Genomic DNA, 288,358 nt, shown 5'->3' with positions numbered 1-288,358 from the left:
GTCTCTGTATCACATACTCAGGGGATGAGTAGACCTCCCCCTGTCTTTCTATCACAGACTCAGTGGATGTGTAGACCCTCCCCTGTCTCTGTATCTCAGACTCAGGGGATGAGTAGACCGTCCCCTGTCTCTGTATCACAGACTCAGGGGATGAGTAGACCGTCCCCTGTCTCTATATCACAGACTCAGGGGATAAGTAGAGAGCCCCCTGTCTCTGTATCACAGACTCAGGGGATGAGTAGAGAGCCCCCTGTCTATTTATCACACACGCGGGGGATGAGTAGACCGCCCGCTGTCTCTGTATCACAGACTCAGGGGCTGAGTAGACCGTCCCATTCCTCTGTATCACAGACCCAGGGGATGAGTAAACTGCCCCCTGTCTATTTATCACACACTCGGGGGATGAGTAGACCGCCCCCTGTCTTTGTATCTCAGACTCAAGGAATGCGTTAACCGCCCCCTGTCTCTGTATCATCGACTCAGGGGATGATTAGACAGCCTCCTGTCTCTGTATCACAGAGTCAGTGGATGAGTAGACCGCCCCCTGTCTCTGTATCACAGACGCAGGGGATGATTAGACCGCCCCCTGTCTCTGTATCACAGACTCAGGGGATGAGTAGACCATCCCCTGTCTCTGTATCACAGACTCAGAAGATGAGAAGACCGCCCCCTGTCTCTGCATCACAGACTCAGGGGATGAGTGGACCGCACCCTGTCTCTGTATCACAGCCACAAGGGATGAGTAGGCCGCCCCCTGTCTCTGTATCTCAGACTCAGGGGAAGAGTAGTCCGCTCCCTGTCTCTGTATCACAGACTCAGGAGATGAGAAGACCGCCCCCTGTCTCTGTGTCACAAATTTAGGGGATGAGTAGACCGCCCCCTGTCTCTGCATCACAGACTCACGGGATGAGTAGTCCGCTCCCTGTCTCTGTATCACAGACACAGGAGATGAGTAGACCGCCTCCTGTCTCTGTATCACAGACTCAGTGGATGAGAAGACCGCCCCCTGTCTCTGTATCTCAGAGTCAGTGGATGAGAAGACCGCCCCCTGTCTCTGTATCTCAGAGTCAGTGGATGAGCAGACCGTCCCCTGTCTCTGCATCACAGACTCAGGTGATGAGTAGACCGTCCCCTGTCTCTGTATCTCAGACTCAGGGGAAGAGTAGAACGCCCCCTGCCTCTGTATCACAGACTCAGGGGATGAGTAGACCGTCCCCTGTCTCTGTATCTCAGACTCAGGGGAAGAGTAGAACGCCCCCTTTCTCTGTATCACAGACTCAGGGTATGAGTAGACCGCCCCCTGTCTCTGTATCTAACACTCGGGGGATGATTAGACAGACCCCTGTCTTGTATCATTGATTCAGGGGATGAGAAGACCGCCCCCTGTCTCTGTATCACAGACTCACGGGATGAGGAGACCGCCCCCTGTCTATGCATCGCAGACTCAGGGAATGAGTAGACCGCTCCCTGTCTCTGTCTCACCTACTCAAGGGATGAGTAGACCACCCCCTGTCTCTGGATCACAGACTCAGGGAATGAGTAGACCGCCCCCTCTCTCTGCATCACAGACTCAGTGGATGAGTAGTCCGCCCCCTGTCTCTGTATCACAGACTCAGTGGATGAGAAGACCGCCCCCTCTCTCTGTCTCACAGACTCAGTGGATGAGTAGACCGCCCCCTGTCTCTGTATCACAGACTCAGTGGATGAGAAGACCGCCCCCTGTTTCTGTTTCACATACTTAGGGGATGAGCAGAGCGCCCCCTGTCTCTGTATCAAAGACTCAGTGGATGAGTAGACCGCCCCCTTCCTCTGTATCACAGACCCAGGGGATGAGTAAACTCCCCCTTGTCTCTGTATCTCAGACTCAGGGGATGAGTAGACTGCCCCCTTTCTCTGTATCACACACTTGGGGGATGAGTAGACCGCCCCCCGTCTCTGTATCACAGACTCAGGTGACGAGTAGACCGCACACATTCTCTGTATAACAGAGACAGGGGATGAGGAGACCGCCCCCTGTCTCTGTATAACAAACTCGGCTTGAGTAGACCGCCCCCTGTCTCTGTATCTCAGACTCAGGGGAAGAGTAGAACGCCCCCTGTCTCTGTATCATCGACTCATGGGATGAGCAGACCATCCCCTGTCTTTGTATCACAGACTCAGGGGATGAGTAGACCGCCTCCTGCCTCTGTATCACAGACTCAGGGGATGAGTAGACCGCCTCCTGTCTCTGTATCACAGACTCAGGGTATGAGTGGACAGCCCCCTGTCTCTGTATCTAACACTCGGGGGATGATCAGACAGCCCCCTGTCTTGTATCACTGATTCAGGGGATGAGAAGACCGCCCCCTGTCTCTGCATCTCAGAGTCAGTGGATGAGCAGACCGTCCCCTGTCTCTGCATCACAGACTCAGGGGATGAGTAAACTGCCCCTTGTCTCTGTTTCACAAACTCTCGGGATGAGTAGAGCGCCCCCTCTCTCTGTATCACAAATTTAGGGGATGAGTAGACCGCCCCCTGTCTCTGTATCACAGACTCACGGGATGAGTAGACCGTCCCTTATCTTTGTATCACACACTCGGGGGATGATTAGAAAGCCTCCTGTCTCTGCATCACAGACTCAGGGGATGAGTAGACCGCCCCCTGTCTTGTATCATTGATTCAGGGGATGAGTAGACTGCCCCCTGTCTCTGTATCACAGACTCATGGGATGAGTATACCGTCCCTTGTCTCTGTATCACAGACTCAGTGGTTGAGAAGACCGCACCCTGTCTCTGTATGTCTGAGTCAGTGGATGAGAAGACCGCCCCCTGTCTCTGTATCTCAGAGTCAGTGGATGAGCTGACCATCCCTTGTCTCTGTACCACAGACTCAGGTGATGAGTAGACCGCACCCTGTCTCTGTATCACAAACTCTCGGGATGAGTAGAGTGCCCCCTGTCTCTGTATCACAAATTTAGGGGATGAGTAGACCGCCCCCTTCCTCTGTATCACTGACTCAGGGAATGAGTAGACAGCCCCCTGTCTCTTTGTCACACACTCGGGGGATGAGTAGACCGTCCCCTGTCTTTGTATCACACATTCACTGGATGAGTAGACCGTCCCCTGTCTCTGTATCACAGACTCAGGAGATGAGTAGACCCTCCCATGTCTCTGTGTCACACACTCGGGGGATGAGTAGACCGCCCCCTGTCTCTGTATAATAGAGTCAGGGGTTGACTAGACCGCACACTGTCTCTATATCACAGACTCAGGGGATGAGTAGACTGCCCCCTGTTTCGATATCACAGACTCAGGGGATGAGTAGTCCGCCCCCTGTCTTTGTATCAAGGACTCAGTGGATGAGTAGACTGCCCCCTGTTTCGATATCACAGACTCAGGGGATGAGTAGACCGCCTCCTGTCTCTGTATCACAGAGTCAAGGGATGAGTAGACCGCCCCCTCTCTCTGTATCACAGACTCAGTGAATGAGTAGACCACCCCCTGTCTCAGTCTCACAGAGCAAGTGGATGAGCAGACCGCCCCCTGTCTCTGTATCTCAGAGTCAGTGGATGAGTAGACCGTCCCCTCTCTCTGTCTCACAGACTCAGGGGATGAGCAGACCGTTCCCTGTCTCTGTATCACCGACTCAGTGGATGAGAAGACCGCCCCCTGTCTCTGTATCTCAGAGTCAGTGGATGAGTAGTCCGCTCCCTGTCTTTGTATCACGGACTCAGGAGATGTGTAGACCGTCCCCTGGCTTTGTTTTACACACTCAGTGGATGAGCAGACTGCCCCCTGTCTCTGTATCACAGCCACAAGGGATGAGTAGACCATCCCCTGTCTCTGTATCTCTGACTCAGGAGAAGAGTAGAACGCCCCCTGTTTTGTATCATTGATTCAGGGGATGAGTAGACGACCCCCTGTCTCTGTATCACATACTCAGGGGATGAGTAGACGGCCCCCTGCCTCTGTATCACAGACTCATGTGATGAGTAGTCCGCCCCCTGTCTCTGTATCTCAGACTCAAGGAATGAGTTAACCGCCCCCTGTCTCTGTATCACATACTCAGGGGATGAGTAGACCTCCCCCTGTCTTTCTATCACAGACTCAGTGGATGTGTAGACCCTCCCCTGTCTCTGTATCTCAGACTCAGGGGATGAGTAGACCGTCCCCTGTCTCTGTATCACAGACTCAGGGGATGAGTAGACCGTCCCCTGTCTCTATATCACAGACTCAGGGGATAAGTAGAGAGCCCCCTGTCTCTGTATCACAGACTCAGGGGATGAGTAGAGAGCCCCCCGTCTATTTATCACACACGCGGGGGATGAGTAGACCGCCCGCTGTCTCTGTATCACAGACTCAGGGGATGAGTAGACCGTCCCATTCCTCTGTATCACAGACCCAGGGGATGAGTAAACTGCCCCCTGTCTATTTATCACACACTCGGGGGATGAGTAGACCGCCCCCTGTCTTTGTATCTCAGACTCAAGGAATGCGTTAACCGCCCCCTGTCTCTGTATCATCGACTCAGGGGATGATTAGACAGCCTCCTGTCTCTGTATCACAGAGTCAGTGGATGAGTAGACCGCCCCCTGTCTCTGTATCACAGACGCAGGGGATGATTAGACCGCCCCCTGTCTCTGTATCACAGACTCAGGGGATGAGTAGACCATCCCCTGTCTCTGTATCACAGACTCAGAAGATGAGAAGACCGCCCCCTGTCTCTGCATCACAGACTCAGGGGATGAGTGGACCGCACCCTGTCTCTGTATCACAGCCACAAGGGATGAGTAGGCCGCCCCCTGTCTCTGTATCTCAGACTCAGGGGAAGAGTAGTCCGCTCCCTGTCTCTGTATCACAGACTCAGGAGATGAGAAGACCGCCCCCTGTCTCTGTGTCACAAATTTAGGGGATGAGTAGACCGCCCCCTGTCTCTGCATCACAGACTCACGGGATGAGTAGTCCGCTCCCTGTCTCTGTATCACAGACACAGGAGATGAGTAGACCGCCTCCTGTCTCTGTATCACAGACTCAGTGGATGAGAAGACCGCCCCCTGTCTCTGTATCTCAGAGTCAGTGGATGAGAAGACCGCCCCCTGTCTCTGTATCTCAGAGTCAGTGGATGAGCAGACCGTCCCCTGTCTCTGCATCACAGACTCAGGTGATGAGTAGACCGTCCCCTGTCTCTGTATCTCAGACTCAGGGGAAGAGTAGAACGCCCCCTGCCTCTGTATCACAGACTCAGGGGATGAGTAGACCGTCCCCTGTCTCTGTATCTCAGACTCAGGGGAAGAGTAGAACGCCCCCTTTCTCTGTATCACAGACTCAGGGTATGAGTAGACCGCCCCCTGTCTCTGTATCTAACACTCGGGGGATGATTAGACAGACCCCTGTCTTGTATCATTGATTCAGGGGATGAGAAGACCGCCCCCTGTCTCTGTATCTCAGAGTCAGTGGATGAGCAGACCGTCCCCTGTCTCTGTATCACAGACTCACGGGATGAGGAGACCGCCCCCTGTCTATGCATCGCAGACTCAGGGAATGAGTAGACCGCTCCCTGTCTCTGTCTCACCTACTCAAGGGATGAGTAGACCACCCCCTGTCTCTGGATCACAGACTCAGGGAATGAGTAGACCGCCCCCTCTCTCTGCATCACAGACTCAGTGGATGAGTAGTCCGCCCCCTGTCTCTGTATCACAGACTCAGTGGATGAGAAGACCGCCCCCTCTCTCTGCATCACAGACTCAGTGGATGAGTAGACCGCCCCCTGTCTCTGTTTCACATACTTAGGGGATGAGCAGAGCGCCCCCTGTCTCTGTATCAAAGACTCAGTGGATGAGTAGACCGCCCCCTTCCTCTGTATCACAGACCCAGGGGATGAGTAAACTGCCCCTTGTCTCTGTATCTCAGACTCAGGGGAAGAGTAGAACGCCCCCTGTCTCTGTATCATCGACTCAGGGGAAGAGTAGACCGCCTCCTGCCTCTGTATCACAGACTCATGGGATGAGCAGACCATCCCCTGTCTTTGTATCACAGACTCAGGGGATGAGTAGACCGCCCCCTGTCTCTGTATCGCAGACTCATGGGATGAGTAGACCGTCCCCTGTCTCAGTATCACAGACTCAGGGGATGATTAGACCATCCCCGGTCTTTGTATCACACACTCATTGGATGAGCAGACTGCCCCCTGTCTCTGGATCACAAACTCTCGGAATGAGTAGACCGCCCCCTGTCTCTGGATCACAAACTCTCGGGATGAGTAGACTGCCCCCTGTCTCTGTATCACAGACTCAGTAGATGAGTAGACCGCCCCCTGTCTTTGGATCACAAACTCAGGGAATGAGTAGACCGCCCCCTGTCTTGTATCATTGATTCAGGGGATGAGTTGACCGCCCCCTGTCTCTGTATCACAGACTCAGGGAATGAGTAGACCGCCGCCTGTCTCTGTATCACAGACTCAGTGGATGAGTAGACCGCCTCCTGTCTCTGTATCACAGACTCAGTGGATGACTAGACCGCCCCCTGTCTCTGTATCACAGACTCATGGGATGAGTAGACCGTCCCCTGTCTCTGTATCACAGACTCAGGGGATGAGTAGACCGCCCTCTGTCTCTGTATCACAGACTCAGTGGATGAGTAGACCGCCCCCTGTCTCTGTATCACAGACTCAGTGGATGAGTAGACCGTCCCCTGTCTCTGTATCACAGACTCAGTGGATGAGTAGACCGCCCCCTGTCTCTGTATCACAGACTCATGGGATGAGTAGACCGTCCCCTGTCTCTGTATCACAGACTCAGTGGATGAGTAGACCGCCCCCTGTCTCTGTATCACAGACTCAGTGGATGAGAAGACCGCACCCTGTCTCTGTATCTCTGAGTCAGTGGATGAGAAGACCATCCCCTGTCTCTGCATCACAGACTCGGGGGATGAGTAAACTGCCCCTTGTCTCTGTACCACAGACTCAGGTGATGAGTAGACCGTCCCCGGTCTTTGTATCACACACTCAGTGGATGAGTAGACCGCCTCCTGTCTCTGTATCACACACTCGGGGGATGATTCGACAGCCTCCTGTCTCTGGATCACAAACTCTCGGGATGAGTAGAGCGCCCCCTGTCTCTGTATCACAAATTTAGGGGATGAGTAGACTGCCCCCTGTCTCTGTATCACAGACTCATGGGATGAGTAGTCCGCCCCCTGTCTCTGTATCACAGACTCATGGGATGAGTATACCGTCCCTTGTCTCTGCATCACAGACTCAGTGGTTGAGAAGACCGCACCCTGTCTCTGTCTGTCTGAGTCAGTGGATGAGAAGACCGCCCCCTGTCTCTGTATCTCAGAGTCAGTGGATGAGCTGACCATCCCTTGTCTCTGTACCACAGACTCAGGTGATGAGTAGACCGCACCCTGTCTCTGTATCAAAAACTCTCGGGATGAGTAGAGTGCCCCCTGTCTCTGTATCACAAATTTAGGGGATGAGTAGACCGCCCCCTTCCTCTGTATCACTGACTCAGGGAATGAGTAGACAGCCCCCTGTCTCTTTGTCACACACTCGGGGGATGAGTAGACCGTCCCCTGTCTTTGTATCACACATTCACTGGATGAGTAGACCGCCCCCTGTCTCTGTATCGCAGACTCAGGGGATGAGTAGACCGTCCCCTGTCTCAGTATCACACACTCATTGGATGAGCAGACTGCCCCCTGTCTCTGGATCACAAACTCTCGGGATGAGTAGACCGCCCCCTGTCTCTGGATCACAAACTCTCGGGATGAGTAGACTGCCCCCTGTCTCTGTATCACAGACTCAGTAGATGAGTAGACCGCCCCCTGTCTTTGGATCACAAACTCAGGGAATGAGTAGACCGCCGCCTGTCTCTGTATCACAGACTCAGGGGATGAGTAAACTGCCCCCTGTCTATTTATCACACACTCGGGGGATGAGTAGACCGCCCCCTGTCTTTGTATCTCAGACTCAAGGAATGCGTTAACCGCCCCCTGTCTCTGTATCACAGACTCAGTGGATGAGAAGACCGCCCCCTGTCTCTGTATCTCAGAGTCAGTGGATGAGAACACCGCCCCCTGTCTCTGTATCTCAGAGTCAGTGGATGAGCAGACTGTCCCCTGTCTCTGCATCACAGACTCAGGTGATGAGTAGACCGTCCCCTGTCTCTGTATCTCAGACTCAGGGGAAGAGTAGAACGCCCCCTTTCTCTGTATCACAGACTCAGGGTATGAGTAGACCGGCCCCTGTCTCTGTATCTAACACTCGGGGGATGATTAGACAGACCCCTGTCTTGTATCATTGATTCAGGGGATGAGAAGACCGCCCCCTGTCTCTGTATCTCAGAGTCAGTGGATGAGCAGACCGTCCCCTGTCTCTGTATCACAGACTCACGGGATGAGGAGACCGCCCCCTGTCTATGCATCGCAGACTCAGGGAATGAGTAGACCGCTCCCTGTCTCTGTCTCACCTACTCAAGGGATGAGTAGACCACCCCCTGTCTCTGGATCACAGACTCAGGGAATGAGTAGACCGCCCCCTCTCTCTGCATCACAGACTCAGTGGATGAGTAGTCCGCCCCCTGTCTCTGTATCACAGACTCAGTGGATGAGAAGACCGCCCCCTCTCTCTGTCTCACAGACTCAGTGGATGAGTAGACCGCCCCCTGTCTCTGTTTCACATACTTAGGGGATGAGCAGAGCGCCCCCTGTCTCTGTATCAAAGACTCAGTGGGTGAGTAGACCGCCCCCTTCCTCTGTATCACAGACCCAGGGGATGAGTAAACTGCCCCTTGTCTCTGTATCTCAGACTCAGGGGAAGAGTAGAACGCCCCCTGTCTCTGTATCATCGACTCAGGGGAAGAGTAGACCGCCTCCTGCCTCTGTATCACAGACTCATGGGATGAGCAGACCATCCCCTGTCTTTGTATCACAGACTCAGGGGATGAGTAGACCGCCCCCTGTCTCTGTATCGCAGACTCAGGGGATGAGTAGACCGTCCCCTGTCTCAGTATCACAGACTCAGGGGATGATTAGACCATCCCCGGTCTTTGTATCACACACTCATTGGATGAGTAGACTGCCCCCTGTCTCTGTATCACAGACTCAGTAGATGAGTAGACCGCCCCCTGTCTTTGGATCACATACTCAGGGAATGAGTAGACCGCCCCCTGTCTTGTATCATTGATTCAGGGGATGAGTTGACCGCCCCCTGCCTCTGTATCACAGACTCAGGGAATGAGTAGACCGCCGCCTGTCTCTGTATCACAGACTCAGTGGATGAGTAGACCGCCCCCTGTCTCTGTATCACAGACTCAGTGGATGACTAGACCGCCCCCTGTCTCTGTATCACAGACTCATGGGATGAGTAGACCGTCCCCTGTCTCTGTATCACAGACTCAGGGGATGAGTAGACCGCCCCCTGTCTCTGTATCACAGACTCAGTGGATGAGTAGACCGCCCCCTGTCTCTGTATCACAGACTCAGTGGATGAGTAGACCGTCCCCTGTCTCTGTATCACAGACTCAGTGGATGAGTAGACCGCCCCCTGTCTCTGTATCACAGACTCATGGGATGAGTAGACCGTCCCCTGTCTCTGTATCACAGACTCAGTGGATGAGTAGACCGCCCCCTGTCTCTGTATCACAGACTCAGTGGATGAGAAGACCGCACCCTGTCTCTGTATCTCTGAGTCAGTGGATGAGAAGACCGCCCCCTGTCTCTGTATCTCAGAGTCAGTGGATGAGCTGACCATCCCTTGTCTCTGTACCACAGACTCAGGTGATGAGTAGACCGCACCCTGTCTCTGTATCAAAAACTCTCGGGATGAGTAGAGTGCCCCCTGTCTCTGTATCGCAAATTTAGGGTATGAGTAGACCGCCCCCTTCCTCTGTATCACTGACTCAGGGAATGAGTAGACAGCCCCCTGTCTCTTTGTCACACACTCGGGGGATGAGTAGACCGTCCCCTGTCTTTGTATCACACATTCACTGGATGAGTAGACCGCCCCCTGTCTCTGTATCGCAGACTCAGGGGATGAGTAGACCGTCCCCTGTCTCAGTATCACAGACTCAGGGGATGATTAGACCATCCCCGGTCTTTGCATCACACACTCATTGGATGAGCAGACTGCCCCCTGTCTCTGGATCACAAACTCTCGGGATGAGTAGACTGCCCCCTGTCTCTGGATCACAAACTCTCGGGATGAGTAGACTGCCCCCTGTCTCTGTATCACAGACTCAGTAGATGAGTAGACCGCCCCCTGTCTTTGGATCACAAACTCAGGGAATGAGTAGACCGCCCCCTGTCTTGTATCATTGATTCAGGGGATGAGTTGACCGCCCCCTGTCTCTGTATCACAGACTCAGGGAATGAGTAGACCGCCGCCTGTCTCTGTATCACAGACTCAGGGGATGAGTAAACTGCCCCCTGTCTATTTATCACACACTCGGGGGATGAGTAGACCGCCCCTTGTCTTTGTATCTCAGACTCAAGGAATGCGTTAACCGCCCCCTGTCTCTGTATCATCGACTCAGGGGATGATTAGACAGCCTCCTGTCTCTGTATCACAGAGTCAGTGGATGAGGAGACCGCCCCCTGTCTCTGTATCACAGACGCAGGGGATGATTAGACCGCCCCCTGTCTCTGTATCACAGACTCAGGGGATGAGTAGACCATCCCCTGTCTCTGTATCACAGACTCAGAAGATGAGAAGACCGCCCCCTGTCTCTGTATCACAGACTCAGGGGATGAGTGGACCGCACCCTGTCTCTGTATCACAGCCACAAGGGATGAGTAGGCCGCCCCCTGTCTCTGTATCTCAGACTCAGGGGAAGAGTAGTCCGCTCCCTGTCTCTGTATCACAGACTCAGGAGATGAGAAGACCGCCCCCTGTCTCTGTGTCACAAATTTAGGGGATGAGTAGACCGCCCCCTGTCTCTGCATCACAGACTCACGGGATGAGTAGTCCGCTCCCTGTCTCTGTATCACAGACACAGGAGATGAGTAGACCGCCCCCTGTCTCTGTATCACAGACTCAGTGGATGAGAAGACCGCCCCCTGTCTCTGTGTCACAAATTTAGGGGATGAGTAGACCGCCCCCTGTCTCTGTATCACAGACTCAGTGGATGAGAAGACCGCCCCCTGTCTCTGTATCTCAGAGTCAGTGGATGAGAAGACCGCCCCCTGTCTCTGTATCTCAGAGTCAGTGGATGAGCAGACCGTCCCCTGTCTCTGCATCACAGACTCAGGTGATGAGTAGACCGTCCCCTGTCTCTGTATCTCAGACTCAGGGGAAGAGTAGACCGCCCCCTGTCTCTGTATCTAACACTCGGGGGATGATTAGACAGACCCCTGTCTTGTATCATTGATTCAGGGGATGAGAAGACCGCCCCCTGTCTCTGTATCTCAGAGTCAGTGGATGAGCAGACCGTCCCCTGTCTCTGTATCACAGACTCACGGGATGAGGAGACCGCCCCCTGTCTATGCATCGCAGACTCAGGGAATGAGTAGACCGCTCCCTGTCTCTGTCTCACCTACTCAAGGGATGAGTAGACCACCCCCTGTCTCTGGATCACAGACTCAGGGAATGAGTAGACCGCCCCCTCTCTCTGCATCACAGACTCAGTGGATGAGTAGTCCGCCCCCTGTCTCTGTATCACAGACTCAGTGGATGAGAAGACCGCCCCCTCTCTCTGTCTCACAGACTCAGTGGATGAGTAGACCGCCCCCTGTCTCTGTTTCACATACTTAGGGGATGAGCAGAGCGCCCCCTGTCTCTGTATCAAAGACTCAGTGGATGAGTAGACCGCCCCCTTCCTCTGTATCACAGACCCAGGGGATGAGTAAACTGCCCCTTGTCTCTGTATCTCAGACTCAGGGGAAGAGTAGAACGCCCCCTGTCTCTGTATCATCGACTCAGGGGAAGAGTAGACCGCCTCCTGCCTCTGTATCACAGACTCATGGGATGAGCAGACCATCCCCTGTCTTTGTATCACAGACTCAGGGGATGAGTAGACCGCCTCCTGTCTCTGTATCACAGACTCAGGGTATGAGTGGACAGCCCCCTGTCTCTGTATCTGACACTCGGGGGATGATCAGACAGCCCCCTGTCTTGTATCATTGATTCAGGGGATGAGAAGACCGTCCCCTGTCTCTGCATCACAGACTCAGGGGATGAGTAAACTGCCCCTTGTCTCTGTTTCACAAACTCTCGGGATGAGTAGAGCGCCCCCTCTCTCTGTATCACAAATTTAGGGGATGAGTAGACCGCCCCCTGTCTCTGTATCACAGACTCACGGGATGAGTAGACCGTCCCTTATCTTTGTATCACACACTCGGGGGATGATTAGAAAGCCTCCTGTCTCTGCATCACAGACTCAGGGGATGAGTAGACCGCCCCCTGTCTTGTATCATTGATTCAGGGGATGAGTAGACTGCCCCCTGTCTCTGTATCACAGACTCATGGGATGAGTAGACCGCCCCCTGTCTCTGTATCACAGACTCATGGGATGAGTAGACCGTCCCCTGTCTCTGTTTTATAGAGTCAGGGGTTGAGTAGACCGCCCACTGTCTCTGTATCACAGACTCAGGGGATGAGTAGACCGCCCCCTGTCTCTGTATCACAGACTCATGGGATGAGTAGACCGTCCCCTGTCTCTGTATCACAGACTCAGTGGATGAGAAGACCGCCCCCTGTCTCTGTATCTCTGAGTCAGTGGATGAGAAGACCGCCCCCTGTCTCTGTATCTCAGAGTCAGTGGATGAGCAGACCATCCCCTGTCTCTGTATCACACACTCGGGGGATGATTCGACAGCCTCCTGTCTCTGTATCACACACTCGGGGGGATGACTAGACCGCCCCCTGTCTTGTATCATTGATTCAGGGGATGAGTAGACTGCCCCCTGTCTCTGTATCACAGACTCATGGGATGAGTAGTCCGCCCCCTGTCTCTGTATCACAGACTCATGGGATGAGTATACCGTCCCTTGTCTCTGTATCACAGACTCAGTGGTTGAGAAGACCGCACCCTGTCTCTGTATGTCTGAGTCAGTGGATGAGAAGACCGCCCCCTGTCTCTGTATCTCAGAGTCAGTGGATGAGCTGACCATCCCTTGTCTCTGTACCACAGACTCAGGTGATGAGTAGACCGCACCCTGTCTCTGTATCACAAACTCTCGGGATGAGTAGAGTGCCCCCTGTCTCTGTATCACAAATTTAGGGGATGAGTAGACCGCCCCCTTCCTCTGTATCACTGACTCAGGGAATGAGTAGACAGCCCCCTGTCTCTTTGTCACACACTCGGGGGATGAGTAGACCGTCCCCTGTCTTTGTATCACACATTCACTGGATGAGTAGACCGCCCCCTGTCTCTGTATCGCAGACTCAGGGGATGAGTAGACCGTCCCCTGTCTCAGTATCACAGACTCAGGGGATGATTAGACCATCCCCGGTCTTTGTATCACACACTCATTGGATGAGCAGACTGCCCCCTGTCTCTGGATCACAAACTCTCGGGATGAGTAGACCGCCCCCTGTCTCTGGATCTCAAACTCTCGGGATGAGTAGACTGCCCCCTGTCTCTGTATCACAGACTCAGTCGATGTGTAGACCGCCCCCTGTCTTTGGATCACAAACTCAGGGAATGAGTAGACCGCCCCCTGTCTCTGTATCACAGACTCAGGGAATGAGTAGACCGCCGCCTGTCTCTGTATCACAGACTCAGTGGATGAGTAGACCGCCCCCTGTCTCTGTATCACAGACTCAGTGGATGACTAGACCGCCCCCTGTCTCTGTATCACAGACTCATGGGATGAGTAGACCGTCCCCTGTCTCTGTATCACAGACTCAGGGGATGAGTAGACCGCCCCCTGTCTCTGTATCACAGACTCAGTGGATGAGTAGACCGCCCCCTGTCTCTGTATCACAGACTCAGTGGATGAGTAGACCGTCCCCTGTCTCTGTATCACAGACTCAGTGGATGAGTAGACCGCCCCCTGTCTCTGTATCACAGACTCATGGGATGAGTAGACCGTCCCCTGTCTCTGTATCACAGACTCAGTGGATGCGTAGACCGCCCCCTGTCTCTGTATCACAGACTCAGTGGATGAGAAGACCGCACCCTGTCTCTGTATCTCTGAGTCAGTGGATGAGAAGACCATCCCCTGTCTCTGCATCACAGACTCGGGGGATGAGTAAACTGCCCCTTGTCTCTGTACCACAGACTCAGGTGATGAGTAGACCGTCCCCGGTCTTTGTATCACACACTCAGTGGATGAGTAGACCGCCTCCTGTCTCTGTATCACACACTCGGGGGATGATTCGACAGCCTCCTGTCTCTGGATCACAAACTCTCGGGATGAGTAGAGCGCCCCCTGTCTCTGTATCACAAATTTAGGGGATGAGTAGACTGCCCCCTGTCTCTGTATCACAGACTCGGGGGATGAGTAAACTGCCCCTTGACTCTGTACCACAGACTCAGGTGATGAGTAGACCGCACCCTGTCTCTGGATCACAGCCACAAGGGATGAGTAGACCGCCCTCTGTCTCTGGATCACAGCCACAAGGGATGAGCAGACCGCCCCTGTCTCTGGATCACAAACTCTCGGGATGAGTAGACCGCCCCCTGTCTCTGGATCACAAACTCTCGGGATGAGTAGACTGCCCCCTGTCTCTGTATCACAGACTCAGTAGATGATTAGACTGCCCCCTGTCTCTGTATCACAGACTCAGGGGATGAGTAGACCACCCCTGTCTCAGTATCACACACTCGGGGGATGAGTAGACCGCCCCCTGTCTTGTATCATTGATTCAGGGGATGAGTTGACCGCCCCCTGTCTCTGTATCACAGACTCAGGGGATGAGTAGACCACCCCTGTCTCTGTGTCACACACTCGGGGGATGAGTAGACCGCCCCCTGTCTTGGATCATTGATTCAGGGGATGAGTTTACCGCCCCCTGTCTCTGCATCGCAGACTCAGGGAATGAGTAGACCGCCCCCTGTCTCTATATCACAGACTCATGTGATGAGTAGTCTGCCCCTTGTCTCTGTATCTCAGACTCAGGGGATGAGTAGACTACCCCCTGTCTCTGTGTCACAGACTCAGGGGATGAGTAGACCGTCCCCTTCCTCTGTATCACAGACCCAGGGGATGAGTAGACTGCCCCTTGTCTCTGTATCTCAGACTCAGGGGATGAGTAGACTGCCCCCTTTCTCTGTGTCACAGACTCAGGGAATGAGTAGACCGCCCCCTGTCTCTTTATCACACACTCGGAGGATGAGTGGACCGTCCCCTGTCTCTGTCTCACACATTCAGTGGATGAGTAGACAGCCCACTGTCTCTGTATCTCAGACGCAAGGAATGCGTTAACCGCCCCCTGTCTCTGCATTACAGACTCAGAGGATGAGTGGAGCGCCCCCTGTCTCTGCACCACAGAGTCAGTGGATGAGTAGACTGCCCCCTGTTTCTGTATCACAGATTCAGTAAATGAGTCGACCGTCCCCTGTCTCTGTATCACTGACTCAGTGGATGAGTAGACCGCCCCCTGTCTCTGTATCTCAGAGGCAGTGGATGAGCAGACCGTACCCTGTCTCTGCATCACAGACTCAGGGGATGAGTTGACCGCCCCCTGTCTCTGCATCGCAGACTCAGGGAATGAGTAGACCGCCCCCTGTCTCTGTATCACAGACTCGGGGGATGAGTAGACCGCCCCCTGTCTTGTATCATTGATTCAGGGGATGAGTTGACCGCCCCCTGTCTCTGCATCGCAGACTCAGGGGATTAGTAGACTGCCCCCTTTCTCTGCATCACAGACTCAGGGAATGAGTAGACCGCCCCCTGTCTATTTATCACACACTCGGGGGATGAGTAGACCGCCCCCTGTCTCTGTATCACAGACTCAGGGGATTAGTAGACCGTCCCCTGTCTTTGTATAATAGACTCAGGGGATGAGTAGAGCGCCCCCTGTCTCTGTGTCACAGACTCAGTGGATGAGCAGACCGCCCCCTGTCTCTGTATCACAAATTTAGGGGATGAGTAGACAGCCCCCTGTCTCTGTATCACAGACTCATGGGATGAGTAGACCACCCCCTGTCTCTGTATCACATACTCAGGGGATGAGTAGACGACCCCCTGCCTCTGTATCACAGACTCATGTGATGAGTAGTCCGCCCCCTGTCTTTGTATCAAGGACTCAGGGGATGAGTAGACCGTCCCCTGTCTTTGTTTTAGACACTCAGTGGATGAGCAGACTGCCCCCTGTCTCTGTATCACATACTCAGGGGATGAGTAGACCTCCCCCTGTCTCTGTATCACAGACTCAGTGGATGAGAAGAACGGCCCCTGTCTCTGTCTCAAAGACTCAGGGGATGAGTAGAGCGCCTCCTTTCTCTGTATCACAGACTCAGGGGATGAGTAGAGCGCCCCCTGTCTCTGTATCACAGACTCAGGGAATGAGTAGACCGCCGCCTGTCTCTGTATCACAGACTCAGGGGATGAGTAAACTGCCCCCTGTCTATTTATCACACACTCGGGGGATGAGTAGACCGCCCCCTGTCTTTGTATCTCAGACTCAAGGAATGCGTTAACCGCCCCCTGTCTCTGTATCATCGACTCAGGGGATGATTAGACAGCCTCCTGTCTCTGTATCACAGAGTCAGTGGATGAGGAGACCGCCCCCTGTCTCTGTATCACAGACGCAGGGGATGATTAGACCGCCCCCTGTCTCTGTATCACAGACTCAGGGGATGAGTAGACCATCCCCTGTCTCTGTATCACAGACTCAGAAGATGAGAAGACCGCCCCCTGTCTCTGTATCACAGACTCAGGGGATGAGTGGACCGCACCCTGTCTCTGTATCACAGCCACAAGGGATGAGTAGGCCGCCCCCTGTCTCTGTATCTCAGACTCAGGGGAAGAGTAGTCCGCTCCCTGTCTCTGTATCACAGACTCAGGAGATGAGAAGACCGCCCCCTGTCTCTGTGTCACAAATTTAGGGGATGAGTAGACCGCCCCCTGTCTCTGCATCACAGACTCACGGGATGAGTAGTCCGCTCCCTGTCTCTGTATCACAGACACAGGAGATGAGTAGACCGCCCCCTGTCTCTGTATCACAGACTCAGTGGATGAGAAGACCGCCCCCTGTCTCTGTGTCACAAATTTAGGGGATGAGTAGACCGCCCCCTGTCTCTGTATCACAGACTCAGTGGATGAGAAGACCGCCCCCTGTCTCTGTATCTCAGAGTCAGTGGATGAGAAGACCGCCCCCTGTCTCTGTATCTCAGAGTCAGTGGATGAGCAGACCGTCCCCTGTCTCTGCATCACAGACTCAGGTGATGAGTAGACCGTCCCCTGTCTCTGTATCTCAGACTCAGGGGAAGAGTAGACCGCCCCCTGTCTCTGTATCTAACACTCGGGGGATGATTAGACAGACCCCTGTCTTGTATCATTGATTCAGGGGATGAGAAGACCGCCCCCTGTCTCTGTATCTCAGAGTCAGTGGATGAGCAGACCGTCCCCTGTCTCTGTATCACAGACTCACGGGATGACGAGACCGCCCCCTGTCTATGCATCGCAGACTCAGGGAATGAGTAGACCGCTCCCTGTCTCTGTCTCACCTACTCAAGGGATGAGTAGACCACCCCCTGTCTCTGGATCACAGACTCAGGGAATGAGTAGACCGCCCCCTCTCTCTGCATCACAGACTCAGTGGATGAGTAGTCCGCCCCCTGTCTCTGTATCACAGACTCAGTGGATGAGAAGACCGCCCCCTCTCTCTGTCTCACAGACTCAGTGGATGAGTAGACCGCCCCCTGTCTCTGTTTCACATACTTAGGGGATGAGCAGAGCGCCCCCTGTCTCTGTATCAAAGACTCAGTGGATGAGTAGACCGCCCCCTTCCTCTGTATCACAGACCCAGGGGATGAGTAAACTGCCCCTTGTCTCTGTATCTCAGACTCAGGGGAAGAGTAGAACGCCCCCTGTCTCTGTATCATCGACTCAGGGGAAGAGTAGACCGCCTCCTGCCTCTGTATCACAGACTCATGGGATGAGCAGACCATCCCCTGTCTTTGTATCACAGACTCAGGGGATGAGTAGACCGCCTCCTGTCTCTGTATCACAGACTCAGGGTATGAGTGGACAGCCCCCTGTCTCTGTATCTGACACTCGGGGGATGATCAGACAGCCCCCTGTCTTGTATCATTGATTCAGAGGATGAGAAGACCGTCCCCTGTCTCTGCATCACAGACTCAGGGGATGAGTAAACTGCCCCTTGTCTCTGTTTCACAAACTCTCGGGATGAGTAGAGCGCCCCCTCTCTCTGTATCACAAATTTAGGGGATGAGTAGACCGCCCCCTGTCTCTGTATCACAGACTCACGGGATGAGTAGACCGTCCCTTATCTTTGTATCACACACTCGGGGGATGATTAGAAAGCCTCCTGTCTCTGCATCACAGACTCAGGGGATGAGTAGACCGCCCCCTGTCTCTGTATCACAGACTCATGGGATGAGTAGACCGTCCCCTGTCTCTGTTTTATAGAGTCAGGGGTTGAGTAGACCGCCCACTGTCTCTGTATCACAGACTCAGGGGATGAGTAGACCGCCCCCTGTCTCTGTATCACAGACTCATGGGATGAGTAGACCGTCCCCTGTCTCTGTATCACAGACTCAGTGGATGAGAAGACCGCCCCCTGTCTCTGTATCTCTGAGTCAGTGGATGAGAAGACCGCCCCCTGTCTCTGTATCTCAGAGTCAGTGGATGAGCAGACCATCCCCTGTCTCTGTATCACACACTCGGGGGATGATTCGACAGCCTCCTGTCTCTGTATCACACACTCGGGGGGATGACTAGACCGCCCCCTGTCTTGTATCATTGATTCAGGGGATGAGTAGACTGCCCCCTGTCTCTGTATCACAGACTCATGGGATGAGTAGTCCGCCCCCTGTCTCTGTATCACAGACTCATGGGATGAGTATACCGTCCCTTGTCTCTGTATCACAGACTCAGTGGTTGAGAAGACCGCACCCTGTCTCTGTATGTCTGAGTCAGTGGATGAGAAGACCGCCCCCTGTCTCTGTATCTCAGAGTCAGTGGATGAGCTGACCATCCCTTGTCTCTGTACCACAGACTCAGGTGATGAGTAGACCGCACCCTGTCTCTGTATCACAAACTCTCGGGATGAGTAGAGTGCCCCCTGTCTCTGTATCACAAATTTAGGGGATGAGTAGACCGCCCCCTTCCTCTGTATCACTGACTCAGGGAATGAGTAGACAGCCCCCTGTCTCTTTGTCACACACTCGGGGGATGAGTAGACCGTCCCCTGTCTTTGTATCACACATTCACTGGATGAGTAGACCGCCCCCTGTCTCTGTATCGCAGACTCAGGGGATGAGTAGACCGTCCCCTGTCTCAGTATCACAGACTCAGGGGATGATTAGACCATCCCCGGTCTTTGTATCACACACTCATTGGATGAGCAGACTGCCCCCTGTCTCTGGATCACAAACTCTCGGGATGAGTAGACCGCCCCCTGTCTCTGGATCTCAAACTCTCGGGATGAGTAGACTGCCCCCTGTCTCTGTATCACAGACTCAGTCGATGTGTAGACCGCCCCCTGTCTTTGGATCACAAACTCAGGGAATGAGTAGACCGCCCCCTGTCTCTGTATCACAGACTCAGGGAATGAGTAGACCGCCGCCTGTCTCTGTATCACAGACTCAGTGGATGAGTAGACCGCCCCCTGTCTCTGTATCACAGACTCAGTGGATGACTAGACCGCCCCCTGTCTCTGTATCACAGACTCATGGGATGAGTAGACCGTCCCCTGTCTCTGTATCACAGACTCAGGGGATGAGTAGACCGCCCCCTGTCTCTGTATCACAGACTCAGTGGATGAGTAGACCGCCCCCTGTCTCTGTATCACAGACTCAGTGGATGAGTAGACCGTCCCCTGTCTCTGTATCACAGACTCAGTGGATGAGTAGACCGCCCCCTGTCTCTGTATCACAGACTCATGGGATGAGTAGACCGTCCCCTGTCTCTGTATCACAGACTCAGTGGATGCGTAGACCGCCCCCTGTCTCTGTATCACAGACTCAGTGGATGAGAAGACCGCACCCTGTCTCTGTATCTCTGAGTCAGTGGATGAGAAGACCATCCCCTGTCTCTGCATCACAGACTCGGGGGATGAGTAAACTGCCCCTTGTCTCTGTACCACAGACTCAGGTGATGAGTAGACCGTCCCCGGTCTTTGTATCACACACTCAGTGGATGAGTAGACCGCCTCCTGTCTCTGTATCACACACTCGGGGGATGATTCGACAGCCTCCTGTCTCTGGATCACAAACTCTCGGGATGAGTAGAGCGCCCCCTGTCTCTGTATCACAAATTTAGGGGATGAGTAGACTGCCCCCTGTCTCTGTATCACAGACTCGGGGGATGAGTAAACTGCCCCTTGACTCTGTACCACAGACTCAGGTGATGAGTAGACCGCACCCTGTCTCTGGATCACAGCCACAAGGGATGAGTAGACCGCCCTCTGTCTCTGGATCACAGCCACAAGGGATGAGCAGACCGCCCCTGTCTCTGGATCACAAACTCTCGGGATGAGTAGACCGCCCCCTGTCTCTGGATCACAAACTCTCGGGATGAGTAGACTGCCCCCTGTCTCTGTATCACAGACTCAGTAGATGATTAGACTGCCCCCTGTCTCTGTATCACAGACTCAGGGGATGAGTAGACCACCCCTGTCTCAGTATCACACACTCGGGGGATGAGTAGACCGCCCCCTGTCTTGTATCATTGATTCAGGGGATGAGTTGACCGCCCCCTGTCTCTGTATCACAGACTCAGGGGATGAGTAGACCACCCCTGTCTCTGTGTCACACACTCGGGGGATGAGTAGACCGCCCCCTGTCTTGGATCATTGATTCAGGGGATGAGTTTACCGCCCCCTGTCTCTGCATCGCAGACTCAGGGAATGAGTAGACCGCCCCCTGTCTCTATATCACAGACTCATGTGATGAGTAGTCTGCCCCTTGTCTCTGTATCTCAGACTCAGGGGATGAGTAGACTACCCCCTGTCTCTGTGTCACAGACTCAGGGGATGAGTAGACCGTCCCCTTCCTCTGTATCACAGACCCAGGGGATGAGTAGACTGCCCCTTGTCTCTGTATCTCAGACTCAGGGGATGAGTAGACTGCCCCCTTTCTCTGTGTCACAGACTCAGGGAATGAGTAGACCGCCCCCTGTCTCTTTATCACACACTCGGAGGATGAGTGGACCGTCCCCTGTCTCTGTCTCACACATTCAGTGGATGAGTAGACAGCCCACTGTCTCTGTATCTCAGACGCAAGGAATGCGTTAACCGCCCCCTGTCTCTGCATTACAGACTCAGAGGATGAGTGGAGCGCCCCCTGTCTCTGCACCACAGAGTCAGTGGATGAGTAGACTGCCCCCTGTTTCTGTATCACAGATTCAGTAAATGAGTCGACCGTCCCCTGTCTCTGTATCACTGACTCAGTGGATGAGTAGACCGCCCCCTGTCTCTGTATCTCAGAGGCAGTGGATGAGCAGACCGTACCCTGTCTCTGCATCACAGACTCAGGGGATGAGTTGACCGCCCCCTGTCTCTGCATCGCAGACTCAGGGAATGAGTAGACCGCCCCCTGTCTCTGTATCACAGACTCGGGGGATGAGTAGACCGCCCCCTGTCTTGTATCATTGATTCAGGGGATGAGTTGACCGCCCCCTGTCTCTGCATCGCAGACTCAGGGGATTAGTAGACTGCCCCCTTTCTCTGCATCACAGACTCAGGGAATGAGTAGACCGCCCCCTGTCTCTGGATCTCAAACTCTCGGGATGAGTAGACTGCCCCCTGTCTCTGTATCACAGACTCAGTCGATGTGTAGACCGCCCCCTGTCTTTGGATCACAAACTCAGGGAATGAGTAGACCGCCCCCTGTCTCTGTATCACAGACTCAGGGAATGAGTAGACCGCCGCCTGTCTCTGTATCACAGACTCAGTGGATGAGTAGACCGCCCCCTGTCTCTGTATCACAGACTCAGTGGATGACTAGACCGCCCCCTGTCTCTGTATCACAGACTCATGGGATGAGTAGACCGTCCCCTGTCTCTGTATCACAGACTCAGTGGATGAGTAGACCGCCCCCTGTCTCTGTATCACAGACTCAGTGGATGAGTAGACCGCCCCCTGTCTCTGTATCACAGACTCAGTGGATGAGTAGACCGTCCCCTGTCTCTGTATCACAGACTCAGTGGATGAGTAGACCGCCCCCTGTCTCTGTATCACAGACTCATGGGATGAGTAGACCGTCCCCTGTCTCTGTATCACAGACTCAGTGGATGCGTAGACCGCCCCCTGTCTCTGTATCACAGACTCAGTGGATGAGAAGACCGCACCCTGTCTCTGTATCTCTGAGTCAGTGGATGAGAAGACCATCCCCTGTCTCTGCATCACAGACTCGGGGGATGAGTAAACTGCCCCTTGTCTCTGTACCACAGACTCAGGTGATGAGTAGACCGTCCCCGGTCTTTGTATCACACACTCAGTGGATGAGTAGACCGCCTCCTGTCTCTGTATCACACACTCGGGGGATGATTCGACAGCCTCCTGTCTCTGGATCACAAACTCTCGGGATGAGTAGAGCGCCCCCTGTCTCTGTATCACAAATTTAGGGGATGAGTAGACTGCCCCCTGTCTCTGTATCACAGACTCGGGGGATGAGTAAACTGCCCCTTGACTCTGTACCACAGACTCAGGTGATGAGTAGACCGCACCCTGTCTCTGGATCACAGCCACAAGGGATGAGTAGACCGCCCTCTGTCTCTGGATCACAGCCACAAGGGATGAGCAGACCGCCCCTGTCTCTGGATCACAAACTCTCGGGATGAGTAGACCGCCCCCTGTCTCTGGATCACAAACTCTCGGGATGAGTAGACTGCCCCCTGTCTCTGTATCACAGACTCAGTAGATGATTAGACTGCCCCCTGTCTCTGTATCACAGACTCAGGGGATGAGTAGACCACCCCTGTCTCACTATCACACACTCGGGGGATGAGTAGACCGCCCCCTGTCTTGTATCATTGATTCAGGGGATGAGTTGACCGCCCCCTGTCTCTGTATCACAGACTCAGGGGATGAGTAGACCACCCCTGTCTCTGTGTCACACACTCGGGGGATGAGTAGACCGCCCCCTGTCTTGGATCATTGATTCAGGGGATGAGTTTACCGCCCCCTGTCTCTGCATCGCAGACTCAGGGAATGAGTAGACCGCCCCCTGTCTCTATATCACAGACTCATGTGATGAGTAGTCTGCCCCTTGTCTCTGTATCTCAGACTCAGGGGATGAGTAGACTACCCCCTGTCTCTGTGTCACAGACTCAGGGGATGAGTAGACCGTCCCCTTCCTCTGTATCACAGACCCAGGGGATGAGTAGACTGCCCCTTGTCTCTGTATCTCAGACTCAGGGGATGAGTAGACTGCCCCCTTTCTCTGTGTCACAGACTCAGGGAATGAGTAGACCGCCCCCTGTCTCTTTATCACACACTCGGAGGATGAGTGGACCGTCCCCTGTCTCTGTCTCACACATTCAGTGGATGAGTAGACAGCCCACTGTCTCTGTATCTCAGACGCAAGGAATGCGTTAACCGCCCCCTGTCTCTGCATTACAGACTCAGAGGATGAGTGGAGCGCCCCCTGTCTCTGCACCACAGAGTCAGTGGATGAGTAGACTGCCCCCTGTTTCTGTATCACAGATTCAGTAAATGAGTCGACCGTCCCCTGTCTCTGTATCACTGACTCAGTGGATGAGTAGACCGCCCCCTGTCTCTGTATCTCAGAGGCAGTGGATGAGCAGACCGTACCCTGTCTCTGCATCACAGACTCAGGGGATGAGTTGACCGCCCCCTGTCTCTGCATCGCAGACTCAGGGAATGAGTAGACCGCCCCCTGTCTCTGTATCACAGACTCGGGGGATGAGTAGACCGCCCCCTGTCTTGTATCATTGATTCAGGGGATGAGTTGACCGCCCCCTGTCTCTGCATCGCAGACTCAGGGGATTAGTAGACTGCCCCCTTTCTCTGCATCACAGACTCAGGGAATGAGTAGACCGCCCCCTGTCTATTTATCACACACTCGGGGGATGAGTAGACCGCCCCCTGTCTCTGTATCACAGACTCAGGGGATTAGTAGACCGTCCCCTGTCTTTGTATAATAGACTCAGGGGATGAGTAGAGCGCCCCCTGTCTCTGTGTCACAGACTCAGTGGATGAGCAGACCGCCCCCTGTCTCTGTATCACAAATTTAGGGGATGAGTAGACAGCCCCCTGTCTCTGTATCACAGACTCATGGGATGAGTAGACCACCCCCTGTCTCTGTATCACATACTCAGGGGATGAGTAGACGACCCCCTGCCTCTGTATCACAGACTCATGTGATGAGTAGTCCGCCCCCTGTCTTTGTATCAAGGACTCAGGGGATGAGTAGACCGTCCCCTGTCTTTGTTTTAGACACTCAGTGGATGAGCAGACTGCCCCCTGTCTCTGTATCACATACTCAGGGGATGAGTAGACCTCCCCCTGTCTCTGTATCACAGACTCAGTGGATGAGAAGAACGGCCCCTGTCTCTGTCTCAAAGACTCAGGGGATGAGTAGAGCGCCTCCTTTCTCTGTATCACAGACTCAGGGGATGAGTAGAGCGCCCCCTGTCTCTGTATCACAGACTCAGGGAATGAGTAGACCGCCGCCTGTCTCTGTATCACAGACTCAGGGGATGAGTAAACTGCCCCCTGTCTATTTATCACACACTCGGGGGATGAGTAGACCGCCCCCTGTCTTTGTATCTCAGACTCAAGGAATGCGTTAACCGCCCCCTGTCTCTGTATCATCGACTCAGGGGATGATTAGACAGCCTCCTGTCTCTGTATCACAGAGTCAGTGGATGAGGAGACCGCCCCCTGTCTCTGTATCACAGACGCAGGGGATGATTAGACCGCCCCCTGTCTCTGTATCACAGACTCAGGGGATGAGTAGACCATCCCCTGTCTCTGTATCACAGACTCAGAAGATGAGAAGACCGCCCCCTGTCTCTGTATCACAGACTCAGGGGATGAGTGGACCGCACCCTGTCTCTGTATCACAGCCACAAGGGATGAGTAGGCCGCCCCCTGTCTCTGTATCTCAGACTCAGGGGAAGAGTAGTCCGCTCCCTGTCTCTGTATCACAGACTCAGGAGATGAGAAGACCGCCCCCTGTCTCTGTGTCACAAATTTAGGGGATGAGTAGACCGCCCCCTGTCTCTGCATCACAGACTCACGGGATGAGTAGTCCGCTCCCTGTCTCTGTATCACAGACACAGGAGATGAGTAGACCGCCCCCTGTCTCTGTATCACAGACTCAGTGGATGAGAAGACCGCCCCCTGTCTCTGTGTCACAAATTTAGGGGATGAGTAGACCGCCCCCTGTCTCTGTATCACAGACTCAGTGGATGAGAAGACCGCCCCCTGTCTCTGTATCTCAGAGTCAGTGGATGAGAAGACCGCCCCCTGTCTCTGTATCTCAGAGTCAGTGGATGAGCAGACCGTCCCCTGTCTCTGCATCACAGACTCAGGTGATGAGTAGACCGTCCCCTGTCTCTGTATCTCAGACTCAGGGGAAGAGTAGACCGCCCCCTGTCTCTGTATCTAACACTCGGGGGATGATTAGACAGACCCCTGTCTTGTATCATTGATTCAGGGGATGAGAAGACCGCCCCCTGTCTCTGTATCTCAGAGTCAGTGGATGAGCAGACCGTCCCCTGTCTCTGTATCACAGACTCACGGGATGAGGAGACCGCCCCCTGTCTATGCATCGCAGACTCAGGGAATGAGTAGACCGCTCCCTGTCTCTGTCTCACCTACTCAAGGGATGAGTAGACCACCCCCTGTCTCTGGATCACAGACTCAGGGAATGAGTAGACCGCCCCCTCTCTCTGCATCACAGACTCAGTGGATGAGTAGTCCGCCCCCTGTCTCTGTATCACAGACTCAGTGGATGAGAAGACCGCCCCCTCTCTCTGTCTCACAGACTCAGTGGATGAGTAGACCGCCCCCTGTCTCTGTTTCACATACTTAGGGGATGAGCAGAGCGCCCCCTGTCTCTGTATCAAAGACTCAGTGGATGAGTAGACCGCCCCCTTCCTCTGTATCACAGACCCAGGGGATGAGTAAACTGCCCCTTGTCTCTGTATCTCAGACTCAGGGGAAGAGTAGAACGCCCCCTGTCTCTGTATCATCGACTCAGGGGAAGAGTAGACCGCCTCCTGCCTCTGTATCACAGACTCATGGGATGAGCAGACCATCCCCTGTCTTTGTATCACAGACTCAGGGGATGAGTAGACCGCCTCCTGTCTCTGTATCACAGACTCAGGGTATGAGTGGACAGCCCCCTGTCTCTGTATCTGACACTCGGGGGATGATCAGACAGCCCCCTGTCTTGTATCATTGATTCAGAGGATGAGAAGACCGTCCCCTGTCTCTGCATCACAGACTCAGGGGATGAGTAAACTGCCCCTTGTCTCTGTTTCACAAACTCTCGGGATGAGTAGAGCGCCCCCTCTCTCTGTATCACAAATTTAGGGGATGAGTAGACCGCCCCCTGTCTCTGTATCACAGACTCACGGGATGAGTAGACCGTCCCTTATCTTTGTATCACACACTCGGGGGATGATTAGAAAGCCTCCTGTCTCTGCATCACAGACTCAGGGGATGAGTAGACCGCCCCCTGTCTTGTATCATTGATTCAGGGGATGAGTAGACTGCCCCCTGTCTCTGTATCACAGACTCATGGGATGAGTTGACCGCCCCCTGTCTCTGTATCACAGACTCATGGGATGAGTAGACCGTCCCCTGTCTCTGTTTTATAGAGTCAGGGGTTGAGTAGACCGCCCACTGTCTCTGTATCACAGACTCAGGGGATGAGTAGACCGCCCCCTGTCTCTGTATCACAGACTCATGGGATGAGTAGACCGTCCCCTGTCTCTGTATCACAGACTCAGTGGATGAGAAGACCGCCCCCTGTCTCTGTATCTCTGAGTCAGTGGATGAGAAGACCGCCCCCTGTCTCTGTATCTCAGAGTCAGTGGATGAGCAGACCATCCCCTGTCTCTGTATCACACACTCGGGGGATGATTCGACAGCCTCCTGTCTCTGTATCACACACTCGGGGGGATGACTAGACCGCCCCCTGTCTTGTATCATTGATTCAGGGGATGAGTAGACTGCCCCCTGTCTCTGTATCACAGACTCATGGGATGAGTAGTCCGCCCCCTGTCTCTGTATCACAGACTCATGGGATGAGTATACCGTCCCTTGTCTCTGTATCACAGACTCAGTGGTTGAGAAGACCGCACCCTGTCTCTGTATGTCTGAGTCAGTGGATGAGAAGACCGCCCCCTGTCTCTGTATCTCAGAGTCAGTGGATGAGCTGACCATCCCTTGTCTCTGTACCACAGACTCAGGTGATGAGTAGACCGCACCCTGTCTCTGTATCACAAACTCTCGGGATGAGTAGAGTGCCCCCTGTCTCTGTATCACAAATTTAGGGGATGAGTAGACCGCCCCCTTCCTCTGTATCACTGACTCAGGGAATGAGTAGACAGCACCCTGTCTCTTTGTCACACACTCGGGGGATGAGTAGACCGTCCCCTGTCTTTGTATCACACATTCACTGGATGAGTAGACCGCCCCCTGTCTCTGTATCGCAGACTCAGGGGATGAGTAGACCGTCCCCTGTCTCAGTATCACAGACTCAGGGGATGATTAGACCATCCCCGGTCTTTGTATCACACACTCATTGGATGAGCAGACTGCCCCCTGTCTCTGGATCACAAACTCTCGGGATGAGTAGACCGCCCCCTGTCTCTGGATCTCAAACTCTCGGGATGAGTAGACTGCCCCCTGTCTCTGTATCACAGACTCAGTCGATGTGTAGACCGCCCCCTGTCTTTGGATCACAAACTCAGGGAATGAGTAGACCGCCCCCTGTCTCTGTATCACAGACTCAGGGAATGAGTAGACCGCCGCCTGTCTCTGTATCACAGACTCAGTGGATGAGTAGACCGCCCCCTGTCTCTGTATCACAGACTCAGTGGATGACTAGACCGCCCCCTGTCTCTGTATCACAGACTCATGGGATGAGTAGACCGTCCCCTGTCTCTGTATCACAGACTCAGGGGATGAGTAGACCGCCCCCTGTCTCTGTATCACAGACTCAGTGGATGAGTAGACCGCCCCCTGTCTCTGTATCACAGACTCAGTGGATGAGTAGACCGTCCCCTGTCTCTGTATCACAGACTCAGTGGATGAGTAGACCGCCCCCTGTCTCTGTATCACAGACTCATGGGATGAGTAGACCGTCCCCTGTCTCTGTATCACAGACTCAGTGGATGCGTAGACCGCCCCCTGTCTCTGTATCACAGACTCAGTGGATGAGAAGACCGCACCCTGTCTCTGTATCTCTGAGTCAGTGGATGAGAAGACCATCCCCTGTCTCTGCATCACAGACTCGGGGGATGAGTAAACTGCCCCTTGTCTCTGTTCCACAGACTCAGGTGATGAGTAGACCGTCCCCGGTCTTTGTATCACACACTCAATGGATGAGTAGACCGCCTCCTGTCTCTGTATCACACACTCGGGGGATGATTCGACAGCCTCCTGTCTCTGGATCACAAACTCTCGGGATGAGTAGAGCGCCCCCTGTCTCTGTATCACAAATTTAGGGGATGAGTAGACTGCCCCCTGTCTCTGTATCACAGACTCGGGGGATGAGTAAACTGCCCCTTGACTCTGTACCACAGACTCAGGTGATGAGTAGACCGCACCCTGTCTCTGGATCACAGCCACAAGGGATGAGTAGACCGCCCTCTGTCTCTGGATCACAGCCACAAGGGATGAGCAGACCGCCCCTGTCTCTGGATCACAAACTCTCGGGATGAGTAGACCGCCCCCTGTCTCTGGATCACAAACTCTCGGGATGAGTAGACTGCCCCCTGTCTCTGTATCACAGACTCAGTAGATGATTAGACTGCCCCCTGTCTCTGTATCACAGACTCAGGGGATGAGTAGACCACCCCTGTCTCAGTATCACACACTCGGGGGATGAGTAGACCGCCCCCTGTCTTGTATCATTGATTCAGGGGATGAGTTGACCGCCCCCTGTCTCTGTATCACAGACTCAGGGGATGAGTAGACCACCCCTGTCTCTGTGTCACACACTCGGGGGATGAGTAGACCGCCCCCTGTCTTGGATCATTGATTCAGGGGATGAGTTTACCGCCCCCTGTCTCTGCATCGCAGACTCAGGGAATGAGTAGACCGCCCCCTGTCTCTATATCACAGACTCATGTGATGAGTAGACTGCCCCTTGTCTCTGTATCTCAGACTCAGGGGATGAGTAGACTACCCCCTGTCTCTGTGTCACAGACTCAGGGGATGAGTAGACCGTCCCCTTCCTCTGTATCACAGACCCAGGGGATGAGTAGACTGCCCCTTGTCTCTGTATCTCAGACTCAGGGGATGAGTAGACTGCCCCCTTTCTCTGTGTCACAGACTCAGGGAATGAGTAGACCGCCCCCTGTCTCTTTATCACACACTCGGAGGATGAGTGGACCGTCCCCTGTCTCTGTCTCACACATTCAGTGGATGAGTAGACAGCCCACTGTCTCTGTATCTCAGACGCAAGGAATGCGTTAACCGCCCCCTGTCTCTGCATTACAGACTCAGAGGATGAGTGGAGCGCCCCCTGTCTCTGCACCACAGAGTCAGTGGATGAGTAGACTGCCCCCTGTTTCTGTATCACAGATTCAGTAAATGAGTCGACCGTCCCCTGTCTCTGTATCACTGACTCAGTGGATGAGTAGACCGCCCCCTGTCTCTGTATCTCAGAGGCAGTGGATGAGCAGACCGTACCCTGTCTCTGCATCACAGACTCAGGGGATGAGTTGACCGCCCCCTGTCTCTGCATCGCAGACTCAGGGAATGAGTAGACCGCCCCCTGTCTCTGTATCACAGACTCGGGGGATGAGTAGACCGCCCCCTGTCTTGTATCATTGATTCAGGGGATGAGTTGACCGCCCCCTGTCTCTGCATCGCAGACTCAGGGGATTAGTAGACTGCCCCCTTTCTCTGCATCACAGACTCAGGGAATGAGTAGACCGCCCCCTGTCTATTTATCACACACTCGGGGGATGAGTAGACCGCCCCCTGTCTCTGTATCACAGACTCAGGGGATTAGTAGACCGTCCCCTGTCTTTGTATAATAGACTCAGGGGATGAGTAGAGCGCCCCCTGTCTCTGTGTCACAGACTCAGTGGATGAGCAGACCGCCCCCTGTCTCTGTATCACAAATTTAGGGGATGAGTAGACAGCCCCCTGTCTCTGTATCACAGACTCATGGGATGAGTAGACCACCCCCTGTCTCTGTATCACATACTCAGGGGATGAGTAGACGACCCCCTGCCTCTGTATCACAGACTCATGTGATGAGTAGTCCGCCCCCTGTCTTTGTATCAAGGACTCAGGGGATGAGTAGACCGTCCCCTGTCTTTGTTTTAGACACTCAGTGGATGAGCAGACTGCCCCCTGTCTCTGTATCACATACTCAGGGGATGAGTAGACCTCCCCCTGTCTCTGTATCACAGACTCAGTGGATGAGAAGAACGGCCCCTGTCTCTGTCTCAAAGACTCAGGGGATGAGTAGAGCGCCTCCTTTCTCTGTATCACAGACTCAGGGTATGAGTAGAGCGCCCCCTGTCTCTGTATCACAGACTCAGTGGATGAGTAGACCGCCCCCTTCCTCTGCATCACAGATCCAGGGGATGAGTAAACTGCCCCTTGTCTCTATATCTCAGACTCAGGGTATGAGTAGACTGCCCCCTTTCTCTGTCTCACACACTCGGGGGATGAGTAGACCGCCCCCTGTCTCTGTATCACAGACTCAGGTGACGAGTACACCGCACACATTCTCTGTATCACAGACGCAGGGGATGAGTAAACTGCCCCTTGTCTCTGTATCTCAGACTCAGGGAATGAGTAGACCCCCCCCTGTCTCTGTATCACAGACTCAGGGGATGACTAGACCGCCCCCTGTCTCTGTATCACAGACTCATGGGATGAGTAGACCGTCCCCTGTCTCTGTATCACAGACTCAGGGGATGAGTAGACCGCCCCCTGTCTCTGTATCACAGACTCAGTGGATGAGTAGACCGCCCCCTGTCTCTGTATCACAGACTCAGTGGATGAGTAGACCGTCCCCTGTCTCTGTATCACAGACTCAGTGGATGAGTAGACCGCCCCCTGTCTCTGTATCACAGACTCATGGGATGAGTAGACCGTCCCCTGTCTCTGTATCACAGACTCAGTGGATGAGTAGACCGCCCCCTGTCTCTGTATCACAGACTCAGTGGATGAGAAGACCGCACCCTGTCTCTGTATCTCTGAGTCAGTGGATGAGAAGACCATCCCCTGTCTCTGCATCACAGACTCGGGGGATGAGTAAACTGCCCCTTGTCTCTGTACCACAGACTCAGGTGATGAGTAGACCGTCCCCGGTCTTTGTTTCACACACTCAGTGGATGAGTAGACCGCCTCCTGTCTCTGTATCACACACTCAGGGGATGATTCGACAGCCTCCTGTCTCTGGATCACAAACTCTCGGGATGAGTAGAGCGCCCCCTGTCTCTGTATCACAAATTTAGGGGATGAGTAGACTGCACCCTGTCTCTGTATCACAGACTCATGGGATGAGTAGTCCGCCCCCTGTCTCTGTATCACAGACTCATGGGATGAGTATACCGTCCCTTGTCTCTGTATCACAGACTCAGTGGTTGAGAAGACCGCCCCCTGTCTCTGTATCTCAGAGTCAGTGGATGAGCTGACCATCCCTTGTCTCTGTACCACAGACTCAGGTGATGAGTAGACCGCACCCTGTCTCTGTATCACAAACTCTCGGGATGAGTAGAGTGCCCCCTGTCTCTGTATCACAAATTTAGGGGATGAGTAGACCGCCCCCTTCCTCTGTATCACTGACTCAGGGAACGAGTAGACAGCCCCCTGTCTCTTTGTCACACACTCGGGGGATGAGTAGACCGTCCCCTGTCTTTGTATCACACATTCACTGGATGAGTAGACCGCCCCCTGTCTCTGTATCGCAGACTCAGGGGATGAGCAGACCGTCCCCTGTCTCTGTATCACAGACTCAGGGGATGATTAGACCATCCCCGGTCTTTGTATCACACACTCATTGGATGAGCAGACTGCCCCCTGTCTCTGTATCACAGCCACAAGGGATGAGTAGACAGCCTCCTGTCTCTGTATCACAGACTCGGGGGATGAGTAAACTGCCCCTTGACTCTGTACCACAGACTCAGGTGATGAGTAGACCGCACCCTGTCTCTGGATCACAGCCACAAGGGATGAGTAGACCGCCCTCTGTCTCTGGATCACAGCCACAAGGGATGAGCAGACCGCCCCTGTCTCTGGATCACAAACTCTCGGGATGAGTAGACCGCCCCCTGTCTCTGGATCACAAACTCTCGGGATGAGTAGACTGCCCCCTGTCTCTGTATCACAGACTCAGTAGATGATTAGACTGCCCCCTGTCTCTGTATCACAGACTCAGGGGATGAGTAGACCACCCCTGTCTCAGTATCACACACTCGGGGGATGAGTAGACCGCCCCCTGTCTTGGATCATTGATTCAGGGGATGAGTTTACCGCCCCCTGTCTCTGCATCGCAGACTCAGGGAATGAGTAGACCGCCCCCTGTCTCTATATCACAGACTCATGTGATGAGTAGACGGCCCCCTGTCTTTGTATTAAGGACTCAGGGGATGAGTAGACCGCCCCCTGTCTCTGTATCTCAGACTCAAGGAATGAGTTAACCGCCCCCTGTCTCTGTATCACAGACTCAGGGGATGAGTAGACAGCCTCCTGTCTCTGTTTCACAGATTCAAGGGATGAGTAGACCTCCCCCTTTCTCTGTATCTCAGAATTAGGGGATGAGTAGACCGCACCCTGTCCCCGTCTCTCACACTCGGGGGATGGTTAGACCGCCCCTTGTCTCTGTATCTCAGACTCAGGGGATGAGTAGCCCGCCCCCTTTCTCTGTATCACACTTTCGGGGGATGAGTAGACCGCCCCCTGTCTCTGTATCACAGACTCAGGGAATGAGTAGACCGCCCCCTGTCTCTTGATCACACACTCGGGGGATGAGTAGACCGCCCCTTGTCTCTGTATCAAACACTCAGGTGATGAGTAGACCGCACACTTTCTCTGTATGACAGACTCAGGGGATGAGTAGACCGCCTCCTGTCTCTGTGTCACACACTCGGGGGATGAGTAGACTGCCCCCTTGTCTCTGTATCTCAGACTCAGGGGATGAGTAGACCGCCCCCTGTCTCTGCATCACAGACTCAGGGGATGAGTAGACCGCCCCCTGTCTCTTTATCACAGACTCAGTGAATGAGTAGACCGTCCCCTTCCTCTGTATCACAGACCCAGGGAATGAGTAGACTGCCCCTTGTCTCTGTATCTCAGACTCAGGGGATGAGTAGACTGCCCCCTGTCTCTGTGTCACAGACTCAGGGGATGAGTAGACCATCCCCTTCCTCTGTATCACAGACCCAGGGGATGAGTAGACTGCCCCTTGTCTCTGTATCTCAGAATCAGGGGATGAGTAGACTGCCCCCTTTCTCTGTGTCACAGACTCAGGGAATGAGTAGACCGCCCCCTGTCTCTTTATCACACACTCGGAGGATGAGTGGACCGTCCCCTGTCTCTGTCTCACACATTCAGTGGATGAGTAGACAGCCCACTGTCTCTGTATCTCAGACGCAAGGAATGCGTTAACCGCCCCCTGTCTCTGCATTACAGACTCAGAGGATGAGTGGAGCGCCCCCTGTCTCTGCACCACAGAGTCAGTGGATGAGTAGACTGCCCCCTGTTTCTGTATCACAGATTCAGTAAATGAGTCGACCGTCCCCTGTCTCTGTATCACTGACTCAGTGGATGAGTAGACCGCCCCCTGTCTCTGTATCTCAGAGGCAGTGGATGAGCAGACCGTACCCTGTCTCTGCATCACAGACTCAGGTGATGAGTTGACCGCCCCCTGTCTCTGCATCGCAGACTCAGGGAATGAGTAGACCGCCCCCTGTCTCTGTATCACAGACTCGGGGGATGAGTAGACCGCCCCCTGTCTTGTATCATTGATTCAGGGGATGAGTTGACCGCCCCCTGTCTCTGCATCGCAGACTCAGGGGATTAGTAGACTGCCCCCTTTCTCTGCATCACAGACTCAGGGAATGAGTAGACCGCCCCCTGTCTATTTATCACACACTCGGGGGATGAGTAGACCGCCCCCTGTCTCTGTATCACAGACTCAGGGGATTAGTAGACCGTCCCCTGTCTTTGTATAATAGACTCAGGGGATGAGTAGAGCGCCCCCTGTCTCTGTGTCACAGACTCAGTGGATGAGCAGACCGCCCCCTGTCTCTGTATCACAAATTTAGGGGATGAGTAGACAGCCCCCTGTCTCTGTATCACAGACTCATGGGATGAGTAGACCACCCCCTGTCTCTGTATCACATACTCAGGGGATGAGTAGACGACCCCCTGCCTCTGTATCACAGACTCATGTGATGAGTAGTCCGCCCCCTGTCTTTGTATCAAGGACTCAGGGGATGAGTAGACCGTCCCCTGTCTTTGTTTTAGACACTCAGTGGATGAGCAGACTGCCCCCTGTCTCTGTACACATACTCAGGGGATGAGTAGACCTCCCCCTGTCTCTGTATCACAGACTCAGTGGATGAGAAGAACGGCCCCTGTCTCTGTCTCAAAGACTCAGGGGATGAGTAGAGCGCCTCCTTTCTCTGTATCACAGACTCAGGGGATGAGTAGAGCGCCCCCTGTCTCTGTATCACAGACTCAGTGGATGAGTAGACCGCCCCCTTCCTCTGCATCACAGATCCAGGGGATGAGTAAACTGCCCCTTGTCTCTATATCTCAGACTCAGGGTATGAGTAGACTGCCCCCTTTCTCTGTCTCACACACTCGGGGGATGAGTAGACCGCCCCCTGTCTCTGTATCACAGACTCAGGTGACGAGTACACCGCACACATTCTCTGTATCACAGACACAGGGGATGAGTAAACTGCCCCTTGTCTCTGTATCTCAGACTCAGGGGATGAGTAGACCCCCCCCTGTCTCTGTATCACAGACTCAGGGGATGACTAGACCGCCCCCTGTCTCTGTATCACAGACTCAGGGGATGAGTAGACCGTCCCCTGTCTCTGCATCACAGACTCAGTGGATGAGTAGACCGCCCCCTTCCTCTGTATCACAGACCCAGGGGATGAGTAAACTGCCCCTTGTCTCTGTATCTCAGACTCAGGGGATGAGTAGACCCCCCCCTGTCTCTGTATAACAAACTCGGGTTGAGTAGACCGCCCCCTGTCTCTGTATCACAGACTCAGCGGATGACTAGACCGCCCCCTGTCTCTGTATCACAGACTCAGGGGATGAGTAGACCGTTCCCTGTCTCTGTATCACCGACTCAGTGGATGAGAAGACCGCCCCCTGTCTCTGTATCTCAGAGTCAGTGGATGAGAAGACCGCCCCCTGTCTCTGTATCTCAGAGTCAGTGGATGAGAAGACCGCCCCCTGTCTCTGTATATCAGAGTCAGTGGATGAGCAGACCGTCCCCTGTCTCTGTATCACAAATTTAGGGGATGAGTAGACCGCCCCCTGTCTCTGCATCACAGACTCACGGGATGAGTAGTCCGCGCCCTGTCTCTGCATCACAGACTCAGGAGATGAGTAGACCGTCCCCTGTCTTTGTTTTACACACTCAGTGGATGATCAGACCGCCACCTGTCTCTGTATCACAGACTCAGGAGATGAGTAGACCGTCCCCTGTCTCTGTATCACAAATTTAGGGGATGAGTAGACCGCCCCCTGTCTCTGCATCACAGACTCACGGGATGAGTAGTCCGCTCCCTGTCTCTGTATCACAGACTCAGGAGATGAGTAGACCGTCCCCTGTCTTTGTTTTAGACACTCAGTGGATGAGCAGACTGCCCCCTGTCTCTGTATCACAGCCACAAGGGATGAGTAGACCGCCCCCTGTCTCTGTATCTCAGACTCAGGGGAAGAGTAGACCGTTCCCTGTCTCTGTATCTCAGAGTCAGTGGATGAGAAGACCGCCCCCTGTCTCTGTATCTCAGAGTCAGTGGATGAGTAGACCGTCCCCTGTCTTTGTTTTACACACTCAGTGGATGATCAGACCGCCCCCTGTCTCTGTATCACAGACTCAGGAGATGAGTAGACCTCCCCCTGTCTCTGCATCACAGAGTCAGTGGATGAGCAGACCGTCCCCTGACTCTGTGTCACAGACTCAGTGGTTGAGAAGACCGCCCCCAGTCTCTGTATCACAGGCTCAGGGAATGAGTAGACCGCCCCCTCTCTCTGTATCACAGACTCAGTGGATGAGTAGACCGCCCCCTGTCTCTGCATCACAGACTCAGTGGATGAGAAGACCGCCCCCTGTTTCTGTATCACAGACTCAGGGGATGAGTAGAGCGCCCCCTCTCTCTGTATCACAGACCCAGTGGATGAGAAGATCGCCCCCTTTCTCTGTGTCACAGACTCCGGGGATGAGTAGACCGCCCCATTCCTCTGTATCACAGACCCAGGGGATGAGTAAACTGCCCCTTGTCTCTGTATCTCAGACTCAGGGGATGAGTAGACTGCCCCCTTTCTCTGTATCACACACTCGGGGGATGAGTAGACCGCCCCCTGTCTCTGTATCACAGACTCAGGTGACGAGTAGACCGCACACATTCTCTGTATAACAGACACAGGGGATGAGGAGACCCCGCCCCTGTCTCTGTATAACAAACTCGGGTTGAGTAGACCGCCCCCTGTCTCTGTATCACAGACTCAGCGGATGACTAGACCGCCCCCTGTCTCTGCATCACAGAGTCAGGGGATGAGTAGACTGTCCCCTGTCTCTGTATCACAGACTCAGGGGATGAGTAGACCGTTCCCTGTCTCTGTATCACTGACTCAGTGGATGAGAAGACCGCCCCCTGTCTCTGTATCTCAGAGTCAGTGGATGAGAAGACCGCCCCCTGTCTCTGTATCACAGACTCAGCGGATGACTAGACCGCCCCCTGTCTCTGCATCACAGAGTCAGGGGATGAGTAGACTGTCCCCTGTCTCTGTATCACAGACTCAGGGGATGAGTAGACCGTTCCCTGTCTCTGTATCACAGACTCAGCGGATGACTAGACCGCCCCCTGTCTCTGCATCACAGAGTCAGGGGATGAGTAGACTGTCCCCTGTCTCTGTATCACAGACTCAGGGGATGAGTAGACCGTTCCCTGTCTCTGTATCACTGACTCAGTGGATGAGAAGACCGCCCCCTGTCTCTGTATCTCAGAGTCAGTGGATGAGAAGACCGCCCCCTGTCTCTGTATCTCAGAGTCAGTGGATGAGAAGATCGCCCCCTGTCTCTGTATCTCAGAGTCAGTGGATGAGAAGACCGTCACCTGTCTCTGCATCACAGACTCACGGGATGAGTAGTCCGCTCCCTGTCTCTGTATCTCAGAGTCAGTGGATGAGTAGACCGTCCGCTGTCTCTGTATCACAAATTTAGGGGATGAGTAGACCGCCCCCTGTCTCTGCATCACAGACTCACGGGATGAGTAGTCCGCTCCCTGTCTCTGTATCACAGACTCAGGGGATGAGTCGACTGCCCCCTTTCTCTGTATCACACACTCAGGGGATGAGTAGACCGCCCCCTGTCTCTGTGTAACAGACTCAGGGAATGAGTAGACTGCCTCCTGTCTCTGTATCACAGACTCAGGGAATGAGTAGACCGCCCCCTGTCTCTTTATCACACACTCAGGATTGAATAGATCTTCCCCAGTCTCTGTCTCATAGACCCGGGGGATGAGTAGACTGGGCCCTGTCTGTATTTCAGGGACTTTGGGGCTGAGTAGACTGCCCCCTGTCTCGGTTTCACATATTTAGGGGATGAGTAGACCGCCCCTTGTCTCGGTATCACAGATTTAGGGGATGCGTAGAAAGCCCCTTGTCTCTGTATCTCAGACTCAGGGGATGAGTAAACTGCCCCTTGTCTCTGTATCTCAGACTCAGGGGATGAGTAGACCGCCCCCTGTCTCTTTATCACACACTCGGGGGATGAGTAGACTGCCCCCTTTCTCTGTATCTCAGACTCAGTGGATGAGCAGACCGCCCCCTGTATCTGTACAACAAACTCGGGATCGGAAGACCGCCCCCTGATCCTGTTAACAAACTCGGGATGAGTAGACCGCCACCTGTCTCTGTGTCACAGACTCACAGGATGAGTTGACCGCACCCTGACTCTCTATCAAACACTCAGGATTGAATAGATATCCCCCAGTCTCTGTCTCATAGAACAGGGTGATAAGTAGAATGGCCCCGGTCTGTATGTCAGGGGCTTTGGGGCTGAGTAGACTGCCCCTGTCTCTGTATCACAACTTTAGGGAAAGAGTAGACGGCCCCCTGTCTCTGTATCACAGACTCAGGGGAAGAGCAGACCGCCCCCTGTCTCTGTATAACAGACTCAGGGGATGAGTAGAGCGCCCTCCGTCTCTGTTTCACAGACTCAGGGGATGAGTAGACCCCCCCCCCCCTGTCTCTGGATCACAGACTCAGGGGAAGAGTAGACCGCCCCCTGTCTCTGTATAACAGACTCAGGGGATGAGTAGACCGCCCCCTGTCTGTATAACAGACTCAGGGGATGAGTAGAGCGCCCCCCGTCTCTGTATCACAGACTCAGGGGATGAGTAGACCCCCCACCTGTCTCTGTATCACAGACTCAGGGGAAGAGTAGACCGCCCCCTGTCTCTGTCTAACAGACTCAGGGGAAGAGTAGACCGCCCCCTGTCTCTGTATAACAGACTCAGGGGATGAGTAGAGCGCCCCCCGTCTCTGTATCACAGACTCAGGGGAAGAGTTGACCGCCCCCTGTCTCTGTATCACAGACTCAGGGGATGAGTAGACCACCCCTGTCTCTGTGTCACACACTCGGGGGATGAGTAGACCGCCCCCTGTCTTGGATCATTGATTCAGGGGATGAGTTTACCGCCCCCTGTCTCTGCATCGCAGACTCAGGGAATGAGTAGACCGCCCCCTGTCTCTATATCACAGACTCATGTGATGAGTAGACGGCCCCTTGTCTCTGTATCTCAGACTCAGGGGATGAGTAGACCCCCCCCTGTCTCTGTATAACAAACTCGGGTTGAGTAGACCGCCCCCTGTCTCTGTATCACAGACTCAGCGGATGACTAGACCGCCCCCTGTCTCTGTATCACAGACTCAGGGGATGAGTAGACCGTTCCCTGTCTCTGTATCACCGACTCAGTGGATGAGAAGACCGCCCCCTGTCTCTGTATCTCAGAGTCAGTGGATGAGAAGACCGCCCCCTGTCTCTGTATCTCAGAGTCAGTGGATGAGAAGACCGCCCCCTGTCTCTGTATATCAGAGTCAGTGGATGAGCAGACCGTCCCCTGTCTCTGTATCACAAATTTAGGGGATGAGTAGACCGCCCCCTGTCTCTGCATCACAGACTCACGGGATGAGTAGTCCGCGCCCTGTCTCTGCATCACAGACTCAGGAGATGAGTAGACCGTCCCCTGTCTTTGTTTTACACACTCAGTGGATGATCAGACCGCCACCTGTCTCTGTATCACAGACTCAGGAGATGAGTAGACCGTCCCCTGTCTCTGTATCACAAATTTAGGGGATGAGTAGACCGCCCCCTGTCTCTGCATCACAGACTCACGGGATGAGTAGTCCGCTCCCTGTCTCTGTATCACAGACTCAGGAGATGAGTAGACCGTCCCCTGTCTTTGTTTTAGACACTCAGTGGATGAGCAGACTGCCCCCTGTCTCTGTATCACAGCCACAAGGGATGAGTAGACCGCCCCCTGTCTCTGTATCTCAGACTCAGGGGAAGAGTAGACCGTTCCCTGTCTCTGTATCTCAGAGTCAGTGGATGAGAAGACCGCCCCCTGTCTCTGTATCTCAGGGTCAGTGGATGAGTAGACCGTCCCCTGTCTTTGTTTTACACACTCAGTGGATGATCAGACCGCCCCCTGTCTCTGTATCACAGACTCAGGAGATGAGTAGACCGTCCCCTGTCTTTGTTTTACACACTCAGTGGATGATCAGACCGCCCCCTGTCTCTGTATCACAGACTCAGGAGATGAGTAGACCGTCCCCTGTCTCTGTATCACAAATTTAGGGGATGAGTAGACCGCCCCCTGTCTCTGCTTCACAGACTCACGGGATGAGTAGTCCGCTCCCTGTCTCTGTGTCACAGAATCAGGAGATGAGTAGACCGTCCCCTGTCTTTGTTTTACACACTCAGTGGATGAGCAGACTGCCCCCTGTCTCTGTATCACAGCCACAAGGGATGAGTAGACCGCCCCCTGTCTCTGTATCATCGAATCAGGGGAAGAGTAGACCGCCCCCTGTCTTGTATCATGGATTCAGGGGATGAGTAGACCACCCCCTGTCTCTGTATCACATACTCAGGGGATGAGTAGACGACCCCCTGCCTCTGTATTACAGACTCATGTGATGAGTAGTCCGCCCCCTGTCTTTGTATCAAGGACTCAGGGGATGAGTAGACCGCCCCCTGTCTTTCTATCACAGACTCGGTGGATGTGTAGACCCTCCCCTGTCTCTGTATCACAGACTCAGGGGATGAGTAGACCTCCCCCTGTCTCTGCATCACAGAGTCAGTGGATGAGTAGACCGCCCCCTGTCTTTCTATCACAGACTCAGGGGATGAGTAGACGGTCCCTTGTCGCTGTGTCACAGACTCAGTGGATGAGAAGACCGCCCCCTGTCTCTGTATCACAGGCTCAGGGAATGAGTAGACCGCCCCCTCTCTCTGCATCACAGACTCAGTGGATGAGAAGACCGCCCCCTGTTTCTGTATCACAGACTCAGGGGATGAGTAGAGCGCCCCCTCTCTCTGTATCACAGACCCAGTGGATGAGAAGATCGCCCCCTTTCTCTGTGTCACAGACTCCGGGGATGAGTAGAGCGCCCCTGTCTCTGTATCACAGACTCAGTGGATGAGTAGACCGCCCCATTCCTCTGTATCACAGACCCAGGGGATGAGTAAACTGCCCCTTGTCTCTGTATCTCAGACTCAGGGGATGAGTAGACTGCCCCCTTTCTCTGTATCACACACTCGGGGGATGAGTAGACCGCCCCCTGTCTCTGTATCACAGACTCAGGTGACGAGTAGACCGCACACATTCTCTGTTTCACAGACTCAGGGGATGAGTAGAGCGCCCCCCGTCTCTGTATCACAGACTCAGGGGATGAGTAGACCCCCCACCTGTCTCTGTATCACAGACTCAGGGGAAGAGTAGACCGCCCCCTGTCTCTGTCTAACAGACTCAGGGGAAGAGTAGACCGCCCCCTGTCTCTGTATCACAGACTCAGGGGATGAGTAGACCACCCCTGTCTCTGTGTCACACACTCGGGGGATGAGTAGACCGCCCCCTGTCTTGGATCATTGATTCAGGGGATGAGTTTACCGCCCCCTGTCTCTGCATCGCAGACTCAGGGAATGAGTAGACCGCCCCCTGTCTCTATATCACAGACTCATGTGATGAGTAGACGGCCCCCTGTCTTTGTATTAAGGACTCAGGGGATGAGTAGACCGCCCCCTGTCTCTGTATCTCAGACTCAAGGAATGAGTTAACCGCCCCCTGTCTCTGTATCACAGACTCAGGGGATGAGTAGACAGCCTCCTGTCTCTGTTTCACAGATTCAAGGGATGAGTAGACCTCCCCCTTTCTCTGCATCTCAGAATTAGGGGATGAGTAGACCGCACCCTGTCCCCGTCTCTCACACTCGGGGGATGGTTAGACCGCCCCTTGTCTCTGTATCTCAGACTCAGGGGATGAGTAGCCCGCCCCCTTTCTCTGTATCACACTTTCGGGGGATGAGTAGACCGCCCCCTGTCTCTGTATCACAGACTCAGGGAATGAGTAGACCGCCCCCTGTCTCTTGATCACACACTCGGGGGATGAGTAGACGGCCCCTTGTCTCTGTATCAAACACTCAGGTGATGAGTAGACCGCACACTTTCTCTGTATGACAGACTCAGGGGATGAGTAGACCGCCTCCTGTCTCTGTGTCACACACTCGGGGGATGAGTAGACTGCCCCCTTGTCTCTGTATCTCAGACTCAGGGGATGAGTAGACCGCCCCCTGTCTCTGCATCACAGACTCAGGGGATGAGTAGACCGCCCCCTGTCTCTTTATCACAGACTCAGTGAATGAGTAGACCGTCCCCTTCCTCTGTATCACAGACCCAGGGAATGAGTAGACTGCCCCTTGTCTCTGTATCTCAGACTCAGGGGATGAGTAGACTGCCCCCTGTCTCTGTGTCACAGACTCAGGGGATGAGTAGACCGTCCCCTTCCTCTGTATCACAGACCCAGGGGATGAGTAGACTGCCCCTTGTCTCTGTATCTCAGACTCAGGGGATGAGTAGACTGCCCCCTTTCTCTGTGTCACAGACTCAGGGAATGAGTAGACCGCCCCCTGTCTCTTTATCACACACTCGGAGGATGAGTGGACCGTCCCCTGTCTCTGTCTCACACATTCAGTGGATGAGTAGACAGCCCACTGTCTCTGTATCTCAGACGCAAGGAATGCGTTAACCGCCCCCTGTCTCTGCATTACAGACTCAGAGGATGAGTGGAGCGCCCCCTGTCTCTGCACCACAGAGTCAGTGGATGAGTAGACTGCCCCCTGTTTCTGTATCACAGATTCAGTAAATGAGTCGACCGTCCCCTGTCTCTGTATCACTGACTCAGTGGATGAGTAGACCGCCCCCTGTCTCTGTATCTCAGAGGCAGTGGATGAGCAGACCGTACCCTGTCTCTGCATCACAGACTCAGGGGATGAGTTGACCGCCCCCTGTCTCTGCATCGCAGACTCAGGGAATGAGTAGACCGCCCCCTGTCTCTGTATCACAGACTCGGGGGATGAGTAGACCGCCCCCTGTCTTGTATCATTGATTCAGGGGATGAGTTGACCGCCCCCTGTCTCTGCATCGCAGACTCAGGGGATTAGTAGACTGCCCCCTTTCTCTGCATCACAGACTCAGGGAATGAGTAGACCGCCCCCTGTCTATTTATCACACACTCGGGGGATGAGTAGACCGCCCCCTGTCTCTGTATCACAGACTCAGGGGATTAGTAGACCGTCCCCTGTCTTTGTATAATAGACTCAGGGGATGAGTAGAGCGCCCCCTGTCTCTGTGTCACAGACTCAGTGGATGAGCAGACCGCCCCCTGTCTCTGTATCACAAATTTAGGGGATGAGTAGACAGCCCCCTGTCTCTGTATCACAGACTCATGGGATGAGTAGACCACCCCCTGTCTCTGTATCACATACTCAGGGGATGAGTAGTCCGCCCCCTGTCTTTGTATCAAGGACTCAGGGGATGAGTAGACCGTCCCCTGTCTTTGTTTTAGACACTCAGTGGATGAGCAGACTGCCCCCTGTCTCTGTATCACATACTCAGGGGATGAGTAGACCTCCCCCTGTCTCTGTATCACAGACTCAGTGGATGAGAAGAACGGCCCCTGTCTCTGTCTCAAAGACTCAGGGGATGAGTAGAGCGCCTCCTTTCTCTGTATCACAGACTCAGGGGATGAGTAGAGCGCCCCCTGTCTCTGTATCACAGACTCAGTGGATGAGTAGACCGCCCCCTTCCTCTGCATCACAGATCCAGGGGATGAGTAAACTGCCCCTTGTCTCTATATCTCAGACTCAGGGTATGAGTAGACTGCCCCCTTTCTCTGTCTCACACACTCGGGGGATGAGTAGACCGCCCCCTGTCTCTGTATCACAGACTCAGGTGACGAGTACACCGCACACATTCTCTGTATCACAGACACAGGGGATGAGTAAACTGCCCCTTGTCTCTGTATCTCAGACTCAGGGGATGAGTAGACCCCCCCCTGTCTCTGTATCACAGACTCAGGGGATGACTAGACCGCCCCCTGTCTCTGTATCACAGACTCATGGGATGAGTAGACCGTCCCCTGTCTCTGCATCACAGACTCAGTGGATGAGTAGACCGCCCCCTTCCTCTGTATCACAGACCCAGGGGATGAGTAAACTGCCCCTTGTCTCTGTATCTCAGACTCAGGGGATGAGTAGACCCCCCCCTGTCTCTGTATAACAAACTCGGGTTGAGTAGACCGCCCCCTGTCTCTGTATCACAGACTCAGCGGATGACGAGACCGCCCCCTGTCTCTGTATCACAGACTCAGGGGATGAGTAGACCGTTCCCTGTCTCTGTATCACCGACTCAGTGGATGAGAAGACCGCCCCCTGTCTCTGTATCTCAGAGTCAGTGGATGAGAAGACCGCCCCCTGTCTCTGTATCTCAGAGTCAGTGGATGAGAAGACCGCCCCCTGTCTCTGTATATCAGAGTCAGTGGATGAGCAGACCGTCCCCTGTCTCTGTATCACAAATTTAGGGGATGAGTAGACCGCCCCCTGTCTCTGCATCACAGACTCACTGGATGAGTAGTCCGCGCCCTGTCTCTGCATCACAGACTCAGGAGATGAGTAGACCGTCCCCTGTCTTTGTTTTACACACTCAGTGGATGATCAGACCGCCACCTGTCTCTGTATCACAGACTCAGGAGATGAGTAGACCGTCCCCTGTCTCTGTATCACAAATTTAGGGGATGAGTAGACCGCCCCCTGTCTCTGCATCACAGACTCACGGGATGAGTAGTCCGCTCCCTGTCTCTGTATCACAGACTCAGGAGATGAGTAGACCGTCCCCTGTCTTTGTTTTAGACACTCAGTGGATGAGCAGACTGCCCCCTGTCTCTGTATCACAGCCACAAGGGATGAGTAGACCGCCCCCTGTCTCTGTATCTCAGACTCAGGGGAAGAGTAGACCGTTCCCTGTCTCTGTATCTCAGAGTCAGTGGATGAGAAGACCGCCCCCTGTCTCTGTATCACAGACTCAGGTGACGAGTAGACCGCACACATTCTCTGTATAACAGACACAGGGGATGAGGAGACCACGCCCCTGTCTCTGTATAACAAACTCGGGTTGAGTAGACCGCCCCCTGTCTCTGTATCACAGACTCAGCGGATGACTAGACCGCCCCCTGTCTCTGCATCACAGAGTCAGGGGATGAGTAGACTGTCCCCTGTCTCTGTATCACAGACTCAGGGGATGAGTAGACCGTTCCCTGTCTCTGTATCACTGACTCAGTGGATGAGAAGACCGCCCCCTGTCTCTGTATCTCAGAGTCAGTGGATGAGAAGACCGCCCCCTGTCTCTGTATCTCAGAGTCAGTGGATGAGAAGATCGCCCCCTGTCTCTGTATCTCAGAGTCAGTGGATGAGAAGACCGTCACCTGTCTCTGCATCACAGACTCACGGGATGAGTAGTCCGCTCCCTGTCTCTGTATCTCAGAGTCAGTGGATGAGTAGACCGTCCGCTGTCTCTGTATCACAAATTTAGGGGATGAGTAGACCGCCCCCTGTCTCTGCATCACAGACTCACGGGATGAGTAGTCCGCTCCCTGTCTCTGTGTCACAGACTCAGGGGATGAGTCGACTGCCCCCTTTCTCTGTATCACACACTCAGGGGATGAGTAGACCGCCCCCTGTCTCTGTGTAACAGACTCAGGGAATGAGTAGACTGCCTCCTGTCTCTGTATCACAGACTCAGGGAATGAGTAGACCGCCCCCTGTCTCTTTATCACACACTCAGGATTGAATAGATCTTCCCCAGTCTCTGTCTCATAGACCCGGGGGATGAGTAGACTGGGCCCTGTCTGTATTTCAGGGACTTTGGGGCTGAGTAGACTGCCCCCTGTCTCGGTTTCACATATTTAGGGGATGAGTAGACCGCCCCTTGTCTCGGTATCACAGATTTAGGGGATGCGTAGAAAGCCCCTTGTCTCTGTATCTCAGACTCAGGGGATGAGTAAACTGCCCCTTGTCTCTGTATCTCAGACTCAGGGGATGAGTAGACCGCCCCCTGTCTCTTTATCACACACTCGGGGGATGAGTAGACTGCCCCCTTTCTCTGTATCTCAGACTCAGTGGATGAGCAGACCGCCCCCTGTATCTGTACAACAAACTCGGGATCGGAAGACCGCCCCCTGATCCTGTTAACAAACTCGGGATGAGTAGACCGCCACCTGTCTCTGTGTCACAGACTCACAGGATGAGTTGACCGCACCCTGACTCTCTATCAAACACTCAGGATTGAATAGATATCCCCCAGTCTCTGTCTCATAGAACAGGGTGATAAGTAGAATGGCCCCGGTCTGTATGTCAGGGGCTTTGGGGCTGAGTAGACTGCCCCTGTCTCTGTATCACAACTTTAGGGAAAGAGTAGACGGCCCCCTGTCTCTGTATCACAGACTCAGGGGAAGAGCAGACCGCCCCCTGTCTCTGTATAACAGACTCAGGGGATGAGTAGAGCGCCCTCCGTCTCTGTTTCACAGACTCAGGGGATGAGTAGACCCCCCCCCCCCTGTCTCTGGATCACAGACTCAGGGGAAGAGTAGACCGCCCCCTGTCTCTGTATAACAGACTCAGGGGATGAGTAGACCGCCCCCTGTCTCTGTATAACAGACTCAGGGGATGAGTAGAGCGCCCCCCGTCTCTGTATCACAGACTCAGGGGATGAGTAGACCCCCCACCTGTCTCTGTATCACAGACTCAGGGGAAGAGTAGACCGTACCCTGTCCCCGTCTCTCACACTCGGGGGATGGTTAGACCGCCCCTTGTCTCTGTATCTCAGACTCAGGGGATGAGTAGCCCGCCCCCTTTCTCTGTATCACACTTTCGGGGGATGAGTAGACCGCCCCCTGTCTCTGTATCACAGACTCAGGGAATGAGTAGACCGCCCCCTGTCTCTTGATCACACACTCGGGGGATGAGTAGACCGCCCCTTGTCTCTGTATCAAACACTCAGGTGATGAGTAGACCGCACACTTTCTCTGTATGACAGACTCAGGGGATGAGTAGACCGCCTCCTGTCTCTGTGTCACACACTCGGGGGATGAGTAGACTGCCCCCTTGTCTCTGTATCTCAGACTCAGGGGATGAGTAGACCGCCCCCTGTCTCTGCATCACAGACTCAGGGGATGAGTAGACCGCCCCCTGTCTCTTTATCACAGACTCAGTGAATGAGTAGACCGTCCCCTTCCTCTGTATCACAGACCCAGGGAATGAGTAGACTGCCCCTTGTCTCTGTATCTCAGACTCAGGGGATGAGTAGACTGCCCCCTGTCTCTGTGTCACAGACTCAGGGGATGAGTAGAGCGCCCCCTGTCTCTGTGTCACAGACTCAGTGGATGAGCAGACCGCCCCCTGTCTCTGTATCACAAATTTAGGGGATGAGTAGACAGCCCCCTGTCTCTGTATCACAGACTCATGGGATGAGTAGACCACCCCCTGTCTCTGTATCACATACTCAGGGGATGAGTAGACGACCCCCTGCCTCTGTATCACAGACTCATGTGATGAGTAGTCCGCCCCCTGTCTTTGTATCAAGGACTCAGGGGATGAGTAGACCGTCCCCTGTCTTTGTTTTAGACACTCAGTGGATGAGCAGACTGCCCCCTGTCTCTGTATCACATACTCAGGGGATGAGTAGACCTCCCCCTGTCTCTGTATCACAGACTCAGTGGATGAGAAGAACGGCCCCTGTCTCTGTCTCAAAGACTCAGGGGATGAGTAGAGCGCCTCCTTTCTCTGTATCACAGACTCAGGGGATGAGTAGAGCGCCCCCTGTCTCTGTATCACAGACTCAGTGGATGAGTAGACCGCCCCCTTCCTCTGCATCACAGATCCAGGGGATGAGTAAACTGCCCCTTGTCTCTATATCTCAGACTCAGGGTATGAGTAGACTGCCCCCTTTCTCTGTCTCACACACTCGGGGGATGAGTAGACCGCCCCCTGTCTCTGTATCACAGACTCAGGTGACGAGTACACCGCACACATTCTCTGTATCACAGACACAGGGGATGAGTAAACTGCCCCTTGTCTCTGTATCTCAGACTCAGGGGATGAGTAGACCCCCCCCTGTCTCTGTATCACAGACTCAGGGGATGACTAGACCGCCCCCTGTCTCTGTATCACAGACTCAGGGGATGAGTAGTCCGCTCCCTGTCTCTGTATCACAGACTCAGGGGATGAGTCGACTGCCCCCTTTCTCTGTATCACACACTCAGGGGATGAGTAGACCGCCCCCTGTCTCTGTGTAACAGACTCAGTGGATGAGTAGACTGCCTCCTGTCTCTGTATCACAGACTCAGGGAATGAGTAGACCGCCCCCTGTCTCTTTATCACACACTCAGAATTGAATAGATCTTCCCCAGTCTCTGTCTCATAGACCCGGGGGATGAGTAGACTGGGCCCTGTCTGTATTTCAGGGACTTTGGGGCTGAGTAGACTGCCCCCTGTCTCGGTTTCACATATTTAGGGGATGAGTAGACCGCCCCTTGTCTCGGTATCACAGATTTAGGGGATGCGTAGAAAGCCCCTTGTCTCTGTATCTCAGACTCAGGGGATGAGTAAACTGCCCCTTGTCTCTGTATCTCAGACTCAGGGGATGAGTAGACCGCCCCCTGTCTCTTTATCACACACTCGGGGGATGAGTAGACTGCCCCCTTTCTCTGTATCTCAGACTCAGTGGATGAGCAGACCGCCCCCTGTATCTGTACAACAAACTCGGGATCGGAAGACCGCCCCCTGATCCTGTTAACAAACTCGGGATGAGTAGACCGCCACCTGTCTCTGTGTCACAGACTCACAGGATGAGTTGACCGCACCCTGACTCTCTATCAAACACTCAGGATTGAATAGATATCCCCCAGTCTCTGTCTCATAGAACAGGGTGATAAGTAGAATGGCCCCGGTCTGTATGTCAGGGGCTTTGGGGCTGAGTAGACTGCCCCTGTCTCTGTATCACAACTTTAGGGAAAGAGTAGACGGCCCCCTGTCTCTGTATCACAGACTCAGGGGAAGAGCAGACCGCCCCCTGTCTCTGTATAACAGACTCAGGGGATGAGTAGAGCGCCCTCCGTCTCTGTTTCACAGACTCAGGGGATGAGTAGACCCCCCCCCCTGTCTCTGGATCACAGACTCAGGGGAAGAGTAGACCGCCCCCTGTCTCTGTATAACAGACTCAGGGGATGAGTAGACCGCCCCCTGTCTCTGTATAACAGACTCAGGGGATGAGTAGAGCGCCCCCCGTCTCTGTATCACAGACTCAGGGGATGAGTAGACCCCCCACCTGTCTCTGTATCACAGACTCAGGGGAAGAGTAGACCGCACCCTGTCCCCGTCTCTCACACTCGGGGGATGGTTAGACCGCCCCTTGTCTCTGTATCTCAGACTCAGGGGATGAGTAGCCCGCCCCCTTTCTCTGTATCACACTTTCGGGGGATGAGTAGACCGCCCCCTGTCTCTGTATCACAGACTCAGGGAATGAGTAGACCGCCCCCTGTCTCTTGATCACACACTCGGGGGATGAGTAGACCGCCCCTTGTCTCTGTATCAAACACTCAGGTGATGAGTAGACCGCACACTTTCTCTGTATGACAGACTCAGGGGATGAGTAGACCGCCTCCTGTCTCTGTGTCACACACTCGGGGGATGAGTAGACTGCCCCCTTGTCTCTGTATCTCAGACTCAGGGGATGCGTAGACCGCCCCCTGTCTCTGCATCACAGACTCAGGGGATGAGTAGACCGCCCCCTGTCTCTTTATCACAGACTCAGTGAATGAGTAGACCGTCCCCTTCCTCTGTATCACAGACCCAGGGAATGAGTAGACTGCCCCTTGTCTCTGTATCTCAGACTCAGGGGATGAGTAGACTGCCCCCTGTCTCTGTGTCACAGACTCAGGGGATGAGTAGAGCGCCCCCTGTCTCTGTGTCACAGACTCAGTGGATGAGCAGACCGCCCCCTGTCTCTGTATCACAAATTTAGGGGATGAGTAGACAGCCCCCTGTCTCTGTATCACAGACTCATGGGATGAGTAGACCACCCCCTGTCTCTGTATCACATACTCAGGGGATGAGTAGACGACCCCCTGCCTCTGTATCACAGACTCATGTGATGAGTAGTCCGCCCCCTGTCTTTGTATCAAGGACTCAGGGGATGAGTAGACCGTCCCCTGTCTTTGTTTTAGACACTCAGTGGATGAGCAGACTGCCCCCTGTCTCTGTATCACATACTCAGGGGATGAGTAGACCTCCCCCTGTCTCTGTATCACAGACTCAGTGGATGAGAAGAACGGCCCCTGTCTCTGTCTCAAAGACTCAGGGGATGAGTAGAGTGCCTCCTTTCTCTGTATCACAGACTCAGGGGATGAGTAGAGCGCCCCCTGTCTCTGTATCACAGACTCAGTGGATGAGTAGACCGCCCCCTTCCTCTGCATCACAGATCCAGGGGATGAGTAAACTGCCCCTTGTCTCTATATCTCAGACTCAGGGTATGAGTAGACTGCCCCCTTTCTCTGTCTCACACACTCGGGGGATGAGTAGACCGCCCCCTGTCTCTGTATCACAGACTCAGGTGACGAGTACACCGCACACATTCTCTGTATCACAGACACAGGGGATGAGTAAACTGCCCCTTGTCTCTGTATCTCAGACTCAGGGGATGAGTAGACCCCCCCCTGTCTCTGTATCACAGACTCAGGGGATGACTAGACCGCCCCCTGTCTCTGTATCACAGACTCAGGGGATGAGTAGACCGTCCCCTGTCTCTGCATCACAGACTCAGTGGATGAGTAGACCGCCCCCTTCCTCTGTATCACAGACCCAGGGGATGAGTAAACTGCCCCTTGTCTCTGTATCTCAGACTCAGGGGATGAGTAGACCCCCCCCTGTCTCTGTATAACAAACTCGGGTTGAGTAGACCGCCCCCTGTCTCTGTATCACAGACTCAGCGGATGACTAGACCGCCCCCTGTCTCTGTATCACAGACTCAGGGGATGAGTAGACCGTTCCCTGTCTCTGTATCACCGACTCAGTGGATGAGAAGACCGCCCCCTGTCTCTGTATCTCAGAGTCAGTGGATGAGAAGACCGCCCCCTGTCTCTGTATATCAGAGTCAGTGGATGAGAAGACCGCCCCCTGTCTCTGTATATCAGAGTCAGTGGATGAGCAGACCGTCCCCTGTCTCTGTATCACAAATTTAGGGGATGAGTAGACCGCCCCCTGTCTCTGCATCACAGACTCAGGAGATGAGTAGACCGTCCCCTGTCTTTGTTTTACACACTCAGTGGATGATCAGACCGCCACCTGTCTCTGTATCACAGACTCAGGAGATGAGTAGACCGTCCCCTGTCTCTGTATCACAAATTTAGGGGATGAGTAGACCGCCCCCTGTCTCTGCATCACAGACTCACGGGATGAGTAGTCCGCTCCCTGTCTCTGTATCACAGACTCAGGAGATGAGTAGACCGTCCCCTGTCTTTGTTTTAGACACTCAGTGGATGAGCAGACTGCCCCCTGTCTCTGTATCACAGCCACAAGGGATGAGTAGACCGCCCCCTGTCTCTGTATCTCAGACTCAGGGGAAGAGTAGACCGTTCCCTGTCTCTGTATCTCAGAGTCAGTGGATGAGAAGACTGCCCCCTGTCTCTGTACCTCAGAGTCAGTGGATGAGTAGACCGTCCCCTGTCTTTGTTTTACACACTCAGTGGATGATCAGACCGCCCCCTGTCTCTGTATCACAGACTCAGGAGATGAGTAGACCGTCCCCTGTCTTTGTTTTACACACTCAGTGGATGATCAGACCGCCCCCTGTCTCTGTATCACAGACTCAGGAGATGAGTAGACCGTCCCCTGTCTCTGTATCACAAATTTAGGGGATGAGTAGACCGCCCCCTGTCTCTGCTTCACAGACTCAGGAGATGAGTAGACCGTCCCCTGTCTCTGTATCACAAATTTAGGGGATGAGTAGACCGCCCCCTGTCTCTGCTTCACAGACTCACGGGATGAGTAGTCCGCTCCCTGTCTCTGTGTCACAGAATCAGGAGATGAGTAGACCGTCCCCTGTCTTTGTTTTAGACACTCAGTGGATGAGCAGACTGCCCCCTGTCTCTGTATCACAGCCACAAGGGATGAGTAGACCGCCCCCTGTCTCTGTATCTCAGACTCAGGGGAAGAGTAGACCGTTCCCTGTCTCTGTATCTCAGAGTCAGTGGATGAGAAGACTGCCCCCTGTCTCTGTACCTCAGAGTCAGTGGATGAGTAGACCGTCCCCTGTCTTTGTTTTACACACTCAGTGGATGATCAGACCGCCCCCTGTCTCTGTATCACAGACTCAGGAGATGAGTAGACCGTCCCCTGTCTTTGTTTTACACACTCAGTGGATGATCAGACCGCCCCCTGTCTCTGTATCACAGACTCAGGAGATGAGTAGACCGTCCCCTGTCTCTGTATCACAAATTTAGGGGATGAGTAGACCGCCCCCTGTCTCTGCTTCACAGACTCACGGGATGAGTAGTCCGCTCCCTGTCTCTGTGTCACAGAAACAGGAGATGAGTAGACCGTCCCCTGTCTTTGTTTTACACACTCAGTGGATGAGCAGACTGCCCCCTGTCTCTGTATCACAGCCACAAGGGATGAGTAGACCGCCCCCTGTCTCTGTATCATCAAATCAGGGGAAGAGTAGACCGCCCCCTGTCTTGTATCATTGATTCAGTGGATGAGTAGACCACCCCCTGTCTCTGTATCACATACTCAGGGGATGAGTAGACGACCCCCTGCCTCTGTATTACAGACTCATGTGATGAGTAGTCCGCCCCCTGTCTTTGTATCAAGGACTCAGGGGATGAGTAGACCGCCCCCTGTCTTTCTATCACAGACTCGGTGGATGTGTAGACCCTCCCCTGTCTCTGTATCACAGACTCAGGGGATGAGTAGACCTCCCCCTGTCTCTGCATCACAGAGTCAGTGGATGAGTAGACCGCCCCCTGTCTTTCTATCACAGACTCAGGGGATGAGTAGACGGTCCCTTGTCGCTGTGTCACAGACTCAGTGGATGAGAAGACCGCCCCCTGTCTCTGTATCTCAGAGTCAGTGGATGAGCAGACCGTCCCCTGTCTCTGTGTCACAGACTCAGTGGTTGAGAAGACCGCCCCCAGTCTCTGTATCACAGACTCAGGGGATGAGTAGAGCGCCCCCTGTCTCTGAATCACAGACTCAGGGGATGAGTAGAGCGCCCCCTGTCTCTGAATCACAGACTCAGTGGATGAGTAGAGCGCCGCCTCTCTCTGTATCACAGACCCAGTGGATGAGAAGATCGCCCCCTTTCTCTGTGTCACAGACTCCGGGGATGAGTAGAGCGCCCCTGTCTCTGTATCACAGACTCAGTGGATGAGTAGACCGCCCCATTCCTCTGTATCACAGACCCAGGGGATGAGTAAACTGCCCCTTGTCTCTGTATCTCAGACTCAGGGGATGAGTAGACTGCCCCCTTTCTCTGTATCACACACTCGGGGGATGAGTAGACCGCCCCCTGTCTCTGTATCACAGACTCAGGTGACGAGTAGACCGCACACATTCTCTGTATAACAGACACAGGGGATGAGGAGACCACGCCCCTGTCTCTGTATAACAAACTCGGGTTGAGTAGACCGCCCCCTGTCTCTGTATCACAGACTCAGCGGATGACTAGACCGCCCCCTGTCTCTGCATCACAGAGTCAGGGGATGAGTAGACTGTCCCCTGTCTCTGTATCACAGACTCAGGGGATGAGTAGACCGTTCCCTGTCTCTGTATCACTGACTCAGTGGATGAGAAGACCGCCCCCTGTCTCTGTATCTCAGAGTCAGTGGATGAGAAGACCGCCCCCTGTCTCTGTATCTCAGAGTCAGTGGATGAGAAGATCGCCCCCTGTCTCTGTATCTCAGAGTCAGTGGATGAGAAGACCGTCACCTGTCTCTGCATCACAGACTCACGGGATGAGTAGTCCGCTCCCTGTCTCTGTATCTCAGAGTCAGTGGATGAGTAGACCGTCCGCTGTCTCTGTATCACAAATTTAGGGGATGAGTAGACCGCCCCCTGTCTCTGCATCACAGACTCACGGGATGAGTAGTCCGCTCCCTGTCTCTGTATCACAGACTCAGGGGATGAGTCGACTGCCCCCTTTCTCTGTATCACACACTCAGGGGATGAGTAGACCGCCCCCTGTCTCTGTGTAACAGACTCAGGGAATGAGTAGACTGCCTCCTGTCTCTGTATCACAGACTCAGGGAATGAGTAGACCGCCCCCTGTCTCTTTATCACACACTCAGGATTGAATAGATCTTCCCCAGTCTCTGTCTCATAGACCCGGGGGATGAGTAGACTGGGCCCTGTCTGTATTTCAGGGACTTTGGGGCTGAGTAGACTGCCCCCTGTCTCGGTTTCACATATTTAGGGGATGAGTAGACCGCCCCTTGTCTCGGTATCACAGATTTAGGGGATGCGTAGAAAGCCCCTTGTCTCTGTATCTCAGACTCAGGGGATGAGTAAACTGCCCCTTGTCTCTGTATCTCAGACTCAGGGGATGAGTAGACCGCCCCCTGTCTCTTTATCACACACTCGGGGGATGAGTAGACTGCCCCCTTTCTCTGTATCTCAGACTCAGTGGATGAGCAGACCGCCCCCTGTATCTGTACAACAAACTCGGGATCGGAAGACCGCCCCCTGATCCTGTTAACAAACTCGGGATGAGTAGACCGCCACCTGTCTCTGTGTCACAGACTCACAGGATGAGTTGACCGCACCCTGACTCTCTATCAAACACTCAGGATTGAATAGATATCCCCCAGTCTCTGTCTCATAGAACAGGGTGATAAGTAGAATGGCCCCGGTCTGTATGTCAGGGGCTTTGGGGCTGAGTAGACTGCCCCTGTCTCTGTATCACAACTTTAGGGAAAGAGTAGACGGCCCCCTGTCTCTGTATCACAGACTCAGGGGAAGAGCAGACCGCCCCCTGTCTCTGTATAACAGACTCAGGGGATGAGTAGAGCGCCCTCCGTCTCTGTTTCACAGACTCAGGGGATGAGTAGACCCTCCCCCCTGTCTCTGGATCACAGACTAAGGGGAAGAGTAGACCGCCCCCTGTCTCTGTATAACAGACTCAGGGGATGAGTAGACCGCCCCCTGTCTCTGTATAACAGACTCAGGGGATGAGTAGAGCGCCCCCCGTCTCTGTATCACAGACTCAGGGGAAGAGTAGACCGCCCCCTGTCTCTGTATAACAGACTCAGGGGATGAGTAGAGCGCCCCCCGTCTCTGTATCACAGACTCAGGGGAAGAGTAGACCGCCCCCTGTCTCTGTATAACAGACTCAGGGGATGAGTAGACCGCCCCTAGTCTCTGTATAACAGACTCAGGGGATGAGTAGAGCGCCCCCAGTCTCTGTCTCACAGACTCAGTGGATGAGTAGACCCACCCCTGTCTCTGTTTCACAGACTCAGTGGATGAGTAGACCCACCCCTGTCTCTGTATCACAGACTCAGTGGATGAGTAGACCCACCCCTGTCTCTGTATCACAGACTCAGTGGATGAAGAGACCGGCCCCTGTCTCTGTATCAAAGACGCAGGGGATGAGTATACCGCCCCCTGTCTTTGTATCACAGACTCAGGAGATGATTAGACAGCCCTCTGTCTTTGTATCACAGACTCAGGGGATGAGTAGAGCGCCCCCAGTCTCTGTCTCACAGACTCAGTGGATGAGTAGACCCACCCCTGTCTCTGTATCACAGACTCAGTGGATGAGTAGACCCACCCTTGTCTCTGTATCACAGACTCAGTGGATGAAGAGACCGGCGCCTGTCTCTGTATCAAAGACGCAGGGGATGAGTATACCGCCCCCTGTCTTTGTATCACAGACTCAGTGGATGAGTGGACAGCCCTCTGTCTCTGTATCACAGACTCAGGGGATGAGTAGAGCGCCCCCTGTCTCTCTATCATGGACTCAGGGAATGAGTAGAGCGCCCCCTGTCTCTGTATCATAGACTCAGGGGATGAGTAGAGCGCCCCCTGTCTCTCTATCATGGACTCAGGGAATGAGTAGAGCGCCCCCTGTCTCTGTATCATCGACTAAGGGCAAGAGAAGACCACCTACTGGCTCTGTATCACAGACTCAGTGGATGAGTATAGCGCCCCCTGTCTCTGTATCACAGACTCAGGAGATGAGTATAGCGCCACCTGTCTCTGTATCACAGACTCAGGGGATGAGTAGAGCGCCCCCTGTCTCTGCATCTCAGACTCAGGGGATGAGTAGAGCGCCCCCTGTCTCTGCATCTCAGACTCAGGAGATGAGTATAGCGCCCCCTGTCTCTGCATCACAGACTCAGGAGATGAGTAGAGCGCCCCCTGTCTCTGCATCACAGACTCAGGAGATGAGTAGACCGCCCCCTGTCTCTGTATCACAGACTCAGGGGATGAGTAGACCGCCCCCTTTCTCTGTATCACGCACTCGTGGGATGAGTTAACCGACCCCTGTCTCTGTATCACAGACTCAGGGGATGAGTAGACCGCCCCCTGTCTCTGTATCACAAGCTCAGTGGATGAGTTAACCGCTCCCTGTCTCTGTATCACAGACTCAGGGGATGAGTCGACTGCCCCCTGTCTCTGTATCACACACTCGGGGGATGAGTAGACTGCCCCATTTCTCTGTATCACAGACTCAGGGGATGAGTAGACCGACCCCTTTCTCTGTATCATGCACTCGGGGGATGAGTTAACCGACCCCTGTCTCTGTATCTCAGACTCAGGGGATGAGTGGACCGCCCCCTGTCTCTGTATCTCAGACTCAGGGGATCAGTGGACCGCCCCCTGTCTCTGTATCTCAGACTCAGGGGATGAGTTAACCGCTCCCTGTCTCTGTATCACAGACTCAGGGGATGAGTAGACCGCCCCTTGTCTCTGTATCTCAGACTCAGGGGATGAGTCGACTGCCCCCTTTCTCTGTATCACACACTCAGGGGATGAGTAGACCGCCCCCTGTCTCTGTGTAACAGACTCAGGGAATGAGTAGACCGCCCCCTGTCTCTTTATCACACACTCAGGATTGAATAGATCTTCCCCAGTCTCTGTCTCATAGACCCGGGGGATGAGTAGACTGGGCCCTGTCTGTATTTCAGGGACTTTGGGGCTGAGTAGACTGCCCCCTGTCTCGGTTTCACATATTTAGGGGATGAGTAGACCGCCCCTTGTCTCGGTATCACAGATTTAGGGGATGCGTAGAAAGCCCCTTGTCTCTGTATCTCAGACTCAGGGGATGAGTAAACTGCCCCTTGTCTCTGTATCTCAGACTCAGGGGATGAATAGACCGCCCCCTGTCTCTTTATCACACACTCGGGGGATGAGTAGACTGCCCCCTTTCTCTGTATCTCAGACTCAGTGGATGAGCAGACCGCCCCCTGTATCTGTACAACAAACTCGGGATCGGAAGACCGCCCCCTGATCCTGTTAACAAACTCGGGATGAGTAGACCGCCACCTGTCTCTGTGTCACAGACTCACGGGATGAGTTGACCGCACCCTGACTCTCTATCAAACACTCAGGATTGAATAGATATCCCCCAGTCTCTGTCTCATAGAACAGGGTGATAAGTAGAATGGCCCCGGTCTGTATGTCAGGGGCTTTGGGGCTGAGTAGACTGCCCCTGTCTCTGTATCACAACTTTAGGGAAAGAGTAGACGGCCCCCTCTCTCTGTATAACAGACTCAGGGGATGAGTAGAGCGCCCTCCGTCTCTGTTTCACAGACTCAGGGGATGAGTCGACCCCCCCCCTGTCTCTGGATCACAGACTCAGGGGAAGAGTAGACCGCCCCCTGTCTCTGTATAACAGACTCAGGGGATGAGTAGACCTCCCCCTGTCTCTGTATAACAGACTCAGGGGATGAGTAGAGCGCCCCCCGTCTCTGTATCACAGACTCAGGGGATGAGTAGACCCCCCACCTGTCTCTGTATCACAGACTCAGGGGAAGAGTAGACCGCCCCCTGTCTCTGTCTAACAGACTCAGGGGATGAGTAGACCGCCCCTAGTCTCTGTATAACAGACTCAGGGGATGAGTAGAGCGCCCCCAGTCTCTGTCTCACAGACTCAGTGGATGAGGAGACCCACCCCTGTCTCTGTTTCACAGACTCAGTGGATGAGTAGACCGCCCCCTGTCTCTGTATCACAGAGTCAGGGGATGAGTAGATCGTCCCCTGTCTCTGTATCACAGACTCAGTGGATGAAGAGACCGGCCCCTGTCTCTGTATCAAAGACGCAGGGGATGAGTATACCGCCCCCTGTCTTTGTATCACAGACTCAGTGGATGAGTAGACCGCCCCCTGTCTCTGCATCACAGACTCAGGAGATGATTGGACAGCCCTCTGTCTTTGTATCACAGACTCAGGGGATGAGTAGACCGCCCCCTGTCTCTCTATCATAGTGCCAGGGGATGAGTAGACCACCCCCTGTCTCTCTATCATAGACTCAGGGGATGAGATGACGCCCCCTGTCTCTCTTTCATAGACTCAGGGGTTGAGTAGAGCGCCCCCTGTCTCTCTATCATGGACTCAGGGGATGAGTAGAGCGCCCCCTGTCTCTGTATCATAGACTCAGGTCAAGAGAAGACCACCTACTGGCTCTGTATCACAGACTCAGGGGATGAGTAGACCGCCCCCTGTCTCTGTATCTCAGAGTCAGTAGATGAGTATAGCGCCCCCTGTCTCTGTATCACAGACTCAGTGGATGAGTAGAGCGCCCCCTGTCTCTGCATCACAGACTCAGGAGATGAGTAGACCGCCCCCTGTCTTTGCATCACAGACTCAGGGAATGAGTTAACCGCCCCCTTCCTCTGTTTCACAGACCCAGGGGATGAGTAGACTGCCCCATTTCTCTGCATCACAGACTCAGGGGATGAGTAGACCGCCCCCTGTCTCTGTATCACACACTCGGGGGATGAGTAGACCGCCCCCTGTCTTTGCATCACAGACTCAGGGAATGAGTTAACCGCCCCCTTCCTCTGTTTCACAGACCCAGGGGATGAGTAGACTGCCCCATTTCTCTGTATCACAGACTCAGGGGATGAGTGGACCGCCCCCTGTCTCTGTATCACATTCTCAGGGGAAGAGTAGAGCGCCCCCTGTCGCTGTATCACAGACTCAGGGGATGAGTAGACTGTCCCCTTTCTCTGCATCACGCACTCGGGGGATGAGTAGACCGCCCCCTGCCTCTGCATCACAGACTCAGGGGATGAGTAGACCGCCCCCTGTCTCTGTATCACAGACTCAGGGGATGAGTAGACCGCCCCCTGTCTCTGTATCACAAGCTCAGTGGATGAGTTAACCGCTCCCTGTCTCTGTATCACAGACTCAGGGGATGTGTCGACTGCCCCCTGTCTCTGTATCACACACTCGGGGGATGAGTTGAGCGCCCCCTTCCTCTGTATCACAGACCCAGGGGATGAGTAGACTGCCCCATTTCTCTGTATCACAGACTCAGGGGATGAGTAGACCGCCCCCTGTCGCTGTAGCACAGACTCAGGGGATGAGTAGACTGTCCCCTTTCTCTGCTTCAAGCACTCGGGGGATGAGTAGACCGCCCCCTGCCTCTGCATCACAGACTCAGGGGATGAGTAGACCGCCACCTGTCTCTGCATCACAGACTCAGGGGATGAGTAGACAGCCCCCTGTCTCTGCATCACAGACTCAGGGGATGAGTAGACCGCCCCCTTTCTCTGCATCACGCACTCGGGGGATGAGTTAACCAACCCCTGTCTCTGGATCACAGACTCAGGGGATGAGTAGACCGCCCCTTGTCTCTGTATCTCAGACTCAGGGGATGAGTCGACTGCCCCCTTTCTCTGCATCACAGACTCAGGGGATGAGTAGACCGCCCCCTGTCTCTGTATCACACACTCGGGGGATGAGTAGACCGCCCCCTGTCTTTGCATCACAGACTCAGGGAATGAGTTAACCGCCCCCTTCCTCTGTTTCACAGACCCAGGGGATGAGTAGACCGCCCCCTGTCTCTGTATCACAGACTCAGGGGATGAGTAGACCACCCCCTGTCTCTGTATCACAAGCTCAGTGGATGAGTTAACCGCTCCCTGTCTCTGTATCACAGACTCAGGGGATGAGTAGACCGCCCCTGTCGCTGTAGCACAGACTCAGGGGATGAGTAGGCTGTCCCCTTTCTCTGCTTCAAGCACTCGGGGGATGAGTAGACCGCCCCCTGCCTCTGCATCACAGACTCAGGGGATGAGTAGACCGCCCCCTGTCTCTGTATCACAGACTCAGGGAATGAGTAGACCGCCACCTGTCTCTGCATCACAGACTCAGGGGATGAGTAGACAGCCCCCTGTCTCTGTATCACAGACTCAGGGGATGAGTAAACTGCCCCTTGTCTCTGCATCACAGACTCAGGGGATGAGTAGACCGCCCCCTTTCTCTGCATCACGCACTCGGGGGATGAGTTAACCAACCCCTGTCTCTGGATCACAGACTCAGGGGATGAGTAGACCGCCCCTTGTCTCTGTATCTCAGACTCAGGGGATGAGTCGACTGCCCCCTTTCTCTGCATCACAGACTCAGGGGATGAGTAGACCGCCCCCTGTCTCTGTATCACACACTCGGGGGATGAGGAGACCGCCCCCTGTCTCTGTATCACAGACTCAGGGAATGAGTAGACCGCCCCTAGTCTCTGTATAACAGAGACAGGGGATGAGTAGAGCGCCCCCAGTCTCTGTCTCACAGACTCAGTGGATGAGTGGACCCACCCCTGTCTCTGTTTCACAGACTCAGTGGATGAGTGGACCCACCACTGTCTCTGTATCACAGACTCAGTGGATGAGTAGACCGCCCCCTGTCTCTGTATCACAGAGTCAGGGGATGAGTAGATCGTCCCCTGTCTCTGTATCACAGACTCAGTGGATGAAGAGACCGGCCCCTGTCTTTGTATCACAGACTCAGTGGATGAGTAGACCGCCCTCTGTCTTTGTATCACAGACTCAGGGGATGAGTAGAGCGCCCCCAGTCTCTGTCTCACAGACTCAGTGGATGAGTAGACCCACCCCTGTCTCTGTATCACAGACTCAGTGGATGAGTAGACCGCCCCCTGTCTCTGCATCACAGAATCAGGAGATGAGTAGATCGTCCCCTGTCTCTGTATCACAGACTCAGTGGATGAAGAGACCGGCCCCTGTCTCTGTATCAAAGACGCAGTGAATGAGTATACCGCCCCCTGTCTTTGTATCACAGACTCAGTGGATGAGTAGACCGCCCCCTGTCTCTGCATCACAGACTCAGGAGATGATTAGACAGCCCTCTGTCTTTGTATCACAGACTCAGGTGATGAGTAGACCGCCCCCTGTCTCTCTATCATAGTGCCAGGGGATGAGTAGACCACCCCCTGTCTCTCTATCATAGACTCAGGGGATGAGATGACGCCCCCTGTCTCTCTTTCATAGACTCAGGGGTTGAGTAGACCGCCCCCTGTCTCTCTATCATGGACTCAGGGGATGAGTAGAGCGCCCCCTGTCTCTGTATCATAGACTCAGGGCAAGAGAAGACCACCTACTGGCTCTGTATCACAGACTCAGGGGATGAGTAGACCGCCCCCTGTCTCTGCATCTCAGACTCAGGGGATGAGTACAGCGCCCTCTGTCTCTGTATCACAGACTCAGGAGATGAGTATAGCGCCCCCTGTCTCTGCATCACAGACTCAGGAGATGAGTAGAGCGCCCCCTGTCTGCATCACAGACTCAGGAGATGAGTGGACCGCCCCCTGTCTCTGTATCACATTCTCAGGGGATGAGTAGACCGCCCCCTTTCTCTGCATCACAGACTCAGGAGATGAGTTAACCGCCCCCTTCCTCTGTTTCACAGACCCAGGGGATGAGTAGACTGCCCCCTGTCTCTGCATCACAAGCTCAGGGAATGAGTTAACCGCCCCCTTCCTCTGTTTCACAGACCCAGGGGATGAGTAGACTGCCCCCTGTCTCTGCATCACAAGCTCAGTGGATGAGTTAACCGCTCCCTGTCTCTGTATCACAGACTCAGGGGATGAGTCGACTGCCCCCTGTCTCTGTATCACACACTCGGGGGATGAGTTGACCGCCCCGTGTCTCTGTGTCACATTCCCAGGGGATGAGTAGAGCGCCCCGTGTCTCTGTGTCACATTCCCAGGGGATGAGTAGAGCGCCCCTTGTCTCTGCATCACAGACTCAGGGGATGAGTAGACCGCCCCCTGTCTCTGCATCACAGACTCAGGGGATGAGTAGAGCGCCCCTTGTCTCTGCATCACAGACTCAGGGGATGAGTAGACCGCCCCCTGTCTCTGCATCACAGACTCAGGGGATGAGTAGACCGCCCCTTGTCTCTGTATCTCAGACTCAGGGGATGAGTCGACTGCCCCCTTTCTCTGCATCACAGACTCAGGGGATGAGTAGACCGTCCCCTTGCTCTGTATCACAGACTCAAGGAATGCGTTAACCGCCCCCTGTCTCTGTATCACAGACTCAGTGAATGAGTAGACCGCCCCCTGTCTCTGCATCACAGAGTCAGTGGATGAGTAGACCGCCCCCTGTTTCTGTGTCACATACTCAGGGCATCAGTAGAGCGCCCCCTGTCTCTGTATCACAGACTCAAGGAATGCGTTAACCGCCCCCTGTCTCTGTATCACAGACTCAGTGAATGAGTAGACCGCCCCCTGTCTCTGTATCACAGACTCAGTGGATGAGGAGACCGCCCCCTGTCTCTGTATCACAGACTCAGTGGATGAGTAGACCGCCCCCTGTCTCTGTATCACAGACTCAGTGGATGACTAGACTGTCCCCTGTCTTTCCATCACAGACTCAGTGGGTGAGTAGACTGTCCTCTGTCTCTGGATCACAGACTCAGTGGATGAGTAGACCGTCCCCTGTCTCTGTATCACAGACTCAGTGGATGAGAAGACTGCCCCATGTCTCTGCATCACAGACTCAGGGGATGAGCAGACTGCCTCCTTCCACTGTATCACATACCCAGGGGATGGGTAAACTGCCCCTTGTCTCTGCATCTCAGACTCAGGGTATGAGTAGACTGTCCACTTTCTCTTTATCACGCACTCGGGGGAAGAGTAGACCGCCCCCTGTCTCTGTATCACAGGCTCAGTGAATGAGTAGACCGTCCCCTGTCTTTGTATCACTCACTCAGGGGATGTGTAGACCGTCCCCTGTCGTTGTATCACTCACTCAGTGGATGTGTTAACCGCCCCCATTCTCTGCATCACAGACTCAGGGGATGAGTAGACCGCCACCTGCCTCTGGATCACAGACTCAGGGGATGAGTAGACCGCCCCCTGTCTCTGTCTCACAGAGTCATGGGATGAGTAGAGCGCCCCCTGTCTTGGTATCACAGACTCAGGGGATGAGTAGACCGCCCCCTGTCTTTGTATCACATACTCAGGGGATGGGTAGACCGCCCCCTTTCTCTGCATCACAGACTCAGTGGATGAGTAGACCGCCCCCTGTCTCTGTATCACAGACTCAGGGGATGAGTAGACCGCCCCCATTCTCTCCATCATAGTGCAGGGGATGAGTAGAGCGCTCCCTGTCTCTCTATCAGAGACTCAGGGGATGGGTAGAGGGCCCCCTGTCTCTCTATCATGGACTCAGGGGATGAGTAGACCGCCCCCATTCTCTCCATCATAGTGCAGGGGATGAGTAGAGCGCTCCCTGTCTCTCTATCAGAGACTCAGGGGATGGGTAGAGCGCCCACTGTCTCTCTATCAGAGACTCAGGGGATGGGTAGAGGGCCCCCTGTCTCTCTATCATAGACTCAGGGGATGAGAAGACCGCCTCCTGTCTCTGCATCACAGACTCAGTGGATGAGTAGACCCCCCCTTGTCTCTGTATCACAGACTCAGTGGATGAGTCGACCGCCCACTGTCTCTGTATCACAGACTCAGTGGATGAGCAGACCGTCCCCTGTCTCTGTATCACAAACTCAGAGGATGAGTAGACCGCTCCCTGTCTCTGCATCACAGACTCAGGAGATGAGTAAACTGCCCTTTCTCTCTGTACCACAGACTCAGGTGATGATTAGCCCGCCTCCTGTCTCTGTACCACAGCCTCAAGGGATGAGTAGACCGACCCCTGTCTCTGCATCAAAGACTCAGGGGATGAGTAGACAGCCCACTGTCTTAGTATCACAGGCTCAGGGAATGAGTTAACCGCCCCCTGTCTCTGTATAACAGACTCAGGGGATGAGTAGACCGCACACTGTCTTTGTATCACAGACTCAGGGGATGAATAGACCGCTCCCCGTCTCTGTTTCACAAACTCTGTGGATGAGTAGACCGCCCCTTGTCTCGGTATCACAAATTTCGGGGATGAGTAAAGCGCCCCCTGTCTTTGCATCACCGACTCAGGGGATGATTAGACCGCACCCTGTAACTGTATCACAGACTCAGGGGATGAGTAGACCGCTCCCTGTCTCTGTGTCACAAACTCAGGGGATGAGTAGAACGCCCCCTGTCTCTGTATCACAGACTCAGGGGATAAGTAGACCACCCCCTGTCTCTGTGTCACAGAGTCATGGGATGAGTAGTCCGCCCCCTGTCTCTGTGTCACAGACTCAGTGGATGAGCAGACTGCCCCCTGTCTCTGCATCACAGACTCAGGGGATGAGTAGACCGCCCCCTTCCTCTGTTTCACAGAACCAGGGGATGAGTAAACTGCCCCTTGTCTCTGTATCTCAGACTCAGGGGATGAGTAGACTGCCCCCTTTCTCTGGATCACGCACTCGGGGGATGAGTAGACCGCCCCGTGTCTTTGTATCACACACTCAGTGGATGAGCAGACTGCCCCCTGTCTCTGCATCACAGACTCAGAGGATGAGTAGACCGCCCCCTGTCTCAGTATCACAGACTCAGGGGATGATTAGACCGCCCCCTTCCTCTGTATCACGCACTCCGGGGATGAGTAGACCGCCCCCTGTCTCTGCATCTCAGACTCAGGGTATGAGGAGACTGTCCACTTTCTCTGTATCACGCACTCGGGGGATGAGTAGACCGCCCCCTGTCTCTGTATCACAGACTCAGGGGATGAGTAGACTGCCCCCTGTCTCTGTATCACAGACTCAGTGAATGAGACGACCGCCCCCTGTCTCTGTATAACAGACTCAGGGGATGAGTAGACCGCCCACTGTCTTTGTATCACAGACTCAGGGGATGAGTAGACCGCTCCCCGTCTCTGTTTCACAAACTCTGTGGATGAGTAGACCGCCCCTTGTCTCGGTATCACAAATTTGGGGGATGAGTAAAGCACCCCCTGTCTTTGCATCACCGACTCAGGGGATGAGTAGAACGCCCCCTGTCTCTGTCTCACAGACTCAGGGGATGAGCAGACCGCTCCCTGTCTCTGCATCACAAACTCAGGTGATGAGTAGAACGCCCCCTGTCTCTGTATCACAGACTCAGGGGATGAGTAGAACGCCCCCTGTCTCTGTATCACAGACTCAGGGGATGAGTAGAACGCCCCCTGTCTCTGGATCACAGACTCAGGGGATGATTAGGCAGCCCCCTTTCTCTGGATCACAGGCTCAGGGGATGAGTAGACGGCCCCCTGTCTCTGTATCAAACACTCGGGGGATGATTAGACAGCCTCCTGTCTCTGCATCACAGACTCGGGGGATGAGTAGACCGCCCCCTGTCTTGTATCATTGATTCAGGGGATGAGTTGACCGCCCCCTGTCTCTGCATCGCAGACTCAGGGAATGAGTAGACCGCCCCCTGTCTCTGTATCACAGACCCAGGGGATGAGTAAACTGCCCCTTGTCTCTGTATCTCAGACTCAGGGGATGCGTGGACTGCCCCCTGTCTATTTATCACACACTCGGGGGATGAGTAGACCGCCCCCTGTCTCTGTATCAAAGACTCAGGGGATGAGCAGTCTGCCCCCTGTCTTTGTATCACGGACTCAGGGGAAGAGTCGACCGCCCCCTGTCTCTGTATCTCAGAAAAAGGAATGCGTTAACCGTCGCCTGTCTCTGGATCACAGACTCAGGGGATGAGTAGACCGTCCCCTTCCTTTGTATCACAGACTCAGGGGATGAGTAGACCGCCTCCTGTCTTTGTATCACGGACTCAGTGGATGAGTAGACCGCCCCCCTTTTCTGTATCACAGACTCAGTGGATGACTAGACCGCCCCCTGTCTCTGTATCACAGACTCAGGGGATGAGTCGACCGTCCCTTGTCTCTGTATCACAGACTCAGGGGATGAGCAGACCGTTCCTTGTCTCTGTATCACCGACTCAGTGGATGAGTAGACCGCCCCCTGTCTCTGTATCACAGACTCAGGGGATGAGTAGACCTTCCCCTGTCTCTGTATCTCAGAGTCAGTGGATGAGAAGACCGCCCCCTGTCTCTGTATCTCAGAGTCAGTGGATGAGTGGACCGCACCCTGTCTCTGTATCACAGCCACAAGGGATGAGTAGACCGCCCCCTGTCTCTGCATCACAGACTCATGGGATGAGTCGACCGTCCCCTGTCTTTGTTTCACACAATCAGTGGATGAACAGACCGGACCCTGTCTTTGTATCACGGACACAGGAGATGAGTAGACCGTCCCCTGTCTTTGTTTCACGCACTCAGTGGATGAGCAGACCGCCCCCTGTCTTTGTATCACGGACTCAGGAGATGAGTAGACCGTCCCCTGTCTTTGTTTTACACACTCAGTGGATGAGCAGATCGCCCCCTGTCTCTGTATCACAGACTCAGGAGATGAGTAGACCGTCCCCTGTCTTTGTTTTACACACTCAGTGGATGAGCAGACTGCCCCCTGTCTCTGTATCACAGCCACAAGGGATGAGTAGACCGCCCCCTGTCTCTGTATCTCAGACTCAGGGGAAGAGTGGAACGCCCCCTGTCTCTGTCTCATCGACTCAGGGGAAGAGTAGACCGCCCCCTGTCTTGTATCATTAATTCAGGGGATGAGTAGACCACCCCCTGTCTCTGTTTCACATACTCAGGGGTTGAGTAGACGACCCCCTGCCTCTGTATCACAGACTCATGTGATGAGTAGTCCGCCCCCTGTCTTTGTATCAGGGCTCAGGGGATGAGTAGACCGCCCCCTGTCTCTGTATCTCAGACTCAAGGAATGAGTTAACCGCGCCCTGTCTCTGTATCACATACTCAGGGGATGAGTAGACCTCCTCCTGTCTCTGCATCACAGAGTCAGTGGATGAGTAGACCGCCCCCTGTCTTTCTATCACAGACTCAGTGGATGTGTAGACCCTCCCCTGTCTCTGTATCACAGACTCAGGGGATGAGTAGACCGTCCCCTGTCTCTGTGTCACAGACTCAGTGGATGAGCAGACCGTCCCCTGTCTCTGCATCACAGACTCAGGGGAAGAGTAAACTGCCCCTTGTCTCTGCACCACAGACTCAGGTGATGAGTAGACCGGCCCCTGTCTCTGTATCGCAGACTCAGGGGATGAGTAGACCGCCCCCTGTCTCTGTATCACAGACTCAGGGGATGATTAGACAGCCTCCTGTCTCTGTATCACAGCCACAAGGGATGAGCAGACCGCCCCCTGTCTCTGTATCTCAGACTCAGGGGAAGAGCAGAACGCCCCCTGTCTCTGTATCATCGACTCAGGGGAAGAGTAGACCGCCCCCTGTCTTTGTCTCACAGATTCATGGGATGAGTAGACCGCCTCCTGCCTCTGTGTCACCGAATCATGGGATGACCACACCGTCCCCTGTCTTTGTATCACAGACTCAGGGGATGAGTAGACCGCCTCCTGTCTCTGTATCACAGACTCAGAGGATGATTAGGCAGCCCCCTTTCTCTGTATCACAGACTCAGGTTATGAGTAGACCGCCTCCTGTCTCTGTGTCAAACACTCGGGGGATGATTAGACAGCCCCCTGTCTCTGTATCACAGACTCAGGGGATGAGTCGACCGTCCCCTGTCTCTGTATCACAGACTCAGGGGATGAGCAGACCGTTACTTGTCTCTGTATCACAGACTCAGTGGATGTGAAGACCGCCCCCTGTCTCTGTATCTCAGAGTCAGTGGATGAGAAGACCGCCCCCTGTCTCTGTATCACAGACTCAGTGGATGAGTAGACCGCCCCCTGTCTCTGCATCACAGAGTCAGTGGATGAGTAGACCGCCCCCTGTCTCTGTATCACAGACTCAGTGGATGACTAGACCGCCCCCTGTCTCTGTATCACAGACTCAGGGGATGAGTCGACCGTCCCCTGTCTCTGTATCACAGACTCAGGGGATGAGCAGACCCTTCCTTGTCTCTGTGTCACCGACTCAGTGGATGAGAAGACCGCCCCCTGTCCCTGTATCTCAGAGTCAGTGGATGAGAAGTCCGCCCCCTGTCTCTGTATCTCAAAGTCAGTGGATGAGCAGACCGTCCCCTGTCTCTGCATCACAGACTCAGGGGATGAGTAGACCGTCCCCTGTCTCTGTATCACAGACTCAGGGGATGAGTAGACCTTCCCCTGTCTCTGTATCTCAGAGTCAGTGGATGAGAAGACCGCCCCCTGTCTCTGTATCTCAGAGTCAGTGGATGAGTGGACCGCACCCTGTCTCTGTATCACAGCAACAAGAGATGAGTTGAGCGCCCCCTGTCTCTGTATCACAAATTAAGGGGATGTGTAGACCGCCCCCTGTCTCTGCATCACAGACTCATGGGATGAGTAGACCGTCCCCTGTCTTTGTTTCACACACTCAATGGATGAACAGACCGCCCCCTGTCTTTGTATCACGGACTCAGGAGATGAGTAGACCGTCCCCTGTCTTTGTTTTACACACTCAGTGGATGAGCAGATCGCCCCCTGTCTCTGTATCACAGACTCAGGAGATGAGTAGACCGTCCCCTGTCTTTGTTTTACACACTCAGTGGATGAGCAGACTGCCCCCTGTCTCTGTATCACAGCCACAAGGGATGAGTAGACCGCCCCCTGTCTCTGTATCTCAGACTCAGGGGAAGAGTAGAACGCCCCCTGTCTCTGTCTCATCGACTCAGGGGAAGGGTAGACCGCCCCCTGTCTTGTATCATTGATTCAGGGGATGAGTAGACCACCCCCTGTCTCTGTTTCACATACTCAGGGGATGAGTAGACGACCCCCTGCCTCTGTATCACAGACTCATGTGATGAGTAGTCCGCCCCCTGTCTTTGTATCAGGGCTCAGGGGATGAGTAGTCCGCCCCCTGTCTCTGCATCTCAGACTCAAGGAATGAGTTAACCGCCCCCTGTCTCTGTATCACATACTCAGGGGATGAGCAGACCTCCCCCTGTCTCTGCATCACAGAGTCAGTGGATGAGTAGACCGCCCCCTGTCTTTCTATCACAGACTCAGTGGATGTGTAGACCCTCCCCTGTCTCTGTATCACAGACTCAGGGGATGAGTAGACCGTCCCCTGTCTCTGTGTCACAGACTCAGTGGTTGAGAAGACCGCCCCCTGTCTCTGCATCACAGACTCAGGGGATGAGTAAACTGTCCCTTGTCTCTGCACCACAGACTCAGGTGATGAGTAGACCGCCTCCTCTCTCTGTATCACAAATTTAGGGGATGAGTAGACCGCCCCCTGTCTCTGTATCACAGACTCACGGGATGAGTAGTCCGCCCCCTGTCTCTGTATCGCAGACTCAGGGGATGAGTAGACCGCCCCCTGTCTCTGTATCACAGACTCACGGGATGAGTAGACCGTCCCCTGTCTTTGTATCACACACTCGGGGGATGATTAGAACGCCCCCTGCCTCTGTATCATCGACTCAGGGGAAGAGTAGACCGCCCCCTGTCTTTGTGTCACAGATTCAGGGGATGAGTAGACCGCCTCCTGCCTCTGTATCACCGACTCATGGGATGAGCAGACCGTCCCCTTTCTTTGTATCACAGACTCAGGGGATGATTAGGCAGCCCCCTTTCTCTGTATCACAGACTCAGGTTATGAGTAGACCGCCCCCTGTCTCTGTATCACAGACTCAGGGGATGATTAGGCAGCCCCCTTTCTCTGTATCACAGACTCAGGTTATGAGTAGACTGCCCCCTGTCTCTTTGTCAAACACTCGGGGGATGATTAGACAGCCTCCTGTCTTGTATCATTGATTCAGGGGATGAGTTGACCGCCCCTGTCTCTGCATCGCAGACACAGGGAATGAGTAGACCGCCCCCTGTCTCTGTATCACAGACTCAGGGGATGAGTAGACCGTCCCCTTCCTCTGTTTCACAGAGCCAGGGGATGAGTAAACTGCCCCTTGTCTCTGTATCACAGACTCAGGGAATGAGTAGACCGCCCCCTGTCTATTTATCACACACTCGGGGGATGAGAAGACCCTCCCCTGTCTCTGTATCACAGACTCAGTGGATGAGAAGACCGCCCCCTGTCTCTGTATCTCAGAGTCAGTGGATGAGAAGACCGCCCCCTGTCTCTGTATCTCAGAGTCAGTGGATGAGCAGACCGTCCCCTGTCTCTGCATCACAGACTCAGGGGATGAGTAAACTGCCCCTTGTCTCTGCACCACAGACTCAGGTGATGATTGGACCGCACCCTGTCTCTGTATCACAAACTCTCGGGATGAGTTGAGCGCCCCCTCTCTCTGTATCACAAATTTAGGGGATAAGTAGACCGCCCCCTGTCTCTGCATCACAGACTCAGGAGATGAGTTAACCGTCCCCTGTCTTTGTTTTACACACTCAGTGGATGAGCAGACTGCCCCCTGTCTCTGAATCACAGCCACAAGGGATGAGTAGACCGCCCCCTGTCTCTGTATCTCAGACTCAGGGGAAGAGTAGAACGCCCCCTGTCTCTGTATCATCGACTCAGGGGAAGAGTAGACCGCCCCCTGTCTTGTATCATTGATTCAGGGGATGAGTAGACCACCCCCTTTCTCTGTATCACATACTCAGGGGATGAGTAGACGACCCCCTGCCTCTGTATCACAGACTCATGTGATGAGTAGTCCGCCCCCTGTCTTTGTATCAAGGACTCAGGGGATGAGTAGACCGCCCCCTGTCTCTGTATCTCAGACTCAAGGAATGAGTTAACCGCCCCCTGTCTCTGTATCACATACTCAGGGGATGAGTAGACCTCCCCCTGTCTCTGCATCACCGAGTCAGTGGATGAGTAGACCGCCCCCTGTCTTTCTATCACAGACTCAGTGGATGTGTAGACCCTCCCCTGTCTCTGTGTCACAGACTCAGTGGATGAGAAGACCGTCCCCTGTCTCTGCATCACAGACTCAGTGGATGTGTAGACCGTCCCCTGTCTTTGTATCACACACTCGGGGGATGATTAGACAGCCTCCTGTCTCTGTATCACAGACTCAGGGGATGAGTGGACCGCCCCCTGTCTTTGTATCAAGGACTCAGTGGATGAGTAGACCGCCCCCGTCTCTGTATCTCAGACTCAAGGAATGAGTTAACCGCCCCCTGTCTCTGGATCACAGACTCAGTGGATGAGTAGAGAGCCCCCTGTCTCTGTATCTCAGACTCAAGGAATGAGTTAACCGCCCCCTGTCTCTGTATCACAGACTCAGGGGATGAGTAGACCGTCCCTTTCCTCTGTATCTCAGACCCAGGGGATGAGTAAACTGCCCCTTGTCCCTGTATCTCAGACTCAGGGGATGAGTAGGCTGCCCGCTTTCTCTGTGTCACAGACTCAGGGGATGAGTAGACCGTCCCCTGTCTTTGTGTCACTCACTCAGTGGATGTGTTAACCGCCCCCATTCTCTGTATCACAGACTCAGGGGATGAGTAGACCGCCCCCTGTCTCCGTATCTCAGAGTCAGTGGCTGAGTAGACCGGCCCCTGTCGCTGTATCAAAGACTCAGGGGATGAGTAAACTGCCCCTTGTCTCTGTATCTCAGACTCAGGGGATGAGTAGACTGCCCGCTTTCTCTGTGTCACAGACTCAGGGGATGAGTAGACCGCACCCTGTCTCTGTATCACAGACTCAGGGGATGAATAGACCGTCCCCTGTCTTTGTATCACAGACTCAGGGGATGAGTAGACCGCCCCCTGTCTCTGAATCTCAGAGACACTGGATGAGTAGACCGTCCCCTGTCTCTGTATCACAGACTCAGGGGATGAGTAGACCGCCCCCTGTCTCTGTATCACAGACTCAGGGGATGAGTAGAGCGCCCCCTGTCTTTGTATCACAGACTCAGGGGATGAGTAGACCGCCCCCTTTCTCTCTCTCATCGTGCAGGGAATGAGTAGAGCGCCCCCTGTCTCTTTATCAAAGACTCAGGGGATGTGTTGACAGCCCCCTGTCTCTCTTATCATGGACTCAGGGGATGCGTGGAGGGCCCCCTGTCTCTCTATCATAGACTCAGGGGAGGAGTACAGCGCCCACTGTCTCTGTATCACTGACTCAAGGAATGAGTAGACCGCCCCCTTGTCTCTGCATCACAGACTCAGTGGATGAGTAGACCGCCCCCGGTCTCTGTATCTCAGAGTCAGTGGATGAGTAGACCGCCCCTTGTCTCTGCATCACAGACTCAGTGGATGAGTAGACCGCCCCCTGTCTCTGTCTCACAGAGTCAGTGGATGAGTAGACCGTCCCCTGACTCTGTATCACAGACTCAGTGGATGAGTAGACCGGCCCCTGTTTCTGTATCACAGACTCAGTGGATGAGTAGACTGGCCCCTGTCTCTGTATCACACACTCAGAGGATGAGTAGACCGCCCCCTGTCTCTGTAACTCAGAATTTGGGGATGATTAGACCGCCTCCTGTCTCTGTATCGCAGACTTAGGGGGTGATTAGTCAGCCCCCTGTCTCTGTATCACAGCCTCAAGGGATGAGTAGACCTCACCCTGTCTCTGTATGACAGACTCAGTGGATCAGTAGACCGCCCCCTGTCTCCGTATCACAGAGTCAGTGGATGAGTAGACCGGCCCCTGTCTCTGTATCAAAGACTCAGGGGATGAGTAGACCGCCCCCTGTCTCTGTATCACAGACTCAGGGGATGAGTAGACCGCCCCCTGTCTCAGTATTACAGACTCAGGGGATGAGTAGACCGGCCCCTGTCTCTGTATCAAAGACTCAGGGGATGAGTAGACCGCCCCCTGTCTCTGTATCAAAGACTCAGGGGATGAGTAGACCGCCCCCTGTCTCTGTATCACAGGCTCAGGGGATGAGTAGACCGCCCCCTGTCTCTGTATCACAGGCTCAGGGGATGAGTTGACCGCCCCCTGTCTCTTTATCACAGACTCAGGGGATGAGTAGACCGCCCCCTTGTCTCTGTATCACAGACTCAGTGGATGAGTAGACCGCCCCCTGTCTCTGTATCATCGACTCAGGTGATGAGCAGACCACGTCCTGTCTCTGTATCACAGACTCAGTGGATGAGTAGACCGTCCCCTGTCTCTGCATCACAGACTCAGTGGATGAGTAGACCGCCCCCTGTCTCTGTATCACAGACTCAGTGGATGAGTAGACCGCCCCCTGTCTCTGTATCACAGCTTCAAGGGATGAGTAGACCGCCCCCTGTCTCTGTATCAAAGACTCAGGGGATGAGTAGACTGGCCCCTGTCTCTGTATCACAGGCTCAGGGGATGAGTAGACCGCCCCCTGTCTCCGTATCTCAGACTCAGGGAATGAGTTAACCGCCCCCTGTCTCTGTTTCACAGACACAGGGGATGATTAGATAGCCCCCTGTCTTTGTATCACAAATTTAGGGCATGAGTAGACCGCCCCCTGTCTCTGTATCACAGACTCAGGGGATGAGTAAACCGCCCCCTGTCTTTGTATCACAGTCTCAGGGGATGAGTAAACCGCTCCCTGTCTCTGTATCACAAACTCAGGGGATGAGTAGACCGCCCCCTGTCTCTGTATCACAAACTCAGGGGATGTGTAGACCGCCCCCTGTCTCTGTAGCACAAACTCAGGGGATGAGTAGACCGCCCCCTGTCTCTGTATCACAAACTCAGGGGATGTGTAGACCGCCCCCTTGTCTCTGTATCACAGACTCAGTGGATGAGTAGACCACCCCCTATCTCTGTCTCACATAGTCAGTGGATGAGTAGACCGTCCCCTGTCTCTGCATCACAGACTCAGTGGATGGGTAGACCGCCCCTGTCTCTGTATCATCGACTCAGGTGATGAGCAGACCGCCTCCTGTCTCTGTATCACAGACTCAAGGAATGAGTAGACCGCCCCCTTGTCTCTCTATCATAGACTCAGGGGATGATTAGAGCGCCCCCTGTCTCTTTATCATAGACTCAGGGGATGAGTAGACCGCCCCCTTGTCTCTGTATCACAGACTCAGTGGATGAGTAGACCGCCCCCTGTCTCTGTATCATCGACTCAGGTGATGAGCAGACCGCCTCCTGTCTCTGTATCACAGACTCAAGGAATGAGTAGACCGCCCCCTTGTCTCTGCATCACAGACTCAGTGGATGGGTAGACCGCCCCCTGTCGCTGTCTCACAGAGTCAGTGGATGAGTAGACCGTCCCGTCTCTGTCTCACAGACTCAGTGGATGAGTAGACCGCCCCCTGTCTCTGTATCACAGACTCAGTGGATGAGTAGACCGCCCCCTGTCTCTGTATGACAGACTCAGTGGGTGAGTAGACTGGCCCCTGTCTCTGTATCACAGACTCAGTGGATGAGTTAACCGCCCCCTGTCTTTGTATCACAGACTCTGGGGATGAGTAGAGAGCCCCCTGTCTTTGTATCACAAATTTAGGGCATGAGTAGACCGCCCCCTGTCTCTGTATCACAGACTCAGGGGATGAGTAAACCGCCCCCTGTCTTTTTATCACAGTCTCAGGGGATGAGTAAACCGCTCCCTGTCTCTGTATCGCAAACTCAGGGGATGAGCAGACCGCCCCCTGTCTCTGTAGCACAAATTTAGGGGATGAGTAATACGCCCCCTATCTTTGTCTCACAGACTCAGGGGATGAGCAGACCGCTCGCTGTCTCTGTATCACAGACTCAGGGGATGAGTAGACCGCCCCCTGTCTCTGTATCACAGACTCAGGGGATGAGTAGACCGCCCCCTGTCTCTGTATCACAGACTCAGGGGATGAGTAGACCGCCCCCTGTCTCTGTATCACAGACTCAGGGGATGAGTAGACCGCCCCCTGTCTCTGTATCACGGACTCAGGGGATGAGTAGACCACCCCCTGTCTCTGTCTCACAGACTCAGTGAATGAGTAGACCGCCCCCTGTCTCTGTATAACAGACTCAGGGGATGAGTAGACCGCACACTGTCTTTGTATCACAGACTCAGGAGATGAGTAGACCGCTCCCTGTCTCGGTTTCGCAAATTTAGGGCATGAGCAGACCGCCCCTTGTCTCGGTATCACAAATTTAGGGGATGAGTAATACGCCCCCTGTCTTTGTCTCACCGACTCAGGGGATAAGTAGACAGCCCCCTGTCTCTGTATCACAGACTCAGGGGATGAGCAGACCGCCCCCTATCTTTGTATCACACACTCAGTGGATGAGCAGACTGCCCCCTGTCTCTGCATCACAGACTCAGGGGATGAGTAGACCGCCCCCTGTCTCTGCATCACAGACCCAGGGGATGGGTAAACTGCCCCTTGTCTCTGCATCTCAGACTCAGGGTATGAGTAGACTGTCCACTTTCTCTGTATCACGCACTCGGGGGATGAGTAGACCGCCCCCTGTCTCTGTATCACAGACTCAGTGAATGAGTAGACCGCCCCCTGTCTCTGAATCACAGACTCAGTGAATGAGTAGACCGCCACCTGTCTCTGTGTCACAAACGCTGGGGATGAGTAGACCGCCCGCTGTCTCTGCATAACAGACTCAGGGGATGAGTAGACCGCCACCTGTCTCTGTGTCACAGACTCAGGGGATGAGTAGACCGCCCCCTGTCTCTGTATCACAGACTCAGGGGATGAGTAGACCGCCCCCTTTCTCTGTATCACAGACTCAGGGGATGAGTAGAGCGCCCCCTGTCTCTGTATCACAGACTCAGGGGATGAGTAGACCGGCCCCTGTCTCTGTATCAAAGACTCAGGGGATGAGTAGACCGCCCCCTGTCTCTGTATCAAAGACTCAGGGGATGAGTAGACCGCCCCCTGTCTCTGTATCACAGACTCAGGGGATGAGTAGACCGGCCCCTGTCTCTGTATCAAAGACTCAGGGGATGAGTAGACCGCCTCCTGTCTCTGTATCAAAGACTCAGGGGATGAGTAGACCGCCCCCTGTCTCTGTATCACAGACTCAGGGGATGAGTAGACCGCCCCCTGTCTCTGTATCACAGGCTCAGGGGATGAGTAGACCGCCCCCTGTCTCTCTATCATAGACTCAGGGATGATTAGAGCGCCCCCTGTCGCTTTATCACAGACTCAGGGGATGAGTAGGCCGCCCCCTTGTCTCTGTATCACAGACTCAGTGGATGAGTAGACCGCCCCCTGTCTCTGTATCACAGACTCAGTGGATGAGTAGACCGCCCCCTTGTCTCTGTATCACAGACTCAGTAGATGAGTAGACCGCCCCCTGTCTCTGTATCACAGACTCAGTGGATGAGTAGACCTTCCCCTGTCTCTGCATCACAGACTCAGTGGATGAGTAGACCGCCCCCTGTCTCTGTATCACAGACTCAGTGGATGAGTAGACCGCCCCCTGTCTCTGTATGACAGACTCAGTGGGTGAGTAGACTGGCCCCTGTCTCTGTATCACAGACTCAGTGGATGAGTAGACCGCCCCCAGTCTCTGTATCACAGCTTCAAGGGATGAGTAGACCGCCCCCTGTCTCTGTATCAAAGACTCAGGGGATGAGTAGACTGGCCCCTGTCTCTGTATCACAGGCTCAGGGGATGAGTAGACCGCCCCCTGTCTCCGTATCTCAGACTCAGGAAATGAGTTAACCGCCCCCTGTCTCTGTCTCACAGACTCAGGGGCTGATTAGATAGCCCCCTGTCTTTGTATCACAAATTTAGGGCATGAGTAGACCGCCCCCTGTCTCTGTATCACAGACTCAGGGGATGAGTAAACCGCCCCCTGTCTTTGTATCACAGTCTCAGGGGATGAGTGAACCGCTCCCTGTCTCTGTATCACAAACTCAGGGGATGAGTAGAACGCCCCCTGTCTCTGTATCACAAACTCAGGGGATGTGTAGACCGCCCCCTGTCTCTGTAGCACAAACTCAGGGGATGAGGAGACCGCCCCCTGTCTCTGTATCACAAACTCAGGGGATGTGTAGACCGCCCCCTTGTCTCTGTATCACAGACTCAGTGGATGAGTAGACCACCCCCTGTCTCTGTCTCACATAGTCAGTGGATGAGTAGACCGTCCCCTGTCTCTGCATCACAGACTCAGTGGATGGGTAGACCGTCCCCTGTCTCTGTATCATCGACTCAGGTGATGAGCAGACCGCCTCCTGTCTCTGTATCACAGACTCAAGGAATGAGTAGACCGCCCCCTTGTCTCTGCATCACAGACTCAGTGGATGGGTAGACCGTCCCGTCTCTGTCTCACAGACTCAGTGGATGAGTAGACCGTCCCGTCTCTGTCTCACAGACTCAGTGGATGAGTAGACCGCCCCCTGTCTCTGTATCACAGACTCAGTGGATGAGTAGACCGCCCCCTGTCTCTGTATGACAGACTCAGTGGGTGAGTAGACTGGCCCCTGTCTCTGTATCACAGACTCAGTGGATGAGTAGACCGCCCCCTGTCTCTGTATCAAAGACTCAGGGAATGAGTAGAGCGCCCCCTGTCTTTGTATCACAGGCTCAGGGGATGAGTAGACCGCCCCCTGTCTCCGTATCTCAGACTCAGGGAATGAGTTAACCGCCCCCTGTCTCTGTCTCACAGACTCAGGGGATGATTAGAGAGCCCCCTGTCTTTGTATCACAAATTTAGGGCATGAGTAGACCGCCCCCTGTCTCTGTATCACAGACTCAGGGGTTGAGTAAACCGCCCCCTGTCTTTGTATCACAGTCTCAGGGGATGAGTAAACCGCTCCCTGTCTCTGTATCACAAACTCAGGGGATGAGTAGACCGCCCCCTGTCTCTGTAGCACAAACTCAGGGGATGAGTAGACCGCCCCCTGTCTCTGTATCACAAACTCAGGGGATGTGTAGACCGCTCCCTGTCTCTGTATCACAAATTTAGGGGATGAGTAATACGCCCCCTATCTTTGTCTCACAGACTCAGGGGATGAGCAGACCGCTCGCTGTCTCTGTATCACAAACTCAGTGGATGAGTAGACCAACCCCTGTCTTTGTATCACACACTCAGTGGATGAGTAGACCGCCCCCTGTCTCTGTGTCACAGACTCAGGGGATGAGTAGACCAACCCCTGTCTTTGTATCACACACTCAGTGGATGAGTAGACCGCCCCCTGTCTCTGTATCACAGACTCAGGGGATGAGTAGACCGCCCCCTGTCTCTGTATCACAGACTCAGGGGATGAGTAGACCAGCCCCTGTCTCTGTATCACGGACTCAGGGGATGAGTGGACCAGCCCCTGTCTCTGTCTCACAGACTCAGTGAATGAGTAGACCGCCCCCTGTCTCTGTATAACAGACTCAGGGGATGAGTAGACCGCACACTGTCTTTGTATCACAGACTCAGGGGATGAGTAGACCGCTCCCTGTCTCGGTTTCGCAAATTTAGGGCATGAGCAGACCGCCCCTTGGTTCGGTATCACAAATTTAGGCGATGAGTAATACGCCCCCTGTCTTTGTCTCACCGACTCAGGGGATAAGTAGACAGCCCCCTGTCTCTGTATCACAGACTCAGGGGATGAGCAGACCGCCCCCTGTCTTTGTATCACACACTCAGTGGATGAGCAGACTGCCCCCTGTCTCTGTATCACAGACCCAGGGGATGGGTAAACTGCCCCTTGTCTCTGCATCTCAGACTCAGGGTATGAGTAGACTGTCCACTTTCTCTGTATCACGCACTCGGGGGATGAGTAGACCGCCCCCTGTCTCTGTATCACAGACTCAGTGAATGAGTAGACCGCCCGCTGTCTCTGTATAACAGACTCAGGGGATGAGTAGACCGCCACCTGTCTCTGTGTCACAAAATCTGGGGATGAGTAGACCGCCCCCTGTCTCTGTATCACAAATTTAGGGAAAGAGTAGACTGCCCCCTGTCTCGGTTTCACAAATTTAGGGCATGAGTAGACCGCCCCCTGTCTTTGTCTCACCGACTCAGGGGATGTGAGAAACATAGCCCACTTGATAATAATTTACACCAAGTCAAACTCTGAAGAAGTAAGTTTATTTAACGTTCTTGCAAGATCGGGTGTCCTACAATCAGGCACACCGATCAATATATTCAGTTCATGTTTATACAATACAAATCCATTTGTCCACGCCTTTATTTTACATTATTGGTTGTAACGTATTAGGACACTAACCTATCCTGTGGTTGCTACAGTCTCATCCTCTGTTTACTTCTCCCCCTCCTCTAACTTTCTAGCCCCTAACTCTTGTTTTTGTTTTACCTTATTTGGCTCTCCATTATGTGTTTTAACTTGCAGCTGTCAGCCTTTATCTTAGTGGGGCAGTTTCTTATTCACGACATCCTTTGTTCTAACTCTTGCTGTTTCTCTTTTATCTGCCTAAGCACAATTTTTAAGTGATGTACTGTCCCAAGGTCTGTACTTACATACCCTTATCAGTTCTCTTTGTCAGTGATGTACTGTCTTAAGGTCTCCACTTATATACCCTTATCAATTCTCTTTGTCAGTGATGTACTGTCTTAAGGTCTCCACTTACAGACCCTTATCAGTTCACTTTGTCAGTGATGTACTGTCTTAAGGTCTCTACTTACATACCCTTATCAGTTCACTTTGTCAGTGATGTACTGTCTTAAGGTCTCCACTTATATACCCTTATCAATTCTCTTTGTCAGTGATGTACTGTCTTAAGGTCTCCACTTACATACCCTTATCAGTTCACTTTGTCAGTGATGTACTGTCTTAAGGTCTCCACTTATATACCCTTATCAATTCTCTTTGTCAGTGATGTACTGTCTTAAGGTCTCCACTTATATACCCTTATCAATTCTCTTTGTCAGTGATGTACTGTCTTAAGGTCTCCACTTACAGACCCTTATCAGTTCTCTTTGTCAGTGATGTACTGTCTTAAGGTCTCCACTTACATACCCTTATCAGTTCTCTTTGTCAGTGATTTCATTATGTTGTGCACAAATGACTTCTTGGTAACTTTCCACAAGCTGTGGAAACAACATTTCAGTATTTCTTATTCTCACAATTCCCCCTTTTCTTTTACTTAATCCTTGTTGTTTTCTACATACTGCGGAGGGTTCTCATATGTCCTCTCAAATCCTCTGAGCATTATTTCAGCCGCCTTTTCAATGTCTGTATTTCCGTTGATACTATCCACTTTGTCATTACCTAACAGGTACATACTTTCTTCCTGACCTCTTTGTATTGACATCTGCTTCGTCAAAGCTGTCTCAATCAATCGCTGTGTCAGCCCTCTTACACAAGGAATAATACAACACCCGATGGCTATTAGTATTCCGACAACCGTGATCAGGGAGGTAAAAACTGAGATTATCATGCCTTTCCATTTTCCAAACCAGGATTCAAGCCACCCCGTCAGTGAAGTGTCTGCTCCTGAATATTCGGCCATCTCCTCTGCTAAAGTTGTTAACCCTTGCAGTGCTCGGGTGATTGAACCATCGGGTGCTGTGTTATTTGGGATAAATGTGCAACATTTCCCTCCTAACATTATACACACACCTCCTTTTTCTGCTAAGATCATATCTAGAGCCAGTCGATTTTCCCAAGCCATTCTACTAGTGGCATCTAATTGTTCAGCTATACCTTTTACCGCATCTCTAGTATAATTTATAAATCTTTGTTGGTTGTAATAAATATAATTTATCCAATCTATATTTTTGTTAATAGTGACCCACCAAAACAAAGACTCGAAACCGGCGGTTATTTGGTTTCGGGCCTTGAATTCATCAGGTACCCCTCTTGGGACCCCTATGGAATCCAAGTACACCTGGTCGTCAAAAGAGTTCGCTATCGTTTCCCTTTTACCCCTTTCCCTCGTTATTATCTTTTGTTTCTCAAATGCCAAGGTGAATGGTATTGCCAATTGAACAATTGCGCACGTCCCCTTCCACTGGGAGGGTAGGGTCTGTCTCAGGATTTTTCCTCCGCAATACCACCATAAATCCGCTCTGGGGACATTCAATGATGATTAGTTCCCTCCCCTGACTCTTCCAGTTACGTCCTCAGTCTCTATGCATGACTTCAACTCTCCCATATTTCTGGTTAGCTCCGCACCGTGTCGACGTACGCATGATGTGTGATTCACACTGGTGGTTAAAAATGAAGGGGGAGTCCTTGAATCTTCTTTCTCTAGGGGAGGGAACATTATTGACAAGGATATGCAAGTTTGAATACCCCAAGCGGTCTTATCCTGATAAAGGGCTAACATGCATTCCATGCCCTTTCGGTCACGCTCCCACCCCAGCGGGAAAGGTACTACTTGAGCTATCGGTCTACCAGATGCACAAGCATAGCAATTGTTTTTGTTCAAACTTTTTACAGGTAATTTTATCCATTCTACCCAGGCATTTGTGTCCCCGTAACCGGTTTCTATCTCAATTGTCTTTCTCAGGTCCTTTACCTCTATTATTTTTACTATGTTAGGATCGTTATGAGAGGTCCCTTTTAGTTTGTTAGATGGTTTACCAGTCTTATCTATTGTTACCTGAAAACAACATTTTAATTCACCTTTCTTTTTCCCTTCTCTAACTGTTACTCCAAACACCTTGTTGTCTAATTGGAAGTGGGTAATACAAAAACATCCAACCCATTTTATTTCCTGGCTACTTTTGAAAAGAAAGAGAGAAGGCACACAATATTACAGACAGTATTTCCGCGCTCGCGCCGTTATATTAAAAAAAAAGTTCGTTACTCAAAGTCTTTTTAGCTTTATTTTCAATGGTTCTTCTGTTAATTCGGTTGTCCAAGTTCCTTCCTCGGCCGGGGGTTGTACCGGCCCCTTGATTCTTTTGTAGTGGGTCCAACCTCTTTCTGCCGTTCTTATGGCTGTTTCAGTAGTTAGGAGAGTCTGGTATGGTCTTTCCCAGTTCAGTTGTAGTTTAGTCTCTTTCCACGATTTCACCAGAACCCAATCTCCTGGTTGGATCTTGTGTACTGCAAATTCGAGAGGTGGGGTCTGTGCTAACAGGCCTTGCTTCCTGAGGAATGACAATGAGGAAGACAACGCCAGTATATAGTTCTTTAGAAACGAATCTTTAGTTTCTAAGGTTGGCATCTCGCCCCTGGTTCCCATATAGGGTAATCCGAATAGCATTTCATAGGGGGACAGTCCCACATCTTTTCTAGGGGCTGTCCGAATTCTGAGTATCGCTATAGGTAAACATTTTGTCCAGGGTAACCTTGTTTCAAGTATCAGTTTGGACAGGTCTTTCTTTAAGGTCTGATTCATTCTTTCCACCCGCCCTGAAGAGGGAGGGTGCCAAGGGGTATGGAAGTCCCATTGGATTCCCAATCCCCTAACTATTTCTTGTAATAGCTTCGAGGTAAAATGACTTCCTTGGTCTGAAGTGCTGTGGCTGCCACAGCTTGCACACACTCTGGCCATCCCTTTTAGCTATTTCATTGTGGTTTCTGCCACTTAAAATCAAAGCTCAGCAAAGCTACTATTCCTAACTTGGCTATATTTCCCATTAAGCATTGTGCCATGCCTTTCTGCTCACTTCCACATTCCCCCCTTTTATTATTCTATGATAACCTTCTCTCTCTACTGATCAACTTATATATGATTATATATATTCACTAGGATTATGTGGATCTATTTACTCAAATAACATTTAAACAGTATAATATAAAAGCAAATATAAAAAACTCAGCAACTGCTGAATCAGAAGGGTAGGCTGAGCCACCCTCTAACAAGGGGGTGTGTATTAGCCTGGTCGGTATGTTTTTCATTCTAACTTTTCCCTAGGATTCTCATGTCTGGGTGATAAGAAGAGTGCTGTTGAAGTACAATGTCTCGCTCTCTCTCTCTCTCGCTGTACCAGCTGCAAGGCCAAGTTGCCTCTGCAGCCCTGAAGTTATGAAGTCAGCTAGCTTGTTAGCAATACATGACTGATTAATTGTTTCAACTTAAATGTTTCCATGTAATTCTGTTCTTAAAAATTCTAAAATCTAAATTCTGTTCTCACAGTCCCCCCTTTGATTCTTCAAAACATTTTTACAAATCAATCCCTTGATCCCACCTAGGTGCCTTTAATGGTCTCTATTTGTCTAGAAACAGCCTTCAACACCCAGAGGGGTCGCACTCAATATGTCGCCTGCTTGTGCCATAAGAGGGGCCTGCGGTAACTCTGTAAAGGCATACATTTCGCAGGGGCTTCAACTACTTGTTTACAACAATGCCTTTTACTATCAGATTTCTCAGGTCTTTCATCTGGCCCCTATGGCCGATATTATTGTTCTGCCACTGCGGGTCTTGATTAGGGTATTTTTGTTCAGCTGGTTCGTTTCCCCCTACCCCGTGAGGGTTTTCTCTTTCCCAAATTTTCAGGGGTCTTCTACGAGGACTTTCATTTCCTTTTTAAACACTCTTACCTCTCCTGACGTTAATGGTGCACTAACAAATCCAATTTCATTATTTCCTATTGGTACCTCTCTCAACGGCATCATTGTCTGAGGAGACTCTCTGTCTCTATCGTCGTCATTATCGTCGGGTTTAGGGGTGGTCCTTCTTGCTGTCCTTAGATCATATTTGGGTCTTTTTGTCCTTGGTTTTTGACTCTAAATCCCAATACTCCAACATCCGTCCCAATGGACTTTCTGGAGGGACGTTGCCGGCAGACTTTCCTTGTCTCCCATCGTCTTCCTTTTTAGACGATTTATTTCCCATGGTTAACTGAAGGATCTTGTACCCTACGGTATTCACCTCCTAGCTGAAGGGTCTTATACCTTACGGTATTCACCTCCTAACTGAAGGGTCTTATACCTTACGGTATTCACCTCCTAACTGAAGGGTCTTATACCTGACAGTATTCACCTCCTAACTGAAGGGTCTTGTACCCTACGGTATTCACCTCCTAACTGAAGGGTCTTATACCTTACGGTATTCACCTCCTAACTGAAGGGTCTTATACCCTACGGTATTCACCTCCTAGCTGAAGGGTCTTATACCTGACAGTATTCACCTCCTAACTGAAGGGTCTTGTACCCTACGGTATTCACCTCCTAACTGAAGGGTCTTATACCTTACGGTATTCACCTCCTAACTGAAGGGTCTTGTACCCTACGGTATTCACCTCCTAACTGAAGGGTCTTGTACCCTACGGTATTCACCTCCTAACTGAAGGGTCTTGTACCCTACGGTATTCACCTCCTAGCTGAAGGGTCTTGTACCCTACGGTATTCACCTCCTAGCTGAAGGGTCTTGTACTCTACGGTATTCACCTCCTAGCTGAAGGGTCTTGTACCCTACGGTATTCACCTCCTAGCTGAAGGGTCTTGTACCCTACGGTATTCACCTCCTAACTGAAGGGTCTTGTACCCTACGGTATTCACCTCCTAGCTGAAGGGTCTTGTACCCTACGGTATTCACCTCCTAACTGAAGGGTCTTGTACCCTACGGTATTCACCTCCTAGCTGAAGGGTCTTGTACCCTACGGTATTCACCTCCTAGCTGAAGGGTCTTGTACCCTACGGTATTCACCTCCTAACTGAAGGGTCTTGTACCCTACGGTATTCACCTCCTAACTGAAGGGTCTTGTACCCTACGGTATTCACCTCCTAACTGAAGGGTCTTGTACCCTACGGTATTCACCTCCTAGCTGAAGGGTCTTATACCTTACGGTATTCACCTCCTAACTGAAGGGTCTTATACCCTACGGTATTCACCTCCTAACTGAAGGGTCTTGTACCCTACGGTATTCACCTCCTAACTGAAGGGTCTTGTACCCTACGGTATTCACCTCCTAACTGAAGGGTCTTATACCTTACGGTATTCACCTCCTAACTGAAGGGTCTTGTACCCTACGGTATTCACCTCCTAACTGAAGGGTCTTATACCTGACAGTATTCACCTCCTAACTGAAGGGTCTTATACCTTACGGTATTCACCTCCTAACTGAAGGGTCTTGTACCCTACGGTATTCACCTCCTAGCTGAAGGGTCTTATACCTTACGGTATTCACCTCCTAACTGAAGGGTCTTGTACCCTACGGTATTCACCTCCTAGCTGAAGGGTCTTATACCTGACAGTATTCACCTCCTAACTGAAGGGTCTTGTACCCTACGGTATTCACCTCCTAACTGAAGGGTCTTGTACCCTACGGTATTCACCTCCTAGCTGAAGGGTCTTGTACCCTACGGTATTCACCTCCTAGCTGAAGGGTCTTGTACCCTACGGTACTCACCTCCTAACTGAAGGGTCTTATACCCGGCAGTATTCACCTCCTAACTGAAGGGTCTTGTACCCTACGGTATTCACCTCCTAGCTGAAGGGTCTTATACCTTACGGTATTCACCTCCTAACTGAAGGGTCTTGTACCCTACGGTATTCACCTCCTCGCTGAAGGGTCTTATACCTTACGGTATTCACCTCCTAACTGAAGGGTCTTGTACCCTACGGTATTCACCTCCTAACTGAAGGGTCTTATACCATACAGTACTCACCTCCTAGCTGAAGTGTCTTATACCCGGCAGTATTCACCTCCTAACTGAAGGGTCTTGTACCCTACGGTATTCACCTCCTAGCTGAAGGGTCTTATACCTTACGGTATTCACCTCCTAACTGAAGGGTCTTATACCTGACAGTATTCACCTCCTAGCTGAAGGGTCTTATACCCTATGGTATTCACCTCCTAACTGAAGGGTCTTATACCATACAGTACTCACCTCCTAGCTGAAGGGTCTTATACCTTACGGTATTCACCTCCTAACTGAAGGGTCTTGTACCCTACGGTATTCACCTCCTAGCTGAAGGGTCTTATACCTTACGGTATTCACCTCCTAACTGAAGGGTCTTGTACCCTACGGTATTCTCCTCCTAGCTGAAGGGTCTTATACCTTACGGTATTCACCTCCTAACTGAAGGGTCTTGTACCCTACGGTATTCACCTCCTAACTGAAGGGTCTTATACCATACAGTACTCACCTCCTAGCTGAAGGGTCTTATACTGCCCCACAGTATTCACCTCCTAACTGAAGGGTCTTGTACCCTACGGTATTCACCTCCTAGCTGAAGGATCTTATACCCTACGGTACTCACCTCCTAGCTGAAGGGTCTGATACTGCAGTACTGAGAAGGTCTTATCCTACAGTTAACCAGTATTCACCTCCTAGCTGAAGGGTCTTATACTGCCCCACAGTATTCACCTCCTAACTGAAGGGTCTTGTACCCTACGGTATTCACCTCCTAGCTGAAGGGTCTTATACCTTACGGTATTCACCTCCTAACTGAAGGGTCTTATACCATACAGTACTCACCTCCTAGCTGAAGGGTCTTATACTGCAGGACTGTAAAATTCACTCCTCAAGGACTTTTGGTACTTAGAAGGTCTTATCCTACAGTTAACCATAAGTCACCAAGATAATACTTAAAAGTCGTTTTTCTTACCTTGGTCCGTGCACGGACTTGCCTGACTTCACATGTGTACCTGCCGCACTAAATACTCGTTCAGAGTGACTTCACTAGGATCGTTTTCAGTCAATTACTCGGGTCCGCTACCAACGAGAGAAACGAGACCGTTTTTAAATTAACGGGACGCGTCTTCTCGTCTGTCGTCGGCCGCGGTCCCGGCAATGATGAAGAGATCCCGGACGAGCCCCCAATTGTGAGAAACGTAGCCCACTTAATAATAATTTACACCAAGTCAAACTCTGAAGAAGTAAGTTTATTTAACGTTCTTGCAAGATCGGGTGTCCTACAATCAGGCACACCGATCAATATATTCAGTTCATGTTTATACAATACAAATCCATTTGTCCACGCCTTTATTTTACATTATTGGTTATAACGTATTATGACACTAACCTATCCTATGGTTGCTACAGTCTCCTCCTCTGTTTACTTCTCCCCCTACTCTAACTTTCTAGCCCCTAACTCTTGTTTTTGTTTTACCTTATTTGGCTCTCCATTATGTGTTTTAACTTGCAGCTGTCAGCCTTTATCTTAGTGGGGCAGTTTCTTATTCACTACATCCTTTGTTCTAACTCTTGCTGTTTCTCTTTTATCTGCCTAAGCACAATTTTTAAGTGATGTACTGTCCCAAGGTCTGTACTTACATACCCTTATCAGTTCTCTTTGTCAGTGATGTACTGTCTTAAGGTCTTCACATACCCTTATCAATTCTCTTTGTCAGTGATGTACTGTCTTAACGTCTCCACTGACATATCCTTATCAGTTCTCTTTTTCAGTGATTTCATTATGTTGTGCACAAAGGACTTCTTGGTAACTTTCCACAAGCTGTAGAAACAACATTTCAGTATTTCTTATTCTCACAATGACTGCCCAGTTTCCAGGGTAACTGATCTCCCTCTTTCTGGGGGAACTGACTAACCTGTTTCCAGGGTAACTGACAGCCCTGTTTCCGGGGTAACTGACCGCCCTGTTTCCAGGATAACTGACTGCCCTTTTTCCAGGGTAACTGATCACCCTGTTTCCGGGATAACTGACTGCCCTCTTTCCGGGGTAACTGACCGCCCTGTTTCCGGGATAACTGACTGCCGTGTTTCCATGGTAACTGACTGCCCTGTTTCCAGGGTAACTGATCTCCCCGTTTCCGGGCTAACTGATCACCCTGTTTCCGGGTAACTGACTGCCCTGTTTCCAGGGTAACTGACCGCCCTGTTTCCAGGGTAACTGACTACCCTGTTTCCAGTATAACTGACTGCCCTGTTTCCAGGGTAACTGATCACCCTGTTTCCGGGATAACTGACTGCCCTGTTTCCAGGGTAACTGATCACCCTGATTCCGGGAAAACTGACTGCCCTGTTTCCAGGGTAACTGACCGCCCTGTTTCCAGGGTAACTGATCACCCTGTTTCCAGGGTAACTGATCACCCTGTTTCCGGGTAACTGACTGCCCAGTTTCCAGGGTAACTGATCACCCTGTTTCCGGGGTAACTGACCGCCCTGTTTCCAGGAAAACTGACTGCCCTTTTTCCAGGGTAACTGATCACCCTGTTTCCGGGATAACTGACCGCCCTCTTTCCGGGGTAACTGACCGCCCTGTTTCCGGGATAACTGACTGCCGTGTTTCCATGGTAACTGACTGCCCTGTTTCCAGGGTAACTGATCTCCCCGTTTCCGGGCTAACTGATCACCCTGTTTCCGGGTAACTGACTGCCCTGTTTCCAGGGTAACTGACCGCCCTGTTTCCAGGGTAACTGACTACCCTGTTTCCAGTATAACTGACTGCCCTGTTTCCAGGGGAACTGATCACCCTGTTTCCGGGATAACTGACTGCCCTGTTTCCAGGGTAACTGATCACCCTGATTCCGGGAAAACTGACTGCCCTGTTTCCAGGGTAACTGACCGCCCTGTTTCCAGGGTAACTGATCACCCTGTTTCCGGGTAACTGACTGCCCTGTTTCCAGGGTAACTGATCACCCTGTTTCCGGGTAACTGACTGCCCTGTTTCCAGGGTAACTGATCGCCCTGTTTCCGGGGTAACTGACCGCCATGTTTCCAGGATAACTGACTGCCCTATTTCCAGGTTAACTGATCACCCTCTTTACGGGATAACTGACCGCCCTGTTTCCGGGGTAACTAACCGCCCTTTTTCAGGGATAACTGACTGCCCAGTTTCCAGGGTAACTGACCGCCCTGTTTTTGGGGTAACTGACCGCCCTGTTTCCAGGATAACTGACTGCCCTGTTTCCATGGTAACTGATCTCCCTGTTTCCGGGCTAACTGATCACCCTGTTTCCGGGTAACTGACTGCCCTGTTTCCAGGGTAACTGACCGTCCTGTTTTCAGGATAACTGACTGCCCTCTTTCCAGGGTAACTGATCACCCTGTTTCCGGGATAACTGACTGCCCTGTTTCCAGGGTAACTGATTACCCTGTTTCCGGGATAACTGACTGCCCTGTTTCCGGGGTAACTGATCACCCTGTTTCCGGGATAACTGACTCCCCTGTTTCCAGGATAACTGATCACACTGTTTCCGGGGTAACTGAGTAATCTGTTTCCAGGGTTACTGACCGCCCTGTTTCCGGGGTAACTGACTGCCCAGTTTCCAGGGTAACTGATCACGCTGTTTCTGGGGTAACTGACTGCCCTGTTTCCAGGGGAACTGACTGCCCAGTTTCCAGGGTAACTGATCACCCTGTTTCCGGGATAACTGACTCCCCTGTTTCCAAGGTAACTGACTGCCCAGTTTCCAGGGTAACTGACTGCCCTGTTTCCGGGGTAAATGACTGCCCAGTTTCCAGGGTAACTGATCACCCTGTTTCTGGGATAACTGACTGCCCTGTTTCCGGGATAACTGACTGCCCTGTTTCCAGGGTAACTGACTGCCCTGTTTCCGGGGTAACTGACTGCCCTGTATCCATGGTAACTGATCACCCTGTTTCCGGGATAACTGTGTGCCCTGTTTCCGGGATAACTGACTGCCCTGTTTCCGGGGTAACTGACTGCCCTGTTTCCGGGATAACTGACCGCCCTGTTTCCGTGGTAACTGACTGCCCAGTTTCCAGGGTAACTGATCTCCCTGTTTCTGGGGTAACTGACTAACCTGTTTCCAGGGTAACTGATCGCCCTGTTTCCGGGGTAACTGACTGCCCAGTTTCCAGGGTAACTGATCACCCTGTTTCCGGGTAACTGACTGCCCTGTTTCCAGGGTAACTGATCGCCCTGTTTCCGGGGTAACTGACCGCCATGTTTCCAGGATAACTGACTGCCCTATTTCCGGGGTAACTAACCGCCCTTTTTCAGGGATTACTGACTGCCCAGTTTCCAGGGTAACTGACCGCCCTGTTTTTGGGGTAACTGACCGCCCTGTTTCCAGGATAACTGACTGCCCTGTTTCCATGGTAACTGATCTCCCTGTTTCCGGGCTAACTGATCACCCTGTTTCCGGGTAACTGACTGCCCTGTTTCCAGGGTAACTGACCGTCCTGTTTTCAGGATAACTGACTGCCCTCTTTCCAGGGTAACTGATCACCCTGTTTCCGGGATAACTGACTGCCCTGTTTCCAGGGTAACTGATTACCCTGTTTCCGGGATAACTGACTGCCCTGTTTCCGGGGTAACTGATCACCCTGTTTCCGGGATAACTGACTCCCCTGTTTCCAGGATAACTGATCACACTGTTTCCGGGGTAACTGAGTAATCTGTTTCCAGGGTTACTGACCGCCCTGTTTCCGGGGTAACTGACTGCCCAGTTTCCAGGGTAACTGATCACGCTGTTTCTGGGGTAACTGACTGCCCTGTTTCCAGGGGAACTGACTGCCCAGTTTCCAGGGTAACTGATCACCCTGTTTCCGGGATAACTGACTCCCCTGTTTCCAAGGTAACTGACTGCCCAGTTTCCAGGGTAACTGACTGCCCTGTTTCCGGGGTAAATGACTGCCCAGTTTCCAGGGTAACTGATCACCCTGTTTCTGGGATAACTGACTGCCCTGTTTCCGGGATAACTGACTGCCCTGTTTCCAGGGTAACTGACTGCCCTGTTTCCGGGGTAACTGACTGCCCTGTATCCATGGTAACTGATCACCCTGTTTCCGGGATAACTGTGTGCCCTGTTTCCGGGATAACTGACTGCCCTGTTTCCGGGGTAACTGACTGCCCTGTTTCCGGGATAACTGACCGCCCTGTTTCCGTGGTAACTGACTGCCCAGTTTCCAGGGTAACTGATCTCCCTGTTTCTGAGGTAACTGACTAACCTGTTTCCAGGGTAACTGATCGCCCTGTTTCCGGGGTAACTGACTGCCCAGTTTCCAGGGTAACTGATCACCCTGTTTCCGGGATAGCTGACTGCACTGTTTCCGGGATAACTAACTGCCCTGTTTCCAGGGTAACTGACTGCCCTGTTTCCGGGGTAACTGACTGCCCTGTTTCCAGGGTAACTGATCACCCCGTTTCCGGGATAACTGTGTGCCCTGTTTCCAGGATAACTGACTGCCCTGTTTCCGGGGTAACTGACTGCCCTGTTTCCGGGATAACTGACCGCCCCGTTTCCGTGGTAACTGACTGCCCAGTTTCCAGGGTAACTGATCTCCCTCTTTCTGGGGTAACTGACTAACCTGTTTCCAGGTTAACTGATCACCCTGTTTACGGGAAAACTGACTGCCCTGTTTCCGGGGTAACTGACCGCCCTGCTTCAGGGATAACTGACCGCCCTGTTTCCAGGGTAACTGACCGCCCTGTTTTTGGGGTAACTGACCGCCCTGTTTCCAGGATAACTGACTGCCCTGTTTCCAGGTTAACTGATCACCCTGTTTCAAGGTAACTGACTGCCCTGTTTCCAGGGTAACTGACCGCCCTGTTTCCAGAATAACTGACTGCCCTCTTTCCAGGGTAACTGATCACCCTGTTTCCGGGATAACTGACTGCCCTGTTTCCGGGGAAACTGACCGCCCTGTTTCCAGGGAAACTGATCACCCTGTTTCCACAGTAACTGATCACCCTGTTTCCGGGATCACTGACTGCCCTGTTTCCAGGGTAACTGATCACCCTGTTTCTGGGATAACTGACTGCCCTGTTTCCAGGGCAACTGACCGCCCTGTTTCCATGGGAGCTGATCACCCTGTTTCCAGGGTAACTGATCACCCTATTTCCGGGATAACTGACCGCCCTGTTACCGGGGTAACTGACTGCCCAGTTTCCAGGGTAACTGATCTCCCTGTTTCTGGGGTAACTGACTAACCTGTTTCCAGGGTAACTGACCGCCCTGTTTCCTGGGTTACTGACTGCCCTGTTTCCTGGATAACTGACTGCCCTGTTTCCAGGGGAACTGACTGCCCAGTTTCCAGGGTAACTGATCACCCTGTTTCCGGGAGAACTGACTCCCCTGTTTCCAGGGTAACTGACTGCCCAGTTTCCAGGGTAACAGACTGCCCTGTTTCCGGGGTAACTGACTGCCCAGTTTCGAGGGTAACTGATCACCCTGTTTCCGGGATAACTGACTGCACTGTTTCCGGTATAACTAACTGCCCTGTTTCCAGGGTAACTGACTGCCCTGTTTCCGGGGTAACTGACTGCCCTGTTTCCAGGGTAACTGATCACGCTGTTTCCGGGATAACTGTGTGCCCTGTTTCCGGGATAACTGACTGCCCTGTTTCCAGGGTAACTGACTGCCCCGTTTCCGGGGTAACTGACTGCCCTGTTTCCGGGATAACTGAACGCCCTGTTTCCGTGGTAACTGACTGCCCAGCTTCCAGGGTAACTGATCTCCCTGTTTCTGGGGTAACTGACTAACCTGTTTCCAGGGTAACTGATCGCCGTGTTTCCAGGGTAACTGACCGCCCTGTTTCCGGGATAACTGACTGCCCTGTTTCCAGGGTAACTGACCGCCCTGTTTACGGGGTAACTGACCGCCCTGTTTCCAGGAAAACTGACTGCCCTGTTTCCAGGGTAACTGATCTCCCTGTTTCCGGAGTAACTGATCACCCTGTTTCCGGGTGACTGACTGCCCTGTTTCCAGGGTAACTGATCACCCTGTTTCCGGGACAACTGACCGCCTTGTTTCCGGGGTAACTGACTGCCCAGTTTCCAGGGTAACTGATCTCCCTGTTTCTAGGGTAACTGATCACCCTGTTTCCAGGGTAACTGATCTCCCTGTTTCCAGTGTAACTGATCACGCTGTTTCCGGGGTAACTGACTGCCCTGTTTCCAGGGCAAATGATCGCCCTGTTTCCGGGGTAACTGACTGCCCTGTTTCCAGGGTAACTGTTCACCCTGTTTCCGGGGTAAATGACTGCCCTGTTTCCAGGGTAACTGACCGCCCTGTTTCCTGGGTAACTGACTGCCCTGTTTCCAGGGTTACTGACTGCCCTGTTTTCGGGGTAACTGACGGCCCTGTTTCCAGGATAACTGACTGCCCTGTTTCCAGGGTAACTGATCACCCTGTTTCCGGGATAACTGACTCCCCTGTTTCCAGGATAACTGATCACACTGTTTCCGGGGTAACTGAGTAATCTGTTTCCAGGGATTCTGACCGCCCTGTTTCCGGGGTAACTGACTGCCCAGTTTCCAGGGTAACTGACTGCCCAGTTTCCAGGCTAACTGATCACCCTGTTTCTGGAGTAACTGACTGCCCTGTTTCCAGGGGAACTGACTGCCCAGTTTCCAGGGTAACTGATCACCCTGTTTCTGGGAGAACTGACTCCCCTGTTTCCAGGGTAACTGACTGCCCAGTTTCCAGGGTAACTGACTGCCCTGTTTCCGGGGTAACTGACTGCCCAGTTTCCAGGGTAACTGATCACCCTGTTTCCGGGATAACTGACTGCACTGTTTCCGGGATAACTAACTGCCCTGTTTCCAGGGTAACTGACTGCCCTGTTTCCGGGGTAACTGACTGCCCTGTTTCCAGGGTAACTGATCACCCCGTTTCCGGGATAACTGTGTGCCCTGTTTCCAGGATAACTGACTGCCCTGTTTCCAGGGTAACTGACTGCCCTGTTTCCGGGGTAACTGACTGCCCTGTTTCCGGGATAACTGACCGCCCTGTTTCCGTGGTAACTGACTGCCCAGTTTCCAGGGTAACTGATCTCTCTGTTTCTGGGGTAACTGACTAACCTGTTTCCAGGGTAACTGATCGCCCTGTTTCCGGGGTAACTGACCGCCCTGTTTCCAGGATAACTAACTGCCCTGTTTCCAGGTTAACTGATCACCCTGTTTACGGGATAACTGACCGCCCTGTTTCCGGGGTAACTGACCGCCCTGCTTCAGGGATAACTGACCGCCCTGTTTCCAGGGTAACTGACCGCCCTGTTTTTGGGGTAACTGACTGCCCTGTTTCCAGGATAACTGACTGCCCTGTTTCCAGAATAACTGATCTCCCTGTGTCCGGGCTAACTGATCACCCTGTTTCCAGGTAACTGACTGCCCTGTTTCCAGGGTAACTGACCGCCCTGTTTCCAGAATAACTGACTGCCCTCTTTCCAGGGTAACTGATCACCCTGTTTCCGGGATAACTGACTGCCCTGTTTCCGGGGAAACTGACCGCCCTGTTTCCAGGGAAACTGATCACCCTGTTTCCACAGTAACTGATCACCCTGTTTCCGGGATCACTGACTGCCCTGTTTCCAGGGTAACAGATCACCCTGTTTCCGGGATAACTGACTGCCCTGTTTCCGGGGTAACTGACCGCCCTGTTTCCATGGTAGCTGATCACCCTGTTTCCAGGGTAACTGATCACCCTGTTTCCGGGGTAACTGACTTCCCTGTTTCCAGGGTAACTGATCACCCTATTTCCGGGATAACTGACCGCCCTGTTACCGGGGTAACTGACTGCCCAGTTTCCAGGGTAACTGATCTCCCTGTTTCTGGGGTAACTGACTAACCTGTTTCCAGGGTAACTGACCGCCCTGTTTCCTGGGTTACTGACTGCCCTGTTTCCTGGATAACTGACTGCCCTGTTTCCAGGGTAACTGTCCGCCCTGTTTCCGGGATAACTGACTGCCCTGTTTCCAGGGTAACTGACCGCCCTGTTTACGGGGTAACTGACCGCCCTGTTTCCAGGAAAACTGACTGCCCTGTTTCCAGGGTAACTGATCTCCCTGTTTCCAGGGTAACTGATCACCCTGTTTCCGGGTGACTGACTGCCCTGTTTCCAGGGGAACTGATCACCCTGTTTCCGGGATAACTGAAGGCCCTGTTTCCGGGGTAACTGACTGCCCAGTTTCCAGGGTAACTGATCTCCCTGTTTCTCGGGTAACTGATCACCCTGTTTCCAGGGAAACTGATCTCCCTGTTTCCAGTGTAACTGATCACGCTGTTTCCAGGGTAACTGACTGCCTGTTTCCAGGGCAACTGATCGCCCTGTTTCCGGGGTAACTGACTGCCCTGTTTCCAGGGTAAGTGTTCACCCTGTTTCCGGGGTAAATGACTGCCCTGTTTCCAGGGTTACTGACTGCTCTGTTTTCGGGGTAACTGACTGCCCAGTTTCCAGGGTAACTGACTGCCCAGTTTCCAGGCTTACTGATCACCCTGTTTCTGGAGTAACTGACTGCCCTGTTTCCAGGGGAACTGACTGCCCAGTTTCCAGGGTAACTGATCACCCTGTTTACGGGAGAACTGACTCCCCTGTTTCCAAGGTAACTGACTGCCCAGTTTCCAGGGTAACTGACTGCCCTGTTTCCGGGGTAACTGACTGCCCAGTTTCCAGGGTAACTGATCACCCTGTTTCCGGGATAACTGACTGCACTGTTTCCGGGATAACTAACTGCCCTGTTTCCAGGGTAACTGACTGCCCTGTTTCCGGGGTAACTGACTGCCCTGTTTCCAGCGTAACTGATCACCCTGTTTCCGGGATAACTGTGTGCCCTGTTTCCGGGATAACTGACTGCCCTGTTTCCAGGGTAAATGACTGCCCTGTTTCCGGGGTAACTGACTGCCCTGTTTCCAGGATAACTGATCACCCTGTTTCCGGGTTAACTGACTAATCTGTTTCCAGGGTTACTGACCGCCCTGTTTCTGGGGTAACTGACCGCCCTGTTTCCAGGATAACTGACTGCCCTTTTTCCAGGGTAACTGATCACGTTGTTTCCAGGATAACTGAGCGCCCTGTTTCCGTGGTAACTGACTGCCCAGTTTCCAGGGTAACTGATCTCCCTCTTTCTGGGGGAACTGACTAACCTGTTTCCAGGGTAACTGACAGCCCTTTTTCCATGGTAACTGATCACCCTGTTTCCGGGATAACTGAACGCCCTCTTTCCGGGGTAACTGACCGCCCTGTTTCCGGGATAACTGACTGCCGTGTTTCCAGGGTAACTGACTGCCCTGTTTCCAGGATAACTGACTGCCCTGTTTCCAGGGTAACTGACTGCCCTGTTTCCGGGCTAACTGATCACCCTGTTTGCGGTTAACTGACTGCCCTGTTTCCAGGGTAACTGACCGCCCTGTTTCCAGGATAACTGACTGCCCTCTTTCCAGGGTAACTGATCACCCTGTTTCCGGGATAACTGACTGCCCTGTTTCCAGGGTAACTGATCACCCTGTTTCCGGGATAACAGACTGCCCTGTTTCCGGGGTAACAGACCGCCCTGTTTCCATGGTAGCTGATCACCCTGTTTCCAGGGTAACTGATCACCCTGTTTCCGGGGTAAATGACTTCCCTTTTTCCAGGGTAACTGATCACCCTGTTCCCGGGATAACTGACCGCCCTGTTTCCGGGGTAACTTACTGCCCAGTTTCCAGGCTAACTGATCTCCCTGTTTCTGGGGTAACTGACTAACCTGTTTCCAAAGTAACTGACCGCCCTGTTTCCTGGGTTACTGACTGCCCTGTTTCCTGGATAACTGACTGCCCTGTTTCCAGGGTAAATGTCCGCCCTGTTTCAGGGATAACTGACTGCCCTGTTTCCAGGGTAACTGACCGCCCTGTTTACGTGGTAACTGATCACCCTGTTTCCGGGATAACTGACTGCCCTGTTTCCGGGGTAACTGACCGCCCTGTTTCCAGGGTAACTGATCACCCTGTTTCCACAGTAACTGATCACCCTGTTTCCGGGATCACTGACTGCCCTGTTTCCAGGGTAACTGATCACCCTGTTTCCGGGATAACTGACTGCCCTGTTTCCGGGGTAACTGACCGCCCTGTTTCCATGGTAGCTGAACACCCTGTTTCCAGGGTAACTGATCACCCTGTTTCCGGGGTAACTGACTTCCCTGTTTCCAGGGTAACTGATCACCCTATTTCCGGGATAACTGACCGCCCTGTTTCCGGGGTAACTGACTGCCCAGTTTCCAGGGTAACTGATCTCCCTGTTTCTGGGGAAACTGACTAACCTGTTTCCAGGGTAACTGACCGCCCTGTTTCCTGGTTTACTGACTGCCCGGTTTCCTGGATAACTGACTGCCCTGTTTCCAGGGTAACTGTCCGCCCTGTTTCCGGGATAACTGACTGCCCTGTTTCCAGGGTAACTGACCGCCCTGTTTACGGGGTAACTGACCGCCCTGTTTCCATGAACACTGACTGCCCTGTTTCCAGGGTAACTGATCTCCCTGTTTCCGGAGTAACTGATCACCCTGTTTCCGGTGACTGTCTGCCCAGTTTCCAGGGTAACTGATCACCCTGTTTCCGGGATAACTGACCGCCCTGTTTCCGGGGTAACTGACCGCCCAGTTTCCAGGGTAACTGATCTCCCTGTTTCTGGGGTAACTGACTAACCTGTTTCCAGGGTAACTGATCTCCCTGTTTCCAGTGTAACTGATCACGCTGTTTCCGGAGTAACTGACTGCCCTGTTTCCAGGGCAACGGATCGCCCTGTTTCCGGAGTAAATGACTGCCCTGTTTCCAGGGTAACTGTTCACCCTGTTTCCGGGGTAAATGACTGCCCTGTTTCCATGGTAACTGACCGCCCTGTTTCCTGGGTAACTGACTGCCCTGTTTCCAGGGTTACTGACTGCCCTGTTTTCGGGATAACTGACGGCCCTGTTTCGAGGATAACTGACTGCCCTGTTTCCAGGGTAACTGATCACCCTGTTTCCGGGATAACTGACCGCCCTCTTTCCGGGGTAACTGACCGCCCTGTTTCCGGGCTAACTGATCATGTTTCCAGGGTCACTGACTGCCCAGTTTCCAGGGTAACTGACTGCCCTGTTTCCTGGGTAACTGACTGCCCTGTTTCCGGGATAACTGATAACCCTGTTTCCGGGATAAATGACTGCCCAGTTTCCAGGGTAACTGACTGCCCAGTTTCCAGGGTAACTGACTGCCCTGTTTCCGGGATAACTGAATGCCCTGTTTCCAGGGTAACTGACTGCCCTGTTTCCGGTGTAACTGAATGCCCTGTTTTCGGGCTAACTAAACGCCCTGCTTCCAGGATAACTGATCACCCTGTTTCCGGGGTAACTGACCATCCTGTTTCCAGGGTCACTGACCACCCTGTTTCCAGGATAACTGACTGCCCTGTTTCCAGGGTAACCGACTGCCCTGTTTCCGGGGTAACTGATCTCCCTGTTTCTGGGGTAACTGAATGCCCTGTTTCCAGGGTAACAGACTGCCCAGTTTCCAGGCTAACTGATGACCCTGTTTCCGGGATAACTGTCCGCCCTATTTCCAGGGTAACTGACCGCCCTGTTTCCAGGACAACTGACTGCCCTGTTTCCAGGATAACTGACTGCCCATTTTCCAGGGTAACTGACTGCCCTGTTTCCAGGGTAACTGACTGTCCAGTTTCCAGGGTAACTGATCACGCTGTTTGCAGGATAACTGACTGCCCTGTTTCCAGGGTAACTGACCGCCCTGTTTCCAGGGTGACTGACTGCCTAGTTTCTGGGGTAACTGTTCACCCTGTTTCCGGGATAACTGACTGCCCTGTTTCCGGGATACCTCACTGCCCTGTTTCCAGGGTAACTGACTGCCCTGTTTCCAGGGGAACTGACTGCCCTGTTTACGGGGTAACTGATCACCCTGTTTCCGGGGTAACTGACTGCCCTGTTTCCAGGGTAAATGAATGCCCAGTTTCCAGGGTAACTGATCACCCTGTTTCCGGAATAACTGACTGCCCTGTTTCCGGGATAACTTACTGCCCTGTTTCCAGGGTAACTGACTGCCCTGTTTCCGGGGTAACTGACTGCCCTGTTTCCAGGCTAACTGACTGCCCTGTTTCCAGGATAACTGATAACCCTGTTTCCGGGGTAACTAATTTTCCTGTTTCTGGGGTAACTGACTGCCCTGCTTCCGGGTTAACTGATCTCCCTGTTTCCGGGGTAACTGACCGCCCTGTTTCCAGGATAACTGACCTCCCTATTTCCGGGGTAACTGACCGCCCTGTTTCCAGGATAACTGACTGCCCTGTTTCCAGGGTAACTGACTGCCCTGCTTCCGGGTTAACTGATCTCCCTGTTTCCGGGGTAACTGACCGCCCTGTTTCCAGGATAACTGACCTCCCTATTTCCGGGGTAACTGACCGCCCTGTTTCCAGGATAACTGACTGCCCTGTTTCCAGGATAACTTACTGCTCTGTTTCCAGGGTAACTGACTGCCCTGATTCCAAGGGAACTGACTGCCCTGTTTCCGGGGTAACTGATCACCCTGTTTCCGGGTAACTGACGAACCTGTTTCCATGGTGACTGACTGCCCTGTTTCCAGGATAACTGACTGCCCTGTTTCCAGGATAACTGACTGCCCTGCTTCCGGGGTAACTGACTGCCCTGTTTCCGGCGTAACTGACTGCCCTGTTTCCAGGTTAACTGACTGCCCAGTTTCCAGGGTAACTGATCACCCTGTTTCCGGGACAACTGACTGCCCTGTTTCCAGGATAACTGGCTGCCCTGTTTCCAGGGTAACTGACTGCCCTGTTTCCGGGGTAACTGACTGCCCTGTTTCCAGGGTAAATGATCACCCTGTTTCCGGGATAACTGACTGCCCTGTTTCCGGGATAACTGACTGCCCTGTTTCCGGGGTAACTGACTGCCCTGTTTCCAGGATAACTGATCACCCTGTTTCCGGGGTAACTGACTGCCCTGTTTCCGGGGTAACTGACCGCCCTGTTTCCAGGACAGCTGACTGCCCTGTTTCCAGGGTAACTGACAGCCCTGTTTCCGGGGTAACTGATCTCCCTGTTTCCTGGATAACTGACCTCCCTATTTCCGGGGTAACTGACCGCCCTTTTTCCAGGATAACTGACTGCCCTGTTTCCAGGTTAACTGACTGCCCTGTTTCCAGGGTAACTGACTGCCCTGTTTCCAGGGTAACTGACCGCGCTGTTTCCGGGGTAAATGACCGCCCTGTTTACAGGATAACTGACCGCCCTGTTTCCAGAATAACTGACTGCCCTGTTTCCAGGATAACTGACTGCCCTGTTTCCAGGGTAACTGACCGCCCTGTTTCCAGGGTAACTGACTGCCCAGTTTCCAGTGTAACTGTTCACCCTGTTTCCGGGATAACTGACTGCCCTGTGTCCGGGATAGCTCACTGCCCTGTTTCCAGGGTGACTGACTGCCCTGTTTCCAGGGCAACTGACTGCCCTGCTTCCGGGGTATCTGATCACCCTGTTTCCGGGGTAACTGACTAACCTGTTTCCAGGGTGACTGACTGCCCTGTTTCCAGGGTAATTGACTGCCCTGTTTCCAGGGTAACTGCCTTCCTGTTTCCAGGGTAACTGACTGCCCAGTTTCCAGGGTAACTGATCACCCTTTTTCCGGGATAACTGACTGCCCTATTTCCAGGATAACTGAGCGCACTGTTTCCAGGGTAACTGACCGCACTGTTTCCGGGGTAACTGACCGCCCTGTTTCCAGGATAACTGACCGCCCTGTATCCGGGGTAACTGACCGCCCTGTTTGCAGGATAACTGACTGCCCTGTTTCCAGGGTAACTGACCGCCCTGTTTCCTTATTAACTGACTGCCCTGTTTCCAGGATAACTGACTGCCCTGTTTCCAGGGTAACTGACTGCCCTGCTTCCGGGGTAACTTACTGCTCTGTTTCCAGGGTAACTGACTGCCCAATTTCCAGGGTAACTGATCACCCTGTTTCCAGGATAACTGACTGCCCGGTTTCCAGGATAACTGAATGCCCTCTTTCCGGGGTAACTGACTGCCCTGTTTCCAGGGTAACTGACCGCCCTGTTTCCAGATTAACTGACTGCCCTGTTTCCAGGATAACTGAATGCCCTCTTTCCGGGGTAACTGACTGCCCTGTTTCCAGGGTAGCTGACTGCTCAGTTTCCAGGGTAACTGATCACCCTGTTTCCGGGATAACTGACTGCCCTGTTTCCGGGATAACTGACTGCCCTGTTTCCAGGATAACTGATCACCCTGTTTCCAGGGTCACTGATCACCCTGTTTCCGGGATAACTGACTGCCCTGTTTCCGGGATAACTGACTGCCCTGTTTCCAGGGTAACTGACTGCCCTGATTCCAGGGTGACTGACTGCCCTGTTTCCAGGATAACTGACTGCCCTGTTTCCAGGATAACTGACTGCCCTGCTTCCGGGGTAACTGACTGCCCTGTTTCCGGCGTAACTGACTGCCCTGTTTCCAGGTTAACTGACTGCCCAGTTTCCAGGGTAACTGATCACCCTGTTTCCGGGTCAACTGACTGCCCTGTTTCCAGGATAACTGGCTGCCCTGTTTCCAGGGTAACTGACTGCCCTGTTTCCGGGGTAACTGACTGCCCTGTTTCCAGGGTAAATGATCACCCTGTTTCCGGGATAACTGACTGCCCTGTTTCCGGGATAACTGACTGCCCTGTTTCCGGGGTAACTGACTGCCCTGTTTCCAGGATAACTGATCACCCTGTTTCCGGGGTAACTGACTGCCCTGTTTCCGGGGTAACTGACCGCCCTGTTTCCAGGACAGCTGACTGCCCTGTTTCCAGGGTAACTGACAGCCCTGTTTCCGGAGTAACTGATCTCCCTGTTTCCTGGGTAACTGGCCGCCCTGTTTCCTGGATAACTGACCTCCCTATTTCCGGGGTAACTGACCGCCCTTTTTCCAGGATAACTGACTGCCCTGTTTCCAGGTTAACTGACTGCCCTGTTTCCAGGGTAACTGACTGCCCTGTTTACAGGGTAACTGACCGCGCTGTTTCCGGGGAAAATGACCGCCCTGTTTACAGGATAACTGACCGCCCTGTTTCCAGAATAACTGACTGCCCTGTTCCCAGGATAACTGACTGCCCTGTTTCCAGGGTAACTGACCGCCCTGTTTCCAGGGTAACTGACTGCCCAGTTTCCAGTGTAACTGTTCACCCTGTTTCCGGGATAACTGACTGCCCTGTGTCCGGGATAGCTCACTGCCCTGTTTCCAGGGTGACTGACTGCCCTGTTTCCAGGGCAACTGACTGCCCTGCTTCCGGGGTATCTGATCACCCTGTTTCCGGGGTAACTGACTAACCTGTTTCCAGGGTGACTGACTGCCCTGTTTCCAGGGTAATTGACTGCCCTGTTTCCAGGGTAACTGCCTTCCTGTTTCCAGGGTAACTGACTGCCCAGTTTCCAGGGTAACTGATCACCCTTTTTCCGGGATAACTGACTGCCCTATTTCCAGGATAACTGAGCGCACTGTTTCCAGGGTAACTGACCGCACTGTTTCCGGGGTAACTGACCGCCCTGTTTCCAGGATAACTGACCGCCCTGTATCCGGGGTAACTGACCGCCCTGTTTGCAGGATAACTGACCGCCCTGTTTCCTTATTAACTGACTGCCCTTTTTCCAGGATAACTGACTGCCCTGTTTCCAGGGTAACTGACTGCCCTGCTTCCGGGGTAACTTACTGCTCTGTTTCCAGGGTAACTGACTGCCCAATTTCCAGGGTAACTGATCACCCTGTTTCCAGGATAACTGACTGCCCGGTTTCCAGGATAACTGAATGCCCTCTTTCCGGGGTAACTGACTGCCCTGTTTCCAGGGTAACTGACCGCCCTGTTTCCAGATTAACTGACTGCCCTGTTTCCAGGATAACTGAATGCCCTCTTTTCGGGGTAACTGACTGCCCTGTTTCCAGGGTAGCTGACTGCTCAGTTTCCAGGGTAACTGATCACCCTGTTTCCGGGATAACTGACTGCCCTGTTTCCGGGATAACTGACTGCCCTGTTTCCAGGATAACTGATCACCCTGTTTCCAGGGTCACTGATCACCCTGTTTCCGGGATAACTGACTGCCCTGTTTCCGGGATAACTGACTGCCCTGTTTCCAGGGTAACTGACTGCCCTGATTCCAGGGGAACTGACTGCCCTGTTTCCGGGGTAACTGATCACCCTGTTTCCGGGTAACTGACGAACCTGTTTCCAGGGTGACTGACTGCCCTGTTTCCAGGATAACTGACTGCCCTGTTTCCAGGATAACTGACTGCCCTGCTTCCGGGGTAACTGACTGCCCTGTTTCCGGGCTAACTGACTGCCCTGTTTCCAGGTTAACTGACTGCCCAGTTTCCAGGGTAACTGATCACCCTGTTTCCGGGATAACTGACTGCCCTGTTTCCAGGATAACTGGCTGCCCTGTTTCCAGGGTAACTGACTGCCCTGTTTCCGGGGTAACTGACTGCCCTGTTTCCAGGGTAACTGATCACCCTGTTTCCGGGATAACTGACTGCCCTGTTTCCGGGATAACTGACTGCCCTGTTTCCAGTGTAACTGACTGCCCTGTTTCCGGGGTAACTGACTGCCCTGTTTCCAGGATAACTGATCACCCTGTTTCCGGGGTAACTGACTGCCCTGTTTCCGGGGTAACTGACCGCCCTGTTTCCAGGACAACTGACTGCCCTGTTTCCAGGGTAACTGACAGCCCTGTTTCCGGGGTAACTGATCTCCCTGTTTACTGGGTAACTGACCGCCCTGTTTCCTGGATAACTGACCTCAGCATTTCCGGGGTAACTGACCGCCCTTTTTCCAGGATAACTGACTGCCCTGTTTCCTGGTTAACTGACTGCCCTGTTTCCAGGGTAACTGACTGCCCTGTTTCCAGGGTAACTGACCGTGCTGTTTCCGGGGTAACTGACCGCCCTGTTTCCCGGGTAACTGACTGCCCGGTTTCCAGGGTAACTGAATGTCCTCTTTCCGGGGTAACTGACTGCCCTGTTTCCAGGGTAGCTGACTGCCCAGTTTCCAGGGTAACTGATCACCCTGTTTCCGGGATAACTGACTGCCCTGTTTCCGGGATAACTGACTGCCCTGTTTCCAGGATAACTGATCACCCTGTTTCCAGGGTCACTGACCACCCTGTTTCCAGGATAACTGACTGCCCTGTTTCCAGGGTAACTGACCGCCCTGTTTCCAGGGTAACTGACTGCCCAGTTTCCAGTGTAACTGTTCACCCTGTTTCCGGGATAACTGACTGCCCTGTGTCCGGGATAGCTCACTGCCCTGTTTCCAGGGTAACTGACTGCCCTGTTTCCAGGGGAACTGACTGCCCTGTTTCCAGGATAACTGATCACCCTGTTTCTGGGTTAACTGACTAACCTGTTTCCAGGGTGACTGACTGCCCTGTTTCCAGGGCAACTGACTGCCCTGCTTCCGGGGTATCTGATCACCCTGTTTCCGGGGTAACTGACTAACCTGTTTCCAGGGTGACTGACTGCCCTGTTTCCAGGGTAATTGACTGCCCTGTTTCCAGGGTAACTGACTGCCCTGTTTACGGGGTAACTGACCGCCCTGTTTCCATGAACACTGACTGCCCTGTTTCCAGGGTAACTGATCTCCCTGTTTCCGGAGTAACTGATCACCCTGTTTCCGGTGACTGACTGCCCAGTTTCCAGGGTAACTGATCACCCTGTTTCCGGGATAACTGACCGCCCTGTTTCCGGGGTAACTGACCGCCCAGTTTCCAGGGTAACTGATCTCCCTGTTTCTGGGGTAACTGACTAACCTGTTTCCAGGGTAACTGATCTCCCTGTTTCCAGTGTAACTGATCACGCTGTTTCCGGAGTAACTGACTGCCCTGTTTCCAGGGCAACGGAACGCCCTGTTTCCGGAGTAAATGACTGCCCTGTTTCCAGGGTAACTGTTCACCCTGTTTCCGGGGTAAATGACTGCCCTGTTTCCATGGTAACTGACCGCCCTGTTTCCTGGGTAACTGACTGCCCTGTTTCCAGGGTTACTGACTGCCCTGTTTTCGGGATAACTGACGGCCCTGTTTCGAGGATAACTGACTGCCCTGTTTCCAGGGTAACTGATCACCCTGTTTCCGGGATAACTGACCGCCCTCTTTCCGGGGTAACTGACCGCCCTGTTTCCGGGCTAACTGATCATGTTTCCAGGGTCACTGACTGCCCAGTTTCCAGGGTAACTGACTGCCCTGTTTCCTGGGTAACTGACTGCCCTGTTTCCGGGATAACTGATAACCCTGTTTCCGGGATAAATGACTGCCCAGTTTCCAGGGTAACTGACTGCCCAGTTTCCAGGGTAACTGACTGCCCTGTTTCCGGGATAACTGAATGCCCTGTTTCCAGGGTAACTGACTGCCCTGTTTCCGGTGTAACTGAATGCCCTGTTTTCGGGCTAACTAAACGCCCTGCTTCCAGGATAACTGATCACCCTGTTTCCGGGGTAACTGACCATCCTGTTTCCAGGGTCACTGACCACCCTGTTTCCAGGATAACTGACTGCCCTGTTTCCAGGGTAACCGACTGCCCTGTTTCCGGGGTAACTGATCTCCCTGTTTCTGGGGTAACTGAATGCCCTGTTTCCAGGGTAACAGACTGCCCAGTTTCCAGGGTAACTGATGACCCTGTTTCCGGGATAACTGTCCGCCCTATTTCCAGGGTAACTGACCGCCCTGTTTCCAGGACAACTGACTGCCCTGTTTCCAGGATAACTGACTGCCCATTTTCCAGGGTAACTGACTGCCCTGTTTCCAGGGTAACTGACTGTCCAGTTTCCAGGGTAACTGATCACGCTGTTTGCAGGATAACTGACTGCCCTGTTTCCAGGGTAACTGACCGCCCTGTTTCCAGGGTGACTGACTGCCTAGTTTCTGGGGTAACTGTTCACCCTGTTTCCGGGATAACTGACTGCCCTGTTTCCGGGATACCTCACTGCCCTGTTTCCAGGGTAACTGACTGCCCTGTTTCCAGGGGAACTGACTGCCCTGTTTACGGGGTAACTGATCACCCTGTTTCCGGGGTAACTGACTGCCCTGTTTCCAGGGTAAATGAATGCCCAGTTTCCAGGGTAACTGATCACCCTGTTTCCGGAATAACTGACTGCCCTGTTTCCGGGATAACTTACTGCCCTGTTTCCAGGGTAACTGACTGCCCTGTTTCCGGGGTAACTGACTGCCCTGTTTCCAGGGTAACTGACTGCCCTGTTTCCAGGATAACTGATAACCCTGTTTCCGGGGTAACTAATTTTCCTGTTTCTGGGGTAACTGACTGCCCTGCTTCCGGGTTAACTGATCTCCCTGTTTCCGGGGTAACTGACCGCCCTGTTTCCAGGATAACTGACCTCCCTATTTCCGGGGTAACTGACCGCCCTGTTTCCAGGATAACTGACTGCCCTGTTTCCAGGATAACTTACTGCTCTGTTTCCAGGGTAACTGACTGCCCTGATTCCAAGGGAACTGACTGCCCTGTTTCCGGGGTAACTGATCACCCTGTTTCCGGGTAACTGACGAACCTGTTTCCAGGGTGACTGACTGCCCTGTTTCCAGGATAACTGACTGCCCTGTTTCCAGGATAACTGACTGCCCTGCTTCCGGGGTAACTGACTGCCCTGTTTCCGGCGTAACTGACTGCCCTGTTTCCAGGTTAACTGACTGCCCAGTTTCCAGGGTAACTGATCACCCTGTTTCCGGGACAACTGACTGCCCTGTTTCCAGGATAACTGGCTGCCCTGTTTCCAGGGTAACTGACTGCCCTGTTTCCGGGGTAACTGACTGCCCTGTTTCCAGGGTAAATGATCACCCTGTTTCCGGGATAACTGACTGCCCTGTTTCCGGGATAACTGACTGCCCTGTTTCCGGGGTAACTGACTGCCCTGTTTCCAGGATAACTGATCACCCTGTTTCCGGGGTAACTGACTGCCCTGTTTCCGGGGTAACTGACCGCCCTGTTTCCAGGACAGCTGACTGCCCTGTTTCCAGGGTAACTGACAGCCCTGTTTCCGGGGTAACTGATCTCCCTGTTTCCTGGGTAACTGGCCGCCCTGTTTCCTGGATAACTGACCTCCCTATTTCCGGGGTAACTGACCGCCCTTTTTCCAGGATAACTGACTGCCCTGTTTCCAGGTTAACTGACTGCCCTGTTTCCAGGGTAACTGACTGCCCTGTTTCCAGGGTAACTGACCGCGCTGTTTCCGGGGTAAATGACCGCCCTGTTTACAGGATAACTGACCGCCCTGTTTCCAGAATAACTGACTGCCCTGTTTCCAGGATAACTGACTGCCCTGTTTCCAGGGTAACTGACCGCCCTGTTTCCAGGGTAACTGACTGCCCAGTTTCCAGTGTAACTGTTCACCCTGTTTCCGGGATAACTGACTGCCCTGTGTCCGGGATAGCTCACTGCCCTGTTTCCAGGGTGACTGACTGCCCTGTTTCCAGGGCAACTGACTGCCCTGCTTCCGGGGTATCTGATCACCCTGTTTCCGGGGTAACTGACTAACCTGTTTCCAGGGTGACTGACTGCCCTGTTTCCAGGGTAATTGACTGCCCTGTTTCCAGGGTAACTGCCTTCCTGTTTCCAGGGTAACTGACTGCCCAGTTTCCAGGGTAACTGATCACCCTTTTTCCGGGATAACTGACTGCCCTATTTCCAGGATAACTGAGCGCACTGTTTCCAGGGTAACTGACCGCACTGTTTCCGGGGTAACTGACCGCCCTGTTTCCAGGATAACTGACCGCCCTGTATCCGGGGTAACTGACCGCCCTGTTTGCAGGATAACTGACTGCCCTGTTTCCAGGGTAACTGACCGCCCTGTTTCCTTATTAACTGACTGCCCTGTTTCCAGGATAACTGACTGCCCTGTTTCCAGGGTAACTGACTGCCCTGCTTCCGGGGTAACTTACTGCTCTGTTTCCAGGGTAACTGACTGCCCAATTTCCAGGGTAACTGATCACCCTGTTTCCAGGATAACTGACTGCCCGGTTTCCAGGATAACTGAATGCCCTCTTTCCGGGGTAACTGACTGCCCTGTTTCCAGGGTAACTGACCGCCCTGTTTCCAGATTAACTGACTGCCCTGTTTCCAGGATAACTGAATGCCCTCTTTCCGGGGTAACTGACTGCCCTGTTTCCAGGGTAGCTGACTGCTCAGTTTCCAGGGTAACTGATCACCCTGTTTCCGGGATAACTGACTGCCCTGTTTCCGGGATAACTGACTGCCCTGTTTCCAGGATAACTGATCACCCTGTTTCCAGGGTCACTGATCACCCTGTTTCCGGGATAACTGACTGCCCTGTTTCCGGGATAACTGACTGCCCTGTTTCCAGGGTAACTGACTGCCCTGATTCCAGGGTGACTGACTGCCCTGTTTCCAGGATAACTGACTGCCCTGTTTCCAGGATAACTGACTGCCCTGCTTCCGGGGTAACTGACTGCCCTGTTTCCGGCGTAACTGACTGCCCTGTTTCCAGGTTAACTGACTGCCCAGTTTCCAGGGTAACTGATCACCCTGTTTCCGGGTCAACTGACTGCCCTGTTTCCAGGATAACTGACTGCCCTGTTTCCAGGGTAAATGATCACCCTGTTTCCGGGATAACTGACTGCCCTGTTTCCGGGATAACTGACTGCCCTGTTTCCGGGGTAACTGACTGCCCTGTTTCCAGGATAACTGATCACCCTGTTTCCGGGGTAACTGACTGCCCTGTTTCCGGGGTAACTGACCGCCCTGTTTCCAGGACAGCTGACTGCCCTGTTTCCAGGGTAACTGACAGCCCTGTTTCCGGGGTAACTGATCTCCCTGTTTCCTGGGTAACTGGCCGCCCTGTTTCCTGGATAACTGACCTCCCTATTTCCGGGGTAACTGACCGCCCTTTTTCCAGGATAACTGACTGCCCTGTTTCCAGGTTAACTGACTGCCCTGTTTCCAGGGTAACTGACTGCCCTGTTTCCAGGGTAACTGACCGCGCTGTTTCCGGGGTAAATGACCGCCCTGTTTACAGGATAACTGACCGCCCTGTTTCCAGAATAACTGACTGCCCTGTTTCCAGGATAACTGACTGCCCTGTTTCCAGGGTAACTGACCGCCCTGTTTCCAGGGTAACTGACTGCCCAGTTTCCAGTGTAACTGTTCACCCTGTTTCCGGGATAACTGACTGCCCTGTGTCCGGGATAGCTCACTGCCCTGTTTCCAGGGTGACTGACTGCCCTGTTTCCAGGGCAACTGACTGCCCTGCTTCCGGGGTATCTGATCACCCTGTTTCCGGGGTAACTGACTAACCTGTTTCCAGGGTGACTGACTGCCCTGTTTCCAGGGTAATTGACTGCCCTGTTTCCAGGGTAACTGCCTTCCTGTTTCCAGGGTAACTGACTGCCCAGTTTCCAGGGTAACTGATCACCCTTTTTCCGGGATAACTGACTGCCCTATTTCCAGGATAACTGAGCGCACTGTTTCCAGGGTAACTGACCGCACTGTTTCCGGGGTAACTGACCGCCCTGTTTCCAGGATAACTGACCGCCCTGTATCCGGGGTAACTGACCGCCCTGTTTGCAGGATAACTGACTGCCCTGTTTCCAAGGTAACTGACCGCCCTGTTTCCTTATTAACTGACTGCCCTGTTTCCAGGATAACTGACTGCCCTGTTTCCAGGGTAACTGACTGCCCTGCTTCCGGGGTAACTTACTGCTCTGTTTCCAGGGTAACTGACTGCCCAATTTCCAGGGTAACTGATCACCCTGTTTCCAGGATAACTGACTGCCCGGTTTCCAGGATAACTGAATGCCCTCTTTCTGGGGTAACTGACTGCCCTGTTTCCAGGGTAACTGACCGCCCTGTTTCCAGATTAACTGACTGCCCTGTTTCCAGGATAACTGAATGCCCTCTTTTCGGGGTAACTGACTGCCCTGTTTCCAGGGTAGCTGACTGCTCAGTTTCCAGGGTAACTGATCACCCTGTTTCCGGGATAACTGACTGCCCTGTTTCCGGGATAACTGACTGCCCTTTTTCCAGGATAACTGATCACCCTGTTTCCAGGGTCACTGATCACCCTGTTTCCGGGATAACTGACTGCCCTGTTTCCGGGATAACTGACTGCCCTGTTTCCAGGGTAACTGACTGCCCTGATTCCAGGGGAACTGACTGCCCTGTTTCCGGGGTAACTGATCACCCTGTTTCCGGGTAACTGACGAACCTGTTTCCAGGGTGACTGACTGCCCTGTTTCCAGGATAACTGACTGCCCTGTTTCCAGGATAACTGACTGCCCTGCTTCCGGGGTAACTGACTGCCCTGTTTCCGGGCTAACTGACTGCCCTGTTTCCAGGTTAACTGACTGCCCAGTTTCCAGGGTAACTGATCACCCTGTTTCCGGGATAACTGACTGCCCTGTTTCCAGGATAACTGGCTGCCCTGTTTCCAGGGTAACTGACTGCCCTGTTTCCGGGGTAACTGACTGCCCTGTTTCCAGGGTAACTGATCACCCTGTTTCCGGGATAACTGACTGCCCTGTTTCCGGGATAACTGACTGCCCTGTTTCCAGTGTAACTGACTGCCCTGTTTCCGGGGTAACTGACTGCCCTGTTTCCAGGATAACTGATCACCCTGTTTCCGGGGTAACTGACTGCCCTGTTTCCGGGGTAACTGACCGCCCTGTTTCCAGGACAACTGACTGCCCTGTTTCCAGGGTAACTGACAGCCCTGTTTCCGGGGTAACTGATCTCCCTGTTTACTGGGTAACTGACCGCCCTGTTTCCTGGATAACTGACCTCAGCATTTCCGGGGTAACTGACCGCCCTTTTTCCAGGATAACTGACTGCCCTGTTTCCTGGTTAACTGACTGCCCTGTTTCCAGGGTAACTGACTGCCCTGTTTCCAGGGTAACTGACCGTGCTGTTTCCGGGGTAACTGACCGCCCTGTTTCCCGGGTAACTGACTGCCCAGTTTCCAGGGTAACTGAATGTCCTCTTTCCAGGGTAACTGACTGCCCTGTTTCCAGGGTAGCTGACTGCCCAGTTTCCAGGGTAACTGATCACCCTGTTTCCGGGATAACTGACTGCCCTGTTTCCGGGATAACTGACTGCCCTGTTTCCAGGATAACTGATCACCCTGTTTCCAGGGTCACTGACCACCCTGTTTCCAGGATAACTGACTGCCCTGTTTCCAGGGTAACTGACCGCCCTGTTTCCAGGGTAACTGACTGCCCAGTTTCCAGTGTAACTGTTCACCCTGTTTCCGGGATAACTGACTGCCCTGTGTCCGGGATAGCTCACTGCCCTGTTTCCAGGGTAACTGACTGCCCTGTTTCCAGGGGAACTGACTGCCCTGTTTCCAGGATAACTGATCACCCTGTTTCTGGGTTAACTGACTAACCTGTTTCCAGGGTGACTGACTGCCCTGTTTCCAGGGCAACTGACTGCCCTGCTTCCGGGGTATCTGATCACCCTGTTTCCGGGGTAACTGACTAACCTGTTTCCAGGGTGACTGACTGCCCTGTTTCCGGGGTAACTGACTGCCCTGTTTCCAGGGTAAATGATCACCCTGTTTCCGGGATAACTGACTGCCCTGTTTCCGGGATAACTGACTGCCCTGTTTCCGGGGTAACTGACTGCCCTGTTTCCAGGATAACTGATCACCCTGTTTCCGGGGTAACTGACTGCCCTGTTTCCGGGGTAACTGACCGCCCTGTTTCCAGGACAGCTGACTGCCCTGTTTCCAGGGTAACTGACAGCCCTGTTTCCGGGGTAACTGATCTCCCTGTTTCCTGGGTAACTGGCCGCCCTGTTTCCTGGATAACTGACCTCCCTATTTCCGGGGTAACTGACCGCCCTTTTTCCAGGATAACTGACTGCCCTGTTTCCAGGTTAACTGACTGCCCTGTTTCCAGGGTAACTGACTGCCCTGTTTCCAGGGTAACTGACCGCGCTGTTTCCGGGGTAAATGACCGCCCTGTTTACAGGATAACTGACCGCCCTGTTTCCAGAATAACTGACTGCCCTGTTTCCAGGATAACTGACTGCCCTGTTTCCAGGGTAACTGACCGCCCTGTTTCCAGGGTAACTGACTGCCCAGTTTCCAGTGTAACTGTTCACCCTGTTTCCGGGATAACTGACTGCCCTGTGTCCGGGATAGCTCACTGCCCTGTTTCCAGGGTGACTGACTGCCCTGTTTCCAGGGCAACTGACTGCCCTGCTTCCGGGGTATCTGATCACCCTGTTTCCGGGGTAACTGACTAACCTGTTTCCAGGGTGACTGACTGCCCTGTTTCCAGGGTAATTGACTGCCCTGTTTCCAGGGTAACTGCCTTCCTGTTTCCAGGGTAACTGACTGCCCAGTTTCCAGGGTAACTGATCACCCTTTTTCCGGGATAACTGACTGCCCTATTTCCAGGATAACTGAGCGCACTGTTTCCAGGGTAACTGACCGCACTGTTTCCGGGGTAACTGACCGCCCTGTTTCCAGGATAACTGACCGCCCTGTATCCGGGGTAACTGACCGCCCTGTTTGCAGGATAACTGACTGCCCTGTTTCCAGGGTAACTGACCGCCCTGTTTCCTTATTAACTGACTGCCCTGTTTCCAGGATAACTGACTGCCCTGTTTCCAGGGTAACTGACTGCCCTGCTTCCGGGGTAACTTACTGCTCTGTTTCCAGGGTAACTGACTGCCCAATTTCCAGGGTAACTGATCACCCTGTTTCCAGGATAACTGACTGCCCGGTTTCCAGGATAACTGAATGCCCTCTTTCCGGGGTAACTGACTGCCCTGTTTCCAGGGTAACTGACCGCCCTGTTTCCAGATTAACTGACTGCCCTGTTTCCAGGATAACTGAATGCCCTCTTTCCGGGGTAACTGACTGCCCTGTTTCCAGGGTAGCTGACTGCTCAGTTTCCAGGGTAACTGATCACCCTGTTTCCGGGATAACTGACTGCCCTGTTTCCGGGATAACTGACTGCCCTGTTTCCAGGATAACTGATCACCCTGTTTCCAGGGTCACTGATCACCCTGTTTCCGGGATAACTGACTGCCCTGTTTCCGGGATAACTGACTGCCCTGTTTCCAGGGTAACTGACTGCCCTGATTCCAGGGTGACTGACTGCCCTGTTTCCAGGATAACTGACTGCCCTGTTTCCAGGATAACTGACTGCCCTGCTTCCGGGGTAACTGACTGCCCTGTTTCCGGCGTAACTGACTGCCCTGTTTCCAGGTTAACTGACTGCCCAGTTTCCAGGGTAACTGATCACCCTGTTTCCGGGTCAACTGACTGCCCTGTTTCCAGGATAACTGACTGCCCTGTTTCCAGGGTAAATGATCACCCTGTTTCCGGGATAACTGACTGCCCTGTTTCCGGGATAACTGACTGCCCTGTTTCCGGGGTAACTGACTGCCCTGTTTCCAGGATAACTGATCACCCTGTTTCCGGGGTAACTGACTGCCCTGTTTCCGGGGTAACTGACCGCCCTGTTTCCAGGACAGCTGACTGCCCTGTTTCCAGGGTAACTGACAGCCCTGTTTCCGGGGTAACTGATCTCCCTGTTTCCTGGGTAACTGGCCGCCCTGTTTCCTGGATAACTGACCTCCCTATTTCCGGGGTAACTGACCGCCCTTTTTCCAGGATAACTGACTGCCCTGTTTCCAGGTTAACTGACTGCCCTGTTTCCAGGGTAACTGACTGCCCTGTTTCCAGGGTAACTGACCGCGCTGTTTCCGGGGTAAATGACCGCCCTGTTTACAGGATAACTGACCGCCCTGTTTCCAGAATAACTGACTGCCCTGTTTCCAGGATAACTGACTGCCCTGTTTCCAGGGTAACTGACCGCCCTGTTTCCAGGGTAACTGACTGCCCAGTTTCCAGTGTAACTGTTCACCCTGTTTCCGGGATAACTGACTGCCCTGTGTCCGGGATAGCTCACTGCCCTGTTTCCAGGGTGACTGACTGCCCTGTTTCCAGGGCAACTGACTGCCCTGCTTCCGGGGTATCTGATCACCCTGTTTCCGGGGTAACTGACTAACCTGTTTCCAGGGTGACTGACTGCCCTGTTTCCAGGGTAATTGACTGCCCTGTTTCCAGGGTAACTGCCTTCCTGTTTCCAGGGTAACTGACTGCCCAGTTTCCAGGGTAACTGATCACCCTTTTTCCGGGATAACTGACTGCCCTATTTCCAGGATAACTGAGCGCACTGTTTCCAGGGTAACTGACCGCACTGTTTCCGGGGTAACTGACCGCCCTGTTTCCAGGATAACTGACCGCCCTGTATCCGGGGTAACTGACCGCCCTGTTTGCAGGATAACTGACTGCCCTGTTTCCAAGGTAACTGACCGCCCTGTTTCCTTATTAACTGACTGCCCTGTTTCCAGGATAACTGACTGCCCTGTTTCCAGGGTAACTGACTGCCCTGCTTCCGGGGTAACTTACTGCTCTGTTTCCAGGGTAACTGACTGCCCAATTTCCAGGGTAACTGATCACCCTGTTTCCAGGATAACTGACTGCCCGGTTTCCAGGATAACTGAATGCCCTCTTTCTGGGGTAACTGACTGCCCTGTTTCCAGGGTAACTGACCGCCCTGTTTCCAGATTAACTGACTGCCCTGTTTCCAGGATAACTGAATGCCCTCTTTTCGGGGTAACTGACTGCCCTGTTTCCAGGGTAGCTGACTGCTCAGTTTCCAGGGTAACTGATCACCCTGTTTCCGGGATAACTGACTGCCCTGTTTCCGGGATAACTGACTGCCCTGTTTCCAGGATAACTGATCACCCTGTTTCCAGGGTCACTGATCACCCTGTTTCCGGGATAACTGACTGCCCTGTTTCCGGGATAACTGACTGCCCTGTTTCCAGGGTAACTGACTGCCCTGATTCCAGGGGAACTGACTGCCCTGTTTCCGGGGTAACTGATCACCCTGTTTCCGGGTAACTGACGAACCTGTTTCCAGGGTGACTGACTGCCCTGTTTCCAGGATAACTGACTGCCCTGTTTCCAGGATAACTGACTGCCCTGCTTCCGGGGTACCTGACTGCCCTGTTTCCGGGCTAACTGACTGCCCTGTTTCCAGGTTAACTGACTGCCCAGTTTCCAGGGTAACTGATCACCCTGTTTCCGGGATAACTGACTGCCCTGTTTCCAGGATAACTGGCTGCCCTGTTTCCAGGGTAACTGACTGCCCTGTTTCCGGGGTAACTGACTGCCCTGTTTCCAGGGTAACTGATCACCCTGTTTCCGGGATAACTGACTGCCCTGTTTCCGGGATAACTGACTGCCCTGTTTCCAGTGTAACTGACTGCCCTGTTTCCGGGGTAACTGACTGCCCTGTTTCCAGGATAACTGATCACCCTGTTTCCGGGGTAACTGACTGCCCTGTTTCCGGGGTAACTGACCGCCCTGTTTCCAGGACAACTGACTGCCCTGTTTCCAGGGTAACTGACAGCCCTGTTTCCGGGGTAACTGATCTCCCTGTTTACTGGGTAACTGACCGCCCTGTTTCCTGGATAACTGACCTCAGCATTTCCGGGGTAACTGACCGCCCTTTTTCCAGGATAACTGACTGCCCTGTTTCCTGGTTAACTGACTGCCCTGTTTCCAGGGTAACTGACTGCCCTGTTTCCAGGGTAACTGACCGTGCTGTTTCCGGGGTAACTGACCGCCCTGTTTCCCGGGTAACTGACTGCCCAGTTTCCAGGGTAACTGAATGTCCTCTTTCCAGGGTAACTGACTGCCCTGTTTCCAGGGTAGCTGACTGCCCAGTTTCCAGGGTAACTGATCACCCTGTTTCCGGGATAACTGACTGCCCTGTTTCCGGGATAACTGACTGCCCTGTTTCCAGGATAACTGATCACCCTGTTTCCAGGGTCACTGACCACCCTGTTTCCAGGATAACTGACTGCCCTGTTTCCAGGGTAACTGACCGCCCTGTTTCCAGGGTAACTGACTGCCCAGTTTCCAGTGTAACTGTTCACCCTGTTTCCGGGATAACTGACTGCCCTGTGTCCGGGATAGCTCACTGCCCTGTTTCCAGGGTAACTGACTGCCCTGTTTCCAGGGGAACTGACTGCCCTGTTTCCAGGATAACTGATCACCCTGTTTCTGGGTTAACTGACTAACCTGTTTCCAGGGTGACTGACTGCCCTGTTTCCAGGGCAACTGACTGCCCTGCTTCCGGGGTATCTGATCACCCTGTTTCCGGGGTAACTGACTAACCTGTTTCCAGGGTGACTGAATGCCCTGTTTCCAGGGTAATTGACTGCCCTGTTTCCGGGGTAACTGCCTTCCTGTTTCCAGGGTAACTGACTGCCCAGTTTCCAGGGTAACTGATCACCCTTTTTCCGGGATAACTGACTGCCCTATTTCCAGGATAACTGAGCGCACTGTTTCCAGGGTAACTGACCGCACTGTTTCCGGGGTAACTGATCTCCCTGTTTCCGGGGTAACTGACCGCCCTGTTTCCAGGATAACTGACAGCCCTGTATCCGGGGTAACTGACCGCCCTGTTTGCAGGATAACTGACTGCCCTGTTTCCAGGGTAACTGACCGCCCTGCTTCCGGAGTAACTGACTGCTCTGTTTCCAGGTTAACTGACTGCCCAATTTCCAGGGTAACTGATCACCCTGTTTCCGGGATAACTGACTGCCCGGTTTCGGGGATAACTGACCGCCCTGTTTCCAGATTAACTGACCGCCCTGTTTCCAGATTAACTGACTGCCCTGTTTCCAGGATAACTGAATGCCCTCTTTCCGGGGTAACTGACTGCCCTGTTTCCAGGGTAGCTGACTGCTCAGTTTCCAGGGTAACTGATCACCCTGTTTCCGGGATAACTGACTGCCCTGTTTCCGGGATAACTGACTGCCCTGTTTCCAGGATAACTGATCACCCTGTTTCCAGGGTCACTGATCACCCTGTTTCCGGGATAACTGACTGCCCTGTTTCCGGGATAACTGACTGCCCTGTTTCCAGGGTAACTGACTGCCCTGATTCCAGGGGAACTGACTGCCCTGTTTCCGGGGTAACTGATCACCCTGTTTCCGGTTAACTGACGAACCTGTTTCCAGGGTGACTGACTGCCCTGTTTCCAGGATAACTGACTGCCCTGTTTCCAGGATAACTGACTGCCCTGCTTCCGGGGTACCTGACTGCCCTGTTTCCGGGCTAACTGACTGCCCTGTTTCCAGGTTAACTGACTGCCCAGTTTCCAGGGTAACTGATCACCCTGTTTCCGGGATAACTGACTGCCCTGTTTTCAGGATAACTGGCTGCCCTGTTTCCAGGGTAACTGACTGCCCTGTTTCCGGGGTAACTGACTGCCCTGTTTCCAGGGTAACTGATCACCCTGTTTCCGGGATAACTGACTGCCCTGTTTCCGGGATAACTGACTGCCCCGTTTCCAGTGTAACTGACTGCCCTGTTTCCGGGGTAACTGACTGCCCTGTTACCAGGATAACTGATCACCCTGTTTCCGGGGTAACTGACTGCCCTGTTTCCGGGGTAACTGACCGCCCTGTTTCCAGGACAGCTGACTGCCCTGTTTCCAGGGTAACTGACTGCCTAGTTTCCGGGGTAACTGTTCACCCTGTTTCCGGGATAACTGACTGCCCTGTTTCCGGGATAGCTCACTGCCCTGTTTCCAGGGTAACTGACTGCCCTGTTTCCAGGGGAACTGACTGCCCTGTTTCCGGGGTAACTGATCACCCTGTTTCTGGGGTAACTGACTGCCCTGTTTCCAGGGTAAATGAATGCCCAGTTTCCAGGGTAACTGATCACCCTGTTTCCGGAATATCTGACTGCCCTGTTTCCGGGATAACTTACTGCCCTGTTTCCAGGGTAACTGACTGCCCTGTTTCCGGGGTAACTGACTGCCCTGTTTCCAGGCTAACTGACTGCCCTGTTTCCAGGATAACTGATAACCCTGTTTCCGGGGTAACTAATTTTCCTGTTTCCGGGGTAACTGACTGCCCTGCTTCCGGGTTAACTGATCTCCCTGTTTCCGGGGTAACTGACCGCCCTGTTTCCAGGATAACTGACCTCCCTATTTCCGGGGTAACTGACCGCCCTGCTTCCAGGATAACTGACTGCCCTGTTTCCAGGGTAACTGACTGCCCTGCTTCCGGGTTAACTGATCTCCCTGTTTCCGGGGTAACTGACCGCCCTGTTTCCAGGATAACTGACCTCCCTATTTCCGGGGTAACTGACCGCCCTGTTTCCAGGATAACTAACTGCCCTGTTTCCAGGATAACTGACTGCCCTGTTTCCAGGGTAACTGACTGCCCTGATTCCAGGGGAACTGCCTGCCCTGTTTCCGGGGTAACTGATCACCCTGTTTCCGGGGTAACTGACGAACCTGTTTCCAGGGTGACTGACTGCCCTGTTTCCAGGGTAACTAACTGCCCAGTTTCCTCAGTAACTGACTGCCCTGTTTCCAGGGTAACTGACTGCCCTGCTTCCGGGGTAACTGACTGCCCTGTTTCCGGGGTAACTGACTGCCCTGTTTCCAGGTTAACTGACTGCCCAGTTTCCAGGGTAACTGATCACCCTGTTTCCGGGACAACTGACTGCCCTGTTTCCAGGATAACTGGCTGCCCTGTTTCCAGGGGAACTGACTGCCCTGTTTCCGGGGTAACTGACTGCCCTGTTTCCAGGGTAACTGATCACCCTGTTTCCGGGATAACTGACTGCCCTGTTTCCGGGATAACTGACTGCCCTGTTTCCGGGGTAACTGACTGCCCTGTTTCCAGGATAACTGATCACCCTGTTTCCGGGGTAACTGACTGCCCTGTTTCCCGGGTAACTGACCGCCCTGTTTCCAGGACAGCTGACTGCCCTGTTTCCAGGGTAACTGACTGCCCTGTTTCCGGGGTAACTGAATGCCCTGTTTCCAGGGTAACTGATCACCCTGTTTCCGGGGTAACTGACTGCCCTGTTTTCGGGCTAACTAAACGCCCTGCTTCCAGGATAACTGATCACCCTGTTTCCGGGGTAACTGACCATCCTGTTTCCAGGGTCACTGACCACCCTGTTTCCAGGATAACTGACTGCCCTGTTTCCGGGGTAACTGATCTCCCTGTTTCTGGGGTAACTGAATGCCCTGTTTCCAGGGTAACAGACTGCCCAGTTTCCAGGGTAACTGATGACCCTGTTTCCGGGATAACTGTCCGCCCTATTTCCAGGGTAACTGACCGCCCTGTTTCCAGGACAACTGACTGCCCTGTTTCCAGGATAACTGACTGCCCATTTTCCAGGGTAACTGACTGCCCTGTTTCCAGGGTAACTGACTGTCCAGTTTCCAGGGTAACTGATCACGCTGTTTGCAGGATAACTGACTGCCCTGTTTCCAGGGTAACTGACCGCCCTGTTTCCAGGGTAACTGACTGCCTAGTTTCCGGGGTAACTGTTCACCCTGTTTCCGGGATAACTGACAGCCCTGTTTCCGGGATAGCTCACTGCCCTGTTTCCAGGGTAACTGACTGCCCTGTTTCCAGGGGAACTGACTGCCCTGTTTCCGGGGTAACTGATCACCCTGTTTCCGGGGTAACTGACTGCCCTGTTTCCAGGGTAAATGAATGCCCAGTTTCCAGGGTAACTGATCACCCTGTTTCCGGAATAACTGACTGCCCTGTTTCCGGGATAACTTACTGCCCTGTTTCCAGGGTAACTGACTGCCCTGTTTCCGGGGTAACTGACTGCCCTGTTTCCAGGCTAACTGACTGCCCTGTTTCCAGGATAACTGATAACCCTGTTTCCGGGGTAACTAATTTTCCTGTTTCTGGGGTAACTGACTGCCCTGCTTCCGGGTTAACTGATCTCCCTGTTTCCGGGGTAACTGACCGCCCTGTTTCCAGGATAACTGACCTCCCTATTTCCGGGGTAACTGACCGCCCTGTTTCCAGGATAACTGACTGCCCTGTTTTCAGGATAACTGACTGCCCTGTTTCCAGGGTAACTGACTGCCCTGCTTCCGGGTTAACTGATCTCCCTGTTTCCGGGGTAACTGACCGCCCTGTTTCCAGGATAACTGACCTCCCTATTTCCGGGGTAACTGACCGCCCTGTTTCCAGGATAAGTGACTGCCCTGTTTCCAGGATAACTGACTGCCCTGTTTCCAGGGTAACTGACTGCCCTGATTCCAGGGGAACTGCCTGCCCTGTTTCCGGGGTAACTGAACACCCTGTTTCCGGGGTAACTGACGAACCTGTTTCCAGGGTGACTGACTGCCCTGTTTCCAGGGTAACTAACTGCCCAGTTTCCTGAGTAACTGACTGCCCTGTTTCCAGAGTAACTGACTGCCCTGATTCCAAGGGAACTGACTGCCCTGTTTCTGGGGTAACTGATCACCCTGTTTCCGGGTAACTGACGAACCTGTTTCCAGGGTGACTGACTGCCCTGTTTCCAGGATAACTGACTGCCCTGTTTCCAGGATAACTGACTGCCCTGCTTCCGGGGTAACTGACTGCCCTGTTTCCGGCGTAACTGACTGCCCTGTTTCCAGGTTAACTGACTGCCCAGTTTCCAGGGTAACTGATCACCCTGTTTCCGGGACAACTGACTGCCCTGTTTCCAGGATAACTGGCTGCCCTGTTTCCAGGGTAACTGTCTGCCCTGTTTCCGGGGTAACTGACTGCCCTGTTTCCAGGGTAAATGATCACCCTGTTTCCGGGATAACTGACTGCCCTGTTTCCGGGATAACTGACTGCCCTGTTTCCGGGGTAACTGACTGCCCTGTTTCCAGGATAACTGATCACCCTGTTTCCGGGGTAACTGACTGCCCTGTTTCCGGGGTAACTGACCGCCCTGTTTCCAGGACAGCTGACTGCCCTGTTTCCAGGGTAACTGACAGCCCTGTTTCCGGGGTAACTGATCTCCCTGTTTCCTGGGTAACTGGCCGCCCTGTTTCCTGGATAACTGACCTCCCTATTTCCGGGGTAACTGACCGCCCTTTTTCCAGGATAACTGACTGCCCTGTTTCCAGGTTAACTGACTGCCCTGTTTCCAGGGTAACTGACTGCCCTGTTTCCAGGGTAACTGACCGCGCTGTTTCCGGGGTAAATGACCGCCCTGTTTACAGGATAACTGACCGCCCTGTTTCCAGAATAACTGACTGCCCTGTTTCCAGGATAACTGACTGCCCTGTTTCCAGGGTAACTGACCGCCCTGTTTCCAGGGTAACTGACTGCCCAGTTTCCAGTGTAACTGTTCACCCTGTTTCCGGGATAACTGACTGCCCTGTGTCCGGGATAGCTCACTGCCCTGTTTCCAGGGTGACTGACTGCCCTGTTTCCAGGGCAACTGACTGCCCTGCTTCCGGGGTATCTGATCACCCTGTTTCCGGGGTAACTGACTAACCTGTTTCCAGGGTGACTGACTGCCCTGTTTCCAGGGTAATTGACTGCCCTGTTTCCAGGGTAACTGCCTTCCTGTTTCCAGGGTAACTGACTGCCCTGTTTCCGGGGTAACTGACTGCCCTGTTTCCAGGGTAAATGATCACCCTGTTTCCGGGATAACTGACTGCCCTGTTTCCGGGATAACTGACTGCCCTGTTTCCGGGGTAACTGACTGCCCTGTTTCCAGGATAACTGATCACCCTGTTTCCGGGGTAACTGACTGCCCTGTTTCCGGGGTAACTGACCGCCTTGTTTCCAGGACAGCTGACTGCCCTGTTTCCAGGGTAACTGACAGCCCTGTTTCCGGGGTATCTGATCTCCCTGTTTCCTGGGTAACTGGCCGCCCTGTTTCCTGGATAACTGACCTCCCTATTTCCGGGGTAACTGACCGCCCTTTTTCCAGGATAACTGACTGCCTTGTTTCCAGGTTAACTGACTGCCCTGTTTCCAGGGTAACTGACTGCCCTGTTTCCAGGGTAACTGACCGCGCTGTTTCCGGGGTAAATGACCGCCCTGTTTACAGGATAACTGACCGCCCTGTTTCCAGAATAACTGACTGCCCTGTTTCCAGGATAACTGACTGCCCTGTTTCCAGGGTAACTGACCGCCCTGTTTCCAGGGTAACTGACTGCCCAGTTTCCAGTGTAACTGTTCACCCTGTTTCCGGGATAACTGACTGCCCTGTGTCCGGGATAGCTCACTGCCCTGTTTCCAGGGTAACTGACTGCCCTGTTTCCAGGGGAACTGACTGCCCTGTTTCCAGGGTAACTGATCACCCTGTTTCTGGGTTAACTGACTAACCTGTTTCCAGGGTGACTGACTGCCCTGTTTCCAGGGCAACTGACTGCCCTGCTTCCGGGGTATCTGATCACCCTGTTTCCGGGGTAACTGACTAACCTGTTTCCAGGGTGACTGACTGCCCTGTTTCCAGGGTAATTGACTGCCCTGCTTCCAGGGTAACTGCCTTCCTGTTTCCAGGGTAACTGACTGCCCAGTTTCCAGGGTAACTGATCACCCTTTTTCCGGGATAACTGACTGCCCTATTTCCAGGATAACTGAGCGCACTGTTTCCAGGGTAACTGACCGCACTGTTTCCGGGGTAACTGACCGCCCTGTTTCCAGGATAACTGACCGCCCTGTATCCGGGGTAACTGACCGCCCTGTTTGCAGGATAACTGACTGCCCTGTTTCCAGGGTAACTGACCGCCCTGTTTCCTTATTAACTGACTGCCCTGTTTCCAGGATAACTGACTGCCCTGTTTCCAGGGTAACTGACTGCCCTGCTTCCGGGGTAACTGACTGCTCTGTTTCCAGGGTAACTGACTGCCCAATTTCCAGGGTAACTGATCACCCTGTTTCCAGGATAACTGACTGCCCGGTTTCCAGGATAACTGAATGCCCTCTTTCCGGGGTAACTGACTGCCCTGTTTCCAGGGTAACTGACTGCCCTGTTTCCAGATTAACTGACTGCCCTGTTTCCAGGATAACTGAATGCCCTCTTTCCGCGGTAACTGACTGCCCTGTTTCCAGGGTAGCTGACTGCTCAGTTTCCAGGGTAACTGATCACCCTGTTTCCGGGATAACTGACTGCCCTGTTTCCGGGATAACTGACTGCCCTGTTTCCAGGATAACTGATCACCCTGTTTCCAGGGTCACTGATCACCCTGTTTCCGGGATAACTGACTGCCCTGTTTCCGGGATAACTGACTGCCCTGTTTCCAGGGTAACTGACTGCCCTGATTCCAGGGGAACTGACTGCCCTGTTTCCGGGGTAACTGATCACCCTGTTTCCGGGTAACTGACGAACCTGTTTCCAGGGTGACTGACTGCCCTGTTTCCAGGATAACTGACTGCCCTGTTTCCAGGATAACTGACTGCCCTGCTTCCGGGGTAACTGACTGCCCTGTTTCCGGGCTAACTGACGGCCCTGTTTCCAGGTTAACTGACTGCCCAGTTTCCAGGGTAACTGATCACCCTGTTTCCGGGATAACTGACTGCCCTGTTTCCAGGATAACTGGCTGCCCTGTTTCCAGGGTAACTGACTGCCCTGTTTCCGGGGTAACTGACTGCCCTGTTTCCAGGGTAACTGATCACCCTGTTTCCGGGATAACTGACTGCCCTGTTTCCGGGATAACTGACTGCCCTGTTTCCAGTGTAACTGACTGCCCTGTTTCCGGGGTAACTGACTGCCCTGTTTCCAGGATAACTGATCACCCTGTTTCCGGGGTAACTGACTGCCCTGTTTCCGGGGTAACTGACCGCCCTGTTTCCAGGACAACTGACTGCCCTGTTTCCAGGGTAACTGACAGCCCTGTTTCCGGGGTAACTGATCTCCCTGTTTACTGGGTAACTGACCGCCCTGTTTCCTGGATAACTGACCTCAGCATTTCCGGGGTAACTGACCGCCCTTTTTCCAGGATAACTGACTGCCCTGTTTACTGGTTAACTGACTGCCCTGTTTCCAGGGTAACTGACTGCCCTGTTTCCAGGGTAACTGACCGTGCTGTTTCCGGGGTAACTGACCGCCCTGTTTCCCGGGTAACTGACTGCCCAGTTTCCAGGGTAACTGAATGTCCTCTTTCCGGGGTAACTGACTGCCCTGTTTCCAGGGTAGCTGACTGCCCAGTTTCCAGGGTAACTGATCACCCTGTTTCCGGGATAACTGACTGCCCTGTTTCCAGGATAACTGATCACCCTGTTTCCAGGGTCACTGACCACCCTGTTTCCAGGATAACTGACTGCCCTGTTTCCAGGGTAACTGACTGCCCTGTTTCCAGGGTAACTGACTGCCCAGTTTCCAGTGTAACTGTTCACCCTGTTTCCGGGATAACTGACTGCCCTGTGTCCGGGATAGCTCACTGCCCTGTTTCCAGGGTAACTGACTGCCCTGTTTCCAGGGGAACTGACTGCCCTGTTTCCAGGGTAACTGATCACCCTGTTTCTGGGTTAACTGACTAACCTGTTTCCAGGGTGACTGACTGCCCTGTTTCCAGGGCAACTGACTGCCCTGCTTCCGGGGTATCTGATCACCCTGTTTCCGGGGTAACTGACTAACCTGTTTCCAGGGTGACTGACTGCCCTGTTTCCAGGGTAATTGACTGCCCTGCTTCCAGGGTAACTGCCTTCCTGTTTCCAGGGTAACTGACTGCCCAGTTTCCAGGGTAACTGATCACCCTTTTTCCGGGATAACTGACTGCCCTATTTCCAGGATAACTGAGCGCACTGTTTCCAGGGTAACTGAACGCACTGTTTCCGGGGTAACTGACCGCCCTGTTTCCAGGATAACTGACCGCCCTGTATCCGGGGTAACTGACCGCCCTGTTTGCAGGATAACTGACTGCCCTGTTTCCAGGGTAACTGACCGCCCTGTTTCCTTATTAACTGACTGCCCTGTTTCCAGGATAACTGACTGCCCTGTTTCCAGGGTAACTGACTGCCCTGCTTCCGGGGTAACTGACTGCTCTGTTTCCAGGGTATCTGATCACCCTGTTTCCAGGGTCACTGATCACCCTGTTTCCGGGATAACTGACTGCCCTGTTTCCGGGATAACTGACTGCCCTGTTTCCAGGGTAACTGACTGCCCTGATTCCAGGGGAACTGACTGCCCTGTTTCCGGGGTAACTGATCACCCTGTTTCCAGGGTAACTGATCTCCATGTTTACTGGGTAACTGACCGCCCTATTTCCAGGATAACTGAGCGCACTGTTTCCAGGGTAACTGACCGTCCCCTGTCTCTGCATCACAGACTCAGTGGATGGGTAGACCGCCCCTGTCTCTGTATCATCGACTCAGGTGATGAGCAGACCGCCTCCTGTCTCTGTATCACAGACTCAAGGAATGAGTAGACCGCCCCCTTGTCTCTCTATCATAGACTCAGGGGATGATTAGAGCGCCCCCTGTCTCTTTATCATAGACTCAGGGGATGAGTAGACCGCCCCCTTGTCTCTGTATCACAGACTCAGTGGATGAGTAGACCGCCCCCTGTCTCTGTATCATCGACTCAGGTGATGAGCAGACCGCCTCCTGTCTCTGTATCACAGACTCAAGGAATGAGTAGACCGCCCCCTTGTCTCTGCATCACAGACTCAGTGGATGGGTAGACCGCCCCCTGTCGCTGTCTCACAGAGTCAGTGGATGAGTAGACCGTCCCGTCTCTGTCTCACAGACTCAGTGGATGAGTAGACCGCCCCCTGTCTCTGTATCACAGACTCAGTGGATGAGTAGACCGCCCCCTGTCTCTGTATGACAGACTCAGTGGGTGAGTAGACTGGCCCCTGTCTCTGTATCACAGACTCAGTGGATGAGTTAACCGCCCCCTGTCTCTGTCTCACAGACTCAGGGGATGATTAGATAGCCTCCTGTCTTTGTATCACAGACTCTGGGGATAGTAGAGAGCCCCCTGTCTTTGTATCACAAATTTAGGGCATGAGTAGACCGCCCCCTGTCTCTGTATCACAGACTCAGGGGATGAGTAAACCGCCCCCTGTCTTTTTATCACAGTCTCAGGGGATGAGTAAACCGCTCCCTGTCTCTGTATCGCAAACTCAGGGGATGAGCAGACCGCCCCCTGTCTCTGTAGCACAAATTTAGGGGATGAGTAATACGCCCCCTATCTTTGTCTCACAGACTCAGGGGATGAGCAGACCGCTCGCTGTCTCTGTATCACAGACTCAGGGGATGAGTAGACCGCCCCCTGTCTCTGTATCACAGACTCAGGGGATGAGTAGACCGCCCCCTGTCTCTGTATCACAGACTCAGGGGATGAGTAGACCGCCCCCTGTCTCTGTATCACAGACTCAGGGGATGAGTAGACCGCCCCCTGTCTCTGTATCACGGACTCAGGGGATGAGTAGACCACCCCCTGTCTCTGTCTCACAGACTCAGTGAATGAGTAGACCGCCCCCTGTCTCTGTATAACAGACTCAGGGGATGAGTAGACCGCACACTGTCTTTGTATCACAGACTCAGGGGATGAGTAGACCGCTCCCTGTCTCGGTTTCGCAAATTTAGGGCATGAGCAGACCGCCCCTTGTCTCGGTATCACAAATTTAGGGGATGAGTAATACGCCCCCTGTCTTTGTCTCACCGACTCAGGGGATAAGTAGACAGCCCCCTGTCTCTGTATCACAGACTCAGGGGATGAGCAGACCGCCCCCTATCTTTGTATCACACACTCAGTGGATGAGCAGACTGCCCCCTGTCTCTGCATCACAGACTCAGGGGATGAGTAGACCGCCCCCTGTCTCTGCATCACAGACCCAGGGGATGGGTAAACTGCCCCTTGTCTCTGCATCTCAGACTCAGGGTATGAGTAGACTGTCCACTTTCTCTGTATCACGCACTCGGGGGATGAGTAGACCGCCCCCTGTCTCTGTATCACAGACTCAGTGAATGAGTAGACCGCCCCCTGTCTCTGAATCACAGACTCAGTGAATGAGTAGACCGCCACCTGTCTCTGTGTCACAAACGCTGGGGATGAGTAGACCGCCCGCTGTCTCTGCATAACAGACTCAGGGGATGAGTAGACCGCCACCTGTCTCTGTGTCACAGACTCAGGGGATGAGTAGACCGCCCCCTGTCTCTGTATCACAGACTCAGGGGATGAGTAGACCGCCCCCTTTCTCTGTATCACAGACTCAGGGGATGAGTAGAGCGCCCCCTGTCTCTGTATCACAGACTCAGGGGATGAGTAGACCGGCCCCTGTCTCTGTATCAAAGACTCAGGGGATGAGTAGACCGCCCCCTGTCTCTGTATCAAAGACTCAGGGGATGAGTAGACCGCCCCCTGTCTCTGTATCACAGACTCAGGGGATGAGTAGACCGGCCCCTGTCTCTGTATCAAAGACTCAGGGGATGAGTAGACCGCCTCCTGTCTCTGTATCAAAGACTCAGGGGATGAGTAGACCGCCCCCTGTCTCTGTATCACAGACTCAGGGGATGAGTAGACCGCCCCCTGTCTCTGTATCACAGGCTCAGGGGATGAGTAGACCGCCCCCTGTCTCTCTATCATAGACTCAGGGATGATTAGAGCGCCCCCTGTCGCTTTATCACAGACTCAGGGGATGAGTAGGCCGCCCCCTTGTCTCTGTATCACAGACTCAGTGGATGAGTAGACCGCCCCCTGTCTCTGTATCACAGACTCAGTGGATGAGTAGACCGCCCCCTTGTCTCTGTATCACAGACTCAGTAGATGAGTAGACCGCCCCCTGTCTCTGTATCACAGACTCAGTGGATGAGTAGACCTTCCCCTGTCTCTGCATCACAGACTCAGTGGATGAGTAGACCGCCCCCTGTCTCTGTATCACAGACTCAGTGGATGAGTAGACCGCCCCCTGTCTCTGTATGACAGACTCAGTGGGTGAGTAGACTGGCCCCTGTCTCTGTATCACAGACTCAGTGGATGAGTAGACCGCCCCCAGTCTCTGTATCACAGCTTCAAGGGATGAGTAGACCGCCCCCTGTCTCTGTATCAAAGACTCAGGGGATGAGTAGACTGGCCCCTGTCTCTGTATCACAGGCTCAGGGGATGAGTAGACCGCCCCCTGTCTCCGTATCTCAGACTCAGGAAATGAGTTAACCGCCCCCGGTCTCTGTCTCACAGACTCAGGGGCTGATTAGATAGCCCCCTGTCTTTGTATCACAAATTTAGGGCATGAGTAGACCGCCCCCTGTCTCTGTATCACAGACTCAGGGGATGAGTAAACCGCCCCCTGTCTTTGTATCACAGTCTCAGGGGATGAGTGAACCGCTCCCTGTCTCTGTATCACAAACTCAGGGGATGAGTAGAACGCCCCCTGTCTCTGTATCACAAACTCAGGGGATGTGTAGACCGCCCCCTGTCTCTGTAGCACAAACTCAGGGGATGAGGAGACCGCCCCCTGTCTCTGTATCACAAACTCAGGGGATGTGTAGACCGCCCCCTTGTCTCTGTATCACAGACTCAGTGGATGAGTAGACCACCCCCTGTCTCTGTCTCACATAGTCAGTGGATGAGTAGACCGTCCCCTGTCTCTGCATCACAGACTCAGTGGATGGGTAGACCGTCCCCTGTCTCTGTATCATCGACTCAGGTGATGAGCAGACCGCCTCCTGTCTCTGTATCACAGACTCAAGGAATGAGTAGACCGCCCCCTTGTCTCTGCATCACAGACTCAGTGGATGGGTAGACCGCCCCCTGTCGCTGTCTCACAGACTCAGTGGATGAGTAGACCGTCCCGTCTCTGTCTCACAGACTCAGTGGATGAGTAGACCGCCCCCTGTCTCTGTATCACAGACTCAGTGGATGAGTAGACCGCCCCCTGTCTCTGTATGAAAGACTCAGTGGGTGAGTAGACTGGCCCCTGTCTCTGTATCACAGACTCAGTGGATGAGTAGACCGCCCCCTGTCTCTGTATCAAAGACTCAGGGAATGAGTAGAGCGCCCCCTGTCTTTGTATCACAGGCTCAGGGGATGAGTAGACCGCCCCCTGTCTCCGTATCTCAGACTCAGGGAATGAGTTAACCGCCCCCTGTCTCTGTCTCACAGACTCAGGGGATGATTAGAGAGCCCCCTGTCTTTGTATCACAAATTTAGGGCATGAGTAGACCGCCCCCTGTCTCTGTATCACAGACTCAGGGGATGAGTAAACCGCCCCCTGTCTTTGTATCACAGTCTCAGGGGATGAGTAAACCGCTCCCTGTCTCTGTATCACAAACTCAGGGGATGAGTAGACCGCCCCCTGTCTCTGTAGCACAAACTCAGGGGATGAGTAGACCGCCCCCTGTCTCTGTATCACAAACTCAGGGGATGTGTAGACCGCTCCCTGTCTCTGTATCACAAATTTAGGGGATGAGTAATACGCCCCCTATCTTTGTCTCACAGACTCAGGGGATGAGCAGACCGCTCGCTGTCTCTGTATCACAAACTCAGTGGATGAGTAGACCAACCCCTGTCTTTGTATCACACACTCAGTGGATGAGTAGACCGCCCCCTGTCTCTGTGTCACAGACTCAGGGGATGAGTAGACCAACCCCTGTCTTTGTATCACACACTCAGTGGATGAGTAGACCGCCCCCTGTCTCTGTATCACAGACTCAGGGGATGAGTAGACCGCCCCCTGTCTCTGTATCACAGACTCAGGGGATGAGTAGACCAGCCCCTGTCTCTGTATCACGGACTCAGGGGATGAGTGGACCAGCCCCTGTCTCTGTCTCACAGACTCAGTGAATGAGTAGACCGCCCCCTGTCTCTGTATAACAGACTCAGGGGATGAGTAGACCGCACACTGTCTTTGTATCACAGACTCAGGGGATGAGTAGACCGCTCCCTGTCTCGGTTTCGCAAATTTAGGGCATGAGCAGACCGCCCCTTGGTTCGGTATCACAAATTTAGGCGATGAGTAATACGCCCCCTGTCTTTGTCTCACCGACTCAGGGGATAAGTAGACAGCCCCCTGTCTCTGTATCACAGACTCAGGGGATGAGCAGACCGCCCCCTGTCTTTGTATCACACACTCAGTGGATGAGCAGACTGCCCCCTGTCTCTGTATCACAGACCCAGGGGATGGGTAAACTGCCCCTTGTCTCTGCATCTCAGACTCAGGGTATGAGTAGACTGTCCACTTTCTCTGTATCACGCACTCGGGGGATGAGTAGACCGCCCCCTGTCTCTGTATCACAGACTCAGTGAATGAGTAGACCGCCCGCTGTCTCTGTATAACAGACTCAGGGGATGAGTAGACCGCCACCTGTCTCTGTGTCACAAAATCTGGGGATGAGTAGACCGCCCCCTGTCTCTGTATCACAAATTTAGGGAAAGAGTAGACTGCCCCCTGTCTCGGTTTCACAAATTTAGGGCATGAGTAGACGGCCCCCTGTCTTTGTCTCACCGACTCAGGGGATGTGAGAAACATAGCCCACTTGATAATAATTTACACCAAGTCAAACTCTGAAGAAGTAAGTTTATTTAACGTTCTTGCAAGATCGGGTGTCCTACAATCAGGCAAACCGATCAATATATTCAGTTCATGTTTATACAATACAAATCCATTTGTCCACGCCTTTATTTTACATTATTGGTTGTAACGTATTAGGACACTAACCTATCCTGTGGTTGCTACAGTCTCATCCTCTGTTTACTTCTCCCCCTCCTCTAACTTTCTAGCCCCTAACTCTTGTTTTTGTTTTACCTTATTTGGCTCTCCATTATGTGTTTTAACTTGCAGCTGTCAGCCTTTATCTTAGTGGGGCAGTTTCTTATTCCCGACATCCTTTGTTCTAACTCTTGCTGTTTCTCTTTTATCTGCCTAAGCACAATTTTTAAGTGATGTACTGTCCCAAGGTCTGTACTTACATACCCTTATCAGTTCTCTTTGTCAGTGATGTACTGTCTTAAGGTCTCCACTTATATACCCTTATCAATTCTCTTTGTCAGTGATGTACTGTCTTAAGGTCTCCACTTATATACCCTTATCAATTCTCTTTGTCAGTGATGTACTGTCTTAAGGTCTCCACTTATATACCCTTATCAATTCTCTTTGTCAGTGATGTACTGTCTTAAGGTCTCCACTTACAGACCCTTATCAGTTCTCTTTGTCAGTGATGTACTGTCTTAAGGTCTCCACTTACATACCCTTATCAGTTCTCTTTGTCAGTGATTTCATTATGTTGTGCACAAATGACTTCTTGGTAACTTTCCACAAGCTGTGGAAACAACATTTCAGTATTTCTTATTCTCACAATTCCCCCTTTTCTTTTACTTAATCCTTGTTGTTTTCTACATACTGCGGAGGGTTCTCATATGTCCTCTCAAATCCTCTGAGCATTATTTCAGCCGCCTTTTCAATGTCTGTATTTCCGTTGATACTATCCACTTTGTCATTACCTAACAGGTACATACTTTCTTCCTGACCTCTTTGTATTGACATCTGCTTCGTCAAAGCTGTCTCAATCAATCGCTGTGTCAGCCCTCTTACACAAGGAATAATACAACACCCGATGGCTATTAGTATTCCGACAACCGTGATCAGGGAGGTAAAAACTGAGATTATCATGCCTTTCCATTTTCCAAACCAGGATTCAAGCCACCCCGTCAGTGAAGTGTCTGCTCCTGAATATTCGGCCATCTCCTCTGCTAAAGTTGTTAACCCTTGCAGTGCTCGGGTGATTGAACCATCGGGTGCTGTGTTATTTGGGATAAATGTGCAACATTTCCCTCCTAACATTATACACACACCTCCTTTTTCTGCTAAGATCATATCTAGAGCCAGTCGATTTTCCCAAGCCATTCTACTAGTGGCATCTAATTGTTCAGCTATACCTTTTACCGCATCTCTAGTATAATTTATAAATCTTTGTTGGTTGTAATAAATATAATTTATCCAATCTATATTTTTGTTAATAGTGACCCACCAAAACAAAGACTCGAAACCGGCGGTTATTTGGTTTCGGGCCTTGAATTCATCAGGTACCCCTCTTGGGACCCCTATGGAATCCAAGTACACCTGGTCGTCAAAAGAGTTCGCTATCGTTTCCCTTTTACCCCTTTCCCTCGTTATTATCTTTTGTTTCTCAAATGCCAAGGTGAATGGTATTGCCAATTGAACAATTGCGCACGTCCCCTTCCACTGGGAGGGTAGGGTCTGTCTCAGGATTTTTCCTCCGCAATACCACCATAAATCCGCTCTGGGGACATTCAATGATGATTAGTTCCCTCCCCTGACTCTTCCAGTTACGTCCTCAGTCTCTATGCATGACTTCAACTCTCCCATATTTCTGGTTAGCTCCGCACCGTGTCGACGTACGCATGATGTGTGATTCACACTGGTGGTTAAAAATGAAGGGGGAGTCCTTGAATCTTCTTTCTCTAGGGGAGGGAACATTATTGACAAGGATATGCAAGTTTGAATACCCCAAGCGGTCTTATCCTGATAAAGGGCTAACATGCATTCCATGCCCTTTCGGTCACGCTCCCACCCCAGCGGGAAAGGTACTACTTGAGCTATCGGTCTACCAGATGCACAAGCATAGCAATTGTTTTTGTTCAAACTTTTTACAGGTAATTTTATCCATTCTACCCAGGCATTTGTGTCCCCGTAACCGGTTTCTATCTCAATTGTCTTTCTCAGGTCCTTTACCTCTATTATTTTTACTATGTTAGGATCGTTATGAGAGGTCCCTTTTAGTTTGTTAGATGGTTTACCAGTCTTATCTATTGTTACCTGAAAACAACATTTTAATTCACCTTTCTTTTTCCCTTCTCTAACTGTTACTCCAAACACCTTGTTGTCTAATTGGAAGTGGGTAATACAAAAACATCCAACCCATTTTATTTCCTGGCTACTTTTGAAAAGAAAGAGAGAAGGCACACAATATTACAGACAGTATTTCCGCGCTCGCGCCGTTATATTAAAAAAAAAGTTCGTTACTCAAAGTCTTTTTAGCTTTATTTTCAATGGTTCTTCTGTTAATTCGGTTGTCCAAGTTCCTTCCTCGGCCGGGGGTTGTACCGGCCCCTTGATTCTTTTGTAGTGGGTCCAACCTCTTTCTGCCGTTCTTATGGCTGTTTCAGTAGTTAGGAGAGTCTGGTATGGTCTTTCCCAGTTCAGTTGTAGTTTAGTCTCTTTCCACGATTTCACCAGAACCCAATCTCCTGGTTGGATCTTGTGTACTGCAAATTCGAGAGGTGGGGTCTGTGCTAACAGGCCTTGCTTCCTGAGGAATGACAATGAGGAAGACAACGCCAGTATATAGTTCTTTAGAAACGAATCTTTAGTTTCTAAGGTTGGCATCTCGCCCCTGGTTCCCATATAGGGTAATCCGAATAGCATTTCATAGGGGGACAGTCCCACATCTTTTCTAGGGGCTGTCCGAATTCTGAGTATCGCTATAGGTAAACATTTTGTCCAGGGTAACCTTGTTTCAAGTATCAGTTTGGACAGGTCTTTCTTTAAGGTCTGATTCATTCTTTCCACCCGCCCTGAAGAGGGAGGGTGCCAAGGGGTATGGAAGTCCCATTGGATTCCCAATCCCCTAACTATTTCTTGTAATAGCTTCGAGGTAAAATGACTTCCTTGGTCTGAAGTGCTGTGGCTGCCACAGCTTGCACACACTCTGGCCATCCCTTTTAGCTATTTCATTGTGGTTTCTGCCACTTAAAATCAAAGCTCAGCAAAGCTACTATTCCTAACTTGGCTATATTTCCCATTAAGCATTGTGCCATGCCTTTCTGCTCACTTCCACATTCCCCCCTTTTATCATTCTATGATAACCTTCTCTCTCTACTGATCAACTTATATATGATTATATATATTCACTAGGATTATGTGGATCTATTTACTCAAATAACATTTAAACAGTATAATATAAAAGCAAATATAAAAAACTCAGCAACTGCTGAATCAGAAGGGTAGGCTGAGCCACCCTCTAACAAGGGGGTGTGTATTAGCCTGGTCGGTATGTTTTTCATTCTAACTTTTCCCTAGGATTGTCATGTCTGGGTGATAAGAAGAGTGCTGTTGAAGTACAATGTCTCGCTCTCTCTCTCTCTCGCTGTACCAGCTGCAAGGCCAAGTTGCCTCTGCAGCCCTGAAGTTATGAAGTCAGCTAGCTTGTTAGCAATACATGACTGATTAATTGTTTCAACTTAAATGTTTCCATGTAATTCTGTTCTTAAAAATTCTAAAATCTAAATTCTGTTCTCACAGTCCCCCCTTTGATTCTTCAAAACATTTTTACAAATCAATCCCTTGATCCCACCTAGGTGCCTTTAATGGTCTCTATTTGTCTAGAAACAGCCTTCAACACCCAGAGGGGTCGCACTCAATATGTCGCCTGCTTGTGCCATAAGAGGGGCCTGCGGTAACTCTGTAAAGGCATACATTTCGCAGGGGCTTCAACTACTTGTTTACAACAATGCCTTTTACTATCAGATTTCTCAGGTCTTTCATCTGGCCCCTATGGCCGATATTATTGTTCTGCCACTGCGGGTCTTGATTAGGGTATTTTTGTTCAGCTGGTTCGTTTCCCCCTACCCCGTGAGGGTTTTCTCTTTCCCAAATTTTCAGGGGTCTTCTACGAGGACTTTCATTTCCTTTTTAAACACTCTTACCTCTCCTGACGTTAATGGTGCACTAACAAATCCAATTTCATTATTTCCTATTGGTACCTCTCTCAACGGCATCATTGTCTGAGGAGACTCTCTGTCTCTATCGTCGTCATTATCGTCGGGTTTAGGGGTGGTCCTTCTTGCTGTCCTTAGATCATATTTGGGTCTTTTTCTCCTTGGTTTTTGACTCTAAATCCCAATACTCCAACATCCGTCCCAATGGACTTTCTGGAGGGATGTTGCCGGCAGACTTTCCTTGTCTCCCATCGTCTTCCTTTTTAGACGATTTATTTCCCATGGTTAACTGAAGGATCTTGTACCCTACGGTATTCACCTCCTAGCTGAAGGGTCTTATACCTTACGGTATTCACCTCCTAACTGAAGGGTCTTATACCTTACGGTATTCACCTCCTAACTGAAGGGTCTTATACCTGACAGTATTCACCTCCTAACTGAAGGGTCTTGTACCCTACGGTATTCACCTCCTAACTGAAGGGTCTTATACCTTACGGTATTCACCTCCTAACTGAAGGGTCTTATACCCTACGGTATTCACCTCCTAGCTGAAGGGTCTTATACCTGACAGTATTCACCTCCTAACTGAAGGGTCTTGTACCCTACGGTATTCACCTCCTAACTGAAGGGTCTTATACCTTACGGTATTCACCTCCTAACTGAAGGGTCTTGTACCCTACGGTATTCACCTCCTAACTGAAGGGTCTTGTACCCTACGGTATTCACCTCCTAACTGAAGGGTCTTGTACCCTACGGTATTCACCTCCTAGCTGAAGGGTCTTGTACCCTACGGTATTCACCTCCTAGCTGAAGGGTCTTGTACCCTACGGTATTCACCTCCTAGCTGAAGGGTCTTGTACCCTACGGTATTCACCTCCTAGCTGAAGGGTCTTGTACCCTACGGTATTCACCTCCTAACTGAAGGGTCTTGTACCCTACGGTATTCACCTCCTAGCTGAAGGGTCTTGTACCCTACGGTATTCACCTCCTAACTGAAGGGTCTTGTACCCTACGGTATTCACCTCCTAGCTGAAGGGTCTTGTACCCTACGGTATTCACCTCCTAGCTGAAGGGTCTTGTACCCTACGGTATTCACCTCCTAACTGAAGGGTCTTGTACCCTACGGTATTCACCTCCTAACTGAAGGGTCTTGTACCCTACGGTATTCACCTCCTAACTGAAGGGTCTTGTACCCTACGGTATTCACCTCCTAACTGAAGGGTCTTGTACCCTACGGTATTCACCTCCTAGCTGAAGGGTCTTATACCTTACGGTATTCACCTCCTAACTGAAGGGTCTTATACCCTACGGTATTCACCTCCTAACTGAAGGGTCTTGTACCCTACGGTATTCACCTCCTAACTGAAGGGTCTTGTACCCTACGGTATTCACCTCCTAACTGAAGGGTCTTATACCTTACGGTATTCACCTCCTAACTGAAGGGTCTTGTACCCTACGGTATTCACCTCCTAACTGAAGGGTCTTATACCTGACAGTATTCACCTCCTAACTGAAGGGTCTTATACCTTACGGTATTCACCTCCTAACTGAAGGGTCTTGTACCCTACGGTATTCACCTCCTAGCTGAAGGGTCTTATACCTTACGGTATTCACCTCCTAACTGAAGGGTCTTGTACCCTACGGTATTCACCTCCTAGCTGAAGGGTCTTATACCTGACAGTATTCACCTCCTAACTGAAGGGTCTTGTACCCTACGGTATTCACCTCCTAACTGAAGGGTCTTGTACCCTACGGTATTCACCTCCTAGCTGAAGGGTCTTGTACCCTACGGTATTCACCTCCTAGCTGAAGGGTCTTGTACCCTACGGTACTCACCTCCTAACTGAAGGGTCTTATACCCGGCAGTATTCACCTCCTAACTGAAGGGTCTTGTACCCTACGGTATTCACCTCCTAGCTGAAGGGTCTTATACCTTACGGTATTCACCTCCTAACTGAAGGGTCTTGTACCCTACGGTATTCACCTCCTAGCTGAAGGGTCTTATACCTTACGGTATTCACCTCCTAACTGAAGGGTCTTGTACCCTACGGTATTCACCTCCTAACTGAAGGGTCTTATACCATACAGTACTCACCTCCTAGCTGAAGTGTCTTATACCCGGCAGTATTCACCTCCTAACTGAAGGGTCTTGTACCCTACGGTATTCACCTCCTAGCTGAAGGGTCTTATACCTTACGGTATTCACCTCCTAACTGAAGGGTCATATACCTGACAGTATTCACCTCCTAGCTGAAGGGTCTTATACCCTATGGTATTCACCTCCTAACTGAAGGGTCTTGTACCCTACGGTATTCACCTCCTAGCTGAAGGGTCTTATACCTTACGGTATTCACCTCCTAACTGAAGGGTCTTGTACCCTACGGTATTCACCTCCTAACTGAAGGGTCTTATACCATACAGTACTCACCTCCTAGCTGAAGGGTCTTATACCTTACGGTATTCACCTCCTAACTGAAGGGTCTTGTACCCTACGGTATTCACCTCCTAGCTGAAGGGTCTTATACCTTACGGTATTCACCTCCTAACTGAAGGGTCTTGTACCCTACGGTATTCTCCTCCTAGCTGAAGGGTCTTATACCTTACGGTATTCACCTCCTAACTGAAGGGTCTTGTACCCTACGGTATTCACCTCCTAACTGAAGGGTCTTATACCATACAGTACTCACCTCCTAGCTGAAGGGTCTTATACTGCCCCACAGTATTCACCTCCTAACTGAAGGGTCTTGTACCCTACGGTATTCACCTCCTAGCTGAAGGATCTTATACCCTACGGTACTCACCTCCTAGCTGAAGGGTCTGATACTGCAGTACTGAGAAGGTCTTATCCTACAGTTAACCAGTATTCACCTCCTAGCTGAAGGGTCTTATACTGCCCCACAGTATTCACCTCCTAACTGAAGGGTCTTGTACCCTACGGTATTCACCTCCTAGCTGAAGGGTCTTATACCTTACGGTATTCACCTCCTAACTGAAGGGTCTTATACCATACAGTACTCACCTCCTAGCTGAAGGGTCTTATACTGCAGGACTGTAAAATTCACTCCTCAAGGACTTTTGGTACTTAGAAGGTCTTATCCTACAGTTAACCATAAGTCACCAAGATAATACTTAAAAGTCGTTTTTCTTACCTTGGTCCGTGCACGGACTTGCCTGACTTCACATGTGTACCTGCCGCACTAAATACTCGTTCAGAGTGACTTCACTAGGATCGTTTTCAGTCAATTACTCGGGTCCGCTACCAACGAGAGAAACGAGACCGTTTTTAAATTAACGGGACGCGTCTTCTCGTCTGTCGTCGGCCGCGGTCCCGGCAATGATGAAGAGATCCCGGACGAGCCCCCAATTGTGAGAAACGTAGCCCACTTAATAATAATTTACACCAAGTCAAACTCTGAAGAAGTAAGTTTATTTAACGTTCTTGCAAGATCGGGTGTCCTACAATCAGGCACACCGATCAATATATTCAGTTCATGTTTATACAATACAAATCCATTTGTCCACGCCTTTATTTTACATTATTGGTTATAACGTATTATGACACTAACCTATCCTATGGTTGCTACAGTCTCCTCCTCTGTTTACTTCTCCCCCTACTCTAACTTTCTAGCCCCTAACTCTTGTTTTTGTTTTACCTTATTTGGCTCTCCATTATGTGTTTTAACTTGCAGCTGTCAGCCTTTATCTTAGTGGGGCAGTTTCTTATTCACTACATCCTTTGTTCTAACTCTTGCTGTTTCTCTTTTATCTGCCTAAGCACAATTTTTAAGTGATGTACTGTCCCAAGGTCTGTACTTACATACCCTTATCAGTTCTCTTTGTCAGTGATGTACTGTCTTAAGGTCTTCACATACCCTTATCAATTCTCTTTGTCAGTGATGTACTGTCTTAACGTCTCCACTGACATATCCTTATCAGTTCTCTTTTTCAGTGATTTCATTATGTTGTGCACAAATGACTTCTTGGTAACTTTCCACAAGCTGTAGAAACAACATTTCAGTATTTCTTATTCTCACAATGACTGCCCAGTTTCCAGGGTAACTGATCTCCCTCTTTCTGGGGGAACTGACTAACCTGTTTCCAGGGTAACTGACAGCCCTGTTTCCGGGGTAACTGACCGCCCTGTTTCCAGGATAACTGACTGCCCTTTTTCCATGGTAACTGATCACCCTGTTTCCGGGATAACTGACTGCCCTCTTTCCGGGGTAACTGACCGCCCTGTTTCCGGGATAACTGACTGCCGTGTTTCCATGGTAACTGACTGCCCTGTTTCCAGGGTAACTGATCTCCCCGTTTCCGGGCTAACTGATCACCCTGTTTCCGGGTAACTGACTGCCCTGTTTCCAGGGTAACTGACCGCCCTGTTTCCAGGGTAACTGACTACCCTGTTTCCAGTATAACTGACTGCCCTGTTTCCAGGGTAACTGATCACCCTGTTTCCGGGATAACTGACTGCCCTGTTTCCAGGGTAACTGATCACCCTGATTCCGGGAAAACTGACTGCCCTGTTTCCAGGGTAACTGACCGCCCTGTTTCCAGGGTAACTGATCACCCTGTTTCCAGGGTAACTGATCACCCTGTTTCCGGGTAACTGACTGCCCAGTTTCCAGGGTAACTGATCACCCTGTTTCCGGGGTAACTGACCGCCCTGTTTCCAGGAAAACTGACTGCCCTTTTTCCAGGGTAACTGACCACCCTGTTTCCGGGATAACTGACCGCCCTCTTTCCGGGGTAACTGACCGCCCTGTTTCCGGGATAACTGACTGCCGTGTTTCCATGGTAACTGACTGCCCTGTTTCCAGGGTAACTGATCTCCCCGTTTCCGGGCTAACTGATCACCCTGTTTCCGGGTAACTGACTGCCCTGTTTCCAGGGTAACTGACCGCCCTGTTTCCAGGGTAACTGACTACCCTGTTTCCAGTATAACTGACTGCCCTGTTTCCAGGGGAACTGATCACCCTGTTTCCGGGATAACTGACTGCCCTGTTTCCAGGGTAACTGATCACCCTGATTCCGGGAAAACTGACTGCCCTGTTTCCAGGGTAACTGACCGCCCTGTTTCCAGGGTAACTGATCACCCTGTTTCCGGGTAACTGACTGCCCTGTTTCCAGGGTAACTGATCACCCTGTTTCCGGGTAACTGACTGCCCTGTTTCCAGGGTAACTGATCGCCCTGTTTCCGGGGTAACTGACCGTTTTGTTTCCAGGACAACTGACTGCCCTATTTCCAGGTTAACTGATCACCCTCTTTACGGGATAACTGACCGCCCTGTTTCCGGGGTAACTAACCGCCCTTTTTCAGGGATAACTGACTGCCCAGTTTCCAGGGTAACTGACCGCCCTGTTTTTGGGGTAACTGACCGCCCTGTTTCCAGGATAACTGACTGCCCTGTTTCCATGGTAACTGATCTCCCTGTTTCCGGGCTAACTGATCACCCTGTTTCCGGGTAACTGACTGCCCTGTTTCCAGGGTAACTGACCGTCCTGTTTTCAGGATAACTGACTGCCCTCTTTCCAGGGTAACTGATCACCCTGTTTCCGGGATAACTGACTGCCCTGTTTCCAGGGTAACTGATTACCCTGTTTCCGGGATAACTGACTGCCCTGTTTCCGGGGTAACTGATCACCCTGTTTCCGGGATAACTGACTCCCCTGTTTCCAGGATAACTGATCACACTGTTTCCGGGGTAACTGAATAAACTGTTTCCAGGGTTACTGACCGCCCTGTTTCCGGGGTAACTGACTGCCCAGTTTCCAGGGTAACTGATCACGCTGTTTCTGGGGTAACTGACTGCCCTGTTTCCAGGGGAACTGACTGCCCAGTTTCCAGGGTAACTGATCACCCTGTTTCCGGGATAACTGACTCCCCTGTTTCCAAGGTAACTGACTGCCCAGTTTCCAGGGTAACTGACTGCCCTGTTTCCGGGGTAAATGACTGCCCAGTTTCCAGGGTAACTGATCACCCTGTTTCTGGGATAACTGACTGCCCTGTTTCCGGGATAACTGACTGCCCTGTTTCCAGGGTAACTGACTGCCCTGTTTCCGGGGTAACTGACTGCCCTGTATCCATGGTAACTGATCACCCTGTTTCCGGGATAACTGTGTGCCCTGTTTCCGGGATAACTGACTGCCCTGTTTCCGGGGTAACTGACTGCCCTGTTTCCGGGATAACTGACCGCCCTGTTTCCGTGGTAACTGACTGCCCAGTTTCCAGGGTAACTGATCTCCCTGTTTCTGGGGTAACTGACTAACCTGTTTCCAGGGTAACTGATCGCCCTGTTTCCGGGGTAACTGACTGCCCAGTTTCCAGGGTAACTGATCACCCTGTTTCCGGGTAACTGACTGCCCTGTTTCCAGGGTAACTGATCGCCCTGTTTCCGGGGTAACTGACCGCCATGTTTCCAGGATAACTGACTGCCCTATTTCCAGGTTAACTGATCACCCTCTTTACGGGATAACTGACCGCCCTGTTTCCGGGGTAACTAACCGCCCTTTTTCAGGGATAACTGACTGCCCAGTTTCCAGGGTAACTGACCGCCCTGTTTTTGGGGTAACTGACCGCCCTGTTTCCAGGATAACTGACTGCCCTGTTTCCATGGTAACTGATCTCCCTGTTTCCGGGCTAACTGATCACCCTGTTTCCGGGTAACTGACTGCCCTGTTTCCAGGGTAACTGACCGTCCTGTTTTCAGGATAACTGACTGCCCTCTTTCCAGGGTAACTGATCACCCTGTTTCCGGGATAACTGACTGCCCTGTTTCCGGGGTAACTGATCACCCTGTTTCCGGGATAACTGACTCCCCTGTTTCCAGGATAACTGATCACACTGTTTCCGGGGTAACTGAGTAATCTGTTTCCAGGGTTACTGACCGCCCTGTTTCCGGGGTAACTGACTGCCCAGTTTCCAGGGTAACTGATCACGCTGTTTCTGGGGTAACTGACTGCCCTGTTTCCAGGGGAACTGACTGCCCAGTTTCCAGGGTAACTGATCACCCTGTTTCCGGGATAACTGACTCCCCTGTTTCCAAGGTAACTGACTGCCCAGTTTCCAGGGTAACTGACTGCCCTGTTTCCGGGGTAAATGACTGCCCAGTTTCCAGGGTAACTGATCACCCTGTTTCTGGGATAACTGACTGCCCTGTTTCCGGGATAACTGACTGCCCTGTTTCCAGGGTAACTGACTGCCCTGTTTCCGGGGTAACTGACTGCCCTGTATCCATGGTAACTGATCACCCTGTTTCCGGGATAACTGTGTGCCCTGTTTCCGGGATAACTGACTGCCCTGTTTCCGGGGTAACTGACTGCCCTGTTTCCGGGATAACTGACCGCCCTGTTTCCGTGGTAACTGACTGCCCAGTTTCCAGGGTAACTGATCTCCCTGTTTCTGGGGTAACTGACTAACCTGTTTCCAGGGTAACTGATCGCCCTGTTTCCGGGGTAACTGACTGCCCAGTTTCCAGGGTAACTGATCACCCTGTTTCCGGGATAGCTGACTGCACTGTTTCCGGGATAACTAACTGCCCTGTTTCCAGGGTAACTGACTGCCCTGTTTCCGGGGTAACTGACTGCCCTGTTTCCAGGGTAACTGATCACCCCGTTTCCGGGATAACTGTGTGCCCTGTTTCCAGGATAACTGACTGCCCTGTTTCCGGGGTAACTGACTGCCCTGTTTCCGGGATAACTGACCGCCCCGTTTCCGTGGTAACTGACTGCCCAGTTTCCAGGGTAACAGATCTCCCTCTTTCTGGGGTAACTGACTAACCTGTTTCCAGGTTAACTGATCACCCTGTTTACGGGAAAACTGACTGCCCTGTTTCCGGGGTAACTGACCGCCCTGCTTCAGGGATAACTGACCGCCCTGTTTCCAGGGTAACTGACCGCCCTGTTTTTGGGGTAACTGACCGCCCTGTTTCCAGGATAACTGACTGCCCTGTTTCCAGGTTAACTGATCACCCTGTTTCAAGGTAACTGACTGCCCTGTTTCCAGGGTAACTGACCGCCCTGTTTCCAGAATAACTGACTGCCCTCTTTCCAGGGTAACTGATCACCCTGTTTCCGGGATAACTGACTGCCCTGTTTCCGGGGAAACTGACCGCCCTGTTTCCAGGGAAACTGATCACCCTGTTTCCACAGTAACTGATCACCCTGTTTCCGGGATCACTGACTGCCCTGTTTCCAGGGTAACTGATCACCCTGTTTCTGGGATAACTGACTGCCCTGTTTCCAGGGCAACTGACCGCCCTGTTTCCATGGGAGCTGATCACCCTGTTTCCAGGGTAACTGATCGCCCTGTTTCCGGGGTAACTGACTTCCCTGTTTCCAGGGTAACTGATCACCCTATTTCCGGGATAACTGACCGCCCTGTTACCGGGGTAACTGACTGCCCAGTTTCCAGGGTAACTGATCTCCCTGTTTCTGGGGTAACTGACTAACCTGTTTCCAGGGTAACTGACCGCCCTGTTTCCTGGGTTACTGACTGCCCTGTTTCCTGGATAACTGACTGCCCTGTTTCCAGGGGAACTGACTGCCCAGTTTCCAGGGTAACTGATCACCCTGTTTCCGGGAGAACTGACTCCCCTGTTTCCAGGGTAACTGACTGCCCAGTTTCCAGGGTAACAGACTGCCCTGTTTCCGGGGTAACTGACTGCCCAGTTTCGAGGGTAACTGATCACCCTGTTTCCGGGATAACTGACTGCACTGTTTCCGGTATAACTAACTGCCCTGTTTCCAGGGTAACTGACTGCCCTGTTTCCGGGGTAACTGACTGCCCTGTTTCCAGGGTAACTGATCACGCTGTTTCCGGGATAACTGTGTGCCCTGTTTCCGGGATAACTGACTGCCCTGTTTCCAGGGTAACTGACTGCCCCGTTTCCGGGGTAACTGACTGCCCTGTTTCCGGGATAACTGAACGCCCTGTTTCCGTGGTAACTGACTGCCCAGTTTCCAGGGTAACTGATCTCCCTGTTTCTGGGGTAACTGACTAACCTGTTTCCAGGGTAACTGATCGCCGTGTTTCCGGGGTAACTGACCGCCCTGTTTCCGGGATAACTGACTGCCCTGTTTCCAGGGTAACTGACCGCCCTGTTTACGGGGTAACTGACCGCCCTGTTTCCAGGAAAACTGACTGCCCTGTTTCCAGGGTAACTGATCTCCCTGTTTCCGGAGTAACTGATCACCCTGTTTCCGGGTGACTGACTGCCCTGTTTCCAGGGTAACTGATCACCCTGTTTCCGGGACAACTGACCGCCTTGTTTCCGGGGTAACTGACTGCCCAGTTTCCAGGGTAACTGATCTCCCTGTTTCTAGGGTAACTGATCACCCTGTTTCCAGGGTAACTGATCTCCCTGTTTCCAGTGTAACTGATCACGCTGTTTCCGGGGTAACTGACTGCCCTGTTTCCAGGGCAACTGATCGCCCTGTTTCCGGGGTAACTGACTGCCCTGTTTCCAGGGTAACTGTTCACCCTGTTTCCGGGGTAAATGACTGCCCTGTTTCCAGGGTAACTGACCGCCCTGTTTCCTGGGTAACTGACTGCCCTGTTTCCAGGGTTACTGACTGCCCTGTTTTCGGGGTAACTGACGGCCCTGTTTCCAGGATAACTGACTGCCCTGTTTCCAGGGTAACTGATCACCCTGTTTCCGGGATAACTGACTCCCCTGTTTCCAGGATAACTGATCACACTGTTTCCGGGGTAACTGAGTAATCTGTTTCCAGGGATTCTGACCGCCCTGTTTCCGGGGTAACTGACTGCCCAGTTTCCAGGGTAACTGACTGCCCAGTTTCCAGGCTAACTGATCACCCTGTTTCTGGAGTAACTGACTGCCCTGTTTCCAGGGGAACTGACTGCCCAGTTTCCAGGGTAACTGATCACCCTGTTTCTGGGAGAACTGACTCCCCTGTTTCCAGGGTAACTGACTGCCCAGTTTCCAGGGTAACTGACTGCCCTGTTTCCGGGGTAACTGACTGCCCAGTTTCCAGGGTAACTGATCACCCTGTTTCCGGGATAACTGACTGCACTGTTTCCGGGATAACTAACTGCCCTGTTTCCAGGGTAACTGACTGCCCTGTTTCCGGGGTAACTGACTGCCCTGTTTCCAGGGTAACTGATCACCCCGTTTCCGGGATAACTGTGTGCCCTGTTTCCAGGATAACTGACTGCCCTGTTTCCAGGGTAACTGACTGCCCTGTTTCCGGGGTAACTGACTGCCCTGTTTCCGGGATAACTGACCGCCCTGTTTCCGTGGTAACTGACTGCCCAGTTTCCAGGGTAACTGATCTCTCTGTTTCTGGGGTAACTGACTAACCTGTTTCCAGGGTAACTGATCGCCCTGTTTCCGGGGTAACTGACCGCCCTGTTTCCAGGATAACTAACTGCCCTGTTTCCAGGTTAACTGATCACCCTGTTTACGGGATAACTGACCGCCCTGTTTCCGGGGTAACTGACCGCCCTGCTTCAGGGATAACTGACCGCCCTGTTTCCAGGGTAACTGACCGCCCTGTTTTTGGGGTAACTGACTGCCCTGTTTCCAGGATAACTGACTGCCCTGTTTCCAGAATAACTGATCTCCCTGTGTCCGGGCTAACTGATCACCCTGTTTCCAGGTAACTGACTGCCCTGTTTCCAGGGTAACTGACCGCCCTGTTTCCAGAATAACTGACTGCCCTCTTTCCAGGGTAACTGATCACCCTGTTTCCGGGATAACTGACTGCCCTGTTTCCGGGGAAACTGACCGCCCTGTTTCCAGGGAAACTGATCACCCTGTTTCCACAGTAACTGATCACCCTGTTTCCGGGATCACTGACTGCCCTGTTTCCAGGGTAACAGATCACCCTGTTTCCGGGATAACTGACTGCCCTGTTTCCGGGGTAACTGACCGCCCTGTTTCCATGGTAGCTGATCACCCTGTTTCCAGGGTAACTGATCACCCTGTTTCCGGGGTAACTGACTTCCCTGTTTCCAGGGTAACTGATCACCCTATTTCCGGGATAACTGACCGCCCTGTTACCGGGGTAACTGACTGCCCAGTTTCCAGGGTAACTGATCTCCCTGTTTCTGGGGTAACTGACTAACCTGTTTCCAGGGTAACTGACCGCCCTGTTTCCTGGGTTACTGACTGCCCTGTTTCCTGGATAACTGACTGCCCTGTTTCCAGGGTAACTGTCCGCCCTGTTTCCGGGATAACTGACTGCCCTGTTTCCAGGGTAACTGACCGCCCTGTTTACGGGGTAACTGACCGCCCTGTTTACAGGAAAACTGACTGCCCTGCTTCCAGGGTAACTGATCTCCCTGTTTCCAGGGTAACTGATCACCCTGTTTCCGGGTGACTGACTGCCCTGTTTCCAGGGGAACTGATCACCCTGTTTCCGGGATAACTGAAGGCCCTGTTTCCGGGGTAACTGACTGCCCAGTTTCCAGGGTAACTGATCTCCCTGTTTCTCGGGTAACTGATCACCCTGTTTCCAGGGAAACTGATCTCCCTGTTTCCAGTGTAACTGATCACGCTGTTTCCAGGGTAACTGACTGCCCTGTTTCCAGGGCAACTGATCGCCCTGTTTCCGGGGTAACTGACTGCCCTGTTTCCAGGGTAAGTGTTCACCCTGTTTCCGGGGTAAATGACTGCCCTGTTTCCAGGGTTACTGACTGCTCTGTTTTCGGGGTAACTGACTGCCCAGTTTCCAGGGTAACTGACTGCCCAGTTTCCAGGCTTACTGATCACCCTGTTTCTGGAGTAACTGACTGCCCTGTTTCCAGGGGAACTGACTGCCCAGTTTCCAGGGTAACTGATCACCCTGTTTACGGGAGAACTGACTCCCCTGTTTCCAAGGTAACTGACTGCCCAGTTTCCAGGGTAACTGACTGCCCTGTTTCCGGGGTAACTGACTGCCCAGTTTCCAGGGTAACTGATCACCCTGTTTCCGGGATAACTGACTGCACTGTTTCCGGGATAACTAACTGCCCTGTTTCCAGGGTAACTGACTGCCCTGTTTCCGGGGTAACTGACTGCCCTGTTTCCAGCGTAACTGATCACCCTGTTTCCGGGATAACTGTGTGCCCTGTTTCCGGGATAACTGACTGCCCTGTTTCCAGGGTAAATGACTGCCCTGTTTCCGGGGTAACTGACTGCCCTGTTTCCAGGATAACTGATCACCCTGTTTCCGGGTTAACTGACTAATCTGTTTCCAGGGTTACTGACCGCCCTGTTTCTGGGGTAACTGACCGCCCTGTTTCCAGGATAACTGACTGCCCTTTTTCCAGGGTAACTGATCACGTTGTTTCCAGGATAACTGAGCGCCCTGTTTCCGTGGTAACTGACTGCCCAGTTTCCAGGGTAACTGATCTCCCTCTTTCTGGGGGAACTGACTAACCTGTTTCCAGGGTAACTGACAGCCCTTTTTCCATGGTAACTGATCACCCTGTTTCCGGGATAACTGAACGCCCTCTTTCCGGGGTAACTGACCGCCCTGTTTCCGGGATAACTGACTGCCGTGTTTCCAGGGTAACTGACTGCCCTGTTTCCAGGATAACTGACTGCCCTGTTTCCAGGGTAACTGACTGCCCTGTTTCCGGGCTAACTGATCACCCTGTTTGCGGTTAACTGACTGCCCTGTTTCCAGGGTAACTGACCGCCCTGTTTCCAGGATAACTGACTGCCCTCTTTCCAGGGTAACTGATCACCCTGTTTCCGGGATAACTGACTGCCCTGTTTCCAGGGTAACTGATCACCCTGTTTCCGGGATAACAGACTGCCCTGTTTCCGGGGTAACAGACCGCCCTGTTTCCATGGTAGCTGATCACCCTGTTTCCAGGGTAACTGATCACCCTGTTTCCGGGGTAAATGACTTCCCTTTTTCCAGGGTAACTGATCACCCTGTTCCCGGGATAACTGACCGCCCTGTTTCCGGGGTAACTTACTGCCCAGTTTCCAGGCTAACTGATCTCCCTGTTTCTGGGGTAACTGACTAACCTGTTTCCAAAGTAACTGACCGCCCTGTTTCCTGGGTTACTGACTGCCCTGTTTCCTGGATAACTGACTGCCCTGTTTCCAGGGTAAATGTCCGCCCTGTTTCAGGGATAACTGACTGCCCTGTTTCCAGGGTAACTGACCGCCCTGTTTACGTGGTAACTGATCACCCTGTTTCCGGGATAACTGACTGCCCTGTTTCCGGGGTAACTGACCGCCCTGTTTCCAGGGTAACTGATCACCCTGTTTCCACAGTAACTGATCACCCTGTTTCCGGGATCACTGACTGCCCTGTTTCCAGGGTAACTGATCACCCTGTTTCTGGGATAACTGACTGCCCTGTTTCCGGGGTAACTGACCGCCCTGTTTCCATGGTAGCTGAACACCCTGTTTCCAGGGTAACTGATCACCCTGTTTCCGGGGTAACTGACTTCCCTGTTTCCAGGGTAACTGATCACCCTATTTCCGGGATAACTGACCGCCCTGTTTCCGGGGTAACTGACTGCCCAGTTTCCAGGGTAACTGATCTCCCTGTTTCTGGGGAAACTGACTAACCTGTTTCCAGGGTAACTGACCGCCCTGTTTCCTGGTTTACTGACTGCCCGGTTTCCTGGATAACTGACTGCCCTGTTTCCAGGGTAACTGTCCGCCCTGTTTCCGGGATAACTGACTGCCCTGTTTCCAGGGTAACTGACCGCCCTGTTTACGGGGTAACTGACCGCCCTGTTTCCATGAACACTGACTGCCCTGTTTCCAGGGTAACTGATCTCCCTGTTTCCGGAGTAACTGATCACCCTGTTTCCGGTGACTGTCTGCCCAGTTTCCAGGGTAACTGATCACCCTGTTTCCGGGATAACTGACCGCCCTGTTTCCGGGGTAACTGACCGCCCAGTTTCCAGGGTAACTGATCTCCCTGTTTCTGGGGTAACTGACTAACCTGTTTCCAGGGTAACTGATCTCCCTGTTTCCAGTGTAACTGATCACGCTGTTTCCGGAGTAACTGACTGCCCTGTTTCCAGGGCAACGGATCGCCCTGTTTCCGGAGTAAATGACTGCCCTGTTTCCAGGGTAACTGTTCACCCTGTTTCCGGGGTAAATGACTGCCCTGTTTCCATGGTAACTGACCGCCCTGTTTCCTGGGTAACTGACTGCCCTGTTTCCAGGGTTACTGACTGCCCTGTTTTCGGGATAACTGACGGCCCTGTTTCGAGGATAACTGACTGCCCTGTTTCCAGGGTAACTGATCACCCTGTTTCCGGGATAACTGACCGCCCTCTTTCCGGGGTAACTGACCGCCCTGTTTCCGGGCTAACTGATCATGTTTCCAGGGTCACTGACTGCCCAGTTTCCAGGGTAACTGACTGCCCTGTTTCCTGGGTAACTGACTGCCCTGTTTCCGGGATAACTGATAACCCTGTTTCCGGGATAAATGACTGCCCAGTTTCCAGGGTAACTGACTGCCCAGTTTCCAGGGTAACTGACTGCCCTGTTTCCGGGATAACTGAATGCCCTGTTTCCAGGGTAACTGACTGCCCTGTTTCCGGTGTAACTGAATGCCCTGTTTTCGGGCTAACTAAACGCCCTGCTTCCAGGATAACTGATCACCCTGTTTCCGGGGTAACTGACCATCCTGTTTCCAGGGTCACTGACCACCCTGTTTCCAGGATAACTGACTGCCCTGTTTCCAGGGTAACCGACTGCCCTGTTTCCGGGGTAACTGATCTCCCTGTTTCTGGGGTAACTGAATGCCCTGTTTCCAGGGTAACAGACTGCCCAGTTTCCAGGGTAACTGATGACCCTGTTTCCGGGATAACTGTCCGCCCTATTTCCAGGGTAACTGACCGCCCTGTTTCCAGGACAACTGACTGCCCTGTTTCCAGGATAACTGACTGCCCATTTTCCAGGGTAACTGACTGCCCTGTTTCCAGGGTAACTGACTGTCCAGTTTCCAGGGTAACTGATCACGCTGTTTGCAGGATAACTGACTGCCCTGTTTCCAGGGTAACTGACCGCCCTGTTTCCAGGGTGACTGACTGCCTAGTTTCTGGGGTAACTGTTCACCCTGTTTCCGGGATAACTGACTGCCCTGTTTCCGGGATACCTCACTGCCCTGTTTCCAGGGTAACTGACTGCCCTGTTTCCAGGGGAACTGACTGCCCTGTTTACGGGGTAACTGATCACCCTGTTTCCGGGGTAACTGACTGCCCTGTTTCCAGGGTAAATGAATGCCCAGTTTCCAGGGTAACTGATCACCCTGTTTCCGGAATAACTGACTGCCCTGTTTCCGGGATAACTTACTGCCCAGTTTCCAGGGTAACTGACTGCCCTGTTTCCGGGGTAACTGACTGCCCTGTTTCCAGGCTAACTGACTGCCCTGTTTCCAGGATAACTGATAACCCTGTTTCCGGGGTAACTAATTTTCCTGTTTCTGGGGTAACTGACTGCCCTGCTTCCGGGTTAACTGATCTCCCTGTTTCCGGGGTAACTGACCGCCCTGTTTCCAGGATAACTGACCTCCCTATTTCCGGGGTAACTGACCGCCCTGTTTCCAGGATAACTGACTGCCCTGTTTCCAGGGTAACTGACTGCCCTGCTTCCGGGTTAACTGATCTCCCTGTTTCCGGGGTAACTGACCGCCCTGTTTCCAGGATAACTGACCTCCCTATTTCCGGGGTAACTGACCGCCCTGTTTCCAGGATAACTGACTGCCCTGTTTCCAGGATAACTTACTGCTCTGTTTCCAGGGTAACTGACTGCCCTGATTCCAAGGGAACTGACTGCCCTGTTTCCGGGGTAACTGATCACCCTGTTTCCGGGTAACTGACGAACCTGTTTCCAGGGTGACTGACTGCCCTGTTTCCAGGATAACTGACTGCCCTGTTTCCAGGATAACTGACTGCCCTGCTTCCGGGGTAACTGACTGCCCTGTTTCCGGCGTAACTGACTGCCCTGTTTCCAGGTTAACTGACTGCCCAGTTTCCAGGGTAACTGATCACCCTGTTTCCGGGACAACTGACTGCCCTGTTTCCAGGATAACTGGCTGCCCTGTTTCCAGGGTAACTGACTGCCCTGTTTCCGGGGTAACTGACTGCCCTGTTTCCAGGGTAAATGATCACCCTGTTTCCGGGATAACTGACTGCCCTGTTTCCGGGATAACTGACTGCCCTGTTTCCGGGGTAACTGACTGCCCTGTTTCCAGGATAACTGATCACCCTGTTTCCGGGTAACTGACTGCCCTGTTTCCGGGGTAACTGACCGCCCTGTTTCCAGGACAGCTGACTGCCCTGTTTCCAGGGTAACTGACAGCCCTGTTTCCGGGGTAACTGATCTCCCTGTTTCCTGGGTAACTGGCCGCCCTGTTTCCTGGATAACTGACCTCCCTATTTCCGGGGTAACTGACCGCCCTTTTTCCAGGATAACTGACTGCCCTGTTTCCAGGTTAACTGACTGCCCTGTTTCCAGGGTAACTGACTGCCCTATTTCCAGGGTAACTGACCGCGCTGTTTCCGGGGTAAATGACCGCCCTGTTTACAGGATAACTGACCGCCCTGTTTCCAGAATAACTGACTGCCCTGTTTCCAGGATAACTGACTGCCCTGTTTCCAGGGTAACTGACCGCCCTGTTTCCAGGGTAACTGACTGCCCAGTTTCCAGTGTAACTGTTCACCCTGTTTCCGGGATAACTGACTGCCCTGTGTCCGGGATAGCTCACTGCCCTGTTTCCAGGGTGACTGACTGCCCTGTTTCCAGGGCAACTGACTGCCCTGCTTCCGGGGTATCTGATCACCCTGTTTCCGGGGTAACTGACTAACCTGTTTCCAGGGTGACTGACTGCCCTGTTTCCAGGGTAATTGACTGCCCTGTTTCCAGGGTAACTGCCTTCCTGTTTCCAGGGTAACTGACTGCCCAGTTTCCAGGGTAACTGATCACCCTTTTTCCGGGATAACTGACTGCCCTATTTCCAGGATAACTGAGCGCACTGTTTCCAGGGTAACTGACCGCACTGTTTCCGGGGTAACTGACCGCCCTGTTTCCAGGATAACTGACCGCCCTGTATCCGGGGTAACTGACCGCCCTGTTTGCAGGATAACTGACTGCCCTGTTTCCAGGGTAACTGACCGCCCTGTTTCCTTATTAACTGACTGCCCTGTTTCCAGGATAACTGACTGCCCTGTTTCCAGGGTAACTGACTGCCCTGCTTCCGGGGTAACTTACTGCTCTGTTTCCAGGGTAACTGACTGCCCAATTTCCAGGGTAACTGATCACCCTGTTTCCAGGATAACTGACTGCCCGGTTTCCAGGATAACTGAATGCCCTCTTTCCGGGGTAACTGACTGCCCTGTTTCCAGGGTAACTGACCACCCTGTTTCCAGATTAACTGACTGCCCTGTTTCCAGGATAACTGAATGCCCTCTTTCCGGGGTAACTGACTGCCCTGTTTCCAGGGTAGCTGACTGCTCAGTTTCCAGGGTAACTGATCACCCTGTTTCCGGGATAACTGACTGCCCTGTTTCCGGGATAACTGACTGCCCTGTTTCCAGGATAACTGATCACCCTGTTTCCAGGGTCACTGATCACCCTGTTTCCGGGATAACTGACTGCCCTGTTTCCGGGATAACTGACTGCCCTGTTTCCAGGGTAACTGACTGCCCTGATTCCAGGGTGACTGACTGCCCTGTTTCCAGGATAACTGACTGCCCTGTTTCCAGGATAACTGACTGCCCTGCTTCCGGGGTAACTGACTGCCCTGTTTCCGGCGTAACTGACTGCCCTGTTTCCAGGTTAACTGACTGCCCAGTTTCCAGGGTAACTGATCACCCTGTTTCCGGGTCAACTGACTGCCCTGTTTCCAGGATAACTGGCTGCCCTGTTTCCAGGGTAACTGACTGCCCTGTTTCCGGGGTAACTGACTGCCCTGTTTCCAGGGTAAATGATCACCCTGTTTCCGGGATAACTGACTGCCCTGTTTCCGGGATAACTGACTGCCCTGTTTCCGGGGTAACTGACTGCCCTGTTTCCAGGATAACTGATCACCCTGTTTCCGGGGTAACTGACTGCCCTGTTTCCGGGGTAACTGACCGCCCTGTTTCCAGGACAGCTGACTGCCCTGTTTCCAGGGTAACTGACAGCCCTGTTTCCGGAGTAACTGATCTCCCTGTTTCCTGGGTAACTGGCCGCCCTGTTTCCTGGATAACTGACCTCCCTATTTCCGGGGTAACTGACCGCCCTTTTTCCAGGATAACTGACTGCCCTGTTTCCAGGTTAACTGACTGCCCTGTTTCCAGGGTAACTGACTGCCCTGTTTACAGGGTAACTGACCGCGCTGTTTCCGGGGAAAATGACCGCCCTGTTTAAAGGATAACTGACCGCCCTGTTTCCAGAATAACTGACTGCCCTGTTTCCAGGATAACTGACTGCCCTGTTTCCAGGGTAACTGACCGCCCTGTTTCCAGGGTAACTGACTGCCCAGTTTCCAGTGTAACTGTTCACCCTGTTTCCGGGATAACTGACTGCCCTGTGTCCGGGATAGCTCACTGCCCTGTTTCCAGGGTGACTGACTGCCCTGTTTCCAGGGCAACTGACTGCCCTGCTTCCGGGGTATCTGATCACCCTGTTTCCGGGGTAACTGACTAACCTGTTTCCAGGGTGACTGACTGCCCTGTTTCCAGGGTAATTGACTGCCCTGTTTCCAGGGTAACTGCCTTCCTGTTTCCAGGGTAACTGACTGCCCAGTTTCCAGGGTAACTGATCACCCTTTTTCCGGGATAACTGACTGCCCTATTTCCAGGATAACTGAGCGCACTGTTTCCAGGGTAACTGACCGCACTGTTTCCGGGGTAACTGACCGCCCTGTTTCCAGGATAACTGACCGCCCTGTATCCGGGGTAACTGACCGCCCTGTTTGCAGGATAACTGACCGCCCTGTTTCCTTATTAACTGACTGCCCTTTTTCCAGGATAACTGACTGCCCTGTTTCCAGGGTAACTGACTGCCCTGCTTCCGGGGTAACTTACTGCTCTGTTTCCAGGGTAACTGACTGCCCAATTTCCAGGGTAACTGATCACCCTGTTTCCAGGATAACTGACTGCCCGGTTTCCAGGATAACTGAATGCCCTCTTTCCGGGGTAACTGACTGCCTTGTTTCCAGGGTAACTGACCGCCCTGTTTCCAGATTAACTGACTGCCCTGTTTCCAGGATAACTGAATGCCCTCTTTTCGGGGTAACTGACTGCCCTGTTTCCAGGGTAGCTGACTGCTCAGTTTCCAGGGTAACTGATCACCCTGTTTCCGGGATAACTGACTGCCCTGTTTCCGGGATAACTGACTGCCCTGTTTCCAGGATAACTGATCACCCTGTTTCCAGGGTCACTGATCACCCTGTTTCCGGGATAACTGACTGCCCTGTTTCCGGGATAACTGACTGCCCTGTTTCCAGGGTAACTGACTGCCCTGATTCCAGGGGAACTGACTGCCCTGTTTCCGGGGTAACTGATCACCCTGTTTCCGGGTAACTGACGAACCTGTTTCCAGGGTGACTGACTGCCCTGTTTCCAGGATAACTGACTGCCCTGTTTCCAGGATAACTGACTGCCCTGCTTCCGGGGTAACTGACTGCCCTGTTTCCGGGCTAACTGACTGCCCTGTTTCCAGGTTAACTGACTGCCCAGTTTCCAGGGTAACTGACTGCCCTGTTTCCAGGGTAACTGATCACCCTGTTTCCGGGATAACTGACTGCCCTGTTTCCGGGATAACTGACTGCCCTGTTTCCAGTGTAACTGACTGCCCTGTTTCCGGGGTAACTGACTGCCCTGTTTCCAGGATAACTGATCACCCTGTTTCCGGGGTAACTGACTGCCCTGTTTCCGGGGTAACTGACCGCCCTGTTTCCAGGACAACTGACTGCCCTGTTTCCAGGGTAACTGACAGCACTGTTTCCGGGGTAACTGATCTCCCTGTTTACTGGGTAACTGACCGCCCTGTTTCCTGGATAACTGACCTCAGCATTTCCGGGGTAACTGACCGCCCTTTTTCCAGGATAACTGACTGCCCTGTTTCCTGGTTAACTGACTGCCCTGTTTCCAGGGTAACTGACTGCCCTGTTTCCAGGGTAACTGACCGTGCTGTTTCCGGGGTAACTGACCGCCCTGTTTCCCGGGTAACTGACTGCCCAGTTTCCAGGGTAACTGAATGTCCTCTTTCCGGGGTAACTGACTGCCCTGTTTCCAGGGTAGCTGATCACCCTGTTTCCAGGGTCACTGACCACCCTGTTTCCAGGATAACTGACTGCCCTGTTTCCAGGGTAACTGACCGCCCTGTTTCCAGGGTAACTGACTGCCCAGTTTCCAGTGTAACTGTTCACCCTGTTTCCGGGATAACTGACTGCCCTGTGTCCGGGATAGCTCACTGCCCTGTTTCCAGGGTAACTGACTGCCCTGTTTCCAGGGGAACTGACTGCCCTGTTTCCAGGATAACTGATCACCCTGTTTCTGGGTTAACTGACTAACCTGTTTCCAGGGTGACTGACTGCCCTGTTTCCAGGGCAACTGACTGCCCTGCTTCCGGGGTATCTGATCACCCTGTTTCCGGGGTAACTGACTAACCTGTTTCCAGGGTGACTGACTGCCCTGTTTCCAGGGTAATTGACTGCCCTGTTTCCAGGGTAACTGACTGCCCTGTTTACGGGGTAACTGACCGCCCTGTTTCCATGAACACTGACTGCCCTGTTTCCAGGGTAACTGATCTCCCTGTTTCCGGAGTAACTGATCACCCTGTTTCCGGTGACTGACTGCCCAGTTTCCAGGGTAACTGATCACCCTGTTTCCGGGATAACTGACCGCCCTGTTTCCGGGGTAACTGACCGCCCAGTTTCCAGGGTAACTGATCTCCCTGTTTCTGGGGTAACTGACTAACCTGTTTCCAGGGTAACTGATCTCCCTGTTTCCAGTGTAACTGATCACGCTGTTTCCGGAGTAACTGACTGCCCTGTTTCCAGGGCAACGGAACGCCCTGTTTCCGGAGTAAATGACTGCCCTGTTTCCAGGGTAACTGTTCACCCTGTTTCCGGGGTAAATGACTGCCCTGTTTCCATGGTAACTGACCGCCCTGTTTCCTGGGTAACTGACTGCCCTGTTTCCAGGGTTACTGACTGCCCTGTTTTCGGGATAACTGACGGCCCTGTTTCGAGGATAACTGACTGCCCTGTTTCCAGGGTAACTGATCACCCTGTTTCCGGGATAACTGACCGCCCTCTTTCCGGGGTAACTGACCGCCCTGTTTCCGGGCTAACTGATCATGTTTCCAGGGTCACTGACTGCCCAGTTTCCAGGGTAACTGACTGCCCTGTTTCCTGGGTAACTGACTGCCCTGTTTCCGGGATAACTGATAACCCTGTTTCCGGGATAAATGACTGCCCAGTTTCCAGGGTAACTGACTGCCCAGTTTCCAGGGTAACTGACTGCCCTGTTTCCGGGATAACTGAATGCCCTGTTTCCAGGGTAATTGACTGCCCTGTTTCCGGTGTAACTGAATGCCCTGTTTTCGGGCTAACTAAACGCCCTGCTTCCAGGATAACTGATCACCCTGTTTCCGGGGTAACTGACCATCCTGTTTCCAGGGTCACTGACCACCCTGTTTCCAGGAAAACTGACTGCCCTGTTTCCAGGGTAACCGACTGCCCTGTTTCCGGGGTAACTGATCTCCCTGTTTCTGGGGTAACTGAATGCCCTGTTTCCAGGGTAACAGACTGCCCAGTTTCCAGGGTAACTGATGACCCTGTTTCCGGGATAACTGTCCGCCCTATTTCCAGGGTAACTGACCGCCCTGTTTCCAGGACAACTGACTGCCCTGTTTCCAGGATAACTGACTGCCCATTTTCCAGGGTAACTGACTGCCCTGTTTCCAGGGTAACTGACTGTCCAGTTTCCAGGGTAACTGATCACGCTGTTTGCAGGATAACTGACTGCCCTGTTTCCAGGGTAACTGACCGCCCTGTTTCCAGGGTGACTGACTGCCTAGTTTCTGGGGTAACTGTTCACCCTGTTTCCGGGATAACTGACTGCCCTGTTTCCGGGATACCTCACTGCCCTGTTTCCAGGGTAACTGACTGCCCTGTTTCCAGGGGAACTGACTGCCCTGTTTACGGGGTAACTGATCACCCTGTTTCCGGGGTAACTGACTGCCCTGTTTCCAGGGTAAATGAATGCCCAGTTTCCAGGGTAACTGATCACCCTGTTTCCGGAATAACTGACTGCCCTGTTTCCGGGATAACTTACTGCCCTGTTTCCAGGGTAACTGACTGCCCTGTTTCCGGGGTAACTGACTGCCCTGTTTCCAGGCTAACTGACTGCACTGTTTCCAGGATAACTGATAACCCTGTTTCCGGGGTAACTAATTTTCCTGTTTCTGGGGTAACTGACTGCCCTGCTTCCGGGTTAACTGATCTCCCTGTTTCCGGGGTAACTGACCGCCCTGTTTCCAGGATAACTGACCTCCCTATTTCCGGGGTAACTGACCGCCCTGTTTCCAGGATAACTGACTGCCCTGTTTCCAGGATAACTTACTGCTCTGTTTCCAGGGTAACTGACTGCCCTGATTCCAAGGGAACTGACTGCCCTGTTTCCGGGGTAACTGATCACCCTGTTTCCGGGTAACTGACGAACCTGTTTCCAGGGTGACTGACTGCCCTGTTTCCAGGATAACTGACTGCCCTGTTTCCAGGATAACTGACTGCCCTGCTTCCGGGGTAACTGACTGCCCTGTTTCCGGCGTAACTGACTGCCCTGTTTCCAGGTTAACTGACTGCCCAGTTTCCAGGGTAACTGATCACCCTGTTTCCGGGACAACTGACTGCCCTGTTTCCAGGATAACTGGCTGCCCTGTTTCCAGGGTAACTGACTGCCCTGTTTCCGGGGTAACTGACTGCCCTGTTTCCAGGGTAAATGATCACCCTGTTTCCGGGATAACTGACTGCCCTGTTTCCGGGATAACTGACTGCCCTGTTTCCGGGGTAACTGACTGCCCTGTTTCCAGGATAACTGATCACCCTGTTTCCGGGGTAACTGACTGCCCTGTTTCCGGGGTAACTGACCGCCCTGTTTCCAGGACAGCTGACTGCCCTGTTTCCAGGGTAACTGACAGCCCTGTTTCCGGGGTAACTGATCTCCCTGTTTCCTGGGTAACTGGCCGCCCTGTTTCCTGGATAACTGACCTCCCTATTTCCGGGGTAACTGACCGCCCTTTTTCCAGGATAACTGACTGCCCTGTTTCCAGGTTAACTGACTGCCCTGTTTCCAGGGTAACTGACTGCCCTGTTTCCAGGGTAACTGACCGCGCTGTTTCCGGGGTAAATGACCGCCCTGTTTACAGGATAACTGACCGCCCTGTTTCCAGAATAACTGACTGCCCTGTTTCCAGGATAACTGACTGCCCTGTTTCCAGGGTAACTGACCGCCCTGTTTCCAGGGTAACTGACTGCCCAGTTTCCAGTGTAACTGTTCACCCTGTTTCCGGGATAACTGACTGCCCTGTGTCCGGGATAGCTCACTGCCCTGTTTCCAGGGTGACTGACTGCCCTGTTTCCAGGGCAACTGACTGCCCTGCTTCCGGGGTATCTGATCACCCTGTTTCCGGGGTAACTGACTAACCTGTTTCCAGGGTGACTGACTGCCCTGTTTCCAGGGTAATTGACTGCCCTGTTTCCAGGGTAACTGCCTTCCTGTTTCCAGGGTAACTGACTGCCCAGTTTCCAGGGTAACTGATCACCCTTTTTCCGGGATAACTGACTGCCCTATTTCCAGGATAACTGAGCGCACTGTTTCCAGGGTAACTGACCGCACTGTTTCCGGGGTAACTGACCGCCCTGTTTCCAGGATAACTGACCGCCCTGTATCCGGGGTAACTGACCGCCCTGTTTGCAGGATAACTGACTGCCCTGTTTCCAGGGTAACTGACCGCCCTGTTTCCTTATTAACTGACTGCCCTGTTTCCAGGATAACTGACTGCCCTGTTTCCAGGGTAACTGACTGCCCTGCTTCCGGGGTAACTTACTGCTCTGTTTCCAGGGTAACTGACTGCCCAATTTCCAGGGTAACTGATCACCCTGTTTCCAGGATAACTGACTGCCCGGTTTCCAGGATAACTGAATGCCCTCTTTCCGGGGTAACTGACTGCCCTGTTTCCAGGGTAACTGACCGCCCTGTTTCCAGATTAACTGACTGCCCTGTTTCCAGGATAACTGAATGCCCTCTTTCCGGGGTAACTGACTGCCCTGTTTCCAGGGTAGCTGACTGCTCAGTTTCCAGGGTAACTGATCACCCTGTTTCCGGGATAACTGACTGCCCTGTTTCCGGGATAACTGACTGCCCTGTTTCCAGGATAACTGATCACCCTGTTTCCAGGGTCACTGATCACCCTGTTTCCGGGATAACTGACTGCCCTGTTTCCGGGATAACTGACTGCCCTGTTTCCAGGGTAACTGACTGCCCTGATTCCAGGGTGACTGACTGCCCTGTTTCCAGGATAACTGACTGCCCTGTTTCCAGGATAACTGACTGCCCTGCTTCCGGGGTAACTGACTGCCCTGTTTCCGGCGTAACTGACTGCCCTGTTTCCAGGTTAACTGACTGCCCAGTTTCCAGGGTAACTGATCACCCTGTTTCCGGGTCAACTGACTGCCCTGTTTCCAGGATAACTGACTGCCCTGTTTCCAGGGTAAATGATCACCCTGTTTCCGGGATAACTGACTGCCCTGTTTCCGGGATAACTGACTGCCCTGTTTCCGGGGTAACTGACTGCCCTGTTTCCAGGATAACTGATCACCCTGTTTCCGGGGTAACTGACTGCCCTGTTTCCGGGGTAACTGACCGCCCTGTTTCCAGGACAGCTGACTGCCCTGTTTCCAGGGTAACTGACAGCCCTGTTTCCGGGGTAACTGATCTCCCTGTTTCCTGGGTAACTGGCCGCCCTGTTTCCTGGATAACTGACCTCCCTATTTCCGGGGTAACTGACCGCCCTTTTTCCAGGATAACTGACTGCCCTGTTTCCAGGTTAACTGACTGCCCTGTTTCCAGGGTAACTGACTGCCCTGTTTCCAGGGTAACTGACCGCGCTGTTTCCGGGGTAAATGACCGCCCTGTTTACAGGATAACTGACCGCCCTGTTTCCAGAATAACTGACTGCCCTGTTTCCAGGATAACTGACTGCCCTGTTTCCAGGGTAACTGACCGCCCTGTTTCCAGGGTAACTGACTGCCCAGTTTCCAGTGTAACTGTTCACCCTGTTTCCGGGATAACTGACTGCCCTGTGTCCGGGATAGCTCACTGCCCTGTTTCCAGGGTGACTGACTGCCCTGTTTCCAGGGCAACTGACTGCCCTGCTTCCGGGGTATCTGATCACCCTGTTTCCGGGGTAACTGACTAACCTGTTTCCAGGGTGACTGACTGCCCTGTTTACAGGGTAATTGACTGCCCTGTTTCCAGGGTAACTGCCTTCCTGTTTCCAGGGTAACTGACTGCCCAGTTTCCAGGGTAACTGATCACCCTTTTTCCGGGATAACTGACTGCCCTATTTCCAGGATAACTGAGCGCACTGTTTCCAGGGTAACTGACCGCACTGTTTCCGGGGTAACTGACCGCCCTGTTTCCAGGATAACTGACCGCCCTGTATCCGGGGTAACTGACCGCCCTGTTTGCAGGATAACTGACTGCCCTGTTTCCAAGGTAACTGACCGCCCTGTTTCCTTATTAACTGACTGCCCTGTTTCCAGGATAACTGACTGCCCTGTTTCCAGGGTAACTGACTGCCCTGCTTCCGGGGTAACTTACTGCTCTGTTTCCAGGGTAACTGACTGCCCAATTTCCAGGGTAACTGATCACCCTGTTTCCAGGATAACTGACTGCCCGGTTTCCAGGATAACTGAATGCCCTCTTTCTGGGGTAACTGACTGCCCTGTTTCCAGGGTAACTGACCGCCCTGTTTCCAGATTAACTGACTGCCCTGTTTCCAGGATAACTGAATGCCCTCTTTTCGGGGTAACTGACTGCCCTGTTTCCAGGGTAGCTGACTGCTCAGTTTCCAGGGTAACTGATCACCCTGTTTCCGGGATAACTGACTGCCCTGTTTCCGGGATAACTGACTGCCCTGTTTCCAGGATAACTGATCACCCTGTTTCCAGGGTCACTGATCACCCTGTTTCCGGGATAACTGACTGCCCTGTTTCCGGGATAACTGACTGCCCTGTTTCCAGGGTAACTGACTGCCCTGATTCCAGGGGAACTGACTGCCCTGTTTCCGGGGTAACTGATCACCCTGTTTCCGGGTAACTGACGAACCTGTTTCCAGGGTGACTGACTGCCCTGTTTCCAGGATAACTGACTGCCCTGTTTCCAGGATAACTGACTGCCCTGCTTCCGGGGTAACTGACTGCCCTGTTTCCGGGCTAACTGACTGCCCTGTTTCCAGGTTAACTGACTGCCCAGTTTCCAGGGTAACTGATCACCCTGTTTCCGGGATAACTGACTGCCCTGTTTCCAGGATAACTGGCTGCCCTGTTTCCAGGGTAACTGACTGCCCTGTTTCCGGGGTAACTGACTGCCCTGTTTCCAGGGTAACTGATCACCCTGTTTCCGGGATAACTGACTGCCCTGTTTCCGGGATAACTGACTGCCCTGTTTCCAGTGTAACTGACTGCCCTGTTTCCGGGGTAACTGACTGCCCTGTTTCCAGGATAACTGATCACCCTGTTTCCGGGGTAACTGACTGCCCTGTTTCCGGGGTAACTGACCGCCCTGTTTCCAGGACAACTGACTGCCCTGTTTCCAGGGTAACTGACAGCCCTGTTTCCGGGGTAACTGATCTCCCTGTTTACTGGGTAACTGACCGCCCTGTTTCCTGGATAACTGACCTCAGCATTTCCGGGGTAACTGACCGCCCTTTTTCCAGGATAACTGACTGCCCTGTTTCCTGGTTAACTGACTGCCCTGTTTCCAGGGTAACTGACTGCCCTGTTTCCAGGGTAACTGACCGTGCTGTTTCCGGGGTAACTGACCGCCCTGTTTCCCGGGTAACTGACTGCCCAGTTTCCAGGGTAACTGAATGTCCTCTTTCCGGGGTAACTGACTGCCCTGTTTCCAGGGTAGCTGACTGCCCAGTTTCCAGGGTAACTGATCACCCTTTTTCCGGGATAACTGACTGCCCTATTTCCAGGATAACTGAGCGCACTGTTTCCAGGGTAACTGACCGCACTGTTTCCGGGGTAACTGACCGCCCTGTTTCCAGGATAACTGACCGCCCTGTATCCGGGGTAACTGACCGCCCTGTTTGCAGGATAACTGACTGCCCTGTTTCCAGGGTAACTGACCGCCCTGTTTCCTTATTAACTGACTGCCCTGTTTCCAGGATAACTGACTGCCCTGTTTCCAGGGTAACTGACTGCCCTGCTTCCGGGGTAACTTACTGCTCTGTTTCCAGGGTAACTGACTGCCCAATTTCCAGGGTAACTGATCACCCTGTTTCCAGGATAACTGACTGCCCGGTTTCCAGGATAACTGAATGCCCTCTTTCCGGGGTAACTGACTGCCCTGTTTCCAGGGTAACTGACCGCCCTGTTTCCAGATTAACTGACTGCCCTGTTTCCAGGATAACTGAATGCCCTCTTTCCGGGGTAACTGACTGCCCTGTTTCCAGGGTAGCTGACTGCTCAGTTTCCAGGGTAACTGATCACCCTGTTTCCGGGATAACTGACTGCCCTGTTTCCGGGATAACTGACTGCCCTGTTTCCAGGATAACTGATCACCCTGTTTCCAGGGTCACTGATCACCCTGTTTCCGGGATAACTGACTGCCCTGTTTCCGGGATAACTGACTGCCCTGTTTCCAGGGTAACTGACTGCCCTGATTCCAGGGTGACTGACTGCCCTGTTTCCAGGATAACTGACTGCCCTGTTTCCAGGATAACTGACTGCCCTGCTTCCGGGGTAACTGACTGCCCTGTTTCCGGCGTAACTGACTGCCCTGTTTCCAGGTTAACTGACTGCCCAGTTTCCAGGGTAACTGATCACCCTGTTTCCGGGTCAACTGACTGCCCTGTTTCCAGGATAACTGACTGCCCTGTTTCCAGGGTAAATGATCACCCTGTTTCCGGGATAACTGACTGCCCTGTTTCCGGGATAACTGACTGCCCTGTTTCCGGGGTAACTGACTGCCCTGTTTCCAGGATAACTGATCACCCTGTTTCCGGGGTAACTGACTGCCCTGTTTCCGGGGTAACTGACCGCCCTGTTTCCAGGACAGCTGACTGCCCTGTTTCCAGGGTAACTGACAGCCCTGTTTCCGGGGTAACTGATCTCCCTGTTTCCTGGGTAACTGGCCGCCCTGTTTCCTGGATAACTGACCTCCCTATTTCCGGGGTAACTGACCGCCCTTTTTCCAGGATAACTGACTGCCCTGTTTCCAGGTTAACTGACTGCCCTGTTTCCAGGGTAACTGACTGCCCTGTTTCCAGGGTAACTGACCGCGCTGTTTCCGGGGTAAATGACCGCCCTGTTTACAGGATAACTGACCGCCCTGTTTCCAGAATAACTGACTGCCCTGTTTCCAGGATAACTGACTGCCCTGTTTCCAGGGTAACTGACCGCCCTGTTTCCAGGGTAACTGACTGCCCAGTTTCCAGTGTAACTGTTCACCCTGTTTCCGGGATAACTGACTGCCCTGTGTCCGGGATAGCTCACTGCCCTGTTTCCAGGGTGACTGACTGCCCTGTTTCCAGGGCAACTGACTGCCCTGCTTCCGGGGTATCTGATCACCCTGTTTCCGGGGTAACTGACTAACCTGTTTCCAGGGTGACTGACTGCCCTGTTTACAGGGTAATTGACTGCCCTGTTTCCAGGGTAACTGCCTTCCTGTTTCCAGGGTAACTGACTGCCCAGTTTCCAGGGTAACTGATCACCCTTTTTCCGGGATAACTGACTGCCCTATTTCCAGGATAACTGAGCGCACTGTTTCCAGGGTAACTGACCGCACTGTTTCCGGGGTAACTGACCGCCCTGTTTCCAGGATAACTGACCGCCCTGTATCCGGGGTAACTGACCGCCCTGTTTGCAGGATAACTGACTGCCCTGTTTCCAAGGTAACTGACCGCCCTGTTTCCTTATTAACTGACTGCCCTGTTTCCAGGATAACTGACTGCCCTGTTTCCAGGGTAACTGACTGCCCTGCTTCCGGGGTAACTTACTGCTCTGTTTCCAGGGTAACTGACTGCCCAATTTCCAGGGTAACTGATCACCCTGTTTCCAGGATAACTGACTGCCCGGTTTCCAGGATAACTGAATGCCCTCTTTCTGGGGTAACTGACTGCCCTGTTTCCAGGGTAACTGACCGCCCTGTTTCCAGATTAACTGACTGCCCTGTTTCCAGGATAACTGAATGCCCTCTTTTCGGGGTAACTGACTGCCCTGTTTCCAGGGTAGCTGACTGCTCAGTTTCCAGGGTAACTGATCACCCTGTTTCCGGGATAACTGACTGCCCTGTTTCCGGGATAACTGACTGCCCTGTTTCCAGGATAACTGATCACCCTGTTTCCAGGGTCACTGATCACCCTGTTTCCGGGATAACTGACTGCCCTGTTTCCGGGATAACTGACTGCCCTGTTTCCAGGGTAACTGACTGCCCTGATTCCAGGGGAACTGACTGCCCTGTTTCCGGGGTAACTGATCACCCTGTTTCCGGGTAACTGACGAACCTGTTTCCAGGGTGACTGACTGCCCTGTTTCCAGGATAACTGACTGCCCTGTTTCCAGGATAACTGACTGCCCTGCTTCCGGGGTAACTGACTGCCCTGTTTCCGGGCTAACTGACTGCCCTGTTTCCAGGTTAACTGACTGCCCAGTTTCCAGGGTAACTGATCACCCTGTTTCCGGGATAACTGACTGCCCTGTTTCCAGGATAACTGGCTGCCCTGTTTCCAGGGTAACTGACTGCCCTGTTTCCGGGGTAACTGACTGCCCTGTTTCCAGGGTAACTGATCACCCTGTTTCCGGGATAACTGACTGCCCTGTTTCCGGGATAACTGACTGCCCTGTTTCCAGTGTAACTGACTGCCCTGTTTCCGGGGTAACTGACTGCCCTGTTTCCAGGATAACTGATCACCCTGTTTCCGGGGTAACTGACTGCCCTGTTTCCGGGGTAACTGACCGCCCTGTTTCCAGGACAACTGACTGCCCTGTTTCCAGGGTAACTGACAGCCCTGTTTCCGGGGTAACTGATCTCCCTGTTTACTGGGTAACTGACCGCCCTGTTTCCTGGATAACTGACCTCAGCATTTCCGGGGTAACTGACCGCCCTTTTTCCAGGATAACTGACTGCCCTGTTTCCTGGTTAACTGACTGCCCTGTTTCCAGGGTAACTGACTGCCCTGTTTCCAGGGTAACTGACCGTGCTGTTTCCGGGGTAACTGACCGCCCTGTTTCCCGGGTAACTGACTGCCCAGTTTCCAGGGTAACTGAATGTCCTCTTTCCGGGGTAACTGACTGCCCTGTTTCCAGGGTAGCTGACTGCCCAGTTTCCAGGGTAACTGATCACCCTGTTTCCGGGATAACTGACTGCCCTGTTTCCGGGATAACTGACTGCCCTGTTTCCAGGATAACTGATCACCCTGTTTCCAGGGTCACTGACCACCCTGTTTCCAGGATAACTGACTGCCCTGTTTCCAGGGTAACTGACCGCCCTGTTTCCAGGGTAACTGACTGCCCAGTTTCCAGTGTAACTGTTCACCCTGTTTCCGGGATAACTGACTGCCCTGTGTCCGGGATAGCTCACTGCCCTGTTTCCAGGGTAACTGACTGCCCTGTTTCCAGGGGAACTGACTGCCCTGTTTCCAGGATAACTGATCACCCTGTTTCTGGGTTAACTGACTAACCTGTTTCCAGGGTGACTGACTGCCCTGTTTCCAGGGCAACTGACTGCCCTGCTTCCGGGGTATCTGATCACCCTGTTTCCGGGGTAACTGACTAACCTGTTTCCAGGGTGACTGAATGCCCTGTTTCCAGGGTAATTGACTGCCCTGTTTCCGGGGTAACTGCCTTCCTGTTTCCAGGGTAACTGACTGCCCAGTTTCCAGGGTAACTGATCACCCTTTTTCCGGGATAACTGACTGCCCTATTTCCAGGATAACTGAGCGCACTGTTTCCAGGGTAACTGACCGCACTGTTTCCGGGGTAACTGATCTCCCTGTTTCCGGGGTAACTGACCGCCCTGTTTCCAGGATAACTGACAGCCCTGTATCCGGGGTAACTGACCGCCCTGTTTGCAGGATAACTGACTGCCCTGTTTCCAGGGTAACTGACCGCCCTGCTTCCGGGGTAACTGACTGCTCTGTTTCCAGGTTAACTGACTGCCCAATTTCCAGGGTAACTGATCACCCTGTTTCCGGGATAACTGACTGCCCGGTTTCGGGGATAACTGACCGCCCTGTTTCCAGATTAACTGACCGCCCTGTTTCCAGATTAACTGACTGCCCTGTTTCCAGGATAACTGAATGCCCTCTTTCCGGGGTAACTGACTGCCCTGTTTCCAGGGTAGCTGACTGCTCAGTTTCCAGGGTAACTGATCACCCTGTTTCCGGGATAACTGACTGCCCTGTTTCCGGGATAACTGACTGCCCTGTTTCCAGGATAACTGATCACCCTGTTTCCAGGGTCACTGATCACCCTGTTTCCGGGATAACTGACTGCCCTGTTTCCGGGATAACTGACTGCCCTGTTTCCAGGGTAACTGACTGCCCTGATTCCAGGGGAACTGACTGCCCTGTTTCCGGGGTAACTGATCACCCTGTTTCCGGTTAACTGACGAACCTGTTTCCAGGGTGACTGACTGCCCTGTTTCCAGGATAACTGACTGCCCTGTTTCCAGGATAACTGACTGCCCTGCTTCCGGGGTACCTGACTGCCCTGTTTCCGGGCTAACTGACTGCCCTGTTTCCAGGTTAACTGACTGCCCAGTTTCCAGGGTAACTGATCACCCTGTTTCCGGGATAACTGACTGCCCTGTTTCCAGGATAACTGGCTGCCCTGTTTCCAGGGTAACTGACTGCCCTGTTTCCGGGGTAACTGACTGCCCTGTTTCCAGGGTAACTGATCACCCTGTTTCCGGGATAACTGACTGCCCTGTTTCCGGGATAACTGACTGCCCCGTTTCCAGTGTAACTGACTGCCCTGTTTCCGGGGTAACTGACTGCCCTGTTACCAGGATAACTGATCACCCTGTTTCCGGGGTAACTGACTGCCCTGTTTCCGGGGTAACTGACCGCCCTGTTTCCAGGACAGCTGACTGCCCTGTTTCCAGGGTAACTGACTGCCTAGTTTCCGGGGTAACTGTTCACCCTGTTTCCGGGATAACTGACTGCCCTGTTTCCGGGATAGCTCACTGCCCTGTTTCCAGGGTAACTGACTGCCCTGTTTCCAGGGGAACTGACTGCCCTGTTTCCGGGGTAACTGATCACCCTGTTTCTGGGGTAACTGACTGCCCTGTTTCCAGGGTAAATGAATGCCCAGTTTCCAGGGTAACTGATCACCCTGTTTCCGGAATATCTGACTGCCCTGTTTCCGGGATAACTTACTGCCCTGTTTCCAGGGTAACTGACTGCCCTGTTTCCGGGGTAACTGACTGCCCTGTTTCCAGGCTAACTGACTGCCCTGTTTCCAGGATAACTGATAACCCTGTTTCCGGGGTAACTAATTTTCCTGTTTCCGGGGTAACTGACTGCCCTGCTTCCGGGTTAACTGATCTCCCTGTTTCCGGGGTAACTGACCGCCCTGTTTCCAGGATAACTGACCTCCCTATTTCCGGGGTAACTGACCGCCCTGTTTCCAGGATAACTGACTGCCCTGTTTCCAGGGTAACTGACTGCCCTGCTTCCGGGTTAACTGATCTCCCTGTTTCCGGGGTAACTGACCGCCCTGTTTCCAGGATAACTGACCTCCCTATTTCCGGGGTAACTGACCGCCCTGTTTCCAGGATAACTAACTGCCCTGTTTCCAGGATAACTGACTGCCCTGTTTCCAGGGTAACTGACTGCCCTGATTCCAGGGGAACTGCCTGCCCTGTTTCCGGGGTAACTGATCACGCTGTTTGCAGGATAACTGACTGCCCTGTTTCCAGGGTAACTGACCGCCCTGTTTCCAGGGTGACTGACTGCCTAGTTTCTGGGGTAACTGTTCACCCTGTTTCCGGGATAACTGACTGCCCTGTTTCCGGGATACCTCACTGCCCTGTTTCCAGGGTAACTGACTGCCCTGTTTCCAGGGGAACTGACTGCCCTGTTTACGGGGTAACTGATCACCCTGTTTCCGGGGTAACTGACTGCCCTGTTTCCAGGGTAAATGAATGCCCAGTTTCCAGGGTAACTGATCACCCTGTTTCCGGAATAACTGACTGCCCTGTTTCCGGGATAACTTACTGCCCTGTTTCCAGGGTAACTGACTGCCCTGTTTCCGGGGTAACTGACTGCCCTGTTTCCAGGCTAACTGACTGCACTGTTTCCAGGATAACTGATAACCCTGTTTCCGGGGTAACTAATTTTCCTCTTTCTGGGGTAACTGACTGCCCTGCTTCCGGGTTAACTGATCTCCCTGTTTCCGGGGTAACTGACCGCCCTGTTTCCAGGATAACTGACCTCCCTATTTCCGGGGTAACTGACCGCCCTGTTTCCAGGATAACTGACTGCCCTGTTTCCAGGATAACTTACTGCTCTGTTTCCAGGGTAACTGACTGCCCTGATTCCAAGGGAACTGACTGCCCTGTTTCCGGGGTAACTGATCACCCTGTTTCCGGGTAACTGACGAACCTGTTTCCAGGGTGACTGACTGCCCTGTTTCCAGGATAACTGACTGCCCTGTTTCCAGGATAACTGACTGCCCTGCTTCCGGGGTAACTGACTGCCCTGTTTCCGGCGTAACTGACTGCCCTGTTTCCAGGTTAACTGACTGCCCAGTTTCCAGGGTAACTGATCACCCTGTTTCCGGGACAACTGACTGCCCTGTTTCCAGGATAACTGGCTGCCCTGTTTCCAGGGTAACTGACTGCCCTGTTTCCGGGGTAACTGACTGCCCTGTTTCCAGGGTAAATGATCACCCTGTTTCCGGGATAACTGACTGCCCTGTTTCCGGGATAACTGACTGCCCTGTTTCCGGGGTAACTGACTGCCCTGTTTCCAGGATAACTGATCACCCTGTTTCCGGGGTAACTGACTGCCCTGTTTCCGGGGTAACTGACCGCCCTGTTTCCAGGACAGCTGACTGCCCTGTTTCCAGGGTAACTGACAGCCCTGTTTCCGGGGTAACTGATCTCCCTGTTTCCTGGGTAACTGGCCGCCCTGTTTCCTGGATAACTGACCTCCCTATTTCCGGGGTAACTGACCGCCCTTTTTCCAGGATAACTGACTGCCCTGTTTCCAGGTTAACTGACTGCCCTGTTTCCAGGGTAACTGACTGCCCTGTTTCCAGGGTAACTGACCGCGCTGTTTCCGGGGTAAATGACCGCCCTGTTTACAGGATAACTGACCGCCCTGTTTCCAGAATAACTGACTGCCCTGTTTCCAGGATAACTGACTGCCCTGTTTCCAGGGTAACTGACCGCCCTGTTTCCAGGGTAACTGACTGCCCAGTTTCCAGTGTAACTGTTCACCCTGTTTCCGGGATAACTGACTGCCCTGTGTCCGGGATAGCTCACTGCCCTGTTTCCAGGGTGACTGACTGCCCTGTTTCCAGGGCAACTGACTGCCCTGCTTCCGGGGTATCTGATCACCCTGTTTCCGGGGTAACTGACTAACCTGTTTCCAGGGTGACTGACTGCCCTGTTTCCAGGGTAATTGACTGCCCTGTTTCCAGGGTAACTGCCTTCCTGTTTCCAGGGTAACTGACTGCCCAGTTTCCAGGGTAACTGATCACCCTTTTTCCGGGATAACTGACTGCCCTATTTCCAGGATAACTGAGCGCACTGTTTCCAGGGTAACTGACCGCACTGTTTCCGGGGTAACTGACCGCCCTGTTTCCAGGATAACTGACCGCCCTGTATCCGGGGTAACTGACCGCCCTGTTTGCAGGATAACTGACTGCCCTGTTTCCAGGGTAACTGACCGCCCTGTTTCCTTATTAACTGACTGCCCTGTTTCCAGGATAACTGACTGCCCTGTTTCCAGGGTAACTGACTGCCCTGCTTCCGGGGTAACTTACTGCTCTGTTTCCAGGGTAACTGACTGCCCAATTTCCAGGGTAACTGATCACCCTGTTTCCAGGATAACTGACTGCCCGGTTTCCAGGATAACTGAATGCCCTCTTTCCGGGGTAACTGACTGCCCTGTTTCCAGGGTAACTGACCGCCCTGTTTCCAGATTAACTGACTGCCCTGTTTCCAGGATAACTGAATGCCCTCTTTCCGGGGTAACTGACTGCCCTGTTTCCAGGGTAGCTGACTGCTCAGTTTCCAGGGTAACTGATCACCCTGTTTCCGGGATAACTGACTGCCCTGTTTCCGGGATAACTGACTGCCCTGTTTCCAGGATAACTGATCACCCTGTTTCCAGGGTAACTGATCACCCTGTTTCCGGGATAACTGACTGCCCTGTTTCCGGGATAACTGACTGCCCTGTTTCCAGGGTAACTGACTGCCCTGATTCCAGGGTGACTGACTGCCCTGTTTCCAGGATAACTGACTGCCCTGTTTCCAGGATAACTGACTGCCCTGCTTCCGGGGTAACTGACTGCCCTGTTTCCGGCGTAACTGACTGCCCTGTTTCCAGGTTAACTGACTGCCCAGTTTCCAGGGTAACTGATCACCCTGTTTCCGGGTCAACTGACTGCCCTGTTTCCAGGATAACTGACTGCCCTGTTTCCAGGGTAAATGATCACCCTGTTTCCGGGATAACTGACTGCCCTGTTTCCGGGATAACTGACTGCCCTGTTTCCGGGGTAACTGACTGCCCTGTTTCCAGGATAACTGATCACCCTGTTTCCGGGGTAACTGACTGCCCTGTTTCCGGGGTAACTGACCGCCCTGTTTCCAGGACAGCTGACTGCCCTGTTTCCAGGGTAACTGACAGCCCTGTTTCCGGGGTAACTGATCTCCCTGTTTCCTGGGTAACTGGCCGCCCTGTTTCCTGGATAACTGACCTCCCTATTTCCGGGGTAACTGACCGCCCTTTTTCCAGGATAACTGACTGCCCTGTTTCCAGGTTAACTGACTGCCCTGTTTCCAGGGTAACTGACTGCCCTGTTTCCAGGGTAACTGACCGCGCTGTTTCCGGGGTAAATGACCGCCCTGTTTACAGGATAACTGACCGCCCTGTTTCCAGAATAACTGACTGCCCTGTTTCCAGGATAACTGACTGCCCTGTTTCCAGGGTAACTGACCGCCCTGTTTCCAGGGTAACTGACTGCCCAGTTTCCAGTGTAACTGTTCACCCTGTTTCCGGGATAACTGACTGCCCTGTGTCCGGGATAGCTCACTGCCCTGTTTCCAGGGTGACTGACTGCCCTGTTTCCAGGGCAACTGACTGCCCTGCTTCCGGGGTATCTGATCACCCTGTTTCCGGGGTAACTGACTAACCTGTTTCCAGGGTGACTGACTGCCCTGTTTCCAGGGTAATTGACTGCCCTGTTTCCAGGGTAACTGCCTTCCTGTTTCCAGGGTAACTGACTGCCCAGTTTCCAGGGTAACTGATCACCCTTTTTCCGGGATAACTGACTGCCCTATTTCCAGGATAACTGAGCGCACTGTTTCCAGGGTAACTGACCGCACTGTTTCCGGGGTAACTGACCGCCCTGTTTCCAGGATAACTGACCGCCCTGTATCCGGGGTAACTGACCGCCCTGTTTGCAGGATAACTGACTGCCCTGTTTCCAAGGTAACTGACCGCCCTGTTTCCTTATTAACTGACTGCCCTGTTTCCAGGATAACTGACTGCCCTGTTTCCAGGGTAACTGACTGCCCTGCTTCCGGGGTAACTTACTGCTCTGTTTCCAGGGTAACTGACTGCCCAATTTCCAGGGTAACTGATCACCCTGTTTCCAGGATAACTGACTGCCCGGTTTCCAGGATAACTGAATGCCCTCTTTCTGGGGTAACTGACTGCCCTGTTTCCAGGGTAACTGACCGCCCTGTTTCCAGATTAACTGACTGCCCTGTTTCCAGGATAACTGAATGCCCTCTTTTCGGGGTAACTGACTGCCCTGTTTCCAGGGTAGCTGACTGCTCAGTTTCCAGGGTAACTGATCACCCTGTTTCCGGGATAACTGACTGCCCTGTTTCCGGGATAACTGACTGCCCTGTTTCCAGGATAACTGATCACCCTGTTTCCAGGGTCACTGATCACCCTGTTTCCGGGATAACTGACTGCCCTGTTTCCGGGATAACTGACTGCCCTGTTTCCAGGGTAACTGACTGCCCTGATTCCAGGGGAACTGACTGCCCTGTTTCCGGGGTAACTGATCACCCTGTTTCCGGGTAACTGACGAACCTGTTTCCAGGGTGACTGACTGCCCTGTTTCCAGGATAACTGACTGCCCTGTTTCCAGGATAACTGACTGCCCTGCTTCCGGGGTAACTGACTGCCCTGTTTCCGGGCTAACTGACTGCCCTGTTTCCAGGTTAACTGACTGCCCAGTTTCCAGGGTAACTGATCACCCTGTTTCCGGGATAACTGACTGCCCTGTTTCCAGGATAACTGGCTGCCCTGTTTCCAGGGTAACTGACTGCCCTGTTTCCGGGGTAACTGACTGCCCTGTTTCCAGGGTAACTGATCACCCTGTTTCCGGGATAACTGACTGCCCTGTTTCCGGGATAACTGACTGCCCTGTTTCCAGTGTAACTGACTGCCCTGTTTCCGGGGTAACTGACTGCCCTGTTTCCAGGATAACTGATCACCCTGTTTCCGGGGTAACTGACTGCCCTGTTTCCGGGGTAACTGACCGCCCTGTTTCCAGGACAACTGACTGCCCTGTTTCCAGGGTAACTGACAGCCCTGTTTCCGGGGTAACTGATCTCCCTGTTTACTGGGTAACTGACCGCCCTGTTTCCTGGATAACTGACCTCAGCATTTCCGGGGTAACTGACCGCCCTTTTTCCAGGATAACTGACTGCCCTGTTTCCTGGTTAACTGACTGCCCTGTTTCCAGGGTAACTGACTGCCCTGTTTCCAGGGTAACTGACCGTGCTGTTTCCGGGGTAACTGACCGCCCTGTTTCCCGGGTAACTGACTGCCCAGTTTCCAGGGTAACTGAATGTCCTCTTTCCGGGGTAACTGACTGCCCTGTTTCCAGGGTAGCTGACTGCCCAGTTTCCAGGGTAACTGATCACCCTGTTTCCGGGATAACTGACTGCCCTGTTTCCGGGATAACTGACTGCCCTGTTTCCAGGATAACTGATCACCCTGTTTCCAGGGTCACTGACCACCCTGTTTCCAGGATAACTGACTGCCCTGTTTCCAGGGTAACTGACCGCCCTGTTTCCAGGGTAACTGACTGCCCAGTTTCCAGTGTAACTGTTCACCCTGTTTCCGGGATAACTGACTGCCCTGTGTCCGGGATAGCTCACTGCCCTGTTTCCAGGGTAACTGACTGCCCTGTTTCCAGGGGAACTGACTGCCCTGTTTCCAGGATAACTGATCACCCTGTTTCTGGGTTAACTGACTAACCTGTTTCCAGGATGACTGACTGCCCTGTTTCCAGGGCAACTGACTGCCCTGCTTCCGGGGTATCTGATCACCCTGTTTCCGGGGTAACTGACTAACCTGTTTCCAGGGTGACTGAATGCCCTGTTTCCAGGGTAATTGACTGCCCTGTTTCCGGGGTAACTGCCTTCCTGTTTCCAGGGTAACTGACTGCCCAGTTTCCAGGGTAACTGATCACCCTTTTTCCGGGATAACTGACTGCCCTATTTCCAGGATAACTGAGCGCACTGTTTCCAGGGTAACTGACCGCACTGTTTCCGGGGTAACTGATCTCCCTGTTTCCGGGGTAACTGACCGCCCTGTTTCCAGGATAACTGACAGCCCTGTATCCGGGGTAACTGACCGCCCTGTTTGCAGGATAACTGACTGCCCTGTTTCCAGGGTAACTGACCGCCCTGCTTCCGGGGTAACTGACTGCTCTGTTTCCAGGTTAACTGACTGCCCAATTTCCAGGGTAACTGATCACCCTGTTTCCGGGATAACTGACTGCCCGGTTTCGGGGATAACTGACCGCCCTGTTTCCAGATTAACTGACCGCCCTGTTTCCAGATTAACTGACTGCCCTGTTTCCAGGATAACTGAATGCCCTCTTTCCGGGGTAACTGACTGCCCTGTTTCCAGGGTAGCTGACTGCTCAGTTTCCAGGGTAACTGATCACCCTGTTTCCGGGATAACTGACTGCCCTGTTTCCGGGATAACTGACTGCCCTGTTTCCAGGATAACTGATCACCCTGTTTCCAGGGTCACTGATCACCCTGTTTCCGGGATAACTGACTGCCCTGTTTCCGGGATAACTGACTGCCCTGTTTCCAGGGTAACTGACTGCCCTGATTCCAGGGGAACTGACTGCCCTGTTTCCGGGGTAACTGATCACCCTGTTTCCGGTTAACTGACGAACCTGTTTCCAGGGTGACTGACTGCCCTGTTTCCAGGATAACTGACTGCCCTGTTTCCAGGATAACTGACTGCCCTGCTTCCGGGGTACCTGACTGCCCTGTTTCCGGGCTAACTGACTGCCCTGTTTCCAGGTTAACTGACTGCCCAGTTTCCAGGGTAACTGATCACCCTGTTTCCGGGATAACTGACTGCCCTGTTTCCAGGATAACTGGCTGCCCTGTTTCCAGGGTAACTGACTGCCCTGTTTCCGGGGTAACTGACTGCCCTGTTTCCAGGGTAACTGATCACCCTGTTTCCGGGATAACTGACAGCCCTGTTTCCGGGATAACTGACTGCCCCGTTTCCAGTGTAACTGACTGCCCTGTTTCCGGGGTAACTGACTGCCCTGTTACCAGGATAACTGATCACCCTGTTTCCGGGGTAACTGACTGCCCTGTTTCCGGGGTAACTGACCGCCCTGTTTCCAGGACAGCTGACTGCCCTGTTTCCAGGGTAACTGACTGCCTAGTTTCCGGGGTAACTGTTCACCCTGTTTCCGGGATAACTGACTGCCCTGTTTCCGGGATAGCTCACTGCCCTGTTTCCAGAGTAACTGACTGCCCTGTTTCCAGGGGAACTGACTGCCCTGTTTCCGGGGTAACTGATCACCCTGTTTCTGGGGTAACTGACTGCCCTGTTTCCAGGGTAAATGAATGCCCAGTTTCCAGGGTAACTGATCACCCTGTTTCCGGAATATCTGACTGCCCTGTTTCCGGGATAACTTACTGCCCTGTTTCCAGGGTAACTGACTGCCCTGTTTCCGGGGTAACTGACTGCCCTGTTTCCAGGCTAACTGACTGCCCTGTTTCCAGGATAACTGATAACCCTGTTTCCGGGGTAACTAATTTTCCTGTTTCCGGGGTAACTGACTGCCCTGCTTCCGGGTTAACTGATCTCCCTGTTTCCGGGGTAACTGACCGCCCTGTTTCCAGGATAACTGACCTCCCTATTTCCGGTGTAACTGACCGCCCTGTTTCCAGGATAACTGACTGCCCTGTTTCCAGGGTAACTGACTGCCCTGCTTCCGGGTTAACTGATCTCCCTGTTTCCGGTGTAACTGACCGCCCTGTTTCCAGGATAACTGACCTCCCTATTTCCGGGGTAACTGACCGCCCTGTTTCCAGGATAACTAACTGCCCTGTTTCCAGGATAACTGACTGCCCTGTTTCCAGGGTAACTGACTGCCCTGATTCCAGGGGAACTGCCTGCCCTGTTTCCGGGGTAACTGATCACCCTGTTTCCGGGGTAACTGACGAACCTGTTTCCAGGGTGACTGACTGCCCTGTTTCCAGGGTAACTAACTGCCCAGTTTCCTCAGTAACTGACTGCCCTGTTTCCAGGGTAACTGACTGCCCTGATTCCAAGGGAACTGACTGCCCTGTTTCCGGGGTAACTGATCACCCTGTTTCCGGGTAACTGACGAACCTGTTTCCAGGGTGACTGACTGCCCTGTTTCCAGGATAACTGACTGCCCTGTTTCCAGGATAACTGACTGCCCTGCTTCCGGGGTAACTGACTGCCCTGTTTCCGGGGTAACTGACTGCCCTGTTTCCAGGTTAACTGACTGCCCAGTTTCCAGGGTAACTGATCACCCTGTTTCCGGGACAACTGACTGCCCTGTTTCCAGGATAACTGGCTGCCCTGTTTCCAGGGGAACTGACTGCCCTGTTTCCGGGGTAACTGACTGCCCTGTTTCCAGGGTAACTGATCACCCTGTTTCCGGGATAACTGACTGCCCTGTTTCCGGGATAACTGACTGCCCTGTTTCCGGGGTAACTGACTGCCCTGTTTCCAGGATAACTGATCACCCTGTTTCCGGGGTAACTGACTGCCCTGTTTCCCGGGTAACTGACCGCCCTGTTTCCAGGACAGCTGACTGCCCTGTTTCCAGGGTAACTGACTGCCCTGTTTCCGGGGTAACTGAATGCCCTGTTTCCAGGGTAACTGATCACCCTGTTTCCGGGGTAACTGACTGCCCTGTTTTCGGGCTAACTAAACGCCCTGCTTCCAGGATAACTGATCACCCTGTTTCCGGGGTAACTGACCATCCTGTTTCCAGGGTCACTGACCAACCTGTTTCCAGGATAACTGACTGCCCTGTTTCCGGGGTAACTGATCTCCCTGTTTCTGGGGTAACTGAATGCCCTGTTTCCAGGGTAACAGACTGCCCAGTTTCCAGGGTAACTGATGACCCTGTTTCCGGGATAACTGTCCGCCCTATTTCCAGGGTAACTGACCGCCCTGGTTCCAGGACAACTGACTGCCCTGTTTCCAGGATAACTGACTGCCCATTTTCCAGGGTAACTGACTGCCCTGTTTCCAGGGTAACTGACTGTCCAGTTTCCAGGGTAACTGATCACGCTGTTTGCAGGATAACTGACTGCCCTGTTTCCAGGGTAACTGACCGCCCTGTTTCCAGGGTAACTGACTGCCTAGTTTCCGGGGTAACTGTTCACCCTGTTTCCGGGATAACTGACTGCCCTGTTTCCGGGATAGCTCACTGCCCTGTTTCCAGGGTAACTGACTGCCCTGTTTCCAGGGGAACTGACTGCCCTGTTTCCGGGGTAACTGATCACCCTGTTTCCGGGATAACTGACTGCCCTGTTTCCGGGATAACTGACTGCCCTGTTTCCAGGATAACTGATCACCCTGTTTCCAGGGTCACTGACCACCCTGTTTCCAGGATAACTGACTGCCCTGTTTCCACGGTAACTGACTGCCCTGCTTCTGGGTTAACTGATCTCCCTGTTTCCGGGGTAACTGACCGCCCTGTTTCCAGGATAACTGACCTCCCTATTTCCGGGGTAACTGACCGCCCTGTTTCCAGGATAACTGACTGCCCTGTTTTCAGGATAACTGACTGCCCTGTTTCCAGGGTAACTGACTGCCCTGCTTCCGGGTTAACTGATCTCCCTGTTTCCGGGGTAACTGACCGCCCTGTTTCCAGGATAACTGACCTCCCTATTTCCGGGGTAACTGACCGCCCTGTTTCCAGGATAAGTGACTGCCCTGTTTCCAGGATAAGTGACTGCCCTGTTTCCAGGGTAACTGACTGCCCTGATTCCAGGGGAACTGCCTGCCCTGTTTCCGGGGTAACTGAACACCCTGTTTCCGGGGTAACTGACGAACCTGTTTCCAGGGTGACTGACTGCCCTGTTTCCAGGGTAACTAACTGCCCAGTTTCCTGAGTAACTGACTGCCCTGTTTCCAGAGTAACTGACTGCCCTGATTCCAAGGGAACTGACTGCCCTGTTTCTGGGGTAACTGATCACCCTGTTTCCGGGTAACTGACGAACCTGTTTCCAGGGTGACTGACTGCCCTGTTTCCAGGATAACTGACTGCCCTGTTTCCAGGATAACTGACTGCCCTGCTTCCGGGGTAACTGACTGCCCTGTTTCCGGCGTAACTGACTGCCCTGTTTCCAGGTTAACTGACTGCCCAGTTTCCAGGGTAACTGATCACCCTGTTTCCGGGACAACTGACTGCCCTGTTTCCAGGATAACTGGCTGCCCTGTTTCCAGGGTAACTGACTGCCCTGTTTCCGGGGTAACTGACTGCCCTGTTTCCAGGGTAAATGATCACCCTGTTTCCGGGATAACTGACTGCCCTGTTTCCGGGATAACTGACTGCCCTGTTTCCGGGGTAACTGACTGCCCTGTTTCCAGGATAACTGATCACCCTGTTTCCGGGGTAACTGACTGCCCTGTTTCCGGGGTAACTGACCGCCCTGTTTCCAGGACAGCTGACTGCCCTGTTTCCAGGGTAACTGACAGCCCTGTTTCCGGGGTAACTGATCTCCCTGTTTCCTGGGTAACTGGCCGCCCTGTTTCCTGGATAACTGACCTCCCTATTTCCGGGGTAACTGACCGCCCTTTTTCCAGGATAACTGACTGCCCTGTTTCCAGGTTAACTGACTGCCCTGTTTCCAGGGTAACTGACTGCCCTGTTTCCAGGGTAACTGACCGCGCTGTTTCCGGGGTAAATGACCGCCCTGTTTACAGGATAACTGACCGCCCTGTTTCCAGAATAACTGACTGCCCTGTTTCCAGGATAACTGACTGCCCTGTTTCCAGGGTAACTGACCGCCCTGTTTCCAGGGTAACTGACTGCCCAGTTTCCAGTGTAACTGTTCACCCTGTTTCCGGGATAACTGACTGCCCTGTGTCCGGGATAGCTCACTGCCCTGTTTCCAGGGTGACTGACTGCCCTGTTTCCAGGGCAACTGACTGCCCTGCTTCCGGGGTATCTGATCACCCTGTTTCCGGGGTAACTGACTAACCTGTTTCCAGGGTGACTGACTGCCCTGTTTCCAGGGTAATTGACTGCCCTGTTTCCAGGGTAACTGCCTTCCTGTTTCCAGGGTAACTGACTGCCCTGTTTCCGGGGTAACTGACTGCCCTGTTTCCAGGGTAAATGATCACCCTGTTTCCGGGATAACTGACTGCCCTGTTTCCGGGATAACTGACTGCCCTGTTTCCGGGGTAACTGACTGCCCTGTTTCCAGGATAACTGATCACCCTGTTTCCGGGGTAACTGACTGCCCTGTTTCCGGGGTAACTGACCGCCTTGTTTCCAGGACAGCTGACTGCCCTGTTTCCAGGGTAACTGACAGCCCTGTTTCCGGGGTATCTGATCTCCCTGTTTCCTGGGTAACTGGCCGCCCTGTTTCCTGGATAACTGACCTCCCTATTTCCGGGGTAACTGACCGCCCTTTTTCCAGGATAACTGACTGCCTTGTTTCCAGGTTAACTGACTGCCCTGTTTCCAGGGTAACTGACTGCCCTGTTTCCAGGGTAACTGACCGCGCTGTTTCCGGGGTAAATGACCGCCCTGTTTACAGGATAACTGACCGCCCTGTTTCCAGAATAACTGACTGCCCTGTTTCCAGGATAACTGACTGCCCTGTTTCCAGGGTAACTGACCGCCCTGTTTCCAGGGTAACTGACTGCCCAGTTTCCAGTGTAACTGTTCACCCTGTTTCCGGGATAACTGACTGCCCTGTGTCCGGGATAGCTCACTGCCCTGTTTCCAGGGTAACTGACTGCCCTGTTTCCAGGGGAACTGACTGCCCTGTTTCCAGGGTAACTGATCACCCTGTTTCTGGGTTAACTGACTAACCTGTTTCCAGGGTGACTGACTGCCCTGTTTCCAGGGCAACTGACTGCCCTGCTTCCGGGGTATCTGATCACCCTGTTTCCGGGGTAACTGACTAACCTGTTTCCAGGGTGACTGACTGCCCTGTTTCCAGGGTAATTGACTGCCCTGCTTCCAGGGTAACTGCCTTCCTGTTTCCAGGGTAACTGACTGCCCAGTTTCCAGGGTAACTGATCACCCTTTTTCCGGGATAACTGACTGCCCTATTTCCAGGATAACTGAGCGCACTGTTTCCAGGGTAACTGACCGCACTGTTTCCGGGGTAACTGACCGCCCTGTTTCCAGGATAACTGACCGCCCTGTATCCGGGGTAACTGACCGCCCTGTTTGCAGGATAACTGACTGCCCTGTTTCCAGGGTAACTGACCGCCCTGTTCCCTTATTAACTGACTGCCCTGTTTCCAGGATAACTGACTGCCCTGTTTCCAGGGTAACTGACTGCCCTGCTTCCGGGGTAACTGACTGCTCTGTTTCCAGGGTAACTGACTGCCCAATTTCCAGGGTAACTGATCACCCTGTTTCCAGGATAACTGACTGCCCGGTTTCCAGGATAACTGAATGCCCTCTTTCCGGGGTAACTGACTGCCCTGTTTCCAGGGTAACTGACTGCCCTGTTTCCAGATTAACTGACTGCCCTGTTTCCAGGATAACTGAATGCCCTCTTTCCGCGGTAACTGACTGCCCTGTTTCCAGGGTAGCTGACTGCTCAGTTTCCAGGGTAACTGATCACCCTGTTTCCGGGATAACTGACTGCCCTGTTTCCGGGATAACTGACTGCCCTGTTTCCAGGATAACTGATCACCCTGTTTCCAGGGTCACTGATCACCCTGTTTCCGGGATAACTGACTGCCCTGTTTCCGGGATAACTGACTGCCCTGTTTCCAGGGTAACTGACTGCCCTGATTCCAGGGGAACTGACTGCCCTGTTTCCGGGGTAACTGATCACCCTGTTTCCGGGTAACTGACGAACCTGTTTCCAGGGTGACTGACTGCCCTGTTTCCAGGATAACTGACTGCCCTGTTTCCAGGATAACTGACTGCCCTGCTTCCGGGGTAACTGACTGCCCTGTTTCCAGGGTAACTGACTGCCCTGATTCCAGGGGAACTGACTGCCCTGTTTCCGGGGTAACTGATCACCCTGTTTCCAGGGTAACTGATCTCCCTGTTTACTGGGTAACTGACCGCCCTATTTCCAGGATAACTGAGCGCACTGTTTCCAGGGTAACTGACCGTCCCCTGTCTCTGCATCACAGACTCAGTGGATGGGTAGACCGCCCCTGTCTCTGTATCATCGACTCAGGTGATGAGCAGACCGCCTCCTGTCTCTGTATCACAGACTCAAGGAATGAGTAGACCGCCCCCTTGTCTCTCTATCATAGACTCAGGGGATGATTAGAGCGCCCCCTGTCTCTTTATCATAGACTCAGGGGATGAGTAGACCGCCCCCTTGTCTCTGTATCACAGACTCAGTGGATGAGTAGACCGCCCCCTGTCTCTGTATCATCGACTCAGGTGATGAGCAGACCGCCTCCTGTCTCTGTATCACAGACTCAAGGAATGAGTAGACCGCCCCCTTGTCTCTGCATCACAGACTCAGTGGATGGGTAGACCGCCCCCTGTCGCTGTCTCACAGAGTCAGTGGATGAGTAGACCGTCCCGTCTCTGTCTCACAGACTCAGTGGATGAGTAGACCGCCCCCTGTCTCTGTATCACAGACTCAGTGGATGAGTAGACCGCCCCCTGTCTCTGTATGACAGACTCAGTGGGTGAGTAGACTGGCCCCTGTCTCTGTATCACAGACTCAGTGGATGAGTTAACCGCCCCCTGTCTCTGTCTCACAGACTCAGGGGATGATTAGATAGCCTCCTGTCTTTGTATCACAGACTCTGGGGATGAGTAGAGAGCCCCCTGTCTTTGTATCACAAATTTAGGGCATGAGTAGACCGCCCCCTGTCTCTGTATCACAGACTCAGGGGATGAGTAAACCGCCCCCTGTCTTTTTATCACAGTCTCAGGGGATGAGTAAACCGCTCCCTGTCTCTGTATCGCAAACTCAGGGGATGAGCAGACCGCCCCCTGTCTCTGTAGCACAAATTTAGGGGATGAGTAATACGCCCCCTATCTTTGTCTCACAGACTCAGGGGATGAGCAGACCGCTCGCTGTCTCTGTATCACAGACTCAGGGGATGAGTAGACCGCCCCCTGTCTCTGTATCACAGACTCAGGGGATGAGTAGACCGCCCCCTGTCTCTGTATCACAGACTCAGGGGATGAGTAGACCGCCCCCTGTCTCTGTATCACAGACTCAGGGGATGAGTAGACCGCCCCCTGTCTCTGTATCACGGACTCAGGGGATGAGTAGACCACCCCCTGTCTCTGTCTCACAGACTCAGTGAATGAGTAGACCGCCCCCTGTCTCTGTATAACAGACTCAGGGGATGAGTAGACCGCACACTGTCTTTGTATCACAGACTCAGGGGATGAGTAGACCGCTCCCTGTCTCGGTTTCGCAAATTTAGGGCATGAGCAGACCGCCCCTTGTCTCGGTATCACAAATTTAGGGGATGAGTAATACGCCCCCTGTCTTTGTCTCACCGACTCAGGGGATAAGTAGACAGCCCCCTGTCTCTGTATCACAGACTCAGGGGATGAGCAGACCGCCCCCTATCTTTGTATCACACACTCAGTGGATGAGCAGACTGCCCCCTGTCTCTGCATCACAGACTCAGGGGATGAGTAGACCGCCCCCTGTCTCTGCATCACAGACCCAGGGGATGGGTAAACTGCCCCTTGTCTCTGCATCTCAGACTCAGGGTATGAGTAGACTGTCCACTTTCTCTGTATCACGCACTCGGGGGATGAGTAGACCGCCCCCTGTCTCTGTATCACAGACTCAGTGAATGAGTAGACCGCCCCCTGTCTCTGAATCACAGACTCAGTGAATGAGTAGACCGCCACCTGTCTCTGTGTCACAAACGCTGGGGATGAGTAGACCGCCCGCTGTCTCTGCATAACAGACTCAGGGGATGAGTAGACCGCCACCTGTCTCTGTGTCACAGACTCAGGGGATGAGTAGACCGCCCCCTGTCTCTGTATCACAGACTCAGGGGATGAGTAGACCGCCCCCTTTCTCTGTATCACAGACTCAGGGGATGAGTAGAGCGCCCCCTGTCTCTGTATCACAGACTCAGGGGATGAGTAGACCGGCCCCTGTCTCTGTATCAAAGACTCAGGGGATGAGTAGACCGCCCCCTGTCTCTGTATCAAAGACTCAGGGGATGAGTAGACCGCCCCCTGTCTCTGTATCACAGACTCAGGGGATGAGTAGACCGGCCCCTGTCTCTGTATCAAAGACTCAGGGGATGAGTAGACCGCCTCCTGTCTCTGTATCAAAGACTCAGGGGATGAGTAGACCGCCCCCTGTCTCTGTATCACAGACTCAGGGGATGAGTAGACCGCCCCCTGTCTCTGTATCACAGGCTCAGGGGATGAGTAGACCGCCCCCTGTCTCTCTATCATAGACTCAGGGATGATTAGAGCGCCCCCTGTCGCTTTATCACAGACTCAGGGGATGAGTAGGCCGCCCCCTTGTCTCTGTATCACAGACTCAGTGGATGAGTAGACCGCCCCCTGTCTCTGTATCACAGACTCAGTGGATGAGTAGACCGCCCCCTTGTCTCTGTATCACAGACTCAGTAGATGAGTAGACCGCCCCCTGTCTCTGTATCACAGACTCAGTGGATGAGTAGACCTTCCCCTGTCTCTGCATCACAGACTCAGTGGATGAGTAGACCGCCCCCTGTCTCTGTATCACAGACTCAGTGGATGAGTAGACCGCCCCCTGTCTCTGTATGACAGACTCAGTGGGTGAGTAGACTGGCCCCTGTCTCTGTATCACAGACTCAGTGGATGAGTAGACCGCCCCCAGTCTCTGTATCACAGCTTCAAGGGATGAGTAGACCGCCCCCTGTCTCTGTATCAAAGACTCAGGGGATGAGTAGACTGGCCCCTGTCTCTGTATCACAGGCTCAGGGGATGAGTAGACCGCCCCCTGTCTCCGTATCTCAGACTCAGGAAATGAGTTAACCGCCCCCTGTCTCTGTCTCACAGACTCAGGGGCTGATTAGATAGCCCCCTGTCTTTGTATCACAAATTTAGGGCATGAGTAGACCGCCCCCTGTCTCTGTATCACAGACTCAGGGGATGAGTAAACCGCCCCCTGTCTTTGTATCACAGTCTCAGGGGATGAGTGAACCGCTCCCTGTCTCTGTATCACAAACTCAGGGGATGAGTAGAACGCCCCCTGTCTCTGTATCACAAACTCAGGGGATGTGTAGACCGCCCCCTGTCTCTGTAGCACAAACTCAGGGGATGAGGAGACCGCCCCCTGTCTCTGTATCACAAACTCAGGGGATGTGTAGACCGCCCCCTTGTCTCTGTATCACAGACTCAGTGGATGAGTAGACCACCCCCTGTCTCTGTCTCACATAGTCAGTGGATGAGTAGACCGTCCCCTGTCTCTGCATCACAGACTCAGTGGATGGGTAGACCGTCCCCTGTCTCTGTATCATCGACTCAGGTGATGAGCAGACCGCCTCCTGTCTCTGTATCACAGACTCAAGGAATGAGTAGACCGCCCCCTTGTCTCTGCATCACAGACTCAGTGGATGGGTAGACCGCCCCCAGTCGCTGTCTCACAGACTCAGTGGATGAGTAGACCGTCCCGTCTCTGTCTCACAGACTCAGTGGATGAGTAGACCGCCCCCTGTCTCTGTATCACAGACTCAGTGGATGAGTAGACCGCCCCCTGTCTCTGTATGAAAGACTCAGTGGGTGAGTAGACTGGCCCCTGTCTCTGTATCACAGACTCAGTGGATGAGTAGACCGCCCCCTGTCTCTGTATCAAAGACTCAGGGAATGAGTAGAGCGCCCCCTGTCTTTGTATCACAGGCTCAGGGGATGAGTAGACCGCCCCCTGTCTCCGTATCTCAGACTCAGGGAATGAGTTAACCGCCCCCTGTCTCTGTCTCACAGACTCAGGGGATGATTAGAGAGCCCCCTGTCTTTGTATCACAAATTTAGGGCATGAGTAGACCGCCCCCTGTCTCTGTATCACAGACTCAGGGGATGAGTAAACCGCCCCCTGTCTTTGTATCACAGTCTCAGGGGATGAGTAAACCGCTCACTGTCTCTGTATCACAAACTCAGGGGATGAGTAGACCGCCCCCTGTCTCTGTAGCACAAACTCAGGGGATGAGTAGACCGCCCCCTGTCTCTGTATCACAAACTCAGGGGATGTGTAGACCGCTCCCTGTCTCTGTATCACAAATTTAGGGGATGAGTAATACGCCCCCTATCTTTGTCTCACAGACTCAGGGGATGAGCAGACCGCTCGCTGTCTCTGTATCACAAACTCAGTGGATGAGTAGACCAACCCCTGTCTTTGTATCACACACTCAGTGGATGAGTAGACCGCCCCCTGTCTCTGTGTCACAGACTCAGGGGATGAGTAGACCAACCCCTGTCTTTGTATCACACACTCAGTGGATGAGTAGACCGCCCCCTGTCTCTGTATCACAGACTCAGGGGATGAGTAGACCGCCCCCTGTCTCTGTATCACAGACTCAGGGGATGAGTAGACCAGCCCCTGTCTCTGTATCACGGACTCAGGGGATGAGTGGACCAGCCCCTGTCTCTGTCTCACAGACTCAGTGAATGAGTAGACCGCCCCCTGTCTCTGTATAACAGACTCAGGGGATGAGTAGACCGCACACTGTCTTTGTATCACAGACTCAGGGGATGAGTAGACCGCTCCCTGTCTCGGTTTCGCAAATTTAGGGCATGAGCAGACCGCCCCTTGGTTCGGTATCACAAATTTAGGCGATGAGTAATACGCCCCCTGTCTTTGTCTCACCGACTCAGGGGATAAGTAGACAGCCCCCTGTCTCTGTATCACAGACTCAGGGGATGAGCAGACCGCCCCCTGTCTTTGTATCACACACTCAGTGGATGAGCAGACTGCCCCCTGTCTCTGTATCACAGACCCAGGGGATGGGTAAACTGCCCCTTGTCTCTGCATCTCAGACTCAGGGTATGAGTAGACTGTCCACTTTCTCTGTATCACGCACTCGGGGGATGAGTAGACCGCCCCCTGTCTCTGTATCACAGACTCAGTGAATGAGTAGACCGCCCGCTGTCTCTGTATAACAGACTCAGGGGATGAGTAGACCGCCACCTGTCTCTGTGTCACAAAATCTGGGGATGAGTAGACCGCCCCCTGTCTCTGTATCACAAATTTAGGGAAAGAGTAGACTGCCCCCTGTCTCGGTTTCACAAATTTAGGGCATGAGTAGACCGCCCCCTGTCTTTGTCTCACCGACTCAGGGGATGTGAGAAACATAGCCCACTTGATAATAATTTACACCAAGTCAAACTCTGAAGAAGTAAGTTTATTTAACGTTCTTGCAAGATCGGGTGTCCTACAATCAGGCAAACCGATCAATATATTCAGTTCATGTTTATACAATACAAATCCATTTGTCCACGCCTTTATTTTACATTATTGGTTGTAACGTATTAGGACACTAACCTATCCTGTGGTTGCTACAGTCTCATCCTCTGTTTACTTCTCCCCCTCCTCTAACTTTCTAGCCCCTAACTCTTGTTTTTGTTTTACCTTATTTGGCTCTCCATTATGTGTTTTAACTTGCAGCTGTCAGCCTTTATCTTAGTGGGGCAGTTTCTTATTCACGACATCCTTTGTTCTAACTCTTGCTGTTTCTCTTTTATCTGCCTAAGCACAATTTTTAAGTGATGTACTGTCCCAAGGTCTGTACTTACATACCCTTATCAGTTCTCTTTGTCAGTGATGTACTGTCTTAAGGTCTCCACTTATATACCCTTATCAATTCTCTTTGTCAGTGATGTACTGTCTTAAGGTCTCCACTTACAGACCCTTATCAGTTCACTTTGTCAGTGATGTACTGTCTTAAGGTCTCTACTTACATACCCTTATCAGTTCACTTTGTCAGTGATGTACTGTCTTAAGGTCTCCACTTATATACCCTTATCAATTCTCTTTGTCAGTGATGTACTGTCTTAAGGTCTCCACTTACATACCCTTATCAGTTCACTTTGTCAGTGATGTACTGTCTTAAGGTCTCCACTTATATACCCTTATCAATTCTCTTTGTCAGTGATGTACTGTCTTAAGGTCTCCACTTATATACCCTTATCAATTCTCTTTGTCAGTGATGTACTGTCTTAAGGTCTCCACTTACAGACCCTTATCAGTTCTCTTTGTCAGTGATGTACTGTCTTAAGGTCTCCACTTACATACCCTTATCAGTTCTCTTTGTCAGTGATTTCATTATGTTGTGCACAAATGACTTCTTGGTAACTTTCCACAAGCTGTGGAAACAACATTTCAGTATTTCTTATTCTCACAATTCCCCCTTTTCTTTTACTTAATCCTTGTTGTTTTCTACATACTGCGGAGGGTTCTCATATGTCCTCTCAAATCCTCTGAGCATTATTTCAGCCGCCTTTTCAATGTCTGTATTTCCGTTGATACTATCCACTTTGTCATTACCTAACAGGTACATACTTTCTTCCTGACCTCTTTGTATTGACATCTGCTTCGTCAAAGCTGTCTCAATCAATCGCTGTGTCAGCCCTCTTACACAAGGAATAATACAACACCCGATGGCTATTAGTATTCCGACAACCGTGATCAGGGAGGTAAAAACTGAGATTATCATGCCTTTCCATTTTCCAAACCAGGATTCAAGCCACCCCGTCAGTGAAGTGTCTGCTCCTGAATATTCGGCCATCTCCTCTGCTAAAGTTGTTAACCCTTGCAGTGCTCGGGTGATTGAACCATCGGGTGCTGTGTTATTTGGGATAAATGTGCAACATTTCCCTCCTAACATTATACACACACCTCCTTTTTCTGCTAAGATCATATCTAGAGCCAGTCGATTTTCCCAAGCCATTCTACTAGTGGCATCTAATTGTTCAGCTATACCTTTTACCGCATCTCTAGTATAATTTATAAATCTTTGTTGGTTGTAATAAATATAATTTATCCAATCTATATTTTTGTTAATAGTGACCCACCAAAACAAAGACTCGAAACCGGCGGTTATTTGGTTTCGGGCCTTGAATTCATCAGGTACCCCTCTTGGGACCCCTATGGAATCCAAGTACACCTGGTCGTCAAAAGAGTTCGCTATCGTTTCCCTTTTACCCCTTTCCCTCGTTATTATCTTTTGTTTCTCAAATGCCAAGGTGAATGGTATTGCCAATTGAACAATTGCGCACGTCCCCTTCCACTGGGAGGGTAGGGTCTGTCTCAGGATTTTTCCTCCGCAATACCACCATAAATCCGCTCTGGGGACATTCAATGATGATTAGTTCCCTCCCCTGACTCTTCCAGTTACGTCCTCAGTCTCTATGCATGACTTCAACTCTCCCATATTTCTGGTTAGCTCCGCACCGTGTCGACGTACGCATGATGTGTGATTCACACTGGTGGTTAAAAATGAAGGGGGAGTCCTTGAATCTTCTTTCTCTAGGGGAGGGAACATTATTGACAAGGATATGCAAGTTTGAATACCCCAAGCGGTCTTATCCTGATAAAGGGCTAACATGCATTCCATGCCCTTTCGGTCACGCTCCCACCCCAGCGGGAAAGGTACTACTTGAGCTATCGGTCTACCAGATGCACAAGCATAGCAATTGTTTTTGTTCAAACTTTTTACAGGTAATTTTATCCATTCTACCCAGGCATTTGTGTCCCCGTAACCGGTTTCTATCTCAATTGTCTTTCTCAGGTCCTTTACCTCTATTATTTTTACTATGTTAGGATCGTTATGAGAGGTCCCTTTTAGTTTGTTAGATGGTTTACCAGTCTTATCTATTGTTACCTGAAAACAACATTTTAATTCACCTTTCTTTTTCCCTTCTCTAACTGTTACTCCAAACACCTTGTTGTCTAATTGGAAGTGGGTAATACAAAAACATCCAACCCATTTTATTTCCTGGCTACTTTTGAAAAGAAAGAGAGAAGGCACACAATATTACAGACAGTATTTCCGCGCTCGCGCCGTTATATTAAAAAAAAAGTTCGTTACTCAAAGTCTTTTTAGCTTTATTTTCAATGGTTCTTCTGTTAATTCGGTTGTCCAAGTTCCTTCCTCGGCCGGGGGTTGTACCGGCCCCTTGATTCTTTTGTAGTGGGTCCAACCTCTTTCTGCCGTTCTTATGGCTGTTTCAGTAGTTAGGAGAGTCTGGTATGGTCTTTCCCAGTTCAGTTGTAGTTTAGTCTCTTTCCACGATTTCACCAGAACCCAATCTCCTGGTTGGATCTTGTGTACTGCAAATTCGAGAGGTGGGGTCTGTGCTAACAGGCCTTGCTTCCTGAGGAATGACAATGAGGAAGACAACGCCAGTATATAGTTCTTTAGAAACGAATCTTTAGTTTCTAAGGTTGGCATCTCGCCCCTGGTTCCCATATAGGGTAATCCGAATAGCATTTCATAGGGGGACAGTCCCACATCTTTTCTAGGGGCTGTCCGAATTCTGAGTATCGCTATAGGTAAACATTTTGTCCAGGGTAACCTTGTTTCAAGTATCAGTTTGGACAGGTCTTTCTTTAAGGTCTGATTCATTCTTTCCACCCGCCCTGAAGAGGGAGGGTGCCAAGGGGTATGGAAGTCCCATTGGATTCCCAATCCCCTAACTATTTCTTGTAATAGCTTCGAGGTAAAATGACTTCCTTGGTCTGAAGTGCTGTGGCTGCCACAGCTTGCACACACTCTGGCCATCCCTTTTAGCTATTTCATTGTGGTTTCTGCCACTTAAAATCAAAGCTCAGCAAAGCTACTATTCCTAACTTGGCTATATTTCCCATTAAGCATTGTGCCATGCCTTTCTGCTCACTTCCACATTCCCCCCTTTTATCATTCTATGATAACCTTCTCTCTCTACTGATCAACTTATATATGATTATATATATTCACTAGGATTATGTGGATCTATTTACTCAAATAACATTTAAACAGTATAATATAAAAGCAAATATAAAAAACTCAGCAACTGCTGAATCAGAAGGGTAGGCTGAGCCACCCTCTAACAAGGGGGTGTGTATTAGCCTGGTCGGTATGTTTTTCATTCTAACTTTTCCCTAGGATTCTCATGTCTGGGTGATAAGAAGAGTGCTGTTGAAGTACAATGTCTCGCTCTCTCTCTCTCTCGCTGTACCAGCTGCAAGGCCAAGTTGCCTCTGCAGCCCTGAAGTTATGAAGTCAGCTAGCTTGTTAGCAATACATGACTGATTAATTGTTTCAACTTAAATGTTTCCATGTAATTCTGTTCTTAAAAATTCTAAAATCTAAATTCTGTTCTCACAGTCCCCCCTTTGATTCTTCAAAACATTTTTACAAATCAATCCCTTGATCCCACCTAGGTGCCTTTAATGGTCTCTATTTGTCTAGAAACAGCCTTCAACACCCAGAGGGGTCGCACTCAATATGTCGCCTGCTTGTGCCATAAGAGGGGCCTGCGGTAACTCTGTAAAGGCATACATTTCGCAGGGGCTTCAACTACTTGTTTACAACAATGCCTTTTACTATCAGATTTCTCAGGTCTTTCATCTGGCCCCTATGGCCGATATTATTGTTCTGCCACTGCGGGTCTTGATTAGGGTATTTTTGTTCAGCTGGTTCGTTTCCCCCTACCCCGTGAGGGTTTTCTCTTTCCCAAATTTTCAGGGGTCTTCTACGAGGACTTTCATTTCCTTTTTAAACACTCTTACCTCTCCTGACGTTAATGGTGCACTAACAAATCCAATTTCATTATTTCCTATTGGTACCTCTCTCAACGGCATCATTGTCTGAGGAGACTCTCTGTCTCTATCGTCGTCATTATCGTCGGGTTTAGGGGTGGTCCTTCTTGCTGTCCTTAGATCATATTTGGGTCTTTTTCTCCTTGGTTTTTGACTCTAAATCCCAATACTCCAACATCCGTCCCAATGGACTTTCTGGAGGGACGTTGCCGGCAGACTTTCCTTGTCTCCCATCGTCTTCCTTTTTAGACGATTTATTTCCCATGGTTAACTGAAGGATCTTGTACCCTACGGTATTCACCTCCTAGCTGAAGGGTCTTATACCTTACGGTATTCACCTCCTAACTGAAGGGTCTTATACCTTACGGTATTCACCTCCTAACTGAAGGGTCTTATACCTGACAGTATTCACCTCCTAACTGAAGGGTCTTGTACCCTACGGTATTCACCTCCTAACTGAAGGGTCTTATACCTTACGGTATTCACCTCCTAACTGAAGGGTCTTATACCCTACGGTATTCACCTCCTAGCTGAAGGGTCTTATACCTGACAGTATTCACCTCCTAACTGAAGGGTCTTGTACCCTACGGTATTCACCTCCTAACTGAAGGGTCTTATACCTTACGGTATTCACCTCCTAACTGAAGGGTCTTGTACCCTACGGTATTCACCTCCTAACTGAAGGGTCTTGTACCCTACGGTATTCACCTCCTAACTGAAGGGTCTTGTACCCTACGGTATTCACCTCCTAGCTGAAGGGTCTTGTACCCTACGGTATTCACCTCCTAGCTGAAGGGTCTTGTACCCTACGGTATTCACCTCCTAGCTGAAGGGTCTTGTACCCTACGGTATTCACCTCCTAGCTGAAGGGTCTTGTACCCTACGGTATTCACCTCCTAACTGAAGGGTCTTGTACCCTACGGTATTCACCTCCTAGCTGAAGGGTCTTGTACCCTACGGTATTCACCTCCTAACTGAAGGGTCTTGTACCCTACGGTATTCACCTCCTAGCTGAAGGGTCTTGTACCCTACGGTATTCACCTCCTAGCTGAAGGGTCTTGTACCCTACGGTATTCACCTCCTAACTGAAGGGTCTTGTACCCTACGGTATTCACCTCCTAACTGAAGGGTCTTGTACCCTACGGTATTCACCTCCTAACTGAAGTGTCTTGTACCCTACGGTATTCACCTCCTAACTGAAGGGTCTTGTACCCTACGGTATTCACCTCCTAGCTGAAGGGTCTTATACCTTACGGTATTCACCTCCTAACTGAAGGGTCTTATACCCTACGGTATTCACCTCCTAACTGAAGGGTCTTGTACCCTACGGTATTCACCTCCTAACTGAAGGGTCTTGTACCCTACGGTATTCACCTCCTAACTGAAGGGTCTTATACCTTACGGTATTCACCTCCTAACTGAAGGGTCTTGTACCCTACGGTATTCACCTCCTAACTGAAGGGTCTTATACCTGACAGTATTCACCTCCTAACTGAAGGGTCTTATACCTTACGGTATTCACCTCCTAACTGAAGGGTCTTGTACCCTACGGTATTCACCTCCTAGCTGAAGGGTCTTATACCTTACGGTATTCACCTCCTAACTGAAGGGTCTTGTACCCTACGGTATTCACCTCCTAGCTGAAGGGTCTTATACCTGACAGTATTCACCTCCTAACTGAAGGGTCTTGTACCCTACGGTATTCACCTCCTAACTGAAGGGTCTTGTACCCTACGGTATTCACCTCCTAGCTGAAGGGTCTTGTACCCTACGGTATTCACCTCCTAGCTGAAGGGTCTTGTACCCTACGGTACTCACCTCCTAACTGAAGGGTCTTATACCCGGCAGTATTCACCTCCTAACTGAAGGGTCTTGTACCCTACGGTATTCACCTCCTAGCTGAAGGGTCTTATACCTTACGGTATTCACCTCCTAACTGAAGGGTCTTGTACCCTACGGTATTCACCTCCTAGCTGAAGGGTCTTATACCTTACGGTATTCACCTCCTAACTGAAGGGTCTTGTACCCTACGGTATTCACCTCCTAACTGAAGGGTCTTATACCATACAGTACTCACCTCCTAGCTGAAGTGTCTTATACCCGGCAGTATTCACCTCCTAACTGAAGGGTCTTGTACCCTACGGTATTCACCTCCTAGCTGAAGGGTCTTATACCTTACGGTATTCACCTCCTAACTGAAGGGTCTTATACCTGACAGTATTCACCTCCTAGCTGAAGGGTCTTATACCCTATGGTATTCACCTCCTAACTGAAGGGTCTTGTACCCTACGGTATTCACCTCCTAGCTGAAGGGTCTTATACCTTACGGTATTCACCTCCTAACTGAAGGGTCTTGTACCCTACGGTATTCACCTCCTAACTGAAGGGTCTTATACCATACAGTACTCACCTCCTAGCTGAAGGGTCTTATACCTTACGGTATTCACCTCCTAACTGAAGGGTCTTGTACCCTACGGTATTCACCTCCTAGCTGAAGGGTCTTATACCTTACGGTATTCACCTCCTAACTGAAGGGTCTTGTACCCTACGGTATTCTCCTCCTAGCTGAAGGGTCTTATACCTTACGGTATTCACCTCCTAACTGAAGGGTCTTGTACCCTACGGTATTCACCTCCTAACTGAAGGGTCTTATACCATACAGTACTCACCTCCTAGCTGAAGGGTCTTATACTGCCCCACAGTATTCACCTCCTAACTGAAGGGTCTTGTACCCTACGGTATTCACCTCCTAGCTGAAGGATCTTATACCCTACGGTACTCACCTCCTAGCTGAAGGGTCTGATACTGCAGTACTGAGAAGGTCTTATCCTACAGTTAACCAGTATTCACCTCCTAGCTGAAGGGTCTTATACTGCCCCACAGTATTCACCTCCTAACTGAAGGGTCTTGTACCCTACGGTATTCACCTCCTAGCTGAAGGGTCTTATACCTTACGGTATTCACCTCCTAACTGAAGGGTCTTATACCATACAGTACTCACCTCCTAGCTGAAGGGTCTTATACTGCAGGACTGTAAAATTCACTCCTCAAGGACTTTTGGTACTTAGAAGGTCTTATCCTACAGTTAACCATAAGTCACCAAGATAATACTTAAAAGTCGTTTTTCTTACCTTGGTCCGTGCACGGACTTGCCTGACTTCACATGTGTACCTGCCGCACTAAATACTCGTTCAGAGTGACTTCACTAGGATCGTTTTCAGTCAATTACTCGGGTCCGCTACCAACGAGAGAAACGAGACCGTTTTTAAATTAACGGGACGCGTCTTCTCGTCTGTCGTCGGCCGCGGTCCCGGCAATGATGAAGAGATCCCGGACGAGCCCCCAATTGTGAGAAACGTAGCCCACTTAATAATAATTTACACCAAGTCAAACTCTGAAGAAGTAAGTTTATTTAACGTTCTTGCAAGATCGGGTGTCCTACAATCAGGCACACCGATCAATATATTCAGTTCATGTTTATACAATACAAATCCATTTGTCCACGCCTTTATTTTACATTATTGGTTATAACGTATTATGACACTAACCTATCCTATGGTTGCTACAGTCTCCTCCTCTGTTTACTTCTCCCCCTACTCTAACTTTCTAGCCCCTAACTCTTGTTTTTGTTTTACCTTATTTGGCTCTCCATTATGTGTTTTAACTTGCAGCTGTCAGCCTTTATCTTAGTGGGGCAGTTTCTTATTCACTACATCCTTTGTTCTAACTCTTGCTGTTTCTCTTTTATCTGCCTAAGCACAATTTTTAAGTGATGTACTGTCCCAAGGTCTGTACTTACATACCCTTATCAGTTCTCTTTGTCAGTGATGCACTGTCTTAAGGTCTTCACATACCCTTATCAATTCTCTTTGTCAGTGATGTACTGTCTTAACGTCTCCACTGACATATCCTTATCAGTTCTCTTTTTCAGTGATTTCATTATGTTGTGCACAAATGACTTCTTGGTAACTTTCCACAAGCTGTAGAAACAACATTTCAGTATTTCTTATTCTCACAATGACTGCCCAGTTTCCAGGGTAACTGATCTCCCTCTTTCTGGGGGAACTGACTAACCTGTTTCCAGGGTAACTGACAGCCCTGTTTCCGGGGTAACTGACCGCCCTGTTTCCAGGATAACTGACTGCCCTTTTTCCAGGGTAACTGATCACCCTGTTTCCGGGATAACTGACCGCCCTCTTTCCGGGGTAACTGACCGCCCTGTTTCCGGGATAACTGACTGCCGTGTTTCCATGGTAACTGACTGCCCTGTTTCCAGGGTAACTGATCTCCCCGTTTCCGGGCTAACTGATCACCCTGTTTCCGGGTAACTGACTGCCCTGTTTCCAGGGTAACTGACCGCCCTGTTTCCAGGGTAACTGACTACCCTGTTTCCAGTATAACTGACTGCCCTGTTTCCAGGGTAACTGATCACCCTGTTTCCGGGATAACTGACTGCCCTGTTTCCAGGGTAACTGATCACCCTGATTCCGGGAAAACTGACTGCCCTGTTTCCAGGGTAACTGACCGCCCTGTTTCCAGGGTAACTGATCACCCTGTTTCCAGGGTAACTGATCACCCTGTTTCCGGGTAACTGACTGCCCAGTTTCCAGGGTAACTGATCACCCTGTTTCCGGGGTAACTGACCGCCCTGTTTCCAGGATAACTGACTGCCCTTTTTCCAGGGTAACTGATCACCCTGTTTCCGGGATAACTGACCGCCCTCTTTCCGGGGTAACTGACCGCCCTGTTTCCGGGATAACTGACTGCCGTGTTTCCATGGTAACTGACTGCCCTGTTTCCAGGGTAACTGATCTCCCCGTTTCCGGGCTAACTGATCACCCTGTTTCCGGGTAACTGACTGCCCTGTTTCCAGGGTAACTGACCGCCCTGTTTCCAGGGTAACTGACTACCCTGTTTCCAGTATAACTGACTGCCCTGTTTCCAGGGGAACTGATCACCCTGTTTCCGGGATAACTGACTGCCCTGTTTCCAGGGTAACTGATCACCCTGATTCCGGGAAAACTGACTGCCCTGTTTCCAGGGTAACTGACCGCCCTGTTTCCAGGGTAACTGATCACCCTGTTTCCAGGGTAACTGATCACCCTGTTTCCGGGTAACTGACTGCCCTGTTTCCAGGGTAACTGATCACCATGTTTCCGGGATAACTGACCGCCCTGTTTCCGTGGTAACTGACTGCCCAGTTTCCAGGGTAACTGATCTCCATGTTTCTGGGGTAACTGACTAACCTGTTTCCAGGGTAACTGATCGCCCTGTTTCCGGGGTAACTGACCGCCATGTTTCCAGGATAACTGACTGCCCTATTTCCAGGTTAACTGATCACCCTCTTTACGGGATAACTGACCGCCCTGTTTCCGGGGTAACTAACCGCCCTTTTTCAGGGATAACTGACTGCCCAGTTTCCAGGGTAACTGACCGCCCTGTTTTTGGGGTAACTGACCGCCCTGTTTCCAGGATAACTGACTGCCCTGTTTCCATGGTAACTGATCTCCCTGTTTCCGGGCTAACTGATCACCCTGTTTCCGGGTAACTGACTGCCCTGTTTCCAGGGTAACTGACCGTCCTGTTTTCAGGATAACTGACTGCCCTCTTTCCAGGGTAACTGATCACCCTGTTTCCGGGATAACTGACTGCCCTGTTTCCAGGGTAACTGATTACCCTGTTTCCGGGATAACTGACTGCCCTGTTTCCGGGGTAACTGATCACCCTGTTTCCGGGATAACTGACTCCCCTGTTTCCAGGATAACTGATCACACTGTTTCCGGGGTAACTGAGTAATCTGTTTCCAGGGTTACTGACCGCCCTGTTTCCGGGGTAACTGACCGCCCTGTTTCCAGGGTAACTGACTACCCTGTTTCCAGTATAACTGACTGCCCTGTTTCCAGGGGAACTGATCACCCTGTTTCCGGGATAACTGACTGCCCTGTTTCCAGGGTAACTGATCACCCTGATTCCGGGAAAACTGACCGCCCTGTTTCCAGGGTAACTGATCACCCTGTTTCCAGGGTAACTGATCACCCTGTTTCCGGGTAACTGACTGCCCTGTTTCCAGGGTAACTGATCACCATGTTTCCGGGATAACTGACCGCCCTGTTTCCGTGGTAACTGACTGCCCAGTTTCCAGGGTAACTGATCTCCATGTTTCTGGGGTAACTGACTAACCTGTTTCCAGGGTAACTGATCGCCCTGTTTCCGGGGTAACTGACCGCCATGTTTCCAGGATAACTGACTGCCCTATTTCCAGGTTAACTGATCACCCTCTTTACGGGATAACTGACCGCCCTGTTTCCGGGGTAACTAACCGCCCTTTTTCAGGGATAACTGACTGCCCAGTTTCCAGGGTAACTGACCGCCCTGTTTTTGGGGTAACTGACCGCCCTGTTTCCAGGATAACTGACTGCCCTGTTTCCATGGTAACTGATCTCCCTGTTTCCGGGCTAACTGATCACCCTGTTTCCGGGTAACTGACTGCCCTGTTTCCAGGGTAACTGACCGTCCTGTTTTCAGGATAACTGACTGCCCTCTTTCCAGGGTAACTGATCACCCTGTTTCCGGGATAACTGACTGCCCTGTTTCCAGGGTAACTGATTACCCTGTTTCCGGGATAACTGACTGCCCTGTTTCCGGGGTAACTGATCACCCTGTTTCCGGGATAACTGACTCCCCTGTTTCCAGGATAACTGATCACACTGTTTCCGGGGTAACTGAGTAATCTGTTTCCAGGGTTACTGACCGCCCTGTTTCCGGGGTAACTGACTGCCCAGTTTCCAGGGTAACTGATCACGCTGTTTCTGGGGTAACTGACTGCCCTGTTTCCAGGGGAACTGACTGCCCAGTTTCCAGGGTAACTGATCACCCTGTTTCCGGGATAACTGACTCCCCTGTTTCCAAGGTAACTGACTGCCCAGTTTCCAGGGTAACTGACTGCCCTGTTTCCGGGGTAAATGACTGCCCAGTTTCCAGGGTAACTGATCACCCTGTTTCTGGGATAACTGACTGCCCTGTTTCCGGGATAACTGACTGCCCTGTTTCCAGGGTAACTGACTGCCCTGTTTCCGGGGTAACTGACTGCCCTGTATCCATGGTAACTGATCACCCTGTTTCCGGGATAACTGTGTGCCCTGTTTCCGGGATAACTGACTGCCCTGTTTCCGGGGTAACTGACTGCCCTGTTTCCGGGATAACTGACCGCCCTGTTTCCGTGGTAACTGACTGCCCAGTTTCCAGGGTAACTGATCTCCCTGTTTCTGGGGTAACTGACTAACCTGTTTCCAGGGTAACTGATCGCCCTGTTTCCGGGGTAACTGACTGCCCAGTTTCCAGGGTAACTGATCACCCTGTTTCCGGGATAGCTGACTGCACTGTTTCCGGGATAACTAACTGCCCTGTTTCCAGGGTAACTGACTGCCCTGTTTCCGGGGTAACTGACTGCCCTGTTTCCAGGGTAACTGATCACCCCGTTTCCGGGATAACTGTGTGCCCTGTTTCCAGGATAACTGACTGCCCTGTTTCCGGGGTAACTGACTGCCCTGTTTCCGGGATAACTGACCGCCCCGTTTCCGTGGTAACTGACTGCCCAGTTTCCAGGGTAACTGATCTCCCTCTTTCTGGGGTAACTGACTAACCTGTTTCCAGGTTAACTGATCACCCTGTTTACGGGAAAACTGACTGCCCTGTTTCCGGGGTAACTGACCGCCCTGCTTCAGGGATAACTGACCGCCCTGTTTCCAGGGTAACTGACCGCCCTGTTTTTGGGGTAACTGACCGCCCTGTTTCCAGGATAACTGACTGCCCTGTTTCCAGGTTAACTGATCACCCTGTTTCAAGGTAACTGACTGCCCTGTTTCCAGGGTAACTGACCGCCCTGTTTCCAGAATAACTGACTGCCCTCTTTCCAGGGTAACTGATCACCCTGTTTCCGGGATAACTGACTGCCCTGTTTCCAGGGTAACTGATTACCCTGTTTCCGGGATAACTGACTGCCCTGTTTCCGGGGTAACTGATCACCCTGTTTCCGGGATAACTGACTCCCCTGTTTCCAGGATAACTGATCACACTGTTTCCGGGGTAACTGAGTAATCTGTTTCCAGGGTTACTGACCGCCCTGTTTCCGGGGTAACTGACCGCCCTGTTTCCAGGGTAACTGACTACCCTGTTTCCAGTATAACTGACTGCCCTGTTTCCAGGGGAACTGATCACCCTGTTTCCGGGATAACTGACTGCCCTGTTTCCAGGGTAACTGATCACCCTGATTCCGGGAAAACTGACCGCCCTGTTTCCAGGGTAACTGATCACCCTGTTTCCAGGGTAACTGATCACCCTGTTTCCGGGTAACTGACTGCCCTGTTTCCAGGGTAACTGATCACCATGTTTCCGGGATAACTGACCGCCCTGTTTCCGTGGTAACTGACTGCCCAGTTTCCAGGGTAACTGATCTCCATGTTTCTGGGGTAACTGACTAACCTGTTTCCAGGGTAACTGATCGCCCTGTTTCCGGGGTAACTGACCGCCATGTTTCCAGGATAACTGACTGCCCTATTTCCAGGTTAACTGATCACCCTCTTTACGGGATAACTGACCGCCCTGTTTCCGGGGTAACTAACCGCCCTTTTTCAGGGATAACTGACTGCCCAGTTTCCAGGGTAACTGACCGCCCTGTTTTTGGGGTAACTGACCGCCCTGTTTCCAGGATAACTGACTGCCCTGTTTCCATGGTAACTGATCTCCCTGTTTCCGGGCTAACTGATCACCCTGTTTCCGGGTAACTGACTGCCCTGTTTCCAGGGTAACTGACCGTCCTGTTTTCAGGATAACTGACTGCCCTCTTTCCAGGGTAACTGATCACCCTGTTTCCGGGATAACTGACTGCCCTGTTTCCAGGGTAACTGATTACCCTGTTTCCGGGATAACTGACTGCCCTGTTTCCGGGGTAACTGATCACCCTGTTTCCGGGATAACTGACTCCCCTGTTTCCAGGATAACTGATCACACTGTTTCCGGGGTAACTGAGTAATCTATTTCCAGGGTTACTGACCGCCCTGTTTCCGGGGTAACTGACTGCCCAGTTTCCAGGGTAACTGATCACGCTGTTTCTGGGGTAACTGACTGCCCTGTTTCCAGGGGAACTGACTGCCCAGTTTCCAGGGTAACTGATCACCCTGTTTCCGGGATAACTGACTCCCCTGTTTCCAAGGTAACTGACTGCCCAGTTTCCAGGGTAACTGACTGCCCTGTTTCCGGGGTAAATGACTGCCCAGTTTCCAGGGTAACTGATCACCCTGTTTCTGGGATAACTGACTGCCCTGTTTCCGGGATAACTGACTGCCCTGTTTCCAGGGTAACTGACTGCCCTGTTTCCGGGGTAACTGACTGCCCTGTATCCATGGTAACTGATCACCCTGTTTCCGGGATAACTGTGTGCCCTGTTTCCGGGATAACTGACTGCCCTGTTTCCGGGGTAACTGACTGCCCTGTTTCCGGGATAACTGACCGCCCTGTTTCCGTGGTAACTGACTGCCCAGTTTCCAGGGTAACTGATCTCCCTGTTTCTGGGGTAACTGACTAACCTGTTTCCAGGGTAACTGATCGCCCTGTTTCCGGGGTAACTGACTGCCCAGTTTCCAGGGTAACTGATCACCCTGTTTCCGGGATAGCTGACTGCACTGTTTCCGGGATAACTAACTGCCCTGTTTCCAGGGTAACTGACTGCCCTGTTTCCGGGGTAACTGACTGCCCTGTTTCCAGGGTAACTGATCACCCCGTTTCCGGGATAACTGTGTGCCCTGTTTCCAGGATAACTGACTGCCCTGTTTCCGGGGTAACTGACTGCCCTGTTTCCGGGATAACTGACCGCCCCGTTTCCGTGGTAACTGACTGCCCAGTTTCCAGGGTAACTGATCTCCCTCTTTCTGGGGTAACTGACTAACCTGTTTCCAGGTTAACTGATCACCCTGTTTACGGGAAAACTGACTGCCCTGTTTCCGGGGTAACTGACCGCCCTGCTTCAGGGATAACTGACCGCCCTGTTTCCAGGGTAACTGACCGCCCTGTTTTTGGGGTAACTGACCGCCCTGTTTCCAGGATAACTGACTGCCCTGTTTCCAGGTTAACTGATCACCCTGTTTCAAGGTAACTGACTGCCCTGTTTCCAGGGTAACTGACCGCCCTGTTTCCAGAATAACTGACTGCCCTCTTTCCAGGGTAACTGATCACCCTGTTTCCGGGATAACTGACTGCCCTGTTTCCGGGGAAACTGACCGCCCTGTTTCCAGGGAAACTGATCACCCTGTTTCCACAGTAACTGATCACCCTGTTTCCGGGATCACTGACTGCCCTGTTTCCAGGGTAACTGATCACCCTGTTTCTGGGATAACTGACTGCCCTGTTTCCAGGGCAACTGACCGCCCTGTTTCCATGGGAGCTGATCACCCTGTTTCCAGGGTAACTGATCGCCCTGTTTCCGGGGTAACTGACTTCCCTGTTTCCAGGGTAACTGATCACCCTATTTCCGGGATAACTGACCGCCCTGTTACCGGGGTAACTGACTGCCCAGTTTCCAGGGTAACTGATCTCCCTGTTTCTGGGGTAACTGACTAACCTGTTTCCAGGGTAACTGACCGCCCTGTTTCCTGGGTTACTGACAGCCCTGTTTCCTGGATAACTGACTGCCCTGTTTCCAGGGGAACTGACTGCCCAGTTTCCAGGGTAACTGATCACCCTGTTTCCGGGAGAACTGACTCCCCTGTTTCCAGGGTAACTGACTGCCCAGTTTCCAGGGTAACAGACTGCCCTGTTTCCGGGGTAACTGACTGCCCAGTTTCGAGGGTAACTGATCACCCTGTTTCCGGGATAACTGACTGCACTGTTTCCGGTATAACTAACTGCCCTGTTTCCAGGGAAACTGACTGCCCTGTTTCCGGGGTTACTGACTGCCCTGTTTCCAGGGTAACTGATCACGCTGTTTCCGGGATAACTGTGTGCCCTGTTTCCGGGATAACTGACTGCCCTGTTTCCAGGGTAACTGACTGCCCCGTTTCCGGGGTAACTGACTGCCCTGTTTCCGGGATAACTGAACGCCCTGTTTCCGTGGTAACTGACTGCCCAGTTTCCAGGGTAACTGATCTCCCTGTTTCTGGGGTAACTGACTAACCTGTTTCCAGGGTAACTGATCGCCGTGTTTCCGGGGTAACTGACCGCCCTGTTTCCGGGATAACTGACTGCCCTGTTTCCAGGGTAACTGACCGCCCTGTTTACGGGGTAACTGACCGCCCTGTTTCCAGGAAAACTGACTGCCCTGTTTCCAGGGTAACTGATCTCCCTGTTTCCGGAGTAACTGATCACCCTGTTTCCGGGTGACTGACTGCCCTGTTTCCAGGGTAACTGATCACCCTGTTTCCGGGACAACTGACCGCCTCGTTTCCGGGGTAACTGACTGCCCAGTTTCCAGGGTAACTGATCTCCCTGTTTCTAGGGTAACTGATCACCCTGTTTCCAGGGTAACTGATCTCCCTGTTTCCAGTGTAACTGATCACGCTGTTTCCGGGGTAACTGACTGCCCTGTTTCCAGGGCAACTGATCGCAATGTTTCCGGGGTAACTGACTGCCCTGTTTCCAGGGTAACTGTTCACCCTGTTTCCGGGGTAAATGACTGCCCTGTTTCCAGGGTAACTGACCGCCCTGTTTCCTGGGTAACTGACTGCCCTGTTTCCAGGGTTACTGACTGCCCTGTTTTCGGGGTAACTGACGGCCCTGTTTCCAGGATAACTGACTGCCCTGTTTCCAGGGTAACTGATCACCCTGTTTCCGGGATAACTGACTCCCCTGTTTCCAGGATAACTGATCACACTGTTTCCGGGGTAACTGAGTAATCTGTTTCCAGGGATTCTGACCGCCCTGTTTCCGGGGTAACTGACTGCCCAGTTTCCAGGGTAACTGACTGCCCAGTTTCCAGGCTAACTGATCACCCTGTTTCTGGAGTAACTGACTGCCCTGTTTCCAGGGGAACTGACTGCCCAGTTTCCAGGGTAACTGATCACCCTGTTTCTGGGAGAACTGACTCCCCTGTTTCCAGGGTAACTGACTGCCCAGTTTCCAGGGTAACTGACTGCCCTGTTTCCGGGGTAACTGACTGCCCAGTTTCCAGGGTAACTGATCACCCTGTTTCCGGGATAACTGACTGCACTGTTTCCGGGATAACTAACTGCCCTGTTTCCAGGGTAACTGACTGCCCAGTTTCCAGGGTAACTGACCGCCCTGTTTTTGGGGTAACTGACCGCCCTGTTTCCAGGATAACTGACTGCCCTGTTTCCATGGTAACTGATCGCCCTGTTTCCGGCTAACTGATCACCCTGTTTCCGGGTAACTGACTGCCCTGTTTCCAGGGTAACTGACCGTCCTGTTTTCAGGATAACTGACTGCCCTCTTTCCAGGGTAACTGATCACCCTGTTTCCGGGATAACTGACTGCCCTGTTTCCAGGGTAACTGATTACCCTGTTTCCGGGATAACTGACTGCCCTGTTTCCGGGTTAACTGATCACCCTGTTTCCGGGATAACTGACTCCCCTGTTTCCAGGATAACTGATCACACTGTTTCCGGGGTAACTGAGTAATCTGTTTCCAGGGTTACTGACCGCCCTGTTTCCGGGGTAACTGACTGCCCAGTTTCCAGGGTAACTGATCACGCTGTTTCTGGGTTAACTGACTGCCCTGTTTCCAGGGGAACTGACTGCCCAGTTTCCAGGGTAACTGATCACCCTGTTTCCGGGATAACTGACTCCCCTGTTTCCAAGGTAACTGACTGCCCAGTTTCCAGGGTAACTGACTGCCCTGTTTCCGGGGTAAATGACTGCCCAGTTTCCAGGGTAACTGATCACCCTGTTTCTGGGATAACTGACTGCCCTGTTTCCGGGATAACTGACTGCCCTGTTTCCAGGGTAACTGACTGCCCTGTTTCCGGGGTAACTGACTGCCCTGTATCCATGGTAACTGATCACCCTGTTTCCGGGATAACTGTGTGCCCTGTTTCCGGGATAACTGACAGCCCTGTTTCCGGGGTAACTGACTGCCCTGTTTCCGGGAAAACTGACCGCCCTGTTTCCGTGGTAACTGACTGCCCAGTTTCCAGGGTAACTGATCTCCCTGTTTCTGGGGTAACTGACTAACCTGTTTCCAGGGTAACTGATCGCCCTGTTTCCGGGGTAACTGACTGCCCAGTTTCCAGGGTAACTGATCACCCTGTTTCCGGGATAGCTGACTGCACTGTTTCCGGGATAACTAACTGCCCTGTTTCCAGGGTAACTGACTGCCCTGTTTCCGGGGTAACTGACTGCCCTGTTTCCAGGGTAACTGATCACCCCGTTTCCGGGATAACTGTGTGCCCTGTTTCCAGGATAACTGACTGCCCTGTTTCCGGGGTAACTGACTGCCCTGTTTCCGGGATAACTGACCGCCCCGTTTCCGTGGTAACTGACTGCCCAGTTTCCAGGGTAACTGATCTCCCTCTTTCTGGGGTAACTGACTAACCTGTTTCCAGGTTAACTGATCACCCTGTTTACGGGAAAACTGACTGCCCTGTTTCCGGGGTAACTGACCGCCCTGCTTCAGGGATAACTGACCGCCCTGTTTCCAGGGTAACTGACCGCCCTGTTTTTGGGGTAACTGACCGCCCTGTTTCCAGGATAACTGACTGCCCTGTTTCCAGGTTAACTGATCACCCTGTTTCAAGGTAACTGACTGCCCTGTTTCCAGGGTAACTGACCGCCCTGTTTCCAGAATAACTGACTGCCCTCTTTCCAGGGTAACTGATCACCCTGTTTCCGGGATAACTGACTGCCCTGTTTCCGGGGAAACTGACCGCCCTGTTTCCAGGGAAACTGATCACCCTGTTTCCACAGTAACTGATCACCCTGTTTCCGGGATCACTGACTGCCCTGTTTCCAGGGTAACTGATCACCCTGTTTCTGGGATAACTGACTGCCCTGTTTCCAGGGCAACTGACCGCCCTGTTTCCATGGGAGCTGATCACCCTGTTTCCAGGGTAACTGATCGCCCTGTTTCCGGGGTAACTGACTTCCCTGTTTCCAGGGTAACTGATCACCCTATTTCCGGGATAACTGACCGCCCTGTTACCGGGGTAACTGACTGCCCAGTTTCCAGGGTAACTGATCTCCCTGTTTCTGGGGTAACTGACTAACCTGTTTCCAGGGTAACTGACCGCCCTGTTTCCTGGGTTACTGACTGCCCTGTTTCCTGGATAACTGACTGCCCTGTTTCCAGGGGAACTGACTGCCCAGTTTCCAGGGTAACTGATCACCCTGTTTCCGGGAGAACTGACTCCCCTGTTTCCAGGGTAACTGACTGCCCAGTTTCCAGGGTAACAGACTGCCCTGTTTCCGGGGTAACTGACTGCCCAGTTTCGAGGGTAACTGATCACCCTGTTTCCGGGATAACTGACTGCACTGTTTCCGGTATAACTAACTGCCCTGTTTCCAGGGTAACTGACTGCCCTGTTTCCGGGGTAACTGACTGCCCTGTTTCCAGGGTAACTGATCACGCTGATTCCGGGATAACTGTGTGCCCTGTTTCCGGGATAACTGACTGCCCTGTTTCCAGGGTAACTGACTGCCCCGTTTCCGGGGTAACTGACTGCCCTGTTTCCGGGATAACTGAACGCCCTGTTTCCGTGGTAACTGACTGCCCAGTTTCCAGGGTAACTGATCTCCCTGTTTCTGGGGTAACTGACTAACCTGTTTCCAGGGTAACTGATCGCCGTGTTTCCGGGGTAACTGACCGCCCTGTTTCCGGGATAACTGACTGCCCTGTTTCCAGGGTAACTGACCGCCCTGTTTACGGGGTAACTGACCGCCCTGTTTCCAGGAAAACTGACTGCCCTGTTTCCAGGGTAACTGATCTCCCTGTTTCCGGAGTAACTGATCACCCTGTTTCCGGGTGACTGACTGCCCTGTTTCCAGGGTAACTGATCACCCTGTTTCCGGGACAACTGACCGCCTTGTTTCCGGGGTAACTGACTGCCCAGTTTCCAGGGTAACTGATCTCCCTGTTTCTAGGGTAACTGATCACCCTGTTTCCAGGGTAACTGATCTCCCTGTTTCCAGTGTAACTGATCACGCTGTTTCCGGGGTAACTGACTGCCCTGTTTCCAGGGCAACTGATCGCCCTGTTTCCGGGGTAACTGACTGCCCTGTTTCCAGGGTAACTGTTCACCCTGTTTCCGGGGTAAATGACTGCCCTGTTTCCAGGGTAACTGACCGCCCTGTTTCCTGGGTAACTGACTGCCCTGTTTCCAGGGTTACTGACTGCCCTGTTTTCGGGGTAACTGACGGCCCTGTTTCCAGGATAACTGACTGCCCTGTTTCCAGGGTAACTGATCACCCTGTTTCCGGGATAACTGACTCCCCTGTTTCCAGGATAACTGATCACACTGTTTCCGGGGTAACTGAGTAATCTGTTTCCAGGGATTCTGACCGCCCTGTTTCCGGGGTAACTGACTGCCCAGTTTCCAGGGTAACTGACTGCCCAGTTTCCAGGCTAACTGATCACCCTGTTTCTGGAGTAACTGACTGCCCTGTTTCCAGGGGAACTGACTGCCCAGTTTCCAGGGTAACTGATCACCCTGTTTCTGGGAGAACTGACTCCCCTGTTTCCAGGGTAACTGACTGCCCAGTTTCCAGGGTAACTGACTGCCCTGTTTCCGGGGTAACTGACTGCCCAGTTTCCAGGGTAACTGATCACCCTGTTTCCGGGATAACTGACTGCACTGTTTCCGGGATAACTAACTGCCCTGTTTCCAGGGTAACTGACTGCCCTGTTTCCGGGGTAACTGACTGCCCTGTTTCCAGGGTAACTGATCACCCCGTTTCCGGGATAACTGTGTGCCCTGTTTCCAGGATAACTGACTGCCCTGTTTCCAGGGTAACTGACTGCCCTGTTTCCGGGGTAACTGACTGCCCTGTTTCCGGGATAACTGACCGCCCTGTTTCCGTGGTAACTGACTGCCCAGTTTCCAGGGTAACTGATCTCTCTGTTTCTGGGGTAACTGACTAACCTGTTTCCAGGGTAACTGATCGCCCTGTTTCCGGGGTAACTGACCGCCCTGTTTCCAGGATAACTAACTGCCCTGTTTCCAGGTTAACTGATCACCCTGTTTACGGGATAACTGACCGCCCTGTTTCCGGGGTAACTGACCGCCCTGCTTCAGGGATAACTGACCGCCCTGTTTCCAGGGTAACTGACCGCCCTGTTTTTGGGGTAACTGACTGCCCTGTTTCCAGGATAACTGACTGCCCTGTTTCCAGAATAACTGATCTCCCTGTGTCCGGGCTAACTGATCACCCTGTTTCCAGGTAACTGACTGCCCTGTTTCCAGGGTAACTGACCGCCCTGTTTCCAGAATAACTGACTGCCCTCTTTCCAGGGTAACTGATCACCCTGTTTCCGGGATAACTGACTGCCCTGTTTCCGGGGAAACTGACCGCCCTGTTTCCAGGGAAACTGATCACCCTGTTTCCACAGTAACTGATCACCCTGTTTCCGGGATCACTGACTGCCCTGTTTCCAGGGTAACAGATCACCCTGTTTCCGGGATAACTGACTGCCCTGTTTCCGGGGTAACTGACCGCCCTGTTTCCATGGTAGCTGATCACCCTGTTTCCAGGGTAACTGATCACCCTGTTTCCGGGGTAACTGACTTCCCTGTTTCCAGGGTAACTGATCACCCTATTTCCGGGATAACTGACCGCCCTGTTACCGGGGTAACTGACTGCCCAGTTTCCAGGGTAACTGATCTCCCTGTTTCTGGGGTAACTGACTAACCTGTTTCCAGGGTAACTGACCGCCCTGTTTCCTGGGTTACTGACTGCCCTGTTTCCTGGATAACTGACTGCCCTGTTTCCAGGGTAACTGTCCGCCCTGTTTCCGGGATAACTGACTGCCCTGTTTCCAGGGTAACTGACCGCCCTGTTTACGGGGTAACTGACCGCCCTGTTTCCAGGAAAACTGACTGCCCTGTTTCCAGGGTAACTGATCTCCCTGTTTCCAGGGTAACTGATCTCCCTGTTTCTCGGGTAACTGATCACCCTGTTTCCAGGGAAACTGATCTCCCTGTTTCCAGTGTAACTGATCACGCTGTTTCCAGGGTAACTGACTGCCCTGTTTCCAGGGCAACTGATCGCCCTGTTTCCGGGGTAACTGACTGCCCTGTTTCCAGGGTAAGTGTTCACCCTGTTTCCGGGGTAAATGACTGCCCTGTTTCCAGGGTTACTGACTGCTCTGTTTTCGGGGTAACTGACTGCCCAGTTTCCAGGGTAACTGACTGCCCAGTTTCCAGGCTTACTGATCACCCTGTTTCTGGAGTAACTGACTGCCCTGTTTCCAGGGGAACTGACTGCCCAGTTTCCAGGGTAACTGATCACCCTGTTTACGGGAGAACTGACTCCCCTGTTTCCAAGGTAACTGACTGCCCAGTTTCCAGGGTAACTGACTGCCCTGTTTCCGGGGTAACTGACTGCCCAGTTTCCAGGGTAACTGATCACCCTGTTTCCGGGATAACTGACTGCACTGTTTCCGGGATAACTAACTGCCCTGTTTCCAGGGTAACTGACTGCCCTGTTTCCGGGGTAACTGACTGCCCTGTTTCCAGCGTAACTGATCACCCTGTTTCCGGGATAACTGTGTGCCCTGTTTCCGGGATAACTGACTGCCCTGTTTCCAGGGTAAATGACTGCCCTGTTTCCGGGGTAACTGACTGCCCTGTTTCCAGGATAACTGATCACCCTGTTTCCGGGTTAACTGACTAATCTGTTTCCAGGGTTACTGACCGCCCTGTTTCTGGGGTAACTGACCGCCCTGTTTCCAGGATAACTGACTGCCCTTTTTCCAGGGTAACTGATCACGTTGTTTCCAGGATAACTGAGCGCCCTGTTTCCGTGGTAACTGACTGCCCAGTTTCCAGGGTAACTGATCTCCCTCTTTCTGGGGGAACTGACTAACCTGTTTCCAGGGTAACTGACAGCCCTTTTTCCATGGTAACTGATCACCCTGTTTCCGGGATAACTGAACGCCCTCTTTCCGGGGTAACTGACCGCCCTGTTTCCGGGATAACTGACTGCCGTGTTTCCAGGGTAACTGACTGCCCTGTTTCCAGGATAACTGACTGCCCTGTTTCCAGGGTAACTGACTGCCCTGTTTCCGGGCTAACTGATCACCCTGTTTGCGGTTAACTGACTGCCCTGTTTCCAGGGTAACTGACCGCCCTGTTTCCAGGATAACTGACTGCCCTCTTTCCAGGGTAACTGATCACCCTGTTTCCGGGATAACTGACTGCCCTGTTTCCAGGGTAACTGATCACCCTGTTTCCGGGATAACAGACTGCCCTGTTTCCGGGGTAACAGACCGCCCTGTTTCCATGGTAGCTGATCACCCTGTTTCCAGGGTAACTGATCACCCTGTTTCCGGGGTAAATGACTTCCCTTTTTCCAGGGTAACTGATCACCCTGTTCCCGGGATAACTGACCGCCCTGTTTCCGGGGTAACTTACTGCCCAGTTTCCAGGCTAACTGATCTCCCTGTTTCTGGGGTAACTGACTAACCTGTTTCCAAAGTAACTGACCGCCCTGTTTCCTGGGTTACTGACTGCCCTGTTTCCTGGATAACTGACTGCCCTGTTTCCAGGGTAAATGTCCGCCCTGTTTCAGGGATAACTGACTGCCCTGTTTCCAGGGTAACTGACCGCCCTGTTTACGTGGTAACTGATCACCCTGTTTCCGGGATAACTGACTGCCCTGTTTCCAGGGTAACTGTCCGCCCTGTTTCCGGGATAACTGACTGCCCTGTTTCCAGGGTAACTGACCGCCCTGTTTACGGGGTAACTGACCGCCCTGTTTCCATGACCACTGACTGCCCTGTTTCCAGGGTAACTGATCTCCCTGTTTCCGGAGTAACTGATCACCCTGTTTCCGGTGACTGTCTGCCCAGTTTCCAGGGTAACTGATCACCCTGTTTCCGGGATAACTGACTGCCCTGTTTCCGGGGTAACTGACCGCCCAGTTTCCAGGGTAACTGATCTCCCTGTTTCTGGGGTAACTGACTAACTTGTTTCCAGGGTAACTGATCTCCCTGTTTCCAGTGTAACTGATCACGCTGTTTCCGGAGTAACTGACTGCCCTGTTTCCAGGGCAACGGATCGCCCTGTTTCCGGAGTAAATGACTGCCCTGTTTCCAGGGTAACTGTTCACCCTGTTTCCGGGGTAAATGACTGCCCTGTTTCCATGGTAACTGACCGCCCTGTTTCCTGGGTAACTGACTGCCCTGTTTCCAGGGTAACTGACTGCCCTGTTTTCGGGATAACTGACGGCCCTGTTTCGAGGATAACTGACTGCCCTGTTTCCAGGGTAACTGATCACCCTGTTTCCGGGATAACTGACCGCCCTCTTTCCGGGGTAACTGACCGCCCTGTTTCCGGGCTAACTGATCATGTTTCCAGGGTCACTGACTGCCCAGTTTCCAGGGTAACTGACTGCCCTGTTTCCTGGGTAACTGACTGCCCTGTTTCCGGGATAACTGATAACCCTGTTTCCCGGATAAATGACTGCCCAGTTTCCAGGGTAACTGACTGCCCAGTTTCCAGGGTAACTGACTGCCCTGTTTCCGGGATAACTGAATGCCCTGTTTCCAGGGTAACTGACTGCCCTGTTTCCGGTGTAACTGAATGCCCTGTTTTCGGGCTAACTAAACGCCCTGCTTCCAGGATAACTGATCACCCTGTTTCCGGGGTAACTGACCATCCTGTTTCCAGGGTCACTGACCACCCTGTTTCCAGGATAACTGACTGCCCTGTTTCCAGGGTAACCGACTGCCCTGTTTCCGGGGTAACTGATCTCCCTGTTTCTGGGGTAACTGAATGCCCTGTTTCCAGGGTAACAGACTGCCCAGTTTCCAGGGTAACTGATGACCCTGTTTCCGGGATAACTGTCCGCCCTATTTCCAGGGTAACTGACCGCCCTGTTTCCAGGACAACTGACTGCCCTGTTTCCAGGATAACTGACTGCCCATTTTCCAGGGTAACTGACTGCCCTGTTTCCAGGGTAACTGACTGTCCAGTTTCCAGGGTAACTGATCACGCTGTTTGCAGGATAACTGACTGCCCTGTTTCCAGGGTAACTGACCGCCCTGTTTCCAGGGTGACTGACTGCCTAGTTTCTGGGGTAACTGTTCACCCTGTTTCCGGGATAACTGACTGCCCTGTTTCCGGGATACCTCACTGCCCTGTTTCCAGGGTAACTGACTGCCCTGTTTCCAGGGGAACTGACTGCCCTGTTTACGGGGTAACTGATCACCCTGTTTCCGGGGTAACTGACTGCCCTGTTTCCAGGGTAAATGAATGCCCAGTTTCCAGGGTAACTGATCACCCTGTTTCCGGAATAACTGACTGCCCTGTTTCCGGGATAACTTACTGCCCTGTTTCCAGGGTAACTGACTGCCCTGTTTCCGGGGTAACTGACTGCCCTGTTTCCAGGCTAACTGACTGCCCTGTTTCCAGGATAACTGATAACCCTGTTTCCGGGGTAACTAATTTTCCTGTTTCTGGGGTAACTGACTGCCCTGCTTCCGGGTTAACTGATCTCCCTGTTTCCGGGGTAACTGACCGCCCTGTTTCCAGGATAACTGACCTCCCTATTTCCGGGGTAACTGACCGCCCTGTTTCCAGGATAACTGACTGCCCTGTTTCCAGGGTAACTGACTGCCCTGCTTCCGGGTTAACTGATCTCCCTGTTTCCGGGGTAACTGACCGCCCTGTTTCCAGGATAACTGACCTCCCTATTTCCGGGGTAACTGACCGCCCTGTTTCCAGGATAACTGACTGCCCTGTTTCCAGGATAACTTACTGCTCTGTTTCCAGGGTAACTGACTGCCCTGATTCCAAGGGAACTGACTGCCCTGTTTCCGGGGTAACTGATCACCCTGTTTCCGGGTAACTGACGAACCTGTTTCCAGGGTGACTGACTGCCCTGTTTCCAGGATAACTGACTGCCCTGTTTCCAGGATAACTGACTGCCCTGCTTCCGGGGTAACTGACTGCCCTGTTTCCGGCGTAACTGACTGCCCTGTTTCCAGGTTAACTGACTGCCCAGTTTCCAGGGTAACTGATCACCCTGTTTCCGGGTCAACTGACTGCCCTGTTTCCAGGATAACTGGCTGCCCTGTTTCCAGGGTAACTGACTGCCCTGTTTCCGGGGTAACTGACTGCCCTGTTTCCAGGGTAAATGATCACCCTGTTTCCGGGATAACTGACTGCCCTGTTTCCGGGATAACTGACTGCCCTGTTTCCGGGGTAACTGACTGCCCTGTTTCCAGGATAACTGATCACCCTGTTTCCGGGGTAACTGACTGCCCTGTTTCCGGGGTAACTGACCGCCCTGTTTCCAGGACAGCTGACTGCCCTGTTTCCAGGGTAACTGACAGCCCTGTTTCCGGAGTAACTGATCTCCCTGTTTCCTGGGTAACTGGCCGCCCTGTTTCCTGGATAACTGACCTCCCTATTTCCGGGGTAACTGACCGCCCTTTTTCCAGGATAACTGACTGCCCTGTTTCCAGGTTAACTGACTGCCCTGTTTCCAGGGTAACTGACTGCCCTGTTTACAGGGTAACTGACCGCGCTGTTTCCGGGGAAAATGACCGCCCTGTTTACAGGATAACTGACCGCCCTGTTTCCAGAATAACTGACTGCCCTGTTTCCAGGATAACTGACTGCCCAGTTTCCAGTGTAACTGTTCACCCTGTTTCCGGGATAACTGACTGCCCTGTGTCCGGGATAGCTCACTGCCCTGTTTCCAGGGTGACTGACTGCCCTGTTTCCAGGGCAACTGACTGCCCTGCTTCCGGGGTATCTGATCACCCTGTTTCCGGGGTAACTGACTAACCTGTTTCCAGGGTGACTGACTGCCCTGTTTCCAGGGTAATTGACTGCCCTGTTTCCAGGGAAACTGCCTTCCTGTTTCCAGGGTAACTGACTGCCCAGTTTCCAGGGTAACTGATCACCCTTTTTCCGGGATAACTGACTGCCCTATTTCCAGGATAACTGAGCGCACTGTTTCCAGGGTAACTGACCGCACTGTTTCCGGGGTAACTGACCGCCCTGTTTCCAGGATAACTGACCGCCCTGTATCCGGGGTAACTGACCGCCCTGTTTGCAGGATAACTGACCGCCCTGTTTCCTTATTAACTGACTGCCCTGTTTCCAGGATAACTGACTGCCCTGTTTCCAGGGTAACTGACTGCCCTGCTTCCGGGGTAACTTACTGCTCTGTTTCCAGGGTAACTGACTGCCCAATTTCCAGGGTAACTGATCACCCTGTTTCCAGGATAACTGACTGCCCGGTTTCCAGGATAACTGAATGCCCTCTTTCCGGGGTAACTGACTGCCCTGTTTCCAGGGTAACTGACCGCCCTGTTTCCAGATTAACTGACTGCCCTGTTTCCAGGATAACTGAATGCCCTCTTTTCGGGGTAACTGACTGCCCTGTTTCCAGGGTAGCTGACTGCTCAGTTTCCAGGGTAACTGATCACCCTGTTTCCGGGATAACTGACTGCCCTGTTTCCGGGATAACTGACTGCCCTGTTTCCAGGATAACTGATCACCCTGTTTCCAGGGTCACTGATCACCCTGTTTCCGGGATAACTGACTGCCCTGTTTCCGGGATAACTGACTGCCCTGTTTCCAGGGTAACTGACTGCCCTGATTCCAGGGGAACTGACTGCCCTGTTTCCGGGGTAACTGATCACCCTGTTTCCGGGTAACTGACGAACCTGTTTCCAGGGTGACTGACTGCCCTGTTTCCAGGATAACTGACTGCCCTGTTTCCAGGATAACTGACTGCCCTGCTTCCGGGGTAACTGACTGCCCTGTTTCCGGGCTAACTGACTGCCCTGTTTCCAGGTTAACTGACTGCCCAGTTTCCAGGGTAACTGATCACCCTGTTTCCGGGATAACTGACTGCCCTGTTTCCAGGATAACTGGCTGCCCTGTTTCCAGGGTAACTGACTGCCCTGTTTCCGGGGTAACTGACTGCCCTGTTTCCAGGGTAACTGATCACCCTGTTTCCGGGATAACTGACTGCCCTGTTTCCGGGATAACTGACTGCCCTGTTTCCAGTGTAACTGACTGCCCTGTTTCCGGGGTAACTGACTGCCCTGTTTCCAGGATAACTGATCACCCTGTTTCCGGGGTAACTGACTGCCCTGTTTCCGGGGTAACTGACCGCCCTGTTTCCAGGACAACTGACTGCCCTGTTTCCAGGGTAACTGACAGCCCTGTTTCCGGGGTAACTGATCTCCCTGTTTACTGGGTAACTGACCGCCCTGTTTCCTGGATAACTGACCTCAGCATTTCCGGGGTAACTGACCGCCCTTTTTCCAGGATAACTGACTGCCCTGTTTCCTGGTTAACTGACTGCCCTGTTTCCAGGGTAACTGACTGCCCTGTTTCCAGGGTAACTGACCGTGCTGTTTCCGGGGTAACTGACCGCCCTGTTTCCCGGGTAACTGACTGCCCAGTTTCCAGGGTAACTGAATGTCCTCTTTCCGGGGTAACTGACTGCCCTGTTTCCAGGGTAGCTGACTGCCCAGTTTCCAGGGTAACTGATCACCCTGTTTCCGGGATAACTGACTGCCCTGTTTCCGGGATAACTGACTGCCCTGTTTCCAGGATAACTGATCACCCTGTTTCCAGGGTCACTGACCACCCTGTTTCCAGGATAACTGACTGCCCTGCTTCCAGGGTAACTGACCGCCCTGTTTCCAGGGTAACTGTTCACCCTGTTTCCGGGATAACTGACTGCCCTGTGTCCGGGATAGCTCACTGCCCTGTTTCCAGGGTAACTGACTGCCCTGTTTCCAGGGGAACTGACTGCCCTGTTTCCAGGATAACTGATCACCCTGTTTCTGGGTTAACTGACTAACCTGTTTCCAGGGTGACTGACTGCCCTGTTTCCAGGGCAACTGACTGCCCTGCTTCCGGGGTATCTGATCACCCTGTTTCCGGGGTAACTGACTAACCTGTTTCCAGGGTGACTGAATGCCCTGTTTCCAGGGTAATTGACTGCCCTGTTTCCGGGGTAACTGCCTTCCTGTTTCCAGGGTAACTGACTGCCCAGTTTCCAGGGTAACTGATCACCCTTTTTCCGGGATAACTGACTGCCCTATTTCCAGGATAACTGAGCGCACTGTTTCCAGGGTAACTGACCGCACTGTTTCCGGGGTAACTGATCTCCCTGTTTCCGGGGTAACTGACCGCCCTGTTTCCAGGATAACTGACAGCCCTGTATCCGGGGTAACTGACCGCCCTGTTTGCAGGATAACTGACTGCCCTGTTTCCAGGGTAACTGACCGCCCTGCTTCCGGGGTAACTGACTGCTCTGTTTCCAGGTTAACTGACTGCCCAATTTCCAGGGTAACTGATCACCCTGTTTCCGGGATAACTGACTGCCCGGTTTCGGGGATAACTGACCGCCCTGTTTCCAGATTAACTGACCGCCCTGTTTCCAGATTAACTGACTGCCCTGTTTCCAGGATAACTGAATGCCCTCTTTCCGGGGTAACTGACTGCCCTGTTTCCAGGGTAGCTGACTGCTCAGTTTCCAGGGTAACTGATCACCCTGTTTCCGGGATAACTGACTGCCCTGTTTCCGGGATAACTGACTGCCCTGTTTCCTGGATAACTGATCACCCTGTTTCCAGGGTCACTGATCACCCTGTTTCCGGGATAACTGACTGCCCTGTTTCCGGGATAACTGACTGCCCTGTTTCCAGGGTAACTGACTGCCCTGATTCCAGGGGAACTGACTGCCCTGTTTCCGGGGTAACTGATCACCCTGTTTCCGGTTAACTGACGAACCTGTTTCCAGGGTGACTGACTGCCCTGTTTCCAGGGTAACTGACTGCCCTGTTTCCAGGATAACTGACTGCCCTGCTTCCGGGGTACCTGACTGCCCTGTTTCCGGGCTAACTGACTGCCCTGTTTCCAGGTTAACTGACTGCCCAGTTTCCAGGGTAACTGATCACCCTGTTTCCGGGATAACTGACTGCCCTGTTTCCAGGATAACTGGCTGCCCTGTTTCCAGGGTAACTGACTGCCCTGTTTCCGGGGTAACTGACTGCCCTGTTTCCAGGGTAACTGATCACCCTGTTTCCGGGATAACTGACTGCCCTGTTTCCGGGATAACTGACTGCCCCGTTTCCAGTGTAACTGACTGCCCTGTTTCCGGGGTAACTGACTGCCCTGTTACCAGGATAACTGATCACCCTGTTTCCGGGGTAACTGACTGCCCTGTTTCCGGGGTAACTGACCGCCCTGTTTCCAGGACAGCTGACTGCCCTGTTTCCAGGGTAACTGACTGCCTAGTTTCCGGGGTAACTGTTCACCCTGTTTCCGGGATAACTGACTGCCCTGTTTCCGGGATAGCTCACTGCCCTGTTTCCAGGGTAACTGACTGCCCTGTTTCCAGGGGAACTGACTGCCCTGTTTCCGGGGTAACTGATCACCCTGTTTCTGGGGTAACTGACTGCCCTGTTTCCAGGGTAAATGAATGCCCAGTTTCCAGGGTAACTGATCACCCTGTTTCCGGAATATCTGACTGCCCTGTTTCCGGGATAACTTACTGCCCTGTTTCCAGGGTAACTGACTGCCCTGTTTCCGGGGTAACTGACTGCCCTGTTTCCAGGCTAACTGACTGCCCTGTTTCCAGGATAACTGATAACCCTGTTTCCGGGGTAACTAATTTTCCTGTTTCCGGGGTAACTGACTGCCCTGCTTCCGGGTTAACTGATCTCCCTGTTTCCGGGGTAACTGACCGCCCTGTTTCCAGGATAACTGAACTCCCTATTTCCGGGGTAACTGACCGCCCTGTTTCCAGGATAACTGACTGCCCTGTTTCCAGGGTAACTGACTGCCCTGCTTCCGGGTTAACTGATCTCCCTGTTTCCGGGGTAACTGACCGCCCTGTTTCCAGGATAACTGACCTCCCTATTTTCGGGGTAACTGACCGCCCTGTTTCCAGGATAACTAACTGCCCTGTTTCCAGGATAACTGACTGCCCTGTTTCCAGGGTAACTGACTGCCCTGATTCCAGGGGAACTGCCTGCCCTGTTTCCGGGGTAACTGATCACCCTGTTTCCGGGGTAACTGACGAACCTGTTTCCAGGGTGACTGACTGCCCTGTTTCCAGGGTAACTAACTGCCCAGTTTCCTCAGTAACTGACTGCCCTGTTTCCAGGGTAACTGACTGCCCTGATTCCAAGGGAACTGACTGCCCTGTTTCCGGGGTAACTGATCACCCTGTTTCCGGGTAACTGACGAACCTGTTTCCAGGGTGACTGACTGCCCTGTTTCCAGGATAACTGACTGCCCTGTTTCCAGGATAACTGACTGCCCTGCTTCCGGTGTAACTGACTGCCCTGTTTCCGGGGTAACTGACTGCCCTGTTTCCAGGTTAACTGACTGCCCAGTTTCCAGGGTAACTGATCACCCTGTTTCCGGGACAACTGACTGCCCTGTTTCCAGGATAACTGGCTGCCCTGTTTCCAGGGGAACTGACTGCCCTGTTTCCGGGGTAACTGACTGCCCTGTTTCCAGGGTAACTGATCACCCTGTTTCCGGGATAACTGACTGCCCTGTTTCCGGGATAACTGACTGCCCTGTTTCCGGGGTAACTGACTGCCCTGTTTCCAGGATAACTGATCACCCTGTTTCCGGGGTAAATGACTGCCCTGTTTCCCGGGTAACTGACCGCCCTGTTTCCAGGACAGCTGACTGCCCTATTTCCAGGGTAACTGACTGCCCTGTTTCCGGGGTAACTGAATGCCCTGTTTCCAGGGTAACTGATCACCCTGTTTCCGGGGTAACTGACTGCCCTGTTTTCGGGCTAACTAAACGCCCTGCTTCCAGGATAACTGATCACCCTGTTTCCGGGGTAACTGACCATCCTGTTTCCAGGGTCACTGACCACCCTGTTTCCAGGATAACTGACTGCCCTGTTTCCGGGGTAACTGATCTCCCTGTTTCTGGGGTAACTGAATGCCCTGTTTACAGGGTAACAGACTGCCCAGTTTCCAGGGTAACTGATGACCCTGTTTCCGGGATAACTGTCCGCCCTATTTCCAGGGTAACTGACCGCCCTGTTTCCAGGACAACTGACTGCCCTGTTTCCAGGATAACTGACTGCCCATTTTCCAGGGTAACTGACTGCCCTGTTTCCAGGGTAACTGACTGTCCAGTTTCCAGGGTAACTGATCACGCTGTTTGCAGGATAACTGACTGCCCTGTTTCCAGGGTAACTGACCGCCCTGTTTCCAGGTTAACTGACTGCCTAGTTTCCGGGGTAACTGTTCACCCTGTTTCCGGGATAACTGACTGCCCTGTTTCCGGGATAGCTCACTGCCCTGTTTCCAGGGTAACTGACTGCCCTGTTTCCAGGGGAACTGACTGCCCTGTTTCCGGGGTAACTGATCACCCTGTTTCCGGGGTAACTGACTGCCCTGTTTCCAGGGTAAATGAATGCCCAGTTTCCAGGGTAACTGATCACCCTGTTTCCGGAATAACTGACTGCCCTGTTTCCGGGATAACTTACTGCCCTGTTTCCAGGGTAACTGACTGCCCTGTTTCCGGGGTAACTGACTGCCCTGTTTCCAGGCTAACTGACTGCCCTGTTTCCAGGATAACTGATAACCCTGTTTCCGGGGTAACTAATTTTCCTGTTTCTGGGGTAACTGACTGCCCTGCTTCCGGGTTAACTGATCTCCCTGTTTCCGGGGTAACTGACCGCCCTGTTTCCAGGATAACTGACCTCCCTATTTCCGGGGTAACTGACCGCCCTGTTTCCAGGATAACTGACTGCCCTGTTTTCAGGATAACTGACTGCCCTGTTTCCAGGGTAACTGACTGCCCTGCTTCCGGGTTAACTGATCTCCCTGTTTCCGGGGTAACTGACCGCCCTGTTTCCAGGATAACTGACCTCCCTATTTCCGGGGTAACTGACCGCCCTGTTTCCAGGATAAGTGACTGCCCTGTTTCCAGGGTAACTGACTGCCCTGATTCCAGGGGAACTGCCTGCCCTGTTTCCGGGGTAACTGAACACCCTGTTTCCGGGGTAACTGACGAACCTGTTTCCAGGGTGACTGACTGCCCTGTTTCCAGGGTAACTAACTGCCCAGTTTCCTGAGTAACTGAATGCCCTGTTTCCAGAGTAACTGACTGCCCTGATTCCAAGGGAACTGACTGCCCTGTTTCTGGGGTAACTGATCACCCTGTTTCCGGGTAACTGACGAACCTGTTTCCAGGGTGACTGACTGCCCTGTTTCCAGGATAACTGACTGCCCTGTTTCCAGGATAACTGACTGCCCTGCTTCCGGGGTAACTGACTGCCCTGTTTCCGGCGTAACTGACTGCCCTGTTTCCAGGTTAACTGACTGCCCAGTTTCCAGGGTAACTGATCACCCTGTTTCCGGGACAACCGACTGCCCTGTTTCCAGGATAACTGGCTGCCCTGTTTCCAGGGTAACTGTCTGCCCTGTTTCCGGGGTAACTGACTGCCCTGTTTCCAGGGTAAATGATCACCCTGTTTCCGGGATAACTGACTGCCCTGTTTCCGGGATAACTGACTGCCCTGTTTCCGGGGTAACTGACTGCCCTGTTTCCAGGATAACTGATCACCCTGTTTCCGGGGTAACTGACTGCCCTGTTTCCGGGGTAACTGACCGCCCTGTTTCCAGGACAGCTGACTGCCCTGTTTCCAGGGTAACTGACAGCCCTGTTTCCGGGGTAACTGATCTCCCTGTTTCCTGGGTAACTGGCCGCCCTGTTTCCTGGATAACTGACCTCCCTATTTCCGGGGTAACTGACCGCCCTTTTTCCAGGATAACTGACTGCCCTGTTTCCAGGTTAACTGACTGCCCTGTTTCCAGGGTAACTGACTGCCCTGTTTCCAGGGTAACTGACCGCGCTGTTTCCGGGGTAAATGACCGCCCTGTTTACAGGATAACTGACCGCCCTGTTTCCAGAATAACTGACTGCCCTGTTTCCAGGATAACTGACTGCCCTGTTTCCAGGGTAACTGACCGCCCTGTTTCCAGGGTAACTGACTGCCCAGTTTCCAGTGTAACTGTTCACCCTGTTTCCGGGATAACTGACTGCCCTGTGTCCGGGATAGCTCACTGCCCTGTTTCCAGGGTGACTGACTGCCCTGTTTCCAGGGCAACTGACTGCCCTGCTTCCGGGGTATCTGATCACCCTGTTTCCGGGGTAACTGACTAACCTGTTTCCAGGGTGACTGACTGCCCTGTTTCCAGGGTAATTGACTGCCCTGTTTCCAGGGTAACTGCCTTCCTGTTTCCAGGGTAACTGACTGCCCTGTTTCCGGGGTAACTGACTGCCCTGTTTCCAGGGTAAATGATCACCCTGTTTCCGGGATAACTGACTGCCCTGTTTCCGGGATAACTGACTGCCCTGTTTCCGGGGTAACTGACTGCCCTGTTTCCAGGATAACTGATCACCCTGTTTCCGGGGTAACTGACTGCCCTGTTTCCGGGGTAACTGACCGCCTTGTTTCCAGGACAGCTGACTGCCCTGTTTCCAGGGTAACTGACAGCCCTGTTTCCGGGGTATCTGATCTCCCTGTTTCCTGGGTAACTGGCCGCCCTGTTTCCTGGATAACTGACCTCCCTATTTCCGGGGTAACTGACCGCCCTTTTTCCAGGATAACTGACTGCCTTGTTTCCAGGTTAACTGACTGCCCTGTTTCCAGGGTAACTGACTGCCCTGTTTCCAGGGTAACTGACCGCGCTGTTTCCGGGGTAAATGACCGCCCTGTTTACAGGATAACTGACCGCCCTGTTTCCAGAATAACTGACTGCCCTGTTTCCAGGATAACTGACTGCCCTGTTTCCAGGGTAACTGACCGCCCTGTTTCCAGGGTAACTGACTGCCCAGTTTCCAGTGTAACTGTTCACCCTGTTTCCGGGATAACTGACTGCCCTGTGTCCGGGATAGCTCACTGCCCTGTTTCCAGGGTAACTGACTGCCCTGTTTCCAGGGGAACTGACTGCCCTGTTTCCAGGGTAACTGATCACCCTGTTTCTGGGTTAACTGACTAACCTGTTTCCAGGGTGACTGACTGCCCTGTTTCCAGGGCAACTGACTGCCCTGCTTCCGGGGTATCTGATCACCCTGTTTCCGGGGTAACTGACTAACCTGTTTCCAGGGTGACTGACTGCCCTGTTTCCAGGGTAATTGACTGCCCTGTTTCCAGGGTAACTGCCTTCCTGTTTCCAGGGTAACTGACTGCCCAGTTTCCAGGGTAACTGATCACCCTTTTTCCGGGATAACTGACTGCCCTATTTCCAGGATAACTGAGCGCACTGTTTCCAGGGTAACTGACCGCACTGTTTCCGGGGTAACTGACCGCCCTGTTTCCAGGATAACTGACCGCCCTGTATCCGGGGTAACTGACCGCCCTGTTTGCAGGATAACTGACTGCCCTGTTTCCAGGGTAACTGACCGCCCTGTTTCCTTATTAACTGACTGCCCTGTTTCCAGGATAACTGACTGCCCTGTTTCCAGGGTAACTGACTGCCCTGCTTCCGGGGTAACTGACTGCTCTGTTTCCAGGGTAACTGACTGCCCAATTTCCAGGGTAACTGATCACCCTGTTTCCAGGATAACTGACTGCCCGGTTTCCAGGATAACTGAATGCCCTCTTTCCGGGGTAACTGACTGCCCTGTTTCCAGGGTAACTGACTGCCCTGTTTCCAGATTAACTGACTGCCCTGTTTCCAGGATAACTGAATGCCCTCTTTCCGCGGTAACTGACTGCCCTGTTTCCAGGGTAGCTGACTGCTCAGTTTCCAGGGTAACTGATCACCCTGTTTCCGGGATAACTGACTGCCCTGTTTCCGGGATAACTGACTGCCCTGTTTCCAGGATAACTGATCACCCTGTTTCCAGGGTCACTGATCACCCTGTTTCCGGGATAACTGACTGCCCTGTTTCCGGGATAACTGACTGCCCTGTTTCCAGGGTAACTGACTGCCCTGATTCCAGGGGAACTGACTGCCCTGTTTCCGGGGTAACTGATCACCCTGTTTCCGGGTAACTGACGAACCTGTTTCCAGGGTGACTGACTGCCCTGTTTCCAGGATAACTGACTGCCCTGTTTCCAGGATAACTGACTGCCCTGCTTCCGGGGTAACTGACTGCCCTGTTTCCGGGCTAACTGACTGCCCTGTTTCCAGGTTAACTGACTGCCCAGTTTCCAGGGTAACTGATCACCCTGTTTCCGGGATAACTGACTGCCCTGTTTCCAGGATAACTGGCTGCCCTGTTTCCAGGGTAACTGACTGCCCTGTTTCCGGGGTAACTGACTGCCCTGTTTCCAGGGTAACTGATCACCCTGTTTCCGGGATAACTGACTGCCCTGTTTCCGGGATAACTGACTGCCCTGTTTCCAGTGTAACTGACTGCCCTGTTTCCGGGGTAACTGACTGCCCTGTTTCCAGGATAACTGATCACCCTGTTTCCGGGGTAACTGACTGCCCTGTTTCCGGGGTAACTGACCGCCCTGTTTCCAGGACAACTGACTGCCCTGTTTCCAGGGTAACTGACAGCCCTGTTTCCGGGGTAACTGATCTCCCTGTTTACTGGGTAACTGACCGCCCTGTTTCCTGGATAACTGACCTCAGCATTTCCGGGGTAACTGACCGCCCTTTTTCCAGGATAACTGACTGCCCTGTTTACTGGTTAACTGACTGCCCTGTTTCCAGGGTAACTGACTGCCCTGTTTCCAGGGTAACTGACCGTGCTGTTTCCGGGGTAACTGACCGCCCTGTTTCCCGGGTAACTGACTGCCCAGTTTCCAGGGTAACCGAATGTCCTCTTTCCGGGGTAACTGACTGCCCTGTTTCCAGGGTAGCTGACTGCCCAGTTTCCAGGGTAACTGATCACCCTGTTTCCGGGATAACTGACTGCCCTGTTTCCAGGATAACTGATCACCCTGTTTCCAGGGTCACTGACCACCCTGTTTCCAGGATAACTGACTGCCCTGTTTCCAGGGTAACTGACCGCCCTGTTTCCAGGGTAACTGACTGCCCAGTTTCCAGTGTAACTGTTCACCCTGTTTCCGGGATAACTGACTGCCCTGTGTCCGGGATAGCTCACTGCCCTGTTTCCAGGGTAACTGACTGCCCTGTTTCCAGGGGAACTGACTGCCCTGTTTCCAGGGTAACTGATCACCCTGTTTCTGGGTTAACTGACTAACCTGTTTCCAGGGTGACTGACTGCCCTGTTTCCAGGGCAACTGACTGCCCTGCTTCCGGGGTATCTGATCACCCGGTTTCCGGGGTAACTGACTAACCTGTTTCCAGGGTGACTGAATGCCCTGTTTCCAGGGTAATTGACTGCCCTGTTTCCGGGGTAACTGCCTTCCTGTTTCCAGGGTAACTGACTGCCCAGTTTCCAGGGTAACTGATCACCCTTTTTCCGGGATAACTGACTGCCCTATTTCCAGGATAACTGAGCGCACTGTTTCCAGGGTAACTGACCGCACTGTTTCCGGGGTAACTGATCTCCCTGTTTCCGGGGTAACTGACCGCCCTGTTTCCAGGATAACTGAAAGCCCTGTATCCGGGGTAACTGACCGCCCTGTTTGCAGGATAACTGACTGCCCTGTTTCCAGGGTAACTGACCGCCCTGTTTCCTTATTAACTGACTGCCCTGTTTCCAGGATAACTGACTGCCCTGTTTCCAGGGTAACTGACTGCCCTGCTTCCGGGGTAACTGACTGCTCTGTTTCCAGGTTAACTGACTGCCAAATTTCCAGGGTAACTGATCACCCTGTTTCCGGGATAACTGACTGCCCGGTTTCGGGGATAACTGACCGCCCTGTTTCCAGATTAACTGACTGCCCTGTTTCCAGGATAACTGAATGCCCTCTTTCCGGGGTAACTGACTGCCCTGTTTCCAGGGTAGCTGACTGCTCAGTTTCCAGGGTAACTGATCACCCTGTTTCCGGGATAACTGACTGCCCTGTTTCCGGGATAACTGACTGCCCTGTTTCCAGGATAACTGATCACCCTGTTTCCAGGGTCACTGATCACCCTGTTTCCGGGATAATTGACTGCCCTGTTTCCGGGATAACTGACTGCCCTGTTTCCAGGGTAACTGACTGCCCTGATTCCAGGGGAACTGACTGCCCTGTTTCCGGGGTAACTGATCACCCTGTTTCCGGGTAACTGACGAACCTGTTTCCAGGGTGACTGACTGCCCTGTTTCCAGGATAACTGACTGCCCTGTTTCCAGGATAACTGACTGCCCTGCTTCCGGGGTAACTGACTGCCCTGTTTCCGGGCTAACTGACTGCCCTGTTTCCAGGTTAACTGACTGCCCAGTTTCCAGGGTAACTGATCACCCTGTTTCCGGGATAAATGACTGCCCTGTTTCCAGGATAACTGGCTGCCCTGTTTCCAGGGTAACTGACTGCCCTGTTTCTGGGGTAACTGACTGCCCTGTTTCCAGGGTAACTGATCACCCTGTTTCCGGGATAACTGACTGCCCTGTTTCCGGGATAACTGACTGCCCCGTTTCCAGTGTAACTGACTGCCCTGTTTCCGGGGTAACTGACTGCCCTGTTACCAGGATAACTGATCACCCTGTTTCCGGGGTAACTGACTGCCCTGTTTCCGGGGTAACTGACCGCCCTGTTTCCAGGACAGCTGACTGCCCTGTTTCCAGGGTAACTGACGGCCTAGTTTCCGGGGTAACCGTTCACCCTGTTTCCGGGATAACTGACTGCCCTGTTTCCGGGATAGCTCACTGCCCTGTTTCCAGGGTAACGGACTGCCCTGTTTCCAGGGGAACTGACTGCCCTGTTTCCGGGGTAACTGATCACCCTGTTTCTGGGGTAACTGACTGCCCTGTTTCCAGGGTAAATGAATGCCCAGTTTCCAGGGTAACTGATCACCCTGTTTCCGGAATAACTGACTGCCCTGTTTCCGGGATAACTTACTGCCCTGTTTCCATGGTAACTGACTGCCCTGTTTCCGGGGTAACTGACTGCCCTGTTTCTAGGCTAACTGACTGCCCTGTTTCCAGGATAACTGATAACCCTGTTTCCGGGGTAACTAATTTTCCTGTTTCCGGGGTAACTGACTGCCCTGCTTCCGGGTTAACTGATCTCCCTGTTTCCGGGGTAACTGACCGCCCTGTTTCCAGGATAACTGACCTCCCTATTTCCGGGGTAACTGACCGCCCTGTTTCCAGGATAACTGACTGCCCTGTTTCCAGGATAACTGACTGCCCTGTTTCCAGGGTAACTGACTGCCCTGCTTCCGGGTTAACTGATCTCCCTGTTTCCGGGGTAACTGACCGCCCTGTTTCCAGGATAACTGACCTCCCTATTTCCGGGGTAACTGACCGCCCTGTTTCCAGGATAACTAACTGCCCTGTTTCCAGGACAACTGACTGCCCTGTTTCCAGGGTAACTGACTGCCCTGATTCCAGGGGAACTGACTGCCCTGTTTCCGGGGTAACTGATCACCCTGTTTCCGGGGTAACTGACGAACCTGTTTCCAGGGTGACTGACTGCCCTGTTTCCAGGGTAACTAACTGCCCAGTTTCCTCAGTAACTGACTGCCCTGTTTCCAGGGTAACTGACTGCCCTGATTCCAAGGGAACTGACTGCCCTGTTTCCGGGGTAACTGATCACCCTGTTTCCGGGTAACTGACGAACCTGTTTCCAGGGTGACTGACTGCCCTGTTTCCAGGATAACTGACTGCCCTGTTTCCAGGATAACTGACTGCCCTGCTTCCGGGGTAACTGACTGCCCTGTTTCCGGGGTAACTGACTGCCCTGTTTCCAGGTTAACTGACTGCCCAGTTTCCAGGGTAACTGATCACCCTGTTTCCGGGACAACTGACTGCCCTGTTTCCAGCATAACTGGCTGCCCTGTTTCCAGGGTAACTGACTGCCCTGTTTCCGGGGTAACTGACTGCCCTGTTTCCAGGATAACTGATCACCCTGTTTCCGGGGTAACTGACTGCCCTGTTTCCGGGGTAACTGACCGCCCTGTTTCCAGGACAGCTGACTGCCCTGTTTCCAGGGTAACTGACAGCCCTGTTTCCGGGGTAACTGATCTCCCTGTTTCCTGGGTAACTGGCCGCCCTGTTTCCTGGATAACTGACCTCCCTATTTCCGGGGTAACTGACCGCCCTTTTTCCAGGATAACTGACTGCCCTGTTTCCAGGTTAACTGACTGCCCTGTTTCCAGGGTAACTGACTGCCCTGTTTCCAGGGTAACTGACCGCGCTGTTTCCGGGGTAAATGACCGCCCTGTTTACAGGATAACTGACCGCCCTGTTTCCAGAATAACTGACTGCCCTGTTTCCAGGATAACTGACTGCCCTGTTTCCAGGGTAACTGACCGCCCTGTTTCCAGGGTAACTGACTGCCCAGTTTCCAGTGTAACTGTTCACCCTGTTTCCGGGATAACTGACTGCCCTGTGTCCGGGATAGCTCACTGCCCTGTTTCCAGGGTAACTGACTGCCCTGTTTCCAGGGGAACTGACTGCCCTGTTTCCAGGGTAACTGATCACCCTGTTTCTGGGTTAACTGACTAACCTGTTTCCAGGGTGACTGACTGCCCTGTTTCCAGGGCAACTGACAGCCCTGCTTCCGGGGTATCTGATCACCCTGTTTCCGGGGTAACTGACTAACCTGTTTCCAGGGTAACTGACTGCCCTGTTTCCAGGGTAATTGACTGCCCTGTTTCCAGGGTAACTGCCTTCCTGTTTCCAGGGTAATTGACTGCCCAGTTTCCAGGGTAACTGATCAACCTTTTTCCGGGATAACTGACTGCCCTATTTCCAGGATAACTGAGCGCACTGTTTCCAGGGTAACTGACCGCACTGTTTCCGGGGTAACTGATCTCCCTGTTTCCGGGGTAACTGACCGCCCTGTTTCCAGGATAACTGACCGCCCTGTATCCGGGGTAACTGACCGCCCTGTTTGCAGGATAACTGACTGCCCTGTTTCCAGGGTAACTGACGCCCTGTTTCCTTATTAACTGACTGCCCTGTTTCCAGGATAACTGACTGCCCTGTTTCCAGGGTAACTGACTGCCCTGCTTCCGGGGTAACTGACTGCTCTTTTTCCAGGGTAACTGTGCCCAATTTCCAGGGTAACTGATCACCCTGTTTCCAGGATAAATGACTGCCCGGTTTCGGGGATAACTGACCGCCCTGTTTCCAGATTAACTGACTGCCCTGTTTCCAGGATAACTGAATGCCCTCTTTCCGGGGTAACTGACTGCCCTGTTTCCAGGGTAGCTGACTGCTCAGTTTCCAGGGTAACTGATCACCCTGTTTCCGGGATAACTGACTGCCCTGTTTCCGGGATAACTGACTGCCCTGTTTCCAGGATAACTGATCACCCTGTTTCCAGGGTCACTGATCACCCTGTTTCCGGGATAACTGACTGCCCTGTTTCCGGGATAACTGACTGCCCTGTTTCCAGGGTAACTGACTGCCCTGATTCCAGGGGAACTGACTGCCCTGTTTCCGGGGTAACTGATCACCCTGTTTCCGGGTAACTGACGAACCTGTTTCCAGGGTGACTGACTGCCCTGTTTCCAGGATAACTGACTGCCCTGTTTCCAGGATAACTGACTGCCCTGCTTCCGGGGTAACTGACTGCCCTGTTTCCGGGCTAACTGACTGCCCTCTTTCCAGGTTAACTGACTGCCCAGTTTCCAGGGTAACTGATCACCCTGTTTCCGGGATAACTGACTGCCCTGTTTCCAGGATAACTGGCTGCCCTGTTTCCAGGGTAACTGACTGCCCTGTTTCCGGGGTAACTGACTGCCCTGTTTCCAGGGTAACTGATCACCCTGTTTCCGGGATAACTGACTGCCCTGTTTCCGGGATAACTGACTGCCCTGTTTCCAGTGTAACTGACTGCCCTGTTTCCGGGGTAACTGACTGCCCTGTTTCCAGGATAACTGATCACCCTGTTTCCGGGGTAACTGACTGCCCTGTTTCCGGGGTAACTGACCGCCCTGTTTCCAGGACAACTGACTGCCCTGTTTCCAGGGTAACTGACAGCCCTGTTTCCGGGGTAACTGATCTCCCTGTTTACTGGGTAACTGACCGCCCTGTTTCCTGGATAACTGACCTCAGCATTTCCGGGGTAACTGACCGCCCTTTTTCCAGGATAACTGACTGCCCTGTTTCCTGGTTAACTGACTGCCCTGTTTCCAGGGTAACTGACTGCCCTGTTTCCAGGGTAACTGACCGTGCTGTTTCCGGGGTAACTGACCGCCCTGTTTCCCGGGTAACTGACTGCCCAGTTTCCAGGGTAACTGAATGCCCTCTTTCCGGGGTAACTGACTGCCCTGTTTCCAGGGTAGCTGACTGCCCAGTTTCCAGGGTAACTGATCACCCTGTTTCCGGGATAACTGACTGCCCTGTTTCCGGGATAACTGACTGCCCTGTTTCCAGGATAACTGATCACCCTGTTTCCAGGGTCACTGACCACCCTGTTTCCAGGATAACTGACTGCCCTGTTTCCAGGGTAACTGATCGCCCTGTTTCCAGGGTAACTGACTGCCCAGTTTCCAGTGTAACTGTTCACCCTGTTTCCGGGATAACTGACTGCCCTGTGTCCGGGATAGCTCACTGCCCTGTTTCCATGGTAACTGACTGCCCTGTTTCCAGGGGAACTGACTGCCCTGTTTCCAGGGTAACTGATCACCCAGTTTCTGGGTTAACTGACTAACCTGTTTCCAGGGTGACTGACTGCCCTGTTTCCAGGGCAACTGACTGCCCTGCTTCCGGGGTATCTGATAACCCTGTTTCCGGGGTAACTGACTAACCTGTTTCCAGGGTGACTGACTGCCCTGTTTCCAGGGTAATTGACTGCCCTGTTTCCGGGGTAACTGCCTTCCTGTTTCCAGGGTAACTGACTGCCCAGTTTCCAGGGTAACTGATCACCCATTTTCCGGGATAACTGACTGCCCTATTTCCAGGATAACTGAGCGCACTGTTTCCAGGGTAACTGAGCGCACTGTTTCCAGGGTAACTGACCGCACTGTTTCCGGGGTAACTGATCTCCCTGTTTCCGGGATAACTGACCGCCCTGTTTCCAGGATAACTGACCGCCCTGTATCCGGGGTAACTGACCGCCCTGTTTGCAGGATAACTGACTGCCCTGTTTCCAGGGTAACTGACCGCCCTGTTTCCTTATTAACTGACTGCCCTGTTTCCAGGGTAACTGACTGCCCTGATTCCAGGGGAACTGACTGCCCTGTTTCCGGGGTAACTGATCACCCTGTTTCCGGGTAACTGACGAACCTGTTTCCAGGGTGACTGACTGCCCTGTTTCCAGGATAACTGACTGCCCTGTTTCCAGGATAACTGACTGCCCTGCTTCCGGGGTAACTGACTGCCCTGTTTCCGGGCTAACTGACTGCCCTCTTTCCAGGTTAACTGACTGCCCAGTTTCCAGGGTAACTGATCACCCTGTTTCCGGGATAACTGACTGCCCTGTTTCCAGGATAACTGGCTGCCCTGTTTCCAGGGTAACTGACTGCCCTGTTTCCGGGGTAACTGACTGCCCTGTTTCCAGGGTAACTGATCACCCTGTTTCCGGGATAACTGACTGCCCTGTTTCCGGGATAACTGACTGCCCTGTTTCCAGTGTAACTGACTGCCCTGTTTCCGGGGTAACTGACTGCCCTGTTTCCAGGATAACTGATCACCCTGTTTCCGGGGTAACTGACTGCCCTGTTTCCGGGGTAACTGACCGCCCTGTTTCCAGGACAACTGACTGCCCTGTTTCCAGGGTAACTGACAGCCCTGTTTCCGGGGTAACTGATCTCCCTGTTTACTGGGTAACTGACCGCCCTGTTTCCTGGATAACTGACCTCAGCATTTCCGGGGTAACTGACCGCCCTTTTTCCAGGATAACTGACTGCCCTGTTTCCTGGTTAACTGACTGCCCTGTTTCCAGGGTAACTGACTGCCCTGTTTCCAGGGTAACTGACCGTGCTGTTTCCGGGGTAACTGACCGCCCTGTTTCCCGGGTAACTGACTGCCCAGTTTCCAGGGTAACTGAATGCCCTCTTTCCGGGGTAACTGACTGCCCTGTTTCCAGGGTAGCTGACTGCCCAGTTTCCAGGGTAACTGATCACCCTGTTTCCGGGATAACTGACTGCCCTGTTTCCGGGATAACTGACTGCCCTGTTTCCAGGATAACTGATCACCCTGTTTCCAGGGTCACTGACCACCCTGTTTCCAGGATAACTGACTGCCCTGTTTCCAGGGTAACTGATCGCCCTGTTTCCAGGGTAACTGACTGCCCAGTTTCCAGTGTAACTGTTCACCCTGTTTCCGGGATAACTGACTGCCCTGTGTCCGGGATAGCTCACTGCCCTGTTTCCATGGTAACTGACTGCCCTGTTTCCAGGGGAACTGACTGCCCTGTTTCCAGGGTAACTGATCACCCAGTTTCTGGTTTAACTGACTAACCTGTTTCCAGGGTGACTGACTGCCCTGTTTCCAGGGCAACTGACTGCCCTGCTTCCGGGGTATCTGATAACCCTGTTTCCGGGGTAACTGACTAACCTGTTTCCAGGGTGACTGACTGCCCTGTTTCCAGGGTAATTGACTGCCCTGTTTCCGGGGTAACTGCCTTCCTGTTTCCAGGGTAACTGACTGCCCAGTTTCCAGGGTAACTGATCACCCATTTTCCGGGATAACTGACTGCCCTATTTCCAGGATAACTGAGCGCACTGTTTCCAGGGTAACTGAGCGCACTGTTTCCAGGGTAACTGACCGCACTGTTTCCGGGGTAACTGATCTCCCTGTTTCCGGGATAACTGACCGCCCTGTTTCCAGGATAACTGACCGCCCTGTATCCGGGGTAACTGACCGCCCTGTTTGCAGGATAACTGACTGCCCTGTTTCCAGGGTAACTGACCGCCCTGTTTCCTTATTAACTGACTGCCCTGTTTCCAGGATAACTGACTGCCCTGTTTCGAGGGTAACTGACTGCCCTGCTTCCGGGGTAACTGACTGCTCTGTTTCCAGGTTAACTGACTGCCCAATTTCCAGGGTAACTGATCACCCTGTTTCCGGGATAACTGACTGCCCGGTTTCGGGGATAACTGACCGCCCTGTTTCCAGATTAACTGACTGCCCTGTTTCCAGGATAACTGAATGCCCTCTTTCCGGGGTAACTGACTGCCCTGTTTCCAGGGTAGCTGACTGCTCAGTTTCCAGGGTAACTGATCACCCTGTTTCCGGGATAACTGACTGCCCTGTTTCCGGGATAACTGACTGCCCTGTTTCCAGGGTAACTGACTGCCCTGATTCCAGGGGAACTGACTGCCCTGTTTCCGGGGTAACTGATCACCCTGTTTCCGGGTAACTGACGAACCTGTTTCCAGGGTGACTGACTGCCCTGTTTCCAGGATAACTGACTGCCCTGTTTCCAGGTTAACTGACTGCCCTGTTTCCAGGGTAACTGACTGCCCTGTTTCCAGGGTAACTGACGCGCTGTTTCCGGGGTAAATGACCGCCCTGTTTACAGGATAACTGACCGCCCTGTTTCCAGAATAACTGACTGCCCTGTTTCCAGGATAACTGACTGCCCTGTTTCCAGGGTAACTGACCGCCCTGTTTCCAGGGTAACTGTTCACCCTGTTTCCGGGATAACTGACTGCCCTGTTTCCAGGATAACTGACTGCCCTGTTTCCAGGGTAACTGACCGCCCTGTTTCCAGGGTAACTGACTGCCCAGTTTCCAGTGTAACTGTTCACCCTTTTTCCGGGATAACTGACTGCCCTGTGTCCGGGATAGCTCACTGCCCTGTTTCCAGGGTAACTGACTGCCCTGTTTCCAGGGGAACTGACTGCCCTGTTTCCAGGGCAACTGACTGCCCTGCTTCCGGGGTATCTGATCACCCTGTTTCCGGGGTAACTGACTAACCTGTTTCCAGGGTAACTGACTGCCCTGTTTCCAGGGTAATTGACTGCCCTGTTTCCAGGGTAACTGCCTTCCTGTTTCCAGGGTAACTGACTGCCCAGTTTCCAGGGTAACTGATCAACCTTTTTCCGGGATAACTGACTGCCCTATTTCCAGGATAACTGAGCGCACTGTTTCCAGGGTAACTGACCGCACTGTTTCCGGGGCAACTGATCTCCCTGTTTCCGGGGTAACTGACTGCCCTGTTTCCAGGATAACTGACCGCCCTGTATCCGGGGTAACTGACCGCCCTGTTTGCAGGATAACTGACTGCCCTGTTTCCAGGGTAACTGACGCCCTGTTTCCTTATTAACTGACTGCCCTGTTTCCAGGATAACTGACTGCCCTGTTTCCAGGGTAACTGACTGCCCTGCTTCCGGGGTAACTGACTGCTCTTTTTCCAGGGTAACTGACTGCCCAATTTCCAGGGTAACTGATCACCCTGTTTCCAGGATAAATGACTGCCCGGTTTCGGGGATAACTGACCGCCCTGTTTCCAGATTAACTGACTGCCCTGTTTCCAGGATAACTGAATGCCCTCTTTCCGGGGTAACTGACTGCCCTGTTTCCAGGGTAGCTGACTGCTCAGTTTCCAGGGTAACTGATCACCCTGTTTCCGGGATAACTGACTGCCCTGTTTCCGGGATAACTGACTGCCCTGTTTCCAGGATAACTGATCACCCTGTTTCCAGGGTCACTGATCACCCTGTTTCCGGGATAACTGACTGCCCTGTTTCCGGGATAACTGACTGCCCTGTTTCCAGGGTAACTGACTGCCCTGATTCCAGGGGAACTGACTGCCCTGTTTCCGGGGTAACTGATCACCCTGTTTCCGGGTAACTGACGAACCTGTTTCCAGGGTGACTGACTGCCCTGTTTCCAGGATAACTGACTGCCCTGTTTCCAGGATAACTGACTGCCCTGCTTCCGGGGTAACTGACTGCCCTGTTTCCGGGCTAACTGACTGCCCTCTTTCCAGGTTAACTGACTGCCCAGTTTCCAGGGTAACTGATCACCCTGTTTCCGGGATAACTGACTGCCCTGTTTCCAGGATAACTGGCTGCCCTGTTTCCAGGGTAACTGACTGCCCTGTTTCCGGGGTAACTGACTGCCCTGTTTCCAGGGTAACTGATCACCCTGTTTCCGGGATAACTGACTGCCCTGTTTCCGGGATAACTGACTGCCCTGTTTCCAGTGTAACTGACTGCCCTGTTTCCGGGGTAACTGACTGCCCTGTTTCCAGGATAACTGATCACCCTGTTTCCGGGGTAACTGACTGCCCTGTTTCCGGGGTAACTGACCGCCCTGTTTCCAGGACAACTGACTGCCCTGTTTCCAGGGTAACTGACAGCCCTGTTTCCGGGGTAACTGATCTCCCTGTTTACTGGGTAACTGACCGCCCTGTTTCCTGGATAACTGACCTCAGCATTTCCGGGGTAACTGACCGCCCTTTTTCCAGGATAACTGACTGCCCTGTTTCCTGGTTAACTGACTGCCCTGTTTCCAGGGTAACTGACTGCCCTGTTTCCAGGGTAACTGACCGTGCTGTTTCCGGGGTAACTGACCGCCCTGTTTCCCGGGTAACTGACTGCCCAGTTTCCAGGGTAACTGAATGCCCTCTTTCCGGGGTAACTGACTGCCCTGTTTCCAGGGTAGCTGACTGCCCAGTTTCCAGGGTAACTGATCACCCTGTTTCCGGGATAACTGACTGCCCTGTTTCCGGGATAACTGACTGCCCTGTTTCCAGGATAACTGATCACCCTGTTTCCAGGGTCACTGACCACCCTGTTTCCAGGATAACTGACTGCCCTGTTTCCAGGGTAACTGATCGCCCTGTTTCCAGGGTAACTGACTGCCCAGTTTCCAGTGTAACTGTTCACCCTGTTTCCGGGATAACTGACTGCCCTGTGTCCGGGATAGCTCACTGCCCTGTTTCCATGGTAACTGACTGCCCTGTTTCCAGGGGAACTGACTGCCCTGTTTCCAGGGTAACTGATCACCCAGTTTCTGGGTTAACTGACTAACCTGTTTCCAGGGTGACTGACTGCCCTGTTTCCAGGGCAACTGACTGCCCTGCTTCCGGGGTATCTGATAACCCTGTTTCCGGGGTAACTGACTAACCTGTTTCCAGGGTGACTGACTGCCCTGTTTCCAGGGTAATTGACTGCCCTGTTTCCGGGGTAACTGCCTTCCTGTTTCCAGGGTAACTGACTGCCCAGTTTCCAGGGTAACTGATCACCCATTTTCCGGGATAACTGACTGCCCTATTTCCAGGATAACTGAGCGCACTGTTTCCAGGGTAACTGAGCGCACTGTTTCCAGGGTAACTGACCGCACTGTTTCCGGGGTAACTGATCTCCCTGTTTCCGGGATAACTGACCGCCCTGTTTCCAGGATAACTGACCGCCCTGTATCCGGGGTAACTGACCGCCCTGTTTGCAGGATAACTGACTGCCCTGTTTCCAGGGTAACTGACCGCCCTGTTTCCTTATTAACTGACTGCCCTGTTTCCAGGATAACTGACTGCCCTGTTTCCAGGGTAACTGACTGCCCTGCTTCCGGGGTAACTGACTGCTCTGTTTCCAGGTTAACTGACTGCCCAATTTCCAGGGTAACTGATCACCCTGTTTCCGGGATAACTGACTGCCCGGTTTCGGGGATAACTGACCGCCCTGTTTCCAGATTAACTGACTGCCCTGTTTCCAGGATAACTGAATGCCCTCTTTCCGGGGTAACTGACTGCCCTGTTTCCAGGGTAGCTGACTGCTCAGTTTCCAGGGTAACTGATCACCCTGTTTCTGGGATAACTGACTGCCCTGTTTCCGGGATAACTGACTGCCCTGTTTCCAGGATAACTGATCACCCTGTTTCCAGGGTCACTGATCACCCTGTTTCCGGGATAACTGACTGCCCTGTTTCCGGGATAACTGACTGCCCTGTTTCCAGGGTAACTGACTGCCCTGATTCCAGGGGAACTGACTGCCCTGTTTCCGGGGTAACTGATCACCCTGTTTCCGGGTAACTGACGAACCTGTTTCCAGGGTGACTGACTGCCCTGTTTCCAGGATAACTGACTGCCCTGTTTCCAGGATAACTGACTGCCCTGCTTCCGGGGTAACTGACTGCCCTGTTTCCGGGCTAACTGACTGCCCTGTTTCCAGGTTAACTGACTGCCCCGTTTCCAGCGTAACTGATCACCCTGTTTCCGGGATAACTGACTGCCCTGTTTCCAGGATAACTGGCTGCCCTGTTTCCAGGGTAACTGACTGCCCTGTTTCCGGGGTAACTGACTGCCCTGTTTCCAGGATAACTGACTGCCCTGCTTCCGGGGTAACTGACTGCCCTGTTTCCGGGCTAACTGACTGCCCTGTTTCCAGGTTAACTGACTGCCCCGTTTCCAGCGTAACTGATCACCCTGTTTCCGGGATAACTGACTGCCCTGTTTCCAGGATAACTGGCTGCCCTGTTTCCAGGGTAACTGACTGCCCTGTTTCCGGGGTAACTGACTGCCCTGTTTCCAGGGTAACTGATCACCCTGTTTCCTGGATAACTGACTGCCCTGTTTCCGGGATAACTGACTGCCCTGTTTCCAGTGTAACTGACTGCCCTGTTTCCGGGGTAACTGACTGCCCTGTTACCAGGATAACTGATCACCCTGTTTCCGGGGTAACTGACTGCCCTGTTTCCGGGGTAACTGACCGCCCTGTTTCCAGGACAGCTGACTGCCCTGTTTCCAGGGTAACTGACAGCCCTGTTTCCGGGGTAACTGATCTCCCTGTTTCCTGGGTAACTGACCGCCCTGTTTCCTGGATAACTGACCTCAGCATTTCCGGGGTAACTGACCGCCCTTTTTCCAGGATAACTGACTGCCCTGTTTCCAGGTTAACTGACTGACCTGTTTCCAGGGTAACTGACTGCCCTGTTTCCAGGGTAACTGAATGCCCTCTTTCCGGGGTAACTGACTGCCCTGTTTCCAGGGTAGCTGACTGCCCAGTTTCCAGGGTAACTGATCACCCTGTTTCCGGGATAACTGACTGCCCTGTTTCCGGGATAACTGACTGCCCTGTTTCCAGGATAACTGATCACCCTGTTTCCAGGGTCACTGACCACCCTGTTTCCAGGATAACTGACTGCCCTGTTTCCACGGTAACTGACTGCCCTGCTTCTGGGTTAACTGATCTCCCTGTTTCCGGGGTAACTGACCGTCCTGTTTCCAGGATAACTGACCTCCCTATTTCCGGGGTAACTGACCGCCCTGTTTCCAGGATAACTGACTGCCCTGTTTCCAGGATAACTGACTGCCCTGTTTCCAGGGTAACTGACTGCCCTGATTCCAGGGGAACTGACTGCCCTGTTTCCGGGGTAACTGATCACCCTGTTTCCGGGGTAACTGACGAACCTGTTTCCAGGGTGACTGACTGCCCTGTTTCCAGGGTAACTAACTGCCCAGTTTTCTGGGTAACTGACTGCCCTGTTTCCAGGGTAACTGACTGCCCTGATTCCAGGGGAACTGACTGCCCTGTTTCCGGGGTAACTGATCACCCTGTTTAAGGGATAACTGACTGCCCGGTTTCGGGGATAACTGACCGCCCTGTTTCCAGGGTGACTGACTGCCCTGTTTCCAGGATAACTGAATGCCCTGTTTCCAGGGTAACTGACTGCCCTGCTTCCGGGGTAACTGATCTCCCTGTTTCCTGGGTGACTGACTGCTCTGTTTCCAGGGTAACTGACTGCCCAATTTCCATGGTAAGTGATCACCCTGTTTCCGGGATAACTGACTGCCCTGTTTCCAGGGTAGCTGACTGCCCATTTTCCAGGGTAACTGATCACCCTGTTTCCGGGATAACTGACTGCCCTGTTTCCGGGATAACGGACTGCCCTGTTTCCAGGATAACTGATCACCCTGTTTCCAGGTTCACTGGCCACCCTGTTTCCAGGATAACTGACTGCCCTGTTTCCACGCTAACTGACAGCCCTGCTTCCGGGATAACTGATCTCCCTGTTTCCGGGGTAACTAACCGCCCTGTTTCCAGGATAACTGACCTGCCTATTTCCGGGGTAACTGACCGCCCTGTTTCCAGGATAACTGACTGCCCTGTTTCCAGGATAACTGACTGCCCTGTTTCCAGGGTAACTGACTGCCCTGATTCCAGGGGAACTGACTGCCCTGTTTCCGGGGTAACTGATCACCCTGTTTCCGGGGTAACTGACGAATCTGTTTCCAGGGTGACTGACTGCCCTGTTTCCAGGGTAACTAACTGCCCAGTTTCCTGGGTAACTGACTGCCCTGTTTCCAGGGTAACTGACTGCCCTGATTCCAGGGGAACTGACTGCCCTGTTTCCGGGGTAACTGATCACCCTGTTTCCGGGTAAATGACGAACCTGTTTCCAGGGTGACTGACTGCCCTGTTTCCAGGATAACTGACTGCCCTGTTTCCAGGATATCTGACTGCCCTGCTTCCGGGGTAACTGACTGCCCTGTTTCCGGGCTAACTGACTGCCCTGTTTCCAGGTTAACTGACTGCCCAGTTTCCAGGGTAACTGATCACCCTGTTTCCGGGATAACTGAGTGCCCTGTTTCCAGGATAACTGGCTGCCCTGTTTCCAGGGTAACTGATTGCCCTGTTTCCGGGGTAACTGACTGCCCTGTTTCCAGGGTAACAGATCACCCTGTTTCCGGGATAACTGACTGCCCTGTTTCCGGGATAACTGACTGCCCTGTTTCCAGGGTAACTGACTGCCCTGTTTCCGGGGTAACTGACTGCCCTGTTTCCAGGATAACTGATCACCCTGTTTCCGGGGTAACTGACTGCCCTGTTTCCGGGGTAACTGACCGCCCTGTTTCCAGGACAGCTGACTGCCCTGTTTCCAGGGTAACTGACAGCCCTGTTTCCGGGGTAACTGATCTCCCTGTTTCCTGGGTAACTGACCGCCCTGTTTCCTGGATAACTGACCTCAGTATTTCCGGGGTAACTGACCGCCCTTTTTCCAGGATAACTGAATGCCCTGTTTCCAGGTTAACTGACTGCCCTGTTTCCAGGGTAACTGACTGCCCTGTTTCCGGGGTAACTGACTGCCCTGTTTCCAGGGTAACTGATCACCCTGTTTCCGGGATAACTGACTGCCCGGTTTCGGGGATAACTGACCGCCCTGTTTCCAGATTAACTGACTGCCCTGTTTCCAGGATAACTGACTGCCCTGTTTCCAGGGTAACTGAATGCCCTCTTTCCAAGGTAAGTGATCACCCTGTATCCGGGATAACTGACTGCCCTGCTTCCGGGGTAACTGATCTCCCTGTTTCCTGGGTAACTGACTGCTCTGTTTCCAGGGTAACTGACTGCCCAACTTCCAGGGTAAGTTATCACCCTGTTTCCGGGATAACTGACTGCCCTGTTTCCAGGGTAACTGACTGCCCTCTTTCCGGGGTAACTGACTGCCCTGTTTCCAGGGGAGCTGACTGCCCAGTTTCCAGGGTAACTGATCACCCTGTTTCCGGGATAACTGACTGCCCTGTTTCCGGGATAACTGACTGCCCTGTTTCCAGGATAACAGATCACCCTGTTTCCAGGGTCACTGACCACCCTGTTTCCAGGATAACTGACTGCCCTGTTTCCAGGGTAACTGACTGCCCTGCTTCCGGGTTAACTGATCTCCCTGTTTCCGGGGTAACTGACCGCCCTGTTTCCAGGATAACTGACCTCCCTATTTCCGGGGTAACTGACCGCCCTGTTTCCAGGATAACTGACTGCCCTGTTTCCAGGACAACTGACTGCCCTGTTTCCAGGGTAACTGACTGCCCTGATTCCAGGGGAACTGACTGCCCAGTTTCCTGGGTAACTGTCTGCCCTGTTTCCAGGGTAACTGACTGCCCTGATTCCAGGGGAACTGACTGCCCTGTTTCCGGGGTAACTGTTCACCCTGTTTCCGGGTAACTGACGAACCTGTTTCCAGGGTGACTGACTGCCCTGTTTCCAGGATAACTGACTGCCCTGTTTCCAGGATAACTGGCTGCCCTGTTTCCAGGGTAACTGACTGCCCTGTTTCCGGGGTAACTGACTGCCCTGTTTCCAGGGTAACTGATCACCCTGTTTCCGGGATAACTGACTGCCCTGTTTCCGGGATAACTGACTGCCCTGTTTCCAGGGTAACTGACTGCCCTGTTTCCGGGGTAACTGACTGCCCTGTTTCCAGGATAACTGATCACCCTGTTTCCGGGGTAACTGACTGCCCTGTTTCCGGGGTAACTGACCGCCCTGTTTCCAGGACAGCTGACTGCCCTGTTTCCAGGGTAACTGACAGCCCTGTTTCCGGGGTAACTGATCTCCCTGTTTCCTGGGTAACTGGCCGCCCTGTTTCCTGGATAACTGACCTCCCTATTTCCGGGGTAACTGACCGCCCTTTTTCCAGGATAACTGACTGCCCTGTTTCCAGGTTAACTGACTGCCCTGTTTCCAGGGTAACTGACTGCCCTGTTTACAGGGTAACTGATCGCGCTGTTTCTGGGATAACTGACCGCCCTGTTTCCAGGATAACTGACTGCCCTGTTTCCAGGATAACTGACTGCCTTGTTTCCAGGGAATCTGACTGCCCTGTTTCCAGGGTAACTGACTGCCCAGTTTCCAGTGTAACTGTTCACCCTGTTTCCGGGATAACTGACTGCCCTGTGTCCGGGATAGCTCACTGCCCTGTTTCCAGGGTAACTGACTGCCCTGTTTCCAGGGAACTGACTGCCCTGTTTTCAGGGTAACTGATCACCCTGTTTCCGGGGTAACTGACTAACCCGTTTCCAGGGTGACTGACTGCCCTGTTTCCAGGGTAACTGACTGCCCTGCTTCCGCGGTATCTGATCACCCTGTTTCCGGGGTAACTGACTAACCTGTTTCCAGGGTGACTGACTGCCCTGTTTCCAGGGTAATTGACTGCCCTGTTTCCGGGGTAACTGCCTTCCTGTTTCCAGGGTAACTGACTGCCCAGTTTCCAGGGTAACTGATCACCCTTTTTCCAGGATAACTGACTGCCCTTTTTCCAGGATAACTGAGCGCACTGTTTCCAGGGTAACTGAACGCACTGTTTCCGGAGTAACTGATCTCCCTGTTTCCGGGGTAACTGACCGCCCTGTTTCCAGGATAACTGACCGCCCTGTATCCGGGGTAACTGACCGCCCTGTTTTCAGGATAACTGACTGCCCTGTTTCCAGGGTATCTGACCGCCCTGTTTCCTTATTAACTGACTGCCCTGTTTCCATGATAACTGACTGCCCTGTTTCCAGGGTAACTGACTGCCCTGCTTCCGGGGTAACTGACTGCTCTGTTTCCAGGGTAACTGACTGCCCAATTTCCAGGGTAACTGATCACCCTGTTTCCGGGATAACTGACTGCCCGGTTTCGGGGATAACTGACCGCCCTGTTTCCTGATTAACTGACTGCCCTGTTTCCAGGATAACTGACTGCCCTGTTTCCAGGGTAACTGACTGCCCTGCTTCCGGGGTAACTGATCTCCCTGTTTCCTGGGTAACTGACTGCTCTGTTTCCAGGGTAACTGACTGCCCAATTTCCAGGGTAAGTGATCACCCTGTTTCCGGGATAACTGACTGCCCTGTTTCCAGGGTAGCTGACTGCCCAGTTTCCAGGGTAACTGACTGCCCTGTTTCCGGGGTAACTGACCGCCCTGTTTCCAGATTAACTGACTGCCCTGTTTCCAGGATAACTGACTGCCCTGTTTCCAGGGTAACTGACTGCCCTGCTTCCGGGGTAACTGAACTCCCTGTTTCCTGGGTAACTGACTGCTCTGTTTCCAGGGTAACTGACTGCCCAATTTCCAGGGTAACTGATCACCCTTTTTCCGGGATAACTGTCTGCCCTGTTTCCGGGATAACTGACTGCCCTGTTTCCAGGGTAACTGATCTCCCTGTTTCCGGGATAACTGACCGCCCTGTTTCCAGGATAACTGACCGCCCTGTATCCGGGGTAACTGACCGCCCTGTTTGCAGGATAACTGACTGCCCTGTTTCCAGGGTAACTGACCGCCCTGTTTCCTTATTAACTGACTGCCCTGTTTCCAGGATAACTGACTGCCCTGTTTCCAGGGTAACTGACTGCCCTGCTTCCGGGGTAACTGACTGCTCTGTTTCCAGGTTAACTGACTGCCCAATTTCCAGGGTAACTGATCACCCTGTTTCCGGGATAACTGACTGCCCGGTTTCGGGGATAACTGACCGCCCTGTTTCCAGATTAACTGACTGCCCTGTTTCCAGGATAACTGAATGCCCTCTTTCCGGGGTAACTGACTGCCCTGTTTCCAGGGTAGCTGACTGCTCAGTTTCCAGGGTAACTGATCACCCTGTTTCCGGGATAACTGACTGCCCTGTTTCCGGGATAACTGACTGCCCTGTTTCCAGGATAACTGATCACCCTGTTTCCAGGGTCACTGATCACCCTGTTTCCGGGATAACTGACTGCCCTGTTTCCGGGATAACTGACTGCCCTGTTTCCAGGGTAACTGACTGCCCTGATTCCAGGGGAACTGACTGCCCTGTTTCCGGGGTAACTGATCACCCTGTTTCCGGGTAACTGACGAACCTGTTTCCAGGGTGACTGACTGCCCTGTTTCCAGGATAACTGACTGCCCTGTTTCCAGGATAACTGACTGCCCTGCTTCCGGGGTAACTGACTGCCCTGTTTCCGGGCTAACTGACTGCCCTGTTTCCAGGTTAACTGACTGCCCCGTTTCCAGCGTAACTGATCACCCTGTTTCCGGGATAACTGACTGCCCTGTTTCCAGGATAACTGGCTGCCCTGTTTCCAGGGTAACTGACTGCACTGTTTCCGGGGTAACTGACTGCCCTGTTTCCAGGATAACTGACTGCCCTGCTTCCGGGGTAACTGACTGCCCTGTTTCCGGGCTAACTGACTGCCCTGTTTCCAGGTTAACTGACTGCCCCGTTTCCAGCGTAACTGATCACCCTGTTTCCGGGATAACTGACTGCCCTGTTTCCAGGATAACTGGCTGCCCTGTTTCCAGGGTAACTGACTGCCCTGTTTCCGGGGTAACTGACAGCCCTGTTTCCAGGGTAACTGATCACTCTGTTTCCGGGATAACTGACTGCCCTGTTTCCGGGATAACTGACTGCCCTGTTTCCAGTGTAACTGACTGCCCTGTTTCCGGGGTAACTGACTGCCCTGTTACCAGGATAACTGATCACCCTGTTTCCGGGGTAACTGACTGCCCTGTTTCCGGGGTAACTGACCGCCCTGTTTCCAGGACAGCTGACTGCCCTGTTTCCAGGGTAACTGACAGCCCTGTTTCCGGGGTAACTGATCTCCCTGTTTCCTGGGTAACTGACCGCCCTGTTTCCTGGATAACTGACCTCAGCATTTCCGGGGTAACTGACCGCCCTTTTTCCAGGATAACTGACTGCCCTGTTTCCTGGTTAACTGACTGCCCTGATTCCAGGGGAACTGACTGCCCTGTTTCCGGGGTAACTGTTCACCCTGTTTCCGGGTAACTGACGAACCTGTTTCCAGGGTGACTGACTGCCCTGTTTCCAGGATAACTGGCTGCCCTGTTTCCAGGGTAACTGACTGCCCTGTTTCCGGGGTAACTGACTGCCCTGTTTCCAGGGTAACTGATCACCCTGTTTCCGGGATAACTGACTGCCCTGTTTCCGGGATAACTGACTGCCCTGTTTCCAGGGTAACTGACTGCCCTGTTTCCGGGGTAACTGACTGCCCTGTTTCCAGGATAACTGATCACCCTGTTTCCGGGGTAACTGACTGCCCTGTTTCCGGGGTAACTGACCGCCCTGTTTCCAGGACAGCTGACTGCCCTGTTTCCAGGGTAACTGACAGCCCTGTTTCCGGGGTAACTGATCTCCCTGTTTCCTGGGTAACTGACCGCCCTGTTTCCTGGATAACTGACCTCCCTATTTCCGGGGTAACTGACCGCCCTTTTTCCAGGATAACTGACTGCCCTGTTTCCAGGTTAACTGACTGCCCTGTTTCCAGGGTAACTGACTGCCCTGTTTACAGGGTAACTGATCGCGCTGTTTCTGGGATAACTGACCGCCCTGTTTCCAGGATAACTGACTGCCCTGTTTCCAGGATAACTGACTGCCTTGTTTCCAGGGAATCTGACTGCCCTGTTTCCAGGGTAACTGACTGCCCAGTTTCCAGTGTAACTGTTCACCCTGTTTCCGGGATAACTGACTGCCCTGTGTCCGGGATAGCTCACTGCCCTGTTTCCAGGGTAACTGACTGCCCTGTTTCCAGGGAACTGACTGCCCTGTTTTCAGGGTAACTGATCACCCTGTTTCCGGGGTAACTGACTAACCCGTTTCCAGGGTGACTGACTGCCCTGTTTCCAGGGTAACTGACTGCCCTGCTTCCGCGGTATCTGATCACCCTGTTTCCGGGGTAACTGACTAACCTGTTTCCAGGGTGACTGACTGCCCTGTTTCCAGGGTAATTGACTGCCCTGTTTCCGGGGTAACTGCCTTCCTGTTTCCAGGGTAACTGACTGCCCAGTTTCCAGGGTAACTGATCACCCTTTTTCCAGGATAACTGACTGCCCTTTTTCCAGGATAACTGAGCGCACTGTTTCCAGGGTAACTGAACGCACTGTTTCCGGAGTAACTGATCTCCCTGTTTCCGGGGTAACTGACCGCCCTGTTTCCAGGATAACTGACCGCCCTGTATCCGGGGTAACTGACCGCCCTGTTTTCAGGATAACTGACTGCCCTGTTTCCAGGGTATCTGACCGCCCTGTTTCCTTATTAACTGACTGCCCTGTTTCCATGATAACTGACTGCCCTGTTTCCAGGGTAACTGACTGCCCTGCTTCCGGGGTAACTGACTGCTCTGTTTCCAGGGTAACTGACTGCCCAATTTCCAGGGTAACTGATCACCCTGTTTCCGGGATAACTGACTGCCCGGTTTCGGGGATAACTGACCGCCCTGTTTCCTGATTAACTGACTGCCCTGTTTCCAGGATAACTGACTGCCCTGTTTCCAGGGTAACTGACTGCCCTGCTTCCGGGGTAACTGATCTCCCTGTTTCCTGGGTAACTGACTGCTCTGTTTCCAGGGTAACTGACTGCCCAATTTCCAGGGTAAGTGATCACCCTGTTTCCGGGATAACTGACTGCCCTGTTTCCAGGGTAGCTGACTGCCCAGTTTCCAGGGTAACTGACTGCCCTGTTTCCGGGGTAACTGACCGCCCTGTTTCCAGATTAACTGACTGCCCTGTTTCCAGGATAACTGACTGCCCTGTTTCCAGGGTAACTGACTGCCCTGCTTCCGGGGTAACTGAACTCCCTGTTTCCTGGGTAACTGACTGCTCTGTTTCCAGGGTAACTGACTGCCCAATTTCCAGGGTAACTGATCACCCTTTTTCCGGGATAACTGTCTGCCCTGTTTCCGGGATAACTGACTGCCCTGTTTCCAGGGTAACTGATCTCCCTGTTTCCGGGATAACTGACCGCCCTGTTTCCAGGATAACTGACCGCCCTGTATCCGGGGTAACTGACCGCCCTGTTTGCAGGATAACTGACTGCCCTGTTTCCAGGGTAACTGACCGCCCTGTTTCCTTATTAACTGACTGCCCTGTTTCCAGGATAACTGACTGCCCTGTTTCCAGGGTAACTGACTGCCCTGCTTCCGGGGTAACTGACTGCCCAATTTCCAGGGTAACTGATCACCCTGTTTCCGGGATAACTGACTGCCCGGTTTCGGGGATAACTGACCGCCCTGTTTCCAGATTAACTGACTGCCCTGTTTCCAGGATAACTGAATGCCCTCTTTCCGGGGTAACTGACTGCCCTGTTTCCAGGGTAGCTGACTGCTCAGTTTCCAGGGTAACTGATCACCCTGTTTCCGGGATAACTGACTGCCCTGTTTCCGGGATAACTGACTGCCCTGTTTCCAGGATAACTGATCACCCTGTTTCCAGGGTCACTGATCACCCTGTTTCCGGGATAACTGACTGCCCTGTTTCCGGGATAACTGACTGCCCTGTTTCCAGGGTAACTGACTGCCCTGATTCCAGGGGAACTGACTGCCCTGTTTCCGGGGTAACTGATCACCCTGTTTCCGGGTAACTGACGAACCTGTTTCCAGGGTGACTGACTGCCCTGTTTCCAGGATAACTGACTGCCCTGTTTCCAGGATAACTGACTGCCCTGCTTCCGGGGTAACTGACTGCCCTGTTTCCGGGCTAACTGACTGCCCTGTTTCCAGGTTAACTGACTGCCCCGTTTCCAGCGTAACTGATCACCCTGTTTCCGGGATAACTGACTGCCCTGTTTCCAGGATAACTGGCTGCCCTGTTTCCAGGGTAACTGACTGCCCTGTTTCCGGGGTAACTGACTGCCCTGTTTCCAGGATAACTGACTGCCCTGCTTCCGGGGTAACTGACTGCCCTGTTTCCGGGCTAACTGACTGCCCTGTTTCCAGGTTAACTGACTGCCCCGTTTCCAGCGTAACTGATCACCCTGTTTCCGGGATAACTGACTGCCCTGTTTCCAGGATAACTGGCTGCCCTGTTTCCAGGGTAACTGACTGCCCTGTTTCCGGGGTAACTGACAGCCCTGTTTCCAGGGTAACTGATCACTCTGTTTCCGGGATAACTGACTGCCCTGTTTCCGGGATAACTGACTGCCCTGTTTCCAGTGTAACTGACTGCCCTGTTTCCGGGGTAACTGACTGCCCTGTTACCAGGATAACTGATCACCCTGTTTCCGGGGTAACTGACTGCCCTGTTTCCGGGGTAACTGACCGCCCTGTTTCCAGGACAGCTGACTGCCCTGTTTCCAGGGTAACTGACAGCCCTGTTTCCGGGGTAACTGATCTCCCTGTTTCCTGGGTAACTGACCGCCCTGTTTCCTGGATAACTGACCTCAGCATTTCCGGGGTAACTGACCGCCCTTTTTCCAGGATAACTGACTGCCCTGTTTCCTGGTTAACTGACTGACCTGTTTCCAGGGTAACTGACTGCCCTGTTTCCAGGGTAACTGACCGTGCTGTTTCCGGGGTAACTGACCGCCCTGTTTCCCGGGTAACTGACTGCCCAGTTTCCAGGGTAACTGAATGCCCTCTTTCCGGGGTAACTGACTGCCCTGTTTCCAGGGTAACTGATCACCCTGTTTCCGGGATAACTGACTGCCCTGTTTCCGGGATAACTGACTGCCCTGTTTCCAGGATAACTGATCACCCTGTTTCCAGGGTCACTGACCACCCTGTTTCCAGGATAACTGACTGCCCTGTTTCCACGGTAACTGACTGCCCTGCTTCTGGGTTAACTGATCTCCCTGTTTCCGGGGTAACTGACCGTCCTGTTTCCAGGATAACTGACCTCCCTATTTCCGGGGTAACTGACCGCCCTGTTTCCAGGATAACTGACTGCCCTGTTTCCAGGATAACTGACTGCCCTGTTTCCAGGGTAACTGACTGCCCTGATTCCAGGGGAACTGACTGCCCTGTTTCCGGGGTAACTGATCACCCTGTTTCCGGGGTAACTGACGAACCTGTTTCCAGGGTGACTGACTGCCCTGTTTCCAGGGTAACTAACTGCCCAGTTTTCTGGGTAACTGACTGCCCTGTTTCCAGGGTAACTGACTGCCCTGATTCCAGGGGAACTGACTGCCCTGTTTCCGGGGTAACTGATCACCCTGTTTAAGGGATAACTGACTGCCCGGTTTCGGGGATAACTGACCGCCCTGTTTCCAGATTAACTGACTGCCCTGTTTCCAGGATAACTGAATGCCCTGTTTCCAGGGTAACTGACTGCCCTGCTTCCGGGGTAACTGATCTCCCTGTTTCCTGGGTGACTGACTGCTCTGTTTCCAGGGTAACTGACTGCCCAATTTCCAGGGTAAGTGATCACCCTGTTTCCGGGATAACTGACTGCCCTGTTTCCAGGGTAGCTGACTGCCCAGTTTCCAGGTTCACTGGCCACCCTGTTTCCAGGATAACTGACTGCCCTGTTTCCACGCTAACTGACAGCCCTGCTTCCGGGATAACTGATCTCCCTGTTTCCGGGGTAACTAACCGCCCTGTTTCCAGGATAACTGACCTGCCTATTTCCGGGGTAACTGACCGCCCTGTTTCCAGGATAACTGACTGCCCTGTTTCCAGGATAACTGACTGCCCTGTTTCCAGGGTAACTGACTGCCCTGATTCCAGGGGAACTGACTGCCCTGTTTCCGGGGTAACTGATCACCCTGTTTCCGGGGTAACTGACGAATCTGTTTCCAGGGTGACTGACTGCCCTGTTTCCAGGGTAACTAACTGCCCAGTTTCCTGGGTAACTGACTGCCCTGTTTCCAGGGTAACTGACTGCCCTGATTCCAGGGGAACTGACTGCCCTGTTTCCGGGGTAACTGATCACCCTGTTTCCGGGTAAATGACGAACCTGTTTCCAGGGTGACTGACTGCCCTGTTTCCAGGATAACTGACTGCCCTGTTTCCAGGATATCTGACTGCCCTGCTTCCGGGGTAACTGACTGCCCTGTTTCCGGGCTAACTGACTGCCCTGTTTCCAGGTTAACTGACTGCCCAGTTTCCAGGGTAACTGATCACCCTGTTTCCGGGATAACTGACTGCCCTGTTTCCAGGATAACTGGCTGCCCTGTTTCCAGGGTAACTGATTGCCCTGTTTCCGGGGTAACTGACTGCCCTGTTTCCAGGGTAACAGATCACCCTGTTTCCGGGATAACTGACTGCCCTGTTTCCGGGATAACTGACTGCCCTGTTTCCAGGGTAACTGACTGCCCTGTTTCCGGGGTAACTGACTGCCCTGTTTCCAGGATAACTGATCACCCTGTTTCCGGGGTAACTGACTGCCCTGTTTCCGGGGTAACTGACCGCCCTGTTTCCAGGACAGCTGACTGCCCTGTTTCCAGGGTAACTGACAGCACTGTTTCCGGGGTAACTGATCTCCCTGTTTCCTGGGTAACTGACCGCCCTGTTTCCTTGATAACTGACCTCAGTATTTCCGGGGTAACTGACCGCCCTTTTTCCAGGATAACTGAATGCCCTGTTTCCAGGTTAACTGACTGCCCTGTTTCCAGGGTAACTGACTGCCCTGTTTCCGGGGTAACTGACTGCCCTGTTTCCAGGGTAACTGATCACCCTGTTTCCGGGATAACTGACTGCCCGGTTTCGGGGATAACTGACCGCCCTGTTTCCAGATTAACTGACTGCCCTGTTTCCAGGATAACTGACTGCCCTGTTTCCAGGGTAACTGAATGCCCTCTTTCCAAGGTAAGTGATCACCCTGTATCCGGGATAACTGACTGCCCTGCTTCCGGGGTAACTGATCTCCCTGTTTCCTGGGTAACTGACTGCTCTGTTTCCAGGGTAACTGACTGCCCAACTTCCAGGGTAAGTTATCACCCTGTTTCCGGGATAACTGACTGCCCTGTTTCCAGGGTAACTGACTGCCCTCTTTCCGGGGTAACTGACTGCCCTGTTTCCAGGGTAGCTGACTGCCCAGTTTCCAGGGTAACTGATCACCCTGTTTCCGGGATAACTGACTGCCCTGTTTCCGGGATAACTGACTGCCCTGTTTCCAGGATAACAGATCACCCTGTTTCCAGGGTCACTGACCACCCTGTTTCCAGGATAACTGACTGCCCTGTTTCCAGGGTAACTGACTGCCCTGCTTCCGGGTTAACTGATCTCCCTGTTTCCGGGGTAACTGACCGCCCTGTTTCCAGGATAACTGACCTCCCTATTTCCGGGGTAACTGACCGCCCTGTTTCCAGGATAACTGACTGCCCTGTTTCCAGGACAACTGACTGCCCTGTTTCCAGGGTAACTGACTGCCCTGATTCCAGGGGAACTGACTGCCCAGTTTCCTGGGTAACTGTCTGCCCTGTTTCCAGGGTAACTGACTGCCCTGATTCCAGGGGAACTGACTGCCCTGTTTCCGGGGTAACTGTTCACCCTGTTTCCGGGTAACTGACGAACCTGTTTCCAGGATAACTGATCACCCTGTTTCCGGGGTAACTGACTGCCCTGTTTCCGGGGTAACTGACCGCCCTGTTTCCAGGACAGCTGACTGCCCTGTTTCCAGGGTAACTGACAGCACTGTTTCCGGGGTAACTGATCTCCCTGTTTCCTGGGTAACTGACCGCCCTGTTTCCTGGATAACTGACCTCAGTATTTCCGGGGTAACTGACCGCCCTTTTTCCAGGATAACTGAATGCCCTGTTTCCAGGTTAACTGACTGCCCTGTTTCCAGGGTAACTGACTGCCCTGTTTCCGGGGTAACTGACTGCCCTGTTTCCAGGGTAACTGATCACCCTGTTTCCGGGATAACTGACTGCCCGGTTTCGGGGATAACTGACCGCCCTGTTTCCAGATTAACTGACTGCCCTGTTTCCAGGATAACTGACTGCCCTGTTTCCAGGGTAACTGAATGCCCTCTTTCCAAGGTAAGTGATCACCCTGTATCCGGGATAACTGACTGCCCTGCTTCCGGGGTAACTGATCTCCCTGTTTCCTGGGTAACTGACTGCTCTGTTTCCAGGGTAACTGACTGCCCAACTTCCAGGGTAAGTTATCACCCTGTTTCCGGGATAACTGACTGCCCTGTTTCCAGGGTAACTGACTGCCCTCTTTCCGGGGTAACTGACTGCCCTGTTTCCAGGGTAGCTGACTGCCCAGTTTCCAGGGTAACTGATCACCCTGTTTCCAGGATAACTGACTGCCCTGTTTCCGGGATAACTGACTGCCCTGTTTCCAGGATAACAGATCACCCTGTTTCCAGGGTCACTGACCACCCTGTTTCCAGGATAACTGACTGCCCTGTTTCCAGGGTAACTGACTGCCCTGCTTCCGGGTTAACTGATCTCCCTGTTTCCGGGGTAACTGACCGCCCTGTTTCCAGGATAACTGACCTCCCTATTTCCGGGGTAACTGACCGCCCTGTTTCCAGGATAACTGACTGCCCTGTTTCCAGGACAACTGACTGCCCTGTTTCCAGGGTAACTGACTGCCCTGATTCCAGGGGAACTGACTGCCCAGTTTCCTGGGTAACTGTCTGCCCTGTTTCCAGGGTAACTGACTGCCCTGATTCCAGGGGAACTGACTGCCCTGTTTCCGGGGTAACTGTTCACCCTGTTTCCGGGTAACTGACGAACCTGTTTCCAGGGTGACTGACTGCCCTGTTTCCAGGATAACTGACTGCCCTGTTTCCAGGATAACTGGCTGCCCTGTTTCCAGGGTAACTGACTGCCCTGTTTCCGGGGTAACTGACTGCCCTGTTTCCAGGGTAACTGATCACCCTGTTTCCGGGATAACTGACTGCCCTGTTTCCGGGATAACTGACTGCCCTGTTTCCAGGGTAACTGACTGCCCTGTTTCCGGGGTAACTGACTGTCCTGTTTCCAGGATAACTGATCACCCTGTTTCCGGGGTAACTGACTGCCCTGTTTCCGGGGTAACTGACCGCCCTGTTTCCAGGACAGCTGACTGCCCTGTTTCCAGGGTAACTGACAGCCCTGTTTCCGGGGTAACTGATCTCCCTGTTTCCTGGGTAACTGACCGCCCTGTTTCCTGGATAACTGACCTCCCTATTTCCGGGGTAACTGACCGCCCTTTTTCCAGGATAACTGACTGCCCTGTTTCCAGGTTAACTGACTGCCCTGTTTCCAGGGTAACTGACTGCCCTGTTTACAGGGTAACTGATCGCGCTGTTTCTGGGATAACTGACCGCCCTGTTTCCAGGATAACTGACTGCCCTGTTTCCAGGATAACTGACTGCCTTGTTTCCAGGGTAACTGACTGCCCTGTTTCCAGGGTAACTGACTGCCCAGTTTCCAATGTAACTGTTCACCCTGTTTCCGGGATAACTGACTGCCCTGTGTCCGGGATAGCTCACTGCCCTGTTTCCAGGGTAACTGACTGCCCTGTTTCCAGGGAACTGACTGCCCTGTTTCCAGGGTAACTGATCACCCTGTTTCCGGGATAAATGAATGCCCTGTTTCCGGGATAACTGTCTGCCCTGTTTCCATGGTAACTGACTGCCCTGTTTCCGGGGTAACTGACTGCCCTGTTTCCAGGGTAACTGATCACCCTGTTTCCGGGATAAATGACTGCCCTGTTTCCGGGATAACTGACTGCCCTGTTTCCAGGGTAACTGACTGCCCTGTTTCCGGGGTAACTGCCTGCCCTGTTTCCAGGGTAACTGACTGCCCTGTTGCCAGGATAACTGATCACCGTGTTTCCGGGGTAACTGACTGCCCTGTTTCCAGGGTTACTGACCGCCCTGTTTCCGGGGTAACTGACTGCCCTGTTTCCGGGGTAACTGACCGCCCTGTTTCCAGGATAACTGATCACCCTGTTTCCGGGGTAACTGACCACCCTGTTTCCAGGGTAACTGACCACCCTGTTTCCAGGATAACTGACCGCACTGTTTCCAGGGTAACTGACTGCCCTGTTTCCGGGGTAACTGATCTCCCTGTTTCCGGGGTAACTGACCACCCTGTTTCCAGGGTAACTGACCACCCTGTTTCCAGGATAACTGACTGCCCTGTTTCCAGGGTAACTGACTGCCCTGTTTCCGGGGTAACTGATCTCCCTTTTTCCAGGATAAGTGACCGCCCTATTTCCTGGGAAACTGACCGCCCTGTTTCCAGGATAAATGACTGCCCTGCTTCCAGGATAACTGACTGCCCTGTTTTCTGGATAACTGACCGCCCTGTTTCCAGGTTAACTGACTGCCCTGTTTCCAGGGAAACTGACTGCCCTGTTTCCAGGGTAACAGACCGCCCTGTTTCCGGGGTAACTGATCTCCCTGATTCCGGGGTAACTGACCGCCCTGCTTCCAGGACAACTGACCGCCCTATTTCCGGGGTAACTGACCGCCCTATTTCCAGGATAACTGTCTGCCCTGTTTCGAGGATAACTGACTGCCCTGTTTCCAGGATAACTGACTGCCCACTTTCCAGGGTTACTGATCACCCTGTTTCCAGGATAACTGTCTGCCCTGTTTCCAGGGTAACTGACCGCCCTGTTTCCAGGGTAACTGACTGCCCAGTTTCCAGGGTAACTGATCACCCTGTTTCCGGGACAACTGACTGCCCTGTTTCCGGGATAACTGACTGCCCTGTTTCCAGGGGAACTGACTGCCCTGTTTCCGGGATAACTGACAGCCCAGTTTCTGGGGTAACTGACTGCCCTGTTTCCAGGGTAACTGACAGCCCAGTTTCTGGGGTAACTGACTGCCCTGTTTCCAGGGTAACTGACTGCCCAGTTTCCGGGGTAACTGACTGCCCTGTTTCCAGGGTAACTGACTGCCCTGCTTCCGGGGTAACTGAAGGCCCTGTTTCCAGGGTAACTGACTGCCCAGTTTGCAGGGTAACTGATCACCCTGTTTCCGGGATAACTGACTGCCCTGTTTCTGGGAGAACTGACTGCCCTGTTTCCAGGATAACTGACTGCCCTGTTTCCGGGGTAACTGACTGCCCTGTTTCCAGGGTAACTGATCACCCTGTTTCCGGGATAACTGACTGCCCTGTTTTCGGGATATCTGACTGCCCTTTTTCCAAGGTAACTGACTGCCTGTTTCCGGGGTAACTGACTGCCCTGTTTCCGGGCTAACTGACTGCCCTGTTTCCAGGATAACTGATCACCCTGTTTCCGGGGTAACTGACTGCCCTGTTTCCGGGGTAACTGACTGCCCTGTTTCCAGGGTAACTGACTGCCCTGTTTCCGGGGTAACTGACTGCCCTGTTTCCAGGGTAACTGATCACCCTTTTTCCAGGATAACTTACTGCCCTGTTTCCGGGATAACTGACTGCCCTTTTTTCAGGGTAACTGACTGCCCTGTTTCCGGGGTAGCTGACTGCCCTGTTTCCAGGCTAACTGACTGCCCTGTTTCCAGGAAAACTGCTCACCGTGTTTCCGGGTAAATGACTGCCCTGTTTCCGGGGTAACTGACTGCCCTGTTTCAGTGATAACTGACTGCACTGTTTCCGGGATAACTGACTGCCCTGTTTCCAGGGGAACTGACTGCCATGTTTCCAGGGTAACTGACTGCCCAGTTTCCGGGGGAACTGACTGCCCTGTTTCCAGGGTAACTGACTGCCCTGGTTCCGGGGTAACTGACTGCCCTGTTTCCAGGGTAACTGACTGCCCATTTTACAGGGTAACTGATCACCCTTTTTCCGGGATAACTGACTGCCCTGTTTCCGGGATTACTGACTGCCCTGTTTCCAGGGTAACTGATCACCCTGTTTCCGGGATAACTGACTGCCCTGTTTCCAGGGTTACTGACTGCCCAATTTCCAGGGTAACCGACTGCCCTGTTTCCGGGATAACTGACTGCCCTGTTTCCAGGGTAACTGCCTGCCCTGTTTCCAGGGTAACTGATCACCCTGTTTCCGGGATAACTAACTGCCCTGTTTCCGGGATAACTGTCTGCCCTGTTTCCAGGGTAACTGACTGCCGTGTTTCCGGGGTAACTGACTGCCCTGTTTCCAGTGTAACTGATCACCCTGTTTCCGGGATAACTGACTGCCCTGTTTCCAGGATAACTGACTGCCCTGTTTCCAGGGTAACAGACTGCCCTGTTTCCGGGGTAACTGACTGCCCTGTTTCCAGGGTAACTGACTGCCCTGTTGCCAGGATAACTGATCACCCTGTTTCCTGGGTAACTGACTGCCCTGTTTCCGGGGTAACTGACTGCCCTGTTTCCAGGATAACTGATCACCCTGTTTCCGGGGTAACTGACCACCCTGTTTCCAGGGTAACTGACCACCCTGTTTCCAGGATAACTGACTGCCCTGTTTCCAGGGGAAATGACTGCCCTGTTTCCGGGGTAACTGATCTCCCTGTTTCTGGGGTAACTGACCGCCCTGTTTCCAGGATAACTGACCGCCCTATTTCCTGGGAAACTAACCGCGCTGTTTCCAGGATAAATGACTGCCCTGTTTCCAGGATAACTCACTGCCCTGTTTCCTGGATAACTGACCGCCCTGTTTCCAGGTTAACTGACTGCCCAGTTTCCAGGGTAACTGATCACCCTGTTTCCGGGATAACTGACTGCCCTGTTTCCGGGAGAACTGACTGCCCTGTTTCCAGGGTAACTGACTGCCCTGTTTCCGGGGTAACTGACTGCCCTGCTACCAGGTTAACTGATCACCCTGTTTCCGGGATAACTGACTGCCCTGTTTCCGGGATATCTGACTGCCCTTTTTCTAGGGTAACTGACTGCCCTGTTTCCGGGGTAACTGAATGCCCTGTTTCCAGGCTTACTGACTGCCCTGTTTCCAGGATAACTGATCACCCTGTTTCCGGGGTAACTGACTGCACTGTTTCCAGGGTAACTGACTGCCCTGTTTCCGGGGTAACTGATCACCCTGTTTCCAGGATAACTGACAGCCCTGTTTCCGGGATAACTGACTGCCCTTTTTCCAGGGTAACTGACTGCCTTGTTTCCGGGGTAACTGACTGCCCTGTTTCCAGGCTAACTGACTGCCCTGTTTCCAGGAAAACTGATCACCCTGTATCCGGGTAAATGACTGCCCTGTTTCCGGGGTAAAAGACCGCCCTGTTTCCGTGATAACTGACTGCCCTGTTTCCGGGATAACTGACTGCCCTGTTTCCAGGGTAACTGACTGCCCTGTTTCCGGGATAACTGACTGCCCGGTTTCGGGGATAACTGACCGCCCTGTTTCCAGATTAACTGACTGCCCTGTTTCCAGGATAACTGACTGCCCTGTTTCCAGGGTAACTGAATGCCCTCTTTCCAAGGTAAGTGATCACCCTGTATCCGGGATAACTGACTGCCCTGCTTCCAGGGTAACTGATCTCCCTGTTTCCTGGGTAACTGACTGCTCTGTTTCCAGGGTAACTGACTGCCCAACTTCCAGGGTAAGTTATCACCCTGTTTCCGGGATAACTGACTGCCCTGTTTCCAGGGTAACTGACTGCCCTCTTTCCGGGGTAACTGACTGCCCTGTTTCCAGGGGAGCTGACTGCCCAGTTTCCAGGGTAACTGATCACCCTGTTTCCGGGATAACTGACTGCCCTGTTTCCGGGATAACTGACTGCCCTGTTTCCAGGATAACAGATCACCCTGTTTCCAGGGTCACTGACCACCCTGTTTCCAGGATAACTGACTGCCCTGTTTCCAGGGTAACTGACTGCCCTGCTTCCGGGTTAACTGATCTCCCTGTTTCCGGGGTAACTGACCGCCCTGTTTCCAGGATAACTGACCTCCCTATTTCCGGGGTAACTGACCGCCCTGTTTCCAGGATAACTGACTGCCCTGTTTCCAGGACAACTGACTGCCCTGTTTCCAGGGTAACTGACTGCCCTGATTCCAGGGGAACTGACTGCCCAGTTTCCTGGGTAACTGTCTGCCCTGTTTCCAGGGTAACTGACTGCCCTGATTCCAGGGGAACTGACTGCCCTGTTTCCGGGGTAACTGTTCACCCTGTTTCCGGGTAACTGACGAACCTGTTTCCAGGGTGACTGACTGCCCTGTTTCCAGGATAACTGACTGCCCTGTTTCCAGGATAACTGGCTGCCCTGTTTCCAGGGTAACTGACTGCCCTGTTTCCGGGGTAACTGACTGCCCTGTTTCCAGGGTAACTGATCACCCTGTTTCCGGGATAACTGACTGCCCTGTTTCCGGGATAACTGACTGCCCTGTTTCCAGGGTAACTGACTGCCCTGTTTCCGGGGTAACTGACTGCCCTGTTTCCAGGATAACTGATCACCCTGTTTCCGGGGTAACTGACTGCCCTGTTTCCGGGGTAACTGACCGCCCTGTTTCCAGGACAGCTGACTGCCCTGTTTCCAGGGTAACTGACAGCCCTGTTTCCGGGGTAACTGATCTCCCTGTTTCCTGGGTAACTGACCGCCCTGTTTCCTGGATAACTGACCTCCCTATTTCCGGGGTAACTGACCGCCCTTTTTCCAGGATAACTGACTGCCCTGTTTCCAGGTTAACTGACTGCCCTGTTTCCAGGGTAACTGACTGCCCTGTTTACAGGGTAACTGATCGCGCTGTTTCTGGGATAACTGACCGCCCTGTTTCCAGGATAACTGACTGCCCTGTTTCCAGGATAACTGACTGCCTTGTTTCCAGGGTAACTGACTGCCCTGTTTCCAGGGTAACTGACTGCCCAGTTTCCAGTGTAACTGTTCACCCTGTTTCCGGGATAACTGACTGCCCTGTGTCCGGGATAGCTCACTGCCCTGTTTCCAGGGTAACTGACTGCCCTGTTTCCAGGGAACTGACTGCCCTGTTTTCAGGGTAACTGATCACCCTGTTTCCGGGGTAACTGACTAACCCGTTTCCAGGGTGACTGACTGCCCTGTTTCCAGGGTAACTGACTGCCCTGCTTCCGCGGTATCTGATCACCCTGTTTCCGGGGTAACTGACTAACCTGTTTCCAGGGTGACTGACTGCCCTGTTTCCAGGGTAATTGACTGCCCTGTTTCCGGGGTAACTGCCTTCCTGTTTCCAGGGTAACTGACTGCCCAGTTTCCAGGGTAACTGATCACCCTTTTTCCAGGATAACTGACTGCCCTTTTTCCAGGATAACTGAGCGCACTGTTTCCAGGGTAACTGAACGCACTGTTTCCGGAGTAACTGATCTCCCTGTTTCCGGGGTAACTGACCGCCCTGTTTCCAGGATAACTGACCGCCCTGTATCCGGGGTAACTGACCGCCCTGTTTTCAGGATAACTGACTGCCCTGTTTCCAGGGTATCTGACCGCCCTGTTTCCTTATTAACTGACTGCCCTGTTTCCATGATAACTGACTGCCCTGTTTCCAGGGTAACTGACTGCCCTGCTTCCGGGGTAACTGACTGCTCTGTTTCCAGGGTAACTGACTGCCCAATTTCCAGGGTAACTGATCACCCTGTTTCCGGGATAACTGACTGCCCGGTTTCGGGGATAACTGACCGCCCTGTTTCCTGATTAACTGACTGCCCTGTTTCCAGGATAACTGACTGCCCTGTTTCCAGGGTAACTGACTGCCCTGCTTCCGGGGTAACTGATCTCCCTGTTTCCTGGGTAACTGACTGCTCTGTTTCCAGGGTAACTGACTGCCCAATTTCCAGGGTAAGTGATCACCCTGTTTCCGGGATAACTGACTGCCCTGTTTCCAGGGTAGCTGACTGCCCAGTTTCCAGGGTAACTGACTGCCCTGTTTCCGGGGTAACTGACCGCCCTGTTTCCAGATTAACTGACTGCCCTGTTTCCAGGATAACTGACTGCCCTGTTTCCAGGGTAACTGACTGCCCTGCTTCCGGGGTAACTGAACTCCCTGTTTCCTGGGTAACTGACTGCTCTGTTTCCAGGGTAACTGACTGCCCAATTTCCAGGGTAACTGATCACCCTTTTTCCGGGATAACTGTCTGCCCTGTTTCCGGGATAACTGACTGCCCTGTTTCCAGGGTAACTGATCTCCCTGTTTCCGGGATAACTGACCGCCCTGTTTCCAGGATAACTGACCGCCCTGTATCCGGGGTAACTGACCGCCCTGTTTGCAGGATAACTGACTGCCCTGTTTCCAGGGTAACTGACCGCCCTGTTTCCTTATTAACTGACTGCCCTGTTTCCAGGATAACTGACTGCCCTGTTTCCAGGGTAACTGACTGCCCTGCTTCCGGGGTAACTGACTGCTCTGTTTCCAGGTTAACTGACTGCCCAATTTCCAGGGTAACTGATCACCCTGTTTCCGGGATAACTGACTGCCCGGTTTCGGGGATAACTGACCGCCCTGTTTCCAGATTAACTGACTGCCCTGTTTCCAGGATAACTGAATGCCCTCTTTCCGGGGTAACTGACTGCCCTGTTTCCAGGGTAGCTGACTGCTCAGTTTCCAGGGTAACTGATCACCCTGTTTCCGGGATAACTGACTGCCCTGTTTCCGGGATAACTGACTGCCCTGTTTCCAGGATAACTGATCACCCTGTTTCCAGGGTCACTGATCACCCTGTTTCCGGGATAACTGACTGCCCTGTTTCCGGGATAACTGACTGCCCTGTTTCCAGGGTAACTGACTGCCCTGATTCCAGGGGAACTGACTGCCCTGTTTCCGGGGTAACTGATCACCCTGTTTCCGGGTAACTGACGAACCTGTTTCCAGGGTGACTGACTGCCCTGTTTCCAGGATAACTGACTGCCCTGTTTCCAGGATAACTGACTGCCCTGCTTCCGGGGTAACTGACTGCCCTGTTTCCGGGCTAACTGACTGCCCTGTTTCCAGGTTAACTGACTGCCCCGTTTCCAGCGTAACTGATCACCCTGTTTCCGGGATAACTGACTGCCCTGTTTCCAGGATAACTGGCTGCCCTGTTTCCAGGGTAACTGACTGCCCTGTTTCCGGGGTAACTGACTGCCCTGTTTCCAGGATAACTGACTGCCCTGCTTCCGGGGTAACTGACTGCCCTGTTTCCGGGCTAACTGACTGCCCTGTTTCCAGGTTAACTGACTGCCCCGTTTCCAGCGTAACTGATCACCCTGTTTCCGGGATAACTGACTGCCCTGTTTCCAGGATAACTGGCTGCCCTGTTTCCAGGGTAACTGACTGCCCTGTTTCCGGGGTAACTGACTGCCCTGTTTCCAGGGTAACTGATCACTCTGTTTCCGGGATAACTGACTGCCCTGTTTCCGGGATAACTGACTGCCCTGTTTCCAGTGTAACTGACTGCCCTGTTTCCGGGGTAACTGACTGCCCTGTTACCAGGATAACTGATCACCCTGTTTCCGGGGTAACTGACTGCCCTGTTTCCGGGGTAACTGACCGCCCTGTTTCCAGGACAGCTGACTGCCCTGTTTCCAGGGTAACTGACAGCCCTGTTTCCGGGGTAACTGATCTCCCTGTTTCCTGGGTAACTGACCGCCCTGTTTCCTGGATAACTGACCTCAGCATTTCCGGGGTAACTGACCGCCCTTTTTCCAGGATAACTGACTGCCCTGTTTCCAGGTTAACTGACTGACCTGTTTCCAGGGTAACTGACTGCCCTGTTTCCAGGGTAACTGACCGTGCTGTTTCCGGGGTAACTGACCGCCCTGTTTCCCGGGTAACTGATTGCCCAGTTTCCAGGGTAACTGAATGCCCTCTTTCCGGGGTAACTGACTGCCCTGTTTCCAGGGTAGCTGACTGCCCAGTTTCCAGGGTAACTGATCAACCTGTTTCCGGGATAACTGACTGCCCTGTTTCCGGGATAACTGACTGCCCTGTTTCCAGGATAACTGATCACCCTGTTTCCAGGGTCACTGACCACCCTGTTTCCAGGATAACTGACTGCCCTGTTTCCACGGTAACTGACTGCCCTGCTTCTGGGTTAACTGATCTCCCTGTTTCCGGGGTAACTGACCGTCCTGTTTCCAGGATAACTGACCTCCCTATTTCCGGGGTAACTGACCGCCCTGTTTCCAGGATAACTGACTGCCCTGTTTCCAGGATAACTGACTGCCCTGTTTCCAGGGTAACTGACTGCCCTGATTCCAGGGGAACTGACTGCCCTGTTTCCGGGGTAACTGATCACCCTGTTTCCGGGGTAACTGACGAACCTGTTTCCAGGGTGACTGACTGCCCTGTTTCCAGGGTAACTAACTGCCCAGTTTTCTGGGTAACTGACTGCCCTGTTTCCAGGGTAACTGACTGCCCTGATTCCAGGGGAACTGACTGCCCTGTTTCCGGGGTAACTGATCACCCTGTTTAAGGGATAACTGACTGCCCGGGTTCGGGGATAACTGACCGCCCTGTTTCCAGATTAACTGACTGCCCTGTTTCCAGGATAACTGAATGCCCTGTTTCCAGGGTAACTGACTGCCCTGCTTCCGGGGTAACTGATCTCCCTGTTTCCTGGGTGACTGACTGCTCTGTTTCCAGGGTAACTGACTGCCCAATTTCCAGGGTAAGTGATCACCCTGTTTCCGGGATAACTGACTGCCCTGTTTCCAGGGTAGCTGACTGCCCAGTTTCCAGGGTAACTGATCACCCTGTTTCCGGGATAACTGACTGCCCTGTTTCCGGGATAACGGACTGCCCTGTTTCCAGGATAACTGATCACCCTGTTTCCAGGTTCACTGGCCACCCTGTTTCCAGGATAACTGACTGCCCTGTTTCCACGCTAACTGACAGCCCTGCTTCCGGGATAACTGATCTCCCTGTTTCCGGGGTAACTAACCGCCCTGTTTCCAGGATAACTGACCTGCCTATTTCCGGGGTAACTGACCACCCTGTTTCCAGGATAACTGACTGCCCTGTTTCCAGGATAACTGACTGCCCTGTTTCCAGGGTAACTGACTGCCCTGATTCCAGGGGAACTGACTGCCCTGTTTCCGGGGTAACTGATCACCCTGTTTCCGGGGTAACTGACGAATCTGTTTCCAGGGTGACTGACTGCCCTGTTTCCAGGGTAACTAACTGCCCAGTTTCCTGGGTAACTGACTGCCCTGTTTCCAGGGTAACTGACTGCCCTGATTCCAGGGGAACTGACTGCCCTGTTTCCGGGGTAACTGATCACCCTGTTTCCGGGTAAATGACGAACCTGTTTCCAGGGTGACTGACTGCACTGTTTCCAGGATAACTGACTGCCCTGTTTCCAGGATATCTGACTGCCCTGCTTCCGGGGTAACTGACTGCCCTGTTTCCGGGCTAACTGACTGCCCTGTTTCCAGGTTAACTGACTGCCCAGTTTCCAGGGTAACTGATCACCCTGTTTCCGGGATAACTGACTGCCCTGTTTCCAGGATAACTGGCTGCCCTGTTTCCAGGGTAACTGATTGCCCTGTTTCCGGGGTAACTGACTGCCCTGTTTCCAGGGTAACAGATCACCCTGTTTCCGGGATAACTGACTGCCCTGTTTCCGGGATAACTGACTGCCCTGTTTCCAGGGTAACTGACTGCCCTGTTTCCGGGGTAACTGACTGCCCTGTTTCCAGGATAACTGATCACCCTGTTTCCGGGGTAACTGACTGCCCTGTTTCCGGGGTAACTGACCGCCCTGTTTCCAGGACAGCTGTCTGCCCTGTTTCCAGGGTAACTGACAGCACTGTTTCCGGGGTAACTGATCTCCCTGTTTCCTGGGTAACTGACCGCCCTGTTTCCTGGATAACTGACCTCAGTATTTCCGGGGTAACTGACCGCCCTTTTTCCAGGATAACTGAATGCCCTGTTTCCAGGTTAACTGACTGCCCTGTTTCCAGGGTAACTGACTGCCCTGTTTCCGGGGTAACTGACTGCCCTGTTTCCAGGGTAACTGATCACCCTGTTTCCGGGATAACTGACTGCCCGGTTTCGGGGATAACTGACCGCCCTGTTTCCAGATTAACTGACTGCCCTGTTTCCAGGATAACTGACTGCCCTGTTTCCAGGGTAACTGAATGCCCTCTTTCCAAGGTAAGTGATCACCCTGTATCCGGGATAACTGACTGCCCTGCTTCCGGGGTAACTGATCTCCCTGTTTCCTGGGTAACTGACTGCTCTGTTTCCAGGGTAACTGACTGCCCAACTTCCAGGGTAAGTTATCACCCTGTTTCCGGGATAACTGACTGCCCTGTTTCCAGGGTAACTGACTGCCCTCTTTCCGGGGTAACTGACTGCCCTGTTTCCAGGGTAGCTGACTGCCCAGTTTCCAGGGTAACTGATCACCCTGTTTCCGGGATAACTGACTGCCCTGTTTCCGGGATAACTGACTGCCCTGTTTCCAGGATAACAGATCACCCTGTTTCCAGGGTCACTGACCACCCTGTTTCCAGGATAACTGACTGCCCTGTTTCCAGGGTAACTGACTGCCCTGCTTCCGGGTTAACTGATCTCCCTGTTTCCGGGGTAACTGACCGCCCTGTTTCCAGGATAACTGACCTCCCTATTTCCGGGGTAACTGACCGCCCTGTTTCCAGGATAACTGACTGCCCTGTTTCCAGGACAACTGACTGCCCTGTTTCCAGGGTAACTGACTGCCCTGATTCCAGGGGAACTGACTGCCCAGTTTCCTGGGTAACTGTCTGCCCTGTTTCCAGGGTAACTGACTGCCCTGATTCCAGGGGAACTGACTGCCCTGTTTCCGGGGTAACTGTTCACCCTGTTTCCGGGTAACTGACGAACCTGTTTCCAGGATAACTGATCACCCTGTTTCCGGGGTAACTGACTGCCCTGTTTCCGGGGTAACTGACCGCCCTGTTTCCAGGACAGCTGACTGCCCTGTTTCCAGGGTAACTGACAGCACTGTTTCCGGGGTAACTGATCTCCCTGTTTCCTGGGTAACTGACCGCCCTGTTTCCTGGATAACTGACCTCAGTATTTCCGGGGTAACTGACCGCCCTTTTTCCAGGATAACTGAATGCCCTGTTTCCAGGTTAACTGACTGCCCTGTTTCCAGGGTAACTGACTGTCCTGTTTCCGGGGTAACTGACTGCCCTGTTTCCAGGGTAACTGATCACCCTGTTTCCGGGATAACTGACTGCCCGGTTTCGGGGATAACTGACCGCCCTGTTTCCAGATTAACTGACTGCCCTGTTTCCAGGATAACTGACTGCCCTGTTTCCAGGGTAACTGAATGCCCTCTTTCCAAGGTAAGTGATCACCCTGTATCCGGGATAACTGACTGCCCTGCTTCCGGGGTAACTGATCTCCCTGTTTCCTGGGTAACTGACTGCTCTGTTTCCAGGGTAACTGACTGCCCAACTTCCAGGGTAAGTTATCACCCTGTTTCCGGGATAACTGACTGCCCTGTTTCCAGGGTAACTGACTGCCCTCTTTCCGGGGTAACTGACTGCCCTGTTTCCAGGGTAGCTGACTGCCCAGTTTCCAGGGTAACTGATCACCCTGTTTCCGGGATAACTGACTGCCCTGTTTCCGGGATAACTGACTGCCCTGTTTCCAGGATAACAGATCACCCTGTTTCCAGGGTCACTGACCACCCTGTTTCCAGGATAACTGACTGCCCTGTTTCCAGGGTAACTGACTGCCCTGCTTCCGGGTTAACTGATCTCCCTGTTTCCGGGGTAACTGACCGCCCTGTTTCCAGGATAACTGACCTCCCTATTTCCGGGGTAACTGACCGCCCTGTTTCCAGGATAACTGACTGCCCTGTTTCCAGGACAACTGACTGCCCTGTTTCCAGGGTAACTGACTGCCCTGATTCCAGGGGAACTGACTGCCCAGTTTCCTGGGTAACTGTCTGCCCTGTTTCCAGGGTAACTGACTGCCCTGATTCCAGGGGAACTGACTGCCCTGTTTCCGGGGTAACTGTTCACCCTGTTTCCGGGTAACTGACGAACCTGTTTCCAGGGTGACTGACTGCCCTGTTTCCAGGATAACTGACTGCCCTGTTTCCAGGATAACTGGCTGCCCTGTTTCCAGGGTAACTGACTGCCCTGTTTCCGGGGTAACTGACTGCCCTGTTTCCAGGGTAACTGATCACCCTGTTTCCGGGATAACTGACTGCCCTGTTTCCGGGATAACTGACTGCCCTGTTTCCAGGGTAACTGACTGCCCTGTTTCCGGGGTAACTGACTGCCCTGTTTCCAGGATAACTGATCACCCTGTTTCCGGGGTAACTGACTGCCCTGTTTCCGGGGTAACTGACCGCCCTGTTTCCAGGACAGCTGACTGCCCTGTTTCCAGGGTAACTGACAGCCCTGTTTCCGGGGTAACTGATCTCCCTGTTTCCTGGGTAACTGACCGCCCTGTTTCCTGGATAACTGACCTCCCTATTTCCGGGGTAACTGACCGCCCTTTTTCCAGGATAACTGACTGCCCTGTTTCCAGGTTAACTGACTGCCCTGTTTCCAGGGTAACTGACTGCCCTGTTTACAGGGTAACTGATCGCGCTGTTTCTGGGATAACTGACCGCCCTGTTTCCAGGATAACTGACTGCCCTGTTTCCAGGATAACTGACTGCCTTGTTTCCAGGGTAACTGACTGCCCTGTTTCCAGGGTAACTGACTGCCCAGTTTCCAGTGTAACTGTTCACCCTGTTTCCGGGATAACTGACTGCCCTGTGTCCGGGATAGCTCACTGCCCTGTTTCCAGGGTAACTGACTGCCCTGTTTCCAGGGAACTGACTGCCCTGTTTCCAGGGTAACTGATCACCCTGTTTCCGGGATAAATGAATGCCCTGTTTCCGGGATAACTGTCTGCCCTGTTTCCATGGTAACTGACGGCCCTGTTTCCGGGGTAACTGACTGCCCTGTTTCCAGGGTAACTGATCACCCTGTTTCCGGGATAAATGACTGCCCTGTTTCCGGGATAACTGACTGCCCTGTTTCCAGGGTAACTGACTGCCCTGTTTCCGGGGTAACTGCCTGCCCTGTTTCCAGGGTAACTGACTGCCCTGTTGCCAGGATAACTGATCACCGTGTTTCCGGGGTAACTGACTGCCCTGTTTCCAGGGTTACTGACCGCCCTGTTTCCGGGGTAACTGACTGCCCTGTTTCCGGGGTAACTGACCGCCCTGTTTCCAGGATAACTGATCACCCTGTTTCCGGGGTAACTGACCACCCTGTTTCCAGGGTAACTGACTGCCCTGTTTCCAGGATAACTGACCGCACTGTTTCCAGGGTAACTGACTGCCCTGTTTCCGGGGTAACTGATCTCCCTGTTTCCGGGGTAACTGACCACCCTGTTTCCAGGGTAACTGACCACCCTGTTTCCAGGATAACTGACTGCCCTGTTTCCAGGGTAACTGACTGCCCTGTTTCCGGGGTAACTGATCTCCCTTTTTCCAGGATAAGTGACCGCCCTATTTCCTGGGAAACTGACCGCCCTGTTTCCAGGATAAATGACTGCCCTGCTTCCAGGATAACTGACTGCCCTGTTTTCTGGATAACTGACCGCCCTGTTTCCAGGTTAACTGACTGCCCTGTTTCCAGGGAAACTGACTGCCCTGTTTCCAGGGTAACAGACCGCCCTGTTTCCGGGGTAACTGATCTCCCTGATTCCGGGGTAACTGACCGCCCTGCTTCCAGGACAACTGACCGCCCTATTTCCGGGGTAACTGACCGCCCTATTTCCAGGATAACTGTCTGCCCTGTTTCGAGGATAACTGACTGCCCTGTTTCCAGGATAACTGACTGCCCACTTTCCAGGGTTACTGATCACCCTGTTTCCAGGATAACTGTCTGCCCTGTTTCCAGGGTAACTGACCGCCCTGTTTCCAGGGTAACTGACTGCCCAGTTTCCAGGGTAACTGATCACCCTGTTTCCGGGACAACTGACTGCCCTGTTTCCGGGATAACTGACTGCCCTTTTTCCAGGGCAACTGACCGCCCTGTTTCCAGGGGAACTGACTGCCCTGTTTCCGGGATAACTGACAGCCCAGTTTCTGGGGTAACTGACTGCCCTGTTTCCAGGGTAACTGACAGCCCAGTTTCTGGGGTAACTGACTGCCCTGTTTCCAGGGTAACTGACTGCCCAGTTTCCGGGGTAACTGACTGCCCTGTTTCCAGGGTAACTGACTGCCCTGCTTCCGGGGTAACTGAAGGCCCTGTTTCCAGGGTAACTGACTGCCCAGTTTGCAGGGTAACTGATCACCCTGTTTCCGGGATAACTGACTGCCCTGTTTCTGGGAGAACTGACTGCCCTGTTTCCAGGATAACTGACTGCCCTGTTTCCGGGGTAACTGACTGCCCTGTTTCCAGGGTAACTGATCACCCTGTTTCCGGGATAACTGACTGCCCTGTTTTCGGGATATCTGACTGCCCTTTTTCCAAGGTAACTGACTGCCTGTTTCCGGGGTAACTGACTGCCCTGTTTCCGGGCTAACTGACTGCCCTGTTTCCAGGATAACTGATCACCCTGTTTCCGGGGTAACTGACTGCCCTGTTTCCGGGGTAACTGACTGCCCTGTTTCCAGGGTAACTGACTGCCCTGTTTCCGGGGTAACTGACTGCCCTGTTTCCAGGGTAACTGATCACCCTTTTTCCAGGATAACTTACTGCCCTGTTTCCGGGATAACTGACTGCCCTTTTTTCAGGGTAACTGACTGCCCTGTTTCCGGGGTAGCTGACTGCCCTGTTTCCAGGCTAACTGACTGCCCTGTTTCCAGGAAAACTGCTCACCGTGTTTCCGGGTAAATGACTGCCCTGTTTCCGGGGTAACTGACTGCCCTGTTTCAGTGATAACTGACTGCACTGTTTCCGGGATAACTGACTGCCCTGTTTCCAGGGGAACTGACTGCCATGTTTCCAGGGTAACTGACTGCCCAGTTTCCGGGGGAACTGACTGCCCTGTTTCCAGGGTAACTGACTGCCCTGGTTCCGGGGTAACTGACTGCCCTGTTTCCAGGGTAACTGACTGCCCATTTTACAGGGTAACTGATCACCCTTTTTCCGGGATAACTGACTGCCCTGTTTCCGGGATTACTGACTGCCCTGTTTCCAGGGTAACTGATCACCCTGTTTCCGGGATAACTGACTGCCCTGTTTCCAGGGTTACTGACTGCCCAATTTCCAGGGTAACCGACTGCCCTGTTTCCGGGATAACTGACTGCCCTGTTTCCAGGGTAACTGCCTGCCCTGTTTCCAGGGTAACTGATCACCCTGTTTCCGGGATAACTAACTGCCCTGTTTCCGGGATAACTGTCTGCCCTGTTTCCAGGGTAACTGACTGCCGTGTTTCCGGGGTAACTGACTGCCCTGTTTCCAGTGTAACTGATCACCCTGTTTCCGGGATAACTGACTGCCCTGTTTCCAGGATAACTGACTGCCCTGTTTCCAGGGTAACAGACTGCCCTGTTTCCGGGGTAACTGACTGACCTGTTTCCAGGGTAACTGACTGCCCTGTTGCCAGGATAACTGATCACCCTGTTTCCTGGGTAACTGACTGCCCTGTTTCCGGGGTAACTGACTGCCCTGTTTCCAGGATAACTGATCACCCTGTTTCCGGGGTAACTGACCACCCTGTTTCCAGGGTAACTGACCACCCTGTTTCCAGGATAACTGACTGCCCTGTTTCCAGGGGAAATGACTGCCCTGTTTCCGGGGTAACTGATCTCCCTGTTTCTGGGGTAACTGACCGCCCTGTTTCCAGGATAACTGACCGCCCTATTTCCTGGGAAACTAACCGCGCTGTTTCCAGGATAAATGACTGCCCTGTTTCCAGGATAACTCACTGCCCTGTTTCCTGGATAACTGACCGCCCTGTTTCCAGGTTAACTGACTGCCCAGTTTCCAGGGTAACTGATCACCCTGTTTCCGGGATAACTGACTGCCCTGTTTCCGGGAGAACTGACTGCCCTGTTTCCAGGGTAACTGACTGCCCTGTTTCCGGGGTAACTGACTGCCCTGCTACCAGGTTAACTGATCACCCTGTTTCCGGGATAACTGACTGCCCTGTTTCCGGGATATCTGACTGCCCTTTTTCCAGGGTAACTGACTGCCCTGTTTCCGGGGTAACTGAATGCCCTGTTTCCAGGCTTACTGACTGCCCTGTTTCCAGGATAACTGATCACCCTGTTTCCGGGGTAACTGACTGCACTGTTTCCAGGGTAACTGACTGCCCTGTTTCCGGGGTAACTGATCACCCTGTTTCCAGGATAACTGACTGCCCTGTTTCCGGGATAACTGACTGCCCTTTTTCCAGGGTAACTGACTGCCTTGTTTCCGGGGTAACTGACTGCCCTGTTTCCAGGCTAACTGACTGCCCTGTTTCCAGGAAAACTGATCACCCTGTATCCGGGTAAATGACTGCCCTGTTTCCGGGGTAAAAGACCGCCCTGTTTCCGTGATAACTGACTGCCCTGTTTCCGGGATAACTGACTGCCCTGTTTCCAGGGTAACTGACTGCCCTGTTTCCAGGGGAACTGACTGCCCTGTTTCCGGGGTAACTGATCACCCTGTTTCCGGGGTAACTGACTAACCTGTTTCCAGGGTGTCTGACTGCCCTGTTTCCAGGGTAACTGACTGCCCAGTTTCCGGGGGAACTGACTGCCCTGTTTCCAGGGTAACTGACTGCCCAGTTTCCAGGGTAACTGATCACCCTGTTTCCAGGCTAACTGACTGCCCTGTTTCCGGGATCACTGTCTGCCCTTTTTCCAGGGTAACTGATCACCCTGTTTCAGGGATAACTGACTGCCCTGTTTCCAGGGTAACTGACTGCCCTGTTTCCAGGGGAACTGACTGCCATGTTTCCGGGGTAACTGACTGCCCTATTTCCTGGGAAACTGACCGCCCAGTTTACAGGATAAATGACTGCCCTGTTTCCAGGATAACTGACTGCCCTCTTTCCTGGATAACTGACCGCCCTGTTTCCAGGTTAACTGACTGCCCTGTTTCCAGGGTAACTGATCACCCTGTTTCCGGGATAACTGACTGCCCTGTTTCTGGGAGAACTGACTGCCCTGTTTCCAGGGTAACTGACTGCCCTGTTTCCGGGGTAACTGACTGCCCTGTTTCCAGGGTAACTGATCACCCTTTTTCCGGGATAACTGACTGCCCTGTATCCGGGATCACTGTCTGCCCTTTTTCCAGGGTAACTGATCACCCTTTTTCTGGGATAACTGACTGCCCTGTTTCCAGGCTAACTGACTGCCCTGTTTCCAGGAAAACTGATCACCCTGTATCCGGGTAAATGACTGCCCTGTTTCCGGGGTAAATGACCGCCCTGTTTCCGTGATAACTGACTGCCCTGTTTCCGGGATAACTGACTGCCCTGTTTCCAGGGTAACTGACTGCCCTGTTTCCAGGGGAACTGACTGCCCTGTTTCCGGGGTAACTGATCACCCTGTTTCCGGGGTAACTGACTAACCTGTTTCCAGGGTGTCTGACTGCCCTGTTTCCAGGGTAACTGACTGCCCAGTTTCCGGGGGAACTGACTGCCCTGTTTCCAGGGTAACTAACTGCCCAGTTTCCAGGGTAACTGATCACCCTGTTTCCAGGCTAACTGACTGCCCTGTTTCCGGGATCACTGTCTGCCCTTTTTCCAGGGTAACTGATCACCCTGTTTCAGGGATAACTGACTGCCCTGTTTCCAGGGTAACTGACTGCCCTGTTTCCAGGGGAACTGACTGCCATGTTTCCGGGGTAACTGACCGCCCTATTTCCTGGGAAACTGACCGCCCAGTTTACAGGATAAATGACTGCCCTGTTTCCAGGTTAACTGATCACCCTGTTTCCGGGATAAATGACTGCCCTGTTTCCGGGATAACTGACTGCCCTGTTTCCAGGGTAACTGACTGCCCTGTTTCCGGGGTAACTGCCTGCCCTGTTTCCAGGGTAACTGACTGCCCTGTTGCCAGGATAACTGATCACCGTGTTTCCGGGGTAACTGACTGCCCTGTTTCCAGGGTTACTGACCGCCCTGTTTCCGGGGTAACTGACTGCCCTGTTTCCGGGGTAACTGACCGCCCTGTTTCCAGGATAACTGATCACCCTGTTTCCGGGGTAACTGACCACCCTGTTTCCAGGGTAACTGACCACCCTGTTTCCAGGATAACTGACCGCACTGTTTCCAGGGTAACTGACTGCCCTGTTTCCGGGGTAACTGATCTCCCTGTTTCCGGGGTAACTGACCACCCTGTTTCCAGGATAACTGACTGCCCTGTTTCCAGGGTAACTGACTGCCCTGTTTCCGGGGTAACTGATCTCCCTTTTTCCAGGATAAGTGACCGCCCTATTTCCTGGGAAACTGACCGCCCTGTTTCCAGGATAAATGACTGCCCTGCTTCCAGGATAACTGACTGCCCTGTTTTCTGGATAACTGTCCGCCCTGTTTCCAGGTTAACTGACTGCCCTGTTTCCAGGGAAACTGACTGCCCTGTTTCCAGGGTAACAGACCGCCCTGTTTCCGGGGTAACTGATCTCCCTGATTCCGGGGTAACTGACCGCCCTGCTTCCAGGACAACTGACCGCCCTATTTCCGGGGTAACTGACCGCCCTATTTCCAGGATAACTGTCTGCCCTGTTTCGAGGATAACTGACTGCCCTGTTTCCAGGATAACTGACTGCCCACTTTCCAGGGTTACTGATCACCCTGTTTCCAGGATAACTGTCTGCCCTGTTTCCAGGGTAACTGACCGCCCTGTTTCCAGGGTAACTGACTGCCCAGTTTCCAGGGTAACTGATCACCCTGTTTCCGGGACAATTGACTGCCCTGTTTCCGGGATAACTGACTGCCCTTTTTCCAGGGCAACTGACCGCCCTGTTTCCAGGGGAACTGACTGCCCTGTTTCCGGGATAACTGACAGCCCAGTTTCTGGGGTAACTGACTGCCCTGTTTCCAGGGTAACTGACAGCCCAGTTTCTGGGGTAACTGACTGCCCTGTTTCCAGGGTAACTGACTGCCCAGTTTCCGGGGTAACTGACTGCCCTGTTTCCAGGGTAACTGACTGCCCTGCTTCCGGGGTAACTGAAGGCCCTGTTTCCAGGGTAACTGACTGCCCAGTTTGCAGGGTAACTGATCACCCTGTTTCCGGGATAACTGACTGCCCTGTTTCCGGGAGAACTGACTGCCCTGTTTCCAGGATAACTGACTGCCCTGTTTCCGGGGTAACTGACTGCCCTGTTTCCAGGGTAACTGATCACCCTGTTTCCGGGATAACTGACTGCCCTGTTTCCGGGATATCTGACTGCCCTTTTTCCAAGGTAACTGACTGCCTGTTTCCGGGGTAACTGACTGCCCTGTTTCCGGGCTAACTGACTGCCCTGTTTCCAGGATAACTGATCACCCTGTTTCCGGGGTAACTGACTGCCCTGTTTCCGGGGTAACTGACTGCCCTGTTTCCAGGGTAACTGACTGCCCTGTTTCCGGGGTAACTGACTGCCCTGTTTCCAGGGTAACTGATCACCCTTTTTCCAGGATAACTTACTGCCCTGTTTCCGGGATAACTGACTGCCCTTTTTTCAGGGTAACTGACTGCCCTGTTTCCGGGGTAGCTGACTGCCCTGTTTCCAGGCTAACTGACTGCCCTGTTTCCAGGAAAACTGCTCACCGTGTTTCCGGGTAAATGACTGCCCTGTTTCCGGGGTAACTGACTGCCCTGTTTCAGTGATAACTGACTGCACTGTTTCCGGGATAACTGACTGCCCTGTTTCCAGGGGAACTGACTGCCATGTTTCCAGGGTAAATGACTGCCCAGTTTCCGGGGGAACTGACTGCCCTGTTTCCAGGGTAACTGACTGCCCTGGTTCCGGGGTAACTGACTGCCCTGTTTCCAGGGTAACTGACTGCCCATTTTACAGGGTAACTGATCACCCTTTTTCCGGGATAACTGACTGCCCTGTTTCCGGGATTACTGACTGCCCTGTTTCCAGGGTAACTGATCACCCTGTTTCCGGGATAACTGACTGCCCTGTTTCCAGGGTTACTGACTGCCCAATTTCCAGGGTAACCGACTGCCCTGTTTCCGGGATAACTGACTGCCCTGTTTCCAGGGTAACTGCCTGCCCTGTTTCCAGGGTAACTGATCACCCTGTTTCCGGGATAACTAACTGCCCTGTTTCCGGGATAACTGTCTGCCCTGTTTCCAGGGTAACTGACTGCCGTGTTTCCGGGGTAACTGACTGCCCTGTTTCCAGTGTAACTGATCACCCTGTTTCCGGGATAACTGACTGCCCTGTTTCCAGGATAACTGACTGCCCTGTTTCCAGGGTAACAGACTGCCCTGTTTCCGGGGTAACTGACTGCCCTGTTTCCAGGGTAACTGACTGCCCTGTTGCCAGGATAACTGATCACCCTGTTTCCTGGGTAACTGACTGCCCTGTTTCCGGGGTAACTGACTGCCCTGTTTCCAGGATAACTGATCACCCTGTTTCCGGGGTAACTGACCACCCTGTTTCCAGGGTAACTGACCACCCTGTTTCCAGGATAACTGACTGCCCTGTTTCCAGGGGAAATGACTGCCCTGTTTCCGGGGTAACTGATCTCCCTGTTTCTGGGGTAACTGACCGCCCTGTTTCCAGGATAACTGACCGCCCTATTTCCTGGGAAACTAACCGCGCTGTTTCCAGGATAAATGACTGCCCTGTTTCCAGGATAACTCACTGCCCTGTTTCCTGGATAACTGACCGCCCTGTTTCCAGGTTAACTGACTGCCCAGTTTCCAGGGTAACTGATCACCCTGTTTCCGGGATAACTGACTGCCCTGTTTCCGGGAGAACTGACTGCCCTGTTTCCAGGGTAACTGACTGCCCTGTTTCCGGGGTAACTGACTGCCCTGCTACCAGGTTAACTGATCACCCTGTTTCCGGGATAACTGACTGCCCTGTTTCCGGGATATCTGACTGCCCTTTTTCCAGGGTAACTGACTGCCCTGTTTCCGGGGTAACTGAATGCCCTGTTTCCAGGCTTACTGACTGCCCTGTTTCCAGGATAACTGATCACCCTGTTTCCGGGTTAACTGACTGCACTGTTTCCAGGGTAACTGACTGCCCTGTTTCCGGGGTAACTGATCACCCTGTTTCCAGGATAACTGACTGCCCTGTTTCCGGGATAACTGACTGCCCTTTTTCCAGGGTAACTGACTGCCTTGTTTCCGGGGTAACTGACTGCCCTGTTTCCAGGCTAACTGACTGCCCTGTTTCCAGGAAAACTGATCGCCCTGTATCCGGGTAAATGACTGCCCTGTTTCCGGGGTAAAAGACCGCCCTGTTTCCGTGATAACTGACTGCCCTGTTTCCGGGATAACTGACTGCCCTGTTTCCAGGGTAACTGACTGCCCTGTTTCCAGGGGAACTGACTGCCCTGTTTCCGGGGTAACTGATCACCCTGTTTCCGGGGTAACTGACTAACCTGTTTCCAGGGTGTCTGACTGCCCTGTTTCCAGGGTAACTGACTGCCCAGTTTCCGGGGGAACTGACTGCCCTGTTTCCAGGGTAACTGACTGCCCAGTTTCCAGGGTAACTGATCACCCTGTTTCCAGGCTAACTGACTGCCCTGTTTCCGGGATCACTGTCTGCCCTTTTTCCAGGGTAACTGATCACCCTGTTTCAGGGATAACTGACTGCCCTGTTTCCAGGGTAACTGACTGCCCTGTTTCCAGGGGAACTGACTGCCATGTTTCCAGGGTAACTGACTGCCCTGTTTCCGGGGTAACTGACTGCCCTTTTTCCAGGGTATCTGACCGCCCTGTTTCCGGGGTAACTGACTGCCCTTTTTCCAGGGTATCTGACCGCCCTGTTTCCAGGGGAACTGACTGCCCTGTTTCCGGGATAACATATCACCCTGTTCCGGGGTAACTGACTAACCTGTTTCCAGGGTGTTTGACTGCCCTGTTTCCAGGGTAACTGACTGCCCAGTTTCCGGGGGAACTGACTGCCCTGTTTCCAGGGTAACTGACTGCCCTGCTTCCGGGGTAACTGACTGCCCTGTTTCCAGGGTAACTGACTGCCCAGTTTCCAGGGTAACTGGTCACCCTTTTTCCGGGATAACTGACTGCCCTGTATCCGGGATTACTGACTGCCCTGTTTCCAGGGTAACTGATCACCCTGTTTCCGGGATAACTGACTGCCCTGTTTCCAGAGTTACTGACTGCCCAGTTTCCAAGGTAAATGACTGCCCTGTTTCCGGGATAACTGACTGCCCTGTTTCCAGGGTAACTGACTGCCCTGTTTCCAGGGTAACTGATCACCCTGTTTCCGGGATAACTAACTGCCCTGTTTCCGGGATAACTGTCTGCCCTGTTTCCAGGGTAACTGACTGCCGTGTTTCCGGGGTAACTGACTGCCCTGTTTCCAGGGTAACTGATCACCCTGTTTCCGGGATAACTGACTGCCCTGTTTCCAGGATAACTGACTGCCCTGTTTCCAGGGTAACTGACTGCCCTGTTGCCAGGATAACTGATCACCCTGTTTCCGGGGTAACTGACTGCCCTGTTTCCAGGGTAACTGACCGCCCTGTTTCCAGGATAACTGATCACCCTGTTTCCGGGGTAACTGACTGCCCTGTTTCCGGGGTAACTGACTGCCCTGTTTCCAGGGTAACTGACTGCCCTGTTTCCGGGGTAACTGACTGCCCTGTTTCCAGGGTAACTGATCACCCTTTTTCCAGGATAACTTACTGCCCTGTTTCCGGGATAACTGACTGCCCTTTTTTCAGGGTAACTGACTGCCCTGTTTCCGGGGTAGCTGACTGCCCTGTTTCCAGGCTAACTGACTGCCCTGTTTCCAGGAAAACTGCTCACCGTGTTTCCGGGTAAATGACTGCCCTGTTTCCGGGGTAACTGACTGCCCTGTTTCAGTGATAACTGACTGCACTGTTTCCGGGATAACTGACTGTCCTGTTTCCAGGGGAACTGACTGCCATGTTTCCAGGGTAACTGACTGCCCAGTTTCCGGGGGAACTGACTGCCCTGTTTCCAGGGTAACTGACTGCCCTGGTTCCGGGGTAACTGACTGCCCTGTTTCCAGGGTAACTGACTGCCCATTTTACAGGGTAACTGATCACCCTTTTTCCGGGATAACTGACTGCCCTGTTTCCGGGATTACTGACTGCCCTGTTTCCAGGGTAACTGATCACCCTGTTTCCGGGATAACTGACTGCCCTGTTTCCAGGGTTACTGACTGCCCAATTTCCAGGGTAACCGACTGCCCTGTTTCCGGGATAACTGACTGCCCTGTTTCCAGGGTAACTGCCTGCCCTGTTTCCAGGGTAACTGATCACCCTGTTTCCGGGATAACTAACTGCCCTGTTTCCGGGATAACTGTCTGCCCTGTTCCCAGGGTAACTGACTGCCGTGTTACCGGGGTAACTGACTGCCCTGTTTCCAGTGTAACTGATCACCCTGTTTCCGGGATAACTGACTGCCCTGTTTCCAGGATAACTGACTGCCCTGTTTCCAGGGTAACAGACTGCCCTGTTTCCGGGGTAACTGACTGCCCTGTTTCCAGGGTAACTGACTGCCCTGTTGCCAGGATAACTGATCACCCTGTTTCCTGGGTAACTGACTGCCCTGTTTCCGGGGTAACTGACTGCCCTGTTTCCAGGATAACTGATCACCCTGTTTCCGGGGTAACTGACCACCCTGTTTCCAGGGTAACTGACCACCCTGTTTCCAGGATAACTGACTGCCCTGTTTCCAGGGGAAATGACTGCCCTGTTTCCGGGGTAACTGATCTCCCTGTTTCTGGGGTAACTGACCGCCCTGTTTCCAGGATAACTGACCGCCCTATTTCCTGGGAAACTAACCGCGCTGTTTCCAGGATAAATGACTGCCCTGTTTCCAGGATAACTCACTGCCCTGTTTCCTGGATAACTGACCGCCCTGTTTCCAGGTTAACTGACTGCCCAGTTTCCAGGGTAACTGATCACCCTGTTTCCGGGATAACTGACTGCCCTGTTTCCGGGAGAACTGACTGCCCTGTTTCCAGGGTAACTGACTGCCCTGTTTCCGGGGTAACTGACTGCCCTGCTACCAGGTTAACTGATCACCCTGTTTCCGGGATAACTGACTGCCCTGTTTCCGGGATATCTGACTGCCCTTTTTCCAGGGTAACTGACTGCCCTGTTTCCGGGGTAACTGAATGCCCTGTTTCCAGGCTTACTGACTGCCCTGTTTCCAGGATAACTGATCACCCTGTTTCCGGGGTAACTGACTGCACTGTTTCCAGGGTAACTGACTGCCCTGTTTCCGGGGTAACTGATCACCCTGTTTCCAGGATAACTGACTGCCCTGTTTCCGGGATAACTGACTGCCCTTTTTCCAGGGTAACTGACTGCCTTGTTTCCGGGGTAACTGACTGCCCTGTTTCCAGGCTAACTGACTGCCCTGTTTCCAGGAAAACTGATCACCCTGTATCCGGGTAAATGACTGCCCTGTTTCCGGGGTAAATGACCGCCCTGTTTCCGTGATAACTGACTGCCCTGTTTCCGGGATAACTGACTGCCCTGTTTCCAGGGTAACTGACTGCCCTGTTTCCAGGGGAACTGACTGCCCTGTTTCCGGGGTAACTGATCACCCTGTTTCCGGGGTAACTGACTAACCTGTTTCCAGGGTGTCTGACTGCCCTGTTTCCAGGGTAACTGACTGCCCAGTTTCCGGGGGAACTGACTGCCCTGTTTCCAGGGTAACTAACTGCCCAGTTTCCAGGGTAACTGATCACCCTGTTTCCAGGCTAACTGACTGCCCTGTTTCCGGGATCACTGTCTGCCCTTTTTCCAGGGTAACTGATCACCCTGTTTCAGGGATAACTGACTGCCCTGTTTCCAGGGTAACTGACTGCCCTGTTTCCAGGGGAACTGACTGCCATGTTTCCGGGGTAACTGACCGCCCTATTTCCTGGGAAACTGACTGCCCAGTTTACAGGATAAATGACTGCCCTGTTTCCAGGTTAACTGATCACCCTGTTTCCGGGATAAATGACTGCCCTGTTTCCGGGATAACTGACTGCCCTGTTTCCAGGGTAACTGACTGCCCTGTTTCCGGGGTAACTGCCTGCCCTGTTTCCAGGGTAACTGACTGCCCTGTTGCCAGGATAACTGATCACCGTGTTTCCGGGGTAACTGACTGCCCTGTTTCCAGGGTTACTGACCGCCCTGTTTCCGGGGTAACTGACTGCCCTATTTCCGGGGTAACTGACCGCCCTGTTTCCAGGATAACTGATCACCCTGTTTCCGGGGTAACTGACCACCCTGTTTCCAGGGTAACTGACCACCCTGTTTCCAGGATAACTGACCGCACTGTTTCCAGGGTAACTGACTGCCCTGTTTCCGGGGTAACTGATCTCCCTGTTTCCGGGGTAACTGACCACCCTGTTTCCAGGATAACTGACTGCCCTGTTTCCAGGGTAACTGACTGCCCTGTTTCCGGGGTAACTGATCTCCCTTTTTCCAGGATACGTGACCGCCCTATTTCCTGGGAAACTGACCGCCCTGTTTCCAGGATAAATGACTGCCCTGCTTCCAGGATAACTGACTGCCCTGTTTTCTGGATAACTGTCCGCCCTGTTTCCAGGTTAACTGACTGCCCTGTTTCCAGGGAAACTGACTGCCCTGTTTCCAGGGTAACAGACCGCCCTGTTTCCGGGGTAACTGATCTCCCTGATTCCGGGGTAACTGACCGCCCTGCTTCCAGGACAACTGACCGCCCTATTTCCAGGATAACTGTCTGCCCTGTTTCGAGGATAACTGACTGCCCTGTTTCCAGGATAACTGACTGCCCACTTTCCAGGGTTACTGATCACCCTGTTTCCAGGATAACTGTCTGCCCTGTTTCCAGGGTAACTGACCGCCCTGTTTCCAGGGTAACTGACTGCCCAGTTTCCAGGGTAACTGATCACCCTGTTTCCGGCACAACTGACTGCCCTGTTTCCGGGATAACTGACTGCCCTTTTTCCAGGGCAACTGACCGCCCTGTTTCCAGGGGAACTGACTGCCCTGTTTCCGGGATAACTGACAGCCCAGTTTCTGGGGTAACTGACTGCCCTGTTTCCAGGGTAACTGACAGCCCAGTTTCTGGGGTAACTGACTGCCCTGTTTCCAGGGTAACTGACTGCCCAGTTTCCGGGGTAACTGACTGCCCTGTTTCCAGGGTAACTGACTGCCCTGCTTCCGGGGTAACTGAAGGCCCTGTTTCCAGGGTAACTGACTGCCCAGTTTGCAGGGTAACTGATCACCCTGTTTCCGGGATAACTGACTGCCCTGTTTCCGGGAGAACTGACTGCCCTGTTTCCAGGATAACTGACTGCCCTGTTTCCGGGGTAACTGACTGCCCTGTTTCCAGGGTAACTGATCACCCTGTTTCCGGGATAACTGACTGCCCTGTTTCCGGGATATCTGACTGCCCTTTTTCCAAGGTAACTGACTGCCTGTTTCCGGGGTAACTGACTGCCCTGTTTCCGGGCTAACTGACTGCCCTGTTTCCAGGATAACTGATCACCCTGTTTCCGGGGTAACTGACTGCCCTGTTTCCGGGGTAACTGACTGCCCTGTTTCCAGGGTAACTGACTGCCCTGTTTCCGGGGTAACTGACTGCCCTGTTTCCAGGGTAACTGATCACCCTTTTTCCAGGATAACTTACTGCCCTGTTTCCGGGATAACTGACTGCCCTTTTTTCAGGGTAACTGACTGCCCTGTTTCCGGGGTAGCTGACTGCCCTGTTTCCAGGCTAACTGACTGCCCTGTTTCCAGGAAAACTGCTCACCGTGTTTCCGGGTAAATGACTGCCCTGTTTCCGGGGTAACTGACTGCCCTGTTTCAGTGATAACTGACTGCACTGTTTCCGGGATAACTGACTGCCCTGTTTCCAGGGGAACTGACTGCCATGTTTCCAGGGTAACTGACTGCCCAGTTTCCGGGGGAACTGACTGCCCTGTTTCCAGGGTAACTGACTGCCCTGGTTCCGGGGTAACTGACTGCCCTGTTTCCAGGGTAACTGACTGCCCATTTTACAGGGTAACTGATCACCCTTTTTCCGGGATAACTGACTGCCCTGTTTCCGGGATTACTGACTGCCCTGTTTCCAGGGTAACTGATCACCCTGTTTCCGGGATAACTGACTGCCCTGTTTCCAGGGTTACTGACTGCCCAATTTCCAGGGTAACCGACTGCCCTGTTTCCGGGATAACTGACTGCCCTGTTTCCAGGGTAACTGCCTGCCCTGTTTCCAGGGTAACTGATCACCCTGTTTCCGGGATAACTAACTGCCCTGTTTCCGGGATAACTGTCTGCCCTGTTTCCAGGGTAACTGACTGCCGTGTTTCCGGGGTAACTGACTGCCCTGTTTCCAGTGTAACTGATCACCCTGTTTCCGGGATAACTGACTGCCCTGTTTCCAGGGTTACTGACTGCCCAATTTCCAGGGTAACCGACTGCCCTGTTTCCGGGATAACTGACTGCCCTGTTTCCAGGGTAACTGCCTGCCCTGTTTCCAGGGTAACTGATCACCCTGTTTCCGGGATAACTAACTGCCCTGTTTCCGGGATAACTGTCTGCCCTGTTCCCAGGGTAACTGACTGCCGTGTTACCGGGGTAACTGACTGCCCTGTTTCCAGTGTAACTGATCACCCTGTTTCCGGGATAACTGACTGCCCTGTTTCCAGGATAACTGACTGCCCTGTTTCCAGGGTAACAGACTGCCCTGTTTCCGGGGTAACTGACTGCCCTGTTTCCAGGGTAACTGACTGCCCTGTTGCCAGGATAACTGATCACCCTGTTTCCTGGGTAACTGACTGCCCTGTTTCCGGGGTAACTGACTGCCCTGTTTCCAGGATAACTGATCACCCTGTTTCCGGGGTAACTGACCACCCTGTTTCCAGGGTAACTGACCACCCTGTTTCCAGGATAACTGACTGCCCTGTTTCCAGGGGAAATGACTGCCCTGTTTCCGGGGTAACTGATCTCCCTGTTTCTGGGGTAACTGACCGCCCTGTTTCCAGGATAACTGACCGCCCTATTTCCTGGGAAACTAACCGCGCTGTTTCCAGGATAAATGACTGCCCTGTTTCCAGGATAACTCACTGCCCTGTTTCCTGGATAACTGACCGCCCTGTTTCCAGGTTAACTGACTGCCCAGTTTCCAGGGTAACTGATCACCCTGTTTCCGGGATAACTGACTGCCCTGTTTCCGGGAGAACTGACTGCCCTGTTTCCAGGGTAACTGACTGCCCTGTTTCCGGGGTAACTGACTGCCCTGCTACCAGGTTAACTGATCACCCTGTTTCCGGGATAACTGACTGCCCTGTTTCCGGGATATCTGACTGCCCTTTTTCCAGGGTAACTGACTGCCCTGTTTCCGGGGTAACTGAATGCCCTGTTTCCAGGCTTACTGACTGCCCTGTTTCCAGGATAACTGATCACCCTGTTTCCGGGGTAACTGACTGCACTGTTTCCAGGGTAACTGACTGCCCTGTTTCCGGGGTAACTGATCACCCTGTTTCCAGGATAACTGACTGCCCTGTTTCCGGGATAACTGACTGCCCTTTTTCCAGGGTAACTGACTGCCTTGTTTCCGGGGTAACTGACTGCCCTGTTTCCAGGCTAACTGACTGCCCTGTTTCCAGGAAAACTGATCACCCTGTATCCGGGTAAATGACTGCCCTGTTTCCGGGGTAAATGACCGCCCTGTTTCCGTGATAACTGACTGCCCTGTTTCCGGGATAACTGACTGCCCTGTTTCCAGGGTAACTGACTGCCCTGTTTCCAGGGGAACTGACTGCCCTGTTTCCGGGGTAACTGATCACCCTGTTTCCGGGGTAACTGACTAACCTGTTTCCAGGGTGTCTGACTGCCCTGTTTCCAGGGTAACTGACTGCCCAGTTTCCGGGGGAACTGACTGCCCTGTTTCCAGGGTAACTAACTGCCCAGTTTCCAGGGTAACTGATCACCCTGTTTCCAGGCTAACTGACTGCCCTGTTTCCGGGATCACTGTCTGCCCTTTTTCCAGGGTAACTGATCACCCTGTTTCAGGGATAACTGACTGCCCTGTTTCCAGGGTAACTGACTGCCCTGTTTCCAGGGGAACTGACTGCCATGTTTCCGGGGTAACTGACCGCCCTATTTCCTGGGAAACTGACTGCCCAGTTTACAGGATAAATGACTGCCCTGTTTCCAGGTTAACTGATCACCCTGTTTCCGGGATAAATGACTGCCCTGTTTCCGGGATAACTGACTGCCCTGTTTCCAGGGTAACTGACTGCCCTGTTTCCGGGGTAACTGCCTGCCCTGTTTCCAGGGTAACTGACTGCCCTGTTGCCAGGATAACTGATCACCGTGTTTCCGGGGTAACTGACTGCCCTGTTTCCAGGGTTACTGACCGCCCTGTTTCCGGGGTAACTGACTGCCCTATTTCCGGGGTAACTGACCGCCCTGTTTCCAGGATAACTGATCACCCTGTTTCCGGGGTAACTGACCACCCTGTTTCCAGGGTAACTGACCACCCTGTTTCCAGGATAACTGACCGCACTGTTTCCAGGGTAACTGACTGCCCTGTTTCCGGGGTAACTGATCTCCCTGTTTCCGGGGTAACTGACCACCCTGTTTCCAGGATAACTGACTGCCCTGTTTCCAGGGTAACTGACTGCCCTGTTTCCGGGGTAACTGATCTCCCTTTTTCCAGGATAAGTGACCGCCCTATTTCCTGGGAAACTGACCGCCCTGTTTCCAGGATAAATGACTGCCCTGCTTCCAGGATAACTGACTGCCCTGTTTTCTGGATAACTGTCCGCCCTGTTTCCAGGTTAACTGACTGCCCTGTTTCCAGGGAAACTGACTGCCCTGTTTCCAGGGTAACAGACCGCCCTGTTTCCGGGGTAACTGATCTCCCTGATTCCGGGGTAACTGACCGCCCTGCTTCCAGGACAACTGACCGCCCTATTTCCAGGATAACTGTCTGCCCTGTTTCGAGGATAACTGACTGCCCTGTTTCCAGGATAACTGACTGCCCACTTTCCAGGGTTACTGATCACCCTGTTTCCAGGATAACTGTCTGCCCTGTTTCCAGGGTAACTGACCGCCCTGTTTCCAGGGTAACTGACTGCCCAGTTTCCAGGGTAACTGATCACCCTGTTTCCGGCACAACTGACTGCCCTGTTTCCGGGATAACTGACTGCCCTTTTTCCAGGGCAACTGACCGCCCTGTTTCCAGGGGAACTGACTGCCCTGTTTCCGGGATAACTGACAGCCCAGTTTCTGGGGTAACTGACTGCCCTGTTTCCAGGGTAACTGACAGCCCAGTTTCTGGGGTAACTGACTGCCCTGTTTCCAGGGTAACTGACTGCCCAGTTTCCGGGGTAACTGACTGCCCTGTTTCCAGGGTAACTGACTGCCCTGCTTCCGGGGTAACTGAAGGCCCTGTTTCCAGGGTAACTGACTGCCCAGTTTGCAGGGTAACTGATCACCCTGTTTCCGGGATAACTGACTGCCCTGTTTCCGGGAGAACTGACTGCCCTGTTTCCAGGATAACTGACTGCCCTGTTTCCGGGGTAACTGACTGCCCTGTTTCCAGGGTAACTGATCACCCTGTTTCCGGGATAACTGACTGCCCTGTTTCCGGGATATCTGACTGCCCTTTTTCCAAGGTAACTGACTGCCTGTTTCCGGGGTAACTGACTGCCCTGTTTCCGGGCTAACTGACTGCCCTGTTTCCAGGATAACTGATCACCCTTTTTCCAGGATAACTTACTGCCCTGTTTCCGGGATAACTGACTGCCCTTTTTTCAGGGTAACTGACTGCCCTGTTTCCGGGGTAGCTGACTGCCCTGTTTCCAGGCTAACTGACTGCCCTGTTTCCAGGAAAACTGCTCACCGTGTTTCCGGGTAAATGACTGCCCTGTTTCCGGGGTAACTGACTGCCCTGTTTCAGTGATAACTGACTGCACTGTTTCCGGGATAACTGACTGCCCTGTTTCCAGGGGAACTGACTGCCATGTTTCCAGGGTAACTGACTGCCCAGTTTCCGGGGGAACTGACTGCCCTGTTTCCAGGGTAACTGACTGCCCTGGTTCCGGGGTAACTGACTGCCCTGTTTCCAGGGTAACTGACTGCCCATTTTACAGGGTAACTGATCACCCTTTTTCCGGGATAACTGACTGCCCTGTTTCCGGGATTACTGACTGCCCTGTTTCCAGGGTAACTGATCACCCTGTTTCCGGGATAACTGACTGCCCTGTTTCCAGGGTTACTGACTGCCCAATTTCCAGGGTAACCGACTGCCCTGTTTCCGGGATAACTGACTGCCCTGTTTCCAGGGTAACTGCCTGCCCTGTTTCCAGGGTAACTGATCACCCTGTTTCCGGGATAACTAACTGCCCTGTTTCCGGGATAACTGTCTGCCCTGTTTCCAGGGTAACTGACTGCCGTGTTTCCGGGGTAACTGACTGCCCTGTTTCCAGTGTAAATGATCACCCTGTTTCCGGGATAACTGACTGCCCTGTTTCCAGGATAACTGACTGCCCTGTTTCCAGGGTAACAGACTGCCCTGTTTCCGGGGTAACTGACTGCCCTGTTTCCAGGATAACTGATCACCCTGTTTCCGGGGTAACTGACCACCCTGTTTCCAGGGTAACTGACCACCCTGTTTCCAGGATAACTGACTGCCCTGTTTCCAGGGGAAATGACTGCCCTGTTTCCGGGGTAACTGATCTCCCTGTTTCTGGGGTAACTGACCGCCCTGTTTCCAGGATAACTGACCGCCCTATTTCCTGGGAAACTAACCGCGCTGTTTCCAGGATAAATGACTGCCCTGTTTCCAGGATAACTCACTGCCCTGTTTCCTGGATAACTGACCGCCCTGTTTCCAGGTTAACTGACTGCCCAGTTTCCAGGGTAACTGATCACCCTGTTTCCGGGATAACTGACTGCCCTGTTTCCGGGAGAACTGACTGCCCTGTTTCCAGGGTAACTGACTGCCCTGTTTCCGGGGTAACTGACTGCCCTGCTACCAGGTTAACTGATCACCCTGTTTCCGGGATAACTGACTGCCCTGTTTCCGGGATATCTGACTGCCCTTTTTCCAGGGTAACTGACTGCCCTGTTTCCGGGGTAACTGAATGCCCTGTTTCCAGGCTTACTGACTGCCCTGTTTCCAGGATAACTGATCACCCTGTTTCCGGGGTAACTGACTGCACTGTTTCCAGGGTAACTGACTGCCCTGTTTCCGGGGTAACTGATCACCCTGTTTCCAGGATAACTGACTGCCCTGTTTCCGGGATAACTGACTGCCCTTTTTCCAGGGTAACTGACTGCCTTGTTTCCGGGGTAACTGACTGCCCTGTTTCCAGGCTAACTGACTGCCCTGTTTCCAGGAAAACTGATCACCCTGTATCCGGGTAAATGACTGCCCTGTTTCCGGGGTAAATGACCGCCCTGTTTCCGTGATAACTGACTGCCCTGTTTCCGGGATAACTGACTGCCCTGTTTCCAGGGTAACTGACTGCCCTGTTTCCAGGGGAACTGACTGCCCTGTTTCCGGGGTAACTGATCACCCTGTTTCCGGGGTAACTGACTAACCTGTTTCCAGGGTGTCTGACTGCCCTGTTTCCAGGGTAACTGACTGCCCAGTTTCCGGGGGAACTGACTGCCCTGTTTCCAGGGTAACTGACTGCCCAGTTTCCAGGGTAACTGATCACCCTGTTTCCAGGCTAACTGACTGCCCTGTTTCCGGGATCACTGTCTGCCCTTTTTCCAGGGTAACTGATCACCCTGTTTCAGGGATAACTGACTGCCATGTTTCCGGGGTAACTGACTGCCCTATTTCCTGGGTAACTGACCGCCCAGTTTACAGGATTAATGACTGCCCTGTTTCCAGGATAACTGACTGCCCTCTTTCCTGGATAACTGACCGCCCTGTTTCCAGGTTAACTGACTGCCCTGTTTCCAGGGTAACTGATCACCCTGTTTCCGGGATAACTGACTGCCCTGTTTCTGGGAGAACTGACTGCCCTGTTTCCAGGGTAACTGACTGCCCTGTTTCCGGGGTAACTGACTGCCCTGTTTCCAGGGTAACTGATCACCCTTTTTCCGGGATAACTGACTGCCCTGTATCCGGGATCACTGTCTGCCCTTTTTCCAGGGTAACTGATCACCCTTTTTCTGGGATAACTGACTGCCCTGTTTCCAGGGTAACTGACTGCCCTGCTTCGGGGGAACTGACTGCCCTGTTTCCAGGATAACTGACTGCCCACTTTCCAGGGTAACTGATCACCCTGTTTCCAGGATAACTGACTGCCCTGTTTCCAGGGTAACTGACCGCCCTGTTTCCAGGGTAACTGACTGCCCTGTTTCCGGGGTAACTGACTGCCCTTTTTCCAGGGTATCTGACCGCCCTGTTTCCAGGGGAACTGACTGCCCTGTTTCCGGGATAACATATCACCCTTTTCCGGGGTAACTGACTAACCTGTTTCCAGGGTGTTTGACTGCCCTGTTTCCAGGGTAACTGACTGCCCAGTTTCCGGGGGAACTGACTGCCCTGTTTCCAGGGTAACTGACTGCCCTGCTTCCGGGGTAACTGACTGCCCTGTTTCCAGGGTAACTGACTGCCCAGTTTCCAGGGTAACTGGTCACCCTTTTTCCGGGATAACTGACTGCCCTGTTTCCGGGATTACTGACTGCCCTGTTTCCAGGGTAACTGATCACCCTGTTTCCGGGATAACTGACTGCCCTGTTTCCAGAGTTACTGACTGCCCAGTTTCCAAGGTAAATGACTGCCCTGTTTCCGGGATAACTGACTGCCCTGTTTCCAGGGTAACTGACTGCCCTGTTTCCAGGGGAACTGACTGCCATGTTTCCGGGGTAACTGACTGCCCTATTTCCTGGGAAACTGACCGCCCAGTTTACAGGATAAATGACTGCCCTGTTTCCAGGATAACTGACTGCCCTCTTTCCTGGATAACTGACCGCCCTGTTTCCAGGTTAACTGACTGCCCTGTTTCCAGGGTAACTGATCACCCTGTTTCCGGGATAACTGACTGCCCTGTTTCTGGGAGAACTGACTGCCCTGTTTCCAGGGTAACTGACTGCCCTGTTTCCGGGGTAACTGACTGCCCTGTTTCCAGGGTAACTGATCACCCTTTTTCCGGGATAACTGACTGCCCTGTATCCGGGATCACTGTCTGCCCTTTTTCCAGGGTAACTGATCACCCTTTTTCTGGGATAACTGACTGCCCTGTTTCCAGGGTAACTGACTGCCCTGCTTCCGGGGTAACTGACTGCCCTGTTTCCAGGATAACTGACTGCCCACTTTCCAGGGTAACTGATCACCCTGTTTCCAGGATAACTGACTGCCCTGTTTCCAGGGTAACTGACCGCCCTGTTTCCAGGGTAACTGACTGCCCTGTTTCCGGGGTAACTGACTGCCCTTTTTCCAGGGTATCTGACCGCCCTGTTTCCAGGGGAACTGACTGCCCTGTTTCCGGGATAACATATCACCCTGTTCCGGGGTAACTGACTAACCTGTTTCCAGGGTGTTTGACTGCCCTGTTTCCAGGGTAACTGACTGCCCAGTTTCCGGGGGAACTGACTGCCCTGTTTCCAGGGTAACTGACTGCCCTGCTTCCGGGGTAACTGACTGCCCTGTTTCCAGGGTAACTGACTGCCCAGTTTCCAGGGTAACTGGTCACCCTTTTTCCGGGATAACTGACTGCCCTGTATCCGGGATTACTGACTGCCCTGTTTCCAGGGTAACTGATCACCCTGTTTCCGGGATAACTGACTGCCCTGTTTCCAGAGTTACTGACTGCCCAGTTTCCAAGGTAAATGACTGCCCTGTTTCCGGGATAACTGACTGCCCTGTTTCCACGGTAACTGACTGCCCTGTTTCCAGGGTAACTGATCACCCTGTTTCCGGGATAACTAACTGCCCTGTTTCCGGGATAACTGTCTGCCCTGTTTCCAGGGTAACTGACTGCCGTGTTTCCGGGGTAACTGACTGCCCCGTTTCCAGGGTAACTGATCACCCTGTTTCCGGGATAACTGACTGCCCTGTTTCCAGGATAACTGACTGCCCTGTTTCCAGGGTAACTGACTGCCCTGTTGCCAGGATAACTGATCACCCTGTTTCCGGGGTAACTGACTGCCCTGTTTCCAGGGTAACTGACCGCCCTGTTTCCAGGATAACTGATCACCCTGTTTCCGGGGTAACTGACCACCCTGTTTCCAGGGTAACTGACCACCCTGTTTCCAGGATAACTGACTGCCTAGTTTCGAGGGTAACTGACTGCCCTGTTTCCGGGGTAACTGATCTCCCTGTTTCCGGGGTAACTGACCGCCCCGTTTCCAGGATAATAGACCGCCCTATTTCCTGGGAAACTGACCGCCCTGTTTCCAGGATAAATGACTGCCCTGTTTCCAGGATTACTGACTGCCCTGTTTCCTGGATAACTGACCGATCTGTTTCCAGGTTAACTGACTGCCCAGTTTCCAGGGTAACTGATCACCCTGTTTCCGGGATAACTGACTGCCCTGTTTCCGGGAGAACTGACTGCCCTGTTTCCAGGGTAAATGACTGCCCTGTTTCCGGGGTAACTGACTGCCCTGTTTCCAGGGTAACTGATCACCCTGTTTCCGGGATAACTGACTGCCCTGTTTCCGGGATATCTGACTGCCCTTTTTCCAGGTTAACTGACTGCCCTGTTTCCGTGGTAACAGAATGCCCTGTTTCCAGGCTTACTGACTGCCCTGTTTCCAGGATAACTGATCACCCTGTTTCCGGGGTAACTGACTGCCCTGTTTCCAGGCTATCTGACTGCCCTGTTTCCAGAGTAACTGATCACCCTGTTTCCAGGATAACTGACTGCCCTGTTTCCGGGATAACTGACTTCCCTTTTTCCAGGGGAACTGACTGCCTTGTTTCCTGGGTAACTGACTGCCCTGTTTCCAGGCTAACTGACTGCCCTGTTTCTAGGAAAACTGATAACCCTGTTTCCGGGTAAATGACTGCCTTGTTTCCAGGGTAACTGACCGCCCTGTTTCCGTGATAACTGACTGCCCTGTTTCCGGGATAACTGACTGCCCTGTTTCCAGGGTAACTGACTGCCCTGTTTCCAGGGGAACTGACTGCCCTGTTTCCGGGGTAACTGATCACCCTGTTTCCGGGGTAACTGACTAACCTGTTTCCAGGGTGTCTGACTGCCCTGTTTCCAGGGTAACTGACTGCCCAGTTTCCGGGGGAACTGACTGCCCTGTTTCCAGGGTAACTGACTGCCCAGTTTCCAGGGAAACTGATCACCCTTTTTCCGGGAAAACTGACTGCCCTGTTTCCAGGGTAACTGACTGCCCTGCTTCCGGGGTAACTGACTGCCCTGTTTCCAGGATAACTGACTGCCCACTTTCCAGGGTAACTGATCACCCTGTTTCCAGGATAACTGACTGCCCTGTTTCCAGGGTAACTGACCGCCCTGTTTCCAGGGTAACTGACTACCCAGTTTCCAGGGTAACTGATCACGCTGTTTCCGGGATAACTGACTGCCCTGTTTCCGGGATAACTGACTGCCCTTTTTCCAGGGTATCTGACCGCCCTGTTTCCAGGGGAACTGACTGCCCAGTTTCCAGGGGAACTGATCACCCTGATTCCGGGATAACTGACTGCCCTGCTTCCGGGATAACTGACTGCCCTGTTTCCAGGCTAACTGACTGCCCTGTTTCCAGGAAAACTGATCACCCTGTTTCCGGGTAAATGACTAACCTGTTTCCAGGGTATCTGACCGCCCTGTTTCCGTGATAACTGACTGCCCTGTTTCCGGGATAACTGACTGCCCTGTTTCCAGGGTAACTGACTGCCCTGTTTCCAGGGGAACTGACTGCCCTGTTTCCGGGGTAACTGATCACCCTCTTTCCGGGGTAACTGACTAACCTGTTTCCAGGGTGTCTGACTGCCCTGTTTCCAGGGTAACTGACTGCCCAGTTTCCGGGGGAACTGACTGCCCTGTTTCCAGGGTAACTGACTGCCCAGTTTCCAGGGTAACTGATCACTCTTTTTCCGGGATAACTGACTGCCCTGTTTCCAGGGTAACTGACTGCCCTGCTTCCGGGGTAACTGACTGCCCTGTTTCCAGGATAACTGACTGCCCACTTTCCAGGGTAACTGATCACCCTGTTTCCAGGATAACTGACTGCCCTTTTTCCAGGGTATCTGACCGCCCTGTTTCCAGGGGAACTGACTGCCCAGTTTCCAGGGGAACTGATCACCCTGATCCCGGGATAACTGACTGCCCTGCTTCCGGGATAACTGACTGCCCTGTTTCCAGGCTAACTGACTGCCCTGTTTCCAGGAAAACTGATCACCCTGTTTCCGGGGTAAATGACCGCCCTGTTTCCGTGATAACTGACTGCCCTGTTTCCGGGATAACTGACTGCCCTGTTTCCAGGGTAACTGACTGCCCTGTTTCCAGGGGAACTGACTGCCCTGTTTCCGGGGTAACTGATCACCCTGTTTCCAGGGTAACTGACTAACCTGTTTCCAGGGTGTCTGACTGCCCTGTTTCCAGGGTAACTGACTGCCCAGTTTCCGGGGGAACTGACTGCCCTGTTTCCAGGGTAACTGACTGCCCAGTTTCCAGGGTAACTGATCACCCTTTTTCCGGGATAACTGACTGCCCTGTTTCCGGGAGCACTGTCCGCCCTTTTTCCACGGTAACTGATCACTCTGTTTCCGGGATAACTGACTGCCCTGTTTCAAGGGTAACTGACTGCCCTGCTTCCGGGGTAACTGACTGCCCTGTTTCCAGGATAACTGACTGCCCACTTTCCAGGGTAACTGATCACCCTGTTTCCAGGATAACTGACTGTCCTGTTTCCAGGGTAACTGACTGCCCTGCTTCCGGGGTAACTGACTGCCCTGTTTCCAGGATAACTGACTGCCCTGTTTCCGGGATAACATATCACCCTGTTCCGGGGTAACTGACTAACCTGTTTCCAGCGTGTTTGACTGCCCTGTTTCCAGGGTAACTGACTGCCCAGTTTCCGGGGGAACTGACTGCCCTGTTTCCAGGGTAACTGACTGCCCTGCTTCCGGGGTAACTGACTGCCCTGTTTCCAGGGT

This window comes from Heterodontus francisci, unplaced genomic scaffold (assembly GCF_036365525.1).
Source record: "Heterodontus francisci isolate sHetFra1 unplaced genomic scaffold, sHetFra1.hap1 HAP1_SCAFFOLD_307, whole genome shotgun sequence".
Taxonomy (NCBI): Eukaryota; Metazoa; Chordata; class Chondrichthyes; order Heterodontiformes; family Heterodontidae; genus Heterodontus; species Heterodontus francisci.
Note: the sequence above shows the minus strand (reverse complement) of the source record.